Source organism: Melozone crissalis, unplaced genomic scaffold (assembly GCF_028551555.1).
Source record: "Melozone crissalis strain CALT ecotype California unplaced genomic scaffold, PUWL_Pcris_2 ptg000034l_1, whole genome shotgun sequence".
Lineage (NCBI taxonomy): Eukaryota > Metazoa > Chordata > Aves > Passeriformes > Passerellidae > Melozone > Melozone crissalis.
In genome coordinates this window covers 6223272-6474664 of record NW_026535812.1, presented here as the reverse complement: position 1 = coordinate 6474664, position 251393 = coordinate 6223272, and the positions used below count along the sequence as shown (strand labels likewise).

General features: G+C 48.9%; 7 protein-coding genes across 12 annotated transcripts; 3 read left to right on the top strand and 4 right to left on the bottom strand.

The window, feature by feature from the left end:
- The first annotated feature begins 7877 nt into the window (after positions 1–7877).
- MAP3K13 (mitogen-activated protein kinase kinase kinase 13) lies at positions 7878–71625 on the top strand. 3 transcript variants are annotated; one of them, XM_054282417.1, is made up of 15 exons: positions 7878–7989; positions 25320–25465; positions 46046–46620; positions 53424–53607; positions 53689–53880; positions 54811–54969; positions 57706–57864; positions 59070–59178; positions 59765–59874; positions 61039–61155; positions 61618–61755; positions 62729–63452; positions 64617–64687; positions 67013–67310; positions 67960–71625. In XM_054282417.1, the coding sequence occupies exons 3-15, from the start codon at positions 46119–46121 to the stop codon at positions 68059–68061; spliced, it is 2865 nt and encodes a 954-aa protein (XP_054138392.1). In that variant the 5' UTR covers positions 7878–7989; positions 25320–25465; positions 46046–46118; the 3' UTR covers positions 68062–71625. The 3 variants fall into 3 exon arrangements, with proteins under 3 accessions (XP_054138392.1, XP_054138395.1, XP_054138394.1); XM_054282420.1 differs by lacking the exon at positions 25320–25465; XM_054282419.1 differs by lacking the exons at positions 7878–7989; positions 25320–25465 and adding an exon at positions 34021–34106.
- A 514-nt stretch (positions 71626–72139) lies between these two features.
- TMEM41A (transmembrane protein 41A) lies at positions 72140–75482 on the bottom strand. The gene is made up of 5 exons (XM_054282421.1): positions 75319–75482; positions 75089–75242; positions 74151–74312; positions 73495–73633; positions 72140–72978 (listed from the first exon to the last, which is right to left on the bottom strand). The coding sequence occupies exons 1-5, from the start codon at positions 75414–75416 to the stop codon at positions 72758–72760; spliced, it is 774 nt and encodes a 257-aa protein (XP_054138396.1). The 5' UTR covers positions 75417–75482; the 3' UTR covers positions 72140–72757.
- A 420-nt stretch (positions 75483–75902) lies between these two features.
- On the bottom strand, positions 75903–88540 carry LIPH (lipase H). The gene is made up of 10 exons (XM_054282980.1): positions 88489–88540; positions 83758–84125; positions 82970–83078; positions 82792–82893; positions 81763–81852; positions 80544–80711; positions 79662–79757; positions 78643–78754; positions 77509–77682; positions 75903–75975 (listed from the first exon to the last, which is right to left on the bottom strand). The coding sequence occupies exons 1-10, from the start codon at positions 88538–88540 to the stop codon at positions 75903–75905; spliced, it is 1344 nt and encodes a 447-aa protein (XP_054138955.1).
- A 2124-nt stretch (positions 88541–90664) lies between these two features.
- Positions 90665–94269, bottom strand: ANAPC13 (anaphase promoting complex subunit 13). The gene is made up of 3 exons (XM_054282948.1): positions 94183–94269; positions 93245–93374; positions 90665–91128 (listed from the first exon to the last, which is right to left on the bottom strand). Exons 2-3 carry the CDS (start codon positions 93341–93343, stop codon positions 91003–91005), a joined length of 225 nt encoding a protein of 74 aa, XP_054138923.1. The 5' UTR covers positions 93344–93374; positions 94183–94269; the 3' UTR covers positions 90665–91002.
- CEP63 (centrosomal protein 63) lies at positions 94249–115692 on the top strand. Of its 4 annotated transcripts, none has more exons than XM_054282945.1 (15): positions 94249–94314; positions 96956–97090; positions 98648–98828; positions 100041–100136; positions 102272–102394; positions 103224–103337; positions 105834–106067; positions 106261–106406; positions 107125–107259; positions 108051–108165; positions 110018–110215; positions 110399–110485; positions 112040–112239; positions 112767–113055; positions 115160–115692. In XM_054282945.1, the coding sequence occupies exons 2-15, from the start codon at positions 97047–97049 to the stop codon at positions 115316–115318; spliced, it is 2121 nt and encodes a 706-aa protein (XP_054138920.1). In that variant the 5' UTR covers positions 94249–94314; positions 96956–97046; the 3' UTR covers positions 115319–115692. The 4 variants fall into 4 exon arrangements, with proteins under 4 accessions (XP_054138920.1, XP_054138919.1, XP_054138922.1 ...); XM_054282944.1 differs by lacking the exon at positions 94249–94314 and adding an exon at positions 94322–94466; XM_054282946.1 differs by lacking the exon at positions 94249–94314 and adding an exon at positions 95292–95805.
- Positions 115693–119979: 4287 nt separating this feature from the next.
- KY (kyphoscoliosis peptidase) lies at positions 119980–137603 on the bottom strand. The gene is made up of 12 exons (XM_054283032.1): positions 137465–137603; positions 136467–136529; positions 134450–134512; positions 132414–132488; positions 132250–132282; positions 131610–131660; positions 130482–130564; positions 130033–130141; positions 127268–127385; positions 122887–123075; positions 121748–121938; positions 119980–120890 (listed from the first exon to the last, which is right to left on the bottom strand). The coding sequence occupies exons 1-12, from the start codon at positions 137595–137597 to the stop codon at positions 119980–119982; spliced, it is 2019 nt and encodes a 672-aa protein (XP_054139007.1). The 5' UTR covers positions 137598–137603.
- Positions 137604–168759: 31156 nt separating this feature from the next.
- On the top strand, positions 168760–249036 carry EPHB1 (EPH receptor B1). The gene is made up of 17 exons (XM_054282348.1): positions 168760–168885; positions 193925–193989; positions 197382–198063; positions 216994–217149; positions 221179–221514; positions 224182–224363; positions 225995–226157; positions 228777–228885; positions 229091–229155; positions 232934–233056; positions 234135–234382; positions 234699–234914; positions 237023–237172; positions 237697–237890; positions 238354–238509; positions 239134–240476; positions 248702–249036. The coding sequence occupies exons 1-16, from the start codon at positions 168828–168830 to the stop codon at positions 239240–239242; spliced, it is 3012 nt and encodes a 1003-aa protein (XP_054138323.1). The 5' UTR covers positions 168760–168827; the 3' UTR covers positions 239243–240476; positions 248702–249036.
- Positions 249037–251393: the final 2357 nt, after the last annotated feature.

Sequence of the window (251393 nt, the reverse complement as noted above, 5' to 3'; positions counted from 1 at the left end):
AGGCTCCAATGGTTTTGTGCCCTATCCAGTAAAAAAAAAAAAAAAGAAGCGTAGGAGTTTTGATGCTTCTCTCAGCTGGCAGAAGTTTGGGAGAGTGGATGGGATGAGTTCAGTGGATGTTTCATTTGGGTTATGTGGCTTTGCCCGGGGAAGTGCAGCTCTTAAGTTAATGAGGGAAGGCAGGAACTGTAGTGCCAGGACAAAGGGAATGGCTTTCCAAAGGGCAGGGTTTGATGGGATATTGGGAAGGAATTCCTCCCTGTGAGGGTGCTGGGGCCCTGGCACAGGCTGCCCAGAGAAGCTGTGGCTACTCCAGCCCTGGAAGTGTCCAAGGCCAGGTTGGACAGGGCTAGGAGCAACCTGAGATAGTGGAAGGTGTCTCTGCCCATGGCAGGGGGTGGGAATGAGGTGAGCTTTAAAAACCCTTCCAGTCCAAACCATTCCTCTTTTCTCCTTGTCTCTGCCTCGGGCACAATCTTGTACTGTGTCTCATTTTTGCTAAATGGATAGCAATTGGGTGTAACACTTGCAGGTGTAGTGCAATGGAAATAAAACCTTTAGATAAACCAGACAGGAACCTGCTTCCTCTCTTGTTTGAGCTCTGTGGATATTTTGCTGCTGGAAAGTGCTGAGACCGTGCTGTGGCTTCACTTGGAGTTGTTCTTTTAACCTGTAGTTTTACTGCTTCAGAGGTAGGTTGCTCTTAGTATACTGGTCTCATTCTCAAAGCAGAGCAGAAAAGTAAAGGTAAATACTTTCTGCATTCTCTCCAAGCTGGAGTGGAGTCATGATCTGATTGCTCCAAGGAGGCATTTGAACTGTGAAAACTTGCATTTTTGTGGTAACTCTATGGATGTGGAAGCATGGAATTTCAGGAACAGGTTTTATATTATATTACTGCTGGGAAGGGGAGCCCTGTGCACCTTTTTTCCATCCCTCTGCTTGTCTGTTTTCCTTGCTCCTCAAGTGCAGGTGTCAGTGGTGGTGTGGTGGGCTGGATTCAGGTGCCAGACCCACTGGCAATGAGCACCCTATGGAAAGTGAATCCATGGAGCTGTGTCTGTGCATCCAGCAGGGAGAGGCAGTGACAGGGATCAGAACCAGTTAAGCTGCTCCTGAAAGTGTTCCCTGAGGCTACACTTTGGACAGTCCTGGTGTTTGTGGTTTGGCTTTTTGGTGGTGTTTGTTGTTTTGTTTTGGATCTTTTTGGGATGAAAGCTGTGCTTTCAACTGCTCCTTATTTCCAGATGTTCCTGATATCCTCAGCCTCTATGTTCCACTCTCCCAGCAGAAATATTTTTGTTTCCTGACAAAGTTTCCTTTTTGGTGCTGACCAAACTGGTGCCTGTGAAGGGTTAGAAATACAGACCTGGGGCATTTTTGGAATGGTGTCTGGGGTGATTTTCACCCATAACTGCACAGGAATCATTGCTACAACAAATGTTCTGGTTTAGAGAACAAAAACAGCTTTTGCTAAATGTAAAGGTGGGAGTGCTAACAACAAATAAAGAAATCACAATAGAACAGGTGGATAAAGAGTTGAAACAGATGTAGGAAAGAAGGAATTACTCTCAGTTGCTCACTTTCGGCCTGATTTGTATGTTAACAGCTGTTTCTCACAGCAGAAAGCTCTCCAAAAAGATAAAAGGTGAGACTATTGGGAAAAATTTATATCAGGTGCATGCAGAGAATTATTTTTAATACAAGCAGTTTTCTTACCCTCACTAAGACTAGGAACAATTAGCCTGGAAAAAATCACTTTTGTTTATTGTGTTACTTTAAAGTCTGTGTTAGTACAGCAGGTCATAGTTAGTGGTAATTAGTGGAGAATAAATGCTTGTCCTTGTAATGTGCAAGACATATACAAGTCTCTGTGACATAGATTAATGGCTTAATTGCAATGTTAAAATGCTACTTCTGGGCCAAATGCTGAATTTCCAGACCTTGGTGTGGTTTGTTTTTAAATGCTTTTTGCTGTGTGGCTCTTGCCCCTGCCTTGAACCCGCTCTGCAGTGTACACCTCCCATTGTTTAGATCTCCTTTCCTGGAAGCATTTTCCTTTAGTTCCCTTTTTAAAATTACTTATGCTGACTCTAACTGCTGTCCCTGTAGAATTTTTCTTCACAAGTTCTCATGAAGAAGATTAACTTATTATTATTATTTTTTTTTTGTTAGAAGTGGCAGCATAAGCTTTAAAAAGTGACCATATCCAATATTCCAGGTGGGTCTCAGCAGTGCAGAGCTGAAGTTAAATATTGACTTGTGCAGAACTTTGGTCTTGAGCAATCCCTGCTGAAACTGCAGCCAGGAGAAAGGTGTTGTGGCAAAGATAATCACTTCAAACCACCCCCTGCCAAACTGAAGGCAATGTGGCTGTGGGGAGTGGTCCCAGAGGAGGCTCAGAAACTCCCCATAGTGTCTGCATGATGTGAGTGGGACAACCATGTTTGTACCTGGCGGTGGTGACAGCCCCAGTGTGTCTCTGTGTAGTGAAATAATCAGAATTTGGGGTCTCCTGATGGTTCCATGTCTGGTGGTCTGTTCCAATCTTGCTCTTATTTGTATTTCACCATCCCTGGAGCTGGAGGGAATTGTGTGTGCCAGGAGCCCAGCTGGTAGGAGGTCTCTGCTCTGGGACCATGGCTCCTACTACAGAAGGCTCTTTGTGCTTTATAGACACGTGATCCCTAGAAAAAATAAACATTTCTCGTTCTTGCAGAGATTTGCTCTCAGATATGAACTAAGCAATAACTGTTTCAGCACTTTCACTGCTCCATCCATCTTTCCTTGTCTTGTGGGCTTTTTCACAAAAGTCTAAAATCTGCTTGCTGAACTTCATTGGAAATAGAATTCCTCTGGGACTGACAAGATAAATTTTGTTCTTGGTGATGTGGCATGTATCGTTCTTGACTGCTTTGCTGTGGGGAGCTCAAAAAGCAACACAGAGCTGTATTTTAAAGAAAACTAATTTTTCTCTAGCTAAGAGGCTTAGAAGAGGTGGTAGCCATCTTAGATTTTATTTGCTTGTGGGGAATAGGGATTTCAAACTAATCAAAAGGTTTTAGCAAAAAAAAAGAACATCCAGTCATTTATGGTGCTTTAGGTGAAAGAATTTTGCCATCCTTTAATAGTAAAATATTTTGAGCTGTTTATACCTGGGGGAATAAGTTATTTTATATCTGTGGTAAGTCTGTTTTCTGTCAGCATCTGGTTGTAGGAAGATTTTCCTCCTGTGTTACTGAAAGAAGGTTGGGTATGTTGTGTGTCAGCTTTGTTTACTATAAACTGAGGTTTCGATGGAGGAAACATTTTGTTTTAGATGCAGGATTGGATTGATGACTCTTGCTTTTTAACTTTATATGTTTCAAGCTATTTCCTTAAGTATGATGGGTGTGAACTGAAGAACCTGTAGAGCAAAAAGTGGCTCAAGATTTTAGCATTCCTGTCAAATTAGTGCACTTAGTGAATGCAGGGCAGCAGTGTGACTCACTGTCAGGTGTGTGTCACGGATGTGTGCCTGTCTGCTGGGACTGAGGTCAAGGTTTAGGCTGAGCTCCAGATGGTGGCCAGGGGATTACTTTGAGAGCTAATTACAAGGCTTCTTTGTGTAAGTCTGAACAGTTACATCACAAAGATATTCTTTAATGATTCATCAGGCGGTTTAGTGGGGGAAATATCCCACAAGTTTTTAGCTTTCTGATGAGGTATGTTGTGCCCTTAGCCTGCCTGGCTCGTGTTGAGCGTACCCCAGCGCTTGCAGGCTGTTTTAATGGGCATTCATTGCTGACTCTGCCAGTGGGATCTCTGGCATCTCTGAACTCTGCGTGTCTCTTTCTCTCTGCATGTGTGGCCTACATTTCTCCTCTCATCCACCTCCAGAGCAGGGAGCTGCAGTGGTGTGGGCTGTGAACAAAGGCCCTGCCTCTGGGTTATTCAGGCATGGCCTCCCTTGAGTGAGCAGAGGCTATTTTTGGAGTTCCCTCGGGGAGAAGGTGGTCAGGAATCCAACCTTGGAGCTGAGCAGAGGGGAGTGCAGCAGTGTCAGCTTTGGTCACTGTGCTGGGTCAGCTGCTGCCTGTGGTTCTGTCACAGGGGATCCTGTCTCCTGCAGAAGGGTGCTAGCGAGGTCACCCGACAGCAAAGTGCTGAGAAAACATTCAGTTTACTCCATTGGTTTGTTGCTGTTGCCAGGAAACACTTTGTCCACATTTCAGACGCTTGTGAGTTTTGGTTGCTTCTATCTTAGCTCAACAGATTTGCCCTACAACTCATGGATAGAGGGCATTGTCTCCAGCATCCTCTGGATCTGTGTGCCAGCCTGTCTTGTGAGGTCCCATTGTCACTCCTAGCTGGTGCCAGTACAGTTATGACCTCTGGCCTGTGGCAGGATGGCTCAGTGCTAAGGGGGATGAAATTTCCTTGCAATGTTATCCTTCCCTGTGTCTGGGCTACTCAGGTATCCCTCAAAGAGGAGTGAGAGGAGTTTCCCACTGATGCTGTGTGCCCAGTGCTGCTGCTGCTGCCTTCAGGTCAGCCTGACACCTCCATGATGGTGGAGGAAACAGTGCTGGGCTCTCATGCTGGTGGTGCCATGGACCTCAGCAGGTGGCCGATGGAGGGCTGAGTTTTCATAGAATCATTTGTTTTCTACCTGTTTTCCTTACAACCTGGACACTAAAGTTCACCATGTTGCTTGGCAGCATTGGGGCACCACTTTGGGAGTAAGAATGTTCAGCAGTTGCTTTAGCTGTAGGGCAGCTGGAATGACTCCTGTCCCTGGGCACAGGTCAGTGTGTCACATACCTGACACAGAGCACTGTGGCCTCCCTGGTTCCCTTACAAACAGAGCTCTTCTTTAATGGGTTGTTTACATTCCCCAAGGCACAGGGTCCTGTGCTTTCAATGTGTTTGTCTGTCTGTCCTGGGAGGAAATACTGCTGCTGGTTAACTGATTTAGTGTGTTCTCGTGGCTAAAGGTTCCTCCTGCAGCCTGGTGGGCAGAGCAAGGGTGCTGCCTGTAAGCTACAAGTATTATTTTTGTGTTCAGTCATCCACTGCATGTTCCTGCAGGCAGGAGCTCTCTGGGCAGAGATAATCCAAACTGTTGATGTGCTCTGTGTAGTGCAGTCAAGTTGAGGAGCTCAGTGGACTGACCAAGTGGGCAGCTGACACAGCACATACCTGTGTAGAAGCCTCCTAGTGCTCAGAGCCTTAGGGAATGTTTGCACAGTCATTTCTCCCTGTGTCTAGGGCCAGAATGTACCATCTGCAACAGAAAGTCATCATGATCTCTCTTGAGAGGTAAAAGGATTTGTGTGGGTTTTCCTTTGCTATGTCAGGGAATAGCTGACCTTGGGGCCAGCTGTGAGCTGGTTGCTTTTCTGTCTTTCTGAACACCCTGAAGCAGCAAAGATCAGTCCCCAGAATCCATGTGAGATTTAGTCAGGACCCTTTTCAGAACCCAGACTACCTTGAGGTCCCTCTTTGCCTTAATTTCCCAAATAATTAAGTTCTCCTTTAAAAAATCTAAACCTAAGCCCTGGCTTCCTGGTTCATGGAGTGGGAGGCTATTGTGTGCCTGACCTCAAACTGGCTGCTGCTCAAGGTTCTGCAACATGTGATGCCTGGTGTTGCATCAGGTGATGGATGGGGGATTTTGTTGATCCCTCTTGGCCAAGACATCCTTGAACTTTCTATTTTGAGAGGCCCATATGGTTGCAGGGCTGAAGGAAACACAAACTTTAGTGTTGCATCCCATGTGCTGGTTCTGGGAAGTTTTTGACAATTGCAAGAGCCCTCACTTCTCCAGACTGTCACTGGAACCAGGAAAGGTGGTGGTAAAGAACCTGTTCAGCCTCTTTGAGCTCAATGAGCTCAGTGTTTTCTTTGGAGGTCATTTCATACTCCTTCATTTCTCTTCTTCCCCCCTTTTCCAAGGTTGTTCCCCAAGATTTCATTTCTTTCTTTTTGCAGAAACCTCACATCTCCAAGAAGATGGTGCTAGACCACACTTATTTTTCCATAATTAGAGGATTAAATCTTCCAGACACTCTTTGAAGCCACTGAGAGAGCAAGGCTATTGCCAGTCACCTGGAGGTGCATTAGGGATTCTTAGGGGCTTGTTTATTCTCTGTGTGATGAGTGATACTTCTTGTCCTCCTTTCTCTCAGGCTAACTCAGATTATACTGATAGCATTAGTGAAGAACCATTCCAAGTCTGATGTCACTCTACAGCAAAACCTTGGAGGTTTGTTGACACGCTCACCGGGCACTGGGACTTTGCAGAGTAACCCAGGAATGAAACTGCATTTTGTGGAGCAAAATGTGCTGAGAGTGGTGTGAGGGACTGATGCTTGTGTTTGAGGGAGCTGAAAGAAGGAGCTCCAGGCAGAGCTCTGCACACACCTGCATGTGTGGTGTCACCTGAAGTTCAGGAGAGCAGCTTTTTAAGCACTTCTCTTTAATCCCTGTTGTCTGTAGGACTCTGCTCTTCCCTTTGTAGTTCTTCCAGCAGCAAGTTGACAAGGACTGAGAGTTTGGGATATGTGTCAAACCTCTGTACCTGTGAGATTGCAAAGAGCTGTGGGACTTGTCCTGCTGATGTTCCCAAAAGGAAAAAAACCCTTGGGGATACTTTGCATCTCCAGCAGTGAAGTGTGAAAGTGGAAATGGACAGTAGATACTGAGCTGTAATTGTTGGGAAGCAGAAGTCCTTTCTAGGCTAGTGGGAACATTCAGAGGGTGACCTGAGTAATCTGAAAGAGCTGAAGGGTTTCAGTGCCCTGAGCAACTTTGTGACTCTGACAGATGCTTCCAAAAGGAACAACATTGATAACGGGAACTGCGGGATGCGCCGCGCTGAAATTTTATCTGCCTAAGTAGCTGCTAGTCCAATTCCATTAATGTTTGCATATTTAATAAACTTCTAATGTGGGATTTTAATGAGTTGGCAGTTATCTCTGAACACCCAGCAGCAGCGGCAGTCTCAGAGTTTAGGTGGCTCTCAAATGGAGATTTCTCTCACTTAGAAGGCATGTGGCCTTTCCTTGGGCAGTCAGCACTTGGCAGGCTCTGGAATACTTTGATTTGGTTTGTACTGATGTACATCAACAGTGAATTTTTAATTTGGATGGAGCCCTAGGGTTAAGTTTTTGGGGGAGGCATCTTTTTAGAAAGCTGGATGTAAGAGAAGTGACCTTGGTTAATCTCATAGCACACCATTTAGCTACTTGGGATGTTTCTTGCTAGTGATCTCATTATTTTGGCTGTGAAATGGGACTGCCAGAGAAATTGCATCTAACGTGGCATTTACTCATTTACACTCCCAGTGCTTTTGCTTTGCCTTTTCAGCCTAATTTTGCAAACCTATGTCCAACTCCTTCTAGTCCCAAGCAGGGTAAGAAGTGCACTGGTTGTGCTGCACTATGGTGAGGGGAAGGAAGGTAATCTGTTATCAAGGGAATTGTAGCGAAATTCAGCAGAACAGTTCAGTGTTTATGCTTTGGAGAAAAACCTGAGTGTAGTAAATATATGTCAGTATGTCAAATGTAGCAGGCAAGCTGAAAAGGGACTTCTGATAACACAGTGTAATTCTCAGTTCTGGCACCAGCATGACTTTAAGTCCCTTGCCTGTTCCCAGTCTTCAGGATGAATTCTCAGCATGCTACTGTGGATGGTAGATGTGTAAGCTGTGAGGGTGGCAAGGGTGAGGAAATAATTCCTTACAGCCTCCTTTAAGATAAAAGAGCAGTATTTCAGTGACTGGATCACCAGATGGGTTTCAGGTGACCTTTCAGTGGGCTTGGTAAAAAGCAGGAAAAATGTAGTGTTTATCTGAGCTGTATTTTAAGTTGAAGTTCTTTTTATATCTCCAGAACACCATTTTGGGAGGAACAGCAAAGAGAGTTAAGGACAAAAACTGATGGACCATTACATCTTCCGAAATGAGCCTTTTCACACTTTGCTACTGGAAAATAACATGTCCTGAAGGTGAGTAGGTTTTGTGTGTGACAGATGAGCTGCTTGATGCCTTGGGCCTTGACCAAAGGCAGATCCACCCTCATTCCAGCTTGGCCTGACACTGCCTCTCTGGGCTGCACAACCCATGGAAACTTGCTTGTGAAAATGTGTATTTTATCACCAGGAGAAACAGGAAGGAAGCAGGGAATATTTTCCACTAATGAATTATCATTGATTCGGAAGCCTTTGAAAAAGCTAGAGTGCTTAGTGAAAGAGGTGAGCCACTGGGAACACAGATATTTTCTGGTGAGTGGAGAAAATGTAGGTGTTTTATTTGCAGCATGAGAAAGTTAAGCTTGTAAGACTAAACTTTGGTTTAGTTTGGCAAGGATATTAAATTACATAAGGCATTTTCAAATTTTGTTCCAGTCGTACCTCAAATGATATTTTCAGTGTTCAGAAGAGCTGAAGGAGAGTGCTTGCTATCAAAGATGATAAAGTAATTTCCCCAAAGTAAAGAACATAATGCTTGAATGAAATTAAATCAGAATTGTATTTTGTAGAGTTTGTGATATCTTTTATGTTATTTTTGTACTCAGCCCCTTAGGGCTGTAGGCAGTGACCATACAGTTTTGTTTTAAAATCCTTTAGTAACAGAAATCAAAATGGGAAATGTTACATAAGTCCTGCACTCAACATTGAAATAAAACCAGCCTTTCTGAGACAGCTAAGGTTTAAAATATATTGGTTTAGACTGTAGTCTCATTTTAATGAATAATATATAAAAAGAAGCCATGAGTTATGTAGGTCTAAGTTTGCCCACTTAGCAGCATTAATTTTTATTTTTTTAAATTAGGCTAATAAATTTGCCTTTCTGATGGCTGCTTTGTTAATATTTTTTTTTTGTTTTTTTGGCATGAGCCAACCAGCAGCTCTGAACTCAAAGACAATAGTGGAGTGTAAAGGGTGAGAAATAGGTGGTTGTCAGTTGTCATTCTGCCTGCACAGAAATTGCTTGAAAATGTTCAGTGCTGGTGTCACAGGCCTTTTGTACATAAATGCTTTTCTATGTGAGGTGAAAATCCCAGTAGAAGTTCAGCCTAGAGTGAACTCTTCATGTGCTTTTATGGATTTGAAGCTCATTAGCCATGTGAGTTCCTTGAACATTTGTATACTTGGTAGCAGGAGAGCCTCTCAGGAATGTAGGAACTTGACAGGTACAAGAGGATGCAGTGTCAGGGATTTTACTTGTTGAGGAAGAAAAGTCTTGTCGCTGGAGAGAAAAATACTGTTCACATTCATTGGTGCTCTTTGGTGTCTGGAATGATCTGCACAGTTCTGCATGAAAGGATGGAACCCTGAAAGCCCCAAAGCAAAAGGTGTGACTGAGCTCTGAAAGCTCTCTTGTCTTTTCGAAGTGCCTGTGTTTTCCAAGTGTCCTCTTCAGATGTTATCTGTGAACCTTTTGCCAAAAACCCTGTAAAGGGAGGAATCTCACTGGGAAATACTTTTCTGGTGTAGTCTGTGTTTTGCTGTTGTGTGGAGGAGCAGAAATCCTTCCTCTACCTCTTGCTTTCTCCTTTCCCAGTCTGTAAAAGGTGCAACTTTACTCTGTGAAGAAAGATTGTGCAACAGAGTGAGGAGTGAAAAGAGGATATTTTTTGCTGTTCTAAGGCTTCTTTGTTCTCAGAGGTCAGGAGGAGCTGAGCTCCAGTGATTTCATACACTCTCCTATTACCTGTTCTCATGCTGGCCAGAAGCCTAAAGGGACAGATCCTCCTCTGGATGAGTCACTGAGTAAATACTAGGCTGTGCTGGTATTCCTGCTCTGAGTACTTGTTCTTATTTCTTGTGTGTTGTTTACTGGCTGTTTTCTTCGCTGCTATCACAACCCCAGCAGATTTTGTCAGCACAGGGACTTCTCACGGTGTGCAGCTGGGGAGAGGCACCTGCACTGGAGCCAGGAGCTGTTCCAGCCTTGGTCATGGAGGGATTTTCAACAGTAGCTGGGAAATACTTGGAGATATTTCCAGTAAAACAGTTCTGGTTCCTGGCTCTTGATCAGAGGCACCTTGCCAGGTGGCCTGTGGGCTGGATGTGGTGCCTGCTCCAGCTCCTGCAGGACAGGGCATGGGAAGGAAGTGCATCCCAGGGGAGCACTGGAGCACACAGTGTTCTGAGCTGTCACTGGAGCCTTCAGCAGTTTGTTCCTGCTGGGCTGCTGCAGGGAGGGCTGCAGCTCTGGGAGCTGTGCTTCTCCAGCAGCTGCTGCAGGATGATTGTAGAATCCCAGAACCATGAAATGGTTTGTGTTGGAAGGGACCTTAAAGCTCAGTCACTAGATCAGGTTGCTCAGGGCCCCGTCCAGCCTGACCTTGAACAATTCCAGGGGTGTGGAAGCCACAGCCTCTCTGGGTAACATATGATGACATGGTGCATCTCCTGGAGGAGATTTGCAGCTTCTGTGAGGACAGGGACAGGGTGCTTCAAGTGTTTGTGCTCACTGGCAAGCTCTACTAGCAAGGGACAACGGCATGTTATCCACTGACCCATGCACCATGAGAGTGACTTGCAGTGTGCACACTTTCTGATATTGGATAACCACAAACCCTGGAGTCTGGGTTTGTGTCTGTTTTTCATGTGGAGATTTGACTGTATCAGGCTTCTATCCTAACTATAAAACCTTGAATAGGTGTAGAGGTCCCTGGGAGGATCTCTCCTTGCCTGTCTGCCCCAGTATGTCATCACTAATGGCCTTATGGGATTTGAAAATGCCTTGGTGTTTGTGGATGAAATTCTTGTCTCATTAGGACAAAAATATGCCATCAATTTAACCTGCATCTTGACAGAATATGGACAGTTTGAACCTGGGGCAAGAACTGGATAATGCTGCCCAGCCAGAATCAGTTACCATCCTTATTTTCTCTGAGAGAATGTTTACAGTGCTGCATAGCTAAGACTCTTCTGGGGGAGCTGACCAGGCCATTGGAGGTCAGAGCTGTGAGGCAGAGCTGCATCAACTTCTATTTACATCTTTATTTTACTGATGCTTCCTTCAGGGCTTTGCTTATTCCCTTCTGCCAAGGGAAGCCCTCCCAGCCACCTCCAAAGACTCCTAAATAAGTCCAGCTCATGGTGTGGTTCCCTCTCTTTCCTGGGGATCCCAAGGGTTCCATGTTACAAACTGCAAGCCCAGCAGGTGCTGCTGGGCTGTGGCACAAGCAGTGTGAGCAGCCTGAGACACACCAAGTTTGCTGTAGGAAGACCCATAAGATTGATCCCCACATTGAATTTACAGCCAGTGTTACAGCAGTGGATTTGACAGCCTGGCTGCTGGATGTACGTGGCCTTTCTGGGATGTTTCAGCTGCTGTGCTGGGAACCATTTGTTTTGCTTTAACTGGATGTGAAATATCACCACTGTGGCCTGATGGATTCCCTTAATGGCACAGTGTACAGTCAGCATCAGCCTGGGGTGAGCTGTTTGCCCACTGCACTGTAATTAACTTGCCCTGAACAGAACTTCAGGAATTCCTGGTCTGGGACCTTTCTGTGCCAGGAGATGTCTGCAGCCCAGTTTAGTTAGAAAGTATCAAGACTAAAACCACTGCACATCTTTCTTTTATTAAGATCTGCTGTTAAGAAAATAATTTTTGCTAAGCAGAGAACTTTAGTCTGGCATTTAATGGAGGGAATAAACTGTAAAAACCTGTAATCACATTGGAGGGAACAGGAGCCATTGTTTCAGCTTCCCATGGTGGTTTTTCTAGCTGCCTGAGTAAAACAATTCTCTTTTCAAGATGTATTTTTCCTAAATTTAAATATTGTGTGGATGCATTTAAAATGTTGGATTATGTTCTGGTCATGTGTAACTTTTGGATACTGATTAATAGTTACAGGTGCAGCAATAAAGAAACTGTAAATTTGCCAGGTAGCATTGCTTGTCTGCAGGTTCCTTTATCAAATAAGATTGTATTGTTTCTCAAGCACATTGCACTTGCCATCTTGAAGCAGAATTACATTTCTGTTAAAATAATGTTTGCTCAGTGCTTCCAGGTAAAGGAGAATTCAGCATTACTGATAAGGACCACAATCCACTTTTATTTAATTCATTAACCACTGGGCTTGGTCTCCATTCTCTGGTTGCATATCCTGCTATTTTGGAGTGGCTGTGTTTAGAAAGCTGCTCGGTTTTTTGTATTCTGATGTCTGTTACCACTTTTTTTTTCCACTGAAATTCTAACCACTGGCTTTGAGGTGATGCATCTTTTTTAATTTCTTTAATCTCTGATTTTCTCTCTTTTGGTTTACACAACGATGATAAAAGCAACCAGTTTATGCTGGGGTCAATTTGATTATAATAAATTGCTTCTCTCTCCTTCCTTAAGCCCCAGTGCAAATGAAGAAAGCTGAATTTGCTGTCTGTTCTTCATGCCTTTTTGTCCAGTGCAGAAGAAAATTAAGCTATTTTGACCTTTCTTTGACACTTGCAATCAGTGAAGATGAGGGCAAAGGCTTTGTAAAAGTAAATGAAGTCAGTATTGTTTTCTTCTAGAATTGTTACTAATGCACTCTAGTGTGCTCCAGTTAAAGTCCCAGCCTATGAAGGCAAGTGCAGGCAATCTCAGCTGCTGTTCCATCCACCTTCAAGGCTTTGTCCATCTGTGAAGAGCCCTGTGGCAGAGGTTTGAGGTGCCGGCTCTCAGTGGGTACCACACACCCTTGGTGAGCTCTGTCCTGCCTTTCTCCTGGCATTGCTGGTGCTGCCAGAGCATCCCTGGGTGGAGGCTGGGCAGGGCTGCTGAAATCAGGGGCTCTGCCTCTGGTACATGACGTGGGGCAGAGAAAGGACTCACAATAACTGGATGGTTTCATGGAATCCCAGAATGGTTTGGGTTGGAAGGCACTTTAAAAATCATCTCAATCCACCCCCTGGCATGGACAGGGACTCTTTCCACTATCCCAGGTTGCTCCAAGCCTTGTCCATCCTGGCCTTGGACACTTCCAGGGATGGGGCAGCCTGGGCCAGGGCCTCCTCACCCTCCCAGGGAAGAATTTCTTCCTAACATCCAATCTAAATCTCTCATCTTTGAGTTTAAAACCCTTCCCCCGTGTCCTGGCATTCTCCCTTACAGCTGTAACTTAGGAGGAGAAAGAATGTGCATAGTTTACCACCCAAAACCTGATTGTGTGCTGCTGCTTTGTATTTTTCAGTTGTACTTGAAAAATGGAGCTGTGTTCTCTTAAATTGTTGTGCTCTGTCCTGAGAGGGAAGGTAAAAAGGGGGAAACTTAATGTTTGCTTGACAGAATGTTGAAACAGTAGCAGAGGATGTTGTATCTCAGCCCAGGTAATTTCAGGTCTAACAGAACTCCTGCTTACACTTTGTATTCCTGCCTCTCTGCTGTGTATTTTGTAGACAGCTGTGCTTGCACTGGCTGCCTTATCTCAGAGGTGATTACACTGGTATCTTTATTTGCTCTGCCCTGTGCTGATGCCAGCCCTCAGCCAGCCCTCTCTGTTTCCAGCCCCAGCATGGGCAGAGTGGAGGCTGCACAATGAGCTGGAACTTAATGCCTTGCTGATGGATGGGAGAGTGTTCACTGGGAAACTGGACAGAGTAACTTGGTGGTGAACTCAAACTGTGCTTGCTTCCCTCAGGCACAGACTGCAGGAAATGGAAACCAGCCCTGATTTTTTCCTGATAGAAGTTTCCAAACAGGTTGTGTCTCCAAGTAAAGGCTTTTCTGGATGCACATCTCTAGAAACTCATCCTACATTTATGTAGTGTGCTGTCTCTTGCAGTTAAAATGATTGGCAGTTTTTGGGAAGTGCCATCCGAAAAATGAAAGTATTTGCTTTCTCCTAGTACAGTACAGAAAGTTTCCCTTTGCTGTTTCTCCACCAGAAGTGGCACAGCTCTGTAATGGAGTAAGGTGTAGGTCACTGCAGTTTGCATTTTGCTTTACTCTGAAAAGAGCTCATCCCTTCAGAGGTGCACTTGCTGTTGTTCAAAAACTGCTGCTGCCATCAGCCAAAGCAAGTTTGTAATTACATTGCTGTGAAAAATGGGCTTGTGCAGAAATGAATTTGCATTCCTTAAAGAAATGAATGGTGCCAATATTGGACATCATGTGATACAGAGTAAAGGTCGGAGTTTGAGATGAGTGCACCTAAAAATTCCTCTCCTTTGGCTTGGGTGGCTGAATGTGATAGTTTAGATTAAAACAGGCCAAGGGAGCCATTGTATAGCCAGCTTTTGAAAGCCAGGCCTTTTAGCTCCATGCCTAAACTAGTGGATGCAATTATACATTTCATTTATGTGTAATATTTACTGAAGTTTCTGTTCTTAAGTGTGATAAATGCTTGGGCAAAAAATCCATCTTGCATAAGGAATAGCTCTGTTGTAAGGTTGGATAGAAATTTAGCTTATTGTGAGACCTTGGAATGAATGCTGTTAAATGAGTTTTTCTGAATTGTCTTAACACTGAAGGATTTTATACATCAAGTTCATATATGTGAATTTTTACATCTATATGTGTGTATATATATATATGGCTAGAGATGTGTCCAGTAAAAATGGGCAATTTGATTAAAGCAGGAGTTTAAGGAAGCGTTAGAATGCTTGCCTGGGGCTTCAGTATGATTTTGCAGTGCTCTGGATGGTTAATAGAGAATAGACTAACTGCTAGGACAGAGAAGCCCAGAATAATTTTCCTTGTCCCAGTTAAGTCAAGAACTATTAGAGCAGTGGAAATAAGGTTTCAACAAGAGGGGAAGAAAGGGTGAGGGACATGTCAGCTCTCAGTCTTGGTGGTTTGAGGGGAGAGTAACAGAATTTGGAATGGAAGAAGGGTGAGTAGCAGTTACCAGTGAAAATAGACTAATGTTGCATGTAAGTGCATTAGGAATGATTTTCATTCTTTTTGGTGCTTTTTTTTTAAAAAAAATTCAGGCTAGATGAATATTTGCAGTGAGACATAGAGGTCAAAGGAATATGGGATTTTCTTCGACCTGCCTGTTTGTCAGGAGAGGCTTTTTCTCTGCTTTCAGACCGGATGTTTGAGCCATTTTGAGTCATTTCTCTCCGACCAAGTCCCACCAAACAGTGCTACACTGGCCATGCAGGACTTTGACCCTCATCCCATGGCTTTGCTTCCCTGGTGCTGGAAGCAGGGAGGGCACAGCAGCTCAGAGGCTCCAGTAAATCACCTTCACTGTCTAGCTCATACTTAAATGTTTGGAGGAATGGCATCAAGTATTTTTTAAATGTACCTTTCCCACCTTTTCCTAAGGTATATTTTTCTCCTGTCATGTCTTGAGGTGTTGGACTGTGACACTGCAGTAGAAGTAACATTTCTGAGCAGCATATTGAAGGACCAGGACCTTGACAGGGATTGTGTGAGAAGAATCTTTAACTTTCTCTCTGCAGCACCCCATGGTAGTTCACTGGAACTATTCAGGAGGCAGAATTTCTAGTCTCTTTTGGAAGTGCAAGGGTAACAAGACAACTGGGAGGAATGAGAAGGTGTTGTGGTGTTACCCAACAGCCCCATGTGCAGCTGTGAGGGCTGTGTGCCCAGGAGCCACAACCAGGAACATTTATATTTTTCTGGCTGATAGCCTTCTAGTCCCAGGGGACCATCAGTAAGGGACCTGTGAGAAAAAATTTGCTCCTTGCTAAAGGAGATGTTCTGCCCTGCTCTTCTTTGCAAGGAGCTAACTCAGCATTGTGCTTGAGGATTGATCTCCAGGACTAATTTCTGATAGTGCTTTATCTTTATTCTCCTATCAGCAGTCTGGCTTCAGAACCCTCCATACCTCATTCCAGTATTCCCTTGGCCAAGGGAGTGTTGAATGCAATACTCCTGAGCAGTTCATTTGATTGTTCTGTCTCTGGAGTGACTACAAGAGGATGGACCAGTGTGTTCAGGCTCCCAGGAGGTACTGCTGGGCCTAGAGAACATACTTGTGCCCATGCTGAACTCCTGATGTGTCTGCAGCAAGAGAAACTCTTCTCACACTTGGGTAAAAATACAGTCCCTTCCCTTAGTCTCCCTGGTTGGTATTTTGCAACACCAGGGTTAGTTTCTGTGGTTTTCAGGTTAAAATACATATGCTCCTGTGTAGCTGAGATTCATTATCATAATGTAGAACACATTTACTTTTAAATTGAGAGCAACAAGTCTGTGTGTGCAGTGCCTCCATCCCATGGAGCACATGGGAAGGAAAAAGTTTGATCAACCTGTTTGTTACAGAGGAAAGGCAAACCCAGAGGGGAGGCAGAAGGGACCGTTAGGTGTTCCTTTCTTCTCTGCAAGCTCCTCTCATGTGCTAAAGGAAATTGCTCTTCTTGTCTTCTCAGATGATTATATTCACAATATCCAACCCTGAAATATCATCCCTGTATTAGACACTGACCAGCTACAGTCAGAATCTTATTTTGTGCCTTTATTTTGATTACCTTTGTTACCTCAGGCACTTGGCAGGAGCAAAAAGCCTCATCATTCTGATTGCTTCAGTTTCCCAAGATGTCTTTAGAGAGAAAATGTTTCCTGAGCTTTGTTGCAACCTCTTAAGTAGAATTTGGTCTTTCTGGGAATCATGTGAGATCAAGTGATTGCCTGGAGCAAGAGAGGGTACTGAAGCTGCCATAGCAAAGACCTTGATATCAAAGGCCCCCTGCTACTGCTCTCCACCTCTTCAGCCTTAAATTACCAGGTTATAAATTCATCCTGTGTTCCTACAGAATGGCTGGCAGGTACTCAGCAGGTGAGCTGGGCTGTTTCTCAGGGAATAGTTCACATTTGTATCCCAGCCAGAAATTTCCTCCTGCATAAACTTTTGTCTAGTCTTCACAAGACATACTGAATTGTGTTTTGGCCTTCTTCCTGTGTGGTTCTCTTATTATTTTCTTGGTTTTCCTGTTGCCAGTCAACAAATCCATGTCAGCATGTAGCTTTGACCTTCAGGTTTGCAACCCAGCTTACAGGGACACCTGGTAGGAGTAGAAAATACTGTCCCACAGTAAAATTCTAATAGTTGTCTGTCTTTTCCCAAACCTTGGTTTATTGATCAGCTTGTGTAAAGAATTCCTTATGAAAAACTTAAATAAACTCTTCAACATTTTCTGGTTGAAGAAAATGGAGAAAAATTTCTTACAGTCTATATTGATGTGGCTGAACTACACATACACAGAGAGCATTGATTAACTTGGATCTTCTGCTCACAGTGTGTATTTTCTTTTCTGTGCTCAGTCAGAAAAGCATTTCTAGCAAGCTGAGGAATGTATTGTATTTATGGAATGAACTGTGTTGTAATACTCATGGAAAAATCTCTGCTAGGACCACTGTCCATGTCCAGGCCTGCAGGCCTGTGATCCATCTCTGATGGTCTGGTCACATACCCCTGTCACCTTTCCTCACCTTAGATCTACAGCATAAAGGACACAACAACTTTTCAGTCATTTTGCTTATAAGCAGCTTTTGTAATTTAGTTTAGTTTAGTGTAGGGGTTCTAAAATGTTTTCATTTCAGCCTGAACACAGATGTAGTGGCCCCATCAATGCTGTGAAGGCTCATGTATTGCAGTATATGCATGTGGCATTATTTTTCCTTTGGTTTGTTTTGTCTGCTGTTTGGCACAAGAGAGACTCCCCTGGTCCCCTGCTGCCAGCAATTACAGACAGGTGCCAGTCCCCAGTGGGAATGCACATTTCCAGCCAATATTTACACCTGGTTCTGGCCTGGAGAGATGGAGCTGCTGCTGTCTGTGGAGGTGAGGGAAGTTTCCTTTTGGCTCTCCAGTGAGAAGCAAGATGTAAAATGCAGCCCTGGTGATGGCTGGAAGAAGGTTTTGATTGTTTTTTTATGGTTATTGAATGTGCCTGTGGTTTCCTCTGAGGCAGAGGTCCTGGTTTGGGGGGTAGCTGTGTCACCTTGGTCCTGGTAAGGAGGGAGCCTCCCTGGCACAAAGCATGCCTGGCTGAGTCTGCTGAGCTGTTCTGTGAGTCTGTCCTAGAGCTGCTTCCCTGGGGTGTTCTCCCTTCTGCAACCTTGGTACCAAACCAAGGTGAGGTCAGCAGTGTTTGGTAAGAGATGGAGCTGCTTCCCCTACTCTGCCATCTACCTTGTATATTCAGAGTGAGTTTCTCAGAAGGAAAAATGACATGGTTGTGTCACAGGAGATTGCAGTTACAGTGGAATTGTATCATAATGAGTCAGTGTAAGTGTTCAATGCTTTTTGTCATTTGAGTAGCAGTGCACACCAGCATTTTCCTTGTCATCTGTATCTTTTTAGTGTTGGACTTAGCTTCTTTCTCCAGAGGCCTGCAAAGGTCATTGTTTTGCAAGGAGAAATGCCATGACATCAGCCTTTGGGAAGCTGAAAATCCAGAGCAGCCAGCAGTGACAATTGAGGCCCTGCTTTATCAGAGGTGATACCTTCCTGTGTCAGGTGTGTGTGGGAGAGCCCAGGGTGCTGTCCTGGCATTGCAAGGTTTTCCCCAGCAGCTAAATGCAGTGAAAAAGAGACTTCTGATGTGTCTGTACCTGCAGTGAGTAGTTGTGTCCTTGGAGGTTAATTGGGGCTGTGCTGTGGGTGAATAAAATCCTCCTAATTTTATTCACAAGCAGAAAACTACTTGTTGGAATTGCATCTCACTGTCACTTCCTCCCAGCCTTGAGGTGAATGCAAAATATAAGAATTATAGTGTATATGTTTCTAAATATGTTTATGCTTTTAAAAGAGAAACATCTGTACTCCTGGATAACCTTCACTTGTAGTGTGGAGGTTTTCCAGAGGCTGGACAGATTTCAGCAGCATTTGTTGTGCACTGTTCCCTACCTTACCAGTGTGTGCAGCTGGATGAGCCTCTCCTACTGGGAGTGAGGAAGACTGAGCCAAAGGGTTTCCTGCTCTCATTCTGAGCTTTCCAGGCAGTTCTTGGGCATAGCTGGCTTTGGGATAAGTGACATAATTCCAATAAAACCGTTATGCTGCTGGGGTAAAATCTGAGTCTAACTGAACCTTTGTGCTTGGTTTTAGTGAAGCCACATTTCTCTCTAGGATTGCAGACTGGGAGGCAGATTAGATATGCTGGTGGAGGCAGCAGAGAAGTTGTCTGAATTTCAGCAAGTGGATATAGATGCAGGGAAGAGTGAAGTTTGAGATGAGAGAGATTTAAGTAGGGAGAGGAAATAGGCTTCTCTCTGATGGTGAAGGGGAAAGAAGCAGATAGTGGTGACCAGGTGGCAAGCTAAGGGAATCAAAGAGCAGGAAAGGGAAGAAGAATGGAGCTGGAGATCTCACAGGGGTCATGGAGTGCATTAATTTCTTTTTCAGACTCTTCTTGCATTTTAGGCAGGAATAAAACACTTATTAGCAACTTTTCTTCAGGATTTATCTAACCAATTTGAGCTTACTGTTTTGAGTGGGATGGGAATAACTCAAGAAAGTGATGGGGAAAGAATGATCCTTACTGATAAATTTGTTAGGAAAGAGCACAGGGAGAAAGCCAGTCCTTGTAGGGATACTTTTGCAAGGGGAACAGTTCCAGGTGGGTCCTTTTTCTGCTCCTATGGCTCTGGGGATCCATTTTCTTCTGTTTCCACATGCATCTTCCTTCTGTGGTTCTCCAGTTTCACAGTGTTCTTAGCAGGCAGCATGGTGCCTTTTATCAGTGATCTGCTGCCTCCTCAGGTGTGGTGCAGCAGCTCTTGTTATCCCCTGCACTGTGCTGGGCTGGCAGAGCTGTGAAATTGAGGGTTGGGAGCACTCCAGAGCTCCCTCTCTGTGTGCTGCTCACCCTGGTGCTGCTGCCCTGAGCAAAGAGAGGGAAGGGAGCTGAGTGTGACGGGCTTGTGCAGCTCTGTCTGTATTGTCAGCTATGAGAATCTCCCTGGTGCTTTTCTTTTCTTTTATTTTATACTTACATTCTCACTGTGTGTCATCCTGAAATCAAAGCAGGAGTGTGCAGTTCAGCAACAGCAGCAAAACTGTGCTTACTACTTATCTGCTGCTTTGCTCAAATTAAACATTTATGGGGCCAGAGACTCCTCACTGCTCCATCTCAAATCTTTCAGCCTCCTACACTATGATGATGATTTTTCTCTTTGCATTTTGTCACAGCTCCTCTTAGAAATACAGTGAAATCAAATTATTCTCCACTTGTCTCTCTCCCCATCTTTCTTTTGTGTCCCCAGTTTGCTTTTTTCCCTTGACCATGACATATGGGGAGCAGCTGTTGGTAACATCAATGCTTTTATTGAGGTTGAGTTGATGTTTCCCCCCAGTGTGATGGGCAGAGATGTGCCTTTAGTTACTGGTACCTGTTTACCTGTTCTGTTCCCTGGTCTGTTCCAAGGTGGTGTGATGGTGTAGGAGCTCCTCACTGCTGGAAGCAGGGAATAACCCAGTGCTGCAGCACATTTCCTGTTGATGCTCCAAGCTGTGGTGCTGGCTTGGTCTCCATGGAGAGCAGTGGGATGTTCCCAAGGCCTGCCTCTCATCTGCCCCTGCTTTGTGGCCTGCAGTCAAACCTGGGCAATAGTTCTGTTCCTTGGGCATGCTGGAGTGCAGATATCTTATGCAAAAAAAGGGTTGTTCCTGAGCCTTGCCATAGCCTTTTACAGGACCCAGTGCTCAATTTTCCCTTCCAGAGCATGGTCTACTTCTTTGATTTGAGTTTGCTAGCTTGAAGCAGTGCTGCATGGATGCTGAAAGCCCACGCTCCTAAAATAGATTGAGCAGAACGAGCACTTTAGTGCTGACTCCTCTTCAGGAGAGGAGAGGGAAGGTAACAAAGAGCAGATGGCAGGTATTAGTCATATCACCTGATACATCTGAGCACCTCAGACCCCATGGCACAAAGGTGCTGGGGGAACCTAGAGGGAAGGAATCCTCCCAGCAAACCAGGCTGGCTGTTGGAGTGGCAGAGGATGCAGGCAGAGGGACCTGAGAAAATGAGGGGACTTGCAGCCAGATGTTAACCTGAGGGAGAGATGTTCACAGAGAGCCCTGGCCAGAGCCTGGGCCTGCCTTTGTCTGCACAGTTTTCCAAGCCATCCCCTCATGTATTTGACAAGCCCTCAGAGCATCACTCCTTGGGGCTCCCATGCTTTGTTCCCTCTGCACAAGGGGTAGAACAAAGGTCCAGGTACCTCAGAAATAACTGAATTCCCCCAATTTCAGGATCAGCTGGAGTGACATTATGCTAGCTTCTACTCTAATAAATGCAGTGCAGAAGCTGCTTGCTCTTTTCCTGTAGTATCCAAATTGCCAGTGTGCACCTTGCAGTCGAGCTGGGCTGGCCCAGCATCCTCTCCCTTCTCCAGGTCCTTGGTATCCACGTGTTGGCCCTGGCCCAGCTGGCAGGGGGCTCCCAGGAGAGCCTGGAGATGCTCCCTCCTGCTGATGTGCTGGGAGCACAGCATGGAAATGAAATGTAGAATCTGTGCAGGCCCTTATACAGCAGTGGCTCCTGGCAAACTTGACACCATGGAGCAAGTAGGGCACGGAGGTGCCTGCAGTGGGAGTGCTGCACTTCCAGTTGCTTGCTCTGGCTGCTCTATTTGTATAATCATTTACTTCCAACCCAGCCTGGCCAAAAGGCACAGTAGAGGGAAGGGAGGTCCAAATTTGGGCTCTTTTGACTCCCCTATGCAGAGATGGGCTCATCAGCAATCACAGCATTGATGTGCTCTCCCTGAAGAATGGCTTTATTTTTAGTTTTTTACCCTATTTGTTTTGGGGTTTTGTTGTTCTAAATTTTCAACAGCAGAGCCTGAATGTGTGGTCTCCTCCTTTTTCTCATCTTTTGTTTCAACTTTTTGGCAATAATTCCTAAAGAGCTGCTCTGCTGGAGTTACTGCCATCATTTTTCACACTTGTGCTCAGCCCTCTGCAGAAGCCAAGCACCCTGTGGGCCTCTGAATTACAAATCCCATTTTGGTGGCACCTTGCATCCTTGGGCTTCAGCTTTTGCCAAGCACCTAATGAATGCAGGAAGGGAGTAAAACTTCTGCTGTGATGCATAAGGGGTTAAACTAAGCTCTGTTTATCAGTGTTGATGCTTTAAATTGTGCCAGAGCATTTGAAAATGCAGCAGTGGACAGGGCAGTAAACACCGTTAAATGACAATACTGTTCAATATTTGCTGTTAATTGAGAGAGGCAGCAGCTGCTGGTATGCAGCTTCAGCCAGGATGAATTAGTAATGAATCTGTAACTGGGTGCTTTTTTTTTTTCTGGTTTAAGGTTGCATCAGCCCTTTATAGTTCAGTAACGTGATTGGGATAGAAATAAAAATCATAGCATGCCCTAAATTGAAGATTTTGTTTTGTTTTTGTTTTCCAGTGAGTTGTCATGGAGCTTGGTGTCAGTGATAAATTTGGCAGCAGTAATAAAACTGCCTTGTATTTAAGGACCAAATTTAAAGATTTTGGTTAGCTTTTCCCACGTGGCAGCCAGTGGGAGTGCAGCAGGCAAAGCAAGCTCCTCCTTTGAAAGAAGGCACTTTTGTTGGGTTCTCAGATGTTTTCAGTTCAAACAGGAGCTTTGGTTCAAGTTTCTTTGCTGGCACTGCTGCAGGATGTGGGGTATGAGAGTCCTGTCCCTTGCTGCAGGAGGACAGGGAACACTAATTCAACATTTCCCTTGTCCTTTCCTTGCACTTTTGCCATGGTGTGTGTTGAGCTTAACCTTTGAAAACTTGCTGATAAGCTGTTATCAGCTAACAGTTAAAATAACAAACCTTTCCACCTTGCTGGGTTGGGATAGGGACTTCCCAAGGCTTCAGAGCCATGGTGTGGAACAGGAACATCATTAATCCAGAGCAGCCAGGCTGGGGGCAAAGTTTTCTCTCTGAAGGAAGCAGCCACAGCTGCTGCTTTCATGCTGTTTACGTAACCTGCCCTGCGAGTATTTATTTTGCACAAAACGCTTTATTTTGAGCTGTAGATGTTGTTGTGAAAGGTCAAAACTCTGTTCTAGTGGTTTTTAGCAGATCTGAAGTGGGGAACAGGAAATGAAATTCCAGCTCAGTGGAAAACAATGCCAACAGTCCTATTGATTTCAGCACAGCTCGGCTTTCATCACAAGTAGAAGAATTTCGAAGCAAATAATGTTGTGTTTGTTCAGTTTGTTAAACAAAAATCCATCTGCAGGGGTTTGCACTTGAATCCAAATACTTGGAATTCTGCTGGTATTTTGGTAGAATACTAGATTGAAAGAATTCTTTGGGTCCACAATGATTATGTTAAAGGAGAAAAGAGAATTCAATTAGCAGGTGTGTTTGTACCCCGGTTCCCAGCAGGGGTGGTTTCTGTATTGCTCACCTTTGGCTTTTGGGTCTCTCCTGATCACATTGGCAGTTTTTACACAGTGAGTAAGTGCTTTTATGCATCCTTAAGAGCTTGAAGCAGCCACACACCATGCTGGTTCTGGACTGGATTATAGAGGCATGAAATCTTTCAGGTTGGATGTGGGAAGCAAGTGCTAAAAGCCAATCCAAGGCTGTAAAAGATGGTGGTAAATGGGACTGCAGGAAGAGCTGAACTTCTCTGGTGCTGAAAGTCCTCCAGCCCCACAAGTCCCTTCCCATTTAGGCACTGACATTCCCACCTTGGCTGCCAGTGATAAATGGTGGTTTCAAACCTGTCCTTAAAACCTGTATTTTTTTTTCCATGTGAAATGCAGTAATTTATTCCAGTGGCATTTGGCCAACTTTGGGCATCTGGTGTCTCGTGTTTTTTATGAACATCTCTCCAATTTTCTCTGCTGTCTCCTATACATGTATATGATTTGTGTTTACAAGGATAAGGTATCCCAATGTATTTCTTCCTATTTTGTGTGATTTTGATTCTTTCAATCTTATTATTGTTTCATCTGTAGTATTGCTTACAGTATTTGTTTTCTTAGGCAAGAAAATAAACCTTGTACTTACATGTACCATTTCCTGTCTTAAAATAGTGGGGAAAATTATAATTACTAGCTTTTGAGGCTTTTTTCATTGATTTAGTAGAACCACATAATTTTCTTATGAATAAAGGCAAATATTTACATTTTTAATTCATAAAGTATAAACTCTAAAGTTTATCTAATAAAACTGTTAAGATACATGTGTCCTTACTTGAAGTTTTATTTTGAAATTGTTCTGTAATTAAAATAGTTAATGCAGGCCTGGTATGGGGCACAGAGGCTGCAAATTGATACTTTCCTGTGCAAGAATATTGTTATATCATCATCCTCCTGTGAATGTAGCCTAACCCAGACCTCACAAGTTTTTCCTTATTGGGAATATGGAATTACCTGTCCTGTTTTTTTGTGACAAACCAGCAAAGATAAGGAGAGATACAAAATGAAATGACAGCGGTGACAAAACTTAGTATTTTTCTCAAATATAATTGGCCTTTGCTCTTCAGAAAAAAAATAGAAATGTGCTGAACTTTCCAAACATTGGGGGTGGCCTTGAGAGCAGCTGAATTGTGGTGCAGAACATGAGGCAGGTGGTGCCACATGGATTTTTTTTTTTTGTCTAAAGTCTCTTAATTCTGGCCGGAGACTGTGCTGATATTTCTAACCCTCTTCCTCAGTGTCGTAGTAGCTTGGTTGTGTCTGAAGGTTGCTGAAGGATATAAGGAAAACCATATGTGTGGGTAGAGAGAAACTCTTTTAAGACCGGGTAGTTTCTTGTTTGCATTAAAGTTCTGTAATTTCAAGGTGTTGATTTATCTTCAATTTTAAGTAGAGCTGGGCTAAGTCTTGCAGCCCTTTAAATTTGGGGAGAGGGGTGTGGGGGTGGAAAAAGTGCAGTGGGCTCAGGACTGGGAGTCTCAGTAGTTGTTGTTTCTCTCCTTGCATGGTTCTGGTAGTAACAGGAATAATGATATTTTGAGTTGTATGTACGTAGGAGGACTGAAGTAAGTTATGCTTTTCCTAAAATTTGCTTAAAATTAGGAAAACAAATAGCTTGGAGTTTGAGTATAAAATTAGTGTAAAATATCCTTAATAGATTACCTTGATGTATGTTATTTTACAGGCTAATCCAATCCTGATGTAATTTTGTAACGTGGAAAGCTCTGAGCTCTTTTACTGGAGCTACTTGCTTAATTTAGATTAAAATTGTACCATAAAAGGATTATGGAGTGTGTGCCTGTGCTAAGAAAGGATGTACTAAATATGCTGAGGTATTTTTCTACTCCCAGCTCCTTTTTGAAAGCGCATACTTAATTTTGGATGTTCTCTGCTGCCTTCGAATGTGCCACGTAACATCACGATGTGCTGCGGGGATGTGTTGGCTTGGTCTTGGGAGCATTTTTTCAGTGCACTTCAGCAGGATTCTGAGCTTCCTTGTTCTTTCCAGAGAGAAGAATTCAGTGCTGGACTGTGCTAAACACTACCCATGGTGCAGCTTCCGAGGACAGCTTGATTTCTGTGACTTGAAGAGGAGGCACATGTGCAGTGAGCCGAGAGGACATGGGCTTCCAGTGCATCTGGAGCAATGATCAGGTACCAGCAGCTGTTGATACTCAAATTGTAGTAACCGGTCAGAAACTCAGAGATATCAAATGATAATGTGCTCACTCCTAAAATTCTAAATACACTTGCCTTTCTAAGATAGGGATGAGCTGAGTTCACCTTCTTGTTTTATGTTGTGTCCAAAGCCATTTCCCTGCTGAACCTGCAGAGGCCTGATGGGATCCAGCTCCCATGGGAGTAGCAGGAAGGGATAAGTGCCAAAGGGGTGGGTGCATAGGTGGAGGTGAAGTTAGTGTTTACATTTTTCTAATATAACTTGGAGTCTGAAAGCATTTGAATCTATTAATTCAGGTGTATTGATTTTGTGAGGGGACAGCTTTAGCACATTATTTTCCATTTTATGAGTACTTTTACATGGTATTTCCCTGGTGATTAGCTGGAGAATGCAGATTCTCAGAGGACTCCAGGCTGCTGTAGCTGGAGTAGAGACACCAGCAAAGTTCCAGAAAACCAGAAATTCATGGTTTGTTTTGGATATTGTCATTCCTAGGAATATATCATATCTTGATTCTGTGTCATATGTGCAATTTTTTAGCTTAACTACATCTATTTTATGTATTAAAAATTAAGTGGTAAAACCTGTATGTTAGCTAACCTCATATATCTGTCTGTATGAAGAACTGAAAAGGAGCTAATTCTATAAAAACTGTGTAAGCTTTGGAGAATTAAGTTTAGAAAAATATGTAAAAAATAGTTGCTTGTTTCTTTGTAGATGCTGCTTGAAAAATCATTTTTTCTTATCTATAAAATTATCTAGAGTTTTCTTCAGTTAGTGGCTGAGTATCTGTGTAATGCAAGAAAAAGTAGTTGTTTCGCTCGAGGAGACTGAAAATGGTTTGTTCTACACATCTTTACATTTGTGTGGTCTTTGTTGTACAGAGATGCTTCATGCAGAGAAAGCTACAGATACATCATTTTAGGATGTGCCTGAGCCACCTCTGAGTGGGATTGCAGGAAGATGTGAGCTGGAGCTACATTTTGGGATTTGTTTCTTAATATAAAAGCTGTCAATTTTTACCCATTCTGTGAGGAGTGGTGGGTGCTGTAGAGGCAGAGCATCCATATATTTAGATTCTGGCTGTCTCTTGTTACGAGCTATAATTAAGGTGAAGTATTTTGCTGAAGAATTGAATTCTCCCTTGATTTGAACCTGGTTCCATCTCTGTGAAAGCAATTAGTTGCTTGAACCACTCTGTCCTTGCTTCATCAGTGACAATTCATCAGTTGCTTCTAATTGATCTGATTCTTTGTGGTTAATAGGCAAGGCACTCAATAAGGGAGTGCTCTGTATGATGGTGCTGAGTAGAGGAGGCTTGAGGATGGAAGGTCTGGCCCTGAGGGGGACTGTGACATTTATGGAGGACTGGAGGTTATAGAACACTCTGTGAAGCTCTGGAGGGTCCCAGGGTTAATGCTTCAGCTGATGTGCTTTTGAACTTGGCTCTCAGTCAGCCTCTCTTAGCCATGACTTGAATTTACTGATGTGGCGCTGCTTTTTCCCAGGATGGGCAAATACGAAGCTGTGCAATACAAAGCTGGTGGTTTGAGGTGGAGTATTAGCACAATGGCAAAGTTTGATGTGCCCCTTGGGTGAAGTCTGTTTAACTTTTGCTTGTCCCTTAAGATCAGTTCTGTGATTTAATTCAGAAAATACTCAGGGCACTTTGCAGTGATCCCTTTGGGGTGATTTCTCCATCAATACTGCAGTGTCCAATGTTGTGGTTGAAAACAAGGACCAAACCCCACTGCTGACAAGTTTGGAATTCTAATCTCCAATATTCTGCTATTTAAAGTGGTGCCACAACTCATGAACTGAGTAATTCTGCATTGTGATACCTCACACAGATCAAGAGGACTCTTCTGGTCTGCAGTGAGCACTGGGGAGCAGAAGCCTCTTGGGAGGGAGATAAAAAAAGGCAGAACCTACTGAAAGCTTCATGAGTGACATAGGTCTGGGAGGAAGATGCTGAGCAGGTTTTGTTTGCCTTGGGAATATTTACATAGAGCTGATCCACTCTTCTTGAAGGAACTTTATCACAGTACTACAGAGAAAACTGTTGGTGCTAAATATAGAGCCTTATTGTGGCAGTCTCATGACTTGAGTTCTGCTTTCTTAATGGGCTTTCTGCAGTTTTTGTAGGTTTTTTGGTAGAAAATCTGAATATTACTCCTCGAAGGGGTTGTGTAACAGTAGCAAGGACAAGAAAGATTAAATTTGGTGAGACCTTGCACTGCCAAAGATCAGAGGAATTTTTCAGCTTCTGCTGTTTCTGTAAAGCTTTCAGTGCCTCAGTATCTTCAGAGAAGATCCCTCAGAGGTTCCAATAGTTCATCTTGATCTTTTGCATCAAAGCAATATCACTATTGCTGGACAGCTTTTGTGAAATGGTTTTTGTTTCCTTCCTAATAGAGGAAACAACTTAAGTTCCTTAGGCTGGAGCTGTTTACCATTTAGAAAAGTTCTTCTCACAGCCTAAGTATTTTTTTTCTTCCTGCACTTTGAGTCCATTGCTTTTCCTGGTCACTGTAGGTGTGGAGCAGGACTTCCCTGTTTCTTTGAAGAAACTATTTGTGCATTTAGTAGAAACATATCATATCTCATTCCTATCTTCTCATTTCACTCTGTCCAGACTGAGCCACCTCACTGAGTTAGCTCCCCATCCCTCAGAGCTCACCTGGTGACCTGACTGCCTTTGCTTGTCATTCTCTTGGGATGGTTTCTCACATCCCAGCAAGCCTTTCCTAAAAGTGGACTTTCCCCAAGGCTTCATCAAATCTGAGAGGATCAGGAATTTGTATTCCTGTCAATGGGTAGAAGTTGCCTTGTTTGTGACAACTGGATATTTATAATTTGTGCTCAGTCTGATCCTCTCCGTCCCCAATCCTTATCTACAGTGCAGCTGCTCAGCAGTTGTTTCTATATTTATGCAGGTGATTTTTTTTCTCTGAACAACACTTGACCTTGGGGAATTGGACTGCATTTTTTAATCACTTCTTCAGTTTCATTAATTCCTCCCTGCAATAGCTTCCCATTTATGCATGTCTTTTTGTGGCAACAACATAAATTATAGGACTTTCTTTCCATTGATACTGAGGCTTCATTGTCAGCTCTTGTTGCTCTTTGCAGGTTCCTCACCTGCCAGAGGAAAATTGACAGAGGCTCAGCTGGCTTTACATGTGCCCCTTATAACTGCTATTGATGAATACTTATTTTTAAAATTCTTTTCTTCAGTGTTTCTCACTGCTGGGAACCCTATTAGAGTTAATTATTATTATGGAAGACTTGATTTCAGCCTGTTCTCTGGGAGGGATGTTATTTTGTGCCTGTTTCCCTGAATAAATAGATCTGGTTTTCTCTCATGGCCTCTGCTCAGCTGGCCACCACCACTGTCAATCTGGGGAGGCTGTTGCTCACTTGCTGCATCAGCAGCTGTGATGTCTCTTATGTAGCACCATTTTCCTTCCTGATGGAATTCCAGAGCTTCTCTTTTATGTCCCAGGAGCTGGGCTGCCATCCTTCAGAAGAAGGTAGTCTGCAAATGTAGTGTTTTGAACTTTCCCAGCCTCATCAGTGCATGTTCTGAACATTACAGTGTTATCTCTCCTCCTAAAACTGCACAGACTGGAACTGCAGAGGCAAGGCTCACCTGGGAAGAGGAGAGGAAGCCACTCAGAAACTCTTTAAAAAAGGAATCCTTACTAACCCCATGCCTAAACACATAGTGCTTTTTGCCTTGTCATTTAGTACCTTTAGTGTCTTTATTTTACTTTACTCTTGGTTCCTGGAGTGTTGCTGAAGGCAATACAAGGTTAGAGGAAGTCCTTGTAGTTGTTGTGTGCTCCTACCCATCCTGAGCACACTCAAAACACACCAGGCAACAGTGTGGAAGGTGCTTTGTGTAAATAACCTCACTCTGGGTAGCAGCAGTTGTAGGACTTGGATTTGGAGACTGTGCAGTGGTGGTACAAGTGTCTCTGAGTTTTCTTGAGTAGCTTTTAGGGATACACTTATGAGAAGGGGAGCTTTCCCTGGGGGTATTGCAGATCTGGGAGTCTGTGCCTGTTTCCAGCTCCCTGCCTTTGTGTTTAAGCAGAGCCAGAGAGCTGAGGTGTCAGGGAATGGGTTGGACTCGATGATCTTGAAGGTCTCTTCCAACCTTGTGATTCTGACATTCAGAGATCTCTTGGTGGCTCACTGAAGCTGCTGTTCAGAGAGTTTCTGATCTCAAGTTTCTGATCTGAGAGGCTCTGAGCCGTGTTCTGGGCACAGCCCTTTTGCCTGTGGAGGAGCAATTGGGCACCAAAACCTATCCCCAGCTTTGTTTCACCCTTTAATTTGGGACTCCTCTCCCAGCTATGGGCTCTGGACTGTGGTGACTCAGGAACAGGGTCTGAAATCACCAGGGCTGTCCTGTTGTAAACAGACTCCTTTTCCAAACAGGGCTCCTGGCTGGAAGTGCTGCTCACCTTTCTCTGAATGTTGCACATGTCCCATTGTGGAGCTTTTTCTCTTTTCCTCTGGTCAAGCTTCTCAGGTCTCAGTGCTGGTCTTGTCAAATTACAGTTTTGCTCACCTGCCTCTGCAGGGAGGACTTCTCAAGTCCCAGGTCTGGGCACATTCTGGATAAAATCCTAAGTGATAAATACATAAATTTCATTTCTGGTCTCAGTAAAGTGCCATTGATACAATTGTGTTGTATTTGCCCTATTGAATGTGTAAGAGAGATACAAAATTATAAAAAAAAAGGAAAAGTAATAAAATAAACTGGCCTGTACTACTGTATGTTGCATGTTCAATTTTTCAATTTTTTCACAATATTCCAGTTTCATGTAACTGATAGTTCTGGAATGCATGGGGCATCAGATAGGGTCCAGTCATAAATCTCTGTAAACAGCAAGTTTGGAAGGATGTGAAATAGAAGGTTTGCTCCTTACAAAATAGGAAGGTGAATTGCACCAGATCAGGTCTGGACATAATGAGAGCACAAACAAGAATCTGATTCTGTGGTTCTGATTCCTTCCTTCCTGGACACTCAGAGAAGGGATGTGTGTCTAGGGCTGGGAAGAGTGGATTCAAGATTTCACAGGTGTTTAGGACTTGACAATAAAATGCCACCTTATCTGTGCAAATATTCACCCAAATGTTTTCCTGTTAGAGCATCATTTGCTGTCTCCATTCACTTATTTACTCATCCAGGTAGGAAATTTCACATACCAGTCCCTCCCGTGCCTCCAAGTGTGTGCTGAGTAGGTTTATTAACAGCCTAAGTGCTGCATAATTGTGAAATTAACCTTTGAGTCACTCCCATCTCTTTTCTAATTTTCTGCTGCTGTCAGAGGAATATGCCACAGGAAGCACTGAGTGTTTGCTTTGGGTTTGCAGGATGCTGGGATAACTCAGCCCTTGGTCCAGGGCAGCAGAACCATCCTTCCTTGTCAAAGGTTGGCTTAGGATTTCTTCCCAAGTTGCCAAGGCCTACAAATAACAATGTATGCTATTTTTGAGAATTGGCATAATATTGGTATTTCAGTCTTCTGCAATTTGAGTTGTTCACCAATTTATTAAAATTGAAGGTCAAGGGATTGGAGAACTTGTTAAATGATTATTTTAGGACTGAGCTCAAGTCAATAGGATGTGCCAACTAGAAATGTTATGCCTAGCAGATGCTGTATAACATTCCTATTAGTTATTAATTGGCTTGGAAATACTTAATTATCTTGTATTTTTCAAATACAGTGAACTAGTTAGTTTTTAGAAATACTTTTAGCTTTCTTTTTGCACCCATTGCCATCAGTTTAGCCTGTTATTTCTTCTCCTGGTCTAGTTACTTGGTTACCCATAATTCCTTTCAGAAATCTTGTTGCCTGTCAGCTTTTCACTGGCACTCTTGTGGTCCCTTAAGAACTTTGGATTTTTAGTATCTTATACCCTTGTTGTATATAGTACATTTTTTTCCTCTGTTTCCACATCAATACTGAGCCAAATTATATTTGGCACCTGATACTTGAGTTCCCTGCATTTACCAATGATTTTGTCTGAGTGAGAGGAAGGAGAAGAATTTCTCTTTCTTGATATTGATCAACTAAGTTACTGATCAAAGGAGCTGTGTAATGTGTACTATGAAAATACTTACCTTGTTGCAACACAACATAATTGTGTAGCAGCCATCAATTTTAGGACAATGTGGATTGGTTTTTTGTTTCACAATTATTTAAGGTATTACCTTGTATTAAATTCAGGACCTTTGTGTTTAAAAATTTTAACCTGAGCCCTTGAGGCATAGATGAAATCATGTGTTGGGTTACCCAACCAAGCCACCATGGGCAAAAAAATATGAAATGCTATGCACAAGCTCTTTTCTTCTCCTGGAGTCCTCCTGGGGTTTTGTTCCCACTTATTTTCTCTGCTGCATTTTTTTTTTTTTTGTAAATGTCACTGCAATTAACCCTTGGAAACCTCTGAAAATGATTTCCTTTTATTTTTATTCTGACTTTTCTTATTCTGTAGCAATATTTCTCTTTTTCTTCCACTTCTTGCATGTGCTACTGTACTCCCCCTTCTAGTTCCTGAATTGATCCCTTTAGGGTAAGAAAGTAAATGAATGTTTTTGTCTGCTTTGAAAATGCCAGGGAGATCTGGAAGCTGTCTCCATCTCTTGGTGGTGGAAAGCTGAGTGCTGGGCTCTGGAGGGCAAGGCAGGGAGGCACAGCAGGTGCAGCTGGGATTGGAAATGGGGCACAAAGTGATCCCTTTGGAGAAGAGATATCTCTCTCTGTCCCTCCACTCCTGCTTCCCCTTGGGCACAGGAGTGCTCCGGCTGCAGCAGTGATGTTGTCTGGGCAGAAATCTTGTGCTTTGGTGACTTTTAGCTCTTAAAGAAGAGATATTTCTAAAGCAAAACTAAATTTGTGATTTCTTTGATCTTGAAAGTAGGTAATCAGAAATTTGCATTCCTTTTCATTTTCCCTAGCCAGATTTATAAATCTTAATTCAGAAACCACAGTCCAAAATCCAAGCCCTCCTCCTCCCTCTGCAGAAGCTGGTATCAGTGGTGCTGTTCACATGAGATCAAGTAGGCACAAAATCCTTGGTTTTTCATCCCAGATCTGTGGTGTTGTTACATCCAGTCCTGGTTTATTTTGGGATGTTACCCATTTTCCATAAGGAAAGGTAGGATTGTCTCAGACATTCTTGTCAGATGTGCTCCACCAGAGTAAGTTTTGGGACACCCTGTTTTGGCATAATGGCTTCCTACTGGCTAGGAAGAGGTGTGGTGAAAATATGGAAATTCTGTCTCTTAATAATTTTGAGGCTGCAGATTGTTCAGAAGGAGTTTGAGGCCAAATTGATGAATTCTGGTCAGCCCTGAGATGGTATAATTGCAGAGCCTGCAGCCCAGGTTATCCTTCAAACTTTGATCTTCACTCCTTGCCATGCTCATCCCTCCATTCCTTCCCTCATGTTTCAAAGGTACAAAAAGAATGCAGAACTTGTGCTCCTTCCCTGTCCACATCCAGGTGAAGCACAGCTGCTCTTGCAGGTGGTGTCCAGGACTTTGCCAAAGATTTGGATGTTCTGCACAGTGAAGTGTATCCCCCTGGTTTGGGATTGGCACTGGGATTGGCAGAACTTTTGCCCCTTCCCTGTCCACATCCAGGTGAAGCACAGCTGCTCTTGCAGGTGGTTAGCAGGACTCTTCCAAAGATTTGGATGTTCTCTGCTGATCTGGTCTGGACAGTAAAGTGTATTCCACTGGCTTGGGATTGGCACTGGGATTGGCAGAATTTGCACTCCTTCCCTGTCCATATCCAGCAGCACAGCTGTTCTTGCAGGTGGTTAGCAGGACTCTGCCAAAGATTTGGATGTTCTGCATCCATTGAAGTGTATCCCAGTGGTTTGGGATTGGCACAGGGGTGGAAATGGTTGGGTGATGTGCCCACCGTGCCTTACATAGCCCGAGTGAAACTCTGCCTGCTCGGATCTTTGTTCCCGGACCTCACTGGGGTTGAGAGCTTGTCCTTCCGCTGCCGGCAATGTTTGACTGGAGCCGAATGTGAGATTTTGTTAACGCTCCTATTTTTATTTTACTGGTGCATTTGCATCGCCAATCAAACACAAGCCTCCTATTGTTCTCCCCGCTCCTTCCTCCCGGTCCGTGTTTATATTTAGTGATTTTAACAATAACACGCGCGGTTTGTAATCCCGTAAGAAGCCGGGGCGGCGATGAGCTCCTTCCCGCGGCAGATGGCTGCTAGCGGAGCCGGCGCTGCTCCCGGGAGCGGCGGGCGCGGGCCCGGCGGCGCCGCTCGGGGGCTCTGGCGGCGGAGCCCGGGGCGGGCGGGGACTGGCGGCCGCGCTGCCGGTGCGCAGCCCCGCCGGGCTCCATCCAGCCCCATTTCCATCCATTCATGAATCCGTGACGTCAGCACGCTCGGTGCTTCTTTGCAGCAGGCTGCAGGATTGTGTGGGTGGAATTTCCTTTTATTTTGCAACACTTCCTTTTTTTTTTTTTTTTTTTTTTTGCCTTTTTTTTTGCCTTTTTTTTTTTTTTTTGCCTTCCATCTTTTTAAAACAAGAAAATGGAGCATCACATAGGAAATCTTCATCCTTGTGAGTATTTAGGGGGAAGTGTGTTTCTGTGAGGGGTGTGTGTTTGTGTGTGGTGTTTCATGGTCAGCGTTCCCCTCTCGCCATTTATTTCGGAAGGACAGATGGATGTTGCATTTGTGATGGGAAAGGGCTGAAAAAAAAATGATGCTGAGAAAGGGAAGAGGAAACGTGAAACCTTAATTTATCCATCACTGCATATGAATCTGAGAGCTGGCCTGGCCTTTGCCTGTCGGTGTGCTGGACATTTTTCACTTGCAATTTTGCACGTTATCTTCTTGTGTCCCCCTTTTAAAGGGGAAGGGAATGGCAATGGAGAATGCCTGTATATTCCATTTATATCCAATGACTTAAGAATTACTAGATAGTGTAAAGAGGCAGAATTGTATTTTTTGCTTTTCTGGGGCATTGTAATTTTTTTTCCTGGTGGGCTAATGAGACAATTCCTCTTATGTGTTACAGTGTTAAATAATTTAATTTTATTTCTGAGACGAAGGAGGTGTGTTTTTCTTTCAATCAGCTGGGTAGGAATTTGCTCCTGTATTATTGAAAATAGCAGTTTGAGCTGTCTCTGATGTGCTGAACACAATTTTCACCCCTCATTTTCCTAATAAATGAGGGAGCTGGGAGTACCTTTGCAGTTAACGATACTGTTCACTGGGGCAAGATTTGTCATATTCCTGCTCACCTGAATGGGCATGATGTCATGTTTTCTCCCAATGAAAAGAAGAGCTCCTCTTTATTTTTGTTTTGGGGGGTGGTTTAGGTGCTGCAGTAGCTTAATCATATCAAACCACATGTCTCCCTTAAGTAAATGAAAAATGGGATATTTTAAGTAGATCTGGAGAAAGATGACATCAGGCCCATGTGTTTGGATATACTGATTTTAGCAGTAGGCAATCTGTTCAGTAGAAGAAGATGAAGGAATGTATTTGGATCAATAATTTTGAGGGAGAAAACATGAAAATGTTTGAAAGGAGAGAGATGCAGTCAGTCTGGCTGGAAATGTGGGCACTTTGCACAGTACCTGCTGTGTGGGTAGCCACAGACACCTTGGGATACCCTAGAATGGGGAGGGTAGAGTTGTCATGGGTTTAAAAGTTTTTGTCACTACCCTTTTTGTTGTGCTCCTGAATGAATGTGTACGGGTTTTGTTTCTAGAGAGAGGCAGCCCTTTGAACTCTCTGTCTGTGACAGCCTTCCGCTGAGAAACACAAATAAATCCGGATTTTGATGTAGTGGAGGTTTTGTTTGTTTGTTTGTTTTGCTCTAACACCAGTTTTGTTTTCTGTCTTTGGGGCCTCCTGTCTGAGTCTTTGATCTGGAACGGTCCTGTCATTCAGATTTGTCTTTGTCCCCTCCTTGCCTGATAGTTAAATTTATAGCTGGCACTCATTTCGACCCTTGTGCCTGGAATTAGCAAGTAACTTCTAGCACAGAATAAATGGTAGGGACTCCCACTGTGCCCCAGCTATAGGTGAACTTGGGTTTAATCATGTTTGGGGGCTTTTTGGTTGCATTTTCAACCTCCCTTTTTCATCTCCTATTGTAAAGACTAGGTGAGTTGCTTATCTCCAGTGGATCAGAAAATTGAGTAATGGTTTATTTGAAAATCTCTCCCTAGGTAAGACCTTTCACAATTAGGAGTTATTTAAGCATGGGTCTGCTCTAAGCAGTGGCAGAATAAGAAAAGTTTTAAGTATTTCCTGTTTTCTCAGGACTTTTTTTATAGCAAATGTGAGATGGCTGATTAGGATTGAGTTGTTGCTGCCTGGTACCTGTTCCAGGCTGTCTCTAGTTGAGATGTGAGAAGTGGATTGTGGATTTTCAAGAGTTGGGCTTTTCAAGATGGCAGAGTTGTAATTTTTTTTTTTTTAATAAAATAAATCTGGCATGGCATGTGTGAGCAGATTTTAAATCAGTGCTGGTTGCCCTTCAGCTCTGGTCCTTGGGGCCAGGGCAGGCAGGGGAAGGTGCGTGGAGCCTTTTAGCCAAGCTCTGACCTGAGAGCCCAGTGGAGGAAGGCAGCAGGAGATTCACTCTTTGTACAACTTCCAGTGAGTTCTCAGCCAGAACTGGATCCAAATGAGTCAACTGAGGCAAGTGCTACCTCTGAGGCTCTCAGGAGTTTGGCACTTCACCAAGCCCTGTCCAGCTTATGGGACTTTGTCTTTTATCCCTCCTTGGCAAAAATACATCCCATGCAGAGGCTTTTGTAGGCTCCTGTTTTGTGTCATTGCAGCAAATCAGTCATCTCCTGGGTAGTGGGGGGTAAATATTTCACCCAAACACCGACCACTTAGGGCTGAATACCAAGCTGGCAGCTGTGGCTGGGCCAGGACCAGCTCTGTGTGTAGTTACTCCCATCCCCATAAATACTCAGTGTGTGCTTTGACCTTTGTGCTCTCTCCCTGCTACAACTTCAGCTGAGAAGGTGGTTGGAGGGGGTTCAAAGGCTTTGGCAACAGTTGGGTGTAGGCCAGGAGGAAGAGCAGATTTGTCTGTGTAAAGTCTGTGATTTATAACCCTCTGGTGAAGTTGTGATTGTTGGTGCTGTTCCCTCTGGAGCTGTTGGTAACACAGCACCGAGGTGCTGGGAGGGAAGGAAGGAGAAAGTCCTGCAGGGGTGAGAGGCTGGTGGGCTGAAGGAATGGAGGTCTCTGTGCAGACATTCTGTTCATTCCAGGGGTGCTTGTCCTGTCCCCCATCTCTGTTACCTTCTGGAGGACACCCAAATGAGTAATGTGGCTGTACAGCTGTGACTCTCCTGCTGAAACAGGCCCTCCTTCTGGGCCTGAGGAGGTCCTCAGGTATTGAGCCATCAGCTGCAGCCCAAGAGTGGCCCAGCTGGGATGTCTGAGTGCTGGTCCCTGCAGGGTTGGGTGGCAGGAGCTGTGCCAGCCTCAGGAGCAGCCCCAGGTCAGTGTTGTTTGTGTGTACCAGCACACAGAGCTGTAGTGGAGCAGGCTCACACCTCTAACCCTGCGCTCTCACTAATACAGGCTTACCAGAGGCTCCTGAGCAGGGCATTGTGTGCCTCTGTCGAGGAGTAATCCTCTTTGCTGTGTATGGTGCTTGCTAAATACAACTCAGTACTGCTGTCATTTCCCTTCCCAGATCTGCCAGCTGGATTTCAGGTGTCCTTCTCCTTCCCAGCAGGTACACACAGGCATGGACCTGGTGTGGGGTGACAGGGCCAGAGCACTTCACCTACCCCAGGAATTGTTGTACTTTCATGGATAGCTGTTGAGTTTAGTACTGGGTGCGAAGCACATAAGCTCTTAGTACTGAGAAGTTTGTGTGAGTAGCATTTACATGTTGAATGTGCTTTACAAATGCTGAATAATTCATATCTACTATAAAAATAAAAACAAGCGTGGGAGTGAGCGAGTTTACCTGAGACCAGTCTGACACCTCACGTGAATTAAAGTGAGACTTTGATTCATTCACTGGATTCCTGAAAGCAGCACTGTGATATTGATCTTCATCCTCAAAGATCTTTCAGACATTAATTAATTTTAATGCTACTCTGTGAAGGAAAATAGGGTGTTTCAGTTCTGTAAGGGGGGGGAAATTCCAAGATGCTGTTTGTTGGTAAGGCTGGAACATTTAGTGCCTTAATATGGAATTGTGGGGCTGTAAGGGCTCTGTGAACTAAACTGGAAATTTTACTGGTATTTGCTGCTGTAGAATATTTCAGTTTGAATCCTTAAATCTGTTGTTGTTGCATAGTAATAGAAGTATAATAATATATAGTGATGATATAGTAGCATGACAACATGTAGTAATTATATAGTAATATAATAATGTATGGATCAATAATAGCATGGGGATTGTCAATGAGGTAAAAGTACAGAACTGGGAAGGATGAAGAGCCTGAAGAACAGAGCCTGAAGCCTGTGACTGGGTTTGAAAAGTTGTTTCATACTATGGAGACAGCTGGAACGGTGAAAGAGAAGAGTGTAACTTAAGGTCATTTCTACATTTTAGTCTGAGACAGATTTCAGTAGTAATTCCATAGTATAAAAGGCTGATCAGCATTTATTCTGTCTTTATCCCAGCTGAATGTTTTCCAGTGTTTTTGATGGGCCTGTGGTGGATTGTGTCTGTAGTGAGATGGTGTGTGGGGCTGCTGATGTTCCTTCCCTGTGTGCACACAGCTCACAACATGCAGCAGCCACGGGGAGGGGAGCAAAGAGCAATTGGGGGAGTTAGTTACCCTGATTTTTGTGAGGTAACTGCAAGGTCCTTGCTGTGTTCCCCTGCTCCCTGGGGCAGTTGGCTGTGGGTTCCCCTTTCTCCCCAAGCACCTGGGCTCGGAGCAGGGCCGCTCTCCAGCAGGAACGGGCAGTCCCTGGTCCCTGCAGCCAATACCAGAGTCATTATGCAACACCACTTATTTCCTATGGCATCAGATTATGCAATTTCTGAGCAGAAGAATGCAAAGCCCTGGAAGAACACAGTAGCATTTTAGCAGATCCAAAAATACCTTCTGCAGGGTAGAGGCAGCATTTCTGTGTGTAGTGCTGAAAATACGCCGTTACGTAAGGTGCTTATTTCCCAGCCGGCGCTGGCAGCGCTGCCAGGTGGAGCAGGACGTGCTCTCCCTGCCCCTGAGAGCTCTCCCTGCACTCACAGGAGCCTGGATGGGCTCTTTGGGTCTCTCCCTCACCAAGATGAATTTTTATTGCTTCTTTTTTTTTTTAAATTCCTTGTGAAAAAATAAAAGAAATGCATGCTTGATTTCTCTTTCCAAATCAAGCACTGCTTCAGCACCCCCCACAAATTTGTGACCTTATGCTGAAGGAGGTTCTAGTGAAACATTTGTTGCATGGTGCTGGAGGTAGAAATTAATTCCTATGCTGAGAGCCAGGGCAGATGCACACATTGCATGTGGGGATAAGAGTCACCAGTTCTTTTAAGGTGAAGTCTGCTTTGGAAATCTATTAAATATCTTTGGAGGAGACAGGAGCATGGTGGGAAGGGGGATCTGGTTGATACAATCTGTTGGGATTTTGGCAGGAATACTTAGCAGAGGCTCTTAAAGAGGCTAAACAGCTATTAAATAACTGAGACACCAGGCTGGCAGACAGATTACTGGTTAAATGATAGGGAATAAGAGTAGGGATAAAAGGATGGTAATGTTGAAACATTTTTCTCTGCTTTGGAGATGGCACTACACATACTCTTCCCACCTTTTCTTCCCCCCTTATCCAGATATTTTAGGAATATTCTGTTTAGGCTGTGAGACTTCACAAGGAAGGTGTTGAGGGTAATAATTATGGAGGCCACCTGCAGGGAGTAGTAGGAAGGCTCCAGTGAACTTTGGTGATAAAACACCAGTTCAATTTAGTGTTGATTAAACACAATTCAGTCTTAACAGTCAGAATTAGGCCCTGACATAGTTTTTTCTGCTCAATAATGAGATCTTAGTAGTAAGAGACCCCTGGAAGTTAGCTCAGCATCCTGAGGAGCCAAAATGATCATTGTGCCTTTGTGCATTTCTGTGGCATTCTGTCCTTTTTGGAAATCCTGGCTGTGGTCTGACTTCCTCAACTACCCAGAGAAGCTGCCCCATCCCTGGAAACATTCAAGGCCAGATTGGGTGGGGCTTGGAACAACCTGGGTTAGTGGAAGGTGTCCCTGCCCATGAATTTTAAGGTTTAATAGCTTTTTTTCAACCCAAACTATTCTGTGATTCTGTGTCCTATAACTTTAAGGTGATACAGGAGAAATGGAAAAGAGGTGATCAAAGACTCAGAGCAAGTTTCACATGGAGAGTGAGAAGGTCAAGTGAGAACTGTTAGACTTGAGAAAGGATGTTGGAGTGGAGGATGGGATAATTTGTAAAATCACAGCTGGAATTAAAGAGATAATATGTTCAGGTGCCACTGAAGCAATGAACAACTGGCTGTTCCAAGAAAGAAAGAATTAAAGGCATGCAAAATGAAGAGCGGTTGGTTTTACCTTCTACCACACAGAGTTAAGTACAAAACTCCCTGCCACAGCCCAGTGTGTGCTGAGGTGCTCTGGTTAAACAATTCCTTGGCCCATTTGCACAGACAGGCCCAGTGCTTTGTGTGCAGAGGCACAGACCCAGCCCGGTGTGCTGTGAGCACGGCACTGGGGGCACTGCTGGGGCACCTATGCCTGCCTGCACCCCCTTCCCTTGGCTCTGCAGCAGGAGAGGGGCATGGATGGACCTCCTGAGCTGCTGTGCCTTCATCCCATTGCTGCAGCCCAGGTGCCTCTTCTTCCTCCTCAGCCAGGCCTGCTTGGGCTGTGCAAGGTGCCAAGCAAACCTGCAGCTGGCTCTGCACAGAGCAGGGCTTCAGCCATTAGGGGTGTTCCTTGGCTGGTACATGCTGCTATTTCTGTCATTGTCAGAAAGGGTTCTGGCCACTGAGCTAGACAGGGTTCTCTTTCTCACTGGTACAGCCACAGACAAAAGGATAGCACAGCTAAAATCACTTTTCCAAAAATGATATATCTCTGTTTTTGGATAGATGGAATATATTGAATAAAGGTTAAATTAAATCATCACAGTCAGGTTTTTGTTGTGATAACACACACAACATGTCTCACGTGCATAATGCCCATGGCTATGTTAATGTTCTATTAATGTTTTTAAATGATGATGATTATTATGATAGTTGTGAGCCCTCAGCAGTTGCTACCACATCACTCAGGTGGGGATTATGGTGTCTGCAGAAAAAAGTTGTCTTATGTTGAGGTGGCATCCAAATATTTATTGGAGAGAGGAAATAAAAGTATGTGTTCAAGTCAGGATTCTGCAGGAGGTGCAGAAGTACTGACAACCTGAAAGAGCAGTGTAAAGCACAAAAAAAGCCAGTGTGACTTCACTTTCCCAGGTAAATGTGCTTGTTGTAGAGATATGTTTATATAGACAGAGCTATTGCAGTGACAGGAAATCCCAGCTGGGTCAGATGAAGAATTTTCACTTGTTTTATCAGCAATTGATGATGTTTTGGCTATGTAATTGTACTATTTAAAGATAAGGCTGGGTTGTGGCTGAGCATTCATGTGGGTGTAAGATGGGAAGAAATGCTCTTCCCTGAAGGAGCAGTGTCTTGAGAAGGAGATTGATGGCTTAAAAACACCCAAGCTTTTGCATGAGCTTCTACATAGTTGGCTTAAAGGTTTGCCTATAGCCTGGGCTGGGTTATACCAGGTTAATGTGGGCAAGCTTCATAGTGTGATTTCTTTTTACAACCTAACAAAACAGATAATTACTTATCTCTTATCAACTTATAAAAATGTAATGTCATTAATTAATGTAATAATGTAACTTTAAAAATTCAACCCTCCTGGAAACAAAGAGTTTGCCTTTTGGTGATGTGTAACTCATTCTCTATTAATAAATCTGCTTTTACTTTTTGTTTTCAAAGCAACCACGCAAAAGACAAGCCTATATTCCAAATAAGGTAAAAAGTGTGGCAAAAGAGGAGTATCTGATCCATTCATGTAATGTTTTCTTCATCAGGAGGCCAAGAAGGAAAGTCTGTTGAAATCCTTTGTAGTGAAACCACACAGTTCAAACCCCAAAGGTCAGAAGTGACAACAAAAGCTCTGGGACTTGCCAATTCAGCAACTCTCAGTTGTTCCTGTGCTGGAGTTGTACAGCAATGGCAGAGGACTGTGCATCAATGTGTTGTAAAAATTCCCTGTAGAATTTGAGAGAGAGTCACAAGGGGCAGGAGAACATGATGTCTGTGCCTTATAGATATTCTTTTTGTCGTTTCGTTAAATTTTAGAACATTTTTAAGGCTTTGTCACAAGCCACTGGTTGAGATGATACACCCATAAATTCCAGCTGTGTTATCAGTGAGGAGATGAGCAGTTACCTTGTTGTGCCCACTGCAGCCAGGAGGAAATCACACTGAAAAAGCAAGGAAACCAGAGGGCTTGGCTGTAGGTAGTGATCTGGGCAGGAATCTCCTCTGTCTGTGGTAGTTCCATGTCCCAGCTGGATAGTTTCTGCCAGCAGCTCTGCTTCAGCCCTAAACATGTATCAGAGAATTGCCTTTATTCCCTTTGCATGCTGGAAGTGCAAGCAGAGATTGTGCTTCACTGGCTAAGATAGAAATAGTGTTCAAGGAAGCAAACTTAGTGTTACTGGAGGCTTGGGCTGTCACAAGACTTGAGTGGTGGCCTCTGAGCTTACACCACCTTTCCAGCACACTGACTTTTGGTTTGGTTTGGTTTGTGTGCTGTCTGGAATGCTGTGTCTGATTTGCCACTCAATTTTTAGCATAGATCTTTAAAGGAGAAACTTTAAAGGAGGAACTTCAGTCATGGTTCACACAAGGCATTGGCTTAACTCAGCTGCAAACCTGACCGTTGTGTAGACACTTAGGAATATTGAACTTGTATAGGCAGCCATGTGCTTTGGTGGATCTGGGGGAGTGTGGGGACACTCCTGGATGGCTGTTTCCAGGGACAGGCACAATATCAGGCAAGGTGTGCCTTGGTAGCTCATTCACCCACTTGGTGATTCAGGTAAACTCTCACTTATCTGTAGTTTCAAACTGAATTTTGGGCTGTCTGACATGTTGAGGAGCAGCCTCAGTCTTTCAAGAAGAGGTGATTTCATGCTCCTCTTGTCTGAGGGTGGTGGGATTTTGCCTGAAAAAAATACTTTGCATGGAAATGGAGTAATTTATGAGAAGTTGTGATTGTACAAAGTTACATTGAGCCTTGAATCTCCTTCCAGACAGAAAAGAAGTTTGTTAGTGCAGAGTGCATGAACTCATCAAAACAGTTCAAATCCAAGGGTCTGCCTTCAAGTCTGTGTGTGTGCAGCAGCACTTTGTGAAATCTCAATCTCTTAAATATGCACAGTCCTCCCACACATGGAGCTTCCAGCTTTTGACTGGGAGGCTGCTGCAGCAGGAGCATCACTCAGATAGAAATAGCACAGCCTTGGCCAGGCCTTTCCCTGGGAGAGCTCATGATGCACATGCAGATCACAGACATGGGATCCCAGGCTGCTTTGTGTTGGAAGGGACTTGAAAAATCATCCAGTTCCACCGCCTGCCATGGGCAGGGACACCTTCCACAATCCCAGGTTGCTCCAAGCCCTGTCCAGCGTGGCCTTGGACACTGCCTGTGCCAGGGCCTCCCCACCCTCACAGGGAACAATTTCTTCCTAATATCTAAACTAAAGCTGCCCTCCTTCAGCTGAAGGCCATTCCACTCTGACCTGTCACTACATGTTCTTTTAAGTACATCCTGAATGGCAGTATGCATATAATGAAACCTAAAACTTCCAAGAAAATGTTTTTATTTGCCTTTTCTTTTATTGGGAAGAGGTCAACATGAAAAATCTCAGCCTTTTGGTACTATGACTGAAAGAATAGCTGCAGCTATGGCAATAAAACTTGGGAAATGCTCTTCTTCTCTTGTTTCAAGAGATCTAAACCAGCCTAATTTCATTGGATTAAATCACATTTTGCTAAAGCAAGAGGTTGCACATTGCAGAATTTACTACAATAGAAGAGAATTAAAAGAATTAATTTCTCCCAACAAATCAGCACTGATGTGGTGTGGCAGAAACCACTTTCTCCCCTTCCTAGGGTTTTTACACCAGTTTGCTTCAAGTTGGCTTGAGAGGAAGTTGTTTTTAAAAGAAGTGCTGCTGTTTCATGCTCTCCAAACAATGAGTTTGCTACATCTCTGAAAATTAGGCTGCTTATGTAAGGGCCTAAATAAGGCTGTATCAGGCTAGTTTGAAAATAATTTCATAACTTTTATATGCCTGCTCTCCCCATGAAGCACATAAAGGGGCATGTAAAGTGGCAGGACACTGTGCCTGAAGGCTTTTTTTTTTATTTGAAGCATCTCAGTGTTGGAGAAAGCAATTTCATCTGGGAAAACAGACCTGATATCCCTGAATCTGGGGCTTTGTTCTTGCCTGAGCTGTGTAGTGAAAAACTGTTCATTCCCTGTTAAACCTCCACAATCAAACGTTCAGGAGGCAGAAAACTGTAAAAATGTAAAAGCAAAAGCTTACACTGTAGTAGTGTACCCCTGAGAGTCGTATAATAGCAAAGTTATTTTATCCTCCAAGTCTGATTTAATCCTTAATGCACTTCCCAAGGCTTAAATTTGATGTATTTTGGGACACTTTTACTTCAAATTCGAGCCTTTACATTGGAGTTTCTTGCAGGATACCTGGCTGATGTTTTATTTGCATTGCTTAATATTCTATGCTACAAAAAGCAGATTTATCCGTAGGAGCAGTGGTAGCATTTTGCTCTTGTTTAAACAATCACTTGTTTAAACAATCACTTGTCATTCCCTGACTTTAGGTGATGAGCTGGGGCTGTGCCCAGGAGCACTGAGTTGGGCCTGGCCTGGTGTTTTTTCTGAAATTCTGTTCAGGTCTGAAGCATCTTCTTATCAATAACAAAATCTGTGATAATAGAACAACTGCTGCTAGTAGTAATTGTATTCTGAGGTCACACTGCAGCTTCCCACGCTGCTGAACTGGTCATTGTAGTGCTGGTCACCAGCAGGTCAGGAAAAACCAACTCTCCAGCTTCCCATATGGGTCTGATTCAGCTCCTCTACTGGTTTGGGCTGTGCTGCAACCTCTGCCTCACTTGCTGTTTTGCTTTCTTTTAAAGAACAAAGTTTACAATCTAAATAAAGCTTTTATGCAAGCCCCATGTGATCAGGCAGGATACAGGAAGGTAATCCAGGTTCCTGGCTGTTCCTGTTTGCTGCTGGAGAGGGGCTGAAGCCCAGGGCTTTTCATCCTGTGGGCTGAAGGGCTTATCTCTCCTCTCTCAGTGACCTCATGCTGAGGAGTCATGGCGCTGAGCTGTTCCCTTGCCATTGGCTGTGCCCTACCTGGCCACCTCCTTCTTCCTTCCAATGGCTGTTGGCAGAGCCTGGGAATTTGCGCCCACTCTAACTGATCTTACTTTTTAACAAAGTACTTTCTGTTAAGGACATTTTTTTTACCCCACTCTCAGGTTCTTATGGAATTTAAAACTGGACTTTGTTCCCTGTTGCAGGCTGAATTCACTTAATTGCTTGTGGCCCGGTGTTAGAGCCTCTTGTTCCAGAAGGGACTATCCCAAAACTGTTTTTGTGGTGGGCAGCTCTGGCAGTGTGACCCCCAGCCACCAACCTGGCCCTGTGGGAAGGTGGCACACCATGAGTTGTGGAAAAAAGACCTCTCCGTGGAGCATGGAGCAAGAGATGGGAGCACTTCTTAAAAGGGATCCCAGCTCTTGTTTTATGTGCACCCTCCCAGAAGCTCATGCAGAGGAGAAATGGAGAGCAGTGCTGGGAGAACAGCATGGAGGGTCTGCTGTTCTGTGACAAAATTTTACTTGCTTATGAGGGTGGCATGGATGTGGCTAGAGAACTGAACATACCTTGCCACGATGGACATGGAGGGTCAATCAAAGCAGGGTGGCAATAACTAGGTGGGCTCTGAGGGAGCAGCCACAAACCATCCCTTGGTGGAATCAAGGTACCTGTATCACCAGGCTTTGTTTCTCTAACACCTCATCTCGAGGGTTTGCAGAGGGCTCCTGAGCTTGTGGGCTGTGCCAGGCCCAGGAGCAGTGGTGAGACTCAAACCACAGCTGAGCTGGGCCAGCTTCAGTCTGGGAATGCTATGGGAGCTCTCCGCAAAGAATCTTTCACGATTTTGACCTTTAGACTCTTGTTTAAAATTGTGGTGTTTGTTTCCTGGGCAATTCCTGCAGTATGTTACCGAGAGTATTGCCTGAGTGGAGTTTCTGTTGGAACCATTTATTTGTTTCTTTTAGGGCAGTAATTATTTACCAAGTATCAGCGGCTGTCTGGAAAGTCTAGTTAATTATCAGCTCGCCTCAGTGAAACCGCACGTAGTGAAAATACTTCAATAAAAAAATTGAAAGTTATTCTTTTTCCTCTCCTTTCAGGTACTGGACCCACATGTCACATGTGAGTTGTGTCCCACAGATGCTCTGAGCACCCTCTCGGGCCGTCTCCTTGATGCACACTCACGGCATCATGGCCAGCACCCAGGAGCGCCTGAGCCTGTCTTCCTCTCCCAGCTCCATCGGCAAAGCGTTCTGTGAGGACAAGGACTCGGGGAGGTTCCCCGAGGAGCCCCCGGCCGCCGGGAGCCGCCCGTCCCCGGAGCTGCTGGAGGACGTGCGGGAGCGGGGCTCGCTGCCGGCAGAGCTGCTGGAGGGCGTCAGCAGCCCGGGCACGGCGGCCGTGCTGAGCAGCGTCAGCGAGGACGCCCGCGACCACTTCGAGAACAGCGTGCTGCAGCTGCGGGAGCACGACGAGCCCGAGCCGGGCCTCCCGCAGGGCACCCGCAGCCCCGGCGACGGCGACACCAACGGGGCCGGTGACGATGTGAAGGTGCAGTTCAACAGGACGGGCAGCGGCAGCGGCGGCTTCCTCGAGGGGCTCTTCGGGTGCCTGCGGCCCGTGTGGAACATCATAGGCAAGGCCTACTCCACGGACTACAAACTGCAGCAGCAAGGTGAGAGAGAGGGAGCCACCGGCTCCTGGCTCCCTCTGCTTTGGTGTGAGGTCAGGCAAGTGAGCCAGGGCTCTTCCCCTGCTCTCCGCGTTTTTGGCCGTTTTTGTCCTGTCCAGCCCTGTCACGGGTTTCCAGGGATAAATCCTGCACTATGGAACCAACAGCCGTCATGTGTGGCAAAGGCAGCTCGTGAGGTGTCGGGATCTATAGCTTATCAGAGTGACCCTGAGAAAAGTTCCAAAGTCTCTTTTCCCAGCCTGGCGCTTGAAGAAGGAGTCAGGGCTCTTAATTTCTCGGTCTCAAGGTTGTTTATTGTATCTTATCTATAAAATTCTTTCTCCTGTCTACCAAGGTCCGTCAGCAGGACAGTTCCAGGCACACTGCCTGCCCCCAGGGCTGTGTTATGTCTTTATACTAAAAACTATGTGTACAATCTTTACAATTACTTTCCAATACCTATCACCAATGTTAGACAGTGAGCTTCTACTCTAAACCAATCTTCTACTCTAAACCAATCACAGCAGAAGATGGAGGCCAAGAAGAAGAAGGAGAAAGGCTGGACACATCCAGATCCCTCCATCTTGCCTCCTGAACCCCCATACTAGAAACCCTAAAATCTACTTTTCCACCCCATGATAACTTCCCTATTCTACCTAAACTGTTGTGGCTTGCTAATTTTCATATAAGATTGGTAATTTGCTCCATGAGTCATAATCAAACCCACAGGTATTTTGGGCTCCATGCCAGGGCCTCTGAGCCTCCTGGCAGGGGTCTTGGCAGTCCTGGGTAGCCAGAGGGATGTTCTGGGTTCCCACAGTGAGGGAGTCAAAACCTGTTCAGTCCCATAGCTTGGGCCATTGTGACAAGGCCCGAATCTGAGCTTGGGAATCAGAAGGAATTGTGTTGAAGTACTTGGTACAATCCCTGTGTTAATTTCTAATCCCTGTGTTAATTTTTATGCCAGATGGAAAACGCTGACATAGGCACTTCCACTTCATAACCTCCAGGTGAAGGCTGTCCCCAGTTGACCACCAAATAGCAGGAGTATTGCTTCTATTTTAAAAAGGCTTTTATTTCTTTCTATTCAGGAGTAATTTTCCTCTTTAAAATATCATTTAGTACTTGTCTTTCCAGAAATATGTTCTTCAATATTTACACCTTTTCCATTTGGATGTGTAAGTGTATGTGTGTATAAATACATATAAAATCTGTAGCTTGGGAATAAGTGATGTCCCAGTTGACTGCATATATATCTGTGTATCTATCTCTATATATGTTTTAGGGGATACTTAAAACCAAAGAGCAGAGTATGCTCTGCTGTTGGTGTCTGATTTCTCCCCTAGCACAGGGGGAGGGAGGTGGCAGATGGGAAAGGAACAAGCTGTCATTAGAATTAAGGAGCTGAAATGGTTGAGGCTTATGGAAAATGGGAACAGCCTGGCCACTGCAGTACCATGGGGCAAAGTCTCCTTTGAGCATCACTCAGTAATAATCAAATGGCTTTTTGGCACTGACAAATTATAAGATACAAGGTCAGAAACCTGTCTGAGTGGTTCAAATCTAAACCCCAGAGGGATGGGGAACAGCTCCTAATATGAGGGAACAGAGCTGTTAAATAACGTGTTGGATGAATTTGCCTTGAAATCAGCTTCCTAGAATCAGTTGTTTCCAGTTCATAAGCAAGCAGGAAATGCATCTCTACATTCCAGGTGTCTCCTGAACAGCAGCTCTCTGTGCAGGGGTTTGCTTGCTTTGTAATTCTCTGGCACAGTTGGTTGTGTTTTGTTTGCATGTTGTAAATTCAGTGTGGCACTTGTGGTTCAGACTATAAATAAAAACAGTGACAGAAAGTTCCGTGGGGAATTAAGGCTGCTGGGGTGATTGCACAAAGGGTGAACAGTTTTGGAAGGGCTGTCTGGGTGGGGAGTCTCCCTTGGGAAGGAAAAGGAGGTTCTGAGCAGTCAGATGGCATTCATTGGGCAGTGTCTGTGTGACAGTGCTTTGGGTTGGATGCTCAGTGTTTGTAAGGGAAGATAAAAATGTCTAAGGGAAGGCCACAGGTGCAGAGTGGCAGTGGCCACTCCCAGCAATTCTCTGTGCGTCCCACACCTGTCCCCACTGCTGTCTCTGAGCCCTCCTGTGCTGGTGTGTCCCTGTCACCTCAGAGTGGTGGCTTTGGGAGAGCTGCCCATGGGACAGAGAGATCCCATTTCCACAGAGCAGGGCCAGCAGCTGCACTGGAGCCCACAGTGCAATCTGTGCTCTGGTGACCCACAGGGGACACTCACACACCAAACTAAAAGATGGAAGCAGTAATGAGTGAAAAGGAGCAGCTGGGAGCAGTGCTGGGGCTGGAGGGTGCACACAGAGCTCGTTCCTGTGCACAGGGGATCTTGCTGCTCCCTGTGGTGGGAGCATGTTCAGAGCCACACACCCAGGGGCACTCTGCTGTTTGCTGCTGGCATCAGGCCCCTCTAAAAGGGCAGATTTGAACTGCCCACAGATGTGGTAAGGCTGAGGATTAATTGGGATCAGCTATATGTAGCTGTGTAGTTGAGCTGCATTTTCAGTGTCTTCATTGTTAGAAAGGGGAGTGAAAAGAAGATTTTAAAAAAATTATTTTTTCTTCTGGAGCTCCTCTATTGTCTTGTTTTGATGACATCTGTTACCCTGATGGCAGTACTACACTTCTGTTACCCAAGGATAAACCTTTTCAAACTGCTTCTGTGCTGAAACTTGAGGATTTTGTGAGAATATTCATGTTCTCTTTTCCAGATGATCTCATTCTTGCTTCTTGCCACCAGAAAATCATCTTTGTGTGCATTTCATCAGCTACATACAAGCCAGCAGTTCACTAACTGATGTATGTGATTATTTTTATTTTTGCTGTCTTTTAACAAGAGCACAGAGGATGCATGGATTGTGTTTGTGCAAGTGCTGTGTGGCTGAGGAAATGTCTGGGGCTCTTTCAGCAGCAGGGAGAGGATTGTGGTGGCTTTTCATTTCCCTGGGAGCTGCTTTACAGCTTTGGGCTGCTGCCATGGATCTGTGCAGATGATTTTTTCCCCCCTTCTTTATGAGACAACTACTTAAAGCCTCATCCAGGAGTAATCCTTTTTGTTGGGCTGAATCAACAGCAGGGGTAGGAGCCCAGTTTGGATCTGCAGCCATGTGGCTCCCCAGGGCTTATAAAGAAGAGGGGGAATGACTTTTTACAGGGGGAAGTAGTGATAGGGCAAGGGGGAGTGGTTTTAAAGTAATTAAGATTAGATTAGGAAGAAATCCTTCCCTGTGAGGGTGCTGAGGCCCTGGCACAGGGTGCCTAGAGAAGCTGTGTCTGCCCCTGCATCCCTGGAAGTGCCCAAGGCCAGGCTGGATGGGGCTTGGAGCAACCTGGGATAGTGGGAGGTGTCCCTGCCTGTGGCAGGGGGTGGAAGGGAATGGGCTTTAAGATTCTTTTAACCCAAACCATTTTATGTTGCTTGCAGGTGCTTTGTGGTACTTTTTGCTGCTCCCTGGTGTCCCTGCCCACCTGCTTTGGCTGCCCTGCAGGCCATGCTTTGGGACATGGTGGTGTTGTTGTGGTTGCAAGTAGTAAAAGACAAATAGGTTTCATGTCCTTGAGCCCATATTGCCTGTGAAGCTTTGGCTGTGACTTGGTGAAAGAGGGAAAAGATAAGAACAGCTTTTAAATGATTCTGCATTATCTTCTTGTAGAAATTACTGTTGGAGTGTCCTTCCTGACACCTAAATGGTCCAAAAGAGGGATGTGCCTGTCCTTCCCTGCAGGACATGGGCTGGGCAGAGCCTGGGTGAGCTGTAGCTGCCACAGGCTCTGTGCTGGTTGACCAAGTGATGCCAATCACTGCTTGGTGAGGAGTCATTCCTGTGGGGAGTGTTTGCTTTTGTATTGTTCAGTGCCAGCTGATTATCTGGGGTTTAAGTACTTGGGGTTTGACCCATAAAATCCCTCTCTCCTATGTTTTTCCAGTTGTTTACCCTGATTTCTAAAGGCTGCTGGTGAGTGCTTTCAGGGAGACACACTCAGTTCTTTAATTTGCATCTACCAGTTATTTAATTGGGATTGTGGGGACTCCAGCACTTTAAAGCAGGACTTGTTTGTGTTTCCTAGAGACTCATTAGACTTCCCAGCCATTTCCTTTGGATTAAGAAACTGTCTCCAGGAGCTGCTTTCACCTTCCCTTTCACAAGTTGTGTGTTTACCATCATTGTGAGAGTTTTAGAGTTTTTGTGTCTACCTGGAGAGCAAGGTGCCTGTCAGAGGGGGTCTGTGTAAACCAGAGATGCTTCTTGTCACAGTGCCAGTGCTGGAGAGCAGCCAGTGCTGGGAAAAGCTTCCTCCAAAGAGATTGGTTCAATGGCTCAGGCTGCTCCTGCGTTTCTTCCCCATGGGAAATAGATTCTCATCATTCTACTCAAATGGTTCTTAATCACCTCAGAAACGCAAGTTCTTGTGCAATTCCTGCTGCTATTACACTGTAATTTATTTAGGGGAAGTATCCCACTGGTTTCTTAAGGCCCAGAAGAGTCTGACTACTGCACTGTGTGTTACCTGTGGTTTGGCTCTTTGTTCTTCTTGATATTCCCCAAGACGTAGGATATTTCACTGTCACTACGCTGAAACCTCTTTCCTGAATTGTGCCCCTGACAGTCAGGATGCAGATGGGATATGGGAGAGCATCTGTGTTCCGAAATAAACACGCGATGACTTTGCAGAAAGAACCACATGAACTTTTGCTTACTTTGTTTACAGCCTCTCTCAGCCTTTGCCATTGTAGAGGGAATATTAGAGGAAGGTAAAATTACCTGATAGGGAATACTGAGAGCAAACTAGGCTTCCAAGGGGATACAGTTATCCATTAGTGCTCACAAACTGTAAAGGCCTCATGGAAATGAATGTCAGTGTTCTGTGTCCTGTACAGGAAAGACAGACTTCCCACAGGTAAGGATGGAAAGAGACTCTGGACAGTGGGGAATGGCTTCCCACTGCCAGAGGGCAGGGATAGATGGGATATTTGGGAGAAATTGTTCCCTGTGAGGGTGCTGAGGCCCTGGCACAGGGTGCCCAGAGCAGCTGTGGCTGCCCCTGGATCCCTGGGAGTGTCCAAGGCCAGGTTGGACAGGGCTTGGAGCACCCTGGGATAGTGGGAGGTGTCCCTGCCTGTGGCAGGGGGTGGGACTGGATGGGCCTTTAGATCCCTTCCCCCCAGTCCATTCCACCATTCTGTGAAACAGCTATTTTAGTACGACAGAATAGTTTTGATTTTGCCCATATAAAAATGCTGTTCATCAACATGCACAAAAATCACCTCTATTTGCCACCTCCTTTCAGAAGTGATGCATGTGTGAATTAAATTGAAATACAGATCTTCTTGATTTAATCATGAATGAATGAATTTTATTAATGATCTAATTATTTTCTTTATTTAAAATCTTTTTGTGTTTAAATGTGCAAAGATTTAAATGCCAGTTTATGTTCAGAGCTGTGAGCAGATCCATGAGTATGGAAAATAGCCTTGTGTCTGGGAAGGAACATGTGCTGGGGGTTGAACTCTGCCCTGCCAAGGGCAGGGAATTTCTGCTGGGGATGAGCAATGTTTTTGTTTTTAGTTCAGTGAGCAGGAGGAGTGCTGGGGTCTGGCTCTGGGGGAGAGCAGCTTTTCCATGGCCGTGCCTGGAGCACTCACTCAACAGGAAGCAGCAGCCCCTGCCTGCCTGTGTCAGGAATGATCCCAAGGAAAGATTTGAACTGGGATCAGCCCACAGACAGCTGGGATATACAAGTTTGCCTTCAGTGATAACAGTATCTAGAATGGACACTTTGGCATAATCCCAGCTGCAGCCCTGGGAACATCCCAAAGGCTCAGAGTCTGGATGAAACAACCTTTGTAGTCATCTGAAACAGAGATCTGTACAGGTGTGACTTCCTTTTATTTCAGAAATCAATGAGTTACTTGTTGGGTTTGCTGCTAAATAATTTATTCTCCAAATGTAGATCTTTATTGAATTACAGTAAATAAACAGTTGCCTGCCTTTTATCCTGCTGTTTGTGAGATTTAAGGTAATTTCAAGGTGACTGACAGGGAACAGGGCTTTCTGTTCTGATGGGTGCAGCTCTATTGAAGCAGTTTATACAGTGCCATTGGACCTCTCCAGCACTATCCCTACAAATGTGTGTGGGTACCAAAGAGGACGAATTGCTTAAGGTTGTTTTGCCTGTTTGACATTGATATACACGATGTTGGTGTGGGAAGGGCCTATTTCTGTGCCTGCTGCTGGTGCTTGATATGCTTTGTGTTGGCTATCTTGGTGGTTGCTGCCCTGGTGTTTTACAGTCTGCCATCTCTGACTTTCATTTCCTATTTTTATTTACTTCAGAGAATGAAAAAGACCCTCAGTATTTTTATATCACTTGTGAATGTTAAATGTTTCTTCTAATCTATGCTTTTCAATGGAGTCACTCACTTTGTTCAGTTGGGGTAGAGGATCTCCCAGAATTGCCAATCCAGGGTCCCTGGTATGGTAAATTGCTGCCTGCCAAGCTGGAGTGGCTCACACAAGTGGTTAGCAGGGTGGGGAAAAAGCTGGAAGGATGGGAGTGAGCAGGCTGGAGATGGCTAACAGGGTTGTTGGGGCTAAGTGCATGCAGTGTGAGCCAGAAGATGTCACCTACTCCCTCCAGAAGAGCCCACCAGGTGGTGCAGGAGGTGGCAGGTGCTGCCCTGGTGTGCTCTGACAGTTTCCATGTTCTCGACCTTTTCCATTATCCCGTTGTTTCCCAGACACGTGGGAGGTGCCCTTTGAGGAGATCTCGGAGCTGCAGTGGCTGGGCAGCGGGGCTCAGGGCGCCGTGTTCCTGGGCAAGTTCCGCGCAGAGGAGGTGGCCATCAAGAAGGTGAGGGACCAGAACGAGACGGACATCAAGCACCTGCGGAAGCTCAAGCACCCCAACATCATCGCCTTCAAGTAGGTTGTGACCCTTGTGGTGGCCACCCTTCCTGTCCAGTTGTCTGTCTGCTGCTGCTCACTGTGTGTTGTCTTTGCCAGGGGAGTTTGCACCCAGGCCCCGTGCTACTGCATCATCATGGAGTACTGTGCCCACGGGCAGCTCTACGAGGTCCTGCGGGCCGGCAGGAAGGTCACCCCACGCCTGCTGGTGGACTGGTCCACGGGGATTGCCAGTGGCATGAACTACCTGCACCTCCACAAAATCATCCATCGAGACCTCAAGTCACCAAAGTGAGTCTCAGCTGCTTAAACTGCCCTTAGTTTGGGTTCCTCAAGTCACCAAAGTTAAACATCCCCCAGTTGTGGTTCTTCAGGTCATCAAAGTGTGTCTCAGCTGCTTAAACATCCCTTAGTTTGGGTTCCTCAGGTCACCAAAGTTAAACATCCCCCAGTTGTGGTTCTTCAGATCATCAGAGTGAGTCTCAGCTGCTTAAACATCCCTCGGTTGGGGCTATTTTATCCTTTTCTTGAGAAATAGTTTAATGTTTGTTCAAAAGGCTCTATTATTTTTTGCTCCATGTTGACCCAAAACCAATGAGAGTGAAACTATTGCAACTTGTTGGCACTTAACAAGAGTGGGAATTTTACTGGTATCTTCCATGATAAATAGCAATCAGGAAATATTTAATGATCTGACAATATCTAGTCTTTTTGGAAAGTGGGGTATTCCGTTGCCTCCTGACTTTTTGGTTTTCCTTCTATTCCCCTATTATTTCCCTGGTTTTCTGAAATGTGTCTTCCTCATTTCTCTGTTGCTTTCTGACTAAAATGTTCTGGCTTTTTTATATTCTTATTTCCTAGATGTTTATTACTTCTTTACTCTGTGACAGTGCATTAAGATAATGCTTTTAGATGATTTGCAGCACAGTTTAAGATACAGCTTTGCCTCTGGATCCTCAGTTACTTGTTAATTTGCAGTTTTATTGAGATTGATTTTTGACTCATAGCATTAAGAAATGCATTTAAGGCACAAAACACAACCACCCAAAAGAGAGTGAGAGCTTTTACTGGGGAAAATACAAAATATTTTCTTGTGTACTGCACTTGTAAGCAGTGTGGCCTCATCAACAAGGCTGTGTTGATTAAGAGATTTACTCCTGTGGCTGTTGTGGTGTAAGAAAAATCACAAAGTAGTGATGACTTTTTTTTCCCTTTTTCCAGTGTTTTGGTTACACACACAGATGCAGTAAAGATTTCAGATTTTGGTACATCTAAAGAGCTCAGTGACAAGAGTACCAAAATGTCCTTTGCGGGGACGGTGGCATGGATGGCCCCGGAGGTGATACGGAACGAGCCCGTCTCCGAGAAGGTGGACATCTGGTGAGTCCTGTTCATGGTCAAGTACCTTCACCTTCTCTTCAGTCCCTTGGTTTCCCAGCACTTTCCATGTCCTTTCCTGTGCCTGAGCATGGTTTGCTCTGTGTTGGGCTGTTCATTTCTCCTTCTGCCTGTGCCCTGAGCTTTGGTGGGCACTGATGGAAAGGGAATGACACAGGTTCCAGCTAAGGCCCAGTGCATTCTGTGTCTTGCAGGAAGCAAATGCAGAAATTCTTCCCTGTGTTGTTATCCAGCCCAGAGCTCTCTCCCAGTGCTGTGCTCAGGGCCCCTCAGCAGCCTCCACAGCCAGGGTGGTTTTTCCATCGCTTCTGGCTCTCTTCAGGGCCACTCTGGAGCTGTGGGGAGGCCCCTGCTCTGCTCCCCACCCCTTGTGCTTCCTGCACACCAGGCTGGTTGTTGTGTGGGCAGCCTCAGGATTCCAGTCCAGTGAATCCAATCCCAGATCCAAGAGGGAGGAAACCAGGACAGGTTGTAAGGGTTTTGGAGCCTGTTTCCATCGATGTGGAACGTGCTCTGTGTCCAAATGAACACAAGGAACGGTTCAGTCTCTGTGCTATTAAAAATGCTTGAGAGGGCTCGGCCTTGGAGTTCCTTTGGGAAGCCTCTCCACAGGTTTCAGAGCCCTCAAGGGATCTGCATCTCTGTTTCTGCCTCATTATTTCTACATATTAAATGTCAGCAGCCAGGACAAATGCCCTTCTCCCTGCTTTACAGCCAGGAGGGATTTTGCTTCCTGTGGTTTTTCAGCTTCAGTTGCTGTCCCTCCCCTGGCAGAGCAGGGGGCTGCTGGACAGAGCTATGGGTGGTCCAGGGTGCAGTGGAGTCAGGAGCTGCTGCTGAGGTTCTAGCTCTGTCCTGGGCTTGACCTGAAGGGCAAGATTTCCTGCAGGGAAGGTGATGTTACCTGTGGTGTGCAGCTGCTCTTGTGCCCACGGTGTTCTGTGTGTTTATTTTGGATGTCCAGGTCACAGCACAGCCAGCTCCTCTGGGAGAACACTTGGGTTGTTCTGGAAAGAAAATACACCCAGCATTTGTCTGCTGAACCCCTCCCTTGAATCACAGGATTGTGAGGACAAGTGGTGCTGGATTTCCACCCTCAGCTTTCTGTCCTTTAGAGTGGTTTATGTTCAGGACTATTTCACTTTGCTCCTTCCCTCAGTGACATGGAGGTGTTGCTCTTTGGTGCCAGTTCCTCTGGAGTTCACAACAGTGGTGATTGCTCAGACTCTCCCTTGCCATCCATTCCTCCTTCAAGATGAATAAAAATGATGTTCATGAATGCTGCCAACAAATGAGAACAGTTCTTGAGCTGCTTATATGTCTGCTCTCTCTCATCTCAAACAGCATGCAGAAAAATAAATCTATAATCTTATCAGGAGTCTTGGAAATCCTTTGTCAGTTCTTAGTCATAACAAATATGAAACCAGATGAGCTTTCCCTGGTAGTTTGTCCAACCTCCTGGAGCCCTGCTTTCTTGCAGAAAAGGATTTTGAGGCCAGAAATATTCAAAATCTGCTTGTTTGTTGCTTTTTTTTTTTTTTTACACATGATTTGAAACCAGTGGGGTTTGAAAGTGCACTGTTTTTCACATGAAGTTATTTCCTGACTGATGGTTTTTCAGACCTGGGAGTTTGTCCTTTAGAAGTTTTTCTGTACTTAATAAAAGCACTGGATATTGGTACAAGCCAGAAACAACATTCTCACCTTTCACCTGGCTGTGGTCTGCAGCTTGGCAGGGTTGGTGTCCCACAGAGGAGGGGGACACAGTGAGGCGGCACATCTGGCTTGGAAATAGGGATGGTGGTGCCTCAGCTGTGTCACAGCCCAGTTGTTGATGTGCAGTAACTGCACATCAACATTTGTTTATCTCTGTATTGACTGGTTTGGTGTTTCTTTGGTGTTTTATTGGGTGATGATTGTATACAAAACAAATATTTGCTGTTGAAAATTAAGATTTTGATTCTTTCTGGTAACTTCACTAAGGAAGAGAAGCAAAGTGAGCTTTCTTAACTACATCTTTCAGTTCTTGTGGGAGATTCTTTCCCTGAGTTCTCTTAAGTATTTTTTTTTTGCTTTACCCCTCCTTTCTTCAGAACAAAAGGAATCTCAAATGAGACCTCATGTGCTTTTGATACTGACAGTTATAAAAGTAGCATTTGTTTCCTAATTTCTGTGTTGCAGTAGTTGTAGTGCTGAGTCTCAAACCTTGAAACTTTTACCTGGGGCTACAGGTAACAGCAGAGGGAGCCTTTGGTTAGGGAAAAGAAAACAAAACCAGTTAAATGAAATGTAAAAAAGCCACAAAACCTTTGTTGTGTTGTCTCTGTAAGACACTTGTCAGTCTGTGCAGTAGTCAATCATCTGTTCTTACCAGCAAGAACAGTCCAAAGTCTATCTGAGAGTAGACTTTGGAGTCTTTTCATTTAAGAGAAACAAGACTTAATCTGTACAGAAAATGTGCTTTCAGGGTCTTTAAAATCTCACAAAGAAGCAGGAAAGGATGGGTGGAAACCAGTGTGGTTTTGTGCTCAGCCCAGTGCTGGAGCAGAGGAGTTACCTGGTGTGCTAAATACCACTGTTGCACCTACTTGCAGTTTTGGACCAGACATCCCTATTTCCCTGTTTTGCCCCCATACTGTGGTTTTTTTTCAAGCTCCAGATGTTTCTGTTAACAGCTTCTGTGTGAACTCAATTTATGCTGGTTTATTTCTTCCTCAGGTCATTTGGCGTGGTTTTGTGGGAGCTGCTCACAGGAGAGATTCCCTACAAGGACGTGGACTCTTCAGCCATCATTTGGGGAGTGGGCAGTAACAGCCTGCACCTTCCTGTCCCTTCCACCTGCCCAGATGGCTTCAAAATCCTCATGAAGCAAACCTGGTAAGAGCCTGAACCCCACACAACACAGACCTCCCAGCAAAACCCAGGAAAGTCAGGGTGGGAACATGGAACCCAGAGCAGAGGGCTCTGAGATACTCTCACACTTGTCCTGGGAGCAATAAGTTTTAACATTCTGGATCCTGCTTCCTTGTGGCAGCAGGACATCTTCAGGGGCCTTCCCAGAGGGTGTTGCTTTGCTGTAGAAAGTGGGGGATAAAAGGTGGCTCTGTGGGAAGACAGAAGGAGCTGGAAGGAAAGTAGGGGTAAAATTTCTTGAGGCCACATCCAAAGTGAAGAGAACTGATTTTTTCACTCAGAAAACCTCTTGTGAGTAACTGGATTTTGGACTGGACAAAGAGAAATATGAGATGTCCTTCTGGAACACAGATTTTCCAGGTTCAGATATGGAAAATGCTTTCAGTTTCCTCCATGTACCAGATTAGAGCTGAAATTCTTTGTCTTGGGTTTCATACTGAGGCTTTGTCATTACATCTTGACTCAGTGTAAAGGGTCTTCCAGCATTTTCCCACTCCATGGGTTTTACCAGCCCTCCTCCCCATGGCTCAAAGGGGACAACAGGCCAGAGCACGTGTGGCTCTCTCCCAGTGGCTGTTTACCCTGAGCTGCAGCAGTGGGGCTGTGGCAGCTTGTGCAGCTCGGTACTACAGAGAACCTACAAACACTTGTATCCCCACCTAGTGGAAGGAGGTGGTTGGTGGGCAGGGGAGGCTCGAGAAGCTGCTCTTGCCCTGGGCAGGGTGGATTCGGTCCTGAAACTCAAGTGCTGTTCCTTTTTCTCAAAAATCCAAACATTTTTGTACTTTTCTGTGATCTTTCACTCTGTAGTCTCATTTTCTGGTCTTAAACATTTGCACCTCCTTTGTTTCTTCAGAATGGTTCATCACAAACCACCTCTAGCACAATGAAATTGTATTCAGCAAAAGAGAAAACCAGAAAAGCTCCTTTGCTGTAACCTGTCAGCTGCTTGGGTCAGAGAATAGGATCTAGTGAGACCCTTTCAGAAGGGCAGGAGGGGCGGGCAGTGCCCATCCCTCCCCCAGAAGGGCAGGAGGGGCGGGCAGTGCCCATCCCTCCCCCCAGAAGGGCAGGAGAGGCAGGCAGTGCCCATCCCTCCCCCCAGAAGGGCAGGAGGGGCTGGCAGTGCCCATCCTCACCTCACCCTGGCTGTTTCTGTTTTGTTTCAGGCAGAGCAAGCCCCGGAACCGTCCGTCCTTCCGGCAGACACTGATGCACCTGGACATCGCCTCTGCTGATGTGCTGGCTACTCCTCAGGAAACCTACTTCAAATCCCAGGTAACTGGGGAAGGCTGTAGCCTATGAGTGCTGGAATTAGCTCCAAGGATCTGGTTCTGGAGGGTGAACTGAGTAGAGAAATTCTGGATCCATGATTTCAGTTTGATTCTTTGGGAGGAGCAACCTAATGGGTGTTTGGAAATCTTTTATCCAAAGTTTCCCAAGCTGAGACTTCTGTTGCAGGAACCAGAGCTTCAAGGGGCAAGTAGACTATCACTCTAGACAGGCATCATCATGGAGCTTTCAAAATCATGAACCTTTCTACTTATTTTCACCGCCAAAAGTAAAGCAAATGTTCTCTTAGGACAAAAAGAACTCTAGGAATTAAAAAAAAAATATTTCTTAGAAAATGCAGATATGTTGTAAATTCTATGTTTGAAGCACAAAATTGTAAATACCATTTGAAAATGCTGGCACTAAATGTGCTGTGGTGTTGTTACCCAAAATAATTCAGCTAACAAAAATACATTCTCAACCCAAAGCTGTAATTTTCTGCAGACACAAACAACATTGCCCAAGAGTTTTTTGTGGTGCACCTACAGATCCCAATTCTTTGTAAATAGCTAAAAGTAAATTGCTTTCCTAGGCTGAATGGAGAGAAGAAGTGAAGAAACATTTTGAGAAAATTAAAAGTGAAGGAACTTGTATCCACCGGCTGGATGAAGAATTGATTCGCCGTCGGAGAGAAGAGCTGAGGTCTGTTCAGTCTTTTGTGTGTACTGTTTGCTTTTCCTATCCAGCCTTCCCTTCCCAGCTAAAGGAGCCCTCAGCTTGTTCTCACAGGGCCTCCTGCTCCAGCCCTGACTCTTTTTATTCTTCTCTTGTACTGAGGTTCCCTAAACAGGACCCAGTATTCCTGGTGGTATAAATTTGGGCAGCCTAAATTCCTTGTGAACCTGGAAACCAAAATTGCCATGGGCCTGGCCTAGGCCATGAGCACAGCTCAGCTGATGGGAGCTGGAGAGAAGCAGTGGGAGCTGTCACTGCTCTTGGGCAGTCTCAACAGTTTGCTCCATAGAGGGTGGCAAAGGCTTGGGTGTTTCCCAGGGAATATTTCTGCCTGAGAATTGGTGTTTGTGATAACAGCACTGAAACAGAGACATCCATCTCAGTGGGAAATCCATCCTGAGGTTGGCTATGAGCTTTCTCTACCCTGATACTTTCTTTGGATTAGTTATTACAGAGAAATGAACATACTTCATATAAACAGCCCACTGAAATGCATTTTGATTATATCAGCTTAAAAATGAAAGCAGAGGGTTTATTTGAAGAAGAGCAGTAGTATCCTGTGATACAAATTTGCAAATACAATAGACAGAGAAACATAAAACTCTTAAGAAGCAGTTCTGTGTCAAACCTGAGGAGCCAAAGGAGTCATTGGCTAGGGAATTTGATGCAGTGGTTGTTCAGTGTTCTCTGTCCCCAGGGAGCTTTGGGTGGCCACATCTTTCAGCTGTACTGGAGCTGTGTGGACACCTTGCTGTTAATGAAATGCAGACACATGACTTCTTTCCTGTTCCTGTAGAGGCTGGTTTAGCCCCTTCTTTGTGTAAACAGGCTGATCAGGGCTTGGCCAGAGGCCTCCTGAGTGTGTGTGTGATGCATTTGCAGCTCCTTTAGGGAGAAATGTTGCCACACTTTCAAGGCTCTTAAACACTTTCTAAACCATATCATGATTTATTGCTGTGTCAGGCTCTTAATCAGTCATGATTCACTGTTAGCTGTATCTGGGATTCAGTTTGGTACAGCTGGCAAATTTGCCTTTTAAAAGGCCTTTTCCTAAAGCACCTGTACTTTTCCTCATTCTCTTCTCTTGGTCCATGGAAGTCAAGCTGGACTAAAGCCTTTTGTGCCTTTCAGACATGCGCTGGATATCCGTGAGCACTACGAGAGGAAGCTGGAGCGGGCCAATAACCTGTACATGGAGCTCAGTGCTATCATGCTGCAGCTGGAGGTGCGGGAGAAGGAGCTCATCAAGTACGTGTCTGGGATGGTGATGTGAGCAGTCTGCACACAGCAGAGCACAAACAGCCCTTCATTCCTAAACTGGATTGCATATTTAGTGTCCCCTGACTAACCACAAAGGTTAGGGAATTGCTGGTGAGCAAGGAGAGGTCCCTTTGGAGTGAATTCCTGCAGGCCACTGTCAGTGGTTACTGACTTGGAGAAAGGCATCTTCCCATTTGGGGCTGGCATCCTTTGGCCCATGCATGAAGGCAATGGCAGTGCTGCTCCTGGACTGTGTGCCAGGGCCTTGTGCCTGCTGCCTGATTTAGAAGGAATTTAGAAGGAGTTTAGAAGTGTCTGTGTGCTTTCCCAGCAGAGCAATTGGGCATGCAGCGTTTTTCCTGCAGAGCCGGTTCCTGTCCAGGGGGAGCAGCAGGTGGGGAGAGACACAACTGATGTGGTTTTATTTTCTTTCTTTCCCTGATGTTTCAGGAGGGAACAAGCAGTGGAAAAGAAGTACCCTGGGACTTACAAACGCCACCCAGTCAGACCAATCATCCACCCCAATACAGTGGAGAAGTTGATGAAGAGGAAAGGGGTCTCCCATAAACCAGGCAGCCAGACCAAACGGTGAGAAGTAACAACCCAGTCCTGTGCCAGAGCCAGTGGTAGATCCCCACTGGGCAGTTCCTTCCCTTTGAGCCTGATGAAATGCATGGTGGGACAAAGGGGTTTCACACTTAAGCCTGGTCTAATCCTCAGAACCAAGTTGTTTAATGATCTTAAGGTGAAAGGGATGAATCCTGCCATCCCTGCCACCTGCGCAGCTCTCTGGAACCACGGAATCACAGGATGTGTTGGTTGAATGAATGAATTGTTGGTCCATGTGATTTTTGAGCAGATGATGATGCTTGGACAGGAGGTATCTCTTGTGTTTTCTCAATTTCATAACTGTCCAAGGTCATCCTTGACTTGGATGGGAATAAGCAGGGCAAGGGATTGTGGAAATCAGGCAGGCCTCAGGAAGGATGGATTCATTGTTGAGGAATTGATTTGAGATTTGGGAATTCATGCTGTCCTTTAAGTAATTGCTCTTCTACATGACTTTTAGATAGGGAGATTTTTTTTTTTTCTAAAAGAGTTTTCTTAGTTTTTACTTTTTAGGGATTTCCAGGAGTTAGTCCTGATTACAAGTGAATAATCACTTCTGAATTAATGTCCCCACATGGCTCTTAGATGAGCAGCCTGATCAACACCATTGTACATGCACAGAGTGAGAGCCATGCTCTACCCAAGGTCCTGAGAGGGAGCTATTTTGGGAGAGAACATCAAAATAAGAGCGGAAAAGGAGAGTGTGTGACAGCTATTGGAAAAACAGCAAGACAAGAGTGTAGAGCAGGATGGGCTGAATGGAGAGGATGTTGAGTGGAGAGAATCACAGGGACCAAAATGCAGGAGTCAAGCAGCTGAAGGGGAGGGCAGCCTGTAGATTTTAAGAAGCAGAGAGTGCTTCTGGCTCCAGCTGCCTCTTCATCCTGGCTCTGGGCCGGTGTCACTTCTTTGTTTGTGGCTTGACATGTAACTTCTTCTCCTTGTCTCCCAGGCCAGATCTACTGAAGTCAGAGGGCATACCCAGCACAGAAGCAGCATCCAATGGCTCCCCAGTCTCAGGAAGTCCCAAGATGTCAACGCTGAGTGGCAAAAGCCGGTACCGCAGCAAGCCCCGGCACCGCCGGGGGAACAGCAAAGGCAGCTACAATGAATTTGCAGGGATCTTGAAAAACCAGCCGGCGCAGGATGACGCCCCCCAGCCCGGCCCTCCCCACCCTCCCCACGCCCCCGCGGCGCCGCAGCAGCCCGGGCACAGTCCCCACGGGCAGCACTCGCGGCTGCACGCCCACGGGCAGGACATCGCCACCTGCGCCAACAACCTGCGCTACTTCGGCCCCGCGGCCGCGCTGCGCAGCCCCCTCAGCAACCACGCGCAGCGCCGCGTCTCGGGCTCCAGCCCCGACCTCATCTCCACCGCCATGGAGGCCGACTGCCGCCGCGGCCGGGACAGCAGGGACAGCACGGCCGAGCGCTGGGAGTGCTGCCAGGCGGATCCCTACGACCCCTGCCTGCAGTGCAGGGATGAGGACAGTGGCCAGGCGCAGATGGCGTCCGTGGAACCGGGCGGGAGCCGCCCCCAGTCCCCCGTGTCCCTCTACGACAGCGCGCAGTTCATGGAGAAGCTGGAGGAGCAGGGCACGGCGGTGTCCGCCCTGGGCACTCCCCAGCACTTGGCTTCCTCAGGGCTGCCCTGCAAAGCGAGATCCCTCCAAAAGGTGAGGACAGAGCACTGGGGCTTGAAGATGTGGTTTTGGTAGGGCCTGGTTCTGTTACGTGCACTTTCGCCAATTGGTTTGAGTTGCAGCTTGTTCTACTGAGTTTTTGATGTTGAAACAGTCTCAAAATGCTTTAAAGCCTTTCTCCAAATGAAGGGACAAATGCATTCTTTAAATTGTTCTGTAATATCACATGAGAGTTTGTTTGAGAATCTATGGTGCTGCTGTGTCTCAAGGCAAAGATTCAACATTTGCCATGGTCTTGAGGGCATCCCTTTTGCTGCACCTGCCAGAAATTGTCCCCCTACACCAAAAGTTACAGTTCTCCTGTATTTTGTGAAGATTTTGCAAGAGTAAAAAGGACATTATGACACAGTTGTACAGAAGCAGCTCTTTGTTCCTCCTGCTTCCATCCAAGTGGTGAGAGAAGTAAGAGCCAGTTTGAGTTCAAAGAGCAGAAAACTGAGCCTGGCTGGAAAAGTCAAGAAAAATAATGTAATTACCAGACCAAGAGTGTGGTTTGGCCTCAGCATAATGGGACTAGGATCTTGTAAGACAAGGGGATGGGATGAGATAAAGGCTTAATCTGAATGAGGGGCTGACAGGTTGGATAGGATAGAAGGAGGCTGTAAAAAAGCAACAGTATGGGGATAGATTTGGATGGGAGAAGGAGAATAAAAGGCTCTGTGCTCACTGAGGTATGAAACAAATCCCAGGTTCTCCTAGTTGGGGAAACCCATTGGCAAAGGCTGTGTCATCCTCCATCCTGCTCTGTTGATGGGCTGTGGTAGAAGGGGGTAAAGCCAAGAGTGCCAAATCAGCTCCATAATCTATGTGAGTTTCCATGTGATACTCATTATTTGATTTGCTTCAGTGAGAATCTGGAATGTTCTGTACTCCATTCCTGCTGAAATACTCCAGTGTGTTTCCCAGTCAGTCACTCCAGATTTGGGAATAGCAGCCTTGAGACTGTCTGAAACAGCCTCCTAGTTGGCAATGTCTGAGTCAGTGTTGCTGACACACAGGCTGTTTTCTGGTCTAGATTCTTGCAGCCTGTAGATTTTTTGCACTGTTTTGCAGTGATTTTGCCCTGAAGGACCAAGGGGTCAGCTATGTTTGAACTTCCCCAGACGTGACACCCTTTTTGTCCTTGTTTTCTGCCAGAGCGGGGATGAATCGTCAGAAGAGGAGGAGGGCGAAGTTGACAGTGAAGTGGAGTTTCCTCGTAGACAAAGGTAAAAGGTGAATTCACTCTAATCTCTCTTTGGTGGGACAAAACTGAGAACTCTCAAAGCACCTGCACGCCAGCACTGAAACTGGTGAAGGTGCTGGCAGAAGAGCAGAATCCCATTCAATGTGTCCCATCCACCTTCAGCTGATCTCTCATGTCCATTCCCTGTTCCAGCCCATTGAGATGTTCTCTCTGGCCCAGCTTTCCTGCTGGCTTTCCTGCAGGCTGTTTGCAGCACAACTTGATCACACTTGATAATGTTATTCTGCTTCTGTAAACGAGCTGCTGCATCTGTTTCACCAGGATCAGACTTAGTGGATGTGGGAACCTTTTGTGGGCTACTCGCAGTGTTTATGAATTGTTGATGCAGTGGGTCAGACCCCAGCCCAGCACCTTTGTAGCTGAATTCAGATAAGATTGCAGAGCTAAGTGACCATAGCAGATCAAATTTGATGGTGTTGCCTGTAAAATAAGACTTAGGGGGAGTGTTCCTACATAAGCCTTGGGACCAGCAGGATTTACAGTACTGTGCCCAGGGAAGACATCATGGACTTGGTGCTGCAGCTTCATGAAAGCAGCTGCTTCAAGTGCAGGAGTGATCCAGTCGGCAAACAGTCTAAAGGTTTGATTCAGTGGAGTAGAGAAGAAAATAAAATCTTGTCTCCTGTTGTGTGCATCCACAGCACACCTGAAGCTTAAATCCTAATGCTCCCTTCATTGCCCCAGCTCAAAGACCACAGTAAAGTTTGGAAAGGTACTGAGAAGTGTGACAGGAGTGGTTAGGGATGGTTTCCGTAGGAGAGGAGATTAAATCCATGTGAAATGTTTCTCTAGCAGGAGGAAAGGCAGCACCGGAGGTGCATGAAATTGTAATTTATGTGGAGAAAATAGACAAGGAATGATTCTTCACATTCATGTTAGGGGCAGCCAGTGAAGCAAACAGGGTAAAATCAACAAAAGGACGCGCTTTTTCCATCCAGAACATTTTCAGATGTGCAGCTCATTGTCAAGGTGTGCTGTGGAAATCAGAGCATGAAGAGCTGTAAATGCAGAATTTCTGGAGTATGGATCCATCAGTGACTGTTAGCATTGTCACCTGGGTTTGAGCTTCTGCTAGGAACTCAGATCTGCTGAATGGTACAGGCCAGGAAGAGATGCCAGGAGAAAGCAGCCTCTGTCTGCATACCCTGTTCTCATGCTTCTCTCAGATGATTCCTTCCTGCCTGGGGTTGAAGGCAGAAGGCTGGGCTGGATGAGTTATGTGACTCATACAGTTCCTGTGGGATGTTGTTTCCTCTACGATTTACTAACTTGGAAGATTAGGAGGACAAGTTGCCCATTCCATGTGATGCCCAGTTGTGGGTTTCCAGGCATGTTCCCTCAACTGAGGTGTTGTCCCATTGCTGTTGAATCCTGGCTCAAGACCATTTCTGTGGTCAAGTAACTGTGAGTTTATTTTTTTGAGTGGATGGTCCTAAATCCTGCCTGGCTTTTGGGATGGCTGCCAGGTGATGCAGCTATTCCCAGGTCAGTTAGCTTGAACTCACAGAATCATTTGGTTGGAAGAGACCTTTAAGATCATCAAGTCCAACCCATGTCCTAATACCTCAACTAAACCATGGCACTGAGTGCCACACCCAACCTTTTTTTAAATCCATCCCAGGGATGGTGACTCCACCACCTCCCCAGGGAGACAATTCCAGTACTTTATCACGTTTTCTATAAAATACTTTTTCCTAACATCCAACCTAAATTTCCCAGGTGACCAGTATCCCCAGGTCCCTTTCTGCCTGGGCACTGTCCAGCCACACCATCCCCAGCCTATAGCATTGCATGGGGTTATTGCAGCCAAAATGCAGGACTGGGCACTTGGACTTATTGAACTTCATGTTATTGGACTCTGCCCATCCATCCAACCATTCCAGGTCTCCCTGCAAAGCCCCCCTACCTTCCAAGAGATCCACACACAATCCTAGCTTAGTGTCATCTGAAAATTTACTGATGAAAGACTCAATACCCTCATCCATATGATCAATAAAAATATTAAACAGAACTCCACAGTATAGCCTAGCACTTTAGGAAAATGCACTGCCAAAGAAAAATTGCTCCAGGGCAGATCGGCTAACATGGATGTATCAGACTGGGTAGAACAGATGAATTTAAAGACGCAGGTCTTGAACTATATCATTCAGAAGGGGTAGAATCCTGTAGCTCCAGGATGTGGAAGGCACTCCACAAGGTCTGGTGTAGCAGAGCAGTGAGCACAGCACCCAGGAAGTTCCCTGTGGCTGCCATCCAAGGTGAGCACTGAACTTCTCCCTGTTTGCAGACCCCACCGCTGCATCAGTAGCTGCCAGTCCTACTCGACCTTCAGCTCTGAGAACTTCTCTGTGTCGGATGGAGAGGAGGGGAACACAAGCGACCACTCGAACAGCCCGGATGAGCTGGCCAACAAGCTGGAGGATGAGCTGGCTGAGAAGCTGGAGGACATGTTGTCCCAGACTCCAGAGATCCCCATTGAAATCTCCACGCAGTCGGATGGGCTTTCGGACAAAGAGTGTGCTGTGCGGAGGGTCAAGACTCAGATGTCTCTGGGCAAACTTTGTGCAGATGAACACGGCTGTGAGGTGAGTTGGTTATCCCCTCATCCTTCTACTCAGTGGAAAAAAACTGCATAAATGTTATGGCACGGAATCCAGGGACCAGAAAGTTGGAACAGTGCCTAGAAAATGCTGTGGTAGGTGTACTATGGCAAAGCAAGTGCTGCAATATCCAATCTTCCCCTTGCTTGGCAGAAGAGTGGGTGGGGGAAAGTAGCACAAACAAAGCTGAACATAATGTGCTGGTCAAGATGAGTGTGATCTTGGGAGCCCATCAGATTTGCAGTTGCGTTACATGGGATAAAAATACATAACGAAATGGAGTGGATATAAACTGCCTCAGACGTATCCATTGGCAGCCTTGCTGACAAAGCTGGGATGACTTCCTTTCTCTGCCTTTCAAGTGTTTGGGAGGGGTAGGGCAGAGCCTGCTGCATGATCTCCTCATAACCCTGTGTTTGGGAGTGCTGTGACCAGGTATTTCTGTGCTGTCCCCTCTCTTAGGGGAGACAAGTGACCTTTGGTGGGGCAGTCGTGTGCTGTGCCCTCTCAATGTGCCACTCTCCTCCTCTGCAGGTGGTGACCTTTGCCTGGCTGCTGTGGCAGACTGGGATGTGTGGGTGATGTGCAGTACAGGAATGGTGCTCAAGTCTCCCCCTTTCCTCTTGTCTTGCAGAACCCACCACAGTTTGGAGAATCAGACTGTGACTCTTCTGAAGGGGAGTGTTCTGATGCCACGGTCAGGACCAATAAGCCCTGCAGCTCTGCTACTTGGTAACACAGATCTCCCCCAAAGCTTCCTGGTACTGGCATTTTGATTTCCCTGAGATTCCACTTCATTCCCCTTCATCACACTTTACAGGAAGAGAAGATGCTTCTCCTTCCCACCCCAGGAGTGATTTGCAATAACCCGAATCTCTGGAAAATGTCCAAATGAAATTAATTCTCTTTGAGCATTTCAATCAAGAATGGCAGGGATGTATTTTATTGAATAATCTAGTTACTGTAACATGGATATTTATTTTTTTGACATTTTAACACTTTTTACTGTAAAGAGTGGATTGTATTTATAGACACACAGACTTGTTGCAAAAAAAAAAGTTCAGAAAGCAAGCACACTACAGAGAAACATCCTGGGAGTCCTGCCTGGACAGCTTTGTGTACAGACGCAGAGGATTCTCTTGCTGCTTGCACAGGGGACCAGGCCTTGTGGCCCTGAAGATTGGAGAACAGATCAAGAAAACTAAACCACTCAGTCTTATCAAATGAGGAAAAGCAGAAAAAGACCTGACTGTAGGGTCACCTGTGAACAAAGTGTTTTCAGTATAACCAGCTGGGTCATTTTTAATCAGAAGGTGGACATGTTCCTGGAGAAAACTGGTACTGAGGTGCTAACAACCAGGGTCTTCTGAGTCGATACATCCCCAGGAATGTAATGATGGGTTTTATTTTAAGGATTTTTAGTTTCTTTTTTTAATCAGCATTTTGTTGTGAGATCCTGCAAATGTATTCTAACCTCGTCCTCTTGAGAATTGGTATCAGAGCACTTCTTACCACCGTCCTTGCTTCACTCTGGGAGTGTCAACCTCCAGCTGAGCAGGGAAACCTCTCTCAGATGCAGTGTGCCATTTCCCAGTTTACTTCCTCCTCTTACCTCCTGTCTGTTTCAGTCAGTCAAAGAAATCAATCAACTCAGTGTTGGCCAAGCAAGGACTTGCAAAGCATGGAAAGCACATTCCGCAGAGCCCGAGCACTTCTGGGGAGGATGCTGGAGACGCCTGGAGTGGACTGGGAGAAGCAGCCTCTCACCTACAGCAGCATTGAGAACCAGCAGAGGGCTGTGTGTTGAGGGGGAAGACTGGGAATTGCTGGCCTGGCTGAGAGCATCAGCCCTGCCCTGTCTCCTTATTCACTGTACATTCTTGGAAGCATTAGCAGCTGCCTGCCCTTCATGGCAGGCCTTGTGCAGGGAATCCTGGCATGGCCGTGGCACCGCTGCGTCTCGGGTGTGCCCCGAGGCCTCTGTTTCTCCTCCAAGCTGAAACTCTGCAGGTGCAAGTGAGGATAGTACTGGTATGTGACAGGCCAAGGCATTGGCAGATGAGAAAAATATGTTTTCTGATAGAACTCATAGTGCCTTCCCTTCAAACACTACTCTTCTAAAACAATATTGAAAGAGAACAAAACGATAGAGCACGTTCCCCTCCCCTTCCTTAGTTGATGTCCCCCTGCAAGAGCTCTCCCTCTGCCCTTCCCAGTGTGCTGGCACAGCCAGCCAGAGGTGAACGGCAGGAATGGACCATGGACAGGTACTTCTGTTGCTTTGTTTGTTTACATTTTATGTTAAAATATTGGTTTGAACTTAACTGTGGTAATTTATAGCCTCATGGCAAAGTGAAGGAAAATGTCTTACTTATACAGAGAGCAGTATTGTATGAGTTAAATTATCCCATATTTTTAAATTTTTGTAGCTGGACTACAGACAGATCTTAAGTTATGATGTTATTTTATTATTTATTATCATTTCTGTAGATCAGAAGGTTGGCTTCACCGCTAGCACAATTGTAATCTCTGTGTGTGATGTTACCTTCTCCCTGCTCGCCAGAGGGGTGGGAGCAGAGCTGGGCTCAGTGGCTGTCAGGAGTTGCTGCCTCGTGATTTCCAGGGATGCTGTTACTCCAGGGCAGAGAACAGAGAGGGCTGGATGCTGCAGTCAGGTTCCTCGTGGGCAGAGCTGCAGTTTGCTCCTGTTGCTGTTGGTTGGCAGCCACTGAACTGGTGTGAATGTGGGAGGGGTGGTCAGGGAGTGAGGGGCTTTTGAATTGATTACAAAGTGAATAACTGTGACAAGTGTTCCCTGGCCAGAGCATCCAAAACAAGGTCAGGGAGGAGGGCAGTTGCCCTGGGCAGTGGGTCCATGTAGTGGATCACCTGGGTAGGACCAAACAGGCTCCTGGGGAGGGAGTGACTTGCTCACCCTGCTCTGGGCAGAGGCAGAACCCTGGGAGGATTGAAGCTCTTTCCTGGCTCCTTCTCTCTCTCTTCCCACCCTCTGTTTCTCCTCCCCAATGTTCTTTGTCTCTCAGCCAGTGGCAGGAGGAGCCGGCAGGGCCAGAGATGGCTTTGCTGTTGTGGTGTGAGAGTGGGTTTGGTGGTGCAGATGGTTACTCAGGAGGCTGGAGGCCAAGGTGTGGGAATTTAGCAGTGGAGAACTGTGTGCACCTAACACCTTGTGGTGTAAAGAGAGTTGGAGAACTGCCATCAGATGTCCCCATCAGAGGATGGCAAGCCCTGTGCCCCTGGATAGACTGTGCTCAGACCTGGCAGGCTCTGGGAGACCCATGGGCAGCACTGGTATCCTTGGGCAGTCCCACAAACAGCCCCAAAGCAGAGCTGCCTCCAGCTGAGGCCTGTCACTGTCCTCAGGGCCTCTGGCCTGTGATGATCCAGTCCCTGAGGGATTTGGGCACCTGTGGTCTCTTCGTAGGCTCCACCATGGGCTGAAGGTCCATCGGGCTTGCAGAGCTTTGATGTTTGGGATTTTGAGACCCTTGTGGGCCAGCTGTCCTGGATGCAGCTGATCCCTCCCCATCCTTGCCTGGGCAAGCAGAGCTGCCCGCTCCAGCCTGCCACACTTAGCCCTATTCTCACACCCTGGGTCATTGCAGTGTTCCAGTCCAGTGTCGCTGCTCCTCCTGCTGCTCCTGCCCCTGCATCCCTCTGGGAATGCCACTAGGGCAGCCCCTTGCCCTGCCCATGGAGGTGCCACCCCAGCCTCCCCTGCACACCTCCCATGGCCTCGCTGTGTGTGGGCAGAGCTGGCTCAGCAGCCCCACATTCCCGGGGTGGTTGCTGTCAGTTCTGGGGGGTTGTGTAGGATTTTCCTTAGTGACACCTCCCTGGGATTGCACAGACAGTCCCCACATCGCTGTATGGGCACCTCTGCTGTGGTTCCTTGCACTTCCTCTCCTGGCAGGGTCTGAGTTGAGAGGTGCAGGTGAGCCTGCTTACTCCTTGTAGTAACAGCGCATTCCAGGGCCGGAGTAAACTGTGGGTTTCCTTTCCAGCATCCCGAGTACCCTGATCCTGTTCTCGTGGCTGCTGACAGCTCCTGAACACTAGCCTAGATTTTCTCCCAGAGCTGAATGTTGCCCTCCCCACTGTCGTGTTAAGTACCCATTTCATCTTGGCCCTGTCCAGTAGTGTTCATCCCCTCCTCCCTGCTCTGTGGATTCCTGAGACAAACTTGATTTTTTTTTTGTATTGACCAGTGTACAGTGATGGAAACAAGAATGACTATCAAAGCAAACAATGCATGGAATAAAAAGCCAGTGTACTTCAATGCTGCAGGCTGGTCTGGTGATCTGGGAATGGGTTCCCATGGACTTTGGGATGTCATGAAACCTTGCTCTGGGGTCTCCCACCTGCCCCTTTTCATACCAGGAAGGTTACTTTATCCTCCAAGTGGATCTCCTCATGGAGAGCAAATACCTAAACCGCAAGAGCTGAGTACCATCCCAGTGGGAGGAGGGGGGTGAGGCCCTGGCACAAGTTGTTCAGAGAAGCTGTGGCTGCCCTTGGATCCCTGGAAGTGTCCCAGGCCAGGCTGGATGGGGCTTAGAGCAACCTGGGATAGTGGAAGTGTCCCTGCCCATGACAGGGGGTGAAACAGGATGGGCTTTAGCATCCCTTCCAACCCAAACCATTCTGGGATCTTAAGTTCTCCACAGCTGGGACAGAGCCCGCCTCTTTATTTGGAATCCTCCTAGTTATACAGGAGCAAATGTGTGGGTTTCAAGGTGCTTTTCAAGGACAAATCTCTGCCAGTCAGGCACATCCATTCCTGTTCTTTTCCCCTTTATGGGGAGTAGTAGCCACTGGCAGACCAGAGAAGCTGTCTCTAGTGTTTTGACATGACTGATTCAGACAGCTCAAATCCCCAGCATTTTGCTGCAGAGTGTGCTGGTTTAACATGGGAATCAAAGAAGAATCTTCTACAGCTGCACCCTGAAACACCATTATTTTTTCAACTTGGTGCTTGTACAGCTGCACAGGAGCACATGGCTCATCATTTCAGGCCAAAAATGCTAAATCTGCCTGCAGTTGGAGGGAGCAGAGCCTGCCTGCTGCCCGCAGGGTTGTGCTTGGCCAGTGATGCACAGCTGGGTTCTGGTTTGCCTTCCTCACAGGATGCCAGTACTCCTCCTTTTATTCCCCACAGCCTCAGGCACACAGGAGACTGATTTAAATGAAGCAGGCAAATTAATTGAGTGTTCACAAAACCCCTGTATATCTCTCTCCGTGCAGATACATGCACAGATAAACATTCATTAAAAATAAGAACGGACATCTCCTCAGAGATGAGAAGGATGATTAAAAATTGCCACTGTCCTTGGTGGCACAGAGCATGCAGAACATAACCCCTGGGAAGAGAGTCCTGCAGCTTTTACCCCAAAACTGGGGCACCTAAGCCATCACAAGCTCTTTCTGCCATTTAGTGTCTGAGCTTGCTTGTCTCCATCCAGCTTCAGGTGTTTCTTGCTGTATCTCTTGATGAGGGTTCCTGGAATCAGCGCTGCCACAGCCATGGCCAGCAGCTTGAGCAGTGTGTCCCAGGAGAAGATGGCATCCAGAGAGGTGATTTGGGACAGAATGGCCCCTGTCTGCACACAGATGAAATTGTATGGTGTAAGGCCTGAAGGAATCAGAGCAGAAAAAAGCTGTTAGTTCCCCCCTAGAGAGAATTAGCTAAATATGCCCAAAGCCAGACACAGAAATCATAGAATTGTCAGGGTTGGAAGGACTTCTGGAGATCATCCAGTTCCCTTGCTAAGGAAGGGTTACCCAGAGCAGGTAACACAGGAATGTGTCCAGGGGAATCTGGAATGTTTCCAGAGAAGGAGACTCCACGCCCTCCCTGGGCAGCTGTTTCAGTGCTCTGCCGCCCTCCATGGAAAGTTCTTCCTCATGTTGAGGTGGAACTCAGTGTTTTAATGTACAGCCATTACACAGACACTGGGGTTTGTACTTATAACAGAAGGAACCAGGTGTAAAGCAAAATTTGCAGCATTGGTGACACCTCCAGAATGCTCAAGGGCAGCAGAGAGGAAATGGACCAAGGGTCAGAGTCCCAGCTCTGCCCTCCCTGGCTCAGTGATACCAAGAGCAGCAGTGTCACACTGTCCCCTCAGGCTGTGTCCCCAGGCCTTACCAATGAGAACGGAGAGGAAGAACTGGGACAGGGGGATGTTTAAAATGGGAGCCGAGAGGTTCAGAAACCAGTTTGGTGTCATGGGGAACAGCCTCAGGAACAACAAGAAGAAAAATAGGCAGCTCCTGTTCTCTTCTACCTGCCAAAAGAAATGTTCCATATCATTCCTGCTCCTCAAACAGCAGTAACATTCAAATGGCCACGATACTGGAGTGAATTTTTCTTCTAACATGCCACAGTGTACCATCAGTTCAGAAGTGAGGGAAAGCAGCAGTACTGTGTCTGTATGGAGCCTAATGGTGAGCCAGCCCTCTTCAAAGAGGGGTGGAAATGAGATCTCACCAGTATGAAAGATCAGGAAGTCAAGAGCAGAACCAGCTCCAGTTTACAACACAGCATGGGATGGATGGATGGAGGCAGTTCTGGAGCACAGGGCCTTCCCAAACCCTCCTTTGTTTCATATCTGCTTTTGCTTAGGATCAGGATTTTCCTGGCAGCCCCTCTGCCAACATGTCTGCTCCAAGAGAGCAGCCTGCTCCTACACTGTGCCCTCAGCAGGCCTGGTGCATCCCCTGCACACACTGGCTTTCACTGTCACCCCAAGAGCAGCCTGGCCCAGGGCCACCGCAGGTGTCAGCAGAACTGCCAGCTCTTACCTTCCCTTGCAGCAGAGCCACCTTCTCAGAGAAGAAGTGCACTATGAGCTGCTTGCCAAAAGCTGCAGAGAGCAGGTAGCAGAAGGTGGCTCCCACAGACGTGAGCACTGAGCACAGCACCAGCCCCATCCATGGTCCAAAGAGTGCTCCAGCCAGGACATTCTGTGGGGACAACATGGAGTGAGGCCTGGGGGACACGGCGTGTCACAGAACCACAGAATTGTTAGGGATGGAAAGGGCCTCTGGAAATCATCCAGTCCAAATGCCCTGCCAAGGCTGGGTCACCCAGAGCAGGTGACACAGGAACAGGTGAGTTTGGGATGTCTCCAGAAAAGACTTTGCCCTCCCTTGGACAGCTGTTCACAGTGCTCTCCCACCCTCCATGGAAAGAAGTTCTTCCTCATATTGAGGTTAAACTTCTTGTGTTTTAGTTTATGGCCATTGCTCCTTGTTCTGTTGCTGGGCACCACTGAACAGAGTCTGGCACTATCCTTTGGGGATATTTATATGCAATAATGAGATCCCCTCTCAGTATTCTCCAGACTAACCATCTCTCATCAGAGAGATGCTCCAGCTGCACCTCTTTGTGGCCTCCACTGGACCCTCTTCTTGTCTTTTCCTGAGGAGCCCAGATCTGGACCTCCCAGCTGTGCCTCCCAGGGCTCAGCAGAGGGCCAGGATCATGCCCTGACCTGCTGGCAATGCTCTTCCTGGATCCCACTGACGTTCCTGCCCCTGCAGAATCCCACTGCCCTTCCTGGCCTTCAGGTCACATTATCCACCAACGCTCCCCGATCCTTCCCAGCAGAGCTGCTCTCCCCGACCCGTACTGCTCCTAAGGGTTATCCTGCCCAGCTGCGGGCCCGCTCGGTCCCTGCGGCTCCTCCTGTCCCATCCGTGGGTCCCCGGCCCCTCGCCCCGCGCCGCCCGCCCCGTACCAGGAGGCTGGAGCCGGGAATGGCGAAACTCTGCTTGTACAGGTACGCGCCGCAGAACAGGGCCAGCGCCGCGCCCCGGTGCTGTCGCTCGTAGTCCCGCAGCGCCTCGGCCAGCTCCCGCAGCTCCTCCAGGTCCGCCGGGAACCGCAGCGCCCTGCGAGGGGAGAGACGCACGGGCAGCGCCGGGGGAAGGGAGGGACGCACGGGCAGCGCCGGCCGCCCACACCCACCTGCGCGTCTGCCCCGCGCTCAGCCGCACCGACAGCAGCCACAGCGCGGCCGTGGCGGTCACGAAGACGAGCAGGAGCCCAGCCGGGCGCCGCCACATCCCGGGTCGGGGCCGCCGCTGCCGGCACCGCCGGACGGAGCCGAGCCGAGCCGAGCCGAGCGAACCCGACCCCTCCCGGCCCGGCCGTGCCGCCCTCAGCGCCCCGAGCGGGTGCGCAGGCGCGGGGCGGGGCCTCTGTAAGGGGCGGGGCTGGGGCAGTGATGGTGGGCGTGGGCATGAGGGGGCTGCGGGGCATTAGTGGGGTTTGCTGCACCTGCTGCTCCTGAGGGTGCCAAGCCGCGGACGCACGCTTTAAATCCCCGTTTGCAACCCTCGCTTTAAGCCTCCCTTTTAAAGTCACGCTTTAAAGCCGTGTGCCGGCATGGTTTTATTGTCACTCCCCCAGCCCGTTTGTACACTGCGTGGAGAGCGGTCCCGCTGCTCGGCCCCCTCCGAAGGCGCCCGGGGCCCGCGAGGTGAGTCCCACGTGGCGGGGAAATGTCTGCCCCCCTCCGGGCACAGCGTCCTCGGGACTCGGCTCCTGCTTCAGCATGGGATGGGCTTGAATGTTCTCTGGGTGTTCTCAGTTAGGACCAGGTCATATCGGCACAGCTGGGGTCTGTGTGAAAACACGGCCAAAAGTGATAAAAACGGTGTTTTTTTACTTTTTTCTGTCATCTCCCCACCTGCTGGAGGCCTACATAAAATAAGTTATCTTCTCAAGAGAACTAGCTCCAAGTCCACCTGAAGGGAGGTTGTCTTTAAGCCAGGGATACCTTGAGCATTTTACCATTCTGTTCTACATTATCCTTTGCTTGTGGAAAAGAAGGATCACAAAATTCTAGCAAACAAACAGACACTGGCTGCAGAGTCCATGGTTCCCTTTAATCCAGTCCACAAAACAAGGAGGTCCTTCCAGCCCACCTGCCTGTTCCTGCCCCTTCCCTTCCCAGAATGAGAAATTCTGCCACCAAACTCTGACCTGGGTCCAAACACAGATCTGGTCTGGACCTAGTTCAGCCCAAAAAAACTGAGGAAATACTTGGGCTTTCACTGGGGAGGTGTGAACATTAGCCCTGTGTAGTGGGTTGAGCAACAGGGAAGGGGAGAGGGCAGGATATCCCTCCCTGTGGCAATGACTGATTAGGTGATGTGTTGAAAGTCCTGAACTGTGTTTATGGCCTCTGGCAGCCCCTCACTGGGGAGAGACAGCATCTTGTGATTAAATATTGGGGCATTTGTGTCTGCTTTTTAACAGACCAAATGTGTATCTGGGCTGGAAGTGACTGTGGAGGTGTGGGACAGGAGGCAGGGAGTGGCAGCAAGGGGAGAGCTGCAGGACCTTGTTTAGAAGATGTACACAATCTCTTCCTTGTTCCAAGGCTAGGATAAGGGTGTCAGACCTCATGAAATGCAAAGAAGCATGCTCTGCTGCTCTATGTGTCTGTTTACTTCATCCTGTGATCTTCCAGCCTTGTTTTAAGCCAAACTCAGAGCATGGTGTGGTGTCCACAGTGCCCTTGCACACAGGGGCAGGGTAAGAGATTCTGTGCTCAGGCAGAGTTCCCAAACTCCAGAGGTGGGAAGCTTAGGGGTAGGACAGCAGAGCAGACAGAGGCTAATGAGGTGATGGAAATCTCATCAGCAATGCTTGAGAGGCACTCCTGATGTTGTGGGTACCAGCCAGGGCTTTGGGGCAAAGCAGCCAGCAGCTCCCACGTGCTGGAATTCCAGGAGTAAATGAATCTCCCTGCTTCACTAGCCATACAAATTGATTGGGATATTAAATGTGTGTTTGGGGCTGAATATCTGTTCTTCCCAGAGTGCTGCATTTCCCTCCATCCTAGAGCTCAGGCCTGGGCAGCTTCCCAAAGGTAATTTTCCTGACCAAAGGTTATGGTGTCAGGCCACATCAGTCACATCACATGTGACATGCTCCCTGTGCAATAAGACAGCCCCTGTGTTCAGGTAAGTATTCAGCTGTGGGATTCCATTAAAGAGGAATTTATTCCCCAGATATGTGTATGTGAAATACTAAATGTAAAATAAATCTAATTCTTCTGCACATAGCTAGGCCAGGAATCTGGGAGATTCCTTTACTTCTGTCCAGTCTGCACCAACAGAAATGGTTTGTTTGTAAACATCTGCTCACCTTTCTGGGTTTGTCAGTGAGTGGAACCTCATCTGGAGAATCCTGAGTTTGAATTTTGGGCCAATGACAGATCCTGTGGAAAATGTCAAGGAAATTCTTTCCACATTTTCAAGATCCTGGTCAAACCCAATGAGCAGAGTGATTTGTTTGTACTTCTGGAAGGTGGCAGCTTCTCTAAAGGTAAAGCAGACGAGAGAGAGTGTCAGAGAGTCACCAAGGGAATAGCACTGGGTTTTATGTAGTCACTGTAATATTAGAAACAGGCTGGGGGAGGGGGCCTGAGCTTGTGATGAGTTTCTGATTTACAGGAAATGGGTTTGGATTCGGGTCTCCTGGTGTCAACCTGCTCCGTCACTTCTGCCCTCAGGTTTTTGGGGTGGAAGTGGGGACACAGAGGCTGGATGCCATTTGGTCCCAAACCAGAATTTTCACTGTGATTCTGCTTTAATCCCAAGTGGATTAGACACATGTGATATTTGTGCCTGGCTGTCTGTGCAGGCCTGAGCACTGAGTCACTTTGAGATATGCATGAAATCTGCTCCTTGGTGTGGGATCAATGCTGATTGCTCCAGTGCAAGCAGATATCAGATATGCCTGAGGGAATGTGCACTTAGAGAAACTTGGGGAAGTGAGTTGTACGGGTCTGTTTGGCTGAAGTGTAGTTCAGATCAATCAGGAATTTGCATGTCACATAAACACCATTAATTTGTCTCTCTGAGTGGAATGAATTGATTTTGGATGTGACATATTCAGGTCCAGGTTAATCCCCAGCTGTCTTGGGCACTGGGAACTAGAACAGAACACTCACTGGTAAGAGGAAAGAAACATGGGGAGATGTTTTCCTTCTGCTTTAGTGGCAGCCTAGGGCAGCTGTGCTGCTGGCTGAGATTGTCCACTTCAGTCCTTGAGATGACAGAGAAGGGCCCAAACCAAAAGTCTGGGCTGTCAGGGCTGTGTGCTGGGGGAGGCTGTGGAAATCCCTTAGGGCCAATAAATCCCATAGGGCCAGGAAATCCCATGTGCACTAGCAAGTATCAGCAGAGAAATTGGTGGAGGATGTGTCACCTCCTGCCAGATGCAGTTGTACCAAAGGATGCACTAACACTGAGAAAAGCTCAGACTAGGAAAACTTACGGATTAACTTGTGATTCTGCCTTCCTCCCATCTTCATCAGCTAGCACGATGCTGAAGGTGCCTCTCCTGGTGTCTCTGTTCCATGTGATAATATCCACCAGGTAGTGATACACTGAGGGGAGAGAGGGTGAGTGGGGTTAGACCCTGTGGGCTCAGTCTGCTGTCCAGGCTGTGCACTGGCTGGGAGCAGAGCTGTGGGTAGACCATGGACACAGCCTCTGCAGTTTGTCTGAAAAATCCCTCTCTCCTCCCTGCTCTCCATCTCCCTTTGCAGAGATTTCACTCTGGAGGTGTCAGGAGAGCACTGCAGCAAGGGTTATCCATGTAGGATGGCCTCTCTGTATGGTTCCCAGCACACTGCCTTTCACTGCCTGCCTCCTCCTTCACTTCCAGACTGTGTTTCTTTCTTTGGTCCCCCTCTGAACCCCTCCATTTCTGTTCTTTGTACCTGTCATCTGTCATCTGTGTCACAGAGCAGAATTTCCTGTTCTTTGATCTGTCAGTCTGCATTCACTTGCTGACCAGCGCTGGAGCTCAGGCCATAGTCCCAGCCCATGCCCTGCTATGTTGGTAATCACAGGGATGAGATAAAACTTTTCACCTTGGTGAAACCTTTTTTCCACAGATTCTCTTCCTCTCCCTGCACCTCTCACTTTTCTCCAGGGTAGCTTTTTCACCTGTACAGCCTGTCTTTCTCTCTTATTGTTCCCACACACCTCTTACTTTCACAAAAGTATGGTGTGTTGCTTTGAAACATGATTTGGGAACTTTTATGCTTAATTTGAAAGTTCTCAACCAATTTCCTAGAACTGTAAGCAAGTTGACTTTCCCAGCACTGGACAGGTTGGCAGATAAAAGAAGGTTATGGCAAACCATAGATGGACACAATTCCATCCAGCAGCAACTGGAGTTTCTAAAATGCTGGCTATAACATCACCAGCAAATAACTATCTCTGCTTGGCTGCTGCTGACAGAGGCAATGCACAAAGAAAATAATCTCAGAAATCTCAGTCACTTACTGCAAAACGGCCCTTTGTCCGCTGTGTCGAAAAACATAGTTGTCACTGGATGGCTCTGTTGTGTTAAATAGCTTTTCCACTCATAGGCATAATAACCTGCAGGTGACAGTTTGAAAATGAAACCAAGTTACTGCACAGGTAGATGAGCCACTAAGTGGCTGAAAATAAGCAAGGATTTAAGAAATAGTGCATTGTGTGCCAGCTGCCAAGTAGCACTGACACACATCCTCCTGTACTCCAAAGGCTTAGCACTGAATATGCCTGGTTACTGTTCAGCACTTTCTTCAAGCTGATCTTTTTCCACATCTGCTATCTATGATCAAGGGTTTCATTTTGCAGTGCAGAAGGAAAATCATCCCCTTGGCTTTGCCAGTTCCTTTCTGGAAGTGTCAAGTGTTTCAGCATCAACATTTCAGAGCTGCCAGCCTGAGGTTGGGCTGTCACACCCAGGCTGGGGCAGACAAGTCCAGAATTCCCTTCGTTCACCCATTTGCCATTCCTTTTAGAGCACAGAAGGATTTGTGCTGCTGGGAATTTACTTGTAAATCTTATTTTAGCAAGAACAGGCCCTTGTCCCTCAAACTCTGCAACTGAGGGAGTTAAATTCACTGTTTCTCTGACTTTAGTGTAAAGATCCCAAGTCTAGTTTTGGCTTTCCTAGTTCTGGACCCTTTACCTGTGGATTTCTGTTCTAGATCATAACATGATGTCATATTACAAGGAGCAGGCCTGAGATACCTCAAACACCTCAGTGCAAATAACTTTGGTGCTTTTGCAAAGCTCCATATTATGTTAGTCCTCCAGCAAAACATCACCCTCCGAGTTCCAGTGCCAACAGGCAGCTCAGTATGGAGGATGGATGGTCATTCCCTGGATCCTTACCTAGGATGGGGCATGGCATGGGCCAGAAGGGTTCACAGCTGGTGCATTTGCCATTCCTGTAGTTCCTGTACGAGTTGCAGGGGTATGTGGTGATGTTGCAGTTCTGTGTCAGGGAGGACAGGAACAGGAAAACAGACCTCTGGTGGTCACATTTAAAATACTGCAACCCTTCATCATGTACAGGGAAGAAATATTTCATTAGCAATCCTCATGCCTCAGGACACACCAGTGGACAGTCTGAACCCAACAAATTGCACTGGGGAGCACTGGGCTGTGGCAGAACAGTAGGTGGGCAGGAGCCTCTCCCTTTGAGTGCATTTAGCTCTGCCTGTGTCTGCTTTGCTTTTCCTTTTGTCTTTTTGGTTTTAAAACATTTGTTTGTGTGGTTGCTGCATTTTCAGAGGATCCAACTGTGGATCAATTTGTGTCTCTGGTGTTCTCTCCTCTCTGAGCTCAGGCCTGACAGCTGGATATTGCTTTAGCTTTGAACATGACTTTCCATTTTGGTATAAAAAACTCTTTAGAAAGACATAACTAATAAAATGAGTTGTTGCATGAGCAGCAAAATCAGTGAAGCCTCGATTCCTAGGGATTTTTGGCTCAGGCTGCTCTCCTATGTAGATTGTCTTGGGTCTGATAAGGATTGAATTCACAATACTGCATTTCCTTCTGTAGGGTATCTTTTTTTACCCAGCTTTCATCAAACCAGTTCTGCTGCCAGGCTGAAAGGAAAAAAAGCTTTCTTTTGTTCAGGACTAGGGCTGTACCTTCCAGACTACACCTTCTGTCACTGCCAAGGAAGGTGTCTTTGATTTGGGATAACTGCCTGCTCCACCTTCATCTTGAGCCTTTTTTCTGAACAGGTCCTTGCCACTGCTAGTCCTTGGGTTTTCATGTGCTACGAGTAATTAGATACAAAAAATCCCACAGATTTTTTGGACATAGCCACAAAACAAAGGCACACATCTACCTGATAGCTTTTTGCACAGAGGATTAGTCCCTCTTGCACTGTGACAGGGGCACAGAGAGGTCACCCTGACTCTCATCTCTGCCTGTTGCACATCACCTAAACCCCTGTCACGCCAGTGCTGAGAAGTTGTTCCTGCCATGGATTTCATGTATTTTCTAAACAGTGATGATGATTCTCTAGCTGTCTCCTCTTTTTCTGATTGGAAACATTTTTGTGAGGGTTTGTGCAGTTCAGGGCAGGATTAATTACCAGAAAATATTGTCAGTGGGCAGCCTGGCTGGTCGGTGCCTCCGTTGGGGTAGAAGTCGATATGGCCCAGTGCTTCTCCATAACCCAGTCCTGGCAAAAGGGAATAGCAGGGCTCAGGGAGGGAACATTAAAGTGTAAAATGCACAAGAAGAAAATACAGCAACCTAAGTGGAAAAGATAGTAGTTATTTAGCTCTAAGATGCCTGGTTGTACAGGAATACAAATGTCATCCCTCTGTATAGGCAGCAGGCCAAACAGTTGTGTCCCAGCTGGGTCATTTTAACAACGGTATCAACTACCTAAAATAAGTCTGTGCATGCAACAGTACAAAATGTGGGGGTTTGTGTCCCTTGTGTGCAGGAGAGGAAAAGGGATGTGAAACCTGGATGTTGCTGTGCTGCTGAAATCTGACTTCCTGGAAGGGCTGGGAGAGGAGAGGCAGCAATTAGGTGGGAAAGCCAAGTGTTGGGGCTAGGGTGACATGGGGAGCAGCGTGGGGGGCCTGGCTGGTGGGTCTGGAAAAGGACAGGGCTGAGGGAGAGTCCAGGTTTGCCCTAGAGGAAAGCTCCTAAGAGGGGGGATGGATACTGGAAGCATCATGCAGGGAAACATGGCTGGGGATAACTGACTTGCTGTGCATGTCACTGAGCTGTGGGACCAGCTCTAGAAATGCGGCGTGCTCGGATGCAGCCTGATCCCCTGGTGGGGTGTTGGTGTGTCCTGCTCTGGCAGGACTGTGCGGCAGGACCTCCTCCACCGGTTCCTGAGGAAGTCGCTGTAAATCGTGGGCCAGGTGGTAATGCTGCGTCAGCAGCGCGTTTTGGAATGCAAATAAACCAGCAGCTCCTGAGGGAGTGCTGGGACAGCGTGGGCAGCGCAGCGCCCGGCAGGCTCAGTGAGGGAGCGTGCAGTGCTCCCGGGCCAAAGGAGCAGGACCCCGGCGCTGCTGCCCACCAGCAGCGCCCCTTCCCCTCCTCCCAGTCGCTCTCCGGGTGGCCGTGTGCAGGAGGGAGCTGGGATGGCACCTACCGTCGGTGTCGGAGTGAATGACATCCACAAACTGCGCGTCCGTGGGGTCCAGCCTCTCGCTCGGCGCCGTGCCCCGGTACAGGGGGCCCGCGGGGTCCAGGCCTGCAGCACAAAGCCATGGGCGTGGCACCACCTCGCTGCCCTTCCCTGGGGCAGCAGGGCTGCTGGAGGAGCTTACCTGTGATTCTTCCCAGTGTGCCGTCAAACATCTGTCCCACGAAGCCAGAGATGTGTGCTCCCAGGCTCACTCCTATCATGTGCATGGAGTCAAGGGACGCTCCATTAATCTGAGATATAAGAGTACTCATGGTCATGTGTTTTTGGAAAATTTAAAAAAATGAGGAGGAGGAATGGAACATCTCTCAGTGTTCCACTCTGTGTAGGTATTTCCCCTTTGACCATCCCACAGAGCAGCCAGCATTCCTGTTTAAGGCCTATACCTCAGAGAGCTGTGATGAGAACAGTTCAGGCAATGGTTGTATTTCCCTGGGGCAATGACTACAAGTGTGGACAGGAACCACTGATGGGCCCCAGGATTAAAATCCCGGTTGCCCCACATGTGGTTCCTGCAAGGACTTAGCAGACACTCTAATCCTGAAGGATGCAGCATCATCATTGCCTGTGCAACACCTTAGAGAAGCTGTGAAACGTAGCTGATCCCCTTTAGCTGCCTTTGGATATATAGAAAGTGGAAGTAGAGTTTCTATGTATGGGAAAGCGTGTCTGGAGAGCTTTGTACCCAGAAATGTAGAGACTTCGAGTGTAAACTGAATATTACACCAAAATACCATTGTACCAAGTCCAAGGGTAGATTTGGCACTGCAGTACACATGCACTTCCAAAAATTAATGTATTACTTTTTTAGGAGTTTCTATTCCCAGACTTCCTGCTGGTTTAAGCACTTCCTTTGTGCCCTTTACATACTGTGCCTTAATGACTGTATCATAGCATGAGCGTCCAGCTTACCAACATTTCATCTATAAATTTCTTCAGAATTTCAGCAACTCTTTTGCACTTTCTGGCAGCATAGTTGTAGATGAGAGTGGTTGCCCCCTGGTTCCAGTCCACAACAATGACATTCATGTCCTCTACAGAAAGCAGGAGATACACCAGGTCAGGGATCCAGACAGGGGCAGAGCCTGTGAATCTGTACCCATGGACAATGAAGGTAATTTTCTTGGTCACATTGAGGTACTTGGAGGCTGTTGAGTGCAGCTCCTCAGCACAGCTTGGGTTCTGCCGGGTGTAGAGCAGCAGCTTCACTTTCAGATCTGTCCCTATCAAAGCATTCCCGAAGCCGAGGGCTGTGAATGCAGGACATGTCTCCTGAGGATCTGAAAGGAGCAGAGTGGCAATTGGAGTTTGGCACCCAGGGGTTTTCTTTAGTCTCTTGTACCTGCCAACCCTGCACAGGGCAGGGTAGTGTGTTGTGAGTTGTCTGAGCACAGGGGCTGACCCTGTCTCCTCTCTCCCTCTCCACTCTCTCATGCTCATGACTGAAGTTACCTTGGAACTTAGGTTTTCTTGCTGTGTTGGAGCAAAGAGAGCAATGACTCCTTTTTGGAGCAGCATTCCCTGAATCACCACAGCCCTGCTTCCTGTGGCAGCTGAAGGTTGGCAGGGACTCTGTCCAAAAATCTCATTGGTGTGAGGAAGGTATTAAGAGACCAACAGGTGGGATGGTTGCTGTACTGGATTGTGAGCACACCCAGGTGCTCTGGACAGGTTCTCTGTGGTGTTCACATACTCTTTCAACAGAGAGAGAAATAATTCTCTCTCCCAGGATTTTTCCTGGGGAAGACAGTGAGAATGCTCAGAGAGAGAAGAGAAAACAATTCTTATCTCTACTTGCTGCTCCTGTTGTTTGGCACATGTGGAATGTGTTATGGGGAGCGTTTACCAAAGAAGGGATTTGTTAATTGGGCTCTGGTGATGGTTGTTTGGATTGATTGGCCAATTAGGTCAAAGCTGTGTTGTGACTGTCTGTAAGGGGTCAGGGGTTTTTCTGTAGTATAGTATATAATGTAACATAGTATAGCTTAGTAAAGCAATTGAACAGCCTTCTGAATCATTGGAGTCACTGCATGCTATTCCCTGGCTGGGGATTTTCCTGCATCAATAGGTTCTCAGCCAAACAGGTGTCCTTGGGGTTGGTTTGTACCTCCAGCCTGGAGCTGCCAAGCTGCAGTCTTGCTGTGGTGAGGGGCAGCTCAAGGCTTCATTTGTATGTGCAGATGTGGCCTGGCGTTCCAGACTGCAAAATGGGGCACCCTTGGGTCTGTGAGATGGTAACTGTGCTTTATACACAGCTGTAACTGAATTTTATGTAGGTACTGCTCAATGGGATGGCCTGTGCCATTGCAAAGCCTGTCTTTGTTCTTTGCTTTTCCAGCAGAACACCAGCTGAGCCTTCAGAGCCCCATACAGCCTCCAACAGGGCACTGGCAGGGAATGGAATAACTGTCTCCAGACAGACACTACTTAGGAAGGCCCTCCCAGGTTTAGTAGCCTCTTCCTGGCCCACAATCCTTTCCCTCAAATCCTCATAAACTTATTGAAGAACCTTGTGGGGGAGAGTGTCTCTCTTACATGTATGTCCTGGGCTGCAGTAATTGTTCAGACTACAGTTCCTAGAGGAATTTCCCTGATCTTTGTTGCTTAAAGGACTGTTCAGTAGGCAGCAGGGTTTAGAAAACCTCCAGCTGTAAGTTAATTATGCTCTAGCAAATCTCCAATGCTCTGTGCATTTTAATTTGTGAATGATGAAACTCTCACAGTTTCTATGAGCAACTTTCCCTTTTCTCCTCCTCAGGAAATCAGGAGCATGAGAGTGATATAAATACTATGTGCCCAGCACATAAAACAATCTGCTCAGTTGCCACAGCTCTGCTAATTACTTTGTAGAAGCCCCAGGAGCTCTAGAAATAAAAGTTAATAGGCTAAAAGGATGTTGCAGTTAAGTCCAACTGAATATTTTTAATTGCTACCATAAATTCAGAAATAAATTTTAACATCTGAAATCCATGGAGTCCTTCCTGTTTAAAGCCTATGGTAACATATGAATGGTGTGATAGGAGTGGTGGGAAATGAGCTCCCAGCCAGGTCCAGTGAAATCAGAAGCGTTTGAATGCAGGGCGTCCTGCCTCTGCAATGCTTCACTGGGAGCTCCCAGGAGCAGTGTGACTCTGGGCCCTGCTCCCAAGAGGAAAGGTGGCCTGGGTGGCTCCCTCCTGGCCAGCTCATTCTTACAGTGCCAGGATGCTTCAGGAAAACAGCAGCAAGAGTTCTGTGACACTGCTCTTGTGGACACCCCAAAGTAACTAGCAGAGAAAAATTAACACTTTTTGCTCATGCACACCAGCTCACACAATGAGACTCAGTGACTGTCCTCTAGGTGCTACTGCAGCATAAAAAAATACAACTGTGTATTTTACTAATAACTAGGCATTGTTTCAGTTATTGTATAGTAGCACTATATAGTGTTGTTAATTATCTTTACTGCCACTGAAGCTGTAGCAATACAGGCAGAAACGCCAGGCAAGAATTACTTCTATATGGTGCAAGGTTGCACTGATTGCTTCATTTGTTTCTGTATCTCCTGCACTGTGCTGAGGCTTGCCCAGAGGAGCACTATGTTTGTCATCAGAACAGCCCAAACCTTCTGGTACAGAAGTGCTTTCAAAAAGGTGGTCAGCATTTGCTGATACCTAACACAGGGACTGTATAAAGAGCCTTGTTATATCTGCACCAGGTCTGTTAGATTGGTTCTGTTTTGATTAACAAAATCAAATCGGTGCTAATAAGAGGAGGAAACCTGCCAGCTTCTCTTCTGGCAAGCTGGTGCCAATCCCAGACTCATCCACCATGTGTTCAAAAACTGACACACGAGGAGGGCCAGTTCACCTGGCTTTGCTCTTCCTTCTGCTCAGCACATTGACTCCTCCCCAAATGGCTGGAAGTGTCTTTTGAAACTCAGGATGACTGGGGCAGGTGGCTTAGTGAGATTTACTCTGCAAGCAAATAAATGAGGTAGAAACTTATCCCCTGGCACTGTACTTAACCCATGCCCAACAGGTCACTTCCCTCCAGTAAAGGGAAATGAACACGGCCACTAACCCAGCAGCCCTGCCTTAGCTTGCTAGACAGCCTCTGGCAATCCCCATTCTCCTTCTGCTCTGTTTTCTGATATGCAAAATAGGAGGCAAACACTGATTTGCTGAGCAAGATGCTCTGATCTCTCAGAACTCGTAGCAGGGAGCATAAAAATGTGTTAAATCCATGTACCTGCCAGGGAGCTGGACATGTTTGGTCTCAAGCCTGAGATCAGCCTCCACGATGCTATTGCAGAGCGGAGGCATCTTCAGAATAACTTTGTTCTGAAGTTATATATATATAGATATATTCTGAAATTAGGTACTCCCAGGTGGGAGCATTGCAGGGAGTGGAACAGTCCTGGGCAGACTCCTGGCATTTACTGCAGTCACTGCTCTTCAGGCCTGCCTTCCCCTGGTGTGTCTCGTTCCTTTCTAGGAGATGGTGTTTGGAGGCTTTCTCTTTGATGTTGATCCTGTGGACAGGCAGGGTTTGCCATGGTGGCATTTTGGGGCTGTGGTACCCAGCTGTCTGCATGAATAAAGCAGCAGCTGAGGTTTTTACCAGCCTGTCCTCTTGCAAAGGGAAGTTCCAACAGATCACCTCAGTGGGTCAGTGGTCACTTGGCTGGATGTGTGGCTGTCCCAGCTGTGGTCCTTGGGACACAGAGCTGCTTGCTCCACTGCAGGGAGCTCAGGTGAGTGTGTCACTGCTTCTCTGTCTGCAGGAGCTCTGGCCCTGCAGCTCCTGCCACCTTGCCTGGGCTTTGTACAGGGAGTGTCATCAGACTGGCCTTAACCACCAACAATATCTTTATTCCCCTTTAGGCACACTTGACTACCACACCACCAGTCTTGAGAGCATTAGTGGTGCAGATTTCCATCACTTTTCCTCAGAGAGGATGTGCTCTCCACTCCTAAACTGGTGCTCAATAGCTCACTGCATTTCACTGGTACCTTTTCACACTGTTCTCTTTTCCCACTTCTCCTGACTGCGTTCCTTACAGAGTCTTAACCAAACAAACCAAGCAAAAGGCAACCCTGAGATTACTCCAGAGGACCCGATGAAACACAAGTTAGTATTTATAAGAACATTGTTTTTTTAACTCTGTTTGTTTTCCCTGCAAAGCAGAGAGCTGTAACTTACTTTGCTCCCGAGTGGATGCTAACACAAGGCAGTACATTTGTTTATTGTTACACAGGTTTGTTCTGGTAGGGCTGTGAGGCTATCAAATGGAGCTTACTGTTCATAAATGGTAATTCATCCTTTGCCTCTGCCATACATGACACCCCTGAGAAGAAATCATTATTCTCTGAAGATTTCAAATGACATTTTCAGTGTCGATGGATAGTACTTATATAAGAGAAATGTTTGCAAAGGGAGGGAAAGAAAATAAAAAATAGTTCTGGTTTTCCATTTGGAACTCTTAGAACTGACTACATTCATGTAACCAGTATAATTTGCTTTGCCAAAATAAATAATGCTAGTGAGAAACCCTGTGCAGTACCTGTAAATGCAGAGGGCAGGTACATTCATGTTGCTGTAAAGCACAGAAAACGTGTTATATTTGACAAAAACATGCAAAACAAATGGTTGAGTTCTTACCTGTTTTCACCCCATACAAAAGGCAGATGAACACAACACACAGCCTCAGCATATGGACTTCCACATGGAACTTCTATGGGTAGGAGATTTGAAGGATCTCACAATTTCTCTGGCATGTGTCTGCTGGCTCTGACAGCAGTTTGCTTGCTTTTTTTTCTGCCAGTAACAGTAGGTGTGGTGAAAGGAGGAAGTTACCAGCCAAGAAATGAAGACCAGTGAAATGAAGCTTCTTCATAAGAAGGTGGGGCACCTTCTATTCTAGCAGGTTTCATTAATTTAAATATAGTTTGCCTTGGGGGATGATGAATCAAAGACACAAATGGGTTGGTAGCTATAAGCAGCAATTTGATTACACCTGTTGAAACTAAGGAAATTATTGCCTATTTGTCTTTTGCAAAGAGTGTCAGGAAGATTGCGGATGTCACTGCAAGTCTGATAAGCATCTGGGTGGGGCTGGTGCTTGGTTTCACAGGGCCCTGCCTTTGGAGATGTCATGATGATCCCAATATCTCCCATGTCCTTCCTGTTCTCCTGAGTGCCATGGCCCAGAGTCCCTCTACAAACCCTGTCACCACCTCAGGCAGGAGACAGGTGCACAGCACTGTGTTGTGACAAAGGGACAGTACCACTTCAAAGGGTCTGGCTCTCCACTGGGCTCCCAAGCAACTGCAGTCTTGGATAACACTCATACAACTGGCATTCCCACATTTTCTCACAGACCTCCTGGAACCTCAGAAATTCAGCTCTAATTCAAGTAAGGAAGGCTTTTTTTTGCTGGATGGGAGGAAGGAGATTGTCAAGGAAAGACAACTATCAGGGGCAGGAAAGGAAGTCTGATATTGGAGCTGGAAGGTATAATGGCAAAATTGGGAAAACGAGGGTGGTGGGGAGTTTGTAAAGGGATGAGAAGGGAGGGAGCAGGGATGGCTGCTGGATAGAAGTAGGGTGGTTGTTTTGCTTGGTGTTTCCTTAGCAAATTCTTCTAACATAGGCCAGGGAAAGGGAACGTGGGGAGGATTAGAAATACCTCATTAAGCCCAGGCTCTGCTTTCTTTCCCTTGGTGATGATCCAATGAGGAGCTGAACTATAAGAGCTCCCAGTGGCATAGCTGGTTCTTTGGTCCATGCTGTACTTATTAAGCTTTCTGACTTTGCTAATTCTCAGGTTAATCCTTAACTCTTCCTGCTGTCTGCAGCTCCTTTTCCTTCAGACAAGTGTGTGCTGCTCCTCTGATGCAAGCATGAATCACACTTGAGGCAGAGCATGTGTCTAGCATGATTCTTTCACAAGCACCTTGAGCTCTTCAACCTCAAGCAGCTCAGCAATCTGAGTCTCACTGAACATGTACCATGCTGTGATCCCATTTGATAATCACCCAGGCAAAAGTTGGGGCTTGTTATTTTGAAGATGATAAACTCTGAAAAAAGACACCAAATAACATTTGTGGATCTGGAAGCTCCAGGACAGTGCTTCTTCTGCTGCACTGACAAAAGAATAACATTTAAACATTGTTTTCCTTCCAGCTCCTTTCTCACCTCTACCAGTAATCCTAAACTCTGTCAAAATATTTTCCCTTAGCAAGAAGTTCTGCCAATGGTGAGAGGGAATTGGTCCAACAGTGAAACATGAAGAACAGAAGGCTTTTACCTGTTGCAAAAGGCATCTGAGAATCAGAGATAAAATAAGGTCCTTGAGGGCTTTGCCTTTATCTCAACACAAAAAGAGGTACCAATTTGTTGCCTGAAGCTAAGCCCTCCTCATTTCTTTTCCCCATCACTTTTTTTTAATTTTAATTTCCCATCTGAGGTTGCTCATCCGAGTGGCTCACACATCAAGAGGCCCTGCAGTGGGACAGGCAGGTTCTTCCTTGGAACATCATGATTTTGAGTAACCACCATTTCAGCATAGATTAGACTGTCTGTTCACTGTACACATTGGCAAACATTCCCAGGATGTCAGCACTGGAAATGCTGTCCACCACCACCATCAGATCCTGAGAGCAGGAATTCAAGTGCTTACAGGTTACTCCCTGCTCTTGATTCTGCTGCCCAACCTTTCACACCTGCCCCACACATCCTGCCTCAGCCACACACTTGTTAAAGATGGCAGCAACTCACAGCTATTTGGGTTTTGTGCACTGAACTCTAGACAATAATCCCACTGTGAGCTTTGAAATCAATTGCAATTTGAGACAGTAAAAACTTTTTAATCATGTGTCGAAAACATTTAAGATTGGAATTGGCACCAACTTAAGAACAAGTTAACAGAAAACATGAAATAATCTTATAAGCATGGAACATTTTGCACTTGGCTCTGAGATGTCAGAGCCTCTGCTATTTCACATTCAAGAAAGAAGCATTTTAAACTCTTCATTGTGAGCACAACCACTGTTGGAATCTGAAAGTTTCCAGAATGTTGTTTCCTCCTTAGGGCAGCTTATGACAGCAATGGTCAGCCAAAAAGTATTTTTATGTTGCATTTATGCATCCACTGTGTGAAATCCCTCTGATTCACTAATTTCCCGTGGGTGGAACGTTTTCATGGAGATACTGGAGAGCCAAATCTGTCCACTTCATTTCTTGCTCTTTCACAGACTCAGTGGTGCCACCGTTGTCTTGCTCTGGTTCAGGGAGCTCATTCTGAGAAGAAAGCACAGGTAGAATGGATTCCAGATGTAATACCCTTCCTGCAAGCAGCAGGTTGTTATGATTTGTATGGATAGATACAAAACCCCACAAACGAGACCAGAGGGTACATCTGAACAATAAATATCATACATACTGATCCACTTAAAAATATTGCTGAGCCCCATCATGAACAGTATTCTTTTCATTTGAATGTGGTGCTTAATCTGAAAGGTAAATTGTTTTCTAGGACCCTGGGGCCTTGCTATACACTCAGACTGCACACACAGTGAGGGAGAATGTACAGCAAATGCAAAGTAAGTAAATAACAGTACAATGCAATTATTCCATTGTTTGTTTGCAATGTGCTGCTTCTGCTGTTGCCAAGAATACAAATACTGCAGACAACTGGTTCTGTAAAATGTTACTTTCCTATGGCAGGTGACAAGTCCTTCCTGTCTGCATGCAGGACTCAGGTGTAGCTGTGCTGGATCAACAGCAGAAGCCAGAACCTCCTGCCAGGTGTGCCACAGAGCTGCTCACAGCACAGTAAGGGGAAGGAAAGTTTAACTGAGATTTCATTTTCCTTCCTTTTATTATTTGTTCTCTGTCTTGCTGTATTGGTGTAGTCACACTGAGTGTGTGCTATTCTGCCAGATACCATTTGGGCAGGAATTCAGAGTTCTAGATCTCTGGAAATGCCAGCATGAGCTAAATAAAATGTTTCAGCTTTGAAAACAATGAATGATTCAAACCCATTTGAGTTCCCAGAAATGTCTTGAGTGAGCACTGGAGCAGACTCTCAGGACAGGCTCAAATACCACTTTCACAGCCATTCTGGTTGCTCCTTTGCAATGTCCCTGAGTAAGTCCCCTGTGAATCCATGCTGGTTTTCTATGTGATCAGAGCCAATCCCATCTCTGGGGATCTTTATATCTACAGCCAGGCATTTCTTTCCATTGGTAGTTGGTGAGGCTTGCTTTTCTGAGGCTGTTGTCTGTGTGTGACTGTAAGCCATCACAGGATGGCTCTAAGGGAACAAACAGTAATGTTTGGACTCAGGGTGAAGGCACTTGTCAACAAGGAACCTGTTTATGATACTCAGCTTGCCTAATAAAGGTATCCCAAGCAAAGGAGGGTTTGGGCTGTTTTAGCTGAGAATTATGCTTCTGCAAGATGCTTCCCTCAAGCCCAAATCTTGGCAGGAAAATGTGTGCTGGACATATGGATTTTGAGTTGGCCAGCTGCTCCTTGCTCTCTCTGAAAAACCAGTGGTGGTAGGGCTAAGGCTTGAACCACATCACAAATTTGGAAATATCTCTCTACTGCAAGAAACCAGCACCCCACAATCTCCATGGCTCCTTTATCTGTGCTAGCTGGGGCAAAGCTCGTGTACCAGAGAGAAAAAGGGAACAGAAAGTGCTCAGCTATGTCTAACTTCCCTGGAAATTTCAAAATAGCCAAGGAAAGGTGTCAGTGTGGGAGATCTGAAGCTTCAGCTCTGGGCTCTGTAGGATCAGCAGTAGCTCTTCCCCTGCTGCCTCTCTCCAGCCTTGCAGCTGGATGAAAAGAGAGGTACAATGCCTTGGGCACAGCACCACGGGCAAGAGTCCTGCTGCTGCCAGTCCTTCACTGCTGTCCTGGAACTGCCAACAGCAACACTGTATCTGGGAAAGACTGCTTTGAAACATGTATGAAAATGTCTCAGCTTCTTTTAATGGCATTGCAGGAAGTGGAAATAAAGTGTAACCAAGACTGGAACTGTCAGTGTGAGACTGATCCTCTGCTCCCCAAACCAACCGGGAAAGTACCTCAAACACCAAGAACAAAAAAGGGATGCAGAGAGAAAGGATGATTTTAGTTCTCCCTGATGCTAAACCCAGGACAGTGCAATGGGAAGGGCACTACAGTTCTGAGAAGATTCAGCAGCTGCTCAGGGGACAAGGGACAGAAGCATCCATGTCCTCATGCACTCAGGAATGACTGGCATAAAGGGCAAGGAAGGAATCAGACCCAGGAGCCTCTTGTACAAATTAGCTGCACCACGAGCAACACTGTGTGCCTTTTCTTGGAAGGGACTATGATGAAAGCAGCAGCCTTAACTCAGATTGATAAGTAGCAATTCACCTACCAGAGGGATGGCCACGTCCTCGTAGGGCAATTTATCTTCCCTCCATGCATCATCGATCAGATCCAGGATCCTGCCATCCCTCTGCACCTCGCTGTCCATCCTCACAGCATGGGGGGGAGAGCAGCTAAATCTGTGACACAAAGCAGATGCTGTTTTAACAACATCCCCAGCCAAGGAGCTGCAGTCTGGACCATGCTCCAGTTTTGATGCAATCCATATGAAGTTTAAACTTAAAAGGAGTACTTTGATTTCCCTAATCCACTCAAAAAGGGGTTATAACCACAGAGAACAACTTCATCTGAAAAGAACTCTATCAGAGTGAATTGCAGATTGATATGCATCAGAGATGAATTTATAAAACCGTGTGGTTATTATTGATTATATTTACACATGTTTATATCTACTGACTGACTTTTAGATGTCTAATTTGAGTGAATCTGAGCACCTAGAACTGCTCAGGACCCTTTGCTGACTGCTGGCTTACGCCCCCTGACCAGTGCCGTGCCTTACCGACTCCTTCACATGTCTGAGAGTCACAACAAAGGACTTGAAGGTACCCAGAATTATGCCTCAACGTCCGGGAAACCGGTGAAACAGAAGCAAAACGAGACCTGTCTTTCACCCCCAGCTCCTACAATTACTCCAAAGTGTTTCATTGTACTCTGCCCTCCTGGAAGGGCCACCCCAGGCCCTCGCCCCGGTGTGATCCTGCGGGGCAGCAGCAGCAGGCGGCTCGATCCTGGCGGGCATGATGGGAGAACTGACACTCGCCAGGCCTGCACTCGCGGGCTGCCGGAGCCGCGATGAGGGCGGCGATGGGCACGGGGCTGAGCGCATCCCAGCCGCGGCGCGCTGCGATCCCTGTGTCTCCCGGCCACCGCGGCTCCGTGTCCCCCCGGTGTCCCCCCGGTGTCCCCGCGCTCCGCTGCCCGCCCTACCCTGCCCATCTCCGGGGCCGGCGCTGCGCAGGCGCTGCTCCAGCGCATGCTCAACGCTGCCGCCGCGGGGCCGGGCCGTGCCCGCCGCCAGGGTGGGAAAGGCGGGAAGGAGGAAGGGAAGGAAGGAAGGAGGTCAGGCAGGAAGGAAGGAAACAAGCAAGGAAGAGAGGAGGGCGGTCGGCCAGCAGCCAGCCAGAGCTGGGGTGTCAGGCAGCCCGGAGCGGAGCTCGGCCCGGGGGCTCGGGGCTGCTCTCGGGGCGCGGCGCTGGAAGGGCCCCGGGCAGGTGCGGGCAGGCGCTGGAAGGGCTCGGCCGGGAGCGGCTCGGCACGGCGGGAGTGGGGAACGCCTGCCGGAGGCGGCTCCGGGGGCTGGGGCGGGGAGCACTGCCCAGGCACGCTGGCCCCGGCCCCTTCACAGACGTAAGCTGCACAGGGCAGGCTTGGTTGGACACCAGGAGGAATTCCTTCACAGAAGGGGTGATTAGGTACTGGAAGGGCCTGCCCCGGGCAGCGGTGGTGGCGTCCCCATCCCTAGAGATGTTTAGGAAAAGACTGGACGCGGCACTCATTGCGCTGGGCTGCGTGACAAAGTGGGGATCGGTCACAGATTGGACCTGATGGTCTCAGAGCACTTTTCCAAGCTCAGTGGCTCTGGGATTCTCGCCCTGCGAGGGGCGGTTCGCTCCGGGCTCCTGCCGCAGGTGCCATTCCTGCCGCTGGCAAGTGGAGCTCGCCTGTGGTATTGCCTGTGGGAGGTTGCCGCTCCTGTTGTGTTCATTGGAAGCGTGCTTCCAGCAGCGCTTGGAGATCGCATCTTTCTGTGTTTTTAAATGAGAACTAATCCCAGTCTTGTCTCATGGGCACCATTCTTAAGTCCTCCTGCGTATTGTAAAGTTCTCTCCACTTAACTCTGCTACAATTCTGTCTTGAGCTGGGATGTTAAACCTTGTTTATTTTTAAATGTGTTGTCTTGTTTTGGGCTTTTTTTTTTTTTTGCAAATACTTCAATTTTCTTCACTTTCAGAAGTGACCAGTCAGCTCTCCTTCCTCTGCTGTAGTTGATGAAGAAGACTGTTTCCTCTTGTGGGTCTTTACTCAGGTGCCTGTAACTTGCACATTGCAACTTGCAAACAGGAGAGGCCAAAATTTAATACTAAGTCAGCAAACCTTATGTAGCATAAAACTGGCTAGAGGTGTCTGAATTTAAGGCTTTTCCCCAAAATCTGGGTATTCCAGCAAAGTTAGCAAAGCTGGCAGGCTGTGAGGGTGGTAAGGCAGAGGCACAGAGCTGTCCCTTCCATGGAAGTGTCCAAGGCCAGGTGGGACAGGGCTTGGAGCAAGCTGGGCTAGTGAAAGGTCCCCTGCCCATGGCAGGGGTTTGGCATTAGATGGCTTTAAGGTCCCTTCCAGCCCAAACTGTTCTGGAATTCTATGCTGTCTGTCTCCTCATCTCTCTGCCCACTGCAAATTGATTCTGTGTAGGTGTGATTAGAATGAAAGAGGAGAGCTGCTACTGTCTAATGTCTGCTGTTGCCACCTGGAGAGCTCTTGGAATGCTGTCAGCAGCTCAGGGGATCTGCTCATCTGCTCTTCTCAGCACCCTGCCCTCAGCAGAACCACGAGGTTGTTCTGCATACTGATTGAGTTTTGCTAAGCACAAACAGGACCAAAGACAGACAAAACACTGTCAGAATAGGTACAGGATTTTCTTCTGTGCATTTTTTATATGCTTGTAGTTTAAAACACAGCTCCCAAGGACAGGTTTTAATCCATGAATTGTGTTTTAAAGTGCTGTAGGAGCACGATAGAAGATTCTTTGGGAAAGAGAGCAAAGCTGACCCTGCATTTGTGAGTCTCCCTTGCTGTGACCTGCTCCCCTTTTGCTGATTGCTTAATGATGCCATATTAATCTTAGAGGAAAGATGGTAGAAGGATCCATCTTCAGTACTTGGAAAGTGTGTAGATTTTGGAAACAGAAGTTTGTGTTAATAGCTCTGGACAAGTTTAACCATTTTTGTGTTAGATGCAGTTTCATGAAGGAGGCATTGAAATAAATTCCTGCTTCATGGCAACTTCTAATTCCCCATTTTTGATTTTAATGTAAACCCATCTCACTTTCACCAAGATGTGAAATTTATTTGAGTATGCATGTGTTTGTTACTTAAATTGTATAATTTATAACTGAAGCAATGTACTGCTACTGTAAAGCTGTCCAACTTATTTTCATAATTTAAGGCATAATTTAAGAGGAAATTTTAAGGAGTTTGTGTTTTCTTAATACAACCGTATGAACAACCAGTGTGTTCTTAGGCTGCTGATAACCTGGCATGGTCTCTTTAGCTTAGTCTATAACAGAGGCCTGGAAAATGTGTAATTTATGGATGAATTCTCACTGCTGCTCTCTGGTGTTTTCTCTCTGAAGTGACAAACTTCCCTGTCAGAGGTGGATCTCGGTCTGGCCCCTTTGGAGCCTGAATGTTCCTATTTCTCCACAGGCTGGTGCTCCCAGGAGATCTACCAGTCCCTCTGTGTTGAGTTCACACAAGTGCAGATTCTCATTGCTCCTCTCTGAATTTATTAGATCACCTGTTATATCACTGCAATTTGGTAGTGCTGGATGATAGCATTGACTATACTTTTTTGGTAGAAAAATCTGTTTTCCTCTATTTGGCTGTAAGTTCATGAAGGTGCCATTGTTTTCCTCACCTATAATTGCATGCTCCTTGTATGTTTTTTGACTTCTCTGCTTTGTGTGCTTCCACTTTTCCTGCAGCTGGATGGAGAAGCAGCCTGGTTTGTGCATTGCCATGGGTGACCACTGCTTTCCTGTACTTCCCTAGTACTGAAGCCACCAGGATTCAGTGATGGAGGCTTTGCTGGAAGGAATGCAAAGAGGTGGGCGGGGAAGGTATGTATGCAACTGTACACAGCAGTCATTCCAAATGATTTAGGTATTAACCTTGCCTTTTACTCAGAATAAATCCTCTGGTGTAAGTGTGCAGTGGCCTTCAGCTGCTGCAGAAGTGAAGTCACTGGGGGAGCTGGCTCTGCACTAATCCCTGCTTATAGTCTTAATTGTCAGAAATTTAATTGTACATCTTCCTGAAACCTCAGCCTCTTTTTTCTCAGTTGTTATTATAAACTGTTCTTACTGTCCAACATCAGGAGCAGTAGTAAATAGAGTTGAGAATAAATATTTATTTTGTAACAGCCTTGCAAGGTTAATGAGATGTGACTTTGTTATCTGATTTCACTGAAAACATCTGATTATTTCCTGCTTGTGTTGAAACTGCAGAGTCCCACTCAGCTCTGAGTGAATCCATAATGCTCTGTCTGAGGTGAGAGTCTCTAGACTTTTCAATCCCCGAGAGAGACTGTAGTGACAATAACAGAACAAAATGCTTTATGTGTTAAACAACCGTGAAGCAAAAGTCACTGGTGCCATTTTCCTAGTCATCCTTGAGAATGTGACACAAATTTATTTGATACTGTATCTTCTGTACAGAGCTGGTTGCAGAAATCGAGTTTAGAATTTGCTACATATTAGCAGATGCTGTGAAGGAAATGTTCCTGCTCTGCATAATAGCTGCTAATTTTTGGTTAACTCACAGGACAGGGTGAACTTCAAATGTGACTGATTTTGGCTCCTTTAAGAAGTATTTCTTTTCCTATAGAAAAAGTGCCAAGTAATGAAGTGTGCATATGCCCTGGGGGAACAGAGAAATTTCCATCCCTTAACCTATTGATTTCCATTTCTTTTCAGTTCTTCCCTTTGACAGGCAAATTAAAGGGGTAGAGATCATTACGGAGTTCACCACCCTCTAGGGCTATGTCTGGCAAACCTTAATATTGTCCCTGTCTTGGCAGCTGGGAAGTTTTAGAGGAGTTACTTGAATTGGCTTCAATAATTACTGCACCAAATTAGAAATCTGGGCATCGCTAGGGAGCTTGTGCTCCCCAATGGATTGTGAGGGTTTGATTCTTCATTATCATGTTGTCATCCAGCCCCCTCTGCTACAGGGTTTGTCTGCATTTGTGATAAACTTCTGGTTTTGGGAGCTCATAGCTTGGCTGTAAGATTCCTCTGGTGACTGAAACCTGCTATAAAATGCCACTGCCTGGAGAGCAGTTAAGGCAATACAAAATATGAATTAAACACACTTTGGTTTACTTACATCATGCCTAGTACCCAAGGCAAAAGGCTGAATGCCCAAGTGTGAAGTGATGTGGTTTAGTGAGAATGGATGGTATTGGGTAAAATGTTGGACTTGATGATCTTGAAGGTCTTTTCTGACCTTAATGATTCTGTGATTCTCTTCTGTGTGAGCTCATTTGAAGAGAGTTCAAAGCACTGTGTGTGCGGAGTTGGTGCCTTGGGGACAGTCAGTTCTGCTGCCTTTGTTGGTTTGGGACACTGGACATGTTGGGTGGGACCAGCTTTAACTCCAGGCTCTCTCCCCTCCAGTGGTGGGTTCCTGACCTCCTGTGAGGCCGAGCTGCAGGAGCTGATGAAGCAGATTGACATTATGGTGGCTCACAAGAAATCCGAATGGGAAGGGCAGACACAGGCTTTGGAAGCTTGTCTGAGTGCTCGGGAGCAGGAACTTTCCTCTGCCAAGGCAGCTCTGCAGGAAAAACAAAAGGAGGTACCTTTTGTTGTTTGTTTCATTACTGTTTTTTGGTTGGAGTCAGCAGTGTGTTTTACCTGTTAGAATCAGGAAATCAGGAATAGAATTTTTAAAGGACCTGTTGGAACAAGGTGTCTGGTTCATAACTCAATCCAAGTCAAGTGATCCACTCCCCTAGGGTTGGTGGAAGTCCACATGTTGAACTGTTAGAGTTATTAGAGAGAGCCCAGGGGCACTGGTTCTGGCTACAGCTGTAATGGACAGCCCAGCAACCTGCAGTCATTGGTAGACAAAACCCATTTCCTACTATATAAACTACACCAAGAAAACCATTTCCTACTATGAACTACACCGAGATATTGCTGGGAAACTCTCCATGGGCTTTTTTACAGAGCTCTGGTTTTGTGATCTTTAAATGAAAGCCTGAGGGAAGTGCAAAAAAAAAATAAATCTGTATTGGTGGAAAATTATTAGTAAGTGAAGTTTTTGTGCAGGATGTGGACCAAAAGGTGCAGTTGAGCCACAGGATTTAATTTGCAAGAATGATGATTTTTATCATATAGGTTATTGTTGTTATTATCAATTTTGTTTTCTCAAGACACTTGAAATGTCTCTTACCACCAAAAGCAAACATGGATTTCAAACTGAACTGTAAAGTATGTTTGAAATCACTGCTGGAGTATATTCATGCTTTTGGTTTGGTCATATGAATTTTCTTTGGGTTTTCTTTTAATTTTAATTTGTTGGCTTGTGACCACTCAGGTTGTGGTTGGGAGAAAAAAAAAAGGGAGAAGAATGAGTCTCAGGTGCAGTTGAATCAATGTCAGGGGAGTCTTTTCTATGAGAGCTTTTCTTACTTTCTCCTTTTCTTACTTTCTCCTTGCTATTAGGATTCTCTCCTTTCTCTGAGCATAGTAAGATGATGACATGGCTAAATTTTCTCTTGGTAGATAGCTTGAAATCATAATGCATATTTGTGATGAGTTCATGAAAATACTGAATAGAAGTAGGCACAATCCAAATATGTCAGCTTTGTCTCCAGGAGTGAAATCCAGGAACTGGCTCAAAACAAGAGACCACAACAGAAACAGTTGTGGCCCCAGCCTGCCAAAGATTTAGGCACAGCCTCCATTTATTTCATAATGATGAGTCCCACTGAACTATCCATGTATCTACTGGCAATAAAGCCTACTTCTGTTGTGTTTATTTGCTTTTTATCCCTTTGTTCAGGTTGGCATGCTGCGTCGCCAGGTTGAGGACGTGGAAAAATCCAAGCAAGACATGGTTAGAGAGTATGAACAACAGCTGAAGAAGTTCCAGGAGGAGGTGAGTTGCAAAAAGAGAAGTTTGGTTTCTAGTTCCCAGTTGATGATGGATCAATTACTTTGTGTCATTGTTTTAGTATTAATGCTGTAGTTTTAAAACTGCCCACTCTGTTAGTGTTTGTGTGCTTAGCAAAAAGAGCATTGAGCATAGATAAAGTGACATTTGTATGGCTCAATTGGCCTGTTTTTTGGGATTTGGAGGAACTTGGTGACAGACAGAGAACTGTTGGAGTAGAAATGTTTTTATATGTTGGACATCTGCAGAAGTTCACTGCAAGAATGTCCTGTGTTTGCCCACCCCAGTCACCACAGTGCTGGTTCTGGGGCTGCCACAGGTACAGGCAGCAGCAGTTTGCTCTTTCAGCATTTCTGAAATTCAAAAAGGGTGAGGATGTAACTGGCCTGGTGTGAGATCAGGAAATAACGGTGCTGTGTGGTCTCATCTTTTTGCCTTTGTTAACACTGATGACTTTAGCAGGGATTTTGTACTCTCAAGGAATATTAGTCTTAATACCTTTTATAAAAACTAAGTGTATGTAGAAAATGCTGTTTGACAGTAATATCAGAGCTTCCATCTCAAAGCCTCTTGCTCAGTGCAAGGTGATACCTGTCCTGCAGGTGGTACAACAGCATTCCAGATTTATGCCTGAACTCCTTGCCTGTCTGCACTTGCCAGTAGCAGGGAGTGAACTGGCATGAGCAGCTCATAGAGCACTGACCTGTTTTCTCTGGAGGGCTGGGCCTAGTTCCTGCTCACTGTAAGCCATAAGTGAAATTAATTTGGTAGTCTCTGCTCTCATGACAGAAGGCATCTTTTCTCATTTAAAAACACCTCACTATTCCATATGACTAACAGGCTTCATTCGCTGGCTGTTCTCACTGGAATTGTGGATAAGCTGCAGAGCAAAGCTGAGGTACATTGGCAGATCAGCCTAAATTGCTGTGGCTGAAATACAGCCTGTGTATTTTGGCCTAAATTGCATTTTGTGGGTATTTTACCTACACAGTATTAATGCTGATGACATTGAGCTCCAATATTCCTCAGTCTTCTGTTCTTAGTACTGTTTGGGGAAATTATTTCTGTCTCTGTTTACCACCATTTCCAGTGCAATTACAGGTACAGTGTCTAACTTACTGAGACTGTTGAAGGAATAAACCTCTTATCTCCTGATATGTTTGGCAAAAGATGTTGGTATTAACTCTAAGCTTGAACATCTGTCTGTTCCCACTGAACACAGCAAACTACTGAATGCATCAGGTCTTGAATCAGATATTTTTTCTTCTCATGGTCCTTTTGTTCATCCATGGGCTTAGCTTTGTCCATCAGTAAAACAGCAGTGATGACTTTTCAAATTCATGTGGCTATTTGGAAGCCTTTTATTTAATAGTTAAGTAGGGAGGAGCTCATCATATGAAAAATTCTCTGCAAGTTGCAAGTGATTATTTGCACGGAGGGTCATTTAAATGTCAAGAGTTTTTTCCTCATTCCTGCTTCTGATACAACTTCAGCATCCTAGCAGCAGGCGTAGGAGTGATATTTTCTGTTGGCATTCTCCACTCATTGTAAAATACACAGTGTATCTAAGCAGAAAATGACAGATGAAGTGGTGTTGATATTATGGGTAATGGCAATTCTCAAACCTTCCTTCTCCCACTAAGCAGGAGAGTTCCAGTTCCCACCTGAGCTGCACAAATGTGTTTTGATCACACAAGATTTACCCGTGTGTGGTGTGGTGGGTGTGCTCCTGTGGGTGAGCAGATCAGCCACAGGTGCTGCTGGCTCTTCCTGGGGCTGGGAACCACCTGTAGAGAGGGGGATGCTGAGTTCTTGCTGCATTGACAGCTGCCTGTGAACCTCCACCTGATCAATATTTCAGTCATGCTTTAATTATGGTAAGACAGAGCTTTAGTTAAAGCTGCTGATGTCATGACTTCAGTGGCATCTTGCTACTCTCATACGACTCGTGTGTTTTGCTGTGCTGTTGGAATAAAAGACTCATTATCCAAATAGAAGCCTTCACTTGGGAGCTGTGTGGCCTTGATGAGGGCATTGTTTGTGTGAACCACTTTCAAAGGGCTGTTTAATTCTTGCCTTGGGGCCTTGAGCAAAGCTCTCTCTTTCACTGTATCCTGCAGTTGTCCCGGCTGAGGAGGAGCTATGAGAAGCTGCAGAAGAAAAAAACAAGGAGCAGAGGAGAAGCTAACAAAGGACAAGAGGAGGACAAGTTTGAATTGAGCCGACTGACCAGGAAGTTGGAGGTATGTGGTGAAAAAGCAAGTGCTGACCAGTGCTGGTATGTATTAACTGCCTTACTGGGCTTCACTGGTGACTGAACTGTCCACTAGGAAGTGGACTGTGAGTCCTACTTAAGGAGCATTGCCCATCCACTCTCCAGGTGCAGCTCTTCTCAACTGCATGTGTGATAAAGGCAGTTTCATGTGCTGGGGCCTCTGACTGCACTGCATAAAACTTAATGCTGTTCTTACTCTTAGACTAAATAAAAAGAAGGAGGTACTGGAAGAGTAACTAATTATGTGAATGGAATGAATCTCAGTGTGGGGAGGTTGTATTCTCACTTCTTTGAGGAGGAGGGAGCTACATGTCAAACTTCTTCTCAACCCTGTCTCATCTTCTAATCTTTCTGCTCTGCTGAGCTCAACGCCACTCAGTTTTCTCCTCCTGAGAGATGTGGTAACAATACACATCTGACTGATGTAGTGCCCAATTTCTGGAGCAGAGATTAGCAGTCAAATTCTGTATTTAATTCTTGTCATCTTGGTGATTTCAATAGCAGCATGTTTTGGAAGCTAAAGCCAGTCTGAATTGTTAAACCCCTGACAGCAAAGCCATGAAATCAGCCACGAATGTTTTGGCACTTAACATTTGTGAGCTTTACCTCGGGTGGGGAGGGAGTGCAGCGAGCACGGTGTGTGAGGGCTCTGCACTGCTGAGCTGCTGCATCAGGTGACTGGCTAATGGTTTCCCTGCTGGGGGAAGGGTGTGAGGATATGGTGGGGAGAGAAGGCAGACATGGATGTGAACTGGAGGGGGATGTACTGCTCCAAGCCACCCCTGCTGTCCTTGCAGGAGTTCCGGCAGAAATCACTTGACTGGGAGAAGCAGCGCCTGCAGTACCAGCAGCAGGTGGCATCGCTGGAGGCGCAGCGCAAGGCTCTGGCAGAGCAGTCCGAGCTCATGCAGGTACAATTAACATGTGCTGGAAGTTTCTGCTTTGTTTGTGGCAGGGAGGGAGAGGCTAATGAAATCTCTAGGCTCCCATCCAGTTCAGAGTGCCATTGAAGTGACTTTTAATGTTCTGGCGGAATAAGGTTTGCTTGTACGAGTGCTGTATGGAAAAAAGATCTGGAGTCTGTCATCAGAGATTAGATAAACCTTGTGCAGCTCTCCCTGCCATCACTCTGGTTAGCAGAGAAGAGAGTAGGATGCAGATTTCCCTGAGAGGCAGAGACCACGGCATATGACACTTTAAAATATGTTACATCATGTTGTCTTCTTGAAAGCTGTGTACCTGCCAGCAGGTAGATACTTACCTTGTGGGTCCAGCTCAGAGGGTACTGTTGGAACACAGTCTTCCCCTACAGCAGAGACTTCCATAAAGTACTGAAGCAGTTTTCAGCCCCCCTCACCCCTTTTTTTAGGTCTGTCAAGGGCAAGAAGTAGTGGGGCTGCTGTTCTGCAAAGCTGATGGCTCAGTGAATTAGTGGTGCTGCAACAGAGCAAGATGAATTGACCTAGAGCACAGCTGTGAAGTCACACAGACACAATCACAGCAGACACTGATAAGAAGCTCTTGCTGGGGCCTTTGCCTTAATGGGGCTCCTGAGTTGCTCTTGAGTGGAAGTTCCTGCGAGGAGGGAGACTGTGATGACAGGATTGAAGCTGGCTCTGACAGGGGCTTTGTGAGAGGCTGACACCAGGAGATCTACAAATGCAGAGAGAGTCCTTGAGCAGAAGGTCTTGCTGCTCTGCTGTCTATGTGTCGTTGATAGCTCAATTGTTTGGGAACAGATGTGTCCTTGGAGCTCAGGCTGGGACACTGGGGCACAGAGGAACTTGTCTTACTGTGCAGCAGAAAACCAGGAGGCTGGGGAGGTTTTCCCAGAGCTGCATAGGTGCCTTAAGTGCACAGGTACTGTGAAAAGACTGCCTGAATCCTCAATTGCTTTGAAAAGCCCAGCCTGGAAGTGCTAAATTTTTTGCCTTGGATGTTTTTGTGCATTTCATGTGCTTAGTTGTCTTTCTAGCACAAGATCAAGCTGAGATCCATGACCATGGACTACTTCCCCTCTCTCTCCTTTCATCTGGCTTCCCCTCAGCTCTTGCAGAGCAGCTTAGGGAAGCCTGGAATTTTCCCCAGTGCAGACCACCTTCTGGAACACCTGCAGCCTTTAAAGTCAGCCTTTCCTAAAAACCTGGAATTCTCTGCTGGCCTGGATATTGTGTGGCTGGAAATAAGAGACAGCTTAAATGTTTTCTTAATGCAGAAATAAATGTTCAGGCAGTATGATACTCTGGCTTTTTGGGTGAAGAAAGGCTCTGCATTAAACTCTTGGCCCTCTTGATTACCTTTTCTGTCATGACTGTTTTAATAACAATAATAAGGCTGTAATCAAAACTATACCATAGCCTTGCAAATGAGCAGTTCTTACAGTTTGTGTAAATCAAGGCATGTGATGCTTCTCAAGCTGGCAGGCATGGCTACTCTTTGAAACTGGGAGGATAGGACTGCTCAAATATTTTGTTTGAGCCTTTAAAAATTCAAAGATTTTATACAATAAGGGACTACATGAAGTGAATGTTCCTAGAAGTTTATGTGAGAGCTGGCTTGTTAAATTTCACCAGCTAGCTGTGTGGAAAGAAATGCTATGAAATAAAGTATTGTGCCTATAAATTATAGAGCAGATATTGTCTGCTACTCATACATTCCTTGTAACTTTTTTGTCTGCCATTAGAACACTGAAAAATTCAAAATGAGCACTCCCCCAAGCTGCTGGAACCAGGTATTTACTGCAGAGAGCAAAGCAAATTGGCTGTTACTACTGATTTGTTTTGGGGCTATTTGGTGGTTGTGGCTTTGCAATTGTGCACCCTGAGCTGCTTTCTCTCCTGGTGTGGAATTAATGGTTGGGTAATCTCTGCCCTGTTTGGTTTACAAACTTTCTTACCTGCAGCCATTAGTCCTGGTGTAGCCTTGAGCTCATGAGCAAAAAATAGCAGGAGGCTCTGTGCTTAGACAAATCATACTCAGGCAGCTGGAGTGATTTCAGATTCTCATTTTCCAGATTCTCTCTGAACTGCTTTTGGAACCAAATGTCTCTCTTTTTTCATTTTATTTTTTACTTCTTCTGTTTGCCTTGGGAAGTTTTATCCATCGTGTAACCCTGGAACAATACTCTCCCTAATTCCCTGAAGGTATCGTTGACAATGAGAATGTGGCTCATTACACAAGAAATCAGTAGCTGTGTTGAATTTAGCTTTGGTAGAACTTCGGTGGTTTTGCAGTTTAGCTCTAGCGGGTGCTTGCTGTTGCAGAGTTTTGGTTTTTTGCAGTTTAGCTCTAGCAGGTGCTTGCTGTTGCAGAGTTTTGGTGTTTTGCAGTTTAGCTCTAGCAGGTGCTTGCTGTTGCAGAGTTTTGGTGTTTTGCAGTTTAGCTCTAGCAGGTGCTTGCTGTTGCAGACCCAGCTGGCCAGTCGGAAGCAGATGCTGGACTCGGTGGAGCTGGCGAGCCGCTCGGAAATCCAGCACTTGAGCAGCCGGCTGGAGAGGGCCAGGGACACCATCAGTGCCAACGAGCGCGAGGTGGAGAGGCTCAGCATGAGGGTGGATGGCCTCAGTGAGGACAACCGCATCATTCTGGAAGATCAGCACAGAGTTGAAGAGGAATTAAGGGAGTCCAAGACAATGTTAGAGGTCAGTGGAGGAGCTCTTGAGAAATGGGGTCTGAAGTGGTGGGTTCCTGATTGGCGTCAAAATTGGCTTTGTAGGCATGTGCTGCTCTGCAGTATTTCAAAGGGTCCTAAAAAATCTGATCAACCTCTCGTCACGTTGCAACTAACTGGTTTGGTCCATCTTGCAGCCGTCATTCCTTCTGCCTCCTGTGCAGGTGCTGCAGGATGAGAAGATGGAACTGAAAGCCACCTTGCAGTCTCAAGAAGATTTCATTAACAGTTCGAAACTGCACCAGGAACAGTTACAGAAACAGCTGGACAGGATGACTGAAACTCTTCACACAAAAGAACTCCTCATCAGGTAGCATCTGTGCCTTGCTGGTACTTTGGCTCTTCAATCCAGATCTATGTTCCAGGTTTCTCACTGAAGACAGTAGCAGCATTTTCATGCAGCTGGATCTGTATTGGTTGTATTTACCATAGTGCACTGCAGTGTATCACAAGCACTGTGCTGCCTTGCAGCATTTTTCAATTTGCATTGCTTTTGGAATTAGCAGATAATCAGTGAAGAGCATGGAGGGAGTCCACTTTCCTCATCTGGGTTTCTGGAGGCAGTGCAGGGCTTTTGAGGATGTTTCTCCCAGGCCTTTTCAGCCAAGTGTTGGAGGCCATTAAGGGTTTGATAACATACTTATGGTACTTACTACTTAACCTAGGTGAAAGTTCTCACTGGTTGGGGCTTGGTGAGGTAACTACATTTGTGACAAAATCATGTTGGCCTTCTGCCCTGGCAACGTACAGAGGCTGTTGGGTTCCGGTGTGTCAGGAGGTTTGGATGTTGGTCACCTACCAGGGAGGCCAACATCAATATAAAATGTAGTCTTTTTCAGTCAGCCTTAACTCAAGCAGGGGCTGTCATCCAGCTGCTGTGTTTGCTTACTCACACTGCACACAGTGGTCACCTGCTTTTAGGTGCTGTGTATTTTTCAGAGAACTCCAGGAAAACAGCAGTTATGTTCCCTGTGCCAGTGAACTCAGGCATGTTTCTGTGCTGGATTAAAGCTGCTGTTTCTGTGCAGGGCCTTGGAGGAGCGCTTGCAAGGGAAGCCATTGTCCTCTGCAGGGCTGGAGCTGGAGCAGGTGCTGCTGCAGCTGGATGTTGCCCAGAAGAAGGAACAGCACTTGCAGTCAGAGGTGACTCGTCTTGAGAACAGGTAACCCTCTGCTTGCTCCCTTTGCAAGTGCAAGTAGTCCTGGATAATAACACAGCACCTAATTGTGTTCATCAAGTTAACCAGTGATTTTTATAGGCTTGTTTTAAATATCAAAGGGCCAAAGAAACCAAGTGCTATTCATTCTGCAGGGTAATAGTGACTGCTTTGTTAATTGGTTGGCTGCCTTTCTCTGCACATGGTGGGTGTTCTCAGGGCTCCAGCTTGCTTAGGCTGAGCACCTTCACTCATAATAAGCTAAGGAGTCTTTGTTAGGCAGCTGGTTGGAACCAGATCCAGAGCTTCCTGTGAAGTGAGGATTATAAACAAATCTGTCCAAAGAGACTGGGGACTCCCTGTCTCTAAAGGTGTTCAAGATCAGGCTGGATGGGGGGTGAGACAACCTGGTCCAGTTGAAGGTGTCCCTGCCCATGGTAGGGGGTGGAACAAATGGTATGGGGTGGAGCTTTAGGGTCCCTCCTAACCCAAAGCATTTTGTGATTCTATGATTTCTCTCCAAGTTTGTGGTTTTCAGACTTGTGTTTACATATAAATTTTGTAATCTTAGTTTGTAAATAAACAAGTAAGAAACAGCTGTTATCTGTTAGATGAACTTCCTGATCTCTTGTGAAATGATTTTGGAAAACAAACCCAGGGGATTGGTAAGGAACTTGTAGGCTGAGTTTAGTTTCTGTTGTAATGGACATAAAGGACTGCCTGGAAGATCAAAGTTTCTCTGACCATTTCCTCCTCCTTGGGTTATTCTAATCTATACTTTTGCATTTGGCACCCAGCCTGGTGTCTTCAAATGCCAGGTGTGTGCAGCTGAGCGAGGAGCTGGGGGAGAATATCAAAGAGCTGCAGTCCCTGGAAGAAGACCAGACTGAGTCAAGGGCAGAGATTAAAAAGGTGACTTGGCTTTGTTCCTGGGGAGTGGGATGGCACTGGTGGTGTGAGCTGATCCCTGTGTGCCAGTGGCTCAGCAGTGGCAGCAGGGCAGGGCTGCTGGCAGGCAGGGATCTGCTGCAGGTAAGGAGCACTCCTGAGAGAGGAAGGGTTGAGAGGACTCCTGTCTGCAGGTGTCTGAAGCTGGCTCTGTGAGCATCTCCTGGGCCACCCCCAGTACTTCTGTACACTGTGGAGATACTTGAATTACTGCTGGAGGGGCAAATATGCAAAATTATTAAGGTCTGGAATCATGAGTTTAAGCCTAATACAGGCTCCCAACAGGGTGAAGAGCAGAGAAGGAGTGAGTTTGCTGTAATATGTCCTGTCACACTTGAGGCAGGACTTCAAATGTGTCCTGGTTCCTTTATGTGTTTCAGGCTGGATATCTGGACATGAGGACAGGGGCTGGGAGGAATGGAGCAGCTCACCTGCCACGAGGGGCTCACCCCAGAGCTCTGAGCACCCAAGGGGGGCAAGCCTTCCACTAGCTTGGCTCTTCATAATGGTCTGCACCAGCTCATGTGAGAGCTTTCATTGGAGCCTGGTAGAGTGGAAGCCTCATTGAACCTGAGTGAAAAACCTCACTTGTGTGGAAATCCTTCATCCTTTATTCTGAACATACAGAGGTGCAGATCTTGCCAGAGATGTGTGCTTGGTTGCACATCTAAACAGCCACACAGTAAATGAATCTCCCACAGGCTGCTGGGGAGGAGGGAGAGATTTATGAAGGCTGTTTCTGTTTTATATACTTGGGAGGCATTGAGGTGACATGGAGATAAATCACCATGTGAACAGTATTTACATGGGTAGGCAGAGATCATCTGGTTCAATTTTCTAAAATGCTTGTAATTCTCAGAAAAATCCTGTGTGTTTGGGTGGTTTATATTTCTGACTAATGGAATGGAGTCCTGGGGAAGGAATTATGCTGCTGTCGGTCTGTCGTGCCACTGAATAAATATAAAGTGTGCCTACCAGCATATTGTATGTGGTGCAGGTCTGCCACCTCAAAAAGCATTGAATAAACCAAGATAAGGCATGGAAAAAGATGGCCATAAAGGATGGAGTGGTTTTTATACAAGCAACAGCTGAATGGAATAGGACTTAGCAAACTGGAAAAGAGATAAATGAGATTGAATGGACTGAAAATAAAATCATGCCTGTCATGTGGAAAGTAAATAGGGAATGATTATTCTTTCATCATGCAGGGCCTAGTGGTCATCACATAGAGTTATGAAAACAAAGAGATGTATTTTTACCCTGTGCATAGCTGGCTGGTGGAAACTTGCCATGGGAAGCTTTAGTTGCTATGAGCTAACATTGATTCAACTCTAATATTGATTCAAAAGACTTAGGGCAAATTAATTCCTGGAAGAAAAAGACAACTTGATCTATTTAAAGTTACCATCTTTAAATTGTATCTTCAAATACCTCAGGAAGGCAGAGTGGCAAATTGCAGGGTTATATTTTCCAAGAGTTACTGTGCTTCCCCAGTCATGGTGAACCTTTGGCTCTCTGGCTTTGGTTACAGAAGTTGAATGATGACCTGAAGAGGCTGTTGGTTTGATAAATTGTGGGTTTTCTCAAGTACCTCATGGCATGAAACTTCTTTCCAGTTGGCAGTGTGTGGTGTGGGAAGGGATTAGGATGAGGTGGCTCTCAATCAGGAAGGACAAGCACGTGCAGAGGGTTTGTTACATGGAGCTTTTTTGTTTTCCAGGACTGGGATTTCACATTCCCATGTGCAGTACTTTTGCTTTTTTAGCTGAAACATGTTTTAAAAGCTCATGGGTGATGTGTGCATCTCTTCCTCTAGCTGAAAGACCAGCTCTGTCAGGCTGAACAAATGCACAGCAGTGAGCTGGAGAGGATGAAAAGGGAGATCTCCAGGCTGACCCAGGAGCTGCAGCAGCGAGACATCACCATTGCATCAGCAAGCGGCTCCACCTCGGACCTGGAGCAGCAGCTCAGAGCAGAGATTGAAAGAGCAGAGAGGAAAGCAGTGGAGCACAGGGTAAAAAAGGCACAAGACTCTTATGCTATCTGTTTAAGGGATCTGAAGGCCTGGCACACCATCCTGGTTTTTAGCTACATTAGTAGTTTCCTTCTATCTTTAGCCTCTGTACAAAAGCTGAGGGTGTTGTGGGCATGCATTGTGTTCTTTTTCTGAGCTTGTTGTTTGCCTTTGTCTCCTCAGGTACTTCTGGTCCAGCTGGAAACCCTGAGGCTGGAAAACCATCATCTCTCAGAGATTCTGGAAAAAACAGAGTGTGGTAAGCTGAAGGTATGAAGGTATTGAGGACCAGGAGCTGGGAAGGGGCTAGCCTTGTGTACCTGCCTGGGAATAGTCAGAGTCTTTGCCTAGGCCTCTCAAATGGGGGACAGAGCTCAGTGAACTTTAAACCCAAGCAAAAGAGGTAATTTGAGAGGAAATAAGGTGCAGAAATATCAAGCATCTGTTCAGTCAGAGAGTGGTAAGGAGAACTGCAGAAGCAGCTATAATTTCCATGTCTTCTCCATGGACTTTGGCCCACATTTTTAGTACATTTCATTACACTTCCATTTTAAGCCAGCTTACCTCAAACCTTTAATTCTCACCCTGTGATGTCCTTTTGACCTGTCTGAGAGCTGTAACTGCTCTGGTCCTTGAAATGCTTGGGGTGAGAGGGTGTTCTCCCCTGGTCAGGAGCCTTTCAGCAGGGAGGAGGAGCCTTTCAGCAGGGAGGAGCCTTTCACTGCTCCTTCCCATGAGTAGGATGCAGTCTGGGAATATGGGCTCTATGTGTTGGGCAGTGTTCTTGGAAAGAGCCCTGTGGGGGGCTCCTGCAGCTGAACAAAACCTTCAAAACTCCTGAGGCAGAGGGGAGAAGAGGAGCCTGCATGGCAGAGGTACAGCTTTGGCAGAAATAACTAGTTGACTCATTTGTGAAGGAAGAAGTGGCTGGTTTGCAAGTTCTGTCTCAACTTAAGCAGAATGGCTGCTTCCCTGTAGGGGGCAAGGGCTGGATTCAGACAGCTGAGAACCTCATGAGAGTATGTCAGAGCTTTTATCGTGTTAGATGTGTGGGAAGCAAATACCTCTTAGTATTAGTTTGGGGTGATTGTCAAATGTGCCAAGTTCCTGGGAAAGTGCTGAACAGAAGCTTGTGGCTGGTGAGATGGATTAAAAACACAGCTTTCTGGAGGGCTGGTTTGAAACTGAAATAAACTAAGCCCATTACTTTCTGCTTGAAAAGTGCCTGGTGGTTTTTGCCTGTGTGAATTCCCAAAAATGTGGCAGCAGTGTGAAAAGCAGGAAATCTCCCTTAAAAAAAAGCCCCACAGCCCCAAGGCACAGGAGCTGGATCTTGGTCTGGCAGTCCTAATGCACACTTGGAAAGGCCTTAGATACTGAGCTGATGAGAATTAATTAAGCATGTAAATTTAATAGAATTGGCAAAAAGCAAGTGGAAATATCACGGGGATAGAAGCAGTGGAAATTATACCCACCTGGCCTAGTAAAAAGAAGATGATAGGAAGAAGCAAGTTGTTCAGAGTTTCAGAAAGGCCAGAGGCAGGTCCATCTGAACTGTCCTAGGTCCATGTTTTCCTGTTTAAAAGGAATCCAGTGGTTGGAGAGACTGACCTTCCCAGGCAGATCAGCACAGTGAGTCTGGATGCAGGCCCAATAAGGCATATCTATAATTAATTTTCTCCTAGGAAAGTCTTGAAGGTTTTGCCAGTCAAAATGAAGTTAGGGGATATGCCTTAAGGAATCTCTTGCTGGCCTCTGCTCTGGATGTGACTGTGATGTCTTGCAAACCAGAACTTCTGACTTCTGCCCTTCTCTGTCTGTTAGGGGGCTGATGGCAGCCTGAGAGCACTCAGGGAGGACTACACTGCTGAGCTCCAGAAACTGATAGCTGAGAACCAGCAGCTGCGGAAGGACCTGGCAGAGACCAGAGCGAAACTGGGGGTCACTGCACAGGTGTGCCCAGGTGAACCTGAGGGCAGGGCTCAGCAGGGGCAAGGCAGAGAGCCCAGGGATGTACGGCACAGGTGAGTGACCCCAGGGATGCTGCTTCCTCAGGATGAGGGAGAGCAGGGGGTGTGTGGGGTTTAGTGGCATGCTGGGTGTCTCTCCAGTGCATCATGTGTCTGGGAGAACACAAGGACTGGTTGGGAATCTGCCTTTATGCCTTAAGCAGTGCAGTAGCTCTGAGTCCCAGCTGGTTTGTGTTCTGCAAAGCCAGCAGTGTTTGTCTTTTGTCTGCCTTTGCCTCTCTCTGGAGCAGCAGTCTGTGCTGTTTTTGGTGACAGGATTAGATGTGGCCCAAGCAGCTGTGCTCCTTTCTGTTGCTGTGCTAGGTTGTGCAGGCTGTGGGTTTTGGTATCTACAGTAGCAGAAGAGAGAGAGAGAATTCCACAGGGACTGACTGAATGTGTGTCTGGAAGTGCTATGGAAACAAGTCTGGATTGTCAGTGCTGTTAGTAACATCTATGTTAATTGTTGCCTCTGTGTGAGTTTTTGCTGGAGTTCAGCTGCTAAGAGACAAACTCAGTTCTTGCTCAAACCTGTCTTCCAGGGAAGCACATCACAAGCAGGAAGAACACACAGGGAGGACACATCTCCAGCCTGACAGGACTGCTCAGCATCATCACAGGGACTCCCAAAGGTGTGGGGCTGCTGAAACAGGAACTGTGACCCCTGAGATGGGTGAGCCACCCTCCCAGAGCAGCAGCAAGAACTGCAGGGAGCCACGTGCCTGGCTGGGAATGGAGTCTGTGCTTCATGGGGTGCATGAAAACAAAGATCTTGCAGATGAAGCATCTAAGCAGCCTGCCTTAAATCATCACAGAGAATCTCTGTTTTTGGTAAGCAGTGTACAGGAGCTACTTGCTGCTCAACAGCTGAAAATAGAGCTGGGTTCTTATCTGCCAAAGGGGATGGGCATTTGAATGCATGACCTAACTGCATATTGTGTGTGATCCTCTAAGTAAATCAAATGTTAAACAGGGAAGGAAAGCCACTGCTGGATGGGTAAGACTTGGCCAGGAGCATCCATATAGAGGCTCTTCAGAACCCCTTGGAGAAGAGCTTTGTGTTTGTGTGCTTGCTGAGTTAATTCCAGGAGCTCATGGTGCTGTACCTCAGTGTGTAGCAGGATCTGCTCCTGTCCCCTCAGAACTCTGCTTCAGCTTTTGGCTTGGGCCTGTAGTAGAGGCTCAGAGTGCAAGTGGAGTGCTGAGTATGTCAGTATTTCACAGGCTCTGGGTGGCTGGTTGCTGCACATCTGTAAAGCACAGGGTGAGTTTTACCCCTTTTCAAACAGGCTGCAGCAGTCAGCACACTGAACTTAAAGCTGCTTATGCTTGCAGATGACAAAGCCTGAAATCCCTGCTTCACTGCACAAGGGGAGCCTGCTCTTTTTCCCACTTGCTGATGGTACTTTTTTCACTGGGAGCAGTGTTAGCACTTTCTCTGTCCTACCTCAGCTCAGTTGCTGAAGCACTTGACCAAGATATAGAAAATTTGCACTGAATCACTTCTTCCTGTCATGTTTAGGGAGGGGAGAATGCTGAGCACTGGTCCTTGCTCCAGATGTGTTGCCCTAGCAGTGCTCAGAGCAGTTTCTCCTCTGTTTTTGCTTTGGTAGCAGTGACAACTATTAAACTATTGGCTATCTTTTTGTAGTCCAGAGAAGAGGCTCAAAGGCTAATGCACAGATAAATGGAGGCTTGTTAGGTCTTTGATGAAGTTTATGACCAAGAACAGGTCTTGATTTTTCAAGACTAAAATAGCTTGTGCACACACCCAGAAAACAGTGTTGGGAACTTAGGGAACTGCAGTATTGTAAATGGAAACTCTTCAGGTTGCAAGACTGGACCCAAAGTGTGAACAGTTCCACTTCAGGGTATGAGAAGCTCTAGGGCTTTATGTTTAATAGAAGACAATGGGCTGCTTTTTATTCTGAGAGGTAGAATTACGATTTTTAAGGAAATGCAGATATTTTTCCTGGTGTTGACTGGGTCAGGCTCCAGCGTCTTTAAATCAATTCCTTTAGCACTAAGAGAGCAGAACTCTTATCAGTAGGCAGTAGTGGGGTGGGAGAGATTTGCTTGTTGTTTGTAGTGTTTTCTGTTTCCCTTTGTTCCTGGCTGTTGACAAGACCTGAAAATCACGAGACTCCAGGATTTGGAAATAACCAGTTCTTTTCTCTTGCCAAGACAGAGACAACTTGTCTGTAATGGAAAGCAACCCCTTAGTAACCTTAATAGTTCACGTGCCAGCCCCTGTGCATGAGGCTTCTCTTCATCAACTTGTACATTAAGCCTGGTTTACAGTGTTGTTTTTGTAAGTTAATAACTTGTGGGTAAGTGATGTGAGGAGCAGGAATAGTTGTTGACTGTAAAGGAAAGAATCTGGAGTAGTTTGTTGACCATTGCTGGCTGGACTGAAGTGCTGTTCTGTGAGCTGCAATGGGAGTTTGGCCTGTACTTGCCTGTGGGATTTTACCAGGAGCCTGTTACTTTGGGGAAGAAGAGGAGGTGTATGAAAGAAAGCAGAGATATTCCCAGTGGGGAATATGTGGTAAAAAAAACCCAGTCTGGCAGTGCTTTTCCTTCCCTGGACCCAAACTCTGAGGTGCTCCCATTGGGATTTTTATGGAGACAAGGAGCAGGATGATATTGCACCAGCACCCAGGACAAACTCCTTGATATTCTGTAGTGATCTTCTCTAGCTCTGATTTTTTAGTAGTGATTTTTTGGCAGTGTTGGCCTCGTGCAGCAATCATTGCTGGCTGTTGGGAGGGATGTGACCTGTGATACAGATGGGAGATCTGAGTGCTTAGTCTGCCCACTAAGATGGAAATGAGCCTCTAGGAGCATGTTGAATGGTGTGCTTTGCAGATCAGTGGTGTTTCTGGCCAAAACTTGGAATGAAGGAATGCCTGATAATCCTTTTGTTTCCCTTTAGTGCCCCTTGCCTACAGCTTCTGTGGGATCCATTGCTGCACGATACCTGGAAGATGAAGAAGTGAGATCCCAGCACATCCTGGAGTGCCTAAATGCTCACATTGAGGAACTGAAAAAAGAGAGTGCAAAGATAGTGAGACGATTTGAACACCAGGAATAATGTTCCTTGTGGAGTTGGAATGCTGGTTTCCTTATGTGCTTCCAAACTGTGATTGGGAAGGTGCCTGTATCCAGCTGGGATTGGAGCTTGAGTGAGAGGCTGTGTGTCCCACTTGGAGCTGAGTCAGCAGGATGGGAGCTGAGGAAAAGGAACTCCTGTCTCCATGCTTGCTCTGATGAGGGGTGTTGCACCACAAACATTTGAGTCAGCTTGCCATAGGTCAGAGACCTGCATCACAGCTATGTGCTCACTCACAAAGTTGATGGTATATTTTAAAAGCAAAACATTTCCTAGTTTTTATATATTTAAAGTATATTTTCTACGTGTAAAAGCATTGAAATAAATCAGAATGGCAAACACCTCTTTTCTTGTTTATACAAATATACAAAGTGACTCTTGTGCTTTATATTCCCTTCTCATCAGGAACTTGGATCAACACCTTTTCCATCACAGCATAGCTATGTTCTTCAAAGAACAGGGAATAAAATTCCTCTTTCATTTAGGCTATCTGCATTTTTTCCAGTTAATTTGCCCTTAGTGGAATTTCTTAATATTTCCTGGTTCTTGTAGCTTCTGCCCTTTCCAATTTGTGTAGCATCTGGTGTCTTTATCTGGCTGTACAGGGTGCTCGAAGTACTGCAGAATAGCTGAGGAATGAGTGGCTGAATTCTGGATGTGGCTCTTGGAAAAGAGAAATAGCAATGAGAAATGACACTGGATAGGAGGAGAACCCACAAGCAGGTGAGGTTCATCCACATGTCATTGCAGCTGCCATGTGAGCTGGTGCCAGCCTGGGTTGAATCTGGACAGTCCAGTGGAACTGCTGTATCAAAATACATCTGTGACCTCCTTTGGGGAAAATATTCAGTCTTTCCTCAAGGGAAGTAAGTTGTCAGTGAGTGAACAGGACTTCTTTCCTATGAACTTGTTTTCTGTTGGGGTCTCTCTAGTTCTCCTGTGGTTGAGTCTTTATGGTCTTTGTGCAGGCAAACCTCGGGATGAGGACATTCCATGTCCATAAGTTTTCTGTTCCTTTCCATCAGCTTCACCTTGTCTTAGAGCAGCTTAACACTGTCAAGGAACAGGAATCCAAAAGCCACATGTACCCAGAGCCCAGCAATTGTGTCAGACAGGTGAGTTCAGCCAGGGGGTGCCTGGCTGCAGATTGAGGCTGCACTTGGGCATGCACCTCTGCATACCAGAGTTTAGAAATGGCTTTCTTGTGGAGTTCCTTGCATGAGGATAAAATCTTCAAATGCATTCTGGATTCTCGTTGTGCAGCCTTGGTAATGAGGTGCTGAACTGCTCCCAGCTGGAGCAGGACTGTGATCATCCAGCACTGGCCTTGGATCCTCTGCAGAGCTGTCCATGGGTGTTTTTGGAACATCTTCCCTGTCTGTCCAGATCTCAAGTAAGGACTTGTTGGGTGTGAGGCATTTTGATAAAATCTGAACAGCAGAATGCGCCAAACTGTTTTCTCTTTGTAGATGAACCTATAGATGCACTGAGTGTAAGATATACCAGAACCCTTAGGGATCCCTCACAGCCTTCAGTGAGGCCACTAATTTCATTTTTAAATTATACCTTGCAAGTAGAATTGTATTTCCTGATGATTTGTCAAATTAGTTACTGAGTGTTGCATCATGCTGTTGGTGTTTTCAGCAGTTAGGAAGACATTTTGCCTTGTTTCTGATGTGCTCTTCCATATCCCTTCAGAGATATTTGGCAGTTCATGTTGGCAGAAGGGAAGAGCAAGACTGAAGATGATCCATTTGCTTAATTAGCAGCTATAATCCTACAGTTTTATCAATTTCTAATACCTGTAATAAGCAACTTCATTCAGGGAGGATTCATTCATCAGCTTCATTCATCTAAAAATTTGAACTAATGTAATCTAAAGTAGCATCTGCAGCAGGGGAACTGCTGAATTACTTCCCTGTGTTGGGGTGTGTGTGTGCTTTGTCTTTCCCCCTTTCTCTCATTGCAGATGCCCTGAGAGAACTGAGAAGTCTGTTCCAGAACTGTTCTCCTGGCGTTGGAACCTTGGCTGCACTGAAGAATGTGCATTTTTTATGAGGAGGAGGAGAAGGAGCTGTGTGTTTATCCTGGAGGGAGATGTCACAGCAAGTGCAGACTTCTGAGGTGCTTTTATCTGGGGCTGCAGGGTTTCTCAGGCATTCTCTCCCTTTGCAGTGTCAAACCTCCCTTGGAATAATCACCTGGCCCTGGAAACTTTTTAATTAATGAAGCTGGAGAGGGGGTTTGTGTCTTTGAACTTAGGCCTTCAATAGCACTAAAGAATTTCTTGCACACTTGCAGGGCAGAGCCAGTGTTTGTTTTCTGATTGAGACAAAAGTGTGGAACTGTATTTGCAGCACTTCCTTTTGTACATCTGTAGAGTGGGATGTGCAGGCTTCATCTGTCTTTAGAGTGTTACAGATGTTCTGCTGTGAGTGTGACAGTGCTTGGGGGTCACTCTTTAATTTGAGGGGTTAAAGAATCTGGGACTCTGTAGATGTGTGGAATTGCAGGTGCCTGGGTTTTGAAGGAACAGGGAATACTCCCCGAGGTTGTGCTAAGTAGGGGGCAATAAACTGTCCTCTCTGCTCTCTTGGGGTCAGTTTTTGTTCCCCCTGCCATCTGGAGACACAAATAAAGCTTAGAGAGAGGCTTGTGGAATGAGTCTTTGAGACAAGGAGCAGGGACCGCATTCACAGTGGTGTCACCTGCAGAGAGGCTTTACCAAAGTGTCTGTTTGTGTGCTTGTGCCTGTTTGTGAACATCAAATGTGTGGTTCCACGAACAGTGTCTGTACTTTGGTATCCTTGGCCCTGTTTGGTGGAAGAAGTTGTTTTCTTTAGTCACTAAACTCTCTGGGATGCTTCCTTATCCTGCCATTGTAAGAAATGATGTACTTTACTGGATCAGCTTGACCTGTGAAATGAAAGCTACTGCAGTGTATCCTCCTTGATCTGAAAAGTGGGATCTGAGAAAAAAGAACCCTTCTGCCAGGCACCAAAATAAACCAGGACTGTCTGTGCTGACAGACAATACTTGCTTTAGCCTTCAAGGTCCTTAGGCAAACAAAAGATCTGCCTTGCATCTGTGCTGCTCAGTCTGTGCTGATGCCCAGGGAGTGGGAGCCTGCTGGGCTCCACGGCTTGTGAGCGTTCCTGCAGGGAGGAGCTGCTGCCACCAGTTTTTGAGGGCAAAGACACTGAGCTGTTTAGGGGAGGACTTAAAAATCTACTTTTATGTTGCATATGGAGCCTCCTATCACCAAGTACAAAAAGACTCTGAAGCTTTGCTGTGCTCCCAGCTTACCCTGGAGTAAGCCCTGTTAGCTTACATGTGGTGTTTATGCTTGCAGCTCCAGTCTGCAGCAGCCTGCATCCTCACAGAGAGTGCTGATCCTGGAATCTGGCTGCAGGTACTTAACCTGCTCAAATGGAAACTCAACCCTAGATGCTGGGGTCAAAGGAGTAATGTAGGGTGGGCAGCCCTGTGAGTAATTCCTGCCACCCAGTCACTAAGGAGGGAATGTAGGAATAACCCACCTCTTTTGCATGGAAAATACAGCAGCTTTAGGAAGAGAATTCATATTGTTTGGTCAATGAAACAGAGTGCAAAAACATAACAGGTTTATTTTCAATACAAGCTCAAACATAATACCTCTTGGGTCATGCTAACGCTCACAGGCATCTGAACCAGTTATGAAAATGTTGCTCCATCTCAGGATGTGTAGTTGTGGTGGAATTCAGTAGAAACCCCTCTTTGCCTTGTGCATGGAGGCGTTTTCCAAGAGTACAGCACCAAATGATTTGTTACATGATAATAATGTCACTCAGCCTGCTGTCCCATGTGACCCCATCAGTTTATAGCTGCAGTATTGCATAGACAGGTTGGAGGAAGGAGTGATTTCTGAGAACTTTATTCTCATTTTTACTGTAATTTTCCTTATGGAAACACCTATATGCTTTGGATATAATTACAGCAGAAAAAGTCTCTACAGTAGTCTAATATAAAAAGGTAAAAATGATTTTGTTTATTGTACTTAAGAGTCAGTGTAAAAAGTATTTTTCCAGTATTATTGAAATCTGTAAGACAGTGAAGTGCCCAAGGAAACTTCATGTTGTATCTTCTTCCTAACTCTTCTCTCTCCTTGGATGTATTTTGCAACTTGACTACAGTTCTAATGAAAGTTGGTTTAAATATCCTGAAGTTCCTCATGTCCAATGTTGCTGCTCAAAACCAGGGTACACATTCTTCATCCTGCCCCACAACTAGGTGAATTCTTGGAGTAGCCCTCGTAAGACTTTTCTTATGGTCCGTAACTTGGAAACCAGCAATCCCTGCTGGCACAGAATGCCCTGCAGACAGTCAGTTGTTTTCTTCTAAATATTTGTCTGGACAGTGTTACTGAAATGTAGGTGATGGTTTTATTTCATGTCTTCCGCTGCTGCTCCTTTTTTTAACAGGATTTTCTGCTTCCTTGACCATCTTTGAGCCTGCAGTCTGGCAAAAGCCTGCAAGTGTTGTCCTGCATTTGTTGAAAGAACAGATTTGGTTGAGAGAATGAGCAGTCTCCTAAAGCTGTGCTGGTTTGGGGCATGTTGGGGAGGTCGGTTCATGCAGGTGAGTGAAAGAACAAGGAGTGGGTGTTACTGGGTCTCAACTTCGTATTTGAGGACTTGCGAGTAGAAGCTGTGGTTGGCGTTCTCGTGCACCATCACAAAGACCTCTCTGCACCCCGAGGTGTTGCAGGTTCCCTCCCAGCAGCCCTTGTTCTGGGTGAGGGGGTAGGTGTTCTCAGCCTGGACCAGCACCTTGGCGATGCCGTGCATTTTGAGTTTGAACTGCACGTTGCGGTTGGCCGGCAGCAGCCCCGAGAGCGGCTCCAGGATCTCGTAGTCTTGCAGCCACTTGCTGTAGCTCTGGGGGAAGGCTGGCCACTTCACCTCCGTGTTCAGGCACCTGATGAGGTAGTTGAAGATGTAATCGTAATTACCAGGGTCTGACTTCTTCTTGGAGTAGATTTTGAGCACGAAGTTGCCTGCGTGCGGGAGATGGACCTTGAGCTCGATCTGGTTCCTGCGGTGGATCTGCAGCACGTGCCGCCTGCCCATGTCCTCGCTGAGGCTGCTGCTGCCGTCGGCGTGCAGCGAGGTCAGCACGCTGATGTCCTTGCTCAGGGTGAAGGTGAGAGAGCAGCGCCCGTCGTTGGTGTGCAGGATGGGCTGGCTGTGGGACGGCCGCAGGAAGCCCTGGCGCTCGGAGAACCAGCTGGGCCCCACGGGCTGGTGCAGCTCCTTGGGGAAGCGCATGGCCTTGTCCACGGACTCGCACTCCACCACGTACTCCAGCACGCACTTGTAGACGTCATCCGCAGCCTCAGCCTTGGAGGGCTTGGCAAAGATCTCCAGCTTGTGGCTCCCTGTCTTCTGTGGGTAGATATCCAGCTCCATTCCGTGTTTTTTCAAAGTCATCAAACCGTGTTCATCTGTTCCCTTCAACTTAAACATAAATAACGTGCCAGAACGGCAGTCCACGGACACAGAGGCTTTTCCATTTACTGGGGAATACAAAAGAAAAGAGGCTGCATAGGAGTGACAGTACAGTTTTTAACCCTAATGTACCCCCTGGTCTGGGAAGGTTAATCTGGCCCAGTAAGTTTCTCTAGAAGTAAAACCAAGAGCTGCAACTGGCAGGTCACAGCTTGTCATCTGTCTGCACAGACCAGTGTCCCTCAGAAAGAATGAGAGTGGCCTTTGTTTCTTGAGATGTGCATTTATCCTGTTCTGATACACCCTGACATGGAGCTGTGGTCTGCTAGAATATGAAAGCCTGTGTGAAATATAAATGAAAGTACCATCAGGCCAGATTGGATGGGGTTTGGGGCAACCTGGTCTAGTAGAAGGTGTCCCTGCCCATGGTGGAGGGTTGGAATGAGATGGGCTTTAAGGTTCCTTCCAACTCAAACCATTATGGAATTCTGTGATCATGAAGGGCTGAATTAGAGGTGATTAGACCTGATTACCAGCCCAGTAGCTGCTCCCAGGAGCTTCAAATTGCAGGAACTCTCCAGTATGTAGATATGAGATTAATCTACCTCCCTGTGAGCCTGTTCCCAAACAGCTTGAAGTCTTCATTACATCCTAAAATGTTGATGTCCATAAGTTTTAACTCTGTTTTTAGCATTCACAAATTAGCCATCCAGTTAAACTCCTGCAGCTCTTGAAAAATCCAAGGGAGGGAGGTTTAAATGTGCACCTTGTTCAGTTGTGGCACCTGAGGGGTTTTATGTTAAAAGAGCTGCTGGACTGGCTCGGTATTGCCTGAAGAGGTGCACAGTGGTGTGTGTTGGGTGTGGGAAGATGCACATGAGGGCGGATGCACATGAGGGCAGATGCTCCATGGCCTCTCCGTTACCTGTTCGGATGATCGGGGTGTCCGGGCGCGCGGCCAGCAGCCCCAGCGTGTAGAAGTTGCTGTTGTGCAGCATGTTGTTCTCAAACTCCTTCAGCGTCAGCGTGGGCTTAAGGAGCTGCCAGTTACTGTTATCTGGGAAGTGATTGTTAATGAACAGGGCCGGGTGAGTCAGAAAGTAAAACTCATTGTACCTGGGAGAAAGGAGAAATTAGGGAAAGTGAGTAATTACAAATAGGGAATTCTTCCCCCGCGCAGTGGTGGTGGTTTCAGCAGGAGGATGTTAGAGTGGTTTGAGCTGCTGATAAACTGAGATCTGTGGGTTTGAAATTCCCCAGGCAGAGAAGAAACCTGAGCTTTGGTCTTCTGTTTCCAGGGCAAATGCTGAGCTTTAGGATAAACCCTGAGTATCTGCACTATTCCTTTGCACCCACAGGCTCCTGGAAAAAGAGGGAGTCACTGCGTGTTGAGTGCAATCAATTCACAAAAGCTGTGACTCAAGTGCCACAGACTATTGCCTAAACTGAAGATGTGACAAGCAAACCCAGCTGGCTTCTAGCAGTTTGTGACTTGCTGCTCAGGGCAACTACCTCTCTATGCTCCATGCCTTGTACAGACAGCCTGGCTACCTTGCTCATGGCTTTGTGTAGGCACACAGTTTGTGGTAATTGGGAGTGGGGCTGTGGCCAAGCATTTTCCCTAATGGGCTACAGCTGTGAGCAGCACTGACAGCAATGAGCCATGGAGTGCCCAGGGGCACTGACCAACCACCACAGGGAACAGAAGGCACACAGGGGCAGTGCATCAACAGGAGGGGATAAAGGGTTGGGCTCAAGAACAAGAGGAGCAGACTCTTGCAGCCTTCTGAAGTGCCATGATGTTACTGCTTATGGGTAGATGCCTGAAGCCTTCTGGTGAGGTAAGGTGTTAGTCGGTATGGGGGAATGTTTAAAGCTTTCTGAAATTGTGTGGTGACACTCTGTATCATGGCCCTTTCAACTGTGGCACATCCTGTGACATCTGCTGTGACAGCTTTGGGTCTTCCTGTGGCCGCAAATGTGTCTGTTTGGTTTGCCAATCCCATCAGCTTTCCTTCTGCCTTTGTGGAGGGTTTGTGTACTCAGGTAGAGGAGGGCCTTTACCTGTAGGTGAACTTGGTGAAGGAATCATCCACAGAGCCGCTCCCCCAGGTGCTGTCCAGTAAATGCCACCTTCCCTCAAGGTAGACAGCATTCCAGGCATGGTCAGAGTCCCCTGTGAAGGTCTGCCCTGTCTTGTACCCATGTCCCTTGGCATGTCCTGAGAGCTTCTTGCACTGAATCCCTGCAAGACTGGAAGGAGATGATAAGCTGCAGCAGGAGAGTTCTGTGTTAAACCTGTCAGGTACTTATGGGGAAGGAGAAAAGGCGATGATGCCTGAGGTGTTGGGTGGGGCTGTTTGTTTTTGTAGTCTTTGCACAGAGATGCAGAGAGCATCCTGTGGAGGAAGGGCCTTTTCTCTCCCAGTTTTGCATATTCCCTGTCTTTTTGCCTGATGCACCATCCATTCAGCACTGTTAGAGGATGACAAGATAAAGTGTGCTTAATTGCTCTCTATCTTGTTACTCAGTGGAATCCCTTTGCTGCTGTCCACAATTAGCCCATGTAATTATAAATTAAAAGCACAGGCTGTTCTCTCCCCCTGACAGTGGGCCTGGTGTTTGACACCAGCTCAGGAATCTCAGACCTCACGGGATTGTGGATGCTGATTTAGTTTCCTGACAGAATGAGCTTGTGCCTGCCCAGGGTAGAAATGATTAAAGAGTCTCTTTCTAAAAGCATGATGAATACCTGCGTGGATGTGTAAATAAGATTTAAATAAGCACTGTGTTAATAAGCTCTCTGCTGATGGATTCTAACATTGGCATCTTATTGCACCATTAATCTAAAATTGCTTCACTTGGAGCGTTGTCTTTTGTGTAGGACAGCATTGACATTTTTCTTCTTCATAGAGAAGTGTGTTAAATGGAACAACTACCTTAAGTAATAAAGTGTGCAGGCTTCCAGAGTGAGATTGTCTGCATAATGTGGGTTTAGCTCAGGAGAAAAGTGATATTTATGGGGAAGATAATTAGCATGGCTGTTAAGAAGTCGAGGCCTGATAACAGATACTGGCTGGTGACTGGCAGTGCAGTGGGGCTTGTAGGGAGGGCTGCTTTTCCCAGGGACAGGATGCTGGTTTCCAGGGGAGGTGGGCACCTCAGCAAAGGAGAGGATGAAGCAGTGATGGCAGGCACTGCCTGTTCCATGAGTATCCAGAACAAACAGGCCAGGCTGGAAGGAATGCCATGGAGAAACCTGGTGCTGCAGATGCTCTGGAAAGCCCTTGCCAACCTGCAGGCCCCTCTGAGTGAAGTTCTGACATGGAGCTGGGCAGTAAATCTGGAACAACTCCACTGACAAGACTGGTGAGAGCTTGGATTTGCATGATGTAATTGAGACCAGGAGCTGGCCTTGGGAGCTTTACTGAAGATTTGATCCTAGGAGTTTCAAGGAGCTAAGTACCAAATTCCCACTAATTTCATGGGGATTGGATCTAATCCTTCCAGGCTTCTCTAGACATTCTTGTTCGCTGGGATATTCAGAGGGAACATTAAGGGACAAGTTCTGCTCTCAGGGTGCTCTCAGTTACAGTGAAGGTTGGCAAAGCAGCAAGAAGAGTTTGTGCTTGGATGTGCTCAAAGCTCTCAAAATAAAGACCAGAACATTTAAACTGGTCTCTCTAGTAATGGGCAGACAAAAATCCAAGCTAAAACATCCTGTAAAGGAGCAATTCTGTATTGGTGAAAAGGGTGCTCATGTCTCTCATGTCAGTGACTTCATAGAGATAAATTAAGCAGGCAGAGAGAAGATTGGGAAGATCTCCAGGACTGGTTGAAGTGGCAGTGTGAGGCTGAAGATGACCTAGATACAAAATGGACTGGAAGAACTGAATTAAGGAACAGTTGGCAACATTTGCTTGGTGCAGCAAAGAGATTAAACACAGAATTGCTTTTCTGCCTCAAAAACCGTAGGAAATAGTCTGGCTCTTACTACAGGTGTCACTGGAATCCAATGGCATCTTTTTCCTTTTGATTTTAGGTTGACTTTGATAATTTCATCTAAAAAAGGAGCAAATCTGGCTTCTCCAGAAGGGAACAGAATGGTTTATGCTTGTGGTAGGTAGGTGTACGCCTCTGTGCCTGAAAAGAGGGAAAGCTACTGCCTAAAGCAGGAAATGGGAGAAGCAAGAGGATGTGAAATCTGGGATATTTACAGACTGGTTGGGAAGAAGGAGCAGCTAGCTAACTGATCAGATCCCCTGTAGGCCAGCTTTGCTCCCAGAGCTGCTGAAATCTCTCCTGGGAAAATATTTGTTGTGCCTTCATCACTAACCCTGGTGAGCGAGTGTCTCCCTAATTCCAGGCTGTGAGGTTTGCCCTAAATTGGATTCATGAATTTGCAGTGCCTCACTTAGCCAGACTCCTCGAGTCTCCTGTCAGCTGAGAAGCCAGTTCTTGATAAGTGCTGCTGAAACATTGGTCAGGAGCCTGTGTTTGCATTCCTTGCTATCACACCTGATGTTTGGGAAGTGATGCCTTATGGCCAGCTTCCCACTCTCCGTGCCCACCTTGCCTCTGTGACAGGAGTCTCAGCTAATGGGAGGAAGTGTGGCTGCCAAAGCTGTGCTCAGAGGTGACAGTCTTGTGTCTGCAACAGGAATTGTTCCCTCTGGCACTGGGACAAGTAGGACTCAATCAATGTCAGCCGTTGCCTTCAGTAGGACTTTTGGGGTGACTGGCAAATTGGTTTGTTTGTTTAAGTTCCCTCACAGGAGCTAGGAAAAAAAAGGCAGGTTAAAACCCCTTTTTCCCCCCAAAACCTGTCTCTGAAAAAGCTTTCTGTAGGATGAGTGCTCTTTGGCTCCTGCCTTTCTGCTTAGACTCAGTGTAAGAGCAGCAGAGCATGGGGAGAAGGGATGAGGAAATCTCTGTGCAAGAAAGGAGTGCTGTCTTTAAGTACAGTTTTTCACGACAGGAGCTAAACATTTTGCTAATATTTGACAATATAATAGTCCTGATGACTGGAGGTTTCCTGAATCACATAGTGACTAATCAGCCTGGAACTGAGGAATCGAGAGTAAATCAACAGAGCCTTTAAATAGTCAGAGATATCCTTGGAAAGATTAATGCTTTTAATGAACCAAGCATATGCTTTTTAATGAACAGATGCAAATTCCCCCCTTCCAACTGCTAATAACTGTTCCATAGGTTGTAGCTATAAATGCATACTCCACCATCCTATTTCTTTACTCTTTAGAAAACAAGATCCAATGTCACAGAATGGTTTGGGTTGGAATGGACCAAATATATATTGTGGGACATGCTGTTGGATGGAAGCATTCACCACTTCAGCATCTGGCACAGTATGCTGTTTTTTGGGTTTTTTTTTTTAATGTCTCCTTTTCCCTGTAGATTTTGCCTGTTCCATGGTAAAAACCTTCTCAAATCCCTTTGGATAATGCGGAAAACCAATTGTTACTTACATGTGCTGTTAATAACTAGTCTGGATTTTTTCCAGGGAATGGCAGCCCCTTCCTGGGAGGGCCACCTTGCAAGTCCTCCCTCTAAGGATTACTTTAGGAAGTCCCTTCCAATCTCCTCTCCCTGAGTTGTTAGATCCAGTTTTCTCCTTTTGGGCAACTCTTCTGCCTAAGGCTGATCCCCAAACCTCCAAGCACCTTCACTGCTTTCCTTGCTGTGGATTTTGGGGGTTCTCCTTTCCTTAGGGATTGGGGCTGCATCCATGTCTCCCTGCCAAGGAAGGGGCTGCCTGTTACAATGCCTTTGTGACTGCAAAGCCCTGCTCTGTGGGAAGTTTAGGTGACTCAGCCCCACTGAAGTCCAGGAGATTTTGTTGGGGGAAGAAAGGATTTTAGTCATTAAATGCCAGTGGTAGGTACAAAATGGGAATTGCAGTGTTTGCCTCAACAGTGCTGCACCTTGAGATTGGGCACAGAACAGAGTGGCAAGTGCAAGGCAGTGTCCCTGGGGTGCTCCTGGAGGGGACAGGGCATTCCAGAGAGTTTAGGGAAAGTTCCTCCTGGGACTCTGCCTACCTCTTGCAAGGGACCATGTTGGAGACAGCACTCCTAGTTCAAGTCTTGCAATGCTTTTAACCTTCACATCCAGATACCCCAAGGAAAATCCTACTTCTTCTAATCAAATTATCTCCATGTTTTCATCTGCCATTATGTTAATGCAATGCGAAGCTCAGCAGATGGCACCAAGTAAATTATGCTGGGGAGGGGGGTGGAGGGAGTGGAGGAGAGAGCAAAATTGACCTTTCTAGGACTTGATGTTTTTCCACAGCATGGTTGGAAAGCTAAAGTTCCACGTCCTGCTTAAAGTCGCATCAGCCAATGCAAAGGGAGACGGGATAGGCATGGAGATGACAGGGAATGTTAACTCTCCCTGGCATTGAATGTTTCTGAACTTCATTTACCTGCACATATGTTCAAAGAGCTCAGCATAGCCCTCACAAATGCTCTTGCCCATCTGAAGCACGTCTCTGGGCTTGCTGGACAGCTGGCTTTTGTTGTGGTAGCCCACGACGTCGTATTCTGGGGGAAGGAACACAGACAAGAGTTCATCCAACAGCCTGAGGCAAGGGGCTGATGGGCAGCAGGAGCAGTGCTCAGGTTGCTTTTCATCTCTGTGAGCAGAGGGGAACAGGCAGTGGCTGTGCTGGGGAGGGTGGCCTGGACACTGCTGGGCAGAGGGACAGCTCTGTCCCTCATCAGCCTTTGCTCTAAGCTTGGGCTGGGGGTCAGCAGTTGAATCCAAGTGGGAGGAAAACTTTGATTTTTGGACACAATGGGTGTCCTCAAGTGGAGGATCTACAGTCTGAAGAGTTCTCAGTATAAACCAGAGCATGCTGCATTTGGAGGAGACAGATTTGTGTTACCTCAAAAGAAACTGCTGAGATTTTGCACTCTTTACAAGCAATTTATATTAAAAATACTTGAAAAGCAGCTTGTTGACAAACATTTGGTTTGTTGCAAGTGAGTCACAGAATTATAGAATGGTTTGTGTTGGAAGGGGCACTAAAACCAGTCTCATTCCAGTCCCCTGGCAGGGGCAGGGACACCTTCCATTAGACCAGGTTGTTCCAAGCCCTGTCCAGTCTGGTCATATCAATACCTGGAAGCTCAGGAAATCTTGATTTGCTGGAATGAGTACTCAACAACAGCACAGCAGGACTTCTTCAGACAGAGCTTGCAGAGCTGGTCTGGGGAGGTTAATTCAATACCAACAACCTTGGCCCTGTCCACAACCTCTTCCTTAAAATACAGATGTATTTTTCTGACAAAGCTCTCAGGAATGCTGCATCAGCTGGTTCCCCCTGCCCTCAGTGCTGGGGCAGAGGAAGAAAAGCAGCAGCAGGCTGTGTGTGTGCTTTGATTAAATGCTGCCATGCTTGTCACTCATGCCAGGGGCTCGGCCAATGTCCCCTCAGTGCTGCTCCAGGCACTGGGAAAGGCTGGCAGCTCCACCCTGGCTGCTCCACCCTGGCTGCTCACTGACCACCAGCAAAGCTCCAGGGCACTTGGAGGGGTGCTGGCTCCATTGGGCTTTCTATTTGTGCTGCAAATGACAGCTGAAATAATTGTTTTCTTTAGTTTTCTCCATGGGCCGCTATGCACATGCTGATGCTGCATGTGCATAGCAGCCCATCACAGGCAGGAACTGAACAGAGTGGGAAGAGATGCCCAGAGAGCAGTGTTTTCACTTAAAATCCATCCAAGGAAGGAGTTTATGTCATCAGTGCAATTTGCAATTTCAGGATAGATACATTGCATTTTTGCTAGCAGATTTAAATTTCCAAGTCTGTTCTTTTCTGTGTGTGTAAATAGGGGTCAGTCTCACAGGAAGGAATGAGAACCAGGGCCAAGGTGGTGTAAAAGATCTTGTGAGGAGATTCCAGCATAGCTGTCAGGGTCAGAGACATCCCCTGAATGTTGAGGAGTATGGACTGGCTCCAACCAGGCCTGGCCCAGGTAGTGTGGGCAGAAATGGGTTAACAGTGGAAAGACAGAGTCACCAGTGCTGGGGGAGTCAAAGGATGGGTGCAGGACATGCAGTGAAATCAGCACTCTCCATATTTCAGGGCAAGACTGAAACAGTTTGGGTCTGACCTAACCATGCTGCTGCATGATCTCAGTGGGTGTGAGATGAGGCCAGTGCTGCCCAAACTGCTCCTTTCCCCTCCATCACTTGGCCTGCACTGCAGCAGTGCCCCATCAGGATGTGTAGGAGGTGAGGGAAAGGACAGCTCTGCCTCTCTGCCCCCAAGACTTAATGGGAAATAAACATATTTGCTTATGTTATGCAAAATGCCATCATGTTGCATATCCAGTTTTCCCCCATCAAGGCACTGGGGTGGCAAGAAGCCCCTTTTGATGTGCCAGATAGGAGAGGCTACAAGTGCTCCCTCCTCCTCCTCCCCTCTCCTGGTTATTGTGTAACTCCAGCTTTGGAGTGAGTAGGAAAGGGCAGGGGAGCCTGAGAGGGTGCAGCTCTCTGGAGGGTTGAAAAGGTGCAGGAACTGCAATCATACAGGTGCCAGTGTGGCACGTGGAGCTGGGCAAGGCAGCTGGATAGTTCCTGGTGGTACCTGTGCGACACTGGGACCCTCCCAGAGCAAAGGCACCAGCATCAGACTGTGCTGGAGGGGCTGTATGGGGCTGTGGGGACTTGGCACAGGGATGGAGACCAAACTTAGAACGGTTTGAGTGGGAAAGGACCTTAAAGATCATCTCATTCCAAACTGCCTGCCATGGGCAGAGACACCTTCCACTAGACCAGGTTCCTTCTGAAATCTGGATCATCACCTGCTCCCTGTTCACCCCCTCAAAACTGAGCTCTGGTGGTGTGGGGTCCTCTGAAGGTGACAAGCAGGCCCCTGGTGTTGGGCAGCCTGGCTTGTGGATGGCACTTGGATGGCAGGGACTTGTCTGGTCACACATCAAATGGAGTTACAGGTTAATCATGGGCACACAAACCTGGTGGAGCCTGGCAGTGTGAGGAGAGACACTGGAAACAGAGGTGGTGAGAGACCCTCTGGATGCATTTCTGGATAAAAACCTCCAGAAAACCTTCATTCCACTCCCCACATGGAAATAACCCACAAATACCCAGTAAAATGTCATGGCAGTGGGACAGGGGTGACAGTGACAGCCTTATCCTCAGTTGGGGACCTCAGCCTACCTATGTGATGGCAAATCCACATCCATATGGCTCGAACCTTCTCCAGGTCAGTCCTGGCTTGCTTCAGCAGGGCTTTGACCAGCTCCTCCACGCTGTTTGTGACGTTCACCTGTGTGTGGGGAGCAAGCATTGCAAGGTCATGGTGGAAATCCACCCTGTGGTAGATCTCCTGTCCTCCCCATCTCTTGTTCTTCTGAAGCCAGTGAGGCTGCTCTGCCTCCAGCTTCCTTAAAAATACAGCTACAGTGCTGTAGGTCCATGTATTTTGGGTTATAGGTCCCAGAGTGGGATTTCTTTGCTAACGTTCAAAGGGAAAAGGTTTTTCACTTGTTTGGGAGATTCTAATGCCATTGCCCCACAGCTCAGACTAAGCTGGTGCTGGGTGCCAGGTTTGTGGAATGTTGCTGCAGGGGAGCTGGGAGGAGGACAGAGGCAAAAGCAAGACTTACTTTTAATGCGTAGGCATCCAGCTTCTCTAATTGCTGCAGATCTACTGGCATGGATTTCAAAGAGGATTTGTCCCATGGATATGCTGGGAAGAAACGAGTTGTCATTGTTTTGGGAAGGGAGGGAGTGTTTTTCCTGGCAGTTTGGTGGAACAAGGGGACAGAGCTCCTGCCTGGCCCATGGACACATCCATCAGCTGCCTCTTAGGGAGCAGAGGACACGAGGGCACCCGCAGGAGGGCCCTGCCAGCTGCATGGAAAGCAGGAGCCATCCTGTCTAGACTGCTAGGATTTGAGCATGAGCTGCCCCTGCAACTTTGGCACTGCTTAACAGCATGGAAAATCCTGGGATATTGCATGGAGGGGCAGGAGAACAATGCACAAGTATCAGGGAAAATCTGTACTGTGCAAGCCTTAGAAAATATGACTTCTTAAAAAAACCCCAGCAATAAAGGGCTGGGTGTCTCTAGGAGTGTTGTGTGGTAAAGGGCCACAATTCTGCAGGAATTCAGGCACATGAGGAATGTAACACTGGGGGCAGTTGGACTGAACCCACTGTGCCTACCCTCTGCATCTTGGCAGGTTCTGAGCTCCTGGTTCTACTCAGTGTGAACAAAGGGTTAATAACTTGCCCTAATTAACCAGATAACTGATTTTAACAGTCTTGGAATGAGCTGACACTGCTGTCTCCCATCAGTGAGCCATGGACAGATCCCTGTGCAGGCAGGCTCCTGTCAGCCAAAATCAGCATGTAGGCACCTATTTCTTAACAGGCTGGTTTGTTTATCTGTATTTTCCTTGAAAAGAAGTGTAACAGTGACCTAAAGAAAGAGAAAGCAGATTTACACACAAAGGTGCCCACTCTCCACAGCTCTGAAAATTACTTCTTGTCTTTTTGGTTAGTGGATGGTCTTTTTTTAAAAAATGTGGTTATCAGGTCTTGTCTTTGCCAGGCTCTGTCTGCAGAGGCTCTGTGCAGGAGGGGGATCCACATCTGACAGTCCTGTGCCTGTTTGCCTTCCCTTGGGCAGGGCTTGGGCATCTGTGGTGTTCCCAAAGCCCCTTCCCTGTGCCACCCCCAAGATCAGGGGCTTGGGAAGCTGAGCCCTGCTGGTGCTGATGTGTGGTTACCATGGAGGTCCTTTGCTCCTGGTGGCCGTGGGGCCTCAGTCTTCTGGAAACCTGCAAAGCAGAGAAGGGGAGAGAGGGAGGAGGTGGTTGCCCACAGAAAATAAGGCAGCTAGAAATAAATTGTGGGGAGCAGGATTGGGTGGGAAAAGCTGGAACTGAGGCTCTTCTTAGCCCATTCCCCTCTGTTTGGACATGGATGTGATCACCCCATGGAGTGTGCTCCTGCAGAGCCCACATTCCCCAGCAGGCAGGCATCTCCTGTTCTAGCCCCAGGGTTGGGGACATCAAACCCCAGCCCACCATGGCCAAACCTCTCCAGGTGTGGAAGAAGGGAGTGCTGGGCTCCAGAGCTGTTGGATAACCCCAGTGGGAGCTCTGCAGCAGCTGGGGCATTGCTGAGGGACCCTGGAGTGTCACCACCTGCCTTATCCCAGGGCCAGAGGAGGAGGAGACACCCACAGCCCAAGAGCAGAAGATTTTGCTCCTCAAGCCCCACTCATGGGCAGGGTCCAGCAGCAGGTGCCCTTTAGCAGCCTCCCCATGGCACGGGTGAGCCTGTCTGCTCCTGGGGGCAGCTTGCCAGGGGAGGGAGAGCTTGGAGACACTTGATAGGGCAGAGCTGGATAGAGCAGAGCCTCACCTTTGTTGTCGTGTCCTCTCAGCCTCTGGGAACCTGCAACAAGCCAGGCAGGGTTAGTGGGATCCCCTCAGCCCTGCCCAGGCTGCAGCATCCCCTGGAGCTCCCTGGCTCCAGGGAAGGGAGGAAGGGCTGAGCTCCTGCCAGGGTTCAAATCTGGGCTGTACCTTTTCCCAAGGAGAGTCTCTTGATGAGCTGGGGGGTGGTGTCCTCATGGTGAATCTCTACTGTCACTTGGGTTCCTGCAAGAAACAGTGATAAATCCTCTAAAAAGGGAAAACTAACCAGGATATGTATTGTATTTGCTGGGAATACCCTGACAAAGGCAGGAATGATGCATCTAACTCCATGTTCTCAGAAGGCTAATTAATTATTTTATAATACTATGTTATATTAAAAAATACTATACTAACTATACTAAAGAATACAGAAAGGATACTTACACAATGCTAATAAGATAATAATGAAAACTCGTGACCCTTTCCAGAGTCCCAACACAGCTTGGCCCCAATTGGCCAATGAGTGAAAACAACTCACACCAGAATCCAATGAAACAATCTCCAAACACATTCCACATGAGCAAAAACAGAGGAGAAGCAAATGAGATGAGAATTGTTTTCCTTTTCTCTGAGGTTTCTCAGCTTCCCAGGAGAAAAATCCTGGGAGAAGGGATTTTTCCAGAGAATGGGAATGCCACAGGTATGGAGGAGAGGGCAGGAGTGCCTGCCGAGGCAGATCTTAACTTTAGACAAAGCATTAGCTCTGGTGATAGCCAAGGTTTATCACCATAATAAAGAGCTCTTGATGGAGCTACAGCAAGCAGAGAATCAATGCCTTGCATTGATTTTTCTTGGAATTAAACAGAGAAAGGCTTGAAGTGATGAAAATGGTTGGACTTGTGATACTAAAATGTCTGGCAAAGGCCATTGTCTGTAAGAGGCAGCATCCTGGAGGAGGCAGCTGTGGTCCAGGCATGCCCTGATGCTCCAGAAAAATCTCCCCTGGAAACCTGGGCTCTGGTCTTTAAAGTTTCAGAGAGGCAAATACCAGAAAAGGAGTGAGGGAATCTCTTACAAAAACCACCTGAACTTTTTGACAGAGGCTGCATTTTTTGGCAGGTATTTCAGAAGGGTTTGCAGCTCTTGAGGTTCCCTGGAGCAGCTCCATGTGCTCCTGGGCTTCTCTTTTGGATCAGGCAGAAGTTACTCAGGAGACTGAAGGTCAAGATGTTAAAGCACCTCGGGGCTGCCATCCAGCCATGCTCCTACACCTACACCTGATGACATTTGGGCTTTTCTCTTAAAGGCAGCTCTTGGAACTGGCTAATTAGGTGGGAATCTGCATTTTCATCAAAGAATATGTTTTTCTGCTGGCTTTACCTTTAGAAAAGTGAAGTTTCTCCTGTGATTATGCAGACAGATTTGATGTCCTTTAAGGCCCAAAACCAGAAAGCAAGAAAAACTGTGTAAGCTGTAAAAACCTAAATCTTATAGTGTGACTCAATTCTAGGGTGGCTGCAGATATCAGGGTGTCAGAACAGAGCTGGTCTATTCTGTCAGTTAATTCAAAGATAGAATGAAGTTGTTTCTCAAAGGGAAGGCTTTATGCAAATAGTTGATTTCCTTACAATTTTCATATTTTCAGGTTCTTTTTATTGCTCAAAATTATTTTTACTTTGCTTTTTTGTGGATTTTTGTCCCCAACTTTCTTTTACTAAGTTTCCCCCCATAAATTAAAAATCTTTATTTTCAAGAAACAAACTTACTGGTTATAAATGCCTTCTGCTGATGAGTTCAAAAGTCATTTAACAAATGAAAAATGTAATTCCACAGGAATTTTTCAACGTGCTGTATCATTGCTTTAAAAACTTGTGGTATGAAATGGTTGTTGGTGCTTTTATGATCTTTTATTTAATTAGTCCTGATTGAGATAGCCTTCATAAAGAATCATAGAATGGTTTGGATTGGAAGGGACCTTAAAGATCCTCTTGTTTTAAGTCCCTGCCACTAGAGCAGTTTGCTCCAAGCTCAGAGAAGCACTTGCTGCTCTCCTTGTGGTTTTTGGCCAGCAAGTGCTTTGAGGGGCAGCTGTCCCAGGGTGGGATATTTTCTCTCTTTTGGGACATTCTGAGGTTATTTTATTGCAGAAAAAGCTTGTTGGGAGCTCAGTGGAGCCCTGCTCTCCCTCTTGTCTCCTCACTTACCTTTGTCAGGGCCCGCAGTGATGGGTGGTGTCTGCTCACAGGGATCTGTGGGGCCACGCCGGCCTGGGGGCACAAAGGGGAACAGCTCAGTGCCTCAGGGAGAGCCAAGCAGCCAGCAAGGATGGGGTTAAACCTGCCCTGCTCAGCAGTCAGGTGAGGAACACTCAGGAAACTCAGCCCTGTTCTTCAGACTCAAAGCTCAATAGCTCCTGGTGCTGGTTCCTGACCCTCAGCAGAGGGAGGGATGCTCCAGCCCAGCTTGCTCCTGCTGCCCTGGGCAGGGGGCTCAGATCAGGGCAGTTTGGAGAGGTGGGTGGGACACAAGGGCAGTGCTGGGGGCTTGGAGGAAAAGTGGGAACTTGGTGTGGCTGTCAGCAGCTCATCCTCACCTCTGCCTGCTGGGAGAGCCTGGCTGTGTAGGAGCTGCAGTGCTGGGGCAGAGGGAGGTGTGGGCAGCCCTTGGTGTGCCCAGGGCTCACACAGGGGGAGGCAGCAAAGGCTGTGCCCCGGGGAGGGAACAATGTCAGGGGACACAGAGCCCTCATTCCAGGATCTCTCACCCTTTTTCAAAGTGCCCTGGGACCCCCATCCCACCAGGAGCCGGGGGCAGCCTGGATGTCACAGCTTGTCCGAGGCCATTTGTGCCATGTGGCCATGACAAGGACCAGTCCCCAGAGCAAGGGGAGAGGGGCCACAGCCTCTTTGACTCAGTGGGGCTGGGCATTATATAAGCTTGCAAATATTGTGGCAGCAGCAGAGGTGTCAGAGGCCTCATAGGGACACTGACATGGCTGGTGAAAGGGCAATTCATTAACCCTTGTGGTGCCAGAGGAGCCAAAGCTCTGCCTGCTCCTCTGGAACCTGAATTCCCCCTCCCAGGGGCTGAAACTGTGCTGAAGGTAGACCTGCAAGGGAAGGATTCCCATGTGCATGCTAAATACCCCTGCCAGTAATTCAGGGTGGGAAATGATCAATACCAGCCTCTTACTCCCTTGTAGAGGAGGCTGACTCTGCAGCTCTGATTGCAGAACCTCTTGAGCATGACAGAGGGAGAGAAAGCAGGATATTTATCTGCTTCCTGGAGTGGAGGCTTTTGTTATCTGCTTTGTAAAAAAGCCCCAAAGTAGTGCCTTGCCATGAAATATTGTTTGCTCCCAGACTGTGTGCAGCCTCCAGCCACCACTGATTACAGAGGGACTTGGATCAGGGCTCCTGCCAGGCATCCTGCTGGGAGCAGCCATGGCTTTTGCTTGACCTGTGGAGGCAAAGTTCCTCCTTGGTGTAACTGAAATCCTCTGTCTGTTACCATGAGAATTACCTGTGCCTTGCTCTACCTTTGCCCTTGCCTGTCTCTGCTAAGCCATGGCAGGCTTAGACTGCCAGGAAAACAAGAGGGATGATCTGAGTCTCTTCCCTGGGAGCTGCTCCATAGTTCTGGGATCACCTCCTCAGGTGTTTCTCCTCATCTATTTTAGAGCAGAACCCTGGGAATTGGCAGTGGAACATTGAGAACTAGAATCCACATAGTTCCTGGTCAGCAATCCCACCTACCTCGTGCTCAGTTTCTGAGGGGGGAGATGAAGAAAGGACTGGTGGAGAGAAGGTTGAAAAGGTTCTTTGCATCCCCCAGACCCTCCTTTAAGCTGTGTGAGTACGGGGGAAGTCTCTGGAAGCTCTAGCTGCAACCTGAGCAATTGGGGGCACTGAATTTCCCCTGCCATCAGCTGGCTGTGAAATGTGAGAGCTCTGTGCACTTGTAATCTGACCGAGCTCCGTGGCAGGAGAATCCCTGCAGAGGGATGGAGGTGTGGGGGCTCGGCAGTGCCTCCCCTGCATCCTGTCCGTGGGGCACGGGGAGCAGGCAGGGAGGGGATGCTTGCCAGGCCCTCTGTGTGCCTCCCCTGAAAGCACTGAGAGGGATGGGCTGTGTGAAGCACATTTCTGCTGGAGAGGCACAGCTTGGAGCCTTGGGTTGTGTGCTAGGGCTGGTTTCTCACAGAGGGAAAGGGTGACCTACCGTTCAGGCCTGTGCCCTGAGGTGCCTGTGATCTGCTGTTTCCATTGCCATCACCCTTGGAACCTGTAAGATAGAAATGGGAGATTGGAAAGGGTCCTCCTGGACTGGAGTGTTGGTGCTGCCTGAAGGCCAAGCACCCCAAACCTTTAAATGCAACCCCAGCTGGTGCCAGGTGTCATCAGGATCCACCTTCTGTCTCATCTGCAGCCTTGGCTTGCAGTTCTTGTTGCTAAAGTATGAAATACCAGGGGGCAGAAAGTGCAATAGTCCAGGCCTAAGCTGCTTTGGTGGGATTTGCTCTGATTTGAGCAGGTGCTGAATGCTGTGCTTGATGGAGCATGGACACAACTTTGTGATAGCTCTGCCTATGGCTGTTAGCCTGGGACTGCTTGTCTGAAAATTCAACTTCTCCCCCAGGTTTTAGAGCAGGAATATTTGTTCTCCTCCCTTCACTTCTGCAGGGAGGCTCCCATTGCAATTGCAGAGCACAGCTGCAGCTTTTTGGAAGACCCTCTGCAGGACAGGGAGTTGGGCCAGGGACACTGTCCCGAACTGGAGCTATAAATGGCTCAGGACAGTGAGCCTCGGAGACAAAGCCTGGGCACGCTGCAAGCAAAACACTTCTGCTCCTGTACTCCAGGGCAGTGAGTGCTGCAAACTGCCGAGCCCTCTCCCTGCTCCCATTGCACACAGAGAGCCCGTGGGGGACCTCGGGGCTGGGTCAGGACACAGCAAGGTGCAAACGCAGCCCTGGGTTGGTGTCCCTGTGTGTCCCCACCCGGGGCTGCATGCCCTGCAGCCGGACAGGCTGCAGCTCCAGGCTCTGCTGCACCAGAAAAGGCGCGCTGGGCTTCTGCAAAAAAGTTGGCATTTTGGAGTTTGGCATCATGCGTGCAAAGAGCAGAAGAAAGACCAAATCCTGCTCCAGAGCTGCTGCTTCTGCTCTCCGTGTGCAGCCCTGCCCTGCCCTCCCTCGCCCGCCGCAGGCGCGATGTTACCTGCGCCTCGGCCGCCTTCCGTCTGCCCCTCTCGCTGCCCTTTCTCCTTGCTCGCCGCCTCCTCGGGGCGCACAATAAGCAGCAGATTGATGGTGACTGCACTGGCATCTGTCTTAAAGTCCATGGTACCCATCAGCGCATGGCCGGGGCGCCGGTGCCGCTGCGCCGCGGAGCAGCCGCGAGTGCTGCCCAGCCCGGGCACGGCGAGCGCGCTCCCGCCCCGCGCGGCCCCGGCCTGCCAGCTGCACCATCGGGCGCTGCCAAAGCCGACCCTAATGAAGAGGTTACAAGTCACCTTTGAAAGGAAATCGCAGGAGGGATCCGTTTCCTAAAGCAGAGGAAGGAGCTGCGTTTCGGGCGGGAGGGGGGGGTCTGGTTTCAGAGCGTGCCCCCGGCTCCCTCCCCTCTCTCTGCCCTTTTCGGCTTTAAGCACTTGTCTACACTCAAATCCCCCAGCACCACTGTTCGCTGGGGGGGATTCGCTTCCCGGCGCTGGCACAAATCCTTAAAAGGCTTTCTCTTTGGATCCTGTCCCCCGGCAGAACTCAGAGGATGCTTAGGAGCGTAAATAACAACAATAACTGCTGCAGGAGGAGGGCAGCCGTGGGGAGAAGGGGCTGGAAAGGAGACACGAACCTTTGAAGTGGGGAGGATCGGTTTCTGCAGGACAGCCTGTTGTGGAAAGGGACAGTAGGGAAGGGAATTGCAGGCTTCAATCCCGACTGTCCCAAAGGATCCAAAAACGACACCTCTGTGCCCCATCAGCCTGCGAGCCCGGCTGGCCGGGGTAGCTGGGCACGGCTGATCACAAAGCAAAGCCCTGCAAATCCCTGGCTTTCTAGTAACTGTCCCAGCCCACCAAGCGGGGGACATGAAGGGTTACAGTGCGGGTGAGCCGGGCTCAGCTGGTCCCTGCAGCTCGCAGAAGGGGCTGGCAGGGACACGCGTTCTAATTTTACCCCTGGCCCCTGTCCCGGCCGTGCTGCCAGCCCCTGCCTTGGCCGGGGGTCCCGGGAGAGCGGCAGCACCTGTGGGCTGCAGGGCTCTCCGGCAGCCCGGGGAAAGGTTGTGGGAGGCACCCGCGGGCCGAGAGGGGAGTTCAGGAGCTTGGCATGGGCAGGGGGGCTTTTTGTGAGTGTTGCTGGTGCTTTCCGGGCACGAGTGTGAGAGCAGTGGGCTCTCCTGCCTGCAGGTGGGGAAATTTGTTGTCCTGGATCCACGGGCAGGAGCCGGTACTACTACCTGGTGTTAGGTTACTGTGTTTGGAGACGCGGGTTTTCCCGTGGATCTCTATATAAAACCTGTCCCCTCCCAATCTCCTGCCCCTTTTCTGTTCCTGAGCCCCTTCCAGAGCACAGACAGCTGATATGCCCCTGTTCTTGCCTGCAAATCCAGCCCTAAGCAGCTCCTCAGCATGTCCAGAAATAGCTTGTGGCCGCAGGGAGCCTGCATCCATCCGGCTCTGCTGGTACCCCGTGGTACAGTGCTGAGCCTCTGTGCCCCCTGGATGGTGGCACAGCTTTCTTGCCAAGACAGGGGCACCAGGGATGGGATGTGCCTGCAACCCCAGCAATGTAGCCAGGGTCCTGTGCCAGGGTGGATGACAGTGTTGTTGGGGCCCAGGATTTGTTCTTTAGCTCATGCATTGGAGGAATTTTTGATTCGGGGGTGCCCTAAATTTTGTTTCAGGGTCAGGTCTGGCTGTGAGGAGCTGGCTGGAGGTGGGTAAACCCGGTGAGAAGGAGGAGGATGAGGAGGAAGGAGGGCCAGATGCATGCTGAGCCACGCTGGACTCTGCCAAGCAGATTTCCAAGCCATCTGGGGCTTGCCCATCTCCATTTCAGGTCCCTGAGATTTATGGCTGGAGTGACTTTCTAATCACAGTTTCACCATCTGCCTGTTGGCCTTTAGCACCCCCCTGTCACCTGTCACTGAGCCCCACAGCTCCTGCCTGGTCTGGAGCACCCTTTCCTCCCCGGCCGCTCACCTGGGGTGTTCCTGGTGGCCCTTCTCCCTCACATCCCAGCTGGGATAGTCTGCTCTCCTGAGCTACTCATTGGCACAGCTGAATCCTAAACCTGGTGTCACCCAGGTCCTGCACCAAAACCTGCTCCAACCCTCTTCACTCTGCTCCTGCCTCCCATCTGCAGGGATTTCCCTGGGTGTCCTGGCCTTGCTGCTCCTCCAGGTCTGCTCTTGTCCTTGCTCCTCTCCAACTCAGCCATGTGATGGCTCACATCTGGGGATGTTGGCAAGAGCCATTTCCAGCTCCCAGGCCGTGCTGGGACCTGAGCTGACCTTGCTGTGGACAGTCTGGTGGTGCCAGCTGAGGAGCTCAGATGTTCCCTCCCTGGCAGCTCTGAGCTGGAGCCTCCACAGCTGAGCATGTTGTGGTTGCTGCTTTGGGGGCTGCTGGCACTGCCCTTCCTGCCAGGCTGTACAAATCTCTCAAGCCTCCTTTTCTCTCTCTCAGTGATGGGGTGGCTGCTCCCAGCCTGGCTGCCCAGAGCCTGAGCACACCCTGCTTCCCTCCTGCATGCCCGTGTCCTGCCACAAGGTGTTTCCAGCACACTGAAGGCATCTCCAGGGAGCTCCTGCTTTCCTAAAAATGCCAGTCTACAGGGTGGTTGAGTTTGAAAGGCTCTTTAGCATTTTCCTTTCTGCTGTTTTATCCTCTAGTTTTTCCTGGAGAGGGCAAAGGGAAGGTTTCTGATGGTGATTTGTGGTGTGTACCATGAAGAAGGCAGAGGCTGTGCCTGAGGTGGGTGCTGCTGCCTCCCATGCAGCAGTGAGCCCTCCTGCTCCATAAGTTTTCCAAGGAAAACAGTAACCTCCTCATTGGCCTGAGATAAGAACATGACTAGCAACATCTGTCCATAGGCCAGGATATTTTTGAAGCTAAAAATTATCTTCATTTTGAGGAGGGAAAGGAGAAAACCTTTTATGCCATGTTGATTTTCAAATAAAGGCAGCTCATTGGATTTGCTGCAGGATTTCAAATGCTCACCAAGGTCCCAGGGAGAAGAATTAATGGCCAGAAAGCAAAAGCTGCTATCAGAGCCATGGTTACATGTATTTACCACGTGGCTGGTGTTTCTCTGGGGGGATCTGGAGGAGAGAGGGAGTGTATGAATGTAGAGCAAGAATTAGGTTATTTGAATCCCATTGGGTGGAAAGGGAAATTGCAGGCTGTGTTCCTAGGAAAGGGTTTTGACTCTTGTGCAGGTGTTTTGATTTCACAAAGGCCTGTAAAGGCGCTAGCAGAAGGTGTGTTGGGAAGATATTCCACCTCTGCTTGTCAAAGGGAGGCTGCTGGGAATCTTGGTCCTGACAGGGCCATGGGTGAGGCTGTCCAAATGTTTTTCAAGTGTTGTAGATGCCTGCATTGGAAGAAGTGCCAGGGCTGCCCTTCTCCTTGCTGTGGTGACCTGCTCTGGCTGTCCACTTTGGGCACATGTTATACCCTGGTGTTTCAGGGCCTTCTCCACTGTCTGGAGAGAAAGCCTGGGCCTGTAAACCCATTGGAGGCAACACCAAAGTCATGTAAAGGTGAACTCCCCTAATGTAATTTGGAACTAACATATCCTGATAACCCCTTTGATTGATGGCTGATACCCATTATTTGAAACTTTTGCCTTTCATTTGGCATTCCTTGTGTCACAGCAAAGTGTCCCTGCTTTTGCCAGCTGTGCTGTCCATGAAGCAACTCCAGAGCCACCTCTGCGCCTTCCTGCAGGAGTTGTTCCCTGTTGCTGCTCCTCCTCCTCCTCTGAGCCCTGTAAGCTCTGCTGTGTCCCTTTTGAGGTGGGAGACCAAGGCCAGCCATGCTCCATGTGCAGGTGTGTCTGTGGCTCCTGTCCTGGTCTCTGCCCAAGCCATCCCAGCCTCAGGCTGGCTTTGTTCACCACTCAGGAGCTGGCTGCTTTCACTGCACTTTCCAGACTCCCAAGATCCCTCTCCTCCTCAGAATGTCTCATTCTGAGCTCATTATCATGTGTGTGTTTGCAGATATATTTGAAGTCTGGGGTTTGTTGGTTTTTTTTTAACCAGCCATTACTTTGCATTTTCAGACATTGAATCTCAGCTCCTGTTTCCTTTCCCAACTGTAAATGCACTCTGGAGGGCTGGGCACATCCACGGTGGATAACACGTTACAGCTGCACTCTGGTGAGTTTTAATCTGCTCTCCTGGCCTCCCTGTCCTTTCTCCCTCCCTGCCCTTAGTCTCCTGCTGGTGTTTTCCAAGCCAGGCTGCTCAGATGCCTCATTCTGCAGTTCTGCTGTGTCAGCAGCTGTGCTTTATGATTTAAGACGGCAGCAGAACTTTCCACTGAGCTGTAAGCCCATGTATTCAGTTTCCTGGTATCCACACAAGCTAGCTGATGGCAGGGGCAGCCCTGCCAGGGAGGTCAAGGACGTGTTTAGATGTCAGGGAGACAATGAGGGCTGGAGTGGATGCTGTGAGCCCTGGGAGGCTCAGCGAGGGTGATGCTTTGGAGGGGAATTCTGCCTCCTGTGGGGAAATACCTGCCTGCAGGTGGGCGAGCCTCTGGCAGGCGGTCTGCATTCTGAGAGGGATTGCTGGGGATAAAAGGCAAGCCTGGCTGCTCCCTGGCTCACAGCACTCCTTCCATGAGGAGCCTGGGGACACCCAGCCTGCAGAGAGCTGTGGGAACAGCTGTGTGAGCAGCGGGGTGTGCTCAGGGTGTGTCGCAGCTCAGTGCTCTAAGGAGTACTGCAGATAATTCTGCTGCTTTTTTCCTACTCTCCCTTGCTTCAGTGACAAAAGACATTGCTGTGACCACTGCTGCTTTGTTCCTCCAAGAACAAGCTGTGGAAGCAGCTGGGGATTCAGCAGGTGTTTTGCTACGGCTTCTTAAAAACCAAAAAATGCCACAAGGATGTCCCGGGGCAGAGACTGCAGGAGGGGCCGGGTGTCCCCGGGTGGCATTGGCAGAGGGGAGCTGCTCCTGCCCTGGCTGCTTTGGGCACCAGAGGCTGCCAGGCTCTCCAGAGCTCTCCTGCCCTGCCTGTCCAAGCACGGATCATTGACCTAAGCTGCTGCTTGGCTTGGGTCTGCTGCTGGCGTTTCTGCATGAGGAGAGTGGTCCTGGCCAGGCTGCACGCAGTCATTAGACATTAATCCTTGTATAATCTTCAAAAAACACATCCTTTGAAGGCAATGGGAGCCTGTGGGTCCCTGCAGAGGGTTTGGGGTTCTTTTGTTAAGGTGTCCTGATAACTTGCATTATTTATTAGCTGTGCCCTTGGAGATGTGCTTTATTGTCGAGCACTCCCCACAAAGTTGCCTCCTGACACCAAATGCATCAAGATGGGCAGAGGAAAACACATAGGAGAAGAAATGAAGGGGGAGAGGAAAATACACTCTATTTCTTTTTACCAGCATTAAAGGTGAAGGAGGTTTCTCCCCCAGAGCAGATTCCTCCTCCAAAATTCTGGCTCTTATACTGTGCAAGACTGGGGGAGATTGTATAGCTGTTCTTTCAAAGAATCCCCCAGAATACCCAGGCAGGGTTATTTTTTCCCTAGAAGGCTATTTCTGGTTTATTCAGGAGGGAGTTGTGCCCCTTCTAATTAAACAAGCAGCATGGCATATCCTGGGAGATGCAGAAAGTACTTTTCCTGCATTTTATCAACATCTCTCTGCTGCAGGGATGAGCCAGGCCCTTCTTGGTGACCCAGTGGACAAAGGAGTTATCTCAACTGTCCAGCCAGCCTGGTGCTCTCTAATACAATGGCAAAGGTAAATGGAAGGCAAGTTTGGAAAAAAATACCTGGAGCTCAGTGTGAGTCATGGTGTTTGAAGGGAAGTGGACACAGCAGGAATCATCCCTTCTGGAGTGACAGGGAGCCTGCTGAACCTGCAAACCTTCCCTCCTGAGACACCCTGTGACTGGGGCTGTTGTTCCTTGGGAGGACAGGCTCCCTGGTTGGGTTTACCTGGGCTAGAGCTGAGGGACCTGAGTGGTCGTTTGGGGGCAAGGTCATGGAACAGCCCTCACTGGGGTTATTTCTCCTTAACCCAAGGTGCCAGGATGCCATGGAGGGAGCTGGATGCTCTCATGGTCATCTTGGACACCTGAGCTGTTGGATGAGCTGAGGACACAACTCTGGCAACAGAAACAAGTTCACCACTGCCTTGGAGAAGTGTAGAGGTAACTGGCTCTTGTTTTTGAGAAGCTCTATCCATATTTGCTGCAGTGTCAGGAGTAGGAGTTGAACAGTTGGAATTTACTGCAAGTCTTCTGTTGGAAGAAGTACCCCTGGTGTTTCTTTGGGCACCCCTCTGAGCTATGGCTACCAAAACACCATCTCAGGTGCCCTTGAGTGGAGAATCTGGTGCTTGTCAGGATGGAATGAGGGCTGACAATGCCAAAAGGAGACACATATTTAATTCAGGGTGAGTCAGGCTGGGTTTTGCTGCCTTTGGGCATCCTTGGACCTGGAACCCTGCTGATTCTGTGTGTCCTTAGGACTGGAGTGACATGAAGGAGTCTGTTGTGTCCCTCAAAACATGTGAAACTGGCTGGCAGGAAGAAGGTGTCCCCGGGGAGGCTGGACTATTTCTTCTGCACATAAACTCTTTTTTTTTGGCTAAGGCCCTGGAGGTATGGATGAAATCCTCATTTTCTGCATCTCCTGCCTTCCTTGAGGGTCACACCTTCTCTCAGGTTGGCAGTTGCTGCCATTCCCACCCAAAATCCCAACACCACAGGGGTGTCCTGTACTCCTGCTGCCCTGCCATGGGGACTCTGGGGTGTTTGATATGAGCTGGGGTATGAAACACCCACCAGGTTGTGGGAGAAGCCCAAAAGACCAAATCATTTTGTACCAGCCAAACCTTCCAAAAATTTTTTTACCAGGTACCTTCCAAATAAACTGCCAAAAATGCCTTTGCCAGGAATTTTGCCTCCAGCTTGGCAGGGCCATTTGGCTCCTTCCACAGGTCAGAGGCCCTGGGTGTGTGATGTGCTGCTCCTCCAGCAGCCTGGGAGTGCATCAAGAGGAATCAGAGCCCCTCTCAGTTCCCTCTGCCCTTCCAAAAGAGCAGGGAAGATGAACCTGGCAGCTTGCTGTTCCAACATGGACATTGCACCCAGCTGGGATCAGCATCCCAGAGTTGCCATGGAGATGCCTGGTGGGCATCTCTAACTTTTCAGGAACCTGGCAGGATGCCAGGGCATCCTAAGCAACACCAACAATGCTGAAATACATTCCTTCTGCTCCAGGAGGCCCAAAAGCAGTCAGGGAAGGCTTCTCCCCTTGAATGAGCTCACCTGTGGAACTGGGCTGCCTGTCTTCTCCAGTCCCTGCTCCCATCTCCATGTGAACTGCTGGAAGAGGAGAAAACATTATTGGACTCTTTTCTGCCCAGAAACCCCATTATGCTTTTTGCTCTGCATGCACAGTCCCAGGAAGCTGAGTGCTGAAGGGCACAGCAGGTCTGTGCTGTGATGTGCACTGTGCTCTGTGTGGAGAAAGGGAAAGTTGTTTTCATAAAGAAATGGGAGGAAAAGAGGAGGAAAGCACAGTCAGAAGCACAGCACAATGGCCTGAGTACCAGAGCCACGCCCAAAGGGTTAAAGCAGCCCAGGAAGCCTAAGGGGATCCCTCAGGATGCCTCCTGAGCATCTCCAGTAATGAGTTTTCACTCCTGTACTTTCATTATCATCATCCCATTGTTCCCCTCAGCTCTGCAGCACATTATTCCTGTCATTGAGGCAGCTGCAAGGACAGTGCTGTTCCCTCAGCATTCCTCTTGGAAACATGATGGGCTCAGCCTCAGGGCAGGAGTGTGCCTTGGCTGTCACCCCAGGAGTGATGCTCTGCTTTGCCTCCCTCTCCCTGGCCCCTTCAGATTGCCCACAGAAGTCCCAGGTTTGCCACAGTGCCCAGCAGAGTCTGGCATTTGGTTCTTTTCTGTCTTTCTAGAAATATTTTATAACTTCATGGAACTGGTTGCCCAGAGAGGCTGTGGCTGTTCCACCCCTGGAATTGTTCAAAGCCAGGTTAGACAGTGGTCTGGTGGAAGGTGTCCCTGCCCACAGGACCACAAGCCATGCCCTGATTCTGTGAACATTCATTAGTTCCCTGGAAGCTGGGGAGCTGGGCTGGTGCCAGTAGCAATCTGGTATATCCACCATACAACACCACTTGGAGTTTATCCCTCCTGATTGGTAGAATTAGAGAAAGCTCTTTTTGTTTTTCCCAAGAGCCCCCAAAAGTGGAAAAGCAGAAGAGGTAAGGCCACGTCCTCCATGAACCCTAGGGTGCTGTACTCAAGGTCACGTTTTTAAGTACCAGTGTCACCTGGTCTGTCACTCCAGTGCTGGTTTCACCACTGACTTACTGAGGTCGCTGGCTTTATTGTCATCCTCACTGGCACAGCCTGGGCAGAGCCTGCAAGGAAAACATGGCTGTCACTTCTCAGTGCTTGAGAGACTGAGCTGCAGACTTGTAAGGGAGTGGTGCTCCCTCAAACCTGTGTTTTGCTTCTCCCACTGGATAACACAAGGGGGGCAAGGGAACATCCATTGGTGACATACGCATGGCAGCTGCTTCTTCCTCCTCCCTGCCCTTGGCTCAGGGTTGTGTTTGGAGCTGGTGCCTTTGGGCTGAGGGCATGTCTTGCCTTCCTGATCTGTGTCCCTTTCTGCTCTAGGTTTATTCAAGCTCAGAAGACCCAACCCCAAAGAGCCAAGGAAATGAGGAGCAGTCCTCATTCAGTGAGTGAATACCCTGGAGAGGCAAAACATCTTTACCACTCTAAGCAACCATAAAAAAGGTAAGAGAAGAGGTCCTGGACGTTAGGTGTGGGGGTTGTGCTTGGTGTGTTTGGTGTTTGGACACCCAGCAGAGCTTGGAGTTGTGTGGATGCTGGTGCCAGCCCAGCTCCTCTCCAAGGAACCCTGCAGCCCTTCCCGTTGGTTATCGAATGCCAGAGCATTCACAGTGCTGGGGGCTCCAGCTCTTTGCTCTTTCCATCGGTGCCGCTGGGTCAGATGACAGCCCCACCCACCGCCACCCTCGGAGCATTGTTGTTGTTATTTATTTGTGTCGTGGCAGTGCCTGGGAACATCCCCCGGGGCAGGGAGCCTTTCCCGCTAGTGCAGGTCAGGACATGCAGAGCCAAAGCGGTAAATGCTGAGTGTCACTGCAGTGACACCCTGTCCCCAGCCGTGCCAGTATGGAGAGAGCACCCAGCCAGCACCCTGCCTGCCTGGTTCGTTTGGTGACCCAAAATGGCAGAATCACAGAATCCTTTAGGTTGGAAAAGATCTTCAGGATCATCTAGTCCAACCTCTGCCTGATCCCCACCTTGCCAAACAGACCAGAGCACTGAGTTGCTGCCTTCAGTCCTTCCGCAAACACCTCCAGGGATGGTGACTCCACCATCCCATGACAGTGGAACTGGCAGTTCCTTGGGACCATGTTGTGGAGCAACATGGAGCTCTGGTGGCACCATGGTTCTGCTGTCCCTGACTGTGGGGGCCTCTCGGCAAAGCAGGGCTGTACACACAGGTTTGGTGAAAGCAGCAGGTCTCCAATTTAGCAGGAATTGGCTCCCTGGGTTTTGCTTCTTGACCTCAGCTGTCCTAATTATCTGGCTCCCCTTACAGTGTTTTTCAACTGTACAGAGATGAGCCAAGGACACATGAACGAAACATGATCCAGGAAGATTCCCCGAGTGCCAGGAAGTTGGAGCGCGGCTGCCTCTGCTCTTTATGGCCGTGCTCTGCTGGGGGCTCCTGGAGCAGAGTTTGGAGCTGTTTGGCTCTCACGTGCTCAGGGCCATGTTGGTGCTGCAGTAACTCCCTGGGGCACCCCGATGCACCCCTGAGCCCCCTCTCTGCCCTGTCGTGGGGGCTCCTGTGCCATTGCCCAGAGTGACCCCTGCTCTTGGCCAGAACCCTCCCAGTTTGCTGGTGAGGGTGCAAAGCCCCTGATGGGGAGGGCAGGGAAGCACCAAGTGATGCATGCAGCCAATACCTGCACATGGCTTCTCTCCCTGCAGCCTGGCTGCAGCATCTGACTCCAGCTCCCTGTCCCCCGTCTGTGGGGTGGTGGCCAGGCACAGGACCTGCTTCCTGCCATTGCCACCCATTCCCTGCTCTCCCTGCAGCCCAGGACACGGATCCTGCTGCGCCCCTTCTGCTCCTTGTGCCCTTGTCCGAGGAGCAAACGGGGCAGCGGATCCTTCCTGGGAGCTCTGGGCAGCAGGAGGAACATGCACAACAACAGCCACTGCAGGTAGGCCATTACTGGGTGATTGTGGCTTTTGAGGATTTGCCTGAATTGCTGTGGTCCCTCTGCCATCCAGCTTTATTTAAGGGTGCTTTGCTCGCCAAATTCTGCCCGCGGCTACCCCAGTCTGCCGCTCACACCGGAGCGGGATCAGGATGCTCCACAGCAGATGGTGGTGCTGGGAGGGGCGCTGTGATTTTGGCGGCCGTTCCGTGCTGACCCCTGCCGCGCCAGCAACTGCTCCGGCTTTGCCCCGGTGGCCGGTGTCCTGCCCGGCCCGCGGGAGGCCCAGGTGGCCTCGGTGAGCATCATGTGAGGCGGCGAGGAGCCGGGGGCTGGCGGCGGCCGCGGGCCAAGCGCCTCTGACCATCTGCTCCGTGCCATGCCGTGCCGTGCCAGGCTGGCGGCTGCGCAGGGAGCGGCCGTGCCACGGGGCGCGGGCAGCGCCGTAACCGGAGCCGCAGGGCTCGCAGGGGAGCTGACTGCGGCTTTTCGGCTCTGCCTCGTGTATATTTATCTGTACGTGCAAACAGAGCCGCCCGCTGAGCTGGGCCAGGCTGAGCCCACGTCCCTTGTCCCCGTGCCCGCGGCTCCATCGGCCCCAGGCTGCGGGCAGGGCAGCGAGGAGGGCAGTGGGGGCTGCTGAACGTGGGCAGCGGATTTGGGGGCGCTCTGTGCCTCTTTGCAGCCCAGACAGGCGGGGTTGGGGGTCTCTGCCTGCTCCTGGCAGCAGGTGATGCCAAAGGCCAGGAGCAATGAGGTGCCTTGGGATGATGGTATGGATGGGGGAGAGCAGCAGCGAGTGCCTCGGTTAGAAACGGGACTTTTATCTCAGGTACACACCTTGGCAACGCAGAGGAAAAGCAGGAGAGGGCTTTTTTCAGCACTATAGAGCAGCTGACAAACACCTGACTCTACATTTTTCATTTGAGCCAACCAAACGAATGCAGCCCAAGGCATGGCTTTCTCTGAGCTGGGGTTTGGTTTTTCAGGGGAGTGTGTTATCAAAGGCAGAAATGTGTTAAGAGGATTGAATGAGGACTGCTGGGGTATTGTGTGCCCACGGGCATGGCACAGCATGGGGCTGTGCTTTAGGACCTCAGAACTGGGGAGTTTTCTAATATTGTCTTTGAATTGCAGTCCTTGGTTTTCCTTGCAACCTATAAAATGCATAAGGCCACTCCTAACTCCTTGTGAGCCAACCTGGACAAACCTCAGGACTCCTTAATGCTGGTTTAGCTCAGAGCGAACCTCAAAGGGAGACTCATTTAATGTGAGCCTAAAAATGTGTCAAGAATTGCCTTAAATGCAAGAATTATCAAAATTAGGTATCATGAAAAAGAGCTGCTTGAAAATAAACCAGCACTTATGAGAACTGAATTTAGGAGACCAGGAATATAAATGTGGGAAGAAATGGATGGTGGAGGCTCCCCGTAACGTTCCCTAAACCTAAAAAGATCTTTTATTTCCATCCCAAAAGCGCAGCAAGAGTCAAAGAAAAAGAAACCTGAATCTAGTTGACTTAAAGGTCATGAGACTTAGCGTTGGGATATCTGAGGTCTCGTGATTTTTTAAATGTTAATACTGCAATGCCTGCGGTGGGAGATTCACTGCCACAGTCACCAGCTCTGACCCAGGGATCTGAGCAGCTTCTGCCCTGCTTTAGTGGGGGGTTGATGGTGGATTTACCAGGTTACCTGTAGGAAAGGTCTTTTGTATCATGTTCATGAGAAAATATCGAACAGAGGATTTTTTTTTCTAATTCCTGTAACTTTTCTCATTTTTTTCTGAACAGCCCCAAAAGTGTTTAGTTATTTAGGATTTTGACAGCTGAAGTCACCATTGCACTAATTTTTTTTTGTCCTCAGGGATCTCAGCATACCTTGATGAGGTCACCTGAGCCCCTGCCCAAGTCTTGGAGAGAGAGGACTGAGGTCAGAGGGTGCAGAGCTGAGGTTAGAGACACATTTCTCTGTAGCATATGATTTTCTGAGGCTGCCTCTCCTTTCCCTAGCCCTGAATTTTACCCCCACATCATCTGGAAGCTGTTGGCTGAAATATTTCATGCTCAGTTTATATGTAACGCTCAGCAAGTGTATAGGGTAGCTCTTAAAAGGTCAAGTTTATCCAAATCTATAATGCATGTGTATAAAATAGATAATACATTTGGAACCCCTGTAAAACATGGGAAGGTTTTTTAGGGTAACCCATGTTAATACTAAACTTGGGGAAGTCTGGACCTCACCACCCTCATTGGGAAGAATTCTTTCCCAATACCCCTAATCCTGCTCTCTGGCAGTAGGAAGCCATTCCCTGTGTCCTGTCACTCCATCCCTTGTCCAAAGTCCCTCTCCAACTTTTCTGGAGCCCCTTTAGGCACTGGAAGGGACTCTATGGTGTCCCTGGAGCTTTCTCTTCTCCAGGTAAACACCCCCAGCTCTCCCAGCCTGGCTCCAAAGCACAGGGGCTCCAGCTTCCACTGGACCCTCTCCATGTCCTTTTCATGTTGTGGACACCAGAGCTGGACATGGCACTGCAGGTGGGGTGTCACCTGAGTGGAACAGAGCGGCAGAATTACCCTCCTCAACCTTATCCTCAAGCTCTCCCCCGTCTCTCCCTTTCCTGGGAATGGCTCCAGTATGCACCAGTCAGCCACCAACCCCCACCAGCAGTGTCCCCTCAGCAGCTCTTCCCCTGGGCTGGATCCCTGCCTGTGGATGGGGGTTTTCCCTCCTGGAGTTCCTCAGTCTACACAAGATAAGGAGCTGAAATACAATTATAGCATGAGCAGAAGGGCTGTGATTCACAGCACCAGTGACATCCCCGGGCCAGTGACACCCTTGGGCTGGATGGTCCCTGATTGACTTCCTTCTGGGAAAAGACATCCCCAGTAACTCAGCTTCTGAGAAACAAGCAGTGATGATTCAGTATTGCTGTACATAACCTTAAGTGAGGTGAATTCTTGTTCTGCACTTAAATACAGCAGGGCAGGTGCTCAGCTGGAGCCACATCTGCTCAGAGCAGGTGAGTCCCCACAGGGCAGCAGAGCTCTGGTATTTACCCCGTGCTTTACAAACTCACCACGGTGCCTCCGTGCCAGGAAGCCTCTCTGGTGATTGCCCACACTCTGCTCAGTGCCTGCCAGGCCCTTCCCAACACAAACACCTCATTAATTCCCATGCTTTTAAGAAAATGAAGCCATACAGAAATGTGCCACCGGTAACAAATTACGTGGTACTGATGCCACCGATTAATGCTGCAGGAAATAATGCTCTATTTCAGATGCTGAATGGTTTTATTTTCCTCCTAAATTAATTTGCCACTGTACAATAAATCATAGAATGAATCACAGAAGGGTTTGGATTTGAAGGGACCTTAAAGATCATCCAGTTCCAACTCTGCTTTCACGGGCAGGGACAAAAGTGCTGTCCTGCCTGGAAGATGCTAAAATAACATGCAGACATTGTCTGAAGGGCTAGAAAGGAACTTCATTTTTCCCCTCTAGTTTTCAGTATCTGAGAGCCAATAAGTGGGCAAGTCTGCAGTATCAGGGATGTCCCAGTGCTTCCAGCCTCCAGCACACCTCCCATCCCAGTGCTCCCATCTCACCTATGGATACTGCAATATTTCTAAAATCCAGTGGCTGTCAAGACTCATTCAGTCCCTGCTGGGTTTGTCATTACCTCCTTCCCCAGGTGATGCAGAAGCTGTGGAAATTTCCCATGCTGGTGAGGATGCAAGCAAGATCTTCTGGTACTCTGTCAAAGTTGTTGCAGCTTTGCTTTCTGTGAAATAACTAGGATGAGTTATGGGAAAAGGAGGAAATGAGATGAAATATGTAGTCCTGACAGGGCTGATCTTTGCACCTGCCAGCTCAAGTGAGTGTCACCATTTATGGAAGCTCATAAAGGAGAAGGTCCCTCTACCTTGCCAGGTGTGGTGGTTTTGATGGAATGTCCATGTGTGGATGCACCAAGAAATGCCCAAATGTGCAGGTGCCATGGAGCACAGAGGGACAACAGGGAAATGAGCTGGGGCAGGAAGTGAAAGCAAAAGGGAGAGTGGGACTGGAAAGCAGAGTGCTGGGTGGTGGCGCCTGGGAAGGAGGAGGTGTTTACTGGCATGGGCTGTGGCTGCCTGGAAAGATCTCTTGGGTTATCACTGAGGTGCTCTGTAGACACCAGGAACAGTGATTAGATTAAACACCATATTAATCTCACTTAAATTAGACCTCAGAGTTGGGAGGCGACATTGGTTTAGCAGGGCTGGCATGCAGGGTGCAGCTCACCTCTGTCTGCAAGGATTAGCTCAGAAATAGCCAAGTTATCATTGTTGGTATTTTTCTTTCTTTATGTATTATTTAGAACCTTTCTAAGCATATGATTAATCAGAACCAGCATCCTGAGACATTTACCTTTCTTGCTGGGTTGCAGTGTGGCTCTGATCGGTGCTGGGCAGTATGTGAGGAGCTGAGGAGGTGCTGGCATTGTCTTTGTAAGGCCATCAAAAGTGGTCTCAGGCCATCAGCCAGGGAAGCATCTCAATGCCAGGGACAACGAGGCCAAGAACAGAGACTTCCAGCTGATCAGCAGGAAGGGAGAGCTGGCAGGGTACAACTACTCTTTAGCAGGAGCTGCTGCATCCACAGCTCTGGGTGGTGCAGGCAGTGCTGCAGGGGAGGACAGGTCACATTCCAGGACACTGGGCACATGTGCTGTTAGTCCAAAGGCAGAAGAACTCAATTGGGAAAATGTGAAATTAAGACTGTTACTAACCTAAACTGAGCTCTGAGAGCAAAAAGCAGCCACTTGTATGATGTGCTTTAAAACTGGTGTTGTCGTGCAGCAGCTCTGTAAGTCCTTAAGTAGCACTTTCCCCTCTCCCCAGTCTTAGTGCTCTGTCCTGCCAAGACATAGAACTACTTAAAAAGAGGTTTTCTTTAAACCCCACAGACTGTTAGCTGGAGAGGACACCTGCCAGCCAGGTGTGTTTTCAGTGTCTCTTGGCAGCTCTGCTGTCTGGAAGGAGCAATGCAGGGATGTTGGAGTGCTCCACCTGGCTACCCAAACACCACTGTGGATAATGGGAAATCACTTTGACAATGTGGAAAATCTGAGCATTATTGAGAAGTTAAATCAGTCTCCAGCTGGATTAATTCACTGCTAGTAGCTGGAGAAATTAATAAAGTGAAGATCTGTATCAATCTCAGTGACTTTCTGTAAAGCTGTAAAGTATGAACATTATCCATGGCAAACTGCTAGAATAGCAGCCCAGGCTCAGACCAGTGAGAGGTTTTGTGTGCTGGGTTTCTGCAGCTCTGGAGCCTGCTGGGAAGGGGCTGGGAGGATGTCCTTGCTTCCAGCCCCTTTGCCAAGGCTGTCAGGATGTTCAGCTGGATCCCCCATAGCCAGGGTATCCCTGCTCTTGTGCCAGTAAAGTGAAATGACATCATGGTTGTGCTTTGCTCCTGTCATTCCTTATATCTTGTCCTGAGTGTGAAACTGGACATTTAAATCCCCAACTCCCAAATACCAGCTTCAGGATGAGGCTTTCAGAAAACAAAGCCCGATTAGCTGAGCTCTGACTTCAGGACTGCAGTGAACACAATGGAAATCTATTAGACACCCTGCAAGGGAATAATTTCCCAGCTTGTACTGGAAAGAGTTGAAGAGATGAAGTCTGAATTTGGGCTAGAGGTATAAAAAATGCACAGGTTAAGCTGGCAAGAGAAGAGTATCTGAAAGTTAAACTGGCCTTGGCTAGTGTTGAGTGGGGTTATCTGTGCCGGCCGTAAATCGAACCGGGATGGTTTAATTGCTGCTTGGCAGTAAATAAAGCTCTAACTGAGATGTCTGCTCTATAACATAGAGGGGATCTCCCGGGCTATGGAGGATGATGGATGGCCAGAGAATTCCATTTGGAGGCTCTTTGGGATCGATAAGCAGTTAAGGGAGCACGGGAGGGTGACATTGCCTGTCTTTGTGCATGGGCACCACAGACAGGCCGGGCTGGAAAACACGCGGAGGGCAGGGCTGGGGCTCAGAGCCATCGGCTTTATGGTGGGTCCAGGTGGGATTCTGGACACCTGATGTTTGAATACAGACAGGTAAGAGCAGCCTTACACTGGAGTAAAAGGTTCCCTGTGCTAGGGTGGTGGGCTGAGCCACCAGGTTTATTAATACTGAGGGCTCCCAGGGCCAGCCCAGCTTGCAGGGAACCAGCCCTGGGGCTGCCTTGTTCAGGTGGAGCAAATCCCCTGCCACAGTGGAGGGAGCTCAGAGGCTCAGAGCTGGTTTCAGCTGAAGCCTCTGAAGAGGTGCTTTGGTGGGGGAGCAGCTCTATCCAGCTCTGTTGGAAGAATCCCTTCCACTCACTCACTGCTGGTGGAATGCTGTGTGTTCTTGGAGTTTTCCTGTGCTGTTTCCCCCATTCCTAGGGCAGTCAGAATGTGCCATGGACCATGGGAAATGTAAATGGCCATGACTAGTTCATCCCTAATAATTTTATTTGGAATGCTGTTGTGCAGAAGGGAGGTGAATTTGCCCTTAACTTCCAGCACCTGCCCTCCTGCCTTTTAAAATGGAAATATTGCAGCTGCCTTCAAGACCCAGTATTCCTCTCTTGGCCTGTGTTTAATTATTAATTCTCCTGTGCTGGGGGACTGCTACAGGAGCTGGCCTAAGCTGCTGCCCCTCCAGCCCAAATCTGACTGGGATTCAGAACAGACCAGGAAAGCCCAAATCCTTTCTGCAGTAGTTCTATTTAGTGACCCACAGGGGTTTCACCCAGCATTGTTTTCCCTCGGGCACATGCACCTTCCTCGCTCCAGGAATGCAAAATGCTGGAATCTGTGGGTGATATCAAACTCCCACTGGCCCCAGAAGGAGTTAGAAACCCTTCCATCCTCTGAACTGTCCTTTTGGAAACAGGAAAGTTCTCCCTGATGGTTTTGGATCAGATGTGCCCAGTGCCATGATTTGCCAGCAAATGCTTGGGAGGGTTGGGGATAGGTCATGGTGTGCAAAATGATGTATTACATTTTCCCTCATGAGCACATGAGAAAATGGCCTGGCTCACAATAATTTTGGAAGGACATGAGGATGTGAGGCTCTTCAGAGCTGATTTGCTTGGCTTTGTTTAATTTGCTGTCCTTGAGCCAATTTGCTTAAGTGGTACTGAGTGTACCCCCATGCAAAGTCCAGACTCATAAAGATGGACCTGCATGAGGTGTCCAGTGCATCAAGGCACTGTCATCTTCTGCCTTGGTTTTTCCAGCAGATAGCTGTGTGATCCTATCACAGAAACGCTAACTATAATGATTTTTTGGGAGGAAAGTTGGGGTAAACCCCTGCTAAAAACTTGTAGATCCATGTTGTTCGAGCTGGACAAGCCTAATTGGAGAATTTGAAATAGGAGTACAGACTTGGCTGGGTATAAACATGCCTTATTTCCTCAGGGAGGCAGGCTGCAAAAACTTCTTTGCAAAAAGAAGGTATCTGTTTTGCTCTTTACCATCGGGAGTGTTTTCCCCCTTGTGTTATCTACTAAAATGAAACTTTAACTGCTTAAAGTGATCCTGCCCTTACCTCTGTGGCCTTATTTAGATGTGTCTGCTGCCTTGCATCCCGTCCTTGCTCCTTCGCTGTGCCAGCCCTGTCACACTGGCATGGAGTGTCAGGATGTTGCACATGTACAGGTGGTGCTTCCAAAGGCATCTGTGGGGACAGACACTTGGATCCAGGCTGTCAACATGGACAGCACTGTGTGTCCCATGGGAGCATCAGGCTGCCTTCCCTGGAATAGAACCCTTTCACAGCATCATCCTCCAGCACTCTCCTGCCAAAATCTCTTTTTTGCCCTCATTCCTTTTCTGCTCTGGCCTCAGGATTATGTTTTTTTCCCCCAGAAATAACAAATCCCTGAGCTTGGAAGCATTGCATGGACACATGTGAGCTGGGGGAGGGATGGCAGCTTTGTCCCTCCCTTTGGCCACACCATCAGATGTGCTGTGGGCACTGAAGAGCCTGGGCAGGGGCATTGCTGAGCCTTGCAGCCATGCAGGAACCACTGTCCAAATTCAAGATGTTCTCTGTATTTATTTTTCTGTCTGGGTCCATTTGCTGACAGCAAACAACCTGTGGCTTTGGGCAGCCAGGGTCTGTGCTACATATTTGTGTTCATCCGTGCCTCCCTGCCAAGTGCTGAAGTCAGACAAGTGGCCCCGGCTGGTGCCAGCTCTGGTTGCTCACACTGGGATTAGCACGTAAACTGCTTCACTCCCCCCTGTGCAGGCTGAGCAGAGTCTTCTCTCTTACCCTCCTGCTGCAGTGAAAGATGTCTGTGACTTTGCTTTTGACTTTCTGCAAGAGGCTGTTGTAAGAAAAGGCTTCTTGCTGGTTGTTACAGGTGTGTCTGCACCCTGGGTGAACGTGGGAGAGCGTGAATGCCTTGTGGTACTCCCTGTCTCAGCTTGGTCTTGTGCTCGACCCTTAAGCTGGACACCAAGAGGGATTAGGGGAAATGTCAGACATGGGGATCTCCAGGAAATCAAGGAGTAATCTCCAAGTGCTGGGAGACCAAAGAAAGCAAATCCTGAGATGGTGAACACAACTGGACTGCTCACTTACAAGCGTAGCAGTTGTGGTTGGTTGCTCTTTGCTTGAAGCCTTTGCCCAGGACTCCTCAAGTAAAATTAAAATCAGCTGAAAAAATACAGCTGGACAGGGGAAACTGGGCAGATGATGAAGGAAGACAGTAAAACCAATACAGAGATTCTGGGCCACCTCATCAAATAGCAGGAGCTGGCGTAGGGGTATTGATTTCAGCAGAGCTGTGCCAGTTAATGCAAGTTAGGGCTTTGACCTAACTCACAGTAATAAAGATATCCAAATGCTGGAAAACTTCCAGGGAAACTGTCTCCTTGGAACACATTGGTTATTGATGTATATACATATTGATACACACACATTAACACTGCGTGGGGCTCTAAAATCCCACACTTAAGTCAAGTTACAGCTCAATTTCACCGTGCCAGGTGGTTACCTGCACAACCTGCCAGAGAGAGGTGTTGTCCTTGGCAGGACCAAACGTCATTGCTGTCCTCTGGTGCTCAGGGAAACTTGATCTTTGCTCTTCCCGTCACTCGGAGCGTGACTGGGAGGTGCCTGGGGGGTGAGATGTGGGATTTCTGCGAACCCGCTGGGGAGCAGGCGTGAGGGGATAGCCAGGGTGGGAGCGTGGCCACGGGGGGAATGTGCAGACTCAGTCCTTCCTTGGAAAAGCTGGGGCAGTGCTGCTGCCAGGGGGGCTCCTTTTGGGGTCCCTGGGCTGTAACCCTGCCCACCTGCTGCTCAGCAGTGCTGGATCTCATTGCAGGGACAGGGCTGGGCAAAGCCTGCCCGTGGCTCTCTGGGGGATCCCAGTGTGGGGATACTGGTTGTGTTGGTCCTGCATGGGGTGCCTGTGCGTGCTGTGCCCTTCATCCATCCCCAGCTGCCTCCTCAGGGCATCCCAGGAGGTGCTATCCTGCATTTAGGATCTGGGAGCCACCTGAACATTCCAGGACTGTCCTCTGAAGCCTACTCAGGTTTGGCTGCCAGAAAAATAAAGTCAGGTCTAAAGCTCTGGGTTTCCCATGCTTCTGACAGGTCCTTGTGGGTGCTGAGCAGGATACTTGGAAGCCACTCGAGTGGGAATGGCTTGCTTCCATGCGCTGTTACACCTGTTTTGAACAGGCTTCTTGTGACTTTTTACACAAAGCCCCCTCACCTGGGAGCAGAGTGTCTGCTTAGGTCTAATTTCTCTCAATGGGACTTCAGCATGTGCTCAAGTACTTTGCTGATTTGGTGCCCCTGTCATTAGCTATACAGTTGATTACTCAAGTGGATTTTAGGTGAGGAAATGGGAATGCTAACATCCAGTGGGAAGAGTTGAGCCGGCACTCAGGTTTAAATTGAAACCAGCCTCAAGGTTGCCCCATCAGGAGTGTTGGTCAGCACTGAGTTCCAGTGTTGTTCTCATGTTTCCCTCTGTTGCCCAGGTGTCCTCTGGCCCAAGGGAGCACCTGGCCAGTGCCTGGTCCTGGCAGCATCCTCCCCCTGCTCCACTGAACATTTAATGGTGTTTGGCAGCTCTGAAATGTTTGGCAGTGGCTTCCCCCACACCAGAGAGGAGAATGCTGCAGAGCTGATTGCGTGCACTAGAGGAGCTGATTAACTTCTGGTGTCGGAGATCATCAGAAATGCAAACAACCTGCACTGTAAATATACATTTAGGGCAGATCAGCAGTGTGTGCATGCTCTCAGGCCCTCACCAATTACCCAAATTGGTACGTTCTGCTCATCGCACCGGCGGATTCGGATGTAATGTATCATAGAAAAATCAGAAGCTCACAGCTAAGGTTGTCTGTTGTGCTGTGCCTTTCAACTTTTGGTTATTTTCTTAGAAAAAAAAGGTAAATAGATTATTTAATAGGTACATTTATGAAGTTTGTAAAATTGCAGGTACAGGCAGGGGTGGAGTGTGTCAGCCTCGAGGTGCTGCCTGGCCTTGAAATAGTGGCATTATCTCCATTCCCAGGCTCTGGCATGTGTTGTCCTGGCTCACTGATGCTGAGGGGGAGCAAAGGATTTTTTCTTTCTTTGGTGGATGGTTTGCAACCAGCTGCAGGGGCTTGGATTCCGGCAAAATGACAACATTCAGTGCAAATGGGGAAAAAGTGCATTTTTGTCCCAGCACCCCCAGTTCAGTCTGGCCTGTGTGCTGCAGCCTCCAGCCACCGGTCACATGGTCTGGAGCAGCAAAGCTGAAGCAAACCCTGTGTTTTATCCCTCTGAAGAGGCTTGGCCACACTTTGCAAGATTTTTCCCAATTATTTTGAGAGAAATGAAGAGAATGAGCTAATTGTAAAACTGAATAGCCTCAAAAGGGGTCAGTATTCTGCTTCAAACATACACATGCAAACTTGTATGGTTGCACTAACCTTTGAAAAAACCAAACTCACATGAAAATCAGCTAATCTGAAATGAAGGCCTGATTTTGTTTTTGCCAAAGAGGCTGAAAAGTGTTGCTTTGCCCAGGTTTATCTCTTCTCCCTCTCCCAGGTCTTGCTCTGGTGTGGCACTGTCTCCACACCCTGCCGGTGGGAGCATCTCACCTGCAATCTGGAGATAACCTTTTTGCCTCCAGCTGTGTCTGCCCATCCAGCCTGGGGGATCTTCTTCCCCGTTTCTTCCTTTAGCATTCAGGATCACTGCTGTCTGTGCTGGCATGACCCAAGCATGCCTGGGGGTTGAAGACTCCCACAGATTAAACACCGTGTTTTGAGCCCGTGTTAAACACACTTCAGTATAAGTCTCCGTTTTCTGGGGATGTGCTTGTCTGATAGACAAAGGTGTGCAGCTCATCCCACAGAGCTCTGTTGTAGCTCTGTGGGTTTTGTAGGGAGCTTGTGAGGCTCAGGGGGGCTTTGACACTGTGTTTGCTCCTCCTGGGAGGGCTCCCACCTCCACACTGGGTGCAGAGCCCTTCCCAGCACAGTGGCTCAGCTCTGCAGGCAGCAAGAGGTGAACAAAACACCCCAGAGCAAGGAGGTGGGAGATGAAAAGAAACTTTGATGAAAGAAATGAAAGGGAAGGGAAGGGGGTGTAGCATGATGTCACCAGGATATGCTTGAAGCTCCTGGGGGGAATGTGGGAGCAATACTGTGGGAAAGTTGCTGGTTTGAAGGAGATGCTGATGGATGGGGACAGTGAAGGTGCTGGTGGCAGTCCTGTGGCTGCCTGGCCACAGTGTGGAGCAGTTTGAGTTGGGAGCATGTTATGATACATTAACCCAACCCAGTCAGAGATTCACAGGATGGTTTGGATTGGGAAGGACCTTGAAAATCATCTCAGACCTCCTTGCCATGGGCAGAGACACCTTCCACTACACCTTCCACTACACTGCTTTCACCTGGTGTCTGGGAGCTGTCCCCTGGTGAGGAAGAGCTGGACATGGGACAATGGGGAGAGGTGTTCCCCACTGCCTGTGGGTGTTCCCCAGCAGGGCTCTCCAGCTGCAGAGGAGCCCTGCTAGGAGGAAATGAGTCTCAGCTGCCACGTGGCTGTGGGATAAAGAGGGGCCCAGGTGTGCTGCATGAGGCTCTGAGTAGCTGAAGTGATGCTTGTCATCCCCTCTGGCAAAGTAGGGGCCTTTTGTTCCTTCTACCAGAGCAGTGGCTGGAGTTGGTTCCGCTGCCCTGAGCCTGAGTGATGTGGCTGAGCTGTCAGTGAGCTCTTGGGATGTCATAGCCTACCTCTGATGGGAGATGTCGTCTGCCAGGTGAGCGTTTGTCCTCTTTGACCACCACAATTGCAGACTTGTTACCTGCCCTCTGCTTCCACCCATTTTGGGGAGTGATCTTATATTGGTGCACAATGGACCCATCCACTTGTCTGTGCTTGTGCTGTGAGCCTGGAGCTCTGAGAACACACCTAGAAATGTAATCTAAAAATAATTAGATTAATGATCCTTGCTGAAAGTCAGACTTTAGCTTTCCTAGAGAGCAGCATGGAAACAGCAATGGGAACTTTTTTCCAGTGGGCAGGAATTCTTGTTTCTAGCTAACCAAGAGTGAGCTGTAACCCAGCCAGAAGACAGCTTGCCACAGCCTTGTTTGTGGGGCAAATCCACCTTTTTGGTCAATATTCAGCTTCTGGCACACAGCAAAGCAGTGTGGGGGGATACTGGCCCATGATATCATGGTGAAGCTCAAGGAAGCATGTCCCTGGGAGGAGGGGTCTACCTTGTCCTGACAGACCTGCTGCCTTTCCCTGCCTGGCTGGAAAAAGCAGGGTTTCTGCTGCTTTCCTCTTTTGGTTTTTACCTTAATGGACCAGGTGAAGGTAGGGACTCCCTTTTCTGCTCTGCACAAGGGGGTCTAGATGTGCTTCCTTCCATACCTCCAGTTCACTTTTCTTAGTTCTTGTTGGTGTCTCACATTGTCTAGAAACCTCTGTTATTTACCATGAACATGGAGATTTATGCAGGACAATGTCAGAGTCTGTGTAATAAATTTACCAAGAGTTTTTTTTACATTACCAGCAACTTGTAACCTCTGTAAAATCAGTAATGATTTAGCTGTAAAGGGTTTGCTGTAGCGTCCTTCAGACATGAAATGAGCAAATGACATTGGAGGCTGGCAAAGTGAAATGGGGATTCATTCCTTTTCCAAAAACGGGGCTCACTTGTGGACAAATTGGCACGAGACCTGAAGATATTAAATGGGCAAAGCAGGCTTTGGAAATTAATCATTTCCTATTAATGAGGAAGGTCCTGCACTCCTGCATGCCTGCAGGGAAGGAGAGCAGTGAAGGGAGGATGCGTGCCAGCCCCTGCAAATGTTTGGGGTCGCCTATGGTGTGTGGAGAGCATCTCGTGTCCAAACCACCGGGTCTTTCCCGAGTTCCATTGCTTTCCTGGGCCGGGTTTTGTTTCTCTCCAGCGGCAGCCAGTGCGGAGCCCCAGTGCTGCCGGCTGCTGACCTCCAGAGGTTGGTGGGGGAAAACCTCAGCCACCTGCGTGGCCCGAGGGGACACGGGGTGCTGGTCCCCAGCCCTGGTTGATGAGTAAGTGGAGGGAGGAGATGGCTGGTCTGGCTGAAGCCATGAGCAGCTCTTCTTGCTCGGGTTCTCCCCAGATTTGTGCCAGCCAGGAGCCCATTCCCCAGTCTGAGGGGTCCGTGCAGATCCATGGCCAAATCTGGCCGCTGGTGCTCAGGCTTGGGGATCTCAGGGTGTGCTGAGACTGTGGGAGTGGGGACAGACTGTCCCAGCAACCTGTGCTTGGGTGTGGCGCTAGAGACTCACCTCCAATGCCACTCTGAGATGGCCCAGCTGAGCTGCTCCTTCCTCTGTCCATGCCCTGAGCCAGGGATGTGCAAAGGGATTGGGATGAGCTGTGGCATTCACGGGAGAAATGCCTGCAGAGAAGCATATGTGTTCAGGCTTCATTAGGACAATTTCCTCTGTAATTGAAGAGCTGCCTTGCTGCTGTATTGCCCATTCCTGGTGAGGGCTGTCACTGTCCCCAGCTGGCTGCAGCCACCCCAAGTGCAAAGCTGGCAGAGAGATGGAGAGCACAGGATGCTGCTCAGGTGGGGATTGTCCTTGTGATCACAATGAAACAATCTGGTCACAAATGATGGTCTTACACAAACTGTTATAACACATGACAGTTAATTTTCAGAATTACCTCTGAATAAGTTTCAAGTTTTGGCTGAAAGATTTTTTTTAGCTTTCTTTTTTAATCCAAATCTGTATTTTCCTGTTGGTTTTCTGTAAACTGGTATTTCTAAATGGAAATAATTTGATGTCCTTATTGTCTTTATAAAAATAGAAACACAGGTAACAATTAAAAGCTTTTTTGCAGACCCTGATCAAAAGTCTTTGCAGGCTTTGATCAAAAAGGTCTGATTTTGGTAAAAAAAAAAAGCTGTTGCTGTGTTTCTTCTTCCCCCACCTGTATCACCCCCTCTGTTCTCCTCCTGCTTCCACTTAGACAAAAAAAAAAAAAAACAAAAAAACAAAACACATTTCCACAGGCTCAGTCAGCATCAAAGAGTCGCTTACTTAAAGGGAGGAAGAATATTGTGATGTTTCCCTGCCTGTTTTGGATTCTGTGAAGGAATTTCATCCCCTCCCAGTTGCCACATCTCTGGCATCCCTCCCAGATCCGAACTCTCTGGAGGACAGAGGCAGAATTATCTCTGAGCTTTGCAGCTGCCAGATGTTAACCGATGAAACAGCAGCCTGGCTGCTTCCCTCTTCACTCTGGGTAAACCTCTGCCTGCCTGCCCTGTTTGAAATGCAAAACTCTCTCAAATCCCCTCTTGAAGGATTCTCGATGTCTCCTGCCAATCAAGGCTGGCGAGGACTCCCTTTATTCCTCTTGCAGCAGCCTGCTTAAAGAATTGCACTTGTGTGTGGCTCTGGGAGTGTCTGGACACCCCGAGCTGTGCTGTGGAGGGCTGGGAGCTGAGGCTGGGGCACTTATCCTGTCCCTGGAAGTTATCTGTCCTCCTTCCTCCCCTCCCTGGATGGAGATTCATGGAACAGAGCTAGGAATGTGCAGGTTACTAGCAGGCTTATCACAGAATCGCTGAGGTTGGAAAACACCTCCAGGATCAGAGTCCAAACTGTGATGTCACCCAGCCCAGAGCTCTGAGAGCCACATTCAGGAGTTCCTTGGACACCTCCAGGCATGGGGACTTCACCACCTCCCTGCATAGCCCTTTCTGATGCCTGACCACACTTACAGAGAAGAAATTCCTCCTGATGTCCAGCCTGAGCCTTCCCTGGCACAGCTTGAGGCCGTTTCCTCTTGTCCTGTCCCTTGTTCCCTGGGGTCAGAGCCTGGCTCCACCCTGCTGAGCTGTAGAGAGTGAGAAGGTGCCCCTTGAGCCTCCTTTTCTCCAAGCTGAGCCTCCTCAGCTGCTCCTCATATGACTGTGAGCCCCTGCCTGAGCAGGAGGGTGTGCATGATGGGAGCCAGGACATGGCATCTCGTGCTCTTGGCAGCTGATCCCTTGGGAGTGGCTGTGGGCAGGGCTGCCTGGGTATTGCCAGCTGCCCTGTGGTACCTGTGATCCCTGTCCAGAGGGGCCCAGGGGCACTGCTGGGACAGTTCACATTGTCCCTGGGCTATCAAAGCAGTGGCTTGGTAAAGAGCTGGCTGGGAGGCAGGTTTCTCTTGCAAGCAGTGAAATGATCAGGGCAGAACTCCTGTGTGAGGTTTGGAGTGTGCAGGGAGGCCAGGGGGGTGCAGCAGGTCCTTCTGGCCTTCACCTCCTGTGTCTGTGAGACTGATGATCAGTACAGCAGGGTGGCTGCAATGCCTGCAGAGACATTCACTGCCTTGTGTGTGTGACTAGTGGGTTTTGAGCCTTGAATATTCTTGGTTTTGCTCCTTTTACCTGGGAAAAACTGCTGTTAGTGCCCTGGTGATGCCAGCAGTACCAGGCACCTGTGTGCTCTGTGCAAGGGTGCAGGACACATACTCTTGCCCTTGAGTGCAATCAGCCATGTAATTACCCTGTGAGTGATAGGATAGGGGGGAAAAATCATATTATCCTTATGATAGTGTTCATGGGACCATTGATCAAGGTGACAATTGCAAATTCATCACGATAAAGCAGGAAAAAATGGCAAGTTTCCTGTGCATGAGGTGAGCACCTGATCCAAGGCAGCTTTTCGCACTCTGATGTGTGATTTCAGTAGGAAAATATCTGAATGGGACCCTGAAGCAGCAGATATGGAGTGGGCTGGACCATTCTCCCTCTTCCCTCCTTCTGTGGATGGACTTGCACCTTAAAACTTCCCACCCTTTGTGTGCTTCCAGATGTGGGAACACAGCTCAGACTGCAACAAACCCAACGCTGAGATAAAGTGAAACTCTTGCGGCAGTTTCCCCTCCCTGCTATTTTTTTTTTTTTTAAAGCTTCCAAAGATAAATTGCATTTCGCTTCAAGATAATGAAATTTCCTTGGAGAAGCGACATATTTTTCTGTAGCTTTTGCATTTGGAACATGAGGAGAGTTTTTATTTTAAATCTCCATTGAAAGTGTTTGTCTGTCTATATTTTGCTTTCTTCCTTGTGAATGTTCTGACTTCACAGAGCTAGCAGGGACCCGGAGATGGAGTGTTTCTGTCACTTATTATAGCTTGCCTTGGCATAAAATTTAATCTTTGGATTTTTTTTTTTCCTCCTAAAGAAATGGAAGTTGAAGCTAGATTAGAAACAGATAAAAAGATGTCATCCATCCTCAGACAAAGGAGTTTTTGTTTTTCTCTTTTGCATTTGCCTTTGTTAATCCTCTGCCTTCAAAAGGAACAAAGAGATCCTTCCACCTGGAGATGCTAGGAAGAAAGGGAAAACGAGGAGAAAGGGGCATGGCTGACCTGTGCTTGTGCTGTCCCACAGCTGGCAGGTCTGCTGGGACTTGCAACTGCCCAGAAAAACCCGGTTAAGAGGAAAAGTCAGGTAGCAGAAATCGCAGCACCTATGAATCAAAGTGGATTCTTTTGCTCCTAAAGGAACTTGTTGATCTTTATCTGTCTGCTGTCCATTGCTAGAGGAGCAGGTGCCTTCCCCTGCCTTGTTCCCCATCTCAGTGGCAGTGTGGAGGGGAGGATGTGGTGTGTCCATCCTGTTACATGGTGCCTGGTGTGACACTGAGCTGCCTGAACACTGCTCCCACCAGTGATTAATATGTTCTCAGGCACTGAGAGGCTTGAGGCACTTGGCACTTGACTGTCTCCTATTTTGGAACTTAATAAACAGAATATTCCACCAGCAGAGCCTGCAATTTATCTTTCTGTACTGTGCTAGGAGTTACTCTGTGGCCTGGCTCAGGCTGCATTTCTTGCCCAGGGAATTAATAGACTCTTCCATAGCCCAGCTCCCTCTGTTCTCACTCTGGTTTCCAAATTAACCTTCATCTCACCTACTTTTTCTTCACGTCTCACTTCAATTTAGTCCTCAAATTGTTCACATGACAAAAGAGTTGTCCTTCCTACAGCTTCTTCTGCTCTGATAAGACACCTGAATTTTCTGTGAATGCCTGGAGAGGACAATAACTTCTCTCCCTCCCTCTCTGCCTTCAGCTTCCCCATGGTATTCAAGCCCAGAAGTCTCCCTGAGGTTATTTCCCCTGGGAGAACAGTAAGCAGTTTGGGTTGCACTGTGCCAAGTGGCTGAGTTGTGCCTTGAATACACTGAACGTTTAATGTTGCTAATTAATGTTATTACATCATATTACATTTATTTAGACTCACAGGAAGGGGTTCAGCTGTGCAGAAGGTGCTGCAGGGCTGGATGCTGCTTGCCAGCATTGCCCTTGTTACCTGTCTCACCTAGCTCTTGTTATGTGGTGCACAACAGACAAGTCTGGAATGCTGGAATATTGAAGGGACCTGCCTCTCTTATCAGGGAGAGGATTTACCAGGCTTTGACTCTTGAGAGGATGCTGTAGGTGCAGGCTTTTCCTCTACAATTAATGCACAGGCAAGCTGCTGGGAGCAGCCTGTGCTGCCTTGGCAGGATTAGGGATGCAGGAGCAGCGCTCCTGCACTGTGTGAAAAGATTCCTGCCCTCCCTGCAGGCCTGGCCTTGGCTAGAAAATAAACCAGGAGTGTCACGGCTGCTTTAGCTCTGTGCTTGTCCTGGCTGGGGAGGCTCCTGTGTCCTCTGCCAGCTCTGCTGCTCGGTGAGGCTGATGCAGGGGAGGTTTGTTTGACCTTTATCCTGCTCTGAGCTGCTCCTACATTAGTGTGTGGCTCACAGGGTTCTCCTGCCACCAAGGGCACTATCCCAGTGAGCTCTCGGTCTGAGCTGGGTGGTGGCTCTGGTGCAGGGCAGGAGCCTTGGTCACCCCCCACTTACTGTCACTGGAGATGTCAGGCTCCCAGAGTGTGGGCTCGCTGCTTCCCAGCTCTAAGAATTTGGAGTGACCCCTCTAGAGCCTCCCTTGTAGCATGGTTGCTGCCACCACAGCACAAAGATGGCCTGGTGGGATTCATGTTTGTGCTTCAGCTGCTCCTGTCACAGCCAGTGTGGTGGGGATGAACAGGGACTGGCACAGGCTGTGAGCCCTCTGCTCTCGAAGGTGGTTACGAGGGCTTTTTGTGAAGGAAATCTGCGCTGTGCCATATGATAAATCTTGATGCTTCCTTTCACTGGGATCCCAGATCTTCATCCTCCACAAAGGCTTTGGCATCTCCTGAAGCAGCATCTGAGAACAAAGGCAAAGCTGTTAATTAAGACAGAGCTAATTCTGGCAGCCGACTGCCGCCATCTCCATGTGCTGCTGCGGGCTGTGAGCACTGAGGGCCCGGCCGTGCCCCCGGGCACAGCACCACCCAGAGCCCTCCCTCTGCGGGCTGCTCGTGCTCTGAGCAGGTCAGGCCCCGTGTCCTTCCCTCACAGGCGCCTGCTGGGCACAACTGGAGCTTGCTGGTAGCCCAGAGGGTGGTTTTGCCTTCTCTGGGGTGTTTGCCTCCCACACAGAGCTGGCTCAGAAAGGAAAATAGAGCAAAATGTGCCCAAAACCCCATCAGGGTTTAATGCCCTTGATGTGCCCTCCAAGGGGATGCTGGTGGGCATTGTCTCTGGGGCAGGTGGTAACAATCTCACTGGGTGGGCAAGGAAGAGTGGCCCTGTGACAGCATGCTCCCACCTTCCCACTCCCACCCCCAGATGGTACACGGCTTTTTTGGAGATGTGTCCTCCAGGAGAAGCAAAGCCTCGCTGTTGGGAGACTCAGCAGGGCTGACAGAATAGAAAACGTTTTGAACAAACACAGCTGGCTTTCACCCAGCGCAGCCAACTCTTTGGCCAGCTGAAAAGAAATCAGAAGAATATTGATGTATTATTCTTTTTTTTTACCCTACAGAAATTGTCAGGCTTTTTTTGGTCAAATGTTAGTTTCTGAATGCAAGGTTTTCAGTTGACAACTATTATTTGGGAGGAACCCCCCCCTCCCCAAAATGAGGCACTTCTCTGGATAACTCACAGGCTCAGCTCTTCGTCTCTTGTATTCTCAAACGATTAACATTTTTTTGCTTTGCACATCATGAATATTCTATACTTGAGCTGTTACTGAGTTGTGCTAGATCAGATAAATAACATGGTGTTGCTTTTATGGCAGACTGGATAAAGATGCAAATAATACTGACATTTACTTCACAGTTTTCTTTCTGTGATCCTCTGAGTGAGTAAACTGGATTGCTGAGATATTCATGGGAAGGAAATGAAGAAGGGTTGTCAAGATGAAAGCAAATTTCCTTAAAACTTAGCCAGAAGCTTCTTGGCAATTTTTTCAGTTATTTGCTCAGCTGAATAGGAGCTGCTTGCAAATATATTTTGCACAACCGCAAAAGGAAAACTCTTGTTCCCGTGGCACCTCTGACTGTTTTTTGCACGCTCTTTCCCTGAAAAGCTGATGATTTTCCAGCGTTCGGTGTCTCTGCAGGGTTTCTGGTCCCAGCGTGGCGTGCGGCCGTGACCAGAATGAGCCCGTACTGCTTTCCCGAACCTGCGTGTGCTGCTGTCCCTAACCCCGATGTGCTGGGATCCCTGACGGGGCGGGCCAGGCTCAGCTTTGCTGTCGGGTGGGCAGCGGAGCAGCGGGGGATGCTGAGCCCTCCAAGGCTGACCGGGGCGGTGGGCGGTGAGCGGGACAGGGCGAGCATCCTCCTGGAAGGTTCCTTGTGGAGGCTGCGGGTGTAGATGGCTCCTGGCTGGGCTGGTGTGTACAGGGCACGGACCTGGGCTGGCAGTGACGGGGCTGCGGGGCTGAGCATCCCGGCGTCCCCCGAGCCAGGCCGCTGCTGCCGGGTGCCCATGTGGCCGCGGCGTCCGGAGCGATGCCCAGCGAAGGGGGAGCGCGGTGCAGGAGAAGGCAGGAGGCTGAGGGGACCCCGCGTTGTGCCCGACCCCTGCGCCTGCGGTGTCTGAGCCTGAAGGGAGCGGCCACGTTGGGGACGGCTGGGAACAGGGGCCCTGTCTCTGTGGGGCCGTGAGTTCCCTCCAGATTCCTTTTGGGGGTGAGAGAGTGGAGCGGGATTGCGGCGCTGTGATCTCTCCGGCGCGTCCCCGCTGCTGTCGCCGCCCGTCCCGGCTCTGCGGGGCCGGGTCCGCCCCGTCGCGGGTGCCGCTGAGGGGAGGCACGGCGTGAGGGGCGGCCATGGCCGCCAGGGGGCGCCGTCCCCCTTCGCACGGGCGCTCGCGGAGCGCGGGGGCGTGGCCGAGGCGGGGAGCGACGCGGGGATTGGCGGGGCTGTGTCGGGGGCGTGGCCTGACGGGCGCGGGGATTGGCGGGGCGGCGGCGGGGGCGGGGCCGGGCGGCGGCGGGGGCCGGCGGCGGCGTGGCCGCGCGCGCCACTCGCGGCGGCGATGTGACCCGGGCGGGCGGGCAGCGGCACCGGCACCGCCACCGGCCCGTCCCGTCCGCGGCCCCGGCCCGCCCTGCCCCGGAGCCACCCGGCCCGCGGACGCACCCCCCATGCCCGCTCACGGCCGCCCGCCGGTAGCGGCTGACGCCTGCGGGGCCCGAGGAGGCGATGGCTGCGGATCTGGTGGTGCTGCTCTGCCTGGCCGCCGCCGCGGCCGCCGTGGAAGGTGAGCGGCGACCGGGACTACCGGGAGCGGGTGGGATGCTGAGCCGAGGGTCTCTGCGCCGCCCGCGGCGTCTGCGGCTAGGGAGCGGGCAGGGAGCGACTCCCCCGCCGTAAGGCACGGGCACCGGGCTGGATCCTAGCCCCGTGGCCCCGGCCTCTTGTGCCAGCCCGGGTTACCCGGCCCGCGGGCGGCACTGGCATCCCGTCCCCTCGGGAGAGGGCCGGGGATGGAGGAGAAAACCCGCCCGCATCCGCGTGGGGGGAGCCCCACGGCTTCCCTTCCCTGCGGAGCCCTGCCCGGCGCCGCGCTGGGGTCACCTCCGAGGTCCCTTGTGGTCGCCGGGGCCGCGGTGGGGCCGTCTCCGGAGTCCCGTCTGGGTCTCCCCTGCTCCGTGGGGCTGCCTCCGGGGGCTGTGGCGGTGCGCGGAGCCGCCTCTGCCCACCCTCCTCCTGCTCGCAGCCCCGGCGGGGGATGGATGCGCCGGGAGCCGTGGGCAGGTGGTCTCCGTTTCTGGGCATGAACTGAGCCCGGGGACGCTTTCCCCGGCCATGGAGCCACGGAGCAGGTGCGTGCTCGTTCTCTCAGCACAATCCGTGCCATTGCGCTGGGATCTTTTCCCCATCTCCCGCTTGGTCGTGGGGTTTGCTGGGCAGCAGGAAGGTGCCTGCAGCCCAGAGCCAGGCTGCGGGCGGTCGGCCTGGTGGGACAGCCAGCCCAGCTCGCCCCAGCCTTGGTGCCGTGTCGCTGCTCCGTGTCCAGCACGGCTCTTGAAGTATCGCTTCGATTATTTTTTCGCTTTATTTTGCCGCTGCCACCTTTTTTGCTGGTGCAGCAGCAGCTCGCGGCAGGGGCTGCCCAGCGGCGGAGCGGTGGCTGCGGGCAGGGGACGTGGTGCAGCCCCGGGGTTGTGAGCAGCGAGAGGCGGGGTGCGGGAGATGATGCTCGGGGTCTCAAACCTGCCGGGGCTGGGCCCTCCTGGGGGGTTTAATGTGAGTATGGCTGGAAGCTGATGGCAGGAGAGTCCGGCTCAGCTCTGGCAGCGAGGAGCTGGTTCGGGAGCTGGAATGCTGCTCCGCTGGGGCTCGGCCGCAGCTCCTCTCCGCTCGCAAGCACGGCTGCCGGATCGCGGTGGGCAGGCCCGCTCCATGCAGCATCCCCTTCCCGCTGGCTTTTGGCTGGCACACGTGTTTGCCTTTCGTGTTTCATGGCATCTCTGCGGGAATAGCTGGCGGTGGGAGTGCTGGTGCCATGCCGGAGCGTGATGCAGCGAGCGCGGTTTGCTCGCCGCACGTGAAGAGGCGAGACCTGTTAGCAGCGCCTGGCTGGCAGCGACAGCGGCTTGAGACGCTGCTGGAATTGCGGCTGCACGGGCGACTTGGGCTCCCTCCTGCTTTGGGGACACTCCTGGGTGTCACCCAGGGTGTTCCCCAGCTTGCGCGGCTCTCCCCGGCAGCACTGGCAGAGTCAGTGTCCCTGCCCAGGACCCAACCTGTCGAGGAGTGGTGATATTTCTGCTCTGCTCAGGAAGTTGCTTGGATAGTAAAGTAGTATCCTAGGAGAGAGCTCAGTTTTCAGGGAAAATTTTGTATGGGGGATTTCTGAGGTAGAGCAATCAAATCCGGTTTGGAGTTCAGGCGAGAGTCTAATGATATGGTTGTATAAAGAAAATGCCTTTTTATGGGGTTTATTTAAATCTTACTGGATCTCTTGATACAGAGGTTGAATTTGCTAGATTGAAACATGATTTTCTCTAATGGATCTGGAGCATGTCCTAGAACCTGCCCTGCCCTGGGGTCCGGCTTTCCCCCGGAGCATTGGCGAGGCTGGATTAGCCAGCAGCCCTCTCTGACAGCCACGGCTGGTGCCCTGCTCTGCCCTGGGCTGCAGAGGCAGCCGAGCCAGGCATGGCTCTCTGCATCCCGAATCAGCCAACCAGACAAAAAGTCTTTTTCCTGTGATGGTGGGGGAGGCGTCTGGGGGTCTGGACCCGGCTGGAGGGGGAGGAGGATGCAGCTGGAGTCAGGGCATGGGCTGCCTCCAAACCATGCTCGTTATTATTCTCCATAAAACCTTGCTAACTCATTGCCTGTGGCACGCGAACCTGGATGTTATAGAGTCATTACCTGACTTTTTTTATGGTTCCTTGATTTTTTACTAAATCCTGTGGCTTAGCTGACCCTTTTCTGCTGGACACCTGGACGTTTGTAGTAATTAAATTTTTTTTTGTGCCTTGCAAAGAGGAAGAAGGATGTGAGAGGATGACAGCACCAAATACCCTGTCTCTCCCACAGCCTGCAATCACTCAGGAGCCGCTCGCTCGCGTGCTCTCTCTCGTGTTAGCTGAACCAAATATAATCCATTTAGCATATAGAGAGGGTGGTAATGGGCTGACATTACATGTTTTAATTCGGCTTGGAGCTGTTGGTAGGTCAGATGGGGCTGGTGACCATTTCGGTGCAGCTCCTCCACCTGCTCTGTTTCACCTGCCTGGCCTGCTCGCCTCTCCAGCAACTCCCTGCCTTGCGCCTGCTCGTTTAAAACCCAGGTTTTTCTCTCTGTGCTTGCAGCATCACGGTAAGCAGAGCACAGGAGGGAGGTGAAAAGCTCTGCTTGGGGTCGGTGAATCCAGCTTAGTTTTCTTGCCCTGCTTATCCACCAGCTTCAGAGCTGCTGCCTGGGAGAGGAGCAGGGATGGGGTCTGGCTGGAGCGATGTCCCTGGCTCGTGCTCCGTGCTCCATGCTCCATGCCTGCCCTGCTCTCCTCTCCTCCCTGTTGGCTCAGCATGCCCACATCTGTTGCAGGCATCCTTTGGGCTTCTGTGCTTCTGCCAGGCGCCGGAGCGGAGCCTGTGCCGAGCAGGAGCTTCCCTGAGCGCCCTGTGGGCTCCCACCTCTGCCCAGCTGCTCCACCCCGAGCTGAGCCCTTCTCAAGGAGAAGCCAGAAAAAAGTCTTCAGGAGGGAATTTGCAAATGCAAGTGGTAACCTTCATGGGAATTTGCAAGTGCTACTGTTCAGCTGTCCGGTTACTCTTGCTTTCTTTGCTCAAACTAACTGAGGGGAAAAAGAAAGCCCTAAGGGGGAAACCTTATTCTTGGCTTGATGAGTGAGCCCAGATCTTGTCAGCCTGAAGGGAAGGTGTTTTGTCAAGTCATGGAAAAGGGGCTTGACGCTGCAGGTGCTTATGTTGCCTTTTTTTTCTTTTTTCTTTTTTCTTTTTTTTTTTGGTTTTTTTTTGGACTAACTTCCAGTATCTCTGCTCATGGACAAGGTGGGGATTGTGTTTTCCTGTTCTTTTGGATATTGGAGTGCTGCATGTTCTCCTGTGTGTTAAGCATCCCTGACTGCTGTGCCATGAACTGCCAGAGGGTTTGCTAGGTCTCCTCTAACCCATCTTGGGTGCAGCTCCTGACACAACAGGATAGAATAAAACCCTTCCATTGGTCTTAGAAATCAGAAGAAAATACAGATATTGGATGATGAAAGAGGCCAAATATGTTTGTCTGGATCCAGGCTATGGTGCTGAGTAATAGATGTTTCTAGCAGAGATGGGTTCTGTAAGCTAAAGAAATGCTCAGATTTGATGAAAAGGGGGAAGTTGTACCTTGGGCAGTGGGTAACTTGATGCTGATCTGGTCAGCAAAGTCTCAGAGACCCCAGTGCTGGTGCAGTGGGAGTGCTGTGGGATGAGGCTGATGGGGTGATGCTCAGAGCAAGGCTGAGGCTCCTGTGGTGTGTGTGCCCTGCACTGGCTGAGTCCAGCCAGCTCCAGGGGCTTTTTCTATCTCTCCCAGCTGGGGGTACCCTGAGCTCAGAATACATGGAAAGGGCTTCCTTCATGAACCCCAAACCATGGTGCTTTGTTCCCTCCAAACAGACAGAGTTGGTGTGAGGAACCATTTAACGGCACAGCAAGGCTGGGTAAATACTTGGGGTTGTGTGATGGAATGCTTTCCCCAAATACTCCTTAAGATTTGAAAGCACGTTTCAATTTGACCTTGTTCTGCTGCAAACAGAGCTATTAAGGGTTGATGCACACAATACCTGGGCAAGGCAAATGTTAAGGTTGGATGTTGGCTGGGTGGCAATTTGGGAAGGAATCTCCTTCTGGAATGGTGGAAGGTTGGAGTGAATGTTGCTTACAGAGGTCCCAGGTTGGTGTGAGAGCAGAAGGGTGTGGAAAAGGATGGAGTGATGGCAGAGTAGTGTCAGGAAAGAGCTGGGACCTTGGGTGGTTATGGACTCTGAGCTGGTTATTGCATTGTTCAGCTTTTAGAGGTAAACCCACAGATATTCCAAAAATGAGCAGCTTGAGAGACTGTCTGGGAGTGTGCGGGGAAGGGAACAGACACACAGCAGGTAGAGGCAGCACAGCCTTTTCCTTAGGGATAATGGGAGCAAACTCTTGCCCAAATCACCTCCATGGCTTTCCAGATAAGTGGTAGGCATGGATGAGCTCCCTCCTTCCCTGTAAATGTTGCTCACAGCCATAGCTGAGTTTTTGGAGCTCTTTTATTTTGGTCACCATCCATTTTCCCACCAAGTCACATCATGAGAAATAGTGAGAAAAACAGGACATGTGTTTTGTAGGCACGAAAGGATCTGTGCTCTATTTATTTATTTCTCACAACTTTTGAATTATTGAAGTGCATTCAGGGGAGATTAACTTTCCCTGCTCAATATTTATTATTGTTTCATTTCCCTGAAAGTTGGAGCTACAAGAGCTTTGATGAATGGGCTGGAAGGTTCTGTAGTTTCTCTATGGCTAATCTAAATACGTCCGTATCCTTTGCTGAAAAGCTAATTTGTAATTTCCTATGGTAATGCTGCTTAGTGAATTATAATGATACACCAGGGCCTGCTTTTCATCCCAGCCCTCTGTCAGGGGAATAACGCTACCACTGGAAAACGGTGTGAAACCTGGAAACTGGCCATTAGTCCCCTAAATTTCTGCTCTAATAGCAGGAATGCAGAAAGCCTGTGCACCATCTGGTCTGTTTGCTCACGTCTCTGCCCCCAGGTTGGTTCCAGGCACGGGAGGGGTGCCCTGTGCTGATGCCACGAGCCCTGGGTTTGCGTCAGCCGCCGGAGCTGGGTGGTGCGCGCAATCCCTGCTTCTGGAAACCTCTCCCACCACCCCCATTATAACCCAAGTGTTATCAGTCTTCTGAATAATTGAAGAGGCTTTCTGTTGAATATTTAATTACAATAATATTTGGTTAGCAGGGGTTGTTGGGCTCAGTTTGTGCAATTGAGAATTGCTGCAAGAAAGGCTGTTAAAGGAAAATGTTGTTGTCTATGATCATTGATTTATCTTTTTTTTCTTTTTAAGCTAATCAGTTACTTAGTTGAAATTGGTTAATTAGCTCAGCTCCATTAAGATTCTTTGGCATTTAAACTTGATGTTTCTAAATAATTATAGTTTTGCCTGCTAAGCCCACAACCCAGGGTGACCTAATTACTATTAAAGCAAGACGTGCTTTGGTCTGGCTTTAATAAGTTCCTGCTGGGAGCCCTGCAGTGAAAAATCACAGAGGCAACAGTTCAAAGGGGAAGGGGCTTGTGCTGATCCCTGGACAAGGAAAATGAATGTCCTTCAGCCTCACTTCTTCCAACTTAAAGCAAGGATGCTCTTGGTTGGGAGGAAGGGAGTCCCAGAGCATCCCTTGGTGGACATCTCCATATTGTGCACTTAGGTCACAATGGATGGTCATGGAAAGCAGTTGTTTGGAGGAGGTGAGGATTAAGATTGGTTTTAGTTAATTGATGAATGTTAATTTGCTTTTTTTCTCTTCTCAGACATTCCCCTTAATGAGCAGAACAAATCCTTTCAAGGCCTTTCTGGATGGGGGCAGAAAAAAAAATGGTGTTAAGTTAACCTTGGTGATTTTTAACAGTATTAAGGTTATTTAGGTTATTACTAAGATCTAGTGGAAGTTGTCCCTGCCCATAGCAAGGGGTTGGAATGAGATGATCTTTAAGGCCTCTCCCAACAGAAACCATTCTGGGATTCTAGGATCTTATGTATTTATTTATTTATTTATTTATTTAAAATTTTGAAATATCCAGGCCAAGTAATTAGGCATCAGTAGAGCCTCAGGTATGTGCTTATTAGTTGGTGAAGGAAATGTTTATTATCTGGGGATGCATCCAGTCAGGGTCACTGGTGGTTGGAGCTGATGAAGCGTTGTTATGCAATGAATAAAAGTGGAGGGTGGGAATAGGTAAGGGGCTGTGGAAATCCTCACTTCCAGGCTGTTTCCTGTCATCCTTGATGGGGGTTTCATTACAATTTCAAAGGATTGTTTTATGATACTCTCTCCTCAAAAGCCCTTCCCTCATCCCACCTGCTTTTCCAATGCACTGGTACCCAAATGTGCCACATCCCAGCAGCAGCTGGGAACCAAGCTTTGGATAATTCAAACCCAACCAGCATTTTCCTTGGATTGCTCCAAGCACAGCCAGGTTTTGGTGTCTTTGCCTGACTATATATTATTTTTATGAGAGGATGAGCAGCTCAGCCCACTGGATGCTCCCTGCTCCTGGCTCTGCTGTCTCTCAGGAAGCCTCTGAAGTCCTGCAAAGCCCAAGACCTGTTGCACATTTTTCCCTCCCTTTCTCCATTTTCCTCCTGTTTGCAGGGCAGAGCAGTATTGTATTTACAATAGAGTGACCCCACTGTCTGGGAAGAATGGTGTGCAGAACTCCATGATATCAGAAGGCTAATTAATTACTTTATTGTACTATATTATAACTATTTTACACTGTATTACACTAATAAGAACTATACTAAACTGAAGAAAGTTGACACAGCTTGCACCTGACAGGCTAATTAACATAAACAATGTCCACCAGAATCCAATCAAGCAATCCCTTCAGATAAATAATCTTCCAATACATTCCACATGTTCAAAAACACAGGAGCAGCAAATAAGAATTGTTTTGATCATTCTTTTCTCTGCTTCTCTGTGTTCAGAGGGCCTGTGAATACCACAGAGCAGGGGGACACCTTTATTTGTGTGTCCTGGGCAAGTCACCTTCAACTCAGCATAGAGGGTGCTTCTTGAGCCCCAAAACCTGGGCAAACAGGGCTGCTTTGAGCAGCAGATTGATGCCCCCCTGTGCTCCCTCTCTGCCATAGGTGACCTGGCAGGTGACACCCAAGATGCAGGAGGCTGTGATGAACTGGGGGGTACCCAGAGCTGCTGTTGGTCTCTTGTCTCCTGCTGCTAAAACCACACCAAGGGTGGAGGGATGGAGCAGGGAAGGGCCGTGTTTGAAGTTTTATGGAGGTTTTTCATTTCTTTTTCAGCACTCAGAGGCCAGGGATGGGCCTTTGATTACTCGAGGCCTCCGCTGGCTTCAGCCACTTCCGTAGCTGCGGGGCTGGAGCCGCCTCATTATCATCCTCACTAGGGCCCTGTTGATATGAGGATAATTGCATTTTGCTCAAAAGACATTAAATCACTGTGGAACAGGCAGAGGGATGTGAATTACATCTTCCCCAGGAAAACTGGGAACTCAGCAGAAGAGTTAAAAGGGAAACACTGTCCTCAGGGGGCAGGAGGAGAATGGGACTGGCTATGGGGGGCTGCTCTGGGCATTCCCTGCCCTCTGAATGGGGGAAACTGAGAGGGAGACAGCCTGATGTGCTGGAGGCACTCTGGGACTGACCTTGCTGCTTTGACCAAAAATCTGTAGCTTCTTATTTCCAAATGCCCAAGGGACAGGATGGATGTGTAGGGAGAGAGCATGAGTGGGATGCTCTTGCAGTGCTCCATTTGATGCTGGCTTTGCTTTTCATTTGAAACAAATGTGTTTGGAAGTAACAAAATTGTCACAATTGTACTGTCAGAAGTGCTTCTTGTAATGGTTTTGACTAGTCCAGGACCTTTCCCTCCCATGATGTGCCCACGGAGCTGGAGAGGCTGCTCCATAGGTGTGTGCCCTCACCACGTGGCCACTCCATCCCTGCTCTTCTGCTGTGATTATTTTTAAAGCAGTTTTTATTAGTCCTGGAAATTATGGGCATGACCTGGCTGCAAGTGAACCTGGAGCACAGAGCTCTTCCCCAGCCTGTGGAGTTTGGCTGAAGCTCCACACAAGTGGGTGAATCTCCTGGCCTTTGCTGCCTGTGCTTTGCTTCTTAAGCTGAAATTGCTGGTGGGGGTCTAAGACGTTTGAGGCCATCAGACTCTAAACAGAGGTGCTGGGAAGTCACATACAATGAGGTTATTGTGACCAGAGATGGACTGTAAGGTGGTAATTTCTGGTGCAATGAAATAAAGGAGGATCAGTTCTGTACTGTGTTTCCTGGGGAGGGGTGTGTGGCTCCTTGAGCCTAGTGCATTGTGCCAGGTAACCTCTCTCTTGCTCAGTCAAGCAGAGAAAAGCAGCAGCTGTGCAGGAATTAAAGGCATCAGTGCCTTTTTCTTTGCACCCAGCTCAGGTTGAGCCTCCCATGCTCTGTCCATGGGCTGGCTGTGCCCCCTGACCCCTGGATGCTGCAGCTAACTCAGTGGAGGAGAGGAGGTGGCTGCTGGCTGCTGGGAGCTCTCAGGGCACGAGCTCATTGTGTTCAGCATCCCTCTAAAACTCAGCTTTTATTCTCGTGCCGCGCGTGGGTTATCGCTGCGCTGGCGGCACTGCTGCGTGCCCACGGCAGGGAGGCTGCTCAGAGCTGCTCAAAGCCATGGAAAGCTGCTCCTTAGCTTCACTGGGCTGTGGCTGAGGCAGGAGAAAAGGGGCTGCTTGGAGAAGGACGCTCCTTCCAGCCCTGCTTTGTGTGCCAGTGCTGGGCTCTGCTTGCCAGGGCTGAGGAAATCCCTGCTTTTGTACGGTTGTCTCCTTAACTTGTGGGAAGATGGTCTGGCTGCCTCCCACCAGTGGGAACTACTTGGCAGCATCCCTAAAAACAGTCCAGCTGCCTCCCACCAGTGGGAACCACTCAGCAGCATCCCCAAAAGTGGTCTGCCTGCCTCCTGCCAGTGGGATGCACTCACATCATCCCCGGGAGAATCTTTTGTTAGTAAGTCCCTCCAGCTCCCTGGTGAGGGGGCTTGGGGAGTGATGAGTGGGTGCCCACCTTAGCCTGTGCCCTGATAACTCGTGTGTTTTCCCACTCTGGACCCCTCTTTCACTGACCTATGTGGTCACTCCCATCTCCTGAGTCACCAGCCCAGCAGATTTTTGGAGGTGGTTTGCAGCAAGGCACGTTTTTATTTTGTTCTTTAAAGCTTTGCAGCATTCAGGGGAAACTGGGATGTCTTTGAACCATTTAAAGTATTCCTAATAGGTTACCTTGAAAGCTTTCTGCAGTCTTGAATGAATCAAAGTGCAAATGTTTATAATGCAACACCCACACAGGCTGGGAGAGGAATTTTATTAAGGCAGGAGAGTCAGAAAACAATAATAATAAAACATGTTTTATGAAGTTGGTGAGAAACTTATAAACTAGGTGGAGTTTTACAGCAGATGAATTTGATACAAGTTGTAAATTTGAATTCCCAGGCTGGTCCTCAGGTCCTGCTCTTTATTACCTGAAATAACATTCTCCACTTTTAATAGCTGGCTGCGGCAGAGCGAGCGCGGTTTTATCTTTCTAAATGATCCACTGTGTGTGTCTTATAATCAAACCTCTGCCCATCCTCAGGGTTCCAGCCCTTTCCTTCAGCAGCCAATTAGCAAATTGCTGCTCTTTGCTTTGCTGTTACAGAGAGACTTTGGGAATCCTTCAATATATCCTTATGTCTGGATTACTGACATTTTTTTTCCAGCAGAAACCACTTTATTTTCTGATAAGAGAACGTTTTGTTAATACATCAGCAAAAAGGGACTGAAAGATGCTCTTGATCAGTCAGTGTTTTGCAGTATCAACCTGCTGTGTTTCCCTGCTCCTGGCACTGCTGGGAGGGATGGGGGCATTTGCCAGAGCATCTCTGTGAGGGGACTGGTGGCCTTTTGAGGTGTTTGGTGTCTGTTCCCATTTTTCTTTGCCATTTTACCTTGAGAACTCCCCTTTTCCCAACAGTTTCCTTGTGGTGCAATGCAGGGACCAGTAAGGTGTCGGGCCATGCGGTGGCCCTGTCCATGTTCCAGGGGTGGCCTCCCAAGGGTGGCATGTGTTGAGTTCCTGACTCCCCTCGGCTCCATCAGCCCCTCCGTGTCACTTGACTCTTAGCAGCTGTACCTGAGGAAAGGGTATAACAATGGTTTCTCAGTCCCCTGTCCTGTCTGTGCAAACACCAGCAGATTATTCCTCTTGAAAAATAAGTGATTACTTAAGTAAAGCATTCGAGCTAATGGCCAGATTATTCCCTTTAAAATGGGAAAGTAATTAGGGATGTTTTTTAAATAGGCTTCCCACCCTTGGATCTGCTGGGATTAGCTTATGTGGGTGTGTAAATATTTAGTTTCCAAGGACTGGGCTTTTTTTTCCCCTTTCTTTTTTTCTCCTCCTCCCCTTCCTTGAAGTAACAGCGGCGATAAGCAACAGAAATGAGGCAGCAACTGTTCTTGTATGCTTTCCCTAGCATCCAAAATATAATTGGAATTAAAGATGATCCTAAAAGGAAAACAAAATTGAGGTTCTGCTGGTGTGATGCACCAGAGGTTTCCTCTGTGTGTGTGTGGAATTGAAGAGAAGTCATTGGGTGCTGGGATGTTTGGGGCGATGGAGAACAAGTCCAACCCCAAGTAAGAGCTGTGGTCGAGCATAGTGGGCTTGATTGGATTTTCTTCCCATGGCTGCCTGCTAGCTGGAGGGAATTTTTGAGCTTGTTTCCCTGTGTGGAGGTCTCTCTCTGACATCCAAACAATTTAGACTTTGTGCAAGACCAAGGCGCTTTGATGTTTGGCTTCAAAACCGCCTCTTGTTTTGAAACTTGTTGCAGTGCTTGCAATGTGTTGGTGAAGCTGGGAAGGCGAGCAAAAAGAAGCTGAAAGCAGAAGCAAAATATGCAATTAGATGCAAAAGTGGTTTTAAGTGAATGATGTGATGGAGTTGCAGATTAAAGGAACAGTTGGAACCAGTCATTCACACAGCTCTCTTCAAGGTCTGCATCCCTGGAGACTCCTGCAGCTGAGGAGCACCTTGCCAAGCCAGAGGAGGCCAGATCTTGCATTCCCCCCATCCATGCAATGGATAAGTCCCAAGCCCTAGTGAGCCACCAGAAGAAAACCTGGCTCAGAAGAAAAGCTGCACAGCCCCAAAGTTGGAGCTGTCATTGATGTGCCTTGTGGCTTTGGTCCCGTCCCGCTGCTGGGAGGTGCTTAGCAGATACTTCTGGGCCATCGTGCTTCAAATCTTCATGCACCCGTCATTTTTCTTCCTGGCAGGGATTATTTATTGCAAGCATTAACCTGGAGCTGCTTTCAGGTGCCTCAGTCATTTTTTAAAGGCTGCATTTGTACTGTTCAGCTTTTTTTGGCAATTTGGGACTTTTTGTTTGCTTGCCTGCCTGCTGGAAAGTCTTCAGAGGTTGTTTAGGAGGCGAGGGGAGCCTGTAGATCCAGATTTTTTTTGTTGTTGTTATTATTATTATTATATATTATTATAATTAAAACATATTTTTAGCAGCTGAAATTCAAACCCGTCTGGGTATTTATACAGCAAGATGTTTTGGATGAGGAATAGGCCAAGAGAGTCACGTGGTTGGGGCCAATGTGAAACAAAAGAATCCATTTATTATCCAGGCAGGAAATTTGTTCCTCGGGATGTTGTAGCTGCAGACATAATGATTTCATTTCCTCTGGTTCACCCAGATTAATGGCTTGTGCTCTTTTGTTTGTGTGCCTGTGTTATTCCTGCAGCCCGGCTTCCCCTCCCGCTCCGTGCCGGCGTGTGCGAACATGTGTGCGAGTGCCCTGGGCGAGCAGGGGGCACGGGGGTCCCCAGCCTGCAGCAGGATGCCTGGGATGGGATGCTGGGAGAACTGAGCAGAGCCCCAGGGACCACCTGGGGAACCCTTCCTGGCAGTGATGGATGACGTGTCTGGGGGGTCTTCTCCTGCCGCGTCTGCGGGGCTTTTCTCCTACTTACATTTCTGGGGATCTTCTCCTGCCCTGGTCACCAGAGCAGTGAGAGTTGTTTTCCTGTGAAGGTGTGATGGGATGAGTGAGATGAAGAATTTTAGAGAAGTACAAATGTTAAACTTGAGGAAAGTGTGAGAGCAGTGTCTCTTCTCCACAGCTGTGCTCCAGGATTTTTGTAGGTGTTGAGTATTTGGTGGGAAACCCAAACCTTTGCAGGCTCCCAGACATCAGGCTGGGAAACAGCCTCTTTCCCCAGGGAGCTGTGCTGATGCACAGGGATGCAGGAGCTGTCCACATGGCTATGGGTGAGCAGCTCCTTCCTGGCTGTGTGAGTTGGCCTTTCATTCCAGGCTGGTCCCCGCCCTCTCAGGACCACTGACCATCTGGGGCTGGTGGTACTTACACTCTGTCCTTGTTAAAAACCGAGCAGACCCATCTTTGTGGACTCTCCAAGATTAGCAGCAGCCTTAATCACTCCCTTTCTCTCCTGAGTGTTTGCCTTTCAGAAGCGAGGTGACAGGCAAACGGTACTTTTGTGATGCTGTTGTCTGGTGGGTGCTTGTGGGATTTTGGCAATGAACTTTTAATTTACTGTGTGCAGCATGACCCAGTCTTCTGTTCTGCATTGATCTGGAGCAACCTCGTGGAGTTGTAAGCACCCATTTGTGATGAGACAGCTCATCACAGGTGAGCATGGTGCTGCCTAGAATCCACCTGGAGAAGGATTGGTGACTGTCTTGCTGCCCCTGTGCCTGGCTCTTCCTCCTTCCCTTCTTTGGATGTTTCTCCTCCAAACTAGGGGAGGATAATTTCTTCCACTTCTTTTGGAGGAGGTTTTCTGGCAGGGACATAACTTGCTGAAGGAAAGCCCTCTTGGCCATCAAGGTGCTTGTGCCACTCCTGCTACCATCCATCTGGGGCCTTGGTGCACTGATCCCATCTTGGACACGTGTTGCTCCTTCTTGCTTTTGTTCTCCTGAGCTTTTGTGCCATGAGGGCTGTGAGCCCACTATTCAAACACTGCAGACGAGGGCAATGGGAAGCTGGTACCCTGTCAAGCCCTGGGTGCTTTCTTCCCACCTGCCTGCCCTCCCGAATGGCTCCTGTGTCGCCCAGGTGACAGAGTTTGCGAGGATGTGACAGCTCTGTTGCGCAGAAGATGATGAACAGTAATGAGACCCTGAGCACAATGTGCACTTAAAGTGATTTATTTCAGCAAGGAAACCACAATCAGGGAGGATGGGTCACCGTCATCAGGAGAAGAGGTGGGTATGGAGATGAGCTTCAGGGGAACTTTATCATCAACCAGCAACGCTTTAAAAATGAGCAGAGCTGGTGTTGCATGAAATGGAGCTGTTCTGGCTGTGCCAGGACCATCCCTCACCTGCAGCAGGTCGCGGGCACCTCCAGGGCTCTGGTCAGTGACTGGGCTGCCTGACTGGGGGACTTCTCCTTGGTTACCTCCTGCAGTTGTGCTGAAGTTTTTTGGTGAGGTGTCACCCGTGTGTAAAGTCAGCATTTGGGCAGGAGGCTGTCCTGAGGAGGAGGGGGAGAACTGATCCCTGAACCGGCTTTGGCGCGGCTCCCGGCACGCAGATGGCCGTCCTCATGCTGGAGCCTTTTCCCAGCTTGCGCAGGCGCTGGGGCTGGAGGCAGGGGTGTGCCAGGCAGGCTGCCTGCCAAGTGGCACCTCCTGCCGGCATCCTCCTCTTCCTCCTCCCCTTCCTCACCCCCAGGGCCTGTGGGAGCTGTGCCTGTGCAGCAGCTCAGCTGGGCACTGCAGCTTGCAGGATAAGCTCGGCCTAAGAATGGCGCGGAGCAAAATCTTGTGATTTAAGCTTGACTTAGAGGAGTGCTTGTGTTTCTTCCCTTCTCACAGAAGAGGCTCCTGGCATGGGGGGATCCCTGGTGCTGTCTCTGTGCTGGCACGAGCTGGGGGGCAGGCAGCTGTTTGCCCACTGATTCTGGCACCATTTGGATGATGCGCCATGAGCGTACAGCAAAGGGTCCTGAACCCTTGTTGATGAATAGAGTCTTCCAAGGTGATTACAGTTGCTCGTTGTTGTTGGTGAATTTAGTCAAGGATTTAACCCAGCCCCACTGGCCTGTGGAGCTGGCACCTTGTGTGAATGGATGTTTGGAAATCTCAGCAAACACTCACCAGACCAGCTGTGTGTGTACTAAAGCTAAAGGCGGCTCAGACTGATAGGAAAGATTTTTGGATAGGTTGCAGGATGGTTACAGATCCTGGCTGATGCTTGTTTTGTCTAAATCTAAAAGTGGAGAAGAAGAAGAAAAAAAGGCAAAGCTGGGAGAGCCCAGGACGAGTTTCCAGCACATTTTGAGAATTCCAGGGCATTTGTATGTGGAGCCAGAGCAAAGAACCCAGCAGGGTCTGCTGATGGGGTGCTCTGCCCTTTCCAATGGACCGGTTGGCTTTGCCACGTCCTTTTTGTTGGTGGGGATTCAGTGGGTGATGGGCTTCTCCACCAAGGCATTCTGAGGGCTGCAGGCAGAGCCTTCCCCCATCCCATCCGTGTCCTGACGGAGCTTCCCTGCGCTGCCGGCAGCCGCGTGCTGCTGTGGTGGCACAGATTTATTGCTCTTTGCCTCGTTTGCACTCGGAGCTGACTCCATATGGTGCAGAAGCCGGGGAGAACGCTCGGCACGGCCGGCACCGGGCTGGGGGACGGCGCTTTTGCAGCTTGCTCCGTTTGAGGTTCAATATTTCCACCTCCTCTCCTTGAGGGCTCTGCTCTCGCAGCTGCAGATCGCTCGTCATCCCCAGCGCAGCCAGAGCATCCCAGTGCGATTCCACGCTCGCCCTGCTGCTTTCCCTCTTCTCCCCCTGAGATCCCCTGTGCGTGGGTGGACCAGAAATGCTGTTTTTAAGTTCTTACTAGTGAAATTTTTGGCTAGCCCCCCAGAAGGCTTTAGTATGCGTCAGAAGCTGCATTAAAAAATAGAGGATCAGTGTGGCTGCAGCTGGGCTGTGCTGGGGTGAAAAGTGTTGGTGACTGGGGAAGCACCAAGCCCTTGGATGCACTGGGAACAGTTGTGCCTGTGCTAAGCTTAAGTCCCCTGGCAGTGCTTGCTCTGAGCAGTCTGTCATGCTTGTGGCTCACGCAGAATCCCTGTGACATTTTAAAATAAGATCTAGTAAATAGGAGCTGGATGGTGCCAGGTGCAGCTCTGGGTGCGAGGGCTCTCTGACAGCTGGGCTGGCATTTCACATTTAGGGCTCCATGAGATGCCTGGTTTTGTAGCGAACGTGAAGCTTTTCTGGAGAACGTGGTCCAAGACACTGACTCATCCTGAATCTCTAAAGATGTGATAAAGGCGTGTAGGGAAACGCAGGATAAATGTTTTGATTTTTAGAGTTTTCCTCACAGGCGGTGCTACCCTGGAGTAAGGCAAAATAAATCCAGCGGGGAAGGAGAGCTGTGGGGAAAGGCAGGGACAGGTCTGGCATAGGAATTCACCAAAGCTCAGTGCACCCACTGTACTCCAGCACTGGAAGTTGGCTTTGGAGTCAAGCATGTGCCCCTGTAAGACATATGTGAGCCTGCTGCTTGGGAGAGCCCCTGCAATCCCATGGGTGCCGTGGATCCAGGCATGAAGACTGTGTATCCTTGTAATTCACCCTAGCACGTGTAATTGCAGATGCTATTGATGTTTATGGCAGCTCTATCTTCTCAGATGACTAATTCTGTATTTAGAGGCTCTCATTTCCAGGGGAATCCCAGCTGATAAGGAGCCCACTTCCACAGAACTCATTAGGCTTCAAATGGCCCTTGTCTGCAAAATCTCAAGGCTGCTTGTGTTTATTATTTTTTATCTCTTTTTGGAGTTCCTTGCTTTCTGATAGTGTGATGAAGTTCCCTTTTCCCAAGAGGGGAGCTCCTGGCAGAATGGATCCTTATGGGTGAGTTGGCTTGCTTCCATTTCACCTGGCTGGAGCACACCACATGCAGCCCGTGTGGGTAACTGGATGTTGACCAAGATGTGAGCTATGGAAAAGTAGTGGAAAACAGGAAGTTGTTGGTGTTATTACCCAACAATGTTTGGATTATTCTCAAGACTCGGTGCTCCCCCAGGACATATGATGGATGGGGTTCTGGCTCCTCCTTGTTCTTTCAGCTAGTGAAATGGGTGTCCAGATGAGCTGGTCTCCACCCAGAGAGTCCAATGATGTGAGGCTGCTGTGCCCAGCCTATGCTGGAGCCACCTGACTACATGGACAAGGGACAGAGTGTCCTCAGGCACCTGACCCTCAGTCTTCATCTGCTTTGCCCTGTGCTCCTGAGGGCTGACCTCATGGATGCTGAACAGCAGATGAGTGCTCTGCCCAACCTAAGTGATCTTTCCTTCAAACCAGACCTTCTCCACCACTTAGCTGGACCTTCTCTGAGGCAGTCCCACAAAGATTTTTGGAGGTTAAGGTTTCTGGGAGAGCCTCTGCCCATCCCTGGTTGGCTGAGTTCCTCTTCCCCATCTTGTGGAGGATGAAGTGAGCTGCATGCCAAGCCTGACATATGGTGATTTCTGGGGCAGGCTGCGGCGTTCTGAGAGGTTTGCTGGCAGCCCAGCCTTGAGAAAGCAGGGATGGGGATTTAGATGCATGGTGACATTGTTCTGGAAAATGTGCTCCTGAAAGAAAACTGCATCATCTGCCTGCTCTGAATGGGCCCTTGGCATGGCTGGGTCTGTCTTGGGAGGGGGGGCAGGGTGTTCATTAAAGTGCTGTCTCAGCCCTGGGTGCTGCTTGACTTTGAGTTGCCAAACTGTAAATGATGATGTATGGACAGTGACCTGTGTGTATGGTGTGTGTGGATTTTGGGTATCCAGGGCCTGTGTGCAATTATAAAAAGTATGATATCAGCAACTGATTCTGTCATGACAGGAGCAAATGAGTTCCTGATAGTTGAAAACTTGTTTCCAAATTTTCTAAAATAGGTTTGCAATTTAGAAAACAAAAGGTATTGAAAGCCCTATCTTTTTTCTCTTATCTTTCCATTTGATTTGGTCCCCTTTGTTTGTTTTTTTCCTGTGATGTATGCATTTTTTAGTAATTCTCTGTCATTTCCTTCCCTTTCCCTTATCTCTCCCTCTGCAGTTCTCTCTCTCTTCCTCTCTATCCTTCTCCCCCTCTCCCTCCCCTCAGTAATTTATTTGCAGGCTGGTTGTCTCTTTGATTTACTGTCTCTCTCCTCGGTAGGATTATGATAAATGGATTGTATGGCTTCGTCTGAGCTTGTCCAACATCACGTACCCACGCTGGGTCAAGTCCCTTTGGAGCCTGGAAACCGAGGGGAGATGCTGGGGCTGGAGGTGGAGTGAGAGTTGTGAACAGGGCTTGGTCCTTATGGTCCAGACTTTGCATCACCTCCTGAACTTTTTTTGGCTGGGGTTTTGCTTTGGGTTTTTCTCTTGCCGTGCATGTGTATGAATGCATGGACTCTTGCAAAAATGGAAGCAGGTATTTGATTGGGTGCTTTCAGGCACATCAACCAGCATATTTCAATTTAGCGTATCCCGATGTGGGGAGCGTTTGCCACTTGCAATTAGAGCATTTCATCCCACAGCACAGCAGGCAGCGCTTTATTGATAAAGTTGTTCTGTAGTTGCTGAGCAAACACCCCCAAATCTGAGCTTCATTAAGTTATCGCCTGCCCTGCTGCGATGCATCTTCATTGCTCGCTGAAATCCATGGCATTGACGGGGGATCCCGGAGGAGGCCGGGACTGTGCTGTGCAGCCACAGCGTAATGCAGCCCATCACAAATTGACACGGCACACTCCTTCTCGCCTGATAGACAGAAATTCCTTCCCTTTCCAGCTGGAAGTGGGGGGCTTTTTGGCCACCGCAGGTCTCCTCATGCTGGCAATGGCTGGGAAGTCTTTGCAGAGCAGGCTCAGCTGCTTCTCTCTCCTGAGAGGTTTGCACAGACCCTTAGAATGCAGGAAGGCAATATTTTGTGTTGACTTGTTGTTGTTTAGCGCATCCTCCCCCTCCGTGGCGGGGTTTGTTACTCGGTGGGTAATCCTTCATAACGAACCCGCGGGAGATTGATGGGGAGAGCTCGTTATGCACTTCCAGAGCCGTTCCACCGTCGCTGTGTAGCAGCAAAACGCACCATTAAAGGCAGAGAGCCCTGGGAATGATGGGACGTAATTAGTTGTTGCTGTAATATTTTTGATTGAAAGCGCAGAGATGCTGGAAGCGGCTTGGGGAAGGCAGCGCTTTCAGGAAGCTGTGAAGAGCAGCAGCTCTTGTTGGAGGGGAGAGGCTGATCCTGCTCATACCTTTGCTGCTGCTCCAGTGCTGTAATTAAACCGTCTGGGAGATGCCACAGCATTCCTGATGTGCAGGAGCTGTGCTGGCTCTGGCACGGCAGCGCTCCCCTCACAGTTCCAAGCAGGAACCAAATGGGGAGACCCCCAGCAGAAGAGATATTTGGGGTGGGATGTGCCTCCAGCAGCTCACTGCCTAAATCCTTGTGGCAGAGCTGTATGGATTTTGTGTTCCTGCTTTTTCCCAGCTTAGTCTAAATTTAAGGATATATTAAAAACTTGCACAGGCAACCCTGGACTTGTGGTTAGAAGTGTGGTCATAGAGAGGAACCTGGAATTACTCAGGCAACTTCCTGGTGTGTGCTTGGATGCTTTCATGGAATCATAGAATCCCAGAATGGTTTGCGTAGGAAGGACCTTAAAACTCCTATTGTTCATGACTCCTGTCATGGCCAGGGACACCTTCTGTTATCCCAGGTTGCTCCAGGCCCCATCCAACCTGGCCTTGGACACTGCCAGGGGTCCAGGGGCAGCCACACCAACTCTTGGCAACATGTGCCAGGGCCTCACCTCCCTCACAGGGAAGAATTTCTTCCCAATAGCCAACATAAATGTACTCTGTGTCAGTGGGAAGCCACTCCTCATTGTCCTGTAACTCCATGCCTTTTTCCAGTTCCTCTTTGGCTCTCTTGGAGTCCCTTTTATTTACTGAAGCATCAATATATGAGAGCCTTCTCTTCTCCAGGCTGAGCAATCCCAATTCTCTCAGCCTTAACTCATAGCAGAGCTGCTCCATCCCTCTAGGTATCTTCTTGGCCTCCTCTGGATTCCCTCCAGCAGCCCCATGTCCTTCCAGAGCTGGACACAGTGCTGCAGGTGAGGTCTCACCAGAGTGGAGTGGAGGATAAATTACCCTATGGGAACAGTGAGAATTAAATTCTGATTATTCTGCTGGGACATGTGGGACTTTCCTTCCATTGGCATTGAGAGCTGTGATGCACACCACGAGTGTCTGGAGTGGTGGTGATGATGGAAGCCATGGTGCCACCTGCACGTGGACATGGCTTGAAGTCCCAGCAGCCCTGGGAAGGCAGAGCTTGTGATACCATAGCAGTTAATGTTATTTAGCACCAGGCTCGAGAATAAAGCGTCTTGGCGCAGTTTCCCTGTCATTCCCTTCCCCTGGTAATGTCACCAAACTTGGACAGAAGCTTCCCAAGCTGTGCGTTCGCCTTGGGCTGATTCTGCTGAAGCTCTCGGAAGGGTAGGAAGAGGTAGGAAGCAAGCTTGGCATTTATGAGCGTGAAATAGAGGGGAAAATATAGTGCTTTCCTTATGGAAAAGAAGTCTTGCTATTGTTCCCCTTCAGAAAACCACGCTGCGGGTGCCCAGGGATGTGCTCTGGCGCTGGATTTTGTGCTGATGCCATTGACACTTTACTGAGGCACCTCAGGATGGGTCTCTGAGGTTCCCACCTGTGGAGCATCCTTTATCCCCCCATACCCGAGCCCTGTGTGCCTTGCCCTCCCATCGCCCCTCCCTCCAAAGGCTCAGCTATCAGCACCCACCTCCCTGCTCCCCACGTATCATGGGGGGCTTATTTCCAGCAGCTGGCATACTTTCCAAATCTCCCTCTCCCCATCTGTTGTTATCAAGCCTCCTCTCTCCTTATTTTGCTTAATTTCTATCTTTTTCCTCTTGGTTGTCTTAGACAAGCCTGTGTCTCTCTACATATGCCCAAGCATTTGCTTTCGAGCGCCTTAGGCTGGTTCCTGCCGTTATCTTCGTGCAGGAGGGAGAGAGCTGCTGTTCCTTGCTTCGGGAGAGGGACCCGAGGCAATTACTGAGGAGTGATGCACTTGTAGAAGTGTCTTTGTGGCCTCCCTGAGCAGAAAATTTGTTGTTGTATCTCTTTCCTTCCAGATAACAGCATCAAAACGCGATCAGGTTGGGTTAGTACGGGTTGGCCCTCTCCCTTTGTGTGTCTGCCTGCAGCCAGATCCCGCCCCTTCTAGGGAACAGTGACACCTTGTCCCAGCGTGATGGGCAAGAACCTGCCCTTGAGAGGTCTGAAATACGGGTTTCAGGCTGGGATTTTTGGGAAATAAGTTCTGCTTCATTTTGGCCAGTTCAGGAAGGTTTTTCTGGAAGAGGCTTCAATCCTGCGGGAAGAGTGGTTGGCAAGGCGGCATCAGCTGGTGTGAGATGAAGGCTATTCTCGCCCAAATAAACTTATTTTTTCCCTGCTGCTGGAAGGATGCCAGCCCATCCTTCACTCCTCTGAGGCGCAGCTTATCCTGCCGCAGGCATCATCCCTGCCCAGGTTTGCCCGGGAGGGTGTGGGGAGCCCGGGACAGCAGCGAGCCCTGCCTGCCTGGATCTCAGAGTGCCATCCCAGATGGATGTGCTGCTCCGTGCAGGGAAGCTGGTGCATTCTAATTGCTGGCATCTTTACTTGTTACGAGTGTAATTGTGAGTAGACGTTTGTTTTTGTATTGATAATTAGGGACTGGAACAGATGGTGAAGGCTTAGTTTAAAGTAATGTGTCCATTAAAGAAAATCTACTGTATACAGCTGAAGATTCTTCACTCCAAGAGAGCTCAGCTCTCGGTAGCAGAGCTCCTCTCTCCCTAATGAGGGGTTGGGCTGTCACAGCCTGGCCAGCAGAGCCTCTGATCCCAGAGACTTCTCCCAGTGAACTTACTGAGCTCCCTCCTGACAGCAGAATACCCCAGGTACCTGCTGTGCAGGTGTGGAGGGAAATGCTGGAGGAGTGAGCCTGGGCCAGGGGAGGGGGTGGCAGTGCCTTGGGCACAGAGCTGGCATGGTGGGACTGCTGGATCCAGGTGACAGGGTTCACTCGACCTGGGCAGTGATGTCAGAGGTGCAGGGAAAGGCTCTTCCCCTGGGGGTTTAATTAATGTTAACGAGGCCTGGTCCTCACGGAAGGGCGAGGCAGGTGGGATGGGAGGTGCAAGGTGTCCATGTGGCTTCTCTACTCATTAGGGCTGCTCAGGCACTGATCTGCACTAATCCCCTCATTAGCAGCATTCCCTGCCTGTCCTCCTTGCCCAATCCCAAGTGATGGATGGGTGGGGGGTGGATCCTGTGTCCCCCCTGTAGGGATATTTTGCAGATGTGGGTGCTGGGATCTCCGTCTCTTCCCCATTTTTCTACAAGAATTTGGGATCTGTTGAAGGAGGGTACTCAGCAGCCATAGCCCCGAGCAGCCTGGCCATTAGTGCCCCACCAAGGTCACAGTGTCACTTTTCATTTCAGAAAATGAAGTAAAAGCCAAGGTTTCCTCCAAGAGGAAATAGGAAAGGTCAATAGGAAGTTGCTGAGCCATGTCCTTCTCATGCCAGTGCCTCTGCAGTCACAGGGTTGGGTGAACTCAGCAGGAATTTGAACTCGAAGGGGGATTTAACCATCTTATTGTACTTAACAAAAAACTCCCGAGTTAATAATTTTTCCAGTTTATGGATCTTCTTGTCTAATGCAGTGCCCTTGGGAGATGGGACAGGATCTGTGCAGGAGATGGTCTATAGGGGTCCAGGCTCTCAGCCTTCTTTTTCCTTTGCTTTGCACATTGCTTTGGAAACATGGAGCCATGGAAGTGCAAATGTTCACAAAAATGGAATCCAGTATGCAGCAAGCCAATAATTATACACTTGAGAGAGACATTGATTATTTATTTCAGAGTTGCCCAAGCCTGGGTGCTTGGTGCTGTTCAAGCACTCCAACTATCAAAGCTTTTTACTATTTATACATTTTTGCAATCAAAAGAACTAGCATTTATTGGCTACAATATTCTCTTACCAATTAATATTCTATCTTCTGTTGGTTAAAGACTATCTTGTTTCTCATACTAATTAGTCCATATGATCAGTCTTTCTCTTCTTTTGGGTTGGTGGTTTCTTGGGTCAGTGGTCTGTGAGTCACTGGTCATGACCTGCCCCTGCCAGAATTACCTTTTACCCAGCTGGGGCTGATTTCAGCACAGTTGCTGGGTTGACTTTATCTGTTTTTCACTTATTTTGGGGTTTCTGCCAAATGTCCTTGTGGCCTCTAAGTTCTGCATTCTGTGTGCCCACTCTCAGTGGCACATCACACACATCCTTCTTCCCGAGCATTGTCAACCTCCTCTAGGACTGAAATCATTGAAATGTTGAGCCCTAGACCTTAGCAAGGCAATTCTACCTCTAAAAGAATTTCTTTCCAACACCTGGACATCACTTAGACCTTGTGAGCCGCTGTTTCATGAGTGAAATCTCCTTTCTTGTTGATTAGGCTTGAAACTTACAAATCAAACATTAATGAACATCCTTTCTTAAGAAAATTTTACATATTCCACATTTTGCATCACTGCTCTGCATCTGTGGTGGAAACTTCTTGGATGTGAGCTCCCTGGTCACAGGCCACAGAATCACCCAGGGACTCCAGAAACATCCAAAGTAAAAGCTTCCCTGCAGTTTCTTTCCATTTATTCATTTATTGTTAATTAATTTCTCTATTATCTTAGTTATTTTGAGGTCTTCCTCAGCATTGCTGCTGTGCCTTCCTGCTTTCCTTGCAGAATGTGGAGTGTCTGGGGAGGACCTCAGGAGGAGGAGGGAAGGGGTGAGGCTTTGGGAGAGAATCATCTCAGAGCAGGGCTGGTCCTCGCGTGCTGCCGTCCCGCAGAGCAGCTGTGCTTTATCAAAAGCACATTCCTCTGTCAGAGCTGGGAAGGAAGCTCTGAGTGTGTGGGACAGGAAGGGAGATGATGGAGTGAAAAGTCTTTCTGAATAGACTTTTGGAAGAAGTGCCCTTCCTGTAATGAGCCTGTCCTTATTTATCACAGAGGGTGGATGAGCCAGCTTGGGTCCCAGCCTGGCCATGGTCCGCGTGTCTCCCTGTTCTGTGCTGCCTCAGTTTCCCCTGTGTGGCACAAGGACATCCTGTTTGCTTTGGGGGAGAACACCAAGTGTTTTAGGGGCTCTCAGATCATCCCTTGCCATGCAGCCCGCTGGCAGGGAGATGTTTGCATGGCCTGTGGCTTCTACCTCCACACCCATTTATGCCTGTAGACATCTTCCTGTTCATTTGAAGGGCTGTTGCAAGGATTAATGGCTGTTTAATTAGGGCCTGGGCTGTTTGGAAGGGCAGGAAGGTGTGGAGGTGGTGGGAAGGTGAAGGGTGATGACAGTAGAAACTTGCTGGAAGTCTGGAGCACAAGCCCCTGGCCCCATTTTGATAAGGCATGGAGTACCAGGACAAGGGGGAATGGCTTCCCACTGCCAGAGGGCAGGATTAGATGGGATGTTGGGAAGAAACCCTCCTCTGGGAGGGTGATGAGGCCCTGGCACAGCTTCCCAGAGGAGCTGTGGCTGTCCCTGGATCCCTGGAAGTGTCCAAGGCCAGGTTGGATGGGGATTGGAGCAACCTGGGATAATGGATGGTGCCCCTGCCCACGGCAGGGGGTGGAACTGGATGAGCTTTTAAGGTTCTTTCCAACCCAAACCATTCCTGGATTCCATAATTCAAGGCTGGAGAGGAATTGCTGCTGGGATACTTCATTTTTAGCTGCCTTCTGCCAAATGGAAAATGACCAAAACTATGAAGTGACATGTGACAGCGTGAAGGTCACCACGCTTTTCTGTTTCCCAAGTGGAGCAGGAATGAAACTTGTCCTCTCTGAGGGCACTGTAAGCAGGAGCAGCCTGGCTCTGTGCAAAGCAGGGAGGCTGTGGGCTTTGAGCACCCCTGGCAGTGCCACTGCAGCATCCTGGGACCTGTTTGGGGTGCAGAAGCTTTGCCAGCTCCCAGCCCTTTTCACTCCTTGCCTGGGGACTGCCTTGCTCTCCCTGCCCCAGGGCCACGCTCACCCTGGGAGGGGTTTTGGGAGCGTTTATCACTCATGTCAGGGCGGGGAGTTCCTGGTCACGCTTCTCCAGCCTCGCATCCTGGAGCGGCCGGCGAAGGAAGGGGTTGGAAGATTAATCGGAGCCTTGTTTCCCGCTTGTGATTGCTGCAGCAGCCCAGGAGAGATTAAAAAGCAGCAGCCCGGCGGCAGCACAGATTCCTGGGCTGATTTTTATTTCCTGACCTTTATTTCTCTGGTTGCACCTCTTTTCCTGGCACTGCTGTGAGTACCTGGGACCAGGCAGGAAAGGGGAGGGACTGGAGATGCTCAGCTCTGCCAGTTGCCAGCGGCACATCTCCTCCTGTTTGGTTGGGATGCAGGAATTGAGGCAATTAATCTGCATGTCTGCTTGCTGCAAACAAATAAATAAAACCTGGAGGGTTTTCCCCATCTGTTTCTTTATGGTGTTGCTCTCACTATTATTCTTGTTGTGTTTTGTTGTTTTGGTTTTTTGTTTCCCATCTAAAAGTAGGGAATGATGTTACTCCGTGAAATACAGCACATTTTGGTTTTTAGGGTTTTTCTTTGTGTTGGTGATAGCATTTTCCTTTCCTGGGCAGGGAAGGGTCAGATCTGGCAGTGTGACCTGGGTTCAGGCCGTGACTCCTTGCAAAGAGTCTTGTCCTGCACCGTTTGCCCCAGAGCAAAACTGCCTTGAGTCCATTAGGGCACCTTCTGATGATTCCTGAGCTCTCCAAGGGTCAGGTGCATGCTCTGGGAAAGCAACTGAGTGTTTTCCCACATCTCTGTGCTATAAAATAATGGAAAACTTAGGGAATAACTACTTTCCTTTTCTTTTGTTTCCTCAGAAACTTTGATGGATACGCGGACGGCAACGGCCGAGCTGGGCTGGACTGCCAACCCACCTTCAGGGGTAAGTTCCACTTGTCCTCATGTGATCTAGGGGCGTCCATGCTTTTAACCCCACTATTTAGAGGGGTAAAATGCTGGTGGGAAGCCAGAGGAGTCAGTGGGAACAGCAGTGCCCCATAGGGCTGGTGTGGAGTGCCAGGGCATGCTGAGCCAGACTGAGCATCCTTCCCCGAGCCAGTCCTGGGGCTTGGTGAAGATGGAGCTTGTCTCCATCTCCATGCTTTCTCTTTCCCTTCCTGTCCTCCTTCCTTGTGAAGGGTTCAGCCCCATCACTGCTCTCCATCCCCCTGCTCGTGCCTTCCCTCTCCCTGTGCCAAAAGGATTATAATTAGGAAACATTAGCAGGCTCCAAACAGCTTTCATACCTGGAACATCATCCATAATTGCACTCGGCAGTGCTCTTCCTTGGCTATTAATGTCACTTTTATGAAGTAATGAGGAACCAAACACCCCGAGGCACTTAAAACATCTTTTTTATATAATACAAGCCTTTGAGGAATGGAAGCATAAAATAACCTGACTCACATTCTCCTGGCAGGAAAAGTGAGAGATGGAGCTGCGGGTGGGAGGGGATGTGAGCTGATGGATGGGCACCACAGTGGGACAGGCAGGCTGGGAGCAGCAGCAGGGCCCATCCCTGGGGACTCCAGGGTGTGGTGGCACCAGAGGGGAGAGGATGCCAGGCTGCATCTTTGATTGGGTGTCACTGGCTTGGCCAAGTCTGCAAAAGAAATTTTGGACACCATCACCAAAGCTGGGCCACACCTGCAGCAGGCATGAAATCCACTCCAGACATCTCAGAGCCCCTTGAATTGGGGTATTTTGCTGCTGAATTGCTTTGGAAAAATTCTGGGCCCAGATAAATTGCTGGAAAAATGCAGGAGGGGCACGTGCAGGTGATGGAGACAGGATATAAATAGCTGCCTGCAGCTGCTGTCACTGAAAGCCTGTGTGAGGCAGGCAGGGAGCTTGTGTTGTAAGGCAGGGTGGTCTCACCCTCTGCAGAGCAGCTCTGTGAAGCCCCTCCCCAGCCCCATCCCTGCATCCCACTGTGTGCATCCCTCCATCCCTCCGTGCCTCCCTGCAGCCACCCAATTCTCGCTCCTCTGAGATTCTGGGGAGGCTTCTGCTTTGCAGGAGTGTGTATTAAATCTTCCACAAAGTATTTTAAATCTTTTATCTAAAATCATCGAATCACAGAATTCTCTAGGTTGGCAAAACCCTGTCACACCATCAAGTCCAACCATTAACCCAGCACTGCCAAGGCCACCACTGACCCATATTTCCAAGTGCCACAAAAGCTGTATGGACAGCTTTTACATCCCTCTAGAAATGGGGACTCCACCACTGCTCTGGGCAGCTGTGACAGAGCTGGACAACCCTTTTCTGGGAAGGAATTTTCCCTAATATCAAATCTAAACCTCCCTGGCACAGCTTGAGGCCGTTTCCTCTTGTTCTGTCCCTTGGTCCCTGAGTCTCCTCCTGTTGGAGTTGTGCAGAGCCAGAAGGTCCCTCCTGAGCCTCCTTTTCTCCAGGCTGAGCCTCCTTTTCTCCAGCTCCCTCAGCCATTTTTTGGGGCCCCAGACCCTTCCCCAGCCAGGGTAAAAAGCTGTGGTGTCCCAGGATGGGCTGTGGCAGGATGTGGGCTCTCCTGCTCTTTCTGATGGACGTGCTTTAAATCATAGTGGAGACAGAGAGCAACACTGACTTAATCCCCAGCTCCCTGTGAGTTATTTTGTAGTATCTCATCAAAATGATGCATTTGTTCTGTTAGAGCATTGGTGGCAGCAGCTGCTGGCACTGTGGATCCTTCCAGCCACAGGGACCTGCTGCTCCCTGCACCTGGAGTGGTCAACCCAAGGGATGCACAAAGCAGTGCCAGGATCTGGCCCTGGACTCTGCTGAGGGTTTTCTAAGGGCATTTCATGTTGTTGCTAAATGCAGGAAACCTTTGTTGGCAGGTTTAGGCTCTGAGTTTTGAGGCTCTGAGGTTTTTGAGGATGAAGAGGAGGGTTCCTGCAGTGAAGACAGTGGAGCCACGGGGCTGGTGCTAATGCTGGAGGAGAGCTCATTGTCTGGCCTTAATTGGAGGCAGGGCTGTGATGCAAAGCCCAGGTGGGAGCAGCAAACAATGGCAACCCCCTTGGTCAGGGAGGATTGTACAGCTCTGCTCTGAAAAGGTGTCTGGTAATGAAGGGGCACTGAATCCCCGTGCCTTGTGCACAGGGGAGAGAGGAGGTGTTGCAGTGCTTTCCTGGCATGGGATGAGAAGGAAGAACACTGGGCTGGATGAGGGAGGCTTTATTGCTGGTTTAGTAACCATGGATTAACAACAATGCACAACCTTGAGTTCTGATCTTGGCTTAAGTGTAGCAGGGCTGAGTAGGTGGGCCTAGGAGTGAATGTTCTGCTGCACTTGTTGGCAGTGTGATGAGGGCCCTGCTTTGAAAACAAAACAAAAACCTGTGTTTTGTTACATCAAGGCTGTGGTTCACAGGAGGGAAGCTTAAGGATGAGTTGAGAGATGTGATTGTTCAATGGAAAAGGGAAGAAGGGAAAAAATCTGTGAGGTTTCAGGGTTGGTTGTGGTGCATCAGCTTGTCAGGACTCAGTGTGACAGGGCAGGGTGGCATCACCCGTTGTGCCCTGTGTAAACACAGGCGTGAGCGCTGCTGCAGCATTGCTCCTGGAAATTATCCCTGATACTGAGGGAGCTGCTTAAAGATTGCCATATGAATAATGCTGTTATGAGGAGACTGTAAACATGGATTAGTTAAAATGAATGGATTATGAGGTTATAAATCTGTCTGTAGGACTCTAATGCCATCATAGACTGTTCACAGTTTGCCGCTGTCCCTTAATTGAAATTGTAGCCTGGATTATATTAATGCCCTTCTATAAATCGAATTGCAAATCTATATTCCCTCTCTCCACAGCAGTAATGTTTTATTTAGTTGGTTTTCTTTGCCGGGGGAAATGATCCCGTTGTGCCGGGAGCTTGGGGTCAGGCTCACTCTCCAGCCCGTGTGCTGGCTCGGCCTTTAATGAAGCTGTAGCCTCATGGGCTGCCTTCCCTCCTGCCTCCAGATGCCCGGGCCATCTTTCTTGCCATTTTTACATCCTCTCAGGGCAGATAAGGCAGTTGCTGATGTGGGAAAGACATTTTCTGGGAGCAATGGGGAGAGGCATGGAGGGGAAAGAAGGTGGGGATTTCTTCTGGTCCTGGCCTGGTTGGTGTTTCTGCATGTGCATCACATTGTGTGTCCATAACCACATTCCTCATCCCCTCTGGAGCTTTGGGATTGTCCTCCCAGCCCGGCCCTGTGCGGGGCGAGCGGCCATCACTGGTCCCTCTTCCTCCTCCTCACCACCTCTCCCCGCTCCTTTCTGCAGTGGGAAGAAGTCAGTGGCTACGACGAGAACCTCAACACCATCCGTACGTACCAGGTGTGCAACGTCTTCGAGCCCAACCAGAACAACTGGCTCCTCACCACCTTCATCAACCGGCGCGGGGCTCACCGCATCTACACCGAGATGCGCTTCACTGTGCGCGACTGCAGCAGCCTCCCCAACGTCCCCGGCTCCTGCAAGGAGACCTTCAACCTCTACTACTACGAGACAGACTCTGTCATTGCCACCAAGAAGTCAGCCTTCTGGACGGAGGCACCCTACCTCAAAGTGGACACCATCGCTGCTGACGAGAGCTTCTCCCAGGTGGACTTTGGGGGCCGGCTGATGAAGGTGAACACGGAAGTGAGAAGTTTCGGGCCCCTGACCCGCAATGGCTTTTACCTGGCTTTCCAGGACTACGGGGCTTGCATGTCTCTGCTGTCTGTCAGGGTCTTCTTCAAGAAGTGCCCCAGCGTGGTGCAGAACTTCGCCATCTTCCCGGAGACGATGACGGGCGCGGAGAGCACGTCCCTGGTGACGGCGCGCGGCACCTGCATCCCCAACGCCGAGGAGGTGGACGTGCCCATCAAGCTCTACTGCAACGGTGACGGCGAGTGGATGGTGCCCATCGGTCGCTGCACCTGCAAGGCCGGCTACGAGCCCGAGAACAACGTGGCTTGCAAAGGTAAGGGTGGCTTTGGGCAGCAGGCCCTTTGCGCTTGTCCCCAAACAAACCGTTTGGTGTGGTGGGCAGTACTTCCCCTGATGTGGTTTTGCTCCAGGGAGCAGGCAGGAATTTGGGAGGAAATTACAGCAGGAATTTGGGAGCAGTGGTCAGCCTGTGGTTTCTCGGTGTGCTCTGGTCAGTGGCCAGCGCTGGTGAGCAGTGTGGCAGTGCTGGTGCCACCCTGCTGGAAGTCACCTCTGTGGTGTGGTGCCCTCAAAGTGCTGCACTCACTGGGCAGGCTCTGTCATCTGCCTGATTATTTCCCTGGCAGAGCTGGGCAGCTGCCATCAGGCCTGGCTGCCATGGGGGTGCTCTGATTCTCTGTGTTGATTGGAATTGTTTGCTGGTTTTTGGGTTCCCCACCACGTGTGCTGCTGCCTGCTGGAGTCCTTCAGTGTGAGATGATGCAAATGGAAACAGTGCTCACTGCTTTTCATCTCCTTTTGCCCTTGTGGTGAATATTTCCCAAATACCATTGGAGTGTTGGGTTTTTCTCCTGTCGGCTGCCGTTTCCTTCTCCTCTCCCTAATTCAGGTGTTGGTTTTGCATGCTGCTTGGAAGGAGAGGAGGGATGGGGGCTTTTTCCTCACCCTGTTTTATCCAAATAGCTTCTGGAAGGTTAACACCATCCTGACAAGGAAGGGTTGGGAAGAAGGAGGTTGAAGTGCTGAAGGGCTGGTTTGGCAGGTTGTGATGGGAAGAGGTCCAACTTGGATCTCTTTTGATGCAGCTGGGGGAATGTGTGTGCCACCAGGCTTGGCTGTGATGCTCCCTGGGGAGTCCCTCAAGGTGTTTCCTCTCCACCTGTAACTCTGGATATGTGGAAACAGCAAAGCTGGAATTCAGGCTGTGGAGAAGCTTGTTTGATGGTTTGCTCTAAACCGGGGAACTTGTGTAGGTTTTCACCACGCAAAGCCTCATTCCCACCTGGCGAAGGTGGGGGTGGTGACACCTTCCTGTGCCAGATCTCTGACAACCAGGAAACCCCCAGAATCCCTTCTCAAACAGCATGGCTGGGGGATTCCTGTGAGTTCTGTGGCTGAGCTTTAGGGTGGTTTTGTTCCCACCAGGAGATTCCTGTGAGGAGCTGAAGCTCTCAGTCAGAGGGAGGGCTCTCTGCAAACGGAGCGTTTCTGGCGAGACGTTCCTCTGCTATTGAACCAACACACAGAAAGCACACATGGTTGTATGGCAAAATGACATTTCTCATCATGGGAAAACAAAAACTAATTTTAGCTAAACACTGGAATTGGGAAGTAATGTAGGAAAACAGTGACAATATAAAACCGTGGGTTTTGGTGGTGTTGACCTTTCTGCCAGCTGGAGGAAGGTGGGGTCTTGAGTGCTCCTGACCCCTGGGAGGACTGTGGTGCACCTTCTCAGTGCTTGGGGACGGGCAGAGGATTGACAACAGCAGCATGAGAAGTGTGGGAGCAAACCTGCTGAGAGTGGGTGTTAGACACATCTCCATGGCTTTTGTTATTTCCTTTCCTTGTGCAAACTCCAGCAGGGTTGTGAAGTGTTCATGCCATCAAAGCTCCACCAAGCAGACCCCAGGAAATTGGGGGTTTGTTGGGTTTTCTGTGCCCTGGTGCCTGTCTCCAGCTGTGCTCCCACTCCTCAGCACTGATCCCCAAGGAGAAACTGCTGAGCTCCTGGTGAGCATTCTGCCTTTGCATGGGGAGTGTGCTTTGTATTCAGACTCCTTGAGGGGGAGATTAAGGGATCCTCGCAGCTCCAAGGAGTAGGAATATCCTTTATAGATTGACTGGCAGCCTGTAGGATCCTGAAAGGCACCAGAGTACGCTGTGGGTGGAGGGCAAGCAGGTGTTCAATGGCACCAAGCACGTCTGTGATGACAGGAATGTGCTGTTTGATGATTCCATGGGTGCTGGTAAGATGCTGTCTGTGGAGGAAAGCTCCAAGTATTTTCCAGTTCCCGTGTCAGCAGAGGGAACAGAGGACAGAGGACAGAGAAGAGGCTGGGATTGAATGAGACCTGTGTGTCTGAAAGCCCTGCTCAATGCTGCTGAGGAACCCAAATCCTATATATCCCTCATCCCCTGGAAGTTCACTAAAACTCCTCCTAAAAGCTTGATCCAGGGTTAACATCTTGAATTTGGGAAAATTAACTACATTTGAATAAAAATCTGACCTTGGGCTGGACTCTGGCTCTGTGGTAGTTCATTGGCCATTATGCTCCTCCTTGTATCCCCATGGGCCTTGGAGCTGGCAAGGGAAGACCTAAGCCCACTGCTGCCCTTCATGAAGGTTGGTGGGCAGGAGGTGTTACATGGCAAAGTTTAGAAATAAAAATGCCTTGGTTTTCTGTTTGACTTTGTTTTCTAGGCAGGGGTTTTAGTCCTCTGTGTGGTGTGCCTGGCAGGGAAGCTGCCAGGATTGCACCCTGGCTCTTGGGAAGCACACACTCCTGACATCTGCTCCAAGCCTTCATCAGCCTGAGATGAGACACTTAGCAAGCCCGTGGGAATTGTCACCAAGGAAAAAAAAAACCCAAAAAAAGAAAATCCCTCAGTATCTGAAGGCTGAAAAAATAGGCTTAATTTCTGCGTGGTGGGGAAAAAGATAGGGTTGGATTGTTTGGCTCCCCCAGCTCTGTCTCATCCTCGCTCCCCTGGGAAGGAGCTGTGCCCGTCATGGGGCCATTAGACTGGAATGGGTTCGTGCTGACAGTGGAGCTTGGGCACTCAGGGACTCATTAATCCTGGCTTTTAGTGGCACTTAGGGCTTGGGGGAGGCACAGGCACAACGTCATCTTCATTGGGGGTACTCAGAGCCCTGAGGAGATTGATGATCCTCCTGTTTTGGGGTCAGAGGGATGGGGGGCTGCTCCCACCACGGTGCCAGGGTGGGTGTGGGAGAGAGGGGAATTCTCTGTGTGGATCAGCCCCGTTGTTTGTTCCCATCCCGAGCTGGTTTGGCACAGGCTCCCTGGCACAGCTCTCAGCTGTGTGCCAATTCCCAGTGCACTGCCCAGCCCATCCTGCTGGACACCCTGTGCCCGTGGGGGTGATGGGTCAGTGTGAGAGGCAGGCTCTGCCTCAATCCCAAATGCATAATTCATTTGGTGTGCTAGAGAGCCCACGCTCTCCTCGGGCTGATATTAAATCCATTTGTCTTGCTCTGCCCCGTCCCTCAGCCCTGCTTTATGGCTTCCTTGTGTGGTCAAGGGGCAATGCATCATGGTGCTGGGGAGGAGGTGGGAGGGAAGGTGGCAGCAGGGATCATTGGGAGGCGGGGGAAACCTTGGATGAGCAGGCTGGGTGGATTTAGCTTTTTCTCCCCAAGGAAAATTGTTTAAACCCTTTCTCTCCTGGTGTTTGAAACATGATGGCAAAGGAACTCCTCACTAGAATGTTGGCTGTGTCTCTTGGTTTTATCCCTTTTGAGTTTGAGGGCTGGGCACTGTTTCTGTCTGCTGGAATCACGCTGGGTTTCTCCCTGACCTCCCCAGTGCTGGGTGCTAACTCAGGTGCACAAAGAAGGAAAAAGTCTGGGACTGAACTACCTTTGTGCTGAATTTCTATGTTGTATTTATAAACTCAGGAAGAAGGGGTGAGAGAGCAGTCCTGCTGCTTCCCGGCCTTGTCTCACTTTCAGTTTTCCCCTCCTGGCCAATTCCTGTGCTGGCGGGTTCGGGAGCCTCCAATCTGCCGCTGCTGCCTGTCTGCTCCAGCAGCTGGAAATCTGACCTGGCAGGGGGGAAAAATCAAAATAAACCCCACAAAACAAGAGCAAAGCTGGGCTGCACTGCCTGCAATGCAAAGGCTGCTCATCCAGCAGCCTTGCTTCCAGGCATCCCTGGCTCTCCACGCAGCAGCCGCTCCCCTATCCCATCTCCAGCCAGGTCCCCCATCCTTCCTCACCTGCTGGCCGATGTGCTGGCATCTGCCCGGCCTCTGCCAAAGCTCTGTGTGGGTTTGTCCTCATCTCCTTCATCCCTTTGAGTGCTCTGTCTCCTTTCCCTGTTTGTCCTTCCCTTCTGCCTTTTGTGTGGAGGAATGGATGGGGAAAGGAGCAGCGGGAGGGGCAGCTCCGACCTTGAATGTTGAGGAGCGAGCGGCTCCACGCTGGCTCCCCTGTTATCCTCCCCTCCTGCCGAGCAGCCCTGGTGATAATTATTGATTCCCTCTCCTTATCCATCACAGAAGATTGAAAACAATGTGATTTATAAAGTGATTTTTAAATAACTGCAAACGTTCTGCAATTAGTAGTAGAACAATTTGCTATCGCTTAAAACAAGGGAATTATCAAATTTTCCCAATGCAATTGTTGTTGTATTGAGAACTGGGAGTTTTTGGGCTCTGGCTGTGCCCTTGCCTGCCTTTCCCTGCTCCATGGTCCAGCCTGGTCACCCTGCACCATTTTGGGGTACCCAGGAGAGGTTTTCCTTGGTGATGAAGGCGATGTTGGTTTTGTCCCTTGGGTGAATGGCAGCAAGGGAGGTCATGGGGACACAGGACCCTGCTCCCCGTGCCTTTATCTGTATCTGTCCCATCCCAGTGTGCTGCAGCTCCATGTCCAGCTGCCTGGATGCCTGGGGCAGGGTGAGCACACCAGGCATTGGCAGGGGCTGCAGAAAAGCCAATTTTTTTACTTTTAAGGATGGCTTAATTTTTCATTTTTTTTCTCCAATTTGCTGGTCCGTGCACTTGCCCGTGGCTGGAAATCATCTTCTCTCCAGCCTCTGTGCTGACCTCTCTCCTCCCCACCACTCCAGCATCTCATTCCAGCTCCTTCCAGGCCTCTAAGTGATCATTTTTTTTGAGATTTTATCCTCTAAAGCAGGAGGGCAAAAACAGAGAGGTAAAAAAAATTGCTTCCCCTGCCCTTGTTTCCTTCCACCTCCCCTTGGATTTGGTTTAGCAGGGCACGGGATGGGGCCAGCAGCATCCCAGAGTGGGCCAGGTAGAACCAGGGCTGGGGACAAAACCCAAATATTTGGGCTTAAAACCCATCAGCACTTCCTGAAGCTCTTTACTGGGGACCAGGTTTAGGTCACCCAGTTTGTTCCCAAACCTTTCCAAACCTGTGGACAAACAGCTGATGCACACTGTGGTCTCTGCCTGGCAGCTGGGTAGGAAGGAGTGATGCTCAGGATGATTTAATTGTTTTTCTAGGGAAAATGTTTCCCTGAGGGTTGGAATTGGGATTTCAAGCTTTCCTCCTGCCCAGCATCCCACGGCTGGGCACAGTCAGCACGCTGGGGCTGTGGATCTCCTCCTCCCTGTGCACTGCTGTGCCTCTGCTCCCTGGGGCTTGGGCACCTGTGACACACTACCCCACTAACCATCCCAAAAGCTGCTTTTAGAACGGCAGCAAACACATCCTGGGAGTGTTTTATTCCAGGCTTAGCTGAGCCACAAACCTCTGACTGCTCACAATGGGCCTTTTTTTTTTCCTTTCTGCCTTTTTTTTTTGTCTTTTCCCTTTTGTTTTTGATTTTTGGCACAATATCAAGTTTCCTGCCCCTCTCCCATCCTGCATCAGCCCAAGCCGCTCTCCCTGCTCGGGCTGTGCTGGGAAGTGGCAGCTCTGGCAGCTCCTGCTGAATCCTGCCGCGGGATGGAGGGAGGGAAGGAGGGATGGAGGGAGGGATGCTCCCCTTTGTTGGAGGGGCTTTGCCTTTGCCTGGAAGCGATCTCCCGCCTTCCACCACTGGGTGGAACAGGCAGCCCAGTTTTACCATGGCCACACTGAGGAGGAGAAACAGTGGAATCACAAAGACAAAAAAAAAAAAGAGAGAGAAAAAGAAAAAAAGTGTGATTTTTTTTTCCTAAATTATGCCTTAGTGAAGGCATCCATTAACCTCCGTAATAATTTTGCAAGGAAAATGTCCAGAAAACCTTGTTAACTTTTTTTTCTAATGAGTGTGATGGGTTTAATGAAACTCTTAATTAGACATTATTAGCCCAAATGTGTCTCTGATGGATTCAGGCCCTTTTCCTTCCCCCAGCTCAGGGATGGGGAGGGTCCATGGGGCCTGGCTGCTGTTGGGGACGAGGCTTGGGCACCACTGCCACCACTCCTGGTCCCTGTCCCCAAACCATCCCTGTGATCCAGACCCGTCTGAAGGAGAAAAAAGGGAGAAACACAGAAAATACCCCAGGCAAGGTGTGAGTGGGGGCCAAGTGAGCATTGCAGGATTGGGATTCCCAAGCTGGACTGTTGCAGCAATGACCTCAGAGGAATTAGGGATTAGCTTCCATCTATGGCTTTGTTTTCCAGTTTATCAATTTTTTCCTCCTTAAATTGTTCCATGGGCCATTTATGTATTTTTCTTCCCTACCATGAGAATTCTGAATGTTAATAACATTGATTCCAGCCTTAAAACAGGAAGAAAAATCCTCCTTTGATTTTCCCACTCACCCAAGGGTCTTTCCTTGTGACTATTTGCAAATGGAGGCATAAAACTGCTTCCAAACCCTTGTTCTGTTAATAGTCCAGTTAGGAAACTTCCTGTAGTAGCTGAAGGCTCTGGGGAAATTAATTTTTTGGGGAATTTTGGGGTGCAGAGCTCCATGTGTGCTCCATGAACATCCCTGCAGCAGTGGGCTGTGAAACCCACCCATCTTGGCCAGCCTTCTCCAGTGAGCCAGCCCAGGAGCCCTGGCTCTCACCCTGCTGCCTTTGCTGTCCAGCAGGAGCAGGGATTGTTCTCCTGGACAATGGGAGAGCCGCAAGGAAGCGCCGGATCCGGCACATGTCCGGCACCCGCATTGTTTCACCCTTGTTTGCAAATAGCCAGCACCTGGCAAACCCTGTGACTCAGCCAGGCGCTTTTAAAGCCTTTCTATAACTTTTTCCTTTTTGTTTTTTTTTTGTTGGGTTGTTGGTTTGTTTTTTTGTTTTTTTTTTCAGTCACGAGAGAGCTCCTTTGGGAAGGGCTCTTCTTGCTGCGGGTTGCTTGCCAAGGGGTGGGGATCTCGCCCGTGTTTGGGGCTGTGCTGCACCCTACAGCCCAGGGGGCCAGTGTCTCTCCCAGCAGGATAACAGTAATAATTTCGAACATTAAATAAAGGAGTTTTTACCCTGGCTGGGGAAGGGGCTGGAGCACCAGGAGAGGCTGAGGGAGCTGGGAAGGGGCTCAGCCTGGAGCAAAGGAGGCTCAGGGGGAACCTTGTGGCTCTGCACAACTCCTGACAGGAGGGGACAGCTGGGGGGTCAGGGTCTGCCTGCAGGGAACAGGCACAGGACAAGGGAGAATGGCTTCAAGAGGTTTAGATTCTAAATTAGGGAAAATTTCTTCACCTAAAGGGCTGCCAACAGGCTGCCCAGGGAAGTGACAGAATGACTATGCCTGGAAGTGTTTGAAAGCTGTGTGGATGTGGCACATGGGGACACTGTTTAGTGGTGGCCTTGGCAGTGCTGGGTTAATGTTTGGAGTCAGTGACCTTGGAGGGCTTTTCCAGCCTAATGATTCCGTGATTCTGTAATAATAATAATAATAAAATTGATTTTCCCCCCTCAGGCCATGAGATAACTCATCACCACTCCCCTGTGCAAGGCATCATTTGGAAGCTGAGTTGGGCAGCAGTGGGACTGTAGTTGGGCTCATTTGGGCTGCAGTTGGGCTTTGTGGGTCTCCTGCAACCCCTGCTTGGGGAAACAGCCCTTCCCTGATGATGTTTTAGTAAGTGAGAGATCCAGAGTGGTGAAAAATCCATGGTCCAGGTGGAAGGAGTTGCCCTGCTTTCCCCTGGCTGTCTAAGGAGGTTTGTGTGGGCTGGCTGTGCCGGCTGGGACCCTGCTGAGGGAGGATGGGGCCCGCTAGGATGAGGGAGAGGTAATCAGTGCAGAATGGGAGGGTTTAATTTGCTCCCCTCTCGAGCCCCGCTGCGTGCTCGGATGGTGACAAATGGAGCGGTGCCGTGGTGTCAGCCCTGAGTGTGGCACAAGGGGCCATTTGTCACGCCTGGTGCCTCGGATGGCAGGGGATGTGTGCGGAGGGGAGCGGGGAGATTAAATCACAGCGTGGCTCGTGCTCTCCAACAGGCCCTTCCTTGGAGGAGCCATGGGAAAACCCATCCATCTTCAGCCAGAGCTGCACTCAGGGCCAAGGAGCCGCCCTGCCTTCGTGTGGGAGCATCAAACCAGAGCTGTGGATAACCCAAATTCAGTTCTGCACCCAGCCCAGGGGGGAATTGCTGTTCTCCCACCCCAGACTTCAGCCACAAACATTTCATTAATGGCATTGGAAGGAGCTTCATTTTGTGTTCAGACCAGGATCATCTGCTTGTGTCACATTTGTGGTATGAAATGGATTTGAGGCAGGAGAGCTGTGAGCTGGGGTAGGGGCTGGTCACCTTGGTGCTCTCAGTGTGGCTGCATCCTGCCTGGGCATGGCTGGGCTCCCAGCAGCACCACCCCTGTGAGCAGGGAGCAATTCCTGTGACAGTGCTGTCCTTGTCTTGTCTTGTCTCATCCCTTTCCTCCCTGGGGCCTCTCTGGGATGATGCTCTGGCAGGGGATGTAGGCACAGAGTTTGTGGTGGTTGGGAGTGGGGCTGAGCCCCAATGGGCACAGCTGTGAGCAGCAGGTGAGCAGCACTGACAGCAATGAGCCATGGAGTGCCCAGGGGCACTGACCAACCACCAAAGGGAACAGAGGGCACACAGGTGCAGTGCATCAACAGGAGGGGATAAAAGGCTGGGCTAAAGAACAAGAAGGGCCAATGCTGGAAGCCTTCTGAAGTGGTAAGGTGTTGCTCTGCGTGGGTTGCAGCCTTCTGCAATGGTGTGGTGATACTCTGTGTGTTGTGGCCATCTCCTTGCTGTGCTGGGGGAGAGTTGTGGGGCACAGAGCTGAAGGTGGAGAGCTCCAGCCTCCGCTCTGGTCTCTGGACTTTGCTGCCTAAAACTTGTATGTAAAAGCAGGGGCATCCTGGAAAATTATATACAGCAGGAATTATGAGTTGAATTTCTCTCCTGGGTCTGCAGCCCAGAGAGGAAATTCTCCTTGAGGAGAGACATGATATTGACTTACGCTTTTATTTTTTATTTTGTACTTTATTATAGTACATATCCAGGCTCAACAGATCTGCCCTGGCCCTGGACATAGCTTTGGTAAGGGTTGGTGCTCACTGGCATTTATCCTGTCCATAGTGCAGAGGGACCTGGTCACCCTCCTCACAAGCAGGGATTACTTTGTTATTTATGGTTTTTGCACTGATACAAAACAGGAATTTGAAATGGTTCTGGGCATGGCAGAAAGTTCTTTCTGGTCATTCTCTGGCTAAACCCAAATCTCCTGTTTTTGCCGTGGGCTTCTGTTTCAGCACACCAGGCAAGCAAGGGTGGCAGTGCTGCAGGGGAGTGACAGGAGAGACCTGGGATTATCACAGATCTCCTGCTTCACATAGGATCTGCTCCTGAGCTCTTAATCGTGTGTTATTATTGAAGACAACTTATTCTTAGAGAGCCCAAGGTGCAAATTATGTTTCACAGCTAAGAAAATCTTCCAGAGCTGCCTGTGTACAGTAAATCCCTGCAATCTCAGGTGGCTTTGACTTATGTGCAGCAGATGTTGAGGATGGAGGAGACCACTCCTTTGTGTCTGCTTGTTGCTATCACCAGCATAGACACAGCTGGAAATTTAGGCAGGGAGAAGCTGTCTGGGCTCAGAGGTGGGGTCAGTGAGTGTTCTTCCACCCTGCAGCTCTGAACATCTGTCCTGTCCCCAGTGGTGGCACCAAAGTGGGCAGTGCCAGAGTGTTCACACTGCTTGCAGGAGGCCTTTTCCTGTCCAGGAGCTCTCCCCAGTGTGCCATAGGGGTGACCCAGCGTGGGAAGCATGGAATGGTTTGGCTGGAAGGGCTTTTCAAAGGTGCCACCCTTGTTGGTGCTGTCTGTCCTCTCTGCAGCTGGGTGGGAGGGCGCCTTTCCTCCCAGGAATAATTATGGCTTGCTCTGCTATAAATATTCATTGGGAAGCTCTCTTAATTGTTTTTCTAATTAATTCCTTGCGTGGCACTCTTGGGGTGGATGAGGAATGTGCCTTGGTTGGGATGTCCTCCCAAGGCAGATCTATTCCTGGATGTAACCCTTGAGCAGTCAGCCAAACCAGAGTCCCCAGGGCTCACCTCCAGCAGGATGGCAATGGCAATGTCCTGCTCCATGCTGGGCCATCTGCCCACCCCAGTGTGACCCGGCAGGGTGCCCTGCAGCTGTGGCAGGGACACAGGGAAGCTGTGTGTCCCCATGTCCCTGCTTGTGCCAGCCTGGCCCTGTGGCTGAAACTCTCCCCAGCCTCATCCTGGGGTGACTCTTCCTTCACCGTGTCAGCACTAACGAGGAACCACTTCAGATGTAATTAATGAGCACTTGATGCTCTCTAGATCGAGGGGACACTGCGTGGCATGAGCTGGAGAAGGAGGAAGAGGTGCTTAATTGGTTTCTGTTAGGGATGGGAGATGTTTGCTTCCCAGCCAGGAGAGGACTGTGCTTTGGGGGGCCCAGTGGCAATGCCCCCCCAATTTCCCAGTCAGAAGAGGGGCTGGAATTATGGAGTGACATTGGTGGTTTCCAAAATCCCCACTTGCAAAGGAAAGATGCATCTTTTTTCAGGGGGCTTCTAACCACAGCAGCTCTGGACCTAGGGAAGAGCTTCTTCTGGGGATCCTCCAGGAATTTTTGTGCCCTTTCACTTCCCTGTTGATGAGGTGGCTCGATGGCTCATGCAGGCATTGAGGGGTGAACACAATGGAAGTATTGGCTCTTCCAGTCTCTGTCTGGCCACTCTGGAGTTTCACATTGCTGTGGTTCATGAGGAAAAAAAAATATTTCTCCATGGAGCCTGATGCCTGGAGTGGGGGTAGAGCATCTCTGGGGTTGTGATTTTGGGACAGAAGTCCTACCTGAATCTCAGTCCCCCATATTTTTACTCCAAACTCGTTGTGAGGTTCATTGTGGATGACAGATGGTGGTGGGGCACTGGCCTTGGGCACTTCCAGGGATCCAGGGGCAGCCACAGCTTCTCTGGGCACCCTGTGCCAGGGCCTCCCCACCCAAGAATTTCTTTCCAATATCCAATGTAACCTTGCCCTCTGTCCATGTAAATCCTGTCCCCTTTGTCCTGTCACTCCAGGCCCTTGGAGCCCCTTTAGGCACTGGAAGCTCCTGCTTGAGGGATGGCAGAGGGAAGAGCCTGTGTCAGGCTGCAGCTGCTAAATCTGTTTTTAAAGAAGAATATGAGGAGGTTAAATAGCATCAAATCCTCGATGACAGCTTCATCCCCTTTCATTTGTTGACTCAGACTAATGAGCTGGGGCAGTGAGGATGGTGAGGAGCTGCCTGTGTCCAGTACTGCCATGGCCACTTGTCTGCTGCTCGCTCTGCCGTGACCCTCCCTGTGTATGTGTGTGAATTGCCTGGAGTTTGATTAATTTATTCACTTTGATCACTCAGAGTGGCTGGTTTATGGCAAGGAAATGGAGCTGTGGTCAGGGAGCTGTGGCATGGGACTGGGCAGTGAGCCTGGAGCCAAGTGGAAACTAAAACAGAGCAAAACCTGAGTGGGAGAACAGTGATTTGGAGAAGTGGCCATGACAAGTGTTGGGTTTTTTCCCCCTCTGGCTGTTCTGGAGAGCAGAGTGAGTTCCCTGCTCCGTGGCAAGCTGGCAGCCCCGGGGCACCGTCTGCCCAGGGTGTGCCTGCTCTTCTCTTCTCTTCCCATCCATCTGGGACAGATTTTCCCTTCAGACCTTCAAAATCCTCCCAGCCGTGAAAAACAGAGAGAGCGGAGCCCAGAGTGGTGATTAAATGGGTGAGCATGGACCTGTTGGGCTGCTGCAGGCAGTGAGCAGCCAGGCACGTGGGAGCCTGCACCAGCTGCTTCCCTGCCCTGCTCGAGGCTCAGCTCCTTCTTTAGGGCCATGGTGTCACCTGAACACTTGGTGTTGGAGCTCCCTTGCATCCAGAGACCCTTAATTTTTCCAAGGAAGCCTTTCTGGGGGAAAACTGCTTCTGGGAGAGCGTGGGCTGTGTTTTGCTTCCAGCAAGGCACGTGGGGCTCACTCTGGTGAGCATTTCAGTCTGTGAGCACCTTGCTCTATCAGCCAGGTATTTGCTCCTCTGGGGTGAGGAGTGGGTTTTTGGCGGAGGTGAACAGGGATGCATCCACTCCTATTGCCTCTAATATGCCTTGCACAGCTCCCTACCCTGCAAGCGCCTTTGAAATCCTGCCCTGCTCCAATTCATTTCTCATCCGTGAGAAGAAAAGCAGAGAAAAAAAACCCTGAGAAAGGTAAAACCACATTGAATTTTACTTCCCTCCATGAATAAACCATGGCAGGCTGGCTCTGACTTTAATTTACATGTGTCCCAAGGCGGATCTAAGCCTATTCCTCCCGAGGTGGAGGGCTGGTTTAATTAAGCAGCTGCATCATGTGGAGCAGGGAGAGACGGAGCCCGTGCCTGCAGGATGCCAGCCCCGGTGCTGGGAAGCTCATGTTTATCTCATGAGTTTATCTCATGAGTTTCTGCCTAGACAGTGCTGAAAGAAGGGAACACAATGGGGCAGGTGCTGTTTGTGATTCAGATGGCCCCAAGGCAGGAGCATCTCTGGGGGATCCAAAATTTGGTGTGTTCCGCTACAAAATGGTGAAGTTTGCACCAAAATGAGGTTTTGGGACAAGGATCTGAGGACAAAGCTCTGCTGGGCAGTCCTGTCTGTGGTATTTTTTTTGGGGTCCCCTGTGGCAGGAAGGAAATGCTGAATCTGACTCCATGTTCTTAGAAGGCTAATTTATTATTTTATGGTATTATATTATATGAAAGAATGCTATACTAAAACTATACTAAAGAATAGAGAAAGGATTCTCACAGAAGGCTTAACAAGATACTAATGAAAAACCTGTGACTCCTTCCAGAGTCCTGACACCAAGGGCTGGACCAAGATTGGTCATTAAGTTGAAACAATTCACATATTGGATAAACAATCTCCAACCACATTCCAAAGCAGCAAAACACAGGAGAAGCAATCAGATAATTATGTTTTAATTTTTCTCTGAGGCATCTCAGCTTCCCAGGAGAAGAAATCCCGGTGAAGGGATTTTTCAGAAAATATGGCAGTGACATCCTGTCCCCATGTGCTGTGGTTTCTGGCATGGCTTGGGGTCCTGTGCTGAGCTCCCTCCTTGGGAGCAGCAGGATACTTCAGGGCTGGAATGCTTGGAGTTCCCTGTTCCTCCTCTTGGGTCACACTCTGCTCCCTACACTGAGGCTGGATGCTGGGATTTGGTGGCTGATGGGGTGATGAAGGGCTGAGTCTCCTTTCTTGGCATAGGTACCCTCTCCTGGCTTGGCATTGCTCGCAGTATGGATAGCTGTCAGGGTGAACTTGTGGGTGCCTGGTGCAGGGTGGCATGGCAGAGCACCCCTGGCACTGCTGGCTGCCTGCTGGGCTCCCCGTGCCAGGCTGGGATGTTCCTGGAGAAACACTTGGCTTAATAGAAAAGGCAATCAGATCATTAAAAAGCAGGGATGGGGGCAGAATCCTCACAAAACAACCTGCCAGCCCCCTCCCCAGCAGAGAGGCAGGAGGGAAGGGATGACAGGAGAGCTCCATGCAGGGATGCAATCAAACCTCTGGCACCAGGGATGTGTGGAGGGAGATGAAAGCAGGGTGGGAGAGCAGCGCCCTTGTCACCCTTTGAAGGTGGGAGCTGACAGCCCCTGCCTGTGGGTGACAGCCTGCCCAATTCTGCTGCTTTTCCCCCCAGCCTGCTGCCTGTGTCAGCATCATATCAAAGCACTGAAGCCCTAATGCAGGACTGGCTGGCAGCCTGGGGTCTGTGTGTGTCCCCCCAGGGAACAGAGTGTCAGCAGAGCCCCTGGCACTGCCCTGGGGGCAAGCAGGAGCCCCGGGGAGCTGTGCCAAGTGCCTGCCCTGCAGTCACAGCACCCTCTCAGTGACACTTTGCTGCAGCACACAATTTCCTGTGGGTGTTTATTTGCCTGGATGGTGTCTCTCAGCTGGGAGGGTGTCCTAGCTGCCACCTCGGCCACTCAGGGTGACAGCAGGATGGCAAGGAGAGCATTTTAAAGCACCCATCTCTGGGGCTAACCAGTTTGAAGGCTAAAAAACTGATTTTTTTTCTTATTTTTAAATATATTTAACGATAGATTCTGTGTCAGTGGTGTCTACAAAATGCACAAGGGGTTTCTTCTAGCAAGCATCTCCTCCCTTTTGTGGGGAGTTTCATCAAAAAATTATTAGCCTTGTGCACAAGGTGTTGGGTTGAGATGCCACTATTTTTTCTTAAAGATAAATTATTGTTTGCAGAAGGTGGGGCCTTGAATCTCTTTCTAGCAGGCTGCAAATGCAATGAGCCACCGTTTCTCCTTTCTTTCTGCCTGTGCTGTCCTCAAACCCTGCTGCCCATCTCCCAGGGGTGCCGCTGGTGCTTCCACAGGTCTTTTTGGAGCAAGGCTGGATCATCCAGGCTCTTTAGTGCCTGTGCACCTGACAGTGCTCTCCACACCTCCAGCTTGCTTGAGGGCATCATCTCGTGCAGTGCTGCTGCTTCTAACACAGCTTTTCATCACCTGCTGTGCCAGAGTGCCACAGGTGTGCTGAAAGACACTGGGATTGCCCTGGACCCAAAAGGGAACCCAAAACAAACGTGGATTTTGGGATGCCTGCAAAATGGGGTTAGCTCTGCCACAGCAGGGACAGAGGGGCATGGGATGGATGAGGCACTGCTGACTTGGTTTGCTGGGTGCTGGTGAGGGTTGGGGCAGGTCAGGGCTCTCTGAATCGCTGCTGAATCTGTAATTCCTTGGAGAAGCTCCTGTTTTAAAATCTGAGAAGGAAAAATGCCACTCTGCCTCCCCAGGGAGCTTTAGAGCAAGTTAATGTAGAGGCAATGTCTCCTGTCTTGCTTCCTTTCTTCTTTTTTTTTCCTCTTTTGACTTAAGCTTCCCTGAGAGAGTAATTAGAAAGTGCAAGTTCCAGGTGCTAACTGAGAGGATTTAGTTTGAGAGTGAAACGCTTGGATACCCCCATGCTGGAATATCCCCACATTTGCACCCTTTCCACAGAGGCTGTGATGGTGGCTTGCCTCGGGCAGGAGCAGGGATGGATGAGCCAGAGATCCTGCTTATCTCTGGCTCTTTCTAGGACTCCTGGCACCTGGAATACAATGATGCAGGATACAGGAGAGTGTTGAGCAGTGGAAAGCCCTCAGAGTGCTGCTGTGTGCCATGAGTGCTTCCATAATCCATCCTGCTGCTGGGCACTGCCCAGGCTCCCCAGGGAATGGGCACAGCCCCAAGGCTGCCAGAGCTCCAGGAGCCTTTGGACAGTGCTGTCAGGGATGCCCAGGGTGGGATTGTTGGGGTGTCTGTGCAGGGCCAGGAGCTGGATTGATGATCCTTGGGGATCCCTTCCAACTCAGCATATTTGTGGTTCTGTGATTCCATGGTTTTGGCATTCTCAGATTCTGTGGTTCTGTGATTCCCTAACTCTCTGATTCCCTGATTCTGTTATCCTCAGATTCTGAAGTTCTGTGATTCCTAGAGTCTGTGGTTCTGTTAGTCTCAGATTCTGGTGTTCTGTCATTCCCAGATTCTGTGATTTGGTTATTCTCAGATTCTGAGGTTCTGTCATTCCAGATTCTGTGATTGTTGTTCTCAGATTCTGAGGTTCTGTCATTCCCACATTCTGTGATTCCCAGAGCTGCAGAGGGAGGTGGCAGTGGGGACACAGCTTTGTGGTGCCTTCACTGGGTGTTTGCTTGTATGAGAAATGTGACACATCCCTCTTTTGAGCCTTTGAGGGGGGATAGGAGAGGTTCAGCTCTGGCTGAGAGTCCCAGTTGTATCCAGCCCTGTGGCCATGTCCTTACAGTCACCCCTTGGATGTGACAGCAACCTGCAGCTATTTTCCCCCCAAACTTCCACTGATGACATTTCACTGCAAGAAGCCTGAGTTTCAGTGATGTTCTCTGCCACCCCCAGACATGTCAGCCCTGGAAAAGGACTCCTGCTGGCAAACTGACACCTGGGATGTGCAGCACTCCTGGTGTGCAGGCAGGATGATGGATCCGTGGGCAGCTCTGGATTGTGGGGGGGTTAAGTGCTGAGCATCCTCCCTGCTGAGCAGCACGGAGGAGTTCTGTGCCTCAGCATTTACAAACACACCCCTGGTGCCTAAATGTGAGGAAATGGATAGTTAAGCACATCATTAATCTTATCCAGCCCCCATAATCAACAATCAATTAATTCTCCTCCGGGCTGAAGAGATGCAGGTTGTGCCACAGCCTGGGCACTGGCAGAAAAAGCCTGTTCCCACAGGGAAAGCTGAGGCAGAGCCTCGTCCTGCCCTTGTATGACACCCTGTCATGGATGCAGACCTTGTCAGCTCTGGGAAGCTCTTGGAGCAGCCCTTAAATTAGGGCAAACGTTGCACTGGCCATTAGTGGGGTGATTTATTGCTCCCTCCTGGGCTCGAGGGCTCCATCTGAGCCTTGCACTTGGACTGTGAGTTTGCCATGTGAAGGATTATGGATCCCACCATGGCATTGCAGGGCCCTGGGGGTTTCTGCTGTGTTTTTGGTATTGGGTTCATGGTTCAGCTCCCCCAGAAAGAGAGGACACAGGGGCAGCAGCCAGAGGGGAGTGCTGCACCCACAGTGTATTTGGGAGGGAGGAGAAGGCATCCACCTCCCTGAAACTGTGGGAGGCTTTAGGCAAGCACAGTGTAATTATAGGAGAGAAAAGCTAATTGGTAATAATAGCAATTAAGAGCCACGTGCCTGCAGATTACAGGAATTTGTGGATAAGGGAAGTGATAACTGAAACCTGTGGACACTGGGGTGCAGGGTGCCATGTTCAGGTGTTTTGACAAAGCATCACTAGGATTAATTGTAATTAAACATTAACAAACCTCTCCAGCCAACCCACCAACATGCCCTCAAGCTTTAAACTGAGGCTTGTTTGTAGCACTGCAGTCCTCTCATCATCCTCCTTCCCTCCTCCATCCTCTTCCATTAAAACTCAGGTGGCTCTTCCCTGGTTCCACTGCCCTCCCCTTCCTGCTCCTCCAGAGAATTTGGCCTGTTTCAGGTGTGCTCTGACACATCCTCCAGCTCCAGAGCCCACAGGTCCCCCTTTGCCTGTTTCATGGGTGCTCCCCTACCCTGTGGGAGCACAGGGCTGCTGGGACATGGTGAGGAAGGAGATGCACTCAAAGCCTTGGTGTCCACTTGTGGTTTTGTCTCCTGCCCTGTGTGTCTGTGTAACTCTGTGTCTCCTTGTGCTGTTATGGGAATAGGACTGTGTGTGTGTATTGGGGAAGGGTCTGAATCGCTTTGCTTTCTGCTGTGGGGCATCCTGAAGGTCCCCTCAGACCCTCTGGGCTGCATGGTGGCCCTGTGTGTCTCACTGCCCACTGCATGAGGTGCTGGGTTATGGCCCTGAGTGCTTCCTTAAGGTGCCACATGCACGGGGTGGCGGTGGTGGGATGTGGAGGACTCAGCATGGAGAAGAGCAAGGGCAGTGGGAGATGGTGGCTGGCTCCTCTGGAATGTCACATCCCCACCCAGCTGTCAGGGCCACTGGAGAGAGACAGTTCATTGCAGCCAGCTGTGTGCCTCAGGCTGAGGGGGAGGAATCTTCTGAATAATAAAATTGTAAAATATTGTTTTGATTTATTCTTTTCTATCATCTGTTAATATCTGGGAAGGCTGTGTGAGCAGGAGGCCTTCATGAGTTTTGAATGACAGGTTAAAGGGCTCCAATAAAGATTAGATGGTCCACTATCTCCCAAGGAAATTGCATCAAAGTGGTTACTCCTGCTTGCTCCTATTAATTTCCTCTTCATGGCTGCTAGGAGATGCCTCATATCCTGATGCAGCAGACAGGGGCTAAGAGGCACTTTCCATTATCTCAATCATCGCCGTGTTTATGAGACACGTCGGGTGTTTCTCTGCAGAGCTGTGCCCTGGGGGGTGGCATCACAGGGGCAGGGCTGGCACCACCCTGTTATGAGGCCAGGAACACTCTCTCCTGGGCTGGATGGAAGTCTGACCCCTTGGGTACGTGTGCCAAAATACAGATATTCCCTTCTGCAGCCTTTGGTTCCGTCAGGTTTTGTTGGATGTCAGGGATGGATGAGCATCATTCATCAGTGCCCATCGCTGAGGATGGGTGGGGTGGGGCGGAGATGAGGGACCCCATCCCTGTCACTCCATCCTCGCCTTCTCTCCGCAGAGCAGCGAGATGGTTGATTAATGAAACCTCCCCTGTGGCTGATTAAACCCTCAGTGTAACTGGAACATCTTCTCTGTTATGAATTAGATGCCATTTCCTGCTTGAATGAACTCAGAGGCTGGGAAGCTCCAGCCCCAGGCTGCGAGGGATGAACAGGATGGACCCATAACACACTGTCATGGGTGTCACACCAACTTTTTAATTAAATATTTAAATTTTGCGTGGAAAAAGAGCTGTGGGTCCTGAGCCAGGCTGTTGGGGTGGTGGAGGGGGACTGAACAGGAGAAGAGAAGCTGTCCTGCCCCTGTTTGTCCATGTGCCCATGGGTGCTGCTGGGGGTGGGGGTCCCACAGCCCCCTGCCATATCCCTGCCTGGGTACAAGCACTAGGGAGCAAAGCAAATACTGCAGCTCCCTTGCTCTGCTTGGCTAAAGATTGTTGCCGTATGGTGCTAGTGGCTTCAGGAATAATCCACAGCCAACATGGAAAATTCTGGCCATTAATCCACGGGAAGGTGCTACCCCATTAACAAGTGTGAGGCTTTTCTGTGTCTCCTCTCCTCTCCTTCCCTTCCACCCCATTCCAAGGACAGGACCTGCTTTCCCCTGTGCCCAGGAACAGCTCAGACCCAGCTGCTGTGCTCTCTCTCTTGCAGCCTGCCCCGCAGGGACGTTCAAGGCCAGCCAGGGCGCGGGGCTGTGCGTGCCGTGCCCCCCGAACAGCCGCTCCAGCGCCGAGGCCTCGCCGCTCTGCGCCTGCCGCAACGGCTACTACCGGGCAGACTGGGACCCGCCCGCCGCCGCCTGCACCAGTGAGTATGGCCGGGCTGCAGGGGCTCCGCAAATGGGGCATGTGGGCACTCCAGGGGCTCTCCAAAATGCAGTTTGTTGTATACAAAATGCAGTTTATTCCATCCAAGAGGTTACAGCAGCCCAGGGTGGTGGGCGACAGAGCTGCGCCCACAGCTGTCAGCTCCAGCTGCAGGCAGGCCTGGAGTCCCAAATCCCTAAATCAGGCTCTTACTGATGGTGCCCGACGTTGGGCGCCACTGTAAGAGCCTCAATGAGAGATGTGGGACTCCAGGCAGCTCTTCAAAATGCAGTTTATTGTATACAAAATGTTACAGCAGCCCAGGGTGGACAGAGCCTGTGCCTACAGCTGTCAGCTCCAGCTGCAGGCAGGCCTGGAGACCCTTTGGTTTTGGTTACATTGCATTATATACTTTTCTTTTGGTTACAATGCAGTATATACTTTTCTTTGCTGAGCATCTTAATATAGTAGAACCAATCTATACCTTAACTATTATCTATAGCCTATCGTAACTATTATAATTACCATATTCATGTTACTATAATCACTAAAAGTTAGTACATTACAGTTTAAGTAGAAGTTGTTTTTCAGTTTTCTTGCAGTGGAAAATTCTGAGACCTTTTTTCTACTTGTAACTTTGCTGACTTGTTTTGCCTGTGCTCTCTTTCTGCTTGGTAAAAACATCTTGTTTGAGATGGGTTTATCCTTTGCTCTAAGTCATAAAACCCCTTCTAACTAACACACCCTTTGCCTCTTTGGTTAGCCAGTAAGACTGGCTCAGCAATTCTTTTCTTATATATCAAAACTTGCTTCCATCTCTATTCTTTCATCAGACTCTACCTTTAAAGATCTTTCTGCTAAGCATACATATCTGTGAGACTTTCTTGTCAAACTTTCATCCTTCCCAACACTCCCCTTCCTCCTGGGGCAGCAGCAGGGATCAAATCTCAATCCATGTAGAGTTTGTTTTATTTTCTCCCCCTGTCCCGCTGTGGATGGGATGAAGAGCACAGCTGGGTGGGCAAGGCAGAGGGATGGGGTGGCTCCACATCCCACCTTACAGGCAGCCTCTGGGATTTATACATCAGCCAGGCAGCGGTGGTGATGGCAGGGAGATAGTCCTCAGGATAAATGAGGATTTAAAGTTATCTGCTCTGGCTGTCTTGTTCATAGTCTTGCAGATGGAGTATTTTTTAATAGGGGGAAGGCTGCATTAAGCATTGGTATTCAGCGATGCGTCGCTGCTCGGCTGCCTGCCCGAGCTGCCTGGCACAGCAGCAGTGTCCTCAGGCCTGTTTTTTGGTGGGAAAAAAGCCCAGGAGAGAGGAAGGAGCTGCTGTGCTCTTCAGCCTGCTGGAAACTCAGGCCTCAATCTCCCCCAGACACACTCCAGGCCCTTGAACCAGCCTATTGTGGAGCTTGAGCACATGGATGCTCCAGACCCTCCATGCTGGGAGGTGCTCAGAGCACACATCAAGGAAACAAGCAAAGGATTTGTGTGTTTTGCTGGATCACCTGAGCTCTCGTACAGGTATTCAGCAGGTTGCACAACTACAGATAATCTACAGATCTTTATTATGCCTCGTTGCATAACTGATTTACAACAGTGCTGTGCTATAGGAATACAGGAAAAAAAGTCTCTGCTGATTTTTATTTCTTCTCGTCAGTGCTTGATTTTGTAGTGCTCCAATCTGAGGTGCCATCTGTTCACCCACAAAGTTTCTCTGTGTCAGTGGAGTACGTAACATTGTGGAGCTGCTGGCTGTGCCCTGGACTGGAACACTTCCAAGGGTGATCCCTGCAGAGGAGGGAAGGGGCTGCAATTAAAGTGGGAGGAATCTGGGGAGGCAGCAGTTTGCTGCTGGGAAGGGGAAGAGCTACAGGTTTTTTTCCATTTTCTTGAAAAGATATTAGCTGCTTAAGGTATGGAGGAAGGATTTGGATTAAGGCTCATGAGGCAGGTTGCAGATTTTTGGGGGTAAATCACTCATATTGATCCTGTTGAGCCTTGTGAGTCCTGCAGTCTTGTTCCCCTGGGGAATCAAGGTCCTTCTCTCTGCTGTCCCTGCTGTGACCCCTACAACCCTCCTGTAACTCTCTGTGACATCTCCACCATGGGGCAGCCTGGCAGTGCTGTGGTGCCTCAGGTACAGGAAAGCCCTTTCCAGCAAGGATGCTGCAGTGGTGGCTGCTCCATGACAGACACTTTGACTCCTAAAGAGGAAATGGGTTAAAGGGAATGGAATATTATTATCTTAATTTATTTTTAAAGCTGTCATTTCTCTGGATTGAACAAAATCTTTCATCTGCATTATCCAGGGGAGTGGCTTAGAGAGGCTCCCAGAGTGTCTCCATGCAGAATGGCCTCTCCATCCCACCAGCCACGTCACCATGGTGCTGATGAATCTGTCCCTGTCCTGCCCATCCCTGGCCACTCAACAGGGCTGATTTGTCCACAGCCCTGACGATGTTCCCTGGCGCACAAACACACACAAGGAGGGCTCCCGTGGGATGGGTTTCCCCAAGACAGAGTATGCTTCTCTCTCTTAACCCTTCCTTGCAGGTCAAGTTCTCCATCATTTTTATTGCTCCCTGTATCATGGCAAAGTCCTTTTTCTTTCTTGGAAGTGCAGCCCCCAGCCCAGCCAGCATCAGGAATTCCTTGCTTCCCTTATTTTAATATAACCAAGCAGCTGAGTTTTGTGGTTTTGGCTGTGGAGCCGTCCTGGCTGACCCCAAATCCTTCCCTGGGTCTGTGCAGTCGTATGTTTGTACCTCAGTGCTGCTCTCCTGGGCACCTCCTGAAGGAACTGCAGCCCCCATCCAGCAGTGCTTGCAATTGGAGCCACATTAAATTCCCATCCTCTGGAGCATTTGCAATGGCTCCTGGCAGCTTTGATCAATGCAATTTTCTTCTCTTGTCCAACATGGGAGCTGCTTGCAAACCATGGAGTGGTGCTGGCTTTCCTCCATGCTGGGACATTCCCAGGTTTACAACTTGAGATATTGAACCCTTAATAACCACTTTCCATTTTTGACTCTCTCTTCTCCTGCTGCTTTTCTGGTTCTCCATGGTGCTGGCTAAGTGATTTTTCTCTTGCTGGGATAATCTGCTCGAGGTGCTTCTCCATGTGAGCACTGCAGTTATCTCAGCATCTCCTGGTGGGATTAAAATGGATCCAACTTCATGGATGGATCTGTGTGCATTCCACATGGAGTTTTTTTGGACGCTTAAGTGGGTTTGTGGCACAGGAGTTTGTTGCCATCATATTTTCTGAAAAATCCCTTTGCCAGGATTTCTTCTCCTGGGAAGCTGAGAAGCCTCAGAGAAAAATGAAAACAATAATTACCTGATTCGCTTCTCCTGTGTTTTGCTGCTTTGCAGTGTGTTTGGACATTGTTTATCATTTAATAGGGAGTTGGTTTATTGGTTTCATGTGAATTGTTTTGACTTAATGACCAATCATGGTCAGGCTGTGTCGGGGCTCTGGCGAGAGTCACGAGTTTTTCATTAGTCTCTTGTTAAGCCTTCTTAACTTCTTGTGGAAGTATCCTTTCTCTATTCTTAAGGATACTTCTTGTGAGTATCCTTTCTCTATTCTTTAGTGTAGTTTTAGTATAGCATTCTATAATATAATATAATATAGTATAGTATAATATAATATAGTATAATATAATATAGTATTGTATAATATAATACAGTATAGTATAATATAATACAGTATAGTATAATATTGTATAGTATAGTATAATATAAGCCTTCTAAGAAGATAGATAGAATCAGATTTATCTTTCCTCCCCATGATGGGGGGACCCCGAAAATACCACAGGAGTTGTTGTCTCCATCTGGGAAACTTGTTTGCAGTGCAGGTGATTGGCGTTGCCAATGTGGGAAGTTGATCCTGAGCTAAGCCAAGCTGTGGACACCAAATCGCTCCTGTGGGAAGAGCAGAGCCCTGGGGTGTCCTTCCTGTGCTGGAACCTCCATGGGAGGCCAAGGACCTGTCTCAGTGCCTCTCCTTCCCCACAGGTGTCCCATCCGGCCCCCGCAACGTCATCTCCATCGTCAACGAGACGTCCATCATCCTGGAGTGGCACCCGCCGCGGGAGACGGGCGGCCGGGACGACGTCACCTACAACATCGTGTGCAAGAAGTGCCGCTCGGACCGGCGCGCCTGCTCCCGCTGCGACGACAACGTGGACTTCGTGCCGCGCCAGCTGGGCCTCACCGACACCCGCGTCTTCATCAGCAACCTCTGGGCTCACACCCCCTACACCTTTGAGATCCAGGCTGTCAACGGCGTGTCCAGCAAGAGCCCCTTCCCCCAGCAGCACGTCTCTGTCAACATCACCACCAACCAGGCCGGTGAGTCCCGCTGCTGCTGGGGTGTCACAGACATCTTTTATGAAAAATCCTTTCTTTAGGATTTTTCCTTTTGAGAAGCTATGAGGCTTCACGAACAAAATGTAAACCATGGTTATCTGGTGCTGTAGAATGCAACAAGTAGATCTTTGATTGGCCCGCGTTAGTTGTTTCTAATTAATGGCCAGTCAAAGTGAGCTGGCTCAGACAGAGAGTCTGAGCTACAAGCCTTTGTTATCATTCCTTCTTTTTCTATTCTTAGCTAGCTTTCTGATGAAATCCTTTCTTCTATTCTTTTAGTATAGTTTTAATATAATATATATCATAAAATAATAAATCAGCCTTCTGAAACATGGAGTCAGATCCTCATCTCTTCCCTCATCCTAAGACCCCTGAACACAGTCACACCAGGGAGTCTGGCTGTCCCTGTGCTGGCTGCCAGCTCTGTGTCCAAAAGGAAAAGCTCCCAGGGTGTGAAGGTGTGATGGCTGTGGTGCCCCCAGCCCTGAGTGGGGAGAATGGCCAGGAGAAGAGGGAGGAAGAGGAATGGGGATAGGGAAGGGTTGGCTGTGCCTTGGGCAGGGTGGGAGGGTTATCTGAAACCTGCTTTTATCCCCCTCTAGATTGCTTGGGGATGAAATGGCATCACTGTTTTTCCAGCTGGGAGAAGGGAGATGGGGTGAATCCAGCCTTGAAATACTGTCTGACTGTGTTACAGCACAGAGGGAGCAGGATGCTCCCTGGGGCTGAGTCCAGGCTCTGACTCCTCTGGCACATCCCTCTCCCATCATTTTCCCCTTTCTCCTTTCCCAGGCTCCCCTGCTCCCTTTCCTGTCCCCAGTCAGGCATCAGGAGCTGAATGAGCAGCTCTGGGTCAAACAGGGATGCTGGAGGAGTGGGTGTGCAGATGGCAAGGGGGCAACTGGTCATGGGCTGCCCTGAGGATCAGGGGGGATGGAAACCCATGTGCTCTGGGTTTAAACAGGGAATGAGAATTCCTGCTTTGTGCCAGGGCAGGCAGCATTCACCATCTTGCTCCCTCTGGATAGCACAATGGAGAAACCTGGTGTAAATATTTCAGTGTAAATATTTCAGTGTAAACCAGTGTAAATATTTCAGTCTCCTGGCTCCAGGGAATACAAATCTACACTTGTGCCTGGCTGGCACCACTGTCTGCTGAACCACATGCAGCCAAACCTGCCTCTTGTTTCCAGGCTTTTTTTTTTCCTGGGGTGGATTTTTGGGGTGTTTCTTAGCTCTTCTCCCACGATGGGGAGCTGGGAACAGCCAGGTCACCCTTATCTGTCTGTCTGTACCCCAGTGGTCCCTGTTTGTCTTGCAAAGGCTGATTGCAAACATGGCATGATTGAAAATGCTGGGCTGTGGGGTAACCTGATGGAAATTCACCAGGGATATCCAGGGCACTGGTGCTCTTCCTCTAAAATCAATTTGGCTTTGCAGAGGGTTTTTCCAACCATTTCCCCAGCCCCATCCAAACTAATGGGAGTTAATAAAACAGCAATCAATCAGAGTGCCTAATTTCAGCCCATGAGCATATTCCTGGAGCAGATGTGAAGAGATTAAAAAAATAATATAGGATTATTAAGTATTCTGGGTAAACAAAGGCAGTGCTGAATTATCCACATCATCCATTGGCACCATGAGAAGCAGGGCTCCTGCCACCCCCAGATTCCTTCCATGGCATGAACTGTGCCCCAGGCTGGTTGTGCTGGGTTCAGGTATTCCTGGGATTCATGGAGGGGAGGCATTTTCCCTGCCCAGCACTGTAGGCATGGTGAGGGGGAGGAGGAGGGCAGAGATGGCTGGACTGGGAGCTGGCTCTGTGGACAGGACATAACCAGTGCCCCTGTGGGTGTGGACAGATTTGAATACTTTTCTTTGGATAGGATTAAGTGCAGGATTAGGGCTGTATTGGCTGGCTCTGCCCCTTATAAGTATAGTTTGGAGGGCACAAACCGTTTGGAAAAGGGTCTCCTGACTGATTTAGTGGCTCATTGTCCCTAATGGTGGAAGGACAGTGTTGCTGTTTTCCCAGGAGAGGCAAATTTGGGTGCTGAGATGAGCATCCCCTGAGAGCCCCTAACAGCAGCCCCAGCAACTTCTCTGGGGCCAGAACTGGGCTGGGGTGTCCCTGCCCTGGTTCCCTGTCACTGTCCTCAGGGTGGGCAGATTTTTGCTCCCCCATCCCATTTCTGAGAGTGTGTGGGGTGGCAGTTGTGGCACAAAACCCTGGGTGCCGAGTGCTGGCTCCCCAGAGAGGCTGTTACAGCAAAAGATGTCACACACAGCTGGACCCTGTCACCAAACCTTTGTTTGCCCCGCTGGGGAGAGCTTTGCTGTGTCTCTCCCACCTTGGGAGACATCCCTAAGCAAGCACTCCCAGGGAGAAGGAACACCAAGGATTTCCAAGCCCCTAATTAAAAGGAGCAGTTGGTTTAAATAGCAGAATTCCCTCAGTGACTTGCTGCTCTGCTTCCCTGTAAAGCTGCTGAGATGCAGTCTTCCCACTGCTAACGAGTGAGCTGGTCCCATGGGGAAGCCAGCCAGAGGCATGGGAGATCTGGGATGCCGTGGGGATTTCCCCCCTCTCAAGGCCATTTTTCCTACCCCTCTCCATTAATTTTCCCTCACTCTCCTCTTCCTTGGCAGCCCCCTCCACCGTGCCCATCATGCACCAGGTGAGTGCCACCATGAGGAGCATCACTCTGTCGTGGCCCCAGCCTGAGCAGCCCAACGGGATCATCCTGGACTACGAGATCCGCTACTACGAGAAGCTGAGCCGCATCTGCACGCCCGACGTGGGCAGCACCGTGGGCTCCAGGCCGGCCCCGGTGAGCTGGGGGAGCCCTGCTGGGGGCTGGGCTGGGGCATGGGGGCAGGGGCAGCAGCAATGGGCTCTGAGACTGGCTCTGCTGGGAATGAACAGGCAGGACAGGCACCAGGTCGCCCGAGCTGCCTCCAGAAGGTGGGAGTGAGTTGTGACTGCAGATGCTAAATCACAGAGCAGCTTGAGTTGGAAAGGACCTTGAAGCTCATCTAGTTCCACCCCCCTGCCATAGGACGCCTCTCACTAGGTTGGGTTGCTCAGAGCCCTGTCCAACCTGAACCATCCCTTCCCTGTGGCAGCATTTGTCCAGCACATCAGTGCCCGTGGCTGCCTTGGCTCTGGTGTTTGCTAGGATGAACCTGAATCATGGGGATGGCATCAGGAGGAGAGGAGGGGGTTGGAGATGACCAGGGAAGGTTATGGAGGTTGTCCCTGCCCCGGGTCACTGCCTGCCACTGGTCCTGTCCCTGGCAGCTGTCCTGTCCTGCAGGGGACACGCTTCCAAGCCCTGCGATGAACCGTGCCCGGCCCAAGCTGTTCCATCTCTCCTGTGTCTCGCCAGCTCTAATGAATTCCTCTTAAGTATGAATAATTAGATGATCTCACCAGCAGCCTCTTACCAGCAAAGCACTTGGGGAATGTGGTAAAAAATGACAGTGGAGACTGTCATTGCATGAGGTTTCCAGCAAGTTTTAGGCCAAGGACCTGTGCCAGCAGAGCAGGACTGCAGGGGCTGGGGATCCCAGCAGAGAGTTGCCCTTGAACCTGCTTGAGCAGGGAGTCATAGGGCACATTATGGTGTTTAGTGGAATCAGAGAATGGTTTGGATTGGAAGAGACCTTAAAGATCCTTCAGCTCCAACCCCCATGCTGTGGGCAGGGACATGAGGTTTCCACAACTGTGGGATGTTTCTGAAATGCACAAGGACGTCAATCATTTGAAGAGGAGGAATCTGTTGTTCATAAATTATTTTTGCTCTAGATGATCTTATTGTTTCCCTCTGCTATTCCATTCTCCCTGCTCTGGTGGGACCGGGGGCTGCCTGGGAGGCACGTGCTGCAGAGGCCTCCCCAGTTCCTCATGGGTCCTGTTTCATAAAATCGTAGAATGTCCTGGGTTGAAGGGACCTTGAAGCTCATCTTGTTCCACCCCTGCCATGGGCAGGGACACCTTCCACCAACTCCAAGCCCCATCCAACCTGGCTTTGGACACTTCCAGGGATGGGGCAGCCACAGCTTCTCTGGGCAGCCTGTGCCAGGGCCTCACTGCCCTCACAGGGAGAATCTCTTCTAAATATCCAACCTAAATATACCCTCTGTCAGTGGGAAGCCATTCCCCCTTGTCCTGTCACTCCAGGTTCTTATAAATAGTCCATACCTATCCTTCTTGCAGTTCCCTTCAGGTACTGGAAGGCCACAATTAGGTCACCCCAAAGCCTTCTCCGGGCTGAACAATCTCAATTCTCCCAGCCTTTCCTGTGGGATCCTCTGGGTCAGGGACTCTTCTGACACAGAACCAGAACCTCTTCCTTATCCCCCTGCAGCCAAACCCCATCCCTACCCTCAACAGGGACAGCTGGGCTGCCCTCCTGCTGTCCCTGTCCCACTGAGGGTGGCTCTCTCTGGGTGCCCGCAGGACCACAACGAGTACAACTCGTCCATGGCGCGCAGCCAGACCAACACGGCGCGCCTGGAGGGGCTGAGGCCCGGCATGGTCTACGTGGTGCAGGTGCGCGCCCGCACCGTGGCCGGCTACGGCAAGTACAGCGGCAAGATGTGCTTCCAGACCCTCACCGACGGTGAGTGTGGCTCGGCTGGTGGGGTGGGGTGCTCCAGCATTGTGCTCTGGTGGGATTCAGGGAGCTTGTGTGCACAAAGCTTGGTCCCAGTGTCGTGGTGGTGTCTCCAGCCTCATGCTCTGATGGGACTCAAGGAACTTGTGTGCACAAAGCTCTGTCCCAGAGCCGTGGCGGTGCTCCAGCCTTGTGCTCTGATGGGATGTAAGGAGCTCTGTCCCAGCAGCGTGGGGTTCTCCAGCCTCATGCTCTGATGGGATTCAAGGAGCTTGTGTGCACAAAGCTCTGTCCCAGCAGCATGGCAGTGTCTCCATGTGCTCTGGTGGGATTGAGGAGCTTGTGTGCACAAAGCTGTGTCCCAATGCTGTGGCAGTGTTTCCACATGCTCTGGTGGGATTGAAGGAGCTTGTGTACACAAAGCTCTGTCCCAGCGGTGTGGGCTTCTCCAGCCTCGTGCTCTGGTGGGACTCAAGGAGCTTGTGTGCACAAAGCTCTGTCCCAGCAGCACAGCAGTGTCTCCATGTGCCCTGATTGCATTCAAGGAGCTTGTGTACACAGAGCTCTGTCCCAGCAGGCAGAGGGCAGGAGCTGGGTGATTTATGGCAGTGTCTCATTAACCGCTGGCGGGAGGAGGGATCCACTCTCAATCTCCCAGCTCCAGGTTTTCCCTCGCTATTTATTTCTGTTCCTGCTGCCTTGAGCTGTGGGGACAGAAGCCCCTGGCACCAGCTGTGAGTCTGGCACGGTGTGATGGGCTGGGAGGGTTGTAGACCCTTGGAGGAAGGGTCTGGGATACTTGGAGTCAGGGCAAAGCTGGGATGGTCAACCCATCTGAAAGCTGATTTCCCATGCCAAAGGGGTGTGTTGGGCCAGCTCATGACCTTCATGGCTTGTTCTGGCCCCAGCCTTTCCCTGCACCCACAAACACTGGATTCCTTTAGAAACTACTAACTCATGAGAGTGTTTTCCATTAATCCCAGCTTCAGGGCTTATCCAGAAGTTGGTGAGTGAAGCAAGTCCTGTGTCATGGTTTGGAATAGGAGGAAATTTAGGGAGGTGAAATTAGTGAATTTAGGGAAATTTTAAAATTGGGCAAATCTGGAATTGGTGAACCAAAACAACTACATTTTCCTACCCCTAGGGAAGCTGAGAGTCCACTCCCTGTTACTGCTGGTGTGGTTCCTTCTCTGCTTAGGTGACATCCATGGCTCCCAACATCACTGCCTGTCTTCCCTCAAGCTTTTCTTCTTCCCTAAAATGGGTCACCCCAAGCATGCATTCGTGTCGAGTGCCAGCTGGGGTGGGAAGAGGAAAGCCATGCTGGGTGACCAAAGGGAAGGAAATGGTAATAAACCCCCCTCCAATGCCTCAAATATTCAGGATTAGAGAAGCGAGAAGAAAAATCCTGCCTCAAATAAGCAATTAATTGAAATTTAATAAGAATGGATTGTGTAGCTTATTAAATAATAATTGATTGTTAGATGAGAATTTCTCAGGATTTAAGCAGCATGCAAGAGATAAATCTAGTTGCTAGTAATTAACTGCAGAGTAGAAAATACAGATAAAAGGGTGCTAAATGCTTTCTTTTGGATGAGTTTTATTTTAACCCTTGCATGTGGCTGGTGGCACAGCCTGGTAGACCTTGATGGGGCATTGGAGAGAGGGGTATTTCTAGAATGCTACAGAAGCCCCAGGAATGTGGGATCTGCTGGATACTGCCTGTTGAGAATACCCACACCAGTGATGGGGCAGGGAAAGATGGAGGAGACACATGGAGGGTGCCTGTAGCTTTTTGGGGGTTCCCCCAGGCATATCCAGTTCTCCTGGTGCCACCTTGGCTTTCACCCCAGTCTGCTGCGGAAGGATGCAGGGGTGGTTGAGTAGACAAAGGAAGTTCCAAGGGATGCTTGGTGGGGAAGGGAGGCTGAGGGTGCCATGGCTCTGCAAATTTTGATATATTAAAACCTACAAGCAGGGTAGGTGGTAAGGGTTCCCAGGTTCTCTTGAGCCTCACTCCCAAAGTTCACCATTGTATGAGTTTGGATATATTTTATGTGAACTCTCTGAGGTCTGATCTGGGTGAAGTCTTGGCACAGCATTCTCTGGCTGGCTTGGTTATTAATGGTGTTCTCCTCCTTTCCTACAACTTGTAGGAATTTTGTGTCTGTGAGACCCCATGTTAAAATTAGTCTAAGTGGCCAACAGGTTTAAATCATTGAGTCTCAGAAATGTTTGGGTTGGAAGGGACCCTAAAGCTCATCTTGTTCCAGCCCCCTGCCTTGTGCAGAGACACCTTCTGGTAGATCAGGTTGCTCAATAAATGAATTTATTGAGGAAAGAGAAATGCCAAAGCCACGGACAAAGCCACCTTTGGGAAACTGGGCCCATGCACATTGGTCTGATGTTATTTCCAGAATGTTCTCTCCCCTGTCTTTAAGCCAAAGGTGTATGAACCGAGCATACACCAGTGCAAAATGGCACTGGCTCATCCCCTGCCTGGATCCCCCTGGTCTCACCACCTTGGGAGCAGCACCCTTGGGATCAGAGGGGGTCCCTTCCCAAGGGCTGCTCTCACTCTGTGAGGTGCCAGGGAGGGCTGACCCTGTCCCTCTTCCCTCACAGACGATTACAAGTCAGAGCTGAGAGAGCAGCTGCCCCTGATCGCGGGCTCTGCAGCGGCTGGGGTTGTCTTCATCGTCTCCCTGGTGGCCATTTCCATCGTCTGCAGCAGGTGGGTCCCTGTGGGATCAGTGTCCCTGCAAGGGGATCTGCTACAGTGCAGATTAGGGGTGGGAGGGGTGGATGGGGGACCCGTGTGGCCAGGAGGAGCAGCACGATGCCACAGCTCATGGAGTGTTGGTGGCAGGGGAGTGGTTTGGGGCCACCAGCAGCTGCTGCTGCCTGAATCCTGGCTGTTGTCTCCCCTGTTCTCCCAGGAAGCGTGCCTACAGCAAGGAGGCCGTGTACAGTGATAAACTGCAGCACTATAGCACCGGCAGAGGTGAGCAGGGAAAGTGGGAAACGCAGATTGGAGATGCTCCCAAACGTGCTCCCAGCATTGCCCCACTCCTCCCCTTCCAGGAGGGACTGGGGGGTGGTGGGAGCCCCATGGCAGATGGACAGGACCTTAGGGTGGGAGTGGAGATGTCCACGTGTCTGTCAGGGTGTGGGGAGGGTGGGCTGCAGTGGTGCAGCACTGTGGGTGGAAGAGTACCAGGAGGGATCTGGGGAATGATGATGGATTTGGGGGATGTCAGGGGACAAGGGATGGGGAGATGATGCTGTGAAGACTCCCAAAGGAGGAAAGAAGGGTGAAAGATGGTGTTCAGAGGGAAGGTGAGCCCCTGATCTCCTGCCACAGGCTCTGCCTGGGTCTGAATTGATGCTGAGCATTTAGAGGGATTCTGGATTTTGGGAGCATGAGGTTGCTGGCATTGCTGCTGTCCTGGCTGTGTGGCTGGTGCTTGCTCTATTCCTTGCTCTGGGAAGGATGTGCAGCCAGTGACGGGGAATGTTTAACTGGCTTTGGGCTGCTGATTCCCTTGGCAAACAATTAGGAGAGACTGAGCTTTTCCTAGGAGACCTCTGTGGCTGGTGGAGCTGTGCAGTAGAATTAATTCCTGATGTATTTGTGTGTAATGTCTGCTCTGGTGCCCCTCCAGCAGCCAGCACTGCAAATGAAAATAAAGCAGCAGCTTTGGGGGCCAGAATTTTCCTGGTGTCTGCTGGTTCCATGCCCCATCCCTGTGGGATGTAAATCCCATTTTTGCTCTCCTAGAGTTGCTTCCCAGGTGCAGTTTGCTTGTGGGAAGAACCATCTTGGTCCTGAGTGCCTCCTTGGGAGAAAGAGGTGTGGGATGCAGGGATGGAGGAAGGGTGGGTGGGAAAGCAGGGAGCAGTATGGGTGAGCAGAGGGGAGGAATGGGGATGGAGCAATTGGCCTGGCTGAGAACAGGAGGGCTGGAGAGAGCTAAAGAGGGATGGAGACAAGCAGGAGAGCCCAGCCAAGAGAGCAAGGCACTCTGGATCTCTTTAGACCCTCTTGGCATCACACTGAACCCTCCCAAGTGATGGCAGCATTTTGGGGGGCCCTGAACCTCCTGGGAAACAATAAACTGTTTTCCAAACACCACTGGGTGATGACAGACCTGTGCTTTTCCTCCTCTTTTCTCCATTTGCTGCACTGTGGGGGGGCAGGGCAAGGTCAATTTGATGCCGATTGGATAAACTCACATTAGGCTGCAGACAGACTGATTTTTCACATTTTTCCCCTGTTTTGAAGCATTCTCTACTACACATGCATCCCTAGCTGGCTCCAAGCTCCCCAAAATTCAGGATGCTCAACCTAGGTAGGAAAGCAATTGCAGCATGTGCCTGTCCTGTGTTTCTATACCTGGGGGCTGTGATGGCTGGTGTCAGAAATCCAGGGTGCCAGCAGTACCCTGTCAAGGTTAGTGAGCCTCTGGGCACTCTGTCAGTGCAGAGCAAAACAGGTGGGAAATTTGTGGTGAGCAACTAATGGAGTAATGAGAGCATCCTCTGGAACAAATCACCATGTGTTCAGTGGCACAGCAATTACAGCCTCCCAGCACAGCTCTGCCATCCCTCCAGCAGCCCCCTGGGATCACCTGCTGCTGGCAGAGTGCTCCAAGTGGATTTTGGGGTGAGGTGGGGTCTCTCAGGGTGTAATTTTTTGTGGTTTATCCTTTCCATTGCTTCACTGGGAGCTTTGAGACTGGGGAAAGAGGAAAAAACTCCCTGTTGAAGCACCAGCAGTTCAGCAGGAAGGGATTTTCTCTGTCCCCATGATATTTATTGCCAAGAAGTGTGATGCCAGAAGGAATTGGCCACTGGAGTCAGGGTTGTGGTGCAGAGCACTTCAACTTTTAAAGAGTGATAAAAAATTTGCCCTTGTCCGCAGTAGTGAAAAATGGCCTAATTGAGTTTTCAGGAATCTTGGGATGATTTTAAGAGCACAAAAGTCTTTGCAGGTGGGCTCACCATGGGTGCTTTTGGTGGTGTGCTCCAGTACCTGGAATTTCACCCAGCTTTTGCTGGTGTGGGAATGATGGGCTGGGGGGCTGATGTTGGCAGAGATGAGGAGTGGGTTTAGGTGCCCAATCCCTCATTTTGGATGGGATGAGGATGAGGGAGGAGCTCATCCTGGTGATTATTGAGCCTATGGACACACCAGAGGGTGTTTGAGAACCAGCCTGTGTTGACAGGGAAGACGAAACTTGGGCATTGTTTTCTCCTCTGTTCTTTCAATATTTTGATCAGTGAGCTAGTCTCCGTTACGATCCTGTAAATCCCTTTGTAATCCTGGCTGGAGCATCAGCTGCTCTTGTAAAAGAATTTATGGGGCAGTTAAAGTGTATGAGACAGAGCCATAAAGGGATTTATGAAGTGGGAGATGCACAGATGGCTTCATTGCAGCCTCCCCTGCCTCTGAGGTGCAGAACTTCTGCCCCAAAGGGCCCTCTTGGGGGTGAGGATGCTCCTGCCTGGTCCTTCCTGAGTCCTTGATGCCTCACAGCTCTCCCCTGGTGGCTGTTTGGCACCAGCAGTGCCCACTGTGAGGCTTTCATGCTTCCTCCTGAATTATTTCACAGCTGGGAGCTGATTTAGATTCCTGGTGCAGAGGTGATGCTGTGGTCCATGCATCCAAGTGTATGCCAGCTCTGGAGGGATTCTGGAAAGCACTGGTGTGATGGGATCATGGCCTTGGAAAGGTCCTGAGCAGTGTAACTGAGGGCTGTTAATCCCTATAAGGGTGAAGTACCTTGGGGAGGGGACTGGGCAGTGATGTCCCTCCTGGTCTCCTCCAGAGATGACCTTGAGGGGCTGCTATGCCATCCCCAGTCCCCTTTTTGGGTGAGAAATGGCACAGGAAGCTGACCTTCCCAGGGGGACACCAGAGCCCCTTGCAGGTCCCTTTTGGGTGGCACCACAACCCAGGTGTCCAGCTGAGCCCTGTGTCCTCACTGTGCCCTTGGCAGCTCCGTAAGCCCCTACCATCCAAACGTGACATCTGCAAACCCATCTGGGAAATATGGGGACCTGGTTTTGTTTTTTCCCCCTTGGAAAGGGGCAAGATCCCACTCTGTGCATGTCCCTGCAGCCTGCCCAGATCCTGTGACCACACATTGCCCTGGGCTCAGGACTGCACGCGTGTCCCGGCATCCAGCCAAGCCATATTTCACGGATCCACACCGCTTGTTGGTCATAATTGCTGCACTCTGTCAGTTTAGTAGCAGCCACAAAGCCATCAGAGGCTTTTTTGGGTAAATAAATATTTCTTCACTAACACGTGGAGCCTCGTAAAGCCTTCACTGTAAAGCCAGCGTGCTGTAGTTCAGGCCTGTAACTGCTCCCGTTGCCGTGGAGGAGAAGGAGGAAGGATAATGGGAGAGGAGTGGAGGGCAGAGTTGGGTGAATTGGTGGCCTGGAGGGGATGATAAGGGTCTGGGTGGGTGAGTACAGTGATAGCAGCCACTTAGTGGAGAGTGTGAGGACAGAAGGGTCTCCAGTTCTTGGCCATGGAACAACTGCTGGTGGTTTTCCAGGCTGCCCAGAGACTGTGGGGATCCACTGAACCTGGTATTGTTCAAGGTCAGGTTGGATGGGGCTTGGAGCAAAGTGGTTTAGTGGAAGGTGTCCCTGCTCATGAGGGATGGTATGGAGTAAACTGTGAGCTTCTTCCAAGCCAAACAATTCTATTAACTCTGTTTCTGTAATTCTCTCCCTTTTGCTGCTGTTCCTGTCTTCCCTGTGACAAGGGTCTCCAGGGATGAAGATCTACATCGACCCCTTCACCTACGAGGACCCCAACGAAGCCGTCCGAGAGTTCGCCAAGGAGATCGATGTGTCCTTTGTGAAGATTGAAGAGGTCATAGGGGCAGGTGGGTCTCTCTGTGTCCTGCTGCCCATCCTTCCCTGCCCTCTCTGCTGCTCCTGTGTGGCTGTGCACCCACCTGGAGCAACTTTTTGGGGAAGCACACACGGTCCTTCACCTGGAGGGCCTCAATGATGCTTTAAACATCAGGCTTTGCTGGATTTGTGGTGGGTTAGGGTGGATATGAAGTTGTGTCATGCTTTCAAAGTTCCTCTGAGGTGGGAAAGGCTCCAGGAATGTATTTACTGGCTTGACCACAGGGCCTCTTGGGATTTTCCATGTGGCTTTTCCATGAGATAACAAGAAAAGCTCGACCTCACTGTAGTCTGTGCCATACTCCCCTGCATATGTAAATATACACACACATGCGTATGTGTGTGTGATCTGTGCTGTTTTATTGCCATTTTTAAATAACTGTGTCATACTCTTAGAGGAGAAAGTGAGAAGCCAGGGAGGGGAAGCTGTGAGGAAGCAATGAGTCAGTTTGTTTGGGATCAAGTTCAGCAATGTATCACCTGGCCTTTGCTGCTCATCAAGGCAAAGTGGCAGCAAACACGGCTTAAATATAATCCCTCCACAGGCAAATTGTGCTTTGGTGAAGTGAAAGCCCTCCTGTGTTCTCTGTATTTTAAATCAGAGAGCAGCAGTGTAAACAGCCCAATTATTTCCCACCCCAAGATAAGTGATGTGCAGAAAGGCAGCTGAGATTAACAACACTGACACCTGATATTTGAGGTAGTCCTTAAGTGTGGATGCACTTTCCCTGCAAATCCTCCTTGTGGGGGTTTGCACAGGTGGCTGCCTATGTCGATGTTGGGCTCTGTCACCTTGAAGAAGGTTGCAAACCCAAACATGTCCCCAGCAGCAGACATTGGCCCTTTTAAAGAGGACAGGTGGGCAGATTTGTAGAGGAGAATATTGTTGAAGTGTGAATTGGCTGCCATTTCTCAGCTGGGCAAAGACTCCTTGCTCTTTGCAATGTTTAGTATGGAGGAGGATGTGGTAGCTGTGGTGTTGATTGATCAAAGGTTGGACTTGGTGATCTTGGAGGTCACTTCCAACCTACATGCTTCCACCTTGTGCAGGGGAGTTTGGAGAGGTGTACAAAGGGCGCCTGAAGCTGCCAGGCAAGCGGGAGATCTACGTGGCCATCAAGACTCTCAAGGCCGGGTACTCGGAGAAGCAGCGCCGCGATTTCCTGAGCGAGGCCAGCATCATGGGCCAGTTCGACCACCCCAACATCATCCGCCTCGAGGGGGTGGTCACCAAGAGCCGGCCGGTCATGATCATCACAGAGTTCATGGAGAACGGCGCCTTGGACTCCTTCCTGCGGGTAATTTAGGCCACAGTGGATCTCCCTGGAAGCTGTGATGCCCCATGAGGTGGGGCCACGTGGGTGGTGGGATGTGGGAATGAGATGTTGGTGTCCCATTTGTAAATCCCAGCCTGTTTTCTTAGTTTGGGAGCTGGCTGGAGTGTGCCATACATCTCCAAAATGTGTCTTTTGGGGTGCTTACCTCTGCGGTAATCAGGCAGGGCCGCTGGAGTCCTCTGGGGAGGTGCAGCATGCTCCTGAGGTCAGGATGAGTGGCCCTGGTCCCACTGTGGGGTCTGATGCTCATCCCAGTTCCTGCTCTTTCTGCTTGCAGCAAAACGATGGGCAGTTCACAGTGATCCAGCTGGTGGGAATGCTCAGAGGGATTGCTGCTGGGATGAAGTACCTGGCAGAGATGAATTATGTGCATCGAGATCTGGCTGCCAGGAACATCCTGGTCAACAGCAACCTGGTGTGCAAAGTGTCCGACTTTGGCCTCTCGCGCTACCTGCAGGACGACACGTCTGACCCCACCTACACCAGCTCCCTGGTAGGTACCTGCTGCAGGATGTTCTCCTGCCCAGCATTCCCTGTGTCCTGCACCTGGGAGAAGGCTGCTGGGTGTACAGTCTGCCACGGGTGGGAGTACCTCATGAGTGTTCCCATCACAGAGCCTCATGGTCCACATAGGCTCAAGGTCCTGGCTGTAGTTTCCACAAATTATCTTCTTTTCCCTCCTTTCTCTTCCTTTTTAGAAGTTTTCACCTCCCTCCTCCCTAAGCACCACTCTGCCTTCTGCAGCTTGCAGATAAGCCTCTTCCCTCTCCTCTGTGGAGGAAAGGTGCACAGAGGAGTCCCTGGAGAGACGGGAAGGGGAGGCAGGGATATCACAGCAATTCCTGGCAATGGTGTTTTAACACCCCTTCCCCCAGTGCTCCAGGTCTGGTCTGCTTTTTCCTGCTGGAAACTTGTTCCAAGCATAAATTAAAGAGCCAAGCCTAACGGGAGTTCTGCCATTCCCCAGACATCCTTCTCCTCCTTAATTAACTCATTTGTAGGTAACAGCAGCTCTCTTCTCCCCCTGCTCCTGGCTACCCCAGGGGACCCCCAGCTCCCCACCATGGCCATTGTCCTGCTTGTGAGCCCCTGAGGGGGGTGTTAAGGATGACCAGAGGGGACAGGGATGAGAGCAGGCTGACCTCATCTAATGGATTAATAGAAGAGTATGAGGTGGGTGCCGGCACGAGGCTGCACCAGCTCCTGCCAAAGCAGTTCCTTGGGCTGCTGAGCTGTGCCCAAGTGCCAGGGCTGGCTCCAGCTGCCAAAATGGGACAGCCAGGGATATGCCTTTAAGGCTGAATCAATGTTTTGGCCCAGTTACAGCCCCTCACTGTCCCTGCCCTGCTCAATGGGATGTTCCTGTTCCCCCCAGACCTGCCCCACTCCCTGCCCAGACCCTTCCTGCAGGCAGCAGCCTTAGAGCAGACACCCAGCTTTTATTTTTCCTTCAAAGACCCCAGCAGTAGCTGCTGAGATGAGGCATGAATTAGTCTTTTCCCCACCTTCAGAGATAAAAAGAGATTATCTCATCTGTGTTTTTATTTAATTTGGGCCATAATAGATCTCCCCGGCAGCTGGGAAGTGATGCTGTGCCTGCGATTGCATCACTCTGCCTCCCACAGCAGGCTTTTCGCTCAGGGGAAAAGGCAGGAAAAACAACCTAGCAGTTAATTTCTCCATTTGTAGTTATTCAAATCAAATTTTTTGCCATTCATCCTTCAAGAGCGGCTGACGCGTCCTCGGAAAGGCTGTGGAAAATGATTGTGCTAAACGATTCACAGTGCAGTCCTGCCCCCAGAAAATTCCCGTGTGTCTGTGGTTTTCCTTATCCCTTGGCTTTTTTTGTGGTTATTTTATGGAGCTTTCCCAGGGAGCAATCCCTCTGTGTGTGCTGCTGTCCCTCCTCACATCCCTGTGCATTTGGCATGGCCTTTGGTCCTGGGACCTGCCCTGGCCTGGCAGAGTGGCTTGAGATGCTGAGCCTGATTTTGAGGCTTTGGGAGAAATGAGGAAGGAGCTCTCTGCCAAAGGCATTTTCCTACACATGCTTTCCACTGACTTTTAAAGGTGTTTTGCTTTTTGCCTTCCTCTCCAAAAGGAAGGCTGGAAGGACCTTCTGGCAGCTGTGGGAGCCCAGATGAATCTGTGGAGGATGCTTTTAGTTCAACCTTGTTTCTGTTGAAGGCCAAGGGATGGGGATGCCTGTGGCTCCTCACCTGTGACAAGCACTAGCCCAGTTGTGCTTAGTCTTGTCACCTGGTGACTCCCTGGGAATGGATCTGGGGACAGGCCACTGATGTGCTGGGTCCTGCAGGGCAGCTGGAGTGGGGTGGTGTCAGTCAGTGGGGTTGATCTTGGATAAACCCATTTGTTTTGTTCAGCTAATGTATCTTGTACCATTTAGGCAGGTACAAGATACATTCATGCAGTTGTTTCTGGCTCCTGCCTCCTCATCCCATCAGGTGTCACGTGCCCGCTCCTTGGTGGGGTCCCCAGGAACCCATGGTTTGGGGTGTGTGTGGGATGGCCCCAGCTCATGGGCATCCAGCCTCCTCTGCCTAGGAAGATGTTTCTTAGCTGAAGTCCCTTTTTCTGTAGGGGGGCAAGATCCCTGTCAGGTGGACAGCACCAGAGGCCATCGCCTATCGCAAGTTCACCTCGGCCAGTGACGTCTGGAGCTACGGCATTGTCATGTGGGAGGTGATGTCGTTTGGGGAGAGGCCCTACTGGGACATGTCCAACCAAGATGTAAGCACTGGGGGTCATCCACACTGCTCTGGGGGCTGGGGTCTGGCTCATTCCCAAGAAATCCCTGCCTGAAGGGCTCTCTGCTCCTTCCTGGAGCCTCAGCAGCACTCGGTTTGGAGATGAAACAGGCTGGTGAGTGAGAGGATGCAAGGAGGGAAATTGGAAAGAAAAGCCAGTGGGCTGGTAATTGGACTTCAGCAAGCTGCGGGGCCTTTGAAAATGTTCAGAGGGTTTACAAGCGGGGAAGGAGCTTTGGAAGTGCGTGACTGCTGCACTCCGGCGAGATCTGCCGAGATAATGAGTGGCAGCTCTCCGCTGGGAGGAACTGCAGCCGCAGAGCATCAGAGCGCAGATTAACCTCGGAGAGCACCCGGCTCCTCCCGCTGCCTCGGCTGCTGATCAGCCAGGCTGGCCCTCCCTTCCCGGCTGCCTGCAGCCCCTCTGCCTGCACGAGCAGCTCAGGGAGCCCCCCAAGTCCTTCATCCCTTCATCATCCGCTTTCCCCCTCCCTCATCCATGCTCAGGTCATCAACGCCATCGAGCAGGACTACCGGCTCCCGCCGCCCATGGACTGCCCGGCCGCCCTGCACCAGCTGATGCTGGACTGCTGGCAGAAGGACCGCAACACCCGCCCGCGCTTCACCGAGATCGTCAACACCCTCGACAAAATGATCCGCAACCCGGCAAGCCTCAAAACTGTGGCGACCATCACCGCTGTGTGAGTGCTGGGTGTGGGGCTGCTCCCTGCCACCCTCCCACGCCGTGGGGAAGGGCTCCCTGAGCAGCTCAAGAATCCATAAATCCTTAGATGCGGGCAGGGGAGTTCTGTCTTCACTCTGCCTGACAGTCAGACAAAGAACATGCGGTTTTCAGCCAAGCAACAGCAATAATTCTTTGCTATTGATTCTTTATGGTCTGTGACCATTTGGGTGTGGTGGCTGCTCTGCCGACGCCTCATCCCTGTGGCTCCCACAGCTGGAATACAACGTGTGAGCTTGCAAAGCACTGCTTGGCACGGCAGTGTTCCCATGGGACAGGCCTTCCTCATGTCCTTCCATGGGTGTGTGTGCTGGGGGGAGCACAGGGATAGCAGGGGTGGAATGGGGAGTGTGTCCCTGTGCTAGGCAGGGCAGCCCTTTGGTGCCAGCCAGGCTTGTCCCCAGCGGTGTGTCCTGTTTCAGGCCTTCTCAGCCCCTCCTCGACCGCTCCATCCCCGACTTCACTGCCTTTACCTCAGTAGACGACTGGCTGAGCGCTGTGAAGATGAGCCAGTACCGGGACAGCTTCCTGACCGCTGGCTTCACCTCCCTGCAGTTGGTGGCCCAGATGACATCTGAGTGAGTTGGCCATGCCAGGGCTGCCCGAAAGCAGGGTGCTGCCCAGCTGGGGAGGTGGGGAGGTCAGTTCAGGGCAAAGGACAGGTGTGAGCATCCCTTACATTGGTCACCCAGAGTCTCGAGGTGGCCATATTCACTATTTGGGGGTCAGTGTGTGGGTGTCTCTCTGCTCTCAGTGATGCTCATGGGGCCATGCTTGGGCTCTGTAGAACTGAGCTGAACTTACCTCCATAGAATTCACAGAATGACTGGGTTGGAAGAGACCTTAAAGATCATTGAGTCCAATCCACATCCTAACACCTCAACTAAACCATGGCACTGAGTGCCACAAGTCTTTTCTTAAACACATCCAGGGATGGTGACTCCACCACCTCCCTGGGCAGATAATCCCAGAACTTCATCACCCTTTCTGTAAAAAACTTCTTCCTGATATCCAAGCTATATTTCCCTTGATGCAGCTTGAGACTGTGTCCTCTGGTTCTGCCTGGTGAAAGAGACCAACCCCCCCTGACTACAACCACCCTTCAGGAAGTTGTAGAGAGTGATAAGGTCCCTTAGCAACAGCAAACCAGGTTCACCTCCCTCAGCTTGCCATTGACTTTCCTCTGTCTGCCTGTCTTCCAGAGACCTCCTGAGAATAGGGGTGACTTTGGCTGGGCACCAGAAGAAGATCCTGAACAGCGTGCAGTCCATGCGAGTACAGATGAGCCAGTCTCCGACCTCGATGGCATGACATCCCTTGTCCCACGGGGAGGGGCCAGGGAGGGCAGAGGTGGGAGGGGAGGAACTGACGTGGGGCAGCGCTGCCAGAGGAGCCACTGCTGCCTGGGGACTGCCACTGCAGCCCGAGGATGTTCCTGGGACTCACCTCTGACTGGTGACTTCCGTTCCTCACCAACAGAAGCACACTTACCAATGTCATGGGGGACAGCATATAAATACGTATAAATATGTACAAATCATATATTTAAAAAGCAAAGCAAAACACAAAAAAAATCATAAAAAACAATGAAGACAAACCAATGTGCGTTGGGGAAGCAAACCCAAACCCTAGAGACCAGACTCCAATCCTGCCACCGGTGAGCAGTGGTCAAAACTGAGAAGGAGGAAGGGGCTGTTGGGGAAGGGAGAGGCACGAGATGGAGCATCCTATCCGGAGGAACCACCTTCCTTTTTCTTCTTTTGCCCTTCCTCCCTGCCCCAGCCCTCCTGGTTCACCCCGCTCCCCTCTCTGCTCACGGACTGGGTGGAAGTGTCCTCAGATGTCTCTGCAGCTCCCTGCCATCCCACCCGGGTGCCGCTCCGGCAACTACCAAAGGACTTCACTGACCACTGCATGGGGGATCCGACTCAATCCAGTTAATGTCTTCATATTGAAGAAGAGATGTACCTTCAATAGAAAACCTTGGGTTTTGGTTTTTTTTTCTCTTTTGCTTGCATTTTTTTTGCAAAAAGGAAAAAAAGGATTAAAAAAAAACAAACAAACTCTCCATCCTGGAAAATGGAAAGAGGTGTTCCTGTGTGTGTGTGTGCGCGCTCGTGCGCCTGTGTATGTTGTCAACCTTCCGTGGACTCGCTGCTCGTCCATGACCGAAGACCAGCGCTGACCCTGCAGCCAGCAGCCGGCCAGGCCCGGGGCCAGGGGTTGTACCCACAGCCCCCAGGGGCAGGAGGCAGCCTGGAAGCACCTGGTGATGGAGGAAGGGCTCGGCATCCTGCACGTGGGGAGGAGGATGCCAAGGGCCAGCCGGCATGGTGGGGATGGGATGGGACTGGAGGAGCCACCGCGTGGCTGTGACTGGGTTGGTGGCTGCTGGAGGAGGAGAGATGCTCTGGGAAATGGACTGCTCAGGCCTCCAGGGCCTTGGTGATGTCTGGAAGATGGCTATGGAGGACTTTTTCCCCCCATCTTGTGGACCTAAGGATTTTGATATTGATTTATGGACTTAGGTTTCATGGCTTCAGAGGTAGGTCCGAGTGTCTTGTGTATCTCTGTCCATCCATCCGTCCTGCTCTGTATTTTTCTGCTCTTCTTTATAGCCTCTTCAGTGGATGTTTCCCCATATTTTAATTTAATCTTTATTATTCTTTTTTTTTTTTTTTGGTTCCTGCATTGGTCTCCTAGGCAAATTGATCTGGTTAAAATTGCCCAACACATGTTCAGTGTTTACTCAGAATATTGTAAGGCTGGGCCATCTGATTTCCCCTGCGGATCATGCCAGGAGTTTATAAAACAAATGAACTCTTAATAAGGCTTTTACTTAGAGGGCTGTGTGCGAGTTGCAATGATCCATCACCGTGCTCTCACTGGCGCTGTGCCGCGTGGTGGCAGAGCAGTGGCAAGGGCTGGCTGTGCCTCAAGGGCTGCAGGTCCCAGCTGGGATTTGGTGGTGTGGTGGCTCATATGTACATGGAGATCCTCTGTCTTCTTCACTCACCCTCATCCCTCTCACTCTGCCATCCCCACCGTGGCAGTACTCTGCATCTGCTTGTGCCATGGGGATGTCCTGCATCCATCCATGTCCTGGAGGTGTTCCTGAGCCACAGGGATGCCCCATGTCCAGCTGTGTTATAGGGGCTGCTTTACTTCTCAGCCCATGTCTGTCTGTGCTGAGGTGATGTCCTGTGTCCATCCGTGCTGTGAGGATGGCTCACACCCACCTGTGCTGTGGTTTTTCCCATTCTGCCATGGGGCTGCCCATATCCAACTACACCATGGGATTCCTCCATGTCCGTCTGCCCTGTTGTATTCCCATCTATGCCAGGAGATGCCTCACCAGATTTGCTTGCTGCCTCTGAACACAAGGAGAGGTGTCTGTTCTCTGCTTGCTGCCAGCACCTGTCCACATCTCCTGAGTGGGGACACTCCCTCCTGTGTTGGGGCTGTCGGGGTCCTCTGTGGCTGGGTGGACCCCTGTGTATCCCATGAGGATGGGATCACATGCTCAGTTCTGGTGATTCATGAGGAACGCGTTTGTGCTCATGGTTCATCACCACCAGCAGGTGAAGGACCCTTTGGGGTGCTCTCTAAACCTCCAGTTTTATTCTTCCATTGCCCAAGGCAGGTGCTCTGCCAAAGAATGGGAACTAACAAGATGCAGGAATGAGCTTGTTTCAATTCACTGAACTCCCCCCAGAGAAAGAGGCAGAGAAAAACCCCCCTTGTTTACAACAGCAGGGACTGCTCCTCTTCCTGTCTGATAGGCGATTGCTAATACCTCTCGGGATGCTGGCGGCCCAAATCTGTATTCTGGGATGTTGTCACACGGAACACAACATGCAGATGGAGCGGGCGCCGCGCATGCTAATGCGCCGCCCCGCCACATTGGTATTCGCTGGCACTGAAGGGTCCTTTGTGGGTTTTTTTATGATTTCTCTTTTATTAGAAGGAAGCTAAAGGCGTTTAAAGGAACGAGTGACAGCCACATAGGATAAATATCAATACTGCACCTTTATGGCTCCCCTGCCGCTGTTGCCTGCCCTGTGAGCACCTGCGAGGCAGCTGCTGCAGCCTGCACAGTGCTGTCCCTGCCCCAGCACGCCTCAGCAACCCTGCTTTAGTGTAAACCCTTTAATGCAGAACCACAGTGCCACAGGGTGAGAATGGATCTCTGAGACCATTGAGTCCAGCCTGTGACTGATCCCCACCCTGTCAGCCAGTCCTGAGGACTGAGTGCCACAGTTCTCTGTTCCTTCAACATGTCAAAGGATGGGCATTCCACCACCTCCCATTCCAGTGTTTAATCACTCCTTCAGTGAAAGAATTCTTCCTGGTGTCCAACTCGAACCTCCCCTGGCACAGCTTGAGGCCATTTTGTGGTGAATATGAAATGTGAATCATTCAGTCCTGCCCATCCCACTCAGCAGATCAAGTACCCTTGAGGGGTCAAACTGGGTGCTCAGGTGCTATCAGAGATGCCAAGACCCTCTTGGTTCAGTTTCCCAGGGATGATGCTCCTTGGTTCTGGGCCACCAGCAGTGCCCCTGGGCATTGCCAGGGCTGGTGGCCCTTCCATTCTGTTGCCCTTTCCCAGCTGTCCAACATCTGATGTCTCCTGAGCTGTGTCAGAGCAGATGATTCCCATATGCCACCACTCCTCACCAGCTGTCCCTACATCTTGGCCTTGTGCTGGGATCTGTATGTGTCCCCTCCAGGGTCATGCAAGAGCCCAGCAGCAGACTGGTGATGCTCTGGGGTGAACAAAGAGGATGTAGGTGGGCTCAAATAAATCCCTGCATTGAAGAGCCATCACGGGTCAGGGGAGTTGCTGTCTAGGTGATACTTGAGGGAGGATCACCACGGGCCACCTGTTCTCTTGCCTTTCAATTAAAGTTGTTTTATCTCAACTAGAAGATTTCATGAAAGGCCATCAATCTGTTAGTGGAAAACAAAGGGGGAAATCCCAAATAGCTATGTTTGGTTTTTGCTTTTTCTTGAAAAAAAAAAGATGATTTCTGACAGACTATTCTGTTACTTTAGAGGCCTTTCTTCCACATAAAATCAGTTTTCCAAACTGTGAAGCCTTTCTGTCTGGAAGTGACAGTGCTATCCCTGCCTGGCCATGGCAGCACTGTTGTGTTTGACCTGCTCCTCCTTCTCCTTTGTCAGATGCCAAGGAAGAGGCTCTCACCTTGACTTGGGTGGCACCTCTTTGATGCTGCTCAGTTGCTCCTACTCTGGCGAGAGCCTCTTCCTTGGTGTAAAGATGAACACTCCAGTTCCACATCTTTTGATTCACACTGGTTGGTGTTGGACTTCCTTTCTTTGATTGCAGAGGAGAAGGGATGGCTCAGAAGCTGTTTTCTGCCTGCAGAGTTATGGTTTAAAGGGAAGAAAAAGGAATTTTGGATCAAAGAGGACCCCAACTGCACAGGCCTTTCCTCTGGGCTGGGTTCCATCCATCACACAGGGTCCTGATAGGTTCTTGTGCCATGTGGAAGGGCTGGGAGGGGCCCATTGCTGGTGAGCCCCACTGGGTTGGATCCTGACCCCTGCCACTGCTCCTGAGTGAAGCTCAGTCACAGTGCCTTGCTCTTTTGCTGCATCCCACGTGACTATCCATGCATTGATGTGGCTGTGTGCCCGGGTGAGCCCACCTCACCCTCACCCCTGATCCTGGGCTTTCACTTTGTGCTCTGCAGTCATCAGCTCCTTCTCTCCATTTCTATGGCAACTGTAAAAACCTCAACCCTTTTGTGTCTTTCAGGGGATTTTTTGTTTGTGTGTGTCTGGGTTGGCTTTGTCCTTTTTGCATAGAGTGTTAAATCAAAAAAGGGACTTTTGGCTACCAAACCCCTGCTTTGAGCTTGGCTCAAGGTCTCATGTGAGAAGCAGTGGGCAAGATTCTCACAACTGGACTGGGTGTTGCCGAGTGGCTCCACATTTCCAGCCATGCTGTTACTTCCCTCATCCCCCAAAAATCCCCATTTGCAATTCAGCTGCATTGTTCTCCCCTGGGGCTTTTCCATGCTTTTTCCACTGCCCATCCCTGGGTGTGATGGAGGAGCAGCAGGCCTCTCCACAGCAGTAATTGAAAGGAGATGTGGTGCCTCTGCCAGGGAAGGTGAACCCAAGCCCCTCGCATCTCTGAGGCTTGAATGTGGAAGAAGAGCGTGTATTAATGGCATAATTACGTGCCTCTTTCCAGATTAAAAAAAGGAATGTATTTTATGCCATTTAATGACCTTCAAATTAACAGTTCTTTGAAAGCACTTATGTATATTTAATTTTAAATATTTCTGCAAGTCAGAGCAGGGGTTGCGATGAAAACAGCAGGCAGCCGGTTTTTAAATAAGAGTGATCTCAAACCATTATTTCTGAGCCTGTCAGCTCTTGGTGCCTCTAATGCTCCTTTGCCAAGGAGAAAACAGGGCCATCCCTCCCCCTAGCCTGAGTCCCATAGGATCGCTTCTGCTTTCTGCTTTTCCAGGTGTTAGACTCAGAGAGAAGGAAGGGCCGGGTTGGGATTGGGGTTGGGTTGCAGAATCTCAGCAATAAGTTTGCCTGCATCCCAAGGACATCTCTGTGGGAACATCCCAGTTGGCCCATGTTCTGGGATAAATCATTGGGCATCACCTAGGAAAGGTTTTTTGCACTGCCATCAGCCCCTGCCGTTGTTCTGAGATGAGGACAGACACGTTCCCCTTTGTTAAGGTCTGAATTAAGGCTTTTGCCTCTGATCCATAAAAACTGCCGATATATCTGAGCCACTCTGTGTTCACTTGGAAATCATTACTCTTAAACATTGAATCTGAGTTTAAAAAAAAAGGATCAATCAGCTTCTGAGACGAGGAATGGATTTACAGACCCAGAAATGTTCTGTAGCTCAAGGCCACCTGTCCTCCTTTCCTGCTGGAAAGGATGGGGCCCAAGGAGTCACATCCAGCTCCAATACTCATCCAGGTGCTGCTTGTCCTTGCTGCCCCAGTGTCCCCACTGCATGAGGAGCTGCAGGGGGTTTTAGTGGTCGGGTTGTTGTCTGCTGTGGTGCCTCTTGTGTGAAGGATCCTGCCAGGGTGGATAGTGATCCAGTACTTGGATCATTCCCAGTGAGTCTCCTCAGAATTTTGGAAGTTCCAGAAACTTCTTGACTGATGATGGGGGAGAAGCCAGCTCCACACTGACAGGATCCTGTGGCAAGTTGTTTCACACCATCAGTGATTTCTTTGCTGCTCCTGTTTTGACTTTTTCATATTTTTGGGGTGTTCTTTGGGATCATCTTGGATCACCAACCCTCCTGCCATGGGGGAATGGCTCTGCCTCTCCCAGCTGAGCTCAATCTCCTGCAAAGCCTGTCTGGGAGGTGTGAGAGCTGCTGTTGGGTTGTGCTGTCCCATTTTTGATGTCCTCAGGGTTTGGCTCTGTATCTCAGGGGAGATCTGCTGGCTCCTGTCCATCACTGGGCCCTGATGGGCTGTGTTGCCTTCCCAGAGTTTGACATGGAAAGGGGAGCTGCTCCAGTCAGGAGAGGACCTCCTCTGCTTTGCCTGGCAGGAAGAGATGTGAGGTGGGAGCCATGGTAATCAGTGTGGTGTCTTGGTTCCTGTCAGAGCAGCAGATTGGTGCTGGGGAGGGAAGTGCACCTGTCCTGGTGACCATGGTGCCCTTCACCTGTGTCTTTTGGGGTTGTCAGAGCTGCTGGCACTTGGGTGGCATCCCAGGGCTGTCACTTTTGGCTGGCTGTCCTCCATGGACCAGCACTGTGAGCACCCCTCCAGCCTGGGTACAGCTGCCCCCTTCTCCCCATCTGTGTCCGAGCATCTTCTGCTCTCCTTCCTCTGGCCATTGGAATTCAAACAGCCCCAAAGCCCCTGGCTGTCCCACCCTGCTGCATTTCTCTGCTGTAGTGGCTGTTTTGGGGACATCTCCGTGTCCTTGTGGACCCCAACACGTGATCAGCTGCATTGCAGGTACACAGCTGTGGAGGGGTGGCCCTGTCAGTGGCAGAGGCAGGATGGTGTTGAGGTCTCTGGAGGATTAGTGCTGGAGGAGGTTAATCTGAACAAACCAGCCCTGTGAATTTTAAGTGGATTAGCTGAACTCTGCTCCTTCCCAAAGCAGACAGTGCCCTTTTGGGGCACACGTGGAAGTGGATTAGGCAAAAATCTCCTTAAGGCTGCGTAATTCTAGATAAGTGTAAGGAGATTAACGCCCTTCCACTTAAAAAAATTAATTGGAGTGAACTTTTCTCTGTGTCCCCAAGTAAACAAGACTCAGAGCTTTCCCCATCCAGCAGCTGGGCTGTGCCTTTCCCTTCTCTGCCCCCCCATCCCCTCAGTTGTGCAGGAGCTGCCATCGTGGTGGGGGAACCTGCTCCTCTCTGATTATCCTCAGGGGCCTCATTAGGCCATTGAACCCTTGTGTGAAGGTAGGGAGAGAGGACAGGAAAATTATGGTCACCATCAGTGCAATTATCAATGCTAATTAGTGCCAAGCAGGACTGACAGCAGGAGGTGCAGCCCATGGCAAGTGGTGTCTGAGGAGCCAGGTGAGCCTCACATCACATCCTTGTGGGGCTTCCATGGACAGGCAGATGTGGAACATGCACATATTGCTTGGTTTACTTATTTTTCCCCACCATGCTTTGGCTGAACTCTTCAGATTCCACAGCCTAAATATTTGGGAGCCAGCCAGAGGCTGCTGTGGCACTCAGGCTGGGGTTAGTGCCTGGGTGGCAGTGCCATGTCATGTCCCTGATGGGGATGGGGTTTTGGGAGGCCCCAGGGAAAAGGGGGTGAGGTGAGACTCCTTTTGCAGAGGGTCTGGAAATGGACTGGTGCTCTGGGACAGCTTTGGGTCACTGCCAGAATTGCCTCCATCCTTCCCCATTCCCACCATTTTCCATGGCATCACACGGGCACAGCGGCTGCGTTTGCAGAGCCACCCATCCTTGATTATTTTGGGTATTTGCAATTCTGCCCATTCCCAGGAGTGTGGAAAGGGAGAGGCCCGGGGGTGACACGGTGCCTGCATCCCAGCCACGCTGCTCGACAGCTCCTTCCCTCTTGGAACGCCTTCTCACCGCACAGACGCGGCCCTTTCATTGCTATTTGTGTCACGCCAGCTCTCACAGGCTGAGATCAAAGCCCTGCCCGCCTCGCAGGGGTTCCCACGCCGGGAGGAGGAGGAGGTAGGATGAAGGATGAGGGGGTGACGCCGTGGCTGCATAGCTGGGGATGAGCTGTGCTGCCCCCAGCCCCCCCATCCTAGTCCTCTTCCAGCTGTGTCTCTTGAGATCCATCCTTTGGGATCAGCCCAAATCATCCTTGGTTGTCCCTGGTTCATTTTTGCCCGACGAAGAGAAGGGCTGCAGCTGCTGTGGGAGAGCCGAGCCTGCAGCCGCCACCACCCCCGGCAGGGCGCGGGTTCCCCAGGGCACACAACCCCCAAAGCCTCGGGCAGCCCTGCTCTGCCGGGTGGTTGGGAAGGAGGGCTGAGAGCCGGGAATGCCGCGGGGGAGGGCGGCGGCGGGGCCGGGAGCAGCGCCCGGGGCCGTGCTCGAGTCCGGCTTTAATTCGGAGCCGATAGAAATCAGCGCGACTCGCACCCATCCCCCGGACCCGCCCGGCTCTAGCAGCGAGTTCAGCATCCTTACATCAGGCGTGTCTCTGTTACAGCTTTTTTTCCAGGTGTTTTGCTGTTCTGATCCCACTAACGTTAATTAGAGCCGTGAGACCAAACCTCCAAGCCTGGCACCAAAAGTGGCCCCCTGCGCCCAAGAAATAGCCAGCAATATCTTTTCCCCTAGCTCAAGTTCCCTTTTAAAAAAGATAATCTCAATTTCTCTTCCCTTTTCTCTGCCCCTTTTCCCACAAAACACTACATTACTAAATAAAACTTTCATTACTACCTGGGTTTGCTAAAGAAAAAAATTATTTCCATTCAGGAGAATGATGAATTTTAATAGGAGTGAAATGTCAGGCACAGCTGGGGTGGGTTTCTGAAAGCATTGGTATGTTTGGAGAGGCACAGAGATGCCCAGCAATAATTAGCCAGTGAGCCCCCTTTTTTTGTGACCCAGCTAAGGGACCCAGCAGTCAATTGCTTTGTTATTTAATGTGCTGCCTCTATGTTTCCAAGGTGCAATTGTATATTAAAAGCATCTTTGCCTCTCCAAAGTGGCTAAATAATGGGATTTTGCTGCTGTGTGGTACTTGTTGGTTATAGGGTGTGGAGAAGGTGCTCCTGGGGCTGCTCCTCTGGTTGCCAGACCTTTTGGTTTCCCCCTGGCAGCAGAGAAAATGGGGATTTTTTTCTTTTTTTGTTACATTGGAAAAAGCAATTTGATGATGCCTGGTGGTTTGCTCCTGCTTTACACCCGTGGGGGCTCATTTTGCAGTGGGAGGGGGTGGAAAGGCATCTTGGCTGCGGGGGGACACAGATACCCTCCCACCCCCAAAATCATGTCCCTGCCCCCGCTCCCTAAAGCAACTCAGCTTCACAAAGAATTCCATCTCTTTTCCCCCTGAAGAGAAATGGAGAGCTTTCAGTGAAATCATCACTTTTCTGACAGCATATTAATTAATCCCTGCTCTTTTCTTTTTTTCTTCCTTTTTTTTTTTTTTTTTTTGAGAGGCTGGATGTGCTGTAAGAATCCTTTGGGTTTCTCTGGGCGCGGGGAAGGACGGGTGGCTCTCTGAGCTCTGGACCTGCCTATTCTCACCGTCTCCTTGTCTTCCTCTTGCCTTGCAGGGCGTCGAGTGCAGCATTGCAGCGGGGCAGCAGCGTCGGAGAGGGGGTCCCAGGGGCTGTTCCCAGCCCAGGATGCTCCGGGAGGTCCCGCAGAGCCCCGGTCCCCGTCCCCCCGAGCCGCGGCGTGTCCCGGGCCAGCCCTACCCTGTCCTGTACATAACCAGTGAGATGTCTGTAAAAGATTTCGACCCTTGGAATTTTTTTTTGCTCCCCCGTCCCCCTCCCCTTCTTCCCCAATTTGTTGATTGTGTTGAAATTGTCGGAGTTTGTAACAGTATCTTTCAGAGAATATTGTACTAAAGAGAAAATTGCACTCAATAAAAAGGATGAAATAAGCCTGGTCCCTTGCCTTCCCCTTCCCAGGGGCAGCGTTCCTGCTGCCGGCTTCTCTTCAGCTCGGAGCTGGGGGAGTGTTTGCTATGAATATTCATTTGGGGAGCTGGCAGCGCTCCACCGCTCCTTGACTTTACCTCGAATGTTGATGTCTATCAGATTTGGCTCTCCGGTTTGTAAATGAAGTGACTTTATTCTCGGCGATCCCTATCGGAGCTTGCTCGCAGCAAAAAAGCCGGGAGAAGGAGTTTTCGTGGCGCGGCTCTTTGTGCGGAGGGAGCGCCTTTCAGAGCCCTGCTGGGCCATGGCTCAGGGAAGCGGCGCTGGAAGCGCTGCCTGGGATCAAAGTGCCGTCCCTGCTGGCTCCGAGCTTCCCGAGTCCTGCTGGAGCCTGTCCGTGCACCTCGTCCTGAACCTGCTTTCCTTAAGGATTACTGTAAATGATGGCTGGAAAATGGATTCTTCTTCGTGCATTGGCTGCACTGGGGCGTTTTATCCTGCTGGGATCAATCACACAACCCAGCCAGCTCTGTCACACTCTTGGGGTGGTCCTGTGCAGGTTCAGGAGTTGGACTCCATGATCCTTGAGCGTCTCTTCCACCTCAGGATATTCTGATTTTCTGATCCAGGTGATGCTGAGAGCAGCTGGTCCTGCTGGCGCTGGGAACATCCTCCAGCTGACAACAGGGGCTGAAACAGGGGCTAAAGGTTTTGTAAATTAAAAATACGCAGCCATCAATGAGTTATTTGGGGTTCAGAGGGGGAAGCTGCTACTGGGAGAGCTCTGGAGGTGGGGTTAGGGGTGAACCCCTGGCTGGGGTCTTGGGGTGAACCCTGGGGAGGGAGGCAAGCAGTGCTTCAGCTGTAGGTGGGGCTGGCAGAGCCCTGTGGTCCCTGGCATCCTATAATTGTCCCACCAGTGGTGGTGATGATATGAGGTGTTCTCCTGGCTCCTGTCAGGAGATTTCCACGTCCTTTCTGCTTCTCCAAGGCCATTATAGCTGCGATGTCTTTATTACAGGGATTTGTGAGTGAGTTCTGTGTGCTGGTGGGGATTACTCCAGGTCTCTGCGGGCAGGACTCCACTGCCCCAGACTCACATACCACAGTGAGGTCTGCCACACACTTTACACAGAGATAGAACTGTAGTTTTGGGTATTTTGCAGGTTTTTTTTGCCAAGCCCATCCCGACAAATGAAAGCAGAGACTCTCTGCCATCTTTGGATATACAAGATGCAAATAGGCAGCAGCTGATGGAGGGCAGAGTGAAGTTGTTTGTGTCCTTAATTGAGTAGGCACTTGATTTAATGGGCTTCTGGTGTGGTTTAAATGAGTGTTCATGTTTTGTTGATTCCTCTGGGATTTGCGATGCTGGGAGGATGTATCCCTCACACAGGTCAGTCTGAGGTTTTCCCCTTTAGTAACCAATAGACATTTACAGCCAGTGCTTGATGTTCCTGAAGTAGTTTGCCTTGGGAGTGCCTTTTAACAGGGTCCGGGGAAGCCCTGCTGTCAGTGTGGTGGTTAATGGGGCTCTTAAGAACCCTGGGGAGCTGAAAGCCCCCTGGCAGAGCCTGGATATGGCCAGGCAGTCCCTGACAGCCCCACACTCCCTGATTCAGGTTTATGCAGCTGCAGGCTCTGGAAGCTGTGTTGGATTTCCCCCAGGGGATTACCAGTCACCATCTCTGCCTGCGTCCCAGCTGGAGCAAGATGTCATTTATGGGGCCACACAGCCTCCAAAGAAACTTTCCCTGAGCTTTCAATACAGACACAGGCGACTGTCACTGCCAGAACAGAGCCTAACCCTCAGAATGAAAAATCTTTCCTTCATGGCTATCAGGTTTGAAAAATGGGAGCAGCGTGTTGGCTCCGATTGCCCCGCGGCAGCTCCTAGAAATCCCAATGCACCCGGTGCTCCAGCACAGCAGAGTGATGCCAGCCTAACTCCAGCCCTGGAATAAATAAATTAATAAAAAATCCTTATTTACCCCACTGCAAGGAGAAAACTGAGCCAGGACTGTGCTCAGCTCCATGGGGTGCAATGAGGGGCTTCCCTGGGCACTCTGGTGAGAGACTCTTGCTCTTACTCCAATGCCCAGCTCTGGCCCAAGGACAGCCCATCCCATGGGAAGAGAGTGGCTGGGAATGTATTGGCTGTGCAGAGATGTGGCAGGGAAGGAGGGAGAGGTCAGACACACATCCCCTGGCCTCTCCCACCTCCCCTCCCTCCCACACTTGGCAGTGAAAGACAAATAAAAGATGAGCCCAAGAGGACCATAGGCTAAATTGTAATTGGAGCAATATGGGCCGATGATAAAGTTCTGTGCCAGCCCACATTAACTGGCAGCATCTGCTG

What these genes read in the sequence shown, in the direction of transcription:
- MAP3K13 (XM_054282420.1), top strand. Translation starts at nt 46,119, where the DNA reads ATGCACACTCACGGCATCATGGCCAGCACCCAGGAGCGCCTGAGCCTG. An exon ending in CTACAAACTGCAGCAGCAAG is followed by an intron (nt 46,621 to 53,423) that starts GTGAGAGAGAGG and finishes GTTGTTTCCCAG; the next exon opens with ACACGTGGGAGGTGCCCTTT. An exon ending in CCCAACATCATCGCCTTCAA is followed by an intron (nt 53,608 to 53,688) that starts GTAGGTTGTGAC and finishes TGTCTTTGCCAG; the next exon opens with GGGAGTTTGCACCCAGGCCC.
- TMEM41A (XM_054282421.1), bottom strand. Translation starts at nt 75,416, where the DNA reads ATGTGGCGGCGCCCGGCTGGGCTCCTGCTCGTCTTCGTGACCGCCACG. An exon ending in TGGCTCTGCTGCAAGGGAAG is followed by an intron (nt 73,634 to 74,150) that starts GTAAGAGCTGGC and finishes TTCTTTTGGCAG; the next exon opens with GTAGAAGAGAACAGGAGCTG. An exon ending in CTTCCTCTCCGTTCTCATTG is followed by an intron (nt 72,979 to 73,494) that starts GTAAGGCCTGGG and finishes TGATTCCTTCAG; the next exon opens with GCCTTACACCATACAATTTC.
- LIPH (XM_054282980.1), bottom strand. Translation starts at nt 88,540, where the DNA reads ATGCTGAGGCTGTGTGTTGTGTTCATCTGCCTTTTGTATGGGGTGAAA. An exon ending in CCCACTGACAATATTTTCTG is followed by an intron (nt 80,712 to 81,762) that starts GTAATTAATCCT and finishes TACATGATGAAG; the next exon opens with GGTTGCAGTATTTTAAATGT. An exon ending in TCACTGACAAACCCAGAAAG is followed by an intron (nt 75,976 to 77,508) that starts GTGAGCAGATGT and finishes GTTTTCACACAG; the next exon opens with ACCCCAGCTGTGCCGATATG.
- ANAPC13 (XM_054282948.1), bottom strand. Translation starts at nt 93,343, where the DNA reads ATGGACAGCGAGGTGCAGAGGGATGGCAGGATCCTGGATCTGATCGAT. An exon ending in AGGACGTGGCCATCCCTCTG is followed by an intron (nt 91,129 to 93,244) that starts GTAGGTGAATTG and finishes CTTTCTTCTCAG; the next exon opens with AATGAGCTCCCTGAACCAGA.
- CEP63 (XM_054282945.1), top strand. Translation starts at nt 97,047, where the DNA reads ATGGAGGCTTTGCTGGAAGGAATGCAAAGAGGTGGGCGGGGAAG. An exon ending in GACTGACCAGGAAGTTGGAG is followed by an intron (nt 102,395 to 103,223) that starts GTATGTGGTGAA and finishes CTGTCCTTGCAG; the next exon opens with GAGTTCCGGCAGAAATCACT. An exon ending in GTGACTCGTCTTGAGAACAG is followed by an intron (nt 107,260 to 108,050) that starts GTAACCCTCTGC and finishes TTTGGCACCCAG; the next exon opens with CCTGGTGTCTTCAAATGCCA.
- KY (XM_054283032.1), bottom strand. Translation starts at nt 137,597, where the DNA reads ATGGGTACCATGGACTTTAAGACAGATGCCAGTGCAGTCACCATCAAT. An exon ending in TGGATGCCTACGCATTAAAA is followed by an intron (nt 130,142 to 130,481) that starts GTAAGTCTTGCT and finishes CCCCACACACAG; the next exon opens with GTGAACGTCACAAACAGCGT. An exon ending in CACCCCGATCATCCGAACAG is followed by an intron (nt 120,891 to 121,747) that starts GTAACGGAGAGG and finishes TGTATTCCCCAG; the next exon opens with TAAATGGAAAAGCCTCTGTG.
- EPHB1 (XM_054282348.1), top strand. Translation starts at nt 168,828, where the DNA reads ATGGCTGCGGATCTGGTGGTGCTGCTCTGCCTGGCCGCCGCCGCGGCC. An exon ending in CCTTGGACTCCTTCCTGCGG is followed by an intron (nt 234,383 to 234,698) that starts GTAATTTAGGCC and finishes TTCTGCTTGCAG; the next exon opens with CAAAACGATGGGCAGTTCAC. An exon ending in CCACCTACACCAGCTCCCTG is followed by an intron (nt 234,915 to 237,022) that starts GTAGGTACCTGC and finishes CTTTTTCTGTAG; the next exon opens with GGGGGCAAGATCCCTGTCAG.